This window comes from Netta rufina, assembly GCF_964035555.1.
Source record: "Netta rufina genome assembly, chromosome: 20".
In the NCBI taxonomy this organism is placed as follows: domain Eukaryota; kingdom Metazoa; phylum Chordata; class Aves; order Anseriformes; family Anatidae; genus Netta; species Netta rufina.
In genome coordinates this window covers 7,463,559-7,683,614 of record NC_140144.1, presented here as the reverse complement: position 1 = coordinate 7,683,614, position 220,056 = coordinate 7,463,559, and the positions used below count along the sequence as shown (strand labels likewise).

Genomic DNA, 220,056 nt, shown 5'->3' with positions numbered 1-220,056 from the left:
CAGCAGCAGCCGAGCCCTCCTGCGGCAGCCCTGCGGGTCTCTGGGGCTGTGCGCAGGGCAGGGAGCATCGCAGCGAGATGGGCTTTGGGTTTTTTTTTTTTTATTTTTGCCACTTGCATGGCTGCCAAACGAGCACGCTGCAACCAAGCCCACGCAGAGCTGCTGCTTCTCCAGGACGGGTCCAAAAAAGCAGCAGAGACCACAAAGCCAGACTGCAACAGGGGCTGGCGAGTGGCCTCGCAGCGCCCCAAAACCCGGTGCTGGGGCCCCAGGAGGGCCGAACCTCGCAGCCTCAGGCCTGGGCGGCCTCGGTGAGGGCCGGTCCCGGTCCCTGTCCTCATCCCGGGGCCGCCGGGACTCGGCCCCAGCACGGCCCCGCCGCCCCCGGGTCCGGACGCTGCTTGTCCTGCAGTGACACCCACTGGTAACGGGCTTTTAGCGCTGCTGCAGCCTCCCCGCCGCCCGGCCCCTCTCGCCGCAGCCTCAGGCCGCCGGTCCTCCCATTTTATGCCCCCTTTTCCCCCCTATCCTCCCCCCGGGGACGCTCACTCGCTTCCCGCAGCATCCCACCGGGGCCGGGCGCTGCCGAGCATCCCTCCCTGCGCCCTCCTTCGCCGTGCGCCCAGGCTGGGCTGGGACGGGAATTCTGAACAGAGCCCAACACAGACCCAAAGCATTTTCCTTCCTCCACCAGACCCTCTCAGGGTACTGCTTTGCCCCCCACCAGATATTTCCAGGCTCACCCTTGCCACAGCCAGGGCCGCAGCTCAGCAACCCCTTCCCTCTGACCCCTGGAGGTCCTGGCCCTATCGGGGCTCTGCCTGCACCCTGAGCCCTCAAAATCAAACCCAGGGATGTGTCAGGTGCCATCAGAGCCTCACCCCACTGCCAGCAGCACCCCACAAGCTGGGGTGTCCAGCTGACTCCAAAGGCACTAGTGCCCCTGAGTCAACCTGGTGAGATGACCATGGCATCAGGGAGCTCTGCCCTGGTGCCTTCATGTGTTTGTGAACAAAAGCAGTCTAGGACATGGGTTTAAGGGCAGCTACATTTGTTTTGTATCAAAACGAGATGTTGCTGGGGCTGGAAGAGCCAAATCCTGCAAACACACCACACCTCTGGTTCCCTACCCTGTTTCTGGTTCCCTGCCCACAGCACCAAGGCACCACCGTGGCCAGCAGACCCCATCCCTCCTGGGACATCCCCCCACAGAACGAGGTGCAGCGGGGCCATGTGTGCAGGGCAGCGTGGAGCCCACTCCGTTCACACTGCGGGCTCTGCTCCCTCCCAGGAACACGCAGCCCCTCCTCCAGGATGGAGCCGGCTCAGAAACTGGGAAGCCCTCATGGACACGGCTCTGGAGGAGCTGGGGTGGGAGGAAAGAGCTTGGGGTGGGAGCAGCAGGCATCACCTGGGGCACACGGCCAGTGGGAGACAGAGGCAGCCTGCCCCAGTGCTCCATCAGCCCAGCTCTTGTGCACAAGGCTGCTCCTAAGTTGGGGCTGCCAGGATGAAGCTGTGTGGTGTGGCACGGGGTTTTAAGCCCTTCGAGGCCCAACACTTCCTCACGTACCCCAGGGTTTGTGCAGAGTTCAGATGGACCAAGGGAGGAAACTTGTGCCCAGTGTAGACACCAGAACTGTGTGACCAAAGTCACCCAAAGTGACAACCGGAATTAATGAGTTTTGAACTGATAGAGGGGGGCTCTGCATATGGGTAAAATGGGGCACATTTCTGCCTTGAGGAGTTCAGGTCTAAAATTACTTAACAATACTATTAATAATATTAAATAATAATATTAATTAATATATTAAAATTTTATTAATAATAATATAAAATAATATTTAGAAATCGTATTGATTAATGTCATCCACACTAGCATGGGGACAAGAGGTGCGGGTGTCCCTGTAGCTGCTGGGACCCCACACGTGGCCCTGCAGTGAGTCCCTGTCCCCAGGGCCTTGGCTAGGGACAGCACAACGCAGTGTCTGCTCGGGGTAAGGATTGGGCCCCTCCCTGCACCCCAAAACCTTGCACAGCATCAGAGTGAGTCTGATCAGTAACATTTCTCGTGATTGCTTGAAGGCAGCTGCATGGTTCAAGGGGAGGAAGCGGAGCAGCAGAGCCACCAGCCCAGCCTGGTTCTTTGGCATGGCTCATCCAAATCCTGAATCCAACCCCACTCCCAACCCCATCCCAGTCCCATTCCCGGCCCCAAACCGGTGCCGGTCCTGATCCCAGAGCCGCTCTCCATCCCGTGCTGCTCAGATGGGGTGGGGGGAGCACCAGACCCCGGCAGCCAGCCCAGTCCCGCTGCGGAGCTGGGTCCCCAGCGGGTCCCTGCCCCATTTCCCCCTGGGACCAGTTCCTGCATCTGTTGCTCTGCTCCAGCCCCACCGGGAGAGACGGATGCTCCAAAACCAGCCCGAAACAGCCCCCAGATCCCCCAGCAGACAGGACAGGGAGGGACGAGCAGCCCCCCCGTGTCCCCCCAGCCCCACCATTCCCCCCCCACACCGGCTGCGCTGCGCCTCCAGGCTGGGGGCAGGCAGGGGCAGGGGCCGAGGCTGATTTTGTCCCGGGGTTTGTCCCCCCGGCGGCTCCTTTTGTTCCCTGCCCCGAGCCCGGAGAGCCCCGAGCCCTTCGGGGCCGAGGTGCTGGGGCCCTGCCTGCGCCGCTGCCCGACAGCTGGCAGCCGGGCGGCCGGGGGGGGCTCTCCCCGCTCCCACCGCCTCCAAGCTGCCGGCCGAGGGCGGCTTTGGAAAGGGGACAAGATGCAGCTGCCTGGCCCGCGAGGGGGGAAAAAAAAAAAAAAAAGGAAGAAATCGAGGATTTGAGAAAGAACCAGGCACGGCGCGGCCGCACTCCCACGGCTTGGGGACGGGATTTTTTTTTTTTTTTTTTTTTTTTCTCTCCCCAGCTCCACGGCGAGGGCTCGGCCCCCAGGAAAAGCCCCCGAGGGAGCCCCGGAGGAGCAGGATCCGGCCCCCCAAGGAGGAAGGTGGGAGCCGGGCGTGAGCCCTCCCCCGGCACCGAAACGCCCCGACGGGGCGGGAGGGGAGGGCAGGGAAGGGAAGGGAAAGGAAGGGAGGCTGCGGGGGGAACGGGCCGGCGGCGGGCAGGGCGCGCAGGTCGGCGTTATTTCAAATAAAAATCGGGATCGAGGGCAGGAAAAATCCCCCCCCGAGCTCGGTCCCTTCCCAGCAGATCGCGGAGGCGATGCCCGGGCAGTTTCCCGGTGCTTTCCCCCTGCTTTTTTGCCGAAGGAGCGCTGCAAAAAGCGCTGCGCCCCCCCACCCCCCCCCGCAGCCCATTGCCAGAGGATGCAACGAAATTCGCAGCCCCGAGGCTCGGCTCGGGCTCGGAGCAGCCGCCTCGGCGGAGGGTGCCGGTGCTCTGCCTTTTCTCCTTTTCTTTTCTTTCCCTTCCTCTTTTTTTTTTTTTTTTTTTTTTTAATTCCCAACGCCCAGCAAAACTTTCCCCACTCGGATCGGCTAATTGGGGGGGGAGGCGAGCAGAGAGCAGCAGCCCCCCCCCCGCCCCCCCGCGGCTAATCACCCCATTACGAGCCCCATCAGCGGGATGATGACAGCAGAGAGGGGCGGAAACCGCCCGGAAAGCGCGGGGCTGCGGGCGGCAATTAAGTCCCGGTAATCAAGCTGCAAGGTGTCGCCGCCGGGGAGTGACATCCCCCAAAACGCCTGGCGGCCAATGGGCGCGTTCACACGGCTGGGGTGCGGGGGGGGGGGGGGCCGAGCCGGAGTGGCACAAGTTCTTCTCCCCCCTCCTTTTTTTTTTTTTTTAATTTTATTTTGTAATTTCCCCCCCCCCTCGGGGAAGCGCGGGGCTCCCGCCGCTGTCCGAGGTGCTGAAAGCGGCGCCGGCTCCGGAGTGACTCCGGCGCCCGGCAGCTGTTCGAGGTGCTGACTCGCCGGCTCCGGTTTGACTCCGGTTTTCCCCCTCCTCCCGCCGCCACCGTCGCCTCCCCCGGCGTTGTCCGAGGTGCTGGCGGGGAAGGGGGGCGCCGCGGCGGCCCGACGGCTGCCCACCCCCTCCGCCCTCCCCTCGCCCTCCCCGCTGAGTTGATTTGGGGATCATTAAGCGCTTAGGGCGCTGCGAAGCCTCACTATCGATCGCTGCCTCCCCTCCTCCGGCTGGCAGCCCCCGGGCTGCCCCCAGCCCCGCGGCTCCGCGCAGCGCTGGGGTGGCCGGGCAGGGGCCGGGACCCCCGGCTGAGGTTGGGGTCCGTCCCCCCCTCCACCTCCACCACCCCCTCGGCGGCCAAAGTTTGACTCTGCCTCCCTCTCCCCCTCCTGTCTGTCTGTCTGAGTGCAGCTGGGCGCGATGCTGAAGACGGAGCAGCCCTGGATGTAACGCGCGGCGCCTCGGAGAGCCCGGATCCCAGGCTGAACTTTGCTCTTTTTTTTTTTTTTTTTCCTTTCACCTTTTAATTTTTTTTTTTCCTTTTTTCCTTTTTTTCCTTTTTTTTTTCCCCTTTTGTTGTTGTTGTTGCTCTCACCGTTAATTATCGTTACCAACCCTCTTCCGCCGCGCCCTCCCCGCCGATGCCCGTGTGAGCGCCAGCACCTGCGGGGGCCATGGAGGGCTCCACCGGCTTCGGGATCGACTCCATCCTCTCGCACCGAGCCGGGAGCCCGGCAGGGCCCAAGGGGGACCCTCTGGGGGGCGACGGGAGGTCCCCGCTGGAGCTGAGCCCCCGCTCGGAGGGCAGCAGCGGGTGCCCCTCGCCCCGCTCGCCCGGCCGCGAGTGCCTGGAGGCGGCGGGGCCGCATCTGCAGCCCGGCCAGGGCTCGGCTCCCTCCCAGTCCCGGACCGTCACCTCGTCCTTCCTCATCAGAGACATCCTGGCCGACTGCAAGCCCCTGGCAGCCTGCGCCCCTTACTCCAGTACCAATGGACCTCACGGCGGGCAGGAGCCGGCGGGCAGGATCCCCACCAAACCCGGCGAGGACTTTAGGGAGAAAATGGAAAAAACCACCAGCAGCTCCTCCTCGGATTCCGAGTACAAAGGTAAGAAAGAGCCGCTGGCCCTGGGGGGGGTGTTTCAGGGCAGCCTGGCCCCGAAACCTCAAAACGCGCCGGGAGCGCCCCGGGGCCGGAGGGGTGGCGGCACCGGTGGCTCCCGAAATGACCGCGGGGTCGGCACCAAGTCGGGAAAACTTTGGAGAGGAAAAGGTCGGAGGGGCTGGGTGCGGTGGCAGGGGCCGGGGCGCTTCGTGCTTTCTCCAAAAAAAACGCCCGGGGGATGCTCCGGGTGCTCGCCGCGGGTCCTCCGCGCCTGCCCGCGGGGAAAGCGGAGCCGAGAGCCGGGGGCGGATTTCTGCCTGGGCAAAACACAAGGAAAAAAAAAATAGAAACGATAATAAAATCAACACGGATTTTACCCGGTATTTCCCCTGCTCCGGTAACAAACGAAAGAGAATAGTCGGCGGGAATTGATCAGGTTCGTATCAGCGTTATTAGCCCGGTTATTATTTCGGATTATTTCGAGCCCCGGGCTGAAGCCGCGGCGGGGAACGGGGCTGAAAGGGCTGCGGCTCCCCCCGGGCCGGGGCTTCGGCCTCCCCGGCCCCTCGCAGCCTCTGCCCGGCCTCCCCTCGGGCAGCCGGGCCGGGAGGAGGCAGGGGAGCAGCACGGGAGGTTTGGGGTTTGGGGCTCTCCCCCCAGCCCGGAGCAGGTTATCCCGGCAGCTTTCGTCCATCCCGCTTTCAACATGCCCGAAAAAAAAAAATATAATGATAACTTTCACCCAGAAAAAAAAAAAACTGTTTGCAGGGGGAGGCGAAGCTGCCGAGGCTGAGGGAGAAAGGGGAGGCCGTGGGGGGCCGCTGGATTTTGGGGTGCTGGCAGGAACTGGGGAACGGGATAGGGCAAATGTCCCCGTCCCTTCCCCCCCCCAGGACCTCTCGGAGCAGCCTCTGAACGGGCTGAAGAGGGAGGAAAACTGCCCCAAAAAAAGCCTCCGCGCCCCGCGGGAGGCCCCGGCCTCTGCGGGAGGATGCGGGGAGAGAACCGCGGGGCTCGGCTCCGCCGTTTGGAAGGGCCGGGATCGAAAACAGCCGCGCTCCCCCTCTTCGGGTTTTATTTTCGGTTCCTGAACATCCTCCCCTAATTCTCTCGCCTTTGTCCCCTTCCCAAAACCGCCCGGAGCAGGGAGAAGGGAGGCAGGGACGGAGCGGGAGCGCTCAGCTCAGTTCGGGGCACCGCAGCCAGCGCCGAAATTCCTCCTAAAACGGGAGAAAACGCTGCTTAAAGAGGGGAAAAACATTGCTTAGAGGAGGGAAAAACACCGCTTAAGGGAGGCAAAAACACCGCCTGAAAGGAGGGAAAAATCACTGCGTAAATAGGGGGAAAAACACTGCCCGAAATAGGGGGAAAAATCACAGCGCAAACGGGCTTTAAAATCCCCGCGTACCGGGGGGGCAGAAGCGGGTCCCCGCGCCCAGCAGCACCTTTTTTTTGCTGCTTTGGAAAGAGCCTTTTTGGGGGCGAAATGCCCCCAATTTACACTGCCTGGGGGCTGCGCGGCAGGGCCTAACCGGCGGGATTCGGCCCGGGCCGAAATGCCGAAACCCCGCAATATCGATTTTTGATTTTTGACTTTTTTGTTTGCTTGTTTTTTTGCTTTGTTTTGTTTTCTCGTTTTACGCCAGGACTGGCCGGGGCACAGCTGCGGAGCAGGACGGGGAAGCCGCATCCGCACCGAGCGCAGCCCCGCGGCCACCGGGACCCCTCTGGGGGAGCCGAGGCTGAGCCTCCGGGGGGGGGGGAGAGAGAGGCCGGAGGAGTAAATTTTCTTCTTCCCGGGGTGCGAAACCCGGCTTTGCCTCTGCCCCGGGAGCAGAAAGCTCCCCAAAACTTTCGGGCATCTCCCGGGGCCGGCCGGACACCCCCCGTCCTCCCAGGCCGGGGTCGCTGCTGCCCCCCCCGGGCGGAGCCGTCCCGGTGCTGGCGGCCTCCCCCCGGCCCCGGCTCTGCCTCCTCGGCCGGAGCTTTCCGGTTGAAGGGTTTCTCTCCCCGGTGGCTCAATTAACCGGATTATTGTCTTCCTACAGAGAGAAATCAGCTCGCGTTCAACGCGGCCCCGGCCCCGCTAACACCCGGCCCCGGGAAATTTAGCATAAAGCCCGCAAAGCCCCAGCGCCGAAAATGGCTCGAGCCGGAGCCTTCCTGCCTCCTCCTCTCCTCCACGAGGGTGGGGAAGGCGAGCACCGCCGGGCTCCTTTTCCTTTTGATTTTTGCGCTTTTGTTTTGGTTTGTTTTGATTTGTTTGGGTTTGTTTTGGGTTGTTTTTCTTTCATTTTTTTTTCTATAAATTTCTTTTTTTCCCCCCATATTTTTCTTTTTTTTTTTTTTTTAATATATATTTTTTTTCTTTTTTTTTTTTTTCCCTATATATTCCTTTTTTTTCTTTTTTCCTCCTCTCGGCTCTTTACCCCTCCGATGTTTCGCGGTGTAAATCCCGGTGTCGCTCCGCCGGTGCGTGGGTACGGAGGGCACAGGCAGGCTCCGCACCGCCGCCCCCAGCCTCCGCCGCCGGCCTTGAAGCCCAAACCCGGCCCGGTCGGGGCCGCTTCCCCAGGATTTCGTTGAGAACCTCGGGAGAGGGAGGCTGAGTCCCGGCCCCGGCAGCAGCCCGGGAGGACGGAGACTTTTCCGCACGGGGAAAGAAGAGGCACCAAGCCCGGCGGCTTTCCTCTCCAAAAACTCGGCCTCCCCGTCTTTATTTGGGGTTGGTTTTGTTTTGGGTTTAAAAAAGGAAAAAAAAAAAAAAAAAAAAAAAGAGAGAGAGAGGGTGGGGGGAGAAAATAAAAAGAGGGAAAAACAAATCCTAAACTAAACGAAATGCCCGGGCACCAAGAAAGCTGTGGGGTGTCGGGGGTGCAAAGCCAGTCAGGAGGCTCAGGGAAAGAGCAGGGGGGACGCGCAGGGGCCGGATCCTGCCCCCCTGCAGCCGTCGGGGTGAAAAGGGCCGGGTCCGAGCGGGGGTCCCTGCGAGCCCCCCCCGAGTTAAACCACATCGGGGTGCGGAGCAACCGCGCCGTGAATCCGATTTGGTGCCCGTGCCCCTCTCCTCCGGCTTATTGCGGCGGGGGCTCGGCCCCTTTTTGAGCCTTTCCCTTTCCCTGCCTGCCCTGACCTGGCCTCTCTTCCTCCCTGTCGGCCCAGTGAAAGAAGAAGGGGACCGGGAGATCTCCAGCTCCCGGGACAGCCCCCCGGTGCGGCTGAAAAAGCCGCGCAAAGCCCGCACCGCCTTCACCGACCATCAGCTGGCCCAGCTGGAGCGCAGCTTCGAGAGGCAAAAATACCTGAGCGTGCAGGACAGGATGGAGCTGGCGGCCTCCCTCAACCTCACCGACACGCAGGTGAAAACCTGGTACCAGAACAGAAGGTAAAAATTCCCCCTGCCCTCCTGCCCGCAGCGCCCGGTCCCATCCCGTCCCCGCAGCCCCGCTCCGGGCCCCCCCGATCCCCCCCGTTTCTCCCGTTCCCAGCTTCCTGCAGCCCCCCCCGGGGCTTTTCTCCCCCATCCCAAATTCCGGGGGGGGGACACGGGGCCGGGCCAGGGGACGATCGGTGCCCCCCAGCCCCAGCGAGCGAGGGGAGCACCGGGCATCCAGCTAAACACAGCAGCATAACACATCGGGCCATTAATAATAGATACCAATTACTGCGTTGGGCATCAATAATTAACGGCCTTTACAGTAATTACACAATTATTATTATGATGAATAATTTACTGGGGGAAATAGGTTTAGCGCTTCAGCGACAAAACTGCAAAAGGGCCGGAGCCGTTTGGTGGCTTCGACTGATTTAGCCGGGGGTGCCCACAGCCGACCATTGCCCCCCTGCGGACCGGGGGCAGCGGATGGCAGCACCCCCCCGGCCCTCTCCTCTCCTCTCCTTCCCCCCCCGGTTTGAGCCCTCGCCCCCCTCCCCGATTTCCAGCCCCGTTCCCGGGCTGCAAAACCCGGCCGCTCCGCGGGGCGGTTTGGGGGTGGCAGGGGCTCTGTGTGTGTGTGTGCACACAAACAGGTACAGGGAAATATAGACAAAGAAATAGATATAAATATAGACACGGAGAAATATAGGTAGAAGTATAGATATAGAGAAATATAGACACGGAGAAATATAGATACAGAGAAATAGAGATAGACAGAAATATATAGAGAGAAATATAGAGAGAAATACAAATACAGAGAAATATAGATACAAGGAAATAGAGATACCAAGGAATATAGATACAGAAGAATATAGATACAGGGAAATACATATACAGAGTCATATGGATAGAGGGAAATACAGATACAGAGTCATATGGACAGAGGGAAATACAGATACAGGGAAATAGAGATAGATACAGAGGAATACGGACACAGACCCCCCCCACCCCATAAACCTCAAACGAAAGCCCCCCAGCGCTGCCCCCCGCGGCAGCCCCGGCCCGGGGGGGGGTCCCGGAGCAGGACCAGCACGGGTTGGGGGGGGCTGCCCGGCGGAGCTGTGTGTCCGCGAGGGAGCGTGTGGGATTTGGGATTTGCAACCTGCAGCTCCCGGCCCGGGAAGGGGCTCGGAAGGTGCCCAAGGGTCGGGCCCCAGTCAGTGGCCGCCGGGCAAACCCAAACCCGGGGCTGCGTGGGGACACCGGGGAGCCAAGTCCTGCTGCCCCGCTAATGGGGGCGACGGCCCTGTCCCATCCCATCCCATCCTACCCCATTCCATCTCATCCCAGTCCATCCCATCCCATCCCCGAGGTCCAGCAGCGCGCACCGGGACTGCGCAAGGGGGACGGGAGGAGGGGGCTCGCCAAAACCCCGTGCGCGCCCTTTGGAGCATCCCCCACCACCCTCGCCCCCCTGTCTCGGCTTGTCCCCCCCCCAGGACCAAGTGGAAAAGGCAGACGGCGGTGGGCCTGGAGCTGCTGGCCGAGGCCGGCAACTACTCAGCCCTGCAGAGGATGTTCCCCTCGCCCTACTTCTACCCGCAGAGCTTGGTCTCCAACCTGGACCCCGGCGCTGCCCTCTACCTGTACCGCGGACCCAGCGCGCCGCCCCCGGCCCTCCAGAGACCCCTGGTGCCCCGCATCCTCATCCACGGACTGCAGGGCGGCAGCGAGCCCCCCCCTCCCCTGCCCCCCCCTGCCCGGCGTCCTGCCCCGGGCCGCGCAGCCCCGGTGAGCCCCGGCCTCCCGGGAACCCCCCCCCCCCCCCCCCCCCCCCCGCCACAAACCCCGGTCTGGGGGGGGACCGGAGGGGGCCAGCCCACCCCTGGGGCCACGAGCAAGCGACAAATATAAATATATATATATATATAAAGGAGACTCCCTCCCTCCCCCTCGCCCCCCCTCCATCACTTTTTTAATACGTGAAGAATGCAAGGAGCAGGGCTGGGGGCTGCCCCCGCCCCGCTTTGCCCCGTTGGGCCCCCCAAGGGCATGGGGAGCTCTGCTGTGTGTCCCCCCCCCCGACCCGCACCGGGATCACGGGCAGGGGGTGCCCGGGGGGCGCTTCCCGGACTCGGGGGGGGCTTTGCCTTTCCCCTGAGCCCCCCCCACCCCGGCTCCGGGGAGCCCCCTCCTCGCCTCCTCCGGCCCCACAGCCGGGAATGGACCCTTGGGCTGGGCGGGGTGGGGTGTGGGGGGGGGGGGCAGCGGGTTTTGGGCCGTCCGCACCCCGCAAAAAAGCGGCGAACTGTAAATACCGTGCGCAAAATGTATATGAATTATTTATTTGTGAACCCTGAGGGCGTATTTGTGTAAGTGATGCTTGTCAGTCTGTATCCCGGGGCCGGCCCGGCCGGGGTAGGGAGGGGGGGGGGTCCGGTGGTGGGGTGTGTGGGGGGAGGGGGGGGGGCGGCTCTCGGGCTCCCCCGCTCCCCCCTTTTTTAAATGTGGAAATAAACTTCTTTACAAACTGAACGCCTCCGCCGGCCCTTTCTTCCCCTCCGAGGGCAGGGGGAGGAGGCGGAGGGGGGGGGGGTCCCTATGGGGAGACCCCGGGGTTGGGGCTCGGTTCCCCCCCCCCTACACACCCCGTACCCCCCCACACTCAGGGCCCCGGCCCCACCGCCGGCATCCGCGGGGCGGGCGGGAGTGGAGGGGGGGGGGGTGTGGGGGAGTCCAGCCGCCGGGCTGGTGAATTATTAACGCTAATCTTAAGTGTATAATTGCCTAAGTGCTTTAAATGAGCGCTTGGCAAAATGGATTGTTCCCCCCCCCCCCCCCCCCCCCGGCCTTGAAAAGTGGCGCTGGGGCTCGGCCGAAGCCCGGCAGCTGCTCCCCGGGACAGCCGGGCAGCGGCTCTCCGGCTCGGGGAGCCGACAGATGGGCTGCGGGCTGAGCCCCCCGACCCCCCCCCCGTCCCTCCTGGTCCCCCCCGGTCCCCCCCGGCCTCCCTCAAGCCTCCCCCCGGCTGCCCAAAGGCCTCCTCCCCTTCCCCCCGGCACCCCCGTGCCGCCCAAGGGCCTCCCCCCTCCCACAGCTCTCCCCTTCCTTCTTCGGGCCACCCCCCACTCTCCCCGGCCCCTTTAGACACCCCCAAAAAAATAAAAATGAAATAAAATAAAAAAGGGAGGCTGCGCACCGAAGCCCAGCCCGATGCCCCCAGCCCTGCCCCGATGGCGAGGCCTGGTTGGGGGGGGCCCTGCTCCGAGGAGAGCCCCCGGCCTTTGTGGGGCCGCCGCGGGGTCCTTTGCATGTGAATGGGGAATTGGGTAAATCCCCTCGGTCGGGGCGAGGGAGGAGGAGGAGGAGGAAGGGGGGGGGGTCGCTCCCAGCTCGGGTTAATGAAGTGGGAAAGGAGTCTTTCAGAGAGGCCTGCAAACAACCCCCCTCCCCGGGCAACAAACCCCGTCCCAAATCCTACATGGATTGACTTAAACCCAGGGGATAAGTGCTTTAATTTAATCTCATTGAATAAGAATGAGGCCAAACAAAACTCTTTAAAATCATATTAAAAATCTATCAAAGGACAACTTGCAGTGGGTGTGCTTTTCATTTCGCGAGCGCCCAGGCAAGGAGCAGACAGCAACCTTCCTCCCATTTACACAGCAGGAACGGGAATCAAAGACATTCTCTAATATTTAATTGTCCTTGTAGCCGTAGCAGATTCCTCCTCTTACATTAATGAAGTACAAGACTTCGTTACACGTCGGTAATTGCAATATTTAAATTTGCCATTCCACATCTGGCAGAAGCTGGCACTCCACTCTATGAGCGGGGCTGAGGCAGCGTGGCAATACGGGGCTGGTTTGTCCCCAAAAAACAAGGGCAGCGGGGCAGGGCCCGAGGAACCCTCCCAGGCCTGCTGCAAGGGGCTGGAGCAGAGGGGAGAAGAAAACCCACAGAACAGTTTTTGAAGCTCTTTTACCTTTCTGTCTCAACACCACACAAAGTTAGGCCAAATCGGAGAGCTCAGAGCTTCTCCTGTCCTCTCTCCCCAGCTTATGGGGAAAATAAACCCACATGAACAGGGTCGGTCTCTCTCCTGATCGGTTCTCAGTGCAGCTCAGCACCCGGGGCTCTAGGGTTAAGGTGTCGGGTGTGTGACCACGATGCTCTGAAAGGGGGTGCCCAGCTGCGACCATGGTACCAAGGTTACCTCCTTGCTTTTTCCTCCCCTAAAGCCCTGAAAGCACAAACTCAGAAGTTCCAGCTGGAGGCAGGGAGGGATGCACAGAGGCTCAGTGTGGCCTTTCAGCCCTTCCCGGCCACCCAAATGATGCAGACTCCTCATACAGGGAAGGAGACAGAGCCAGGAGAGAGCAGAGCAAAGAGCAAGAGAAAGTACGGGAAAGCCACAACTCCCAGCTTTGAGAACAAGGCGCAGAGGAGCAACAAGGAAGGCAAACCCGAGCCTGGATGGGAACTTTGTACAGGAGCTCCTTGCAGAGCTGCCTTCAAGCTGCAGGGCAACGATGCCCCCACCACTCACCCCAACCGAAATAAAAAGCCAAACCTGGCCAAAGACAACGCCAGCACAGCAAAATGAGGCTACAGCATCACCCAGCTCCCTGCCCCTCTGAGCTGCTCCCACCCAGCCAGGACCCCCACGGCGCTCACCACCTACCTTGGGGGGACAAACTCAGGAGCAGTTCAGCACCACATCCACCTGCTCCATGCCAGGGCTGTGCTGGGGAGCCCACGGCCATGCTAAATACTTGGGTGCCCTGCCTCGTTACAGGGGTGCTACTAATTGAGACCCAATTAACTCCAAACCTATTAAGTGCTTCCTGAGCCAGTGAGGAGCAAGGATGAATCCAGCTCCCAGCCCCTCTAGAGGTGTCAATAAGGGCAGAATTTGCCTCCTGCTGAGCCAGCTACAACTTAAATACCTTTTGCACTTCGAAGTTATTAAAGCAAACTCTTAGCTTCAGGTGTGTGAGCACTTCCTTTAACACTTTCATTTTCCTGTTTAACCATTTCCTCCTCTCCCTAATCACTCAATGATCTGTCTGCTGAAAGATAGCTCTGAAAGTTGTCTTTTTTTTTTTTTATTAATCACATTGTCCACCATAAGGCCTGTAACTTTCCATGCCCAATTAATACAGACAGCAACGAGATTTCCCGACGCCTCGCTGATGTGCCATTGGCCCTTTATTCCTGTTATTGAGAATTTACCACTAGTCCCTATTAATTCCTACGTGACAGTCAGCCAAGAGAAGGTCAATTTTTTTCCCCTCATGCACAAAATCATTCTTCCAAACTTACCCTCCCTGCATCGCTCTCTCTGAGTCATTTTCATCCTCAGGGGTTTCAATTTTTTTTTTTAAAGTTGACATTTTGCCTTAAACCTGATTGCTCTTCCAAACAGTAATCATCAAATCAGGTGGGCTTTGCTTTTGTTTTTAAATCTTAATCTAATAAATTTTATTAACTTCACTCTCTCTGCAAAAACATGGTTTATTTTATACTGGATCCCTTTAAACTTCTTTCTTTCTTAATCAGTTAAAAAAGTACTGCAGGAAAATCAGCATTCTGCTTGGTAATTGCTTGGGAGGAAAAAAAAAATCATTTTGGTTCTCAAGAGCTGCATTCACTCGAGAAATTAAATACTTTTGGACTGATTGCTTCCCTCCTACAGCCCTTGGCATGACTCACTACAACCCATTACTCGGTGCCCCCAGTTTTGTACTCACAAAGTGATTTTGTTTTCACCTCCACTTCTTTTTTATTTTTATTTTTTACACTCCACTTTTCCCCCTTCCACCACCTCACGATTCTACGGGATTTGAGCCCTTTCTGCTGTTGTGTTAAATAACGTGCCCGAGCTGGGCTGCAGGCGGGCTGCTCTTTGTGCCTTCCCTGGAGGAAGACCCAGAGCTTTTCGGGGGCTGGAGGAGGCACGGGGAGGTGGGTGCCCACCTGTAGGTCCTGGGGGGCCCTGTAGGTCACCCGCAGGCCTTCAGGGCACCCGCTCTCCCCCCCAGGCTCCACGTGCTGCTAACTCAGCTCTGCCACCGACCCCATTTGAGTTCAGCTTTCACTTCACGTGCTGGGCAGTGGTGAGCGAGTGCCCAGCTTGGCACACGGGGCATCACGCTGCCTCCTTTTCTCAGCGGTGGAAATTCTCTGATGAGAAGGAAAAAGGGGGAAAAGCACGAAGTGAAAGCCATTAGCTCACGACGTGCTGAAAAAAGCACAGCGCGAGGCCGAGCTAACGCAGGGAGAACCTTGAAAGCCTGGGTGACTACTGGCAAACGTTAGCAAGGCTCCGCAAAGGCTTTAATGTTCAGAGAGGTGAGACATTTCATACATATTCTGCATTTCATAATTAGGTATGACAATACGCTGCAGGCAAGGAGAAGTTTGGAGATTGCTGGATTCCACTCTGGCTGCTTCCCCCAGTGACAACGTTTGTTCCCAAACTCGGAGGAGTTTTGACATGAAGTTTTGTGCCCATGAGCTCTGTCCCAAAGGGACCATGTGTCACTACACCGAGGAGTTCTCCAGAGCCCTACCGATTTCACGGAAATCAGGGAGACTCCTTACAGCTGGCAACATTTGACTAACGATCAGTGTCCAGGGACAGATCCTGCCCCACCGCACAAAGGACAGGGTGGCAGCAGCTTGGCTGTTACCTGCAGCAGGAGCAGAAGTGCCTCCCTGAATAGCGACACGGGAAGCAGCAGCCTCCTCTGAAACCTGCACCTGGAACACCTCTGCCACTGCTCTGCTGATTAAAAATAAGTAAGCAAACACAGCGTAGAGTGTTTCTGCAGGTCTTTCAGACAGCAAAGCATCCACGTCTCACTTCAAGGTTACACAGACATAACATTTTTCTGAAAACCGTATTTAACCTCTTTTATTTTTCTTGCAAAATACACCTTAGAAACACAATGCATCGTCAGGAAGCTACATTTAATTGCAGCAGTGCGACAGGACACGCCTGGATTCCATTCCATTTGGGCGAATGGAGTGAGAGGGAGGAGGCCAGGATCCCCAAGATCCCTCCCATATTTGCCTGATAAATTGAAACGCTCGTCAGTCGGTTTGGCAGGTCACCCTGACCCCCGGCTGAGGCACTCAAGCAGGTTTTGCAGCAAATGAGTGGAAGGTCCCGGCTTATGTTGGAATCTGCTGGTTGCCAGGTTTCCTCTGTTTTTTCTTCCTCTTCTTGACCTTGGATACACCAGTGTCCATCCCACTGGAATATTCAGATCGCAAGATCTCAGCAAGGCGATGTTTGCCGTGGGTCTTCTTGAGAAGGTCAGACCTGGGCAGGGGGAAGAGAACAGGCATTAGATTTCCTCCTCTCTGAACCGCTGCTAGGTGGGTTACTTATTTTACAGCTGCGGAAAGTGACATTTGCGCATTAGCAGGAGAACAGCTTCCTTTTCTTGAGGCTTGATTTGAAATTCTGTCTCATGCAAAATTAGATATTGTTGTGACAGGTTTTCGCAAAGGTGGCAAAATATCATGCCGTTTTTAAAAGCAAGCCTTTGTTCTGTACAAATGCTCTTGCAGAGGTGGTGGGGAGAATGAGGAAAGGTTGTGCGCTGAAGGCTGATGAATTAGGTGACACAGCAGTTTGAAAATTATAATAATAATAAAAAAAAGCCTAAGAGCCCTAAGACATTGAACAATGGAAACGTTTTATAAACAGAGCTTAAATCCAGACCTTGAAAACACAAAAACCCCAAACAAGCGATCAACAAAAAAATATTTCACGAGCGTAAAACCAGCAGACTCGTTTCTTGCACTGTCCTGCAGACATCCCATGCACCTTGCAGCCCCTCTCCAGAGACCAGGACCAGCTTTTGCAAAGCTGCATTCTGCCCAGCCACGGAACTCCAACATGGATCTCCCTGCAGCCCGAAACTGCCAGCTATAAATACAAAAACCCACTCAGCAGTTTTCCACCCCAGGTTCTGCCACTGTCCTGCTCTGTGACCTTGGGCAAATCTCATCCTTGTTGCTGCTGTCACCCTCTCTTAACTGCTTGACCTGCAGTCTCCTGAGCGCAGGACCCTACAGTGTCCCCGTAGCCCTGGGAGCATCCACAGCTACTGGTGTCTGCACGCCCCACTCACCAGTTTATTGCAAAGACCAGTAACAGACATCAAGATTTTCCACAGACGTGACCAGAAATCTATCTGACCCTCTGAATACAATGAAGGAGTCCACCAGAAGCCCCATATCCATTCCAGCACGCAGTTCTGGTAATTTATGGGCCTCAGGAGTCCTAAAGGTTGCAGCCTCACAGCACAGCCTTTCACGGCTCCTTCAGGTGCCCATGACCGTGCTGGGGACCACAGAATAAAGCACTCTTGGCTGCAGCAACAGATGAAGTCATTCCTTAGGCCAAATGTGCAAAGAAGGAAGGGAAGCAAACTCTTGGCTCCCTGGCATATTTGCTTGCCCCCTTTCCCATAGTTTGCTTTCCATCCCCGTGTAGGTCTCACGGCTGCACTGGGTTTGGAAGGAAGGCTCAGAAGGATGGGAAGAATGGTGTAATGATCACCTCTGTACGATGGTTTCCCTGGCAGATTAAGCCTTCACGACAAGCGGAAGAAAACTCTGCTTCCTTTGGTGTGGTCTCCATTCCCTCACTAATTTAGGATCCAGGCTCTTTGTGGTGTAGATCTTCAGCTGTATTCTCCGCTCAGTCCCCTCCATCACTCGGCCAAGTTTCTATTTGACACTTTCCTTGTGTCTCCAAGCATTTACTACAGTAATTCGAGGGTTACCAAGCAACAGATCAGTTTATTAACAACAGGGAAAGGACCCGTAATCCACCCGTAGCTGCCAGGCTGAGCTTGGGCTCAGCAGGGAGGTTGTCCGATGCTTTATTATCAATCAGGTGAAATCATTGCCCAATTAGTAAATCAATACCCCCTGGCGTGGTGATCGGCTGTATGCGGGAAAAGAAGGATGGAGGGAAAGGAGAGGTTTCTCCCTCTAACAAGGGCCACAAAAATCAATGGAGCTGTGCTGCGAAACCTGTGCTGATCACAGCTGTCGAGGCCCTGCTTAACCACAAGGTGCAAGAGCCACAGGCAACAGCGACAGCCTGTAGTGACAGCACGCCAGGTCAGGATCCCTGCCCAGATTCTTCTCGCTGTGCTGCTGTAAAGCTGTAAATTCCCCTCTTTGCTCAACTGGGGAGAGTCTCTAGGGCCCTGCCAGAGGAACCAAGCTAACGATGACAAGGGAAGGCGCCCTGGGGTTATGAGACAAAGCCCAGGAGAGCTGAGACCTCGCTACTCACACTGTGAGCATCCTTGGGCAAAGTGTTTAACCTCTTTGTCCTCCGTGTCCATCCTCCCACCTCCTGACCCCCGATGACTGTATTTCCCTGCTGCCCAAGGCTGCTGCGATGCTAATTGAGGAGAGCTGAGTGGCAATACCGGGTACCGTGGCAAAAAGCTTCAGAGGAAGGCTGTAAACGTAAGACATCTGCAGCCTAGACAGAACCCATGTTCCCATCAGTGGATAAACACCCGGATTGTCAGCATCTCGTTCTGTGATCTCATGTCTAGGTATCGCGCTGTATTGAGCCCTAATGAGAACACATCATGTTGATACCGGGCAGAGAAATCCACAGCCCTTTAAATCCCTCCTTCCAAACACAACAGGCGGCGTTTTGGTGGGGAACTACAAAACACTGCAGCGAAGGGGAACTCGCGGGGGAAAAAAAAAGATTCATTAATGATTGACCATCCCGATGTGCTACAGCGCCAAGGCTTCAGCGGGGCCTCAAGGAGAAAGGAAATGTTCAAATGGAGGAGAAAATGGCCAGTTTTATTGGCTAGGGGAAAACAAGACAGGAATAGAGGAATCATAACTCAGAAAATGAAACAGCCCCGATGCACGTCAGGAGGAAGCTGACCCCGAACACAAGTTATTTCACTTCTCTGTGTTACTGGCCAGCACACTGGGCGTTTGGAGCTGTCACATACTGGATGCCAGGCAGAGGTACCAATGAATACTCTTTTACACTAGGTATGGGGTACCTGCACTCCCATAAAAGCCAGGCAGAATTGGTAAGCAGTCAGAGGAGCTGACTGAGATGAGTTATCGAGTGGGGGACACATCAGCCCTTCATTTGCAAGGCCAGTGCTTAGCCCTAGACCCAACCGCTGCTTCGGACTTTCTGCCCCAGGTACAGGATGACACCAGGTCACCCCAAGGTCTCTCAGATCACCTCATCACCTAGGTAAGAAAGGTGAACTGCACAGCGACAGAGGGAAGGCAGAGCACCCAGCAATTGCTCGGTACGGTCTGAGGAAGCTCCCCTCCTCCTCATGGAGGCACAGGAAGGAAGGAAAGACCCAAGCTTCCAGCTGCCTGTGCACACCTGTAATTAAGTCGCAACCTCAGAAAAGCTGGTACGGAGAGCCTCAGCACAGAGACACGGAACAAGGAAACAGAGGAACTGTCCTCAGATGACTTTGTTATATCCTCAAAGACTGGGAAAGACCAGCCCAGAGCCAAACTTTTAAAGACATAAAACCTCTGCCCTTCTCAAAAAAGAAAAGAAAATTTTGCTAAATACAGCACTGGAAGATGAAAAGGCAGGAGAGAAGCCTCTTGAACAAACAAGGGAGAGAAAAAGTGTCCAGCAAAGGAAAGGAATAACGTTCTTTTTCCCTGTTTTATCTGCTTCAGCTTCCTTCTCCCTCCCTCTGCAGAGCCACTCCCAGAGCACCGCTCCCCGTCCCTCCTCCCACGCAGCGATCAGCAGAGGTGCTGGTGCTGCCCAAACCTTCACCTCACAAGGAAACCCAAATGCTTCTGGACTGGTCTTTACTGATCCCTTAACTCCCAACTCACTGCTTTGCTCAAGAATATCATAAAAATCCAGACAATCTTGGTTTGCATCATAAAAAAGAAAAGTAAATGCAATGCAGATGATGAGAGTGAAATCCCCTCTGTTCTTTCCGCATTTGTCTTCTGCTCTGCCACGTGAAACTAACCCACCGCAGAAGCCCCCAGCTCACACACAACGTGCCTTCAACACACGCAGGCTGTGACTTCCGTGCACTTTGGGTGATCGATGGCTTTGCACCATCCGCTGCACCCCACAATCACTAACAACAAAATGGTGGAGTAGCGATAACACGGCCAAAGAAAAACAAGGCAAGTGAACTAAAATAAGACTAGAGGAAGTTCAACATAGCCGAGAACCTGTGGAAGCTCCAAGGCATGAACAGATGAGGAAGAAAAGCATCCATGAGCTGTTCTGTTTCTATACAGCATCCCAGTCGTCCCCCAAGCATTACTGATAAGATTGTACGAACAATCACTTTCACCAGCTAATTTTCAGACTGAGTTTTGTTACAGTAGGAAGCCGTGATGCTGGGCGTGAAGACTCTCTCAGGCGTGCAAGGACCAAGTGACAAAGAAAAGGCATGAGTATCTGAAGCCACTTTCCATTTTCATTCCCAAATTCCAGCATGTGTTACACTGACACACTGCTTCATTACAGAGCTGAACTGCGAGCTGACCTCTGAGCTCAAAGCTCCTGCATCCCAGAGGAGTGTACACACACGCGTGGTTTCTCAGATGTCATACGGTGGCTCAGAAGATCTCTGCTACTCTTTTTCCCTAAACGGTCAGCACGGTTTTTCCTAAAGACTTCTCCTTGGCTGTTCCTTTGTCTTGAGCTGTGTGAAATGCTGCTGCGATGCAGCGCAGCAAGCGTGATAACCTTTAACCAACGTGCAGCAGCTGCAGCAACCAAAGGTTCTCAAATTGCTCCAGCTGCGGAAGGCAGCAGAAAGTTCTGCTGCACGCTCCCAGAACTCACGGTGTGTCTTTGGAGGAGACTGAGGTAGGTTGCTCCATTTATCAGAAAGCATTTCATCATGGATCTCGCTATCAATCTGCCTGACAGCATCTCCAACAGCTTTGAAATTGTGCCAGCACCAGAGCTGGGTTACCTCTGGGCCAAGGCTGCTGCAACACCTGCTTTGTCTACTTACAGCGTCAGATGAACCATCTGCAGCCAACGCAACCCTATTTGGGCTGGTTTTTTCGTTGCTGCTTTTTTGTGGAGTGGAGGCAAGAAATTCATCAGCAATCCTATACTTCACTCGACAAGTCAACAGATGGCCTAGGTACTCTTATCAGCTGATGTAAACACTAGTTGAGAAGAACGAGGATAATTATTTCCTAGTCATATCGAGCATCAAGTGCTATTTCGTAGTCAGAGCAAAGCATTCATGCCAGGACAAGCTAAACAGTAATGCTCATCGTACACCTCCTGAAGTCAGCTGTATTTCAGCTATACAGAGAGACAAAACCCCACAGCCTCACTTCCACTGTAACACCTTGGTCTTCACCCCATGGAATAAGGATCAAAGCACCACTGGGAGCCTCCCAGGACTCTTGCTCAGGCTCTTTCCCAGCCAAAAGGCCAGAATATATTTCACTTAGGGAAAGCTGCTCATTTCTTGGTGTGTACTAAAGGACACTGAGGTTTTCCAGCTCCATGTGTAAGCTCTATTTGCTCACTGTAAGATGGAGCAAAGGCTCCGTGCTGCAGCCATGGTAGGATGGGACAGTAACAAAGGGCATTGCTATATGCAGATAACAACGACGTGGATTTTACAACTATAAAACTTTAACTTCATAAGAGGACTTTCTGTAACATCGTGATGTGTTAAGCAGGACTCATCAGTGTCCTTGAACTGCCTTCATGCCGAGTGAGGGCAAGCTCTCTTTTCGGAGCAGCCTTACTTCTTTCTCTAATTTCTGGTCCGTTTGCATTCCAGTGCAGGAATCCATGCTCTTACCTGAGCTCCAGCCTGGCTTTCCAGAGCAGGCTGCCCAAAACCAAGTGAAATTCCTATTGGGCAGAATTCCAAAACTGTATTTTGACTAATTAAGTGATATTAGGAAAGCTGTAAACAGCACGCAAAAACTGGCAGGCAAACTACTTCTAATGATTAGACAATTGCTGTGCAGGGAGACCCAGCTGCAGCCTTGGTTCACGAGCCCTGTCAGCAGAAGCATCAGTCTTTTCGAGATTGTCAACGCCAGGAAGTTCAGAAATGTCATCAGGCATGTGGGCTAGGGGGACAAAGTGAAGGGCTACTCGCTTTCACCCAAAGCAGGCTGCTGACCCAGCCACACAGAGGATGAGCCTGGTTTACAAGGTAGATTTCCCAGCGACCTGTCCGATTACTAATGCTGAAGAATGCAACAGTACAATAATCTTGCAGCCAAAGCCTTAAAGGCATAATGATATTCATATTCAGAGCAATGCCGGGTTAATAATGATGTAAATTAAGCCCCTCAAACAGAAGCACCCTGTACACCTTACCTTGATCCTGTATCAGTTAAAGTTTGACTTCACCTCTGAAGGCTGAGGGGCTTTTCACCTTAATTTTTATTCCTATTTTTTGCACATGCTGTAGCAGCAAGGACTATATTTGATACCCCTACATAAATGCCATCTTTCTGAGCCTTCCTGGCTTCAGAGACATCCTGCAGCAATGAGTTCCACAGGATCCACTGAACTTCAGGATTTCTCTCCTTTGTAACAGCATGAGTTCACAAACAAGGAAAATTAAGTTGTGACTCCCCATTACGGTGAAACCCTTCGGGGACACACACCAGCCTTCCAGAGAGATCAATAAGGAAAAACCAGACCATTAGCACCCCACAGAATCCCATAAAACCCTGCTGATCCACAGTGCGAAAGGCTGAGTAGCACGGGGAGGCTGGGTGGAACAGCAATAGGTTTTTGGCGTCTGCATTGTGAAAGAGTCAAAAGAAATGTCTGTCTGGCGTGTCAGCGACTTCCTGGGCATGCTGCTTCTCTGCAGCAACCCAAAGACAGTTAATCCCTCAGTGGAAGTGGGATCAGCTTCCTTACATCTACCCGGCTGTAAAAGCATGAGCCCAGGCACTTACTAAGCTAATGTAGTGTAATTTAATATCCAGGATCTGGTTGATGTGCCCCTCTTATATAAATACGGCATTTCAACTTTCAAGAAAGTCATGAGCAGAGGATTTTGCCATCTTCTGATCGGGTTTTGCAGTAACTGCTACAGCTGGGGGGGCAGCTGGTTTGCACAAAGAGGTTTAAAAAATCCGTGGAAGTTTTACGTGTGCATTCAGGAGAGGGCTGCGTCCACATCTCAGGGCTCGTCACCACGCACCTGGCTGCTACATCTTCCTGCCTCACCTTCCCCAGGCAGGCTCTCTGAGGAAGCACTAAGCGCAAAAGGAGACTTCAAAAGAAATGAAAAGTTTTCTTTGTCCTCTTAAGGAAACATTTAATGATCACCTTTACCCCTGCTTTCAACCTGGATGGCCTGCTCTTTATTCTCTGGGCAGGTGCTGAGAGATGAGGCTTTAGTGAGCAGCCTGATTAAAAACAAGTATCAGATGTTTGGAGACAATGTGTAATACGACAACCAACACTCATGGTATCACGTGAGAAATATAATTAAAAAGATTGCTCTGTGACTTTGCTCCTATCATTTCAAGCCTCACATTTTACAATTAAAGGCCATTTGTCTTTTAGTAGCAAGCTAAATTCTGCTCTCTGCCTCGTCATTGTGAAATCACGAGCAATTCTCTGTAAATTAACAGCACTATCTTGAATTTATGCTAGCAGATACTGAATTTGAATCTATATTCACTTTTCTCTAAGCTAGCACATGAATACTACTATATCCTCTCTCTTTTTTTTTTTTTTAAGCACACGCAGATGAAATAAATTAGAAACAAGTGTCACAGGCAGGAACAATTGTCACAGAACACAACTTTGGCTATTTCTGCTGGGTCTTAACTTTCCAGATGCTCTCGGATTTGAAACCTGGAGCTTGAGCCGTGACAAACCTGTGCAAAGTCTGCCCACTTTCCCTGAGCTGCGACTCTGTGATCCACGTGCAAATGAGCTTTGAAATCGCTCTCTGGCCATTTGTTCTAACACCTCCACATCCCCCAACCCCACGCGTCCTGTGCATAAACGCCCTACTGTATCTTGAGCTTGTCGGTACTATAATAGGATGAAGACTTGGGGAGGAGGAACGCTGTCTAAAAGAGGTGCATAACAAGGGAAAAAGTAGCTCTAACAGAGTAGCAACATCATAGGAACAGAGAGAGGCATTGTTGCAGGCCAAGTAATCCTGTGACACGCTACTGTCAGTCATAGCTTGACACCCTGCTGGGCCAGCAAGACATCAAAGCTCACCCCATACCATCTTACATGCTCTTTATCGGCTAATCAGGCTATTCTTCCTGAAATAAAGCTCCGTTAAATCCCCCGCTCACAGGGGCATTCCCATCCTGTTGCCCATCTGCTGGTGAGGGTCAGCTGAAGCAGGAGGCAGATCAGTGCTCTGTCCCTGGTGGCTTCGCAGAGCAGGACAATGCTGTCTCCAACTTCTTATTTTAAAACCCCTTCCCCTTGCCTATTTTTTTTCCCCTCCCCAAATACATACATGTGCAAGAGATGTCACCAGCCTGGAACAATTACGTGGATTAGTGCTTTAATTGCATGGTTAACATTTGCTAATGGAGTTTGCAGCAACAATTACATGCAAAGAATCACAACTGCTACCAGAACAGAAGAAAGATCTTTCCTTCTTTGAATTATTGCAGTGATTTTACAGGCAAGCCCGAAGTTTGTAGTCTGCCGTTGTGCTATAGAAGATATAATCTCAAAAGGGAGGACTATCTATCTTGTGGAAGCAACTCCGAGCACCTAGGATCAGAGGTACTGAGCATCTTCAGCTCCATTTCAAGCAGAGGAGAGCATTTGGGGCTCTACTCCTCCAGATTTGTCAGGGAATTTCAGTTTCCTGATGCAGGAAAGGAGCACCCAGAAGACCGGAACAGATGTAAGAAAGAGGGGAGAAGAACTGGTATTTGTCAAGGCCCGGAGGGAAGGAAGAAACTACATTGTGAGATAAAATAACAGCCACGGTACCTCGTTCATAATAGGTAGGAATAGGTAGGATGGTCAAATTCAAATTTGAGGAGTGAAAATATTCATTTCTCTTCTATTTTCTTGATGCTTTTATCGCCCCATGCCATAAACCAACAGCAAGCAATTATGCACACAGCCCTATCTGAGAGCCTTTTTCCCCTCAACGGGGTTGAGGGTGAAGAGTTGCTGCTGCAGTTGTTCCTGAGACAGGGATCACAGTGCTGTGTAGGTCTGTGCAATTGGGAATGGGAATAGAAAAACCTGGCAGCTTCTACTGTGGAAGTGCTTGGCCACAAGTCTGCTGTTGAAACTCTACAGCAACCAAGACCTGTGCAAGACAGAGAACCACTCCAATATAGAGGAAGTCTCATGCTTCACTCTGGAACACTGCCTGTGCCCTTTTATATCCTTCAAGGTAGCTCTGAAGTACAAATAAATAAGAATTAGGCTGTTTCTGCTTGTAGGAACTGGTGTGTTTCAAGTACACAGAAATTGGTAAAGGTGCAGTAAAACCCAGGCTAGTGTATGTAGGCGCTTCTCCACGCTTAACAGCTTACTTCAAAAACAGAGCATCTTATCAGAAGTCAAACTACAAAGTGAGCTGCTTGTTTCTTCTTTTTCTTCCTTTTTTTTTTTTTTTTTTAAACTGAATTCCCACTCAAATCTTCAACCAAGTTGGTTTAATAAATGTAATTTTTAGGCTCTCTAAAGCCGTTCAGGAAAAAAAAGGAAGAATTAAACAACAGCTCAGAGCACAATGCGAACTAAGCCTTACTCAACATGATTTAGGCTCTCAGGAACAATCACATGGAGCAACTACAAGAACACTGGGGAGCAAAGCGTACCACTGATTGACACGTGGCATCCCTTGGCTTGAGAATGTCAAGCTGGCCTACCTTTTTGGTCTCATTTTGGTTTTCTTCTTTGAGCCAGTGCTTGGAAGAGCAGTCAGGTTCTGGGGGGCGTCCCTCAGGCCAAAGCTCTTGGCCATATGACCCAGGTGGATAGATTTGATGTGGAAGATATGCTTGAGGTTTCTGGGATAGGCAGCGTAGGCACAAACGAAAGACTGCAGTGCTGGGAAAAAAAAAAAAAAAAAAAAAAAAAAAAAAAAAGTGAATTCTGTTTGCTACTGCATCTTTATATATATACACTTAAAGATTCAGCTGTTCCAGCTGAAAGGACATCGGTCTTGTCCTCTGGGACACCTTCTGGTCAGCAGCTGGTGGATAAGGTTGGCATGTTAAAAACCTGTGAAGGTTGTACACTGTACTGGTACAAGTCCGTAAGGAGAAGAAAGGTGGTGGAGAAGGGTTAGGAACTGAAACAATGCTACATGAAGTTGCTTTAGGTCTGCCTCTTGTAAGGATGCCCCTTCTGCCAGAAAGGGTGATGCTTGCAGCACATCTCACAAGAAGAGTTGCTGACATCAAATGGCAGCAGAAAGGGGGAGAGAGGGAATAGCAGGATACAGGGGTGAAGAGAAGGAAATAGAAGCATGGAAGTGGCATAGGAAGGCTCCTCTGATATTACAATCCCAGTAGTCCATGCATTTTTCACCAGTTACTAGATAGTCCCTTATAAATATCTGAGAGCCAGATGGATTTCCTGACTCATCATCACACTGAGAACAGAGCTCACCTTCTCAGAAGGGAAAAATAATAGAATAGCGTGCAAATTTCCTTTCACATCTTTATATTCCTGTAATGCCCTTCCCTCAGGGCTCATTGCTCTAAAGACAATCATCCACTAATACGAACGCTACCACTGCTCCTCCACGCACCCGTCACGTTAACTACACCCAGGTTGTCCTCCCTGCTACAGGGAATAGGGAGGGACTCTCAGCAAGGAAACCTGACAGCTCAGAAAACGCCTCCCTTCAATCCCCCGACTGCTCCTCTGCTCGCTAAACCTCCCGTGCCCCCCCAGCCCTCACTCCAACCACCACCTTCATCTCTCTCTCCCTCTCAGCTCCTGGCAGCAGCAAGCTCTAAACTCTAACCTCTCCTGCCCTTGCCTGTTGAGCCACCGGACCAGCAAGTTTGCCCACAGCTTATGTCTAATCTCTTGGCAGCAGCAGGAGATTGGAGTTTATGAACAGTAATAAAAATGTCATTTTAGCAGATCAGCTCCTGGAAGGACCCAGGGAATCCATCAAAGCTCTGTTTACTGAGTAAAGCGAACTCCTTTTCCCAATCGATGAGAAGAAAAGATTGAGTTTTTTGCACCTTCTTCCCAATTTCACAACGTTACTCTTTTAGAGGCATCTGAACATCAAGAGACCTGTGTTTTCCCAAAAAGAGAATGCTAAATTCCAAACACCTAGTCTCACCGTCTCAGCCGAAGGCCATCCCTCTGAGGGCTTATAAACCAGCTCAAATGCACTCAACAACCTCCTCCTGTTGCCTGTTTTTTTTGCATAAAGTTATTGGTCAAATTCACCTGCTATGAAAAGGTGTAACTCTTCAAAAGGAACAATATGAACCTGCTCTCGCTCCAAATCTGGTCCCATCGGAGCTAATATAGCTGTCTTTCTTGCAGCATTTGAAATGTTTGATACTAAAGATCCTGTTATTATGAAGGCTGAGCTCACCTCCCACGGTTCTTCAGATCGCAAAGGCTGCTGGAACTAACTCCCCAGATCAGAGTTAGAGAATCAAAGCGTCAGAGGGCCCCCTTCCCAAAGTCCTGACAGAAAGCTGCCAGATCCAGGCCTGAGTCAGAGCTCACAAAACAGGGAGAGCTGCAAGAGACTATTCCAAAACTGAACTAACAGCCCTGCTGTACCAGCAGGTCGAAACCTCAGCTCCTGTAACTGTCTCAACTCTGAGGAGCTCAGAGCTGCTGACGTTCATCACAGCACTCAGGAAATCTAAATTAAGACCTTTGGGGTGGCATTCTTTTTTTTTTTTTTAATCCTTACTCTCAGGTCTTTAGACCTTTCAGTGCTGTCAGCACCATGTTTTCCAGCTTTTATGTGCAATTAGAGTGGCCAGATATTAAAAGTTCTTTTTTTAAAAATAAAAATTGAAGTTGCCATCCTCTATAATTTTGTGATCAAAGACATAGAGCTTTAAGAAAACAACTCAAAAAGACTGGTAACAGTGCTGGTTGGGCCAAAATTCACATGAAGGGACATCACCTTAAAGCCACAAGGGAAGCTGCTTGAGCTGTTCCAGCTTTTGCACACCAATACGAATCTAATCCACGCTGGCCTGGGGAGATTCAGATCTGCACTGATCTAAGAGTGGATTCAGAGCAATCCACTGCCCATGTGCTGCCCCACTTTTCTAGGGGAATTGTGGAAAAACAAAGGAAAAAAAAAAAAACAAAGAGATGCATCTGATGAGGGTTAGATATGTTGATTTGGGGGGGACAAAAGGGTACTGAGGTATGAGACAGGTGCCATAACCTGTTCTCCACGCTGGCAGCCAGCTCTCAGTGCAGGTCCCCCAACACAGCCCCAGCCGCACGGCCATATAAGCTGCTGGGGGCTTTCTGCCAGCGTTCAGAGCTCGGGGGAATGGCAAGAAGAATGCACCGAAACGCCCCCCAACACAAGCATCCTGCTGCAGCAGTGGGCTCCTGTAACTCTGCTGTCCCTTTCCACACTAGGGGTGAGGCAAATTGCTCAACTACTGGCCATAAGGTAGTGAAACGCAGAGGACAAACACAGGGTTTCTGTAACCACAATGGCACGAAGAATCAGAAGACAACTGCCTGAGCTCCGCGTGTCACTGCAGCTCCAAAACAAGAGTCCTCGTATGCAACCCTTCAGCTGTGAGGCCTCCGTTTCCCAAAAGGGGCTCCCCTCTTCGTGAAATTTGTCCTTCAGGCAGCAGGGCTCAGCCACAGCCCTCCTCCTCCCACACTCTCTCACCGCTGGTCAGTCAATCAAGTTTGAAGGGCAGCACCTTCCCCGAACTATTTGATTGGAGTTTGGAAAATACAGGGTCGAGAGGCAGAAGGGATGAGTGGGCAGAGAGCCACTCGCCTTCTCAAAGCGGGCTGCAATCAAAACATTGCTTATTAACATTGACTAGGTCAGAAAATGGGGAAAAAGAGAAAAAGAGAGAGAAACAAATGCATCGCTGGCACGGTTTCCAATTGATTGTCTGCCATGAAAGCAAAAGCCAGCTGCCATGTTAATTATTCATGATGCCTGGCGCAGAGGGGAGGAAGAGGGGGTTTATGGAAGCCACTCAGCAGTGGAAAATTTGCATATGTAGATAGTGGAATAGGAGAAAGAGGTGGAGTACTCCTGTACAAGATAAATGGGATGCACAACGTGGCAAATTTCCTGACAAATGTTCTGTACTTCTTGTTTGCAGCTAAAAAAGTTATTGGTGCTGAAGTCAGCAACAAGTGTGTATGGAGCTTGCGTACAGTGAGCTGCATAAAGAGACCACTGAGGTTTTCTGAGTGTGACCCAAGCCATTCAGTTGTTCCTTCACCCTGTCACAGTCATTTCAGGTTAGAAGTTCGCATGGGGATGAGGAATCCCAGTGAAGTATCAGGAAGGTCATCCATGCAGGAGCAAGGATTTGACTGTATTAGGGATGTGTTTTAAGATCATGGACTTTCAAGAGCACCTAGTAAAAGTAATACACCAGTCAAGTAGCACAACGCACCTGAAAATGGGTGCAAGCAAGCTGCTTAAGTGGCAAGTCTCTAACACTTTCATTGTAGGAGAAAAGTATTTCAAAACTCCAATCAACACTGCAACCTTTGTGGGGTGGTGGTGGTAAGAAACAGTGCAGTGACACGTACACAATCTAAGACATGCAGGATTTGAGTCAGATCAAAGTCACAAAAGAGGTGAAAAAGAGAACAATCAGGACAAGAGACACATGACTAGTGGAAACTTGGAAAAAAGGAAAGGCTCTAGTTGTGTATGTTCTGAGCAAGAGTGGTTCAGCCTCTTGCGTGAAGAGTTTGCTTGTTGTGGACTTGTCTCACTATTTAATGAACCAATTCCAACTAATTGTCAAGGATCTTTGGGGCCTGACTTCCAGCACTAGATTTACAACAGGTATTCAGTTACAGGCACGCCCAGATCAGCCCCACTGGGCAGCAGAATCACACTTTGCAGAGGGGTGCCTACACTGCAGCATCACCTAGGTTCCTCTCAGGAGATTGCTTAGCGTTTATTTTCCTACCACATCCCTGTCAAGTTCTCCATCTTTTCCCCCAAATCTACCTTTCTGGCTTTTTCCAACTGAGAAGCCTGCCTTTCTGAGTAGTTGTGCTCTCTCCCGTTTTTCTCCCATCCCACACAACAACCTCCAGCCTAAGAGCCTGGCCTGTTAAGAGCTGCTCCCAGGATGTCCTGCCTCACAGGCTTCAAATTCATCCCCGGCATGAACTGAAAGCAGCCGGTGGGTGTTGCACCAGGACGTGGTTAGGCAGGTCACCCATAACCTTCCCAGAGCAACACGCCATCTATTTGCTCTTGTGATTGGGTCAGAGTCCTTGGATGTGAATCCTACTGAAAGCCGAGATTAAACCTCATTTGCACTTAATATGGGGATGCAAGAAATTAACATTTAATATCATCACAAAGCCTTCTGGGCCCATCTCAACCCCCCTACGGAGCCTGATGTACCCAAAATGTTTCTTCCAGGCATTTTCCCTGAAGCCCTTCCCCTGAAGAAAACAGATTATAAATGAGCCCTTCTGGAATAAGCTGAAAAGAAATGCACTGACCTTTTTTTGCCCACCGGACGGTCACCTCACTGGAGTGAACATAATTTTCAAATTTTGTCTGCAAGACCGTGGCCCGCTCCCGGACTTCCTGAGGGTCCGTACCACAGGATTTCTACAAGGGCGGTGGGAGGATTAGAGGAAAGAGAGAATTTGAGTCAGGAATAATGAAGCAGTTTACAATAGATTTAATAACAGTAAAATCACACAGTAACCACCCAGGGGCCAACAAAGGTAATCCTCTCAATATTACTAGAGAAAAAAAAAATTATAGATAAAGACGTTAAAGTCAAAGCAGCCAGTAAGCACTCCATGGTGAGGAGAGCAAATCAGTTTTAATTTTGTGTTTTCTAACATCTATCACGTAGCTTTTTCCCCTCACGTTTTTTTTTTTTTTTCTCCTCCTCAGATTCAACAGGCCAGATACCAGTGCCTATTTCCACTGCGGTTATTTGGAATTACTCTCCCCAGGCTCTACACGGACTCTGCTGGGCCCAGGTTCTTTATCAGGAGTCAGGCTGATGTTGTAGGTTCCCCTGAGCAGTTCCCCATAGTGCCTGGCCTCTTCTTGGCACTCATGGGGCAGGAGATCTGCAGGAGATCTCCACACCCCAGAGAATGGGCCAAAAATTCAGCACCTGTGAACCGAGCCAACTGAAATGAACCTCTCAGTACTGGTGTCTACACGAAGTTTGCTCCCTGTCGGTACATCACAGGTAACCATAACTGCTGGTGGTTCCTCCAGAGTAAGACAAGGCCCATGCACCAAAGGCACGACATAAGAAATTTCCTTGAGCTGAAAAAGCAGTTTTGCATGTGCAAAAGCTTTTCCATGCTCAGACTGTAGGATCCAGTGCAGGAAATGGAAGGCAAATGTTACTGGGAGCAAGCTGTTACTGGGAGGAGAAAAGAGGCTGCCTCTCTAAAGTACCAAGGCAGATAGAGGAAATGTGGACAAGAGAACAAGAGATCTGATGGCAAGTTGATAGCAAAGTGCAAAGCCAAGCATCCATGGATATGCAACTCCCCCAGGAATGGACCACAGAGCTCAAAAGCCATTCAGACATGAACCAGTGCCAGATCCAAGGCAGCAATTTGTTACTGGTCAACCCCTCGCCTTCCTGCCCAGGGCTGACTGAAAACAAACATCCACCTCCCACTACCCTGTAACTAGGCCTGTGCCACCACAACAGTCCCGTTGTTCCTCCCCAGGAGATTTGCATGCTAATGCTGCACAACCCTCCCTCCCTCAGCCTGCAAGCATCCCCTCTGCCCTGCTGCTGGCCAGGGGAGCCACATCACATCGACACTGGGAACCCCAGTGAGTGGGGAAGCCAGGTGATGCTGCTGACACCCCCCCAAAAACGTTCTGCTGATCCTGATCTGCCCCTCTGCATCCTAACAGCAAATCCACCGCCAGCACGACCCCAAATGCAGGCCCAGTCCCTGCACAGCGCCCTCTTTGCAACTCAGGAGCCCTCTGCGTAATCCTTCAGCGAAGCAAACGCACGTGGGGACTCGAGGTCCTGCTCACCCGCTGCCTGGACTGCCTGGCTGCACCTCCAGCAAAGCCAACGTTGGTGTTTTAAGGCTACCCGGGGCATCTCCCAGATTGCCGGGCTCTGCTATCCATCTCCCGGTGCGCTCCAGAGACTGACAGCACACCCGTTCCAGAGCTGTCTCTGAGTTTGACTTCATGTGCGCCTATTAATCAGCTGAGACAGGCTCCAGTCGAGGGGCCTCTGTAAAGGTTTAATAAACTACAAGTGGTGCTGCCTCCCTGAAGTGGACACTCGGCGCTGCGACTAACAAGTTTCCATTGACGTGAAACATAAAACTTTCTCCCACCCCGCCCGCTCCTCCTAGTCCCCATCACTTTTCTTTTGTTAAGCCTCCTGGCAGCACAAAGTGTCACCTTCCCAGCGTTTTTTAATATGAATGTGAAATTAGTGAGGTTTGCCCTTTCCCCTGGCGGACAGAATCCTCTGTTATTAAAAAGTAAAGCACTTTAATAATGAAAACTTTTTCTCTTTTTCCTGTGTTTTAACTGTTTAAAATTAATGAGAAGGGCATAACGGTTGTCAAAGCGATATTGAAAGCCGGGTAGCCAGGACCGAATAAGCACGAAAATCCCTCCAGAGTGTTAAATAAACAGTGCTTCAGCCCCCTCTGAATCCCTCTGTTGGTTATTGTATACATTCTGTAACAGCACTCAGAATAGATCTGAGCACCGGGGAGGCAGAAAGGTTTCAGAATTCCAATAAAGGCCTCAAATTAAAGACAGCCTGGTGCGAATTCCAGGAGAAAATTAAAGAGACCTCAAGCTTAAGTGACAGGTGACTTGCTTCTGTGTCACAACTGTCAGGGGATTTAGTGATAATATGGCAATATATTACAAAGGACTTTTCTTATTCCCCCCTTTAGGTTTCAAAATGAGGCATCTCTTCTTCCTGGTGCTGGGGGAAAAAAAAAAAAAAAGTAAGACAAAAATGAGGGATAAAAAACTAGGTGCATAATTTCCAAAGTGTGAGGTCAGTCCGAGAGAAATAAATGAAAAAAGCAAATGGCAGGGAACATAATGTACTCAGAAAACAGCTTCTCCCCTCCTCCCATCTCCACCTTGTCTTTTATCCCCTTCAGCCTCTTGAGACAGATCTCATTTTAAAATTGCCCCCTAATGGGCATGAAAAAAAAAAATAAAAATCTGTGTTTGATTCCTGCCTTCCAGGGAGGTTCATCTTTAAAAAATAATAAAATAAAATAAAAAAATAAATTTAAAACTGACTCAGAGCCAAACTGCGAAAACAAAACCAGCACACCATGCGAGTATCTGGGCAGATCAAATACAAGAGTGCTACTGGAAGTGTACTGGAAGCCATCCTGCGTGCTTTACTCACACAAGCCAGCTTTAATCCTGCTCGCATCCTGGTTCAGATGAACAGGACAATTAATTTGAGACCCTTCCACATTTTTCTAAGGCCCAGAAGATAAAAGCCTACCCCAGAGGCTTGCTTGATCTACTCTCCACACAGATGAATGTTGTATCTGTTAGGTAATAAGCATTACTACCATTATGGAGAAGTAGTGGGATAGAAGAGCTTTTTCTACCCTGTATTTGCTTAAAATAAGAGCCAATTCTGGCAGATCCCTAACCACTAGTATCATCTGTAATCAATAACAGTACCAATAACCTGGAAGAAGAGACGGGCCTGGTTGCAACATGACTTCACTGGTTCAAGACACCAGGGGACCTCCCACCAGCCTCACTAGGAGAAAACATACCTCCCTCGTTCAGAAGAAAGAAACATGGAATTATAAAGACTGCAGCTTTTAGGTTTGAGAGGCTGGGATAAGTACTGAAAGTCTCTGATTTCATTAAGAGAGTATGTTAATGGGAGAAAGGATAGAGACAGAATAAAGCTAGACTGAGGTAGAGGAGTTCTCTCCTAAAGCAGGAGAGAAAAAAAAAGCCAAAAGCACAGGCTGTAACATCTCCTGCTTCCATTATACTTCAAAACAAAATGAAGGATTTTGTTTTAATAACAACTTTTTACTAACCTCCACACACCTTCTCTAGAACTCGCCAAGTCCCCCTGCCCCCCTCCATAAAAGTTGAAAGATCAAATTTATTCTCTTTGTAGGCAGGTGAACATTCACACACCCAGACATAGCCACATATATATTTTATACACCTAAATATAAAATATACATTTTACAGGCACTTCAGCTTGCTCCCTGGCTGCACACAGAAGCCCAAAAAATGCATGTTCCAACGGGGTGCTTATAATGGACTTCAGTTGAGGCAATGAGAACCGAAGAGCATTATAATGAGGTTCCTGTGTGCACCACCATAATATATACATGACTCAACGCACCGAGAGCTGATAAGCAAAGCTAACTCGCTCTCGAACGGCAACATCACAAATGGATCAGGCTCAGCTCCTCGTAACAACAAGTCCTCAATCACTCTCTGTCCTATGCAGTGTCCGTTGCATTCCCAGCTTATTCTACTGGCTTTACAGCAAACTTAGGGAATTTAAGAGAGATTAACCTCCCTTAAAACTCATCAACACGTCCCTGCAGCATCTCAGGAAGCATTACAGACCACTTATAGAGCCTCTGATGGCAATAAAATACAAATCTAACAAATTAAATGAATTTTTGATTGCATTTAATTTATTTTTCAAGTAATTCCTGAAGATATCTATTTGATATTGACAGGCCTATGGTAATTTCATCCCCATTACAGAGATTATTTTTTTCCAGAAAGAGAAACTCTATTTCTCAGTCTCAATTCTTTAAGATTCTGAGTCACATAAAAATAGGTAATTTTGTATTTCTAAGTCCCTGCAGCAGATTCAGACTATCCTACAGACTGAGTGGATGTACCTCAGCTCCAGTGAAGTCAATAGCAAAATTCCATTCACTTTGAAGGCAGAGGGAATACAGGAGTTCAATCCCACCTTTGACTGCAAGTGAAAGGAACCAGCTCCTTCTGTACTGGTGCTCATGTACAGCAGCTGGCATGGCAGGGCATGCCTAGGCAGCACTACCCAGCAAAAAAAAATGAGAGTAACATAGCTACTTTTCAAATCGGGGTTGTTTTTTGTTTGTCTGTGGGTTTTTGTTGTTGTTTTGAGTAAAGCAAGAAAGGCAGAATACGAGTATTTAAATCAAAACATTCTACATTTAAATGTAGAGAGTATTCTACAATTTGAAAGCGTGGCAGAAATACCAACCTGATCAGTCCTGGTAACAGGTTTGCTAGCTTTATATTGCTGATCCAAAGGCAAGGATACAAAGGCACTGAGATGTTTAGGTGAGAATTTTGGAAATGGATCAATCATTTTGTACCTCCTGAAGTATTGAGCTCTGACATTCAACAACATTCAGCATGCAGTTTGTCCTGCCACTTTCAAAAACCAAACTGTCAATTTCCAGAGAAGAAGAAGAAAAATAAAAATACCAAACCACCTTCTCTATTTTGCTCACTTCCTGTGAAATTACACTTGTCCTTGAGACTGGAACAGGTAACGTTCTATCCAATGTTAGTAACAAACCTAAAGTGCACTAACTTCACAGATTTAATTGTTGAAAAACTCTCCAAAGTAAACTCAGTTACCTGCCTATAAGCACATTCAAGAGAAAAAGAAAGTATTTATTCACAAAAAAAGCTATTTAAAATAACTTCTGCATTAAAACAGCATAACCGCACTTTTCCATACTTGCTAAAAAAACTAAGAGGCTGTACCCTAAACAAGTTCCAAACATTTAAAGTATAAACATTACAGGCTGATTTCAGTGAAAAATTATGACCTTTATATACAGCTGTATCTCACATGAGCTACAGATGCAGCTTTCTGTGAAGCATGCAGGAAAACTGAACGTCTTTAAAAGCATCTTTACATAAACCACCGCAATTCTTAACAGTCATCTGAGAAGGTACTGGGCAGGTTGTAGGCTCATACATGTTAAAACAAAGAACAAGCAGACATAACAACAACCAACCAAAAAAAAAAAACATGCTGCATCATGCTTGACGCGCTCTTGACTTCCATTCAGAGCGAGGGTTCATGGAAGATGTAATTTGCCAGAATGCAGAAACACCAAAGATGTCACCTGCAAATGACTGAATTCTGTGAATTAGCAAACTGATGGCAGACCCAAAATTTGCCAAAGTCAATGAAAAGGTGACTGTCATCACAGAGAGCTTTATTTCAGGCTCCAAGTAAATACAGATAATAATTAAAAAGCCTACAGAGCACAACACCAAATACATTTTGCTCATTTCTTCAATAAGTTTTGTGTTATTTGTAATCTCCAACAGTATTTTAATACAGAAAACCCAAGGAGAACAGAAACACCGGGAAAAAAATAAAGAACTTTTGCAGCTAGAAACCTTTGCTGTCTACTAAAAATATTTGCTGAAGAGTTAGAAGGAACTGGTTTTGGGGGGCAGCAGTTTAAATATTGGGCAACTGTGATCTAAGGCGGTTCTATGATTATTTGCATTGCCTGACATGATGGACAGACCAACCATCATACCGTAAAGATGGAAGCTAAGGGAGGAATATTTATGATGCTTAACTGGTAAATGAAAATTGCAGCAATTCCAAATCAGCAGAATAACTCACCTTGCTTCTTGGTCTGGGCAACTTGAAGCGATCGTCTTTCATCAGGCTGGATAATACCTTCTCCATCTTTATCTCTGAGACACTGAAGCAACAAAGAAAAAAAAAGTCAATGATTTCTTCTACTTTTTAAAACATAGCATGTAACAAACTTCAGGCTGATAATGGATTGCAAGAAGACTGAGATTTATATGTTCAACTTAAGCATTTATCCCTGAAATACACAAGGTCTTAGCGACTCCCCCAGCAACTCCAAAAATGTCATTAATACAAAATCTCAGCCCCAGCTGAACTGGTGCTTTCACTGGAACAGAGACAACATTTTACCAACATTGTCACCATTAATAGTCACCAACACACAATCTGGTACAAACAGGGCATCAAAATCACTGAGGGTGGCAAATAAAAACAGTCCACTGAAAGGCTCCTTGGTTCTCAACCAGCATAACTAACCACCAAAAAAATCCATGCCTTTAATTATATTTCTGTTTCCCTAACTTTTCTTTCCTTGCATTGAAAAGCATCAAGACAAACAGGAAACGTTTAGTTCTCTTTTACTGGTTTTCCAGTAAAAGACTCTCAGTATAGAGTTCAAGCAGCTCGTAACAGTAATGTTTCATGTAGGTTTACTTTATAACAATAAGGTGTAACCTCCACTTTGAACCCAAAGGATGTCACCCATTTCATTGTCCATGAGATGCCATGGGCAGGGAGCAGATGCATTTTGTTGCTTGTGCAAGTGTGAGAAAGAGCCTGACTTGAGACCTGCACATACAGGCTAGAAAGATGTGCTGCTCTCACTTTGCTGTGTTCTCAGCTCTGCCAGAACAAGTTTACTTTTCTGCTTCTCCTACATCTCATCTCCCCTGATTTAGCTGCTGGATTCTCTTAAAGATCAGAGACATTGCTCAACCCTCATCCAAAGGAACAGAGTGTTTTGACGTTTACACACCATATTTTCCACCCACGTTAGTGGCCATGCTCACAAAGCTGAAGACCTAGAACTAAAGCTGTGTAGAGACACAGCTCCTTCCTCTCACACTGACTCAGAGAGAAACAACAGGATCCCAGGGAACTTTTCCTATGAAGCCAAGTCTCACACACCTCTCTCCCACAACATTTTACATCATCCCAACCTCTTGCTACATTGCCTGGGTGAGGGCTTAGAAACACAGTACCTGACGGACATGCTCTCCCACTCATTTATAGCTTCAAAAGCCACCTCTGATGCCAAATAAGTGGTTTGATTTCCTTCCCCATTCTGAGAACTCACCTTCTTTCTCCTCTAAAGTGCAAAGCCAAAGCCCTGCCCATTAGGGACCCGACACATTTTATTTATTTATTTATTTTTTAAACTCAGGCGACTCAGTCAGCTGTCCTAGCCAGGTTTCACACTGGGCATTTATTTTCATTCTGTCGACTCACATTCTTCCTGTAGATTCAACCAGATGATTTATTCTCCAGTCCAGCTTGCAGAACGCTGCTGGGTACTGCTATGGCCCAGATACCACTAGCACTTAAGAACCTGATTCATTTTAAAGCATGTGAGTGGTCCCATTTAGAGATGCTTTTACACGAGACTAGATATTCTTTGTCCTCTTTAACACTGCCTTGTGGGGCACACACACGCCAGGTGACACAGCACAGGAACAGCTGTGCAGCTTCAGGCAATTAATATTACAGCTGCATCCAAACTGGGTCCCATTTCCAAGGGAATTACTCAGAGAATAAAAGCTGAAGTTTGTGAGCCCAAATTTTCAAGTTGCTGCATTTCAGCAACGGGCAAAGGTCATCTCTAGAAAAGAGATTCTTTGCCTTTTTATACCAGAATCAATTATAAATAATGCATGGAAACCGAGGCGTTCATTTGGGTTTACAACAGTTTAAGGAAGAGGTAAATCTTGGGGGCCTACCAGCTCTCATATGGTCAGACAGGTGTACGTGGCTTCTGAAAGGAGGCACTGATGATTTTCTGTGAAGTGTAGGAGGAGATTGTAACAAGGATCTCCCCTTCCTCTTCACTCAGGGTTCACAAAACCCCTGTCCAGGAGGAACAGGTGATTCTTTACCACACTCTTCATTACAGGATACTGTGATCCTGGCCTGTTCCCTGTCCCCTCCCAGTTTAAGCAACAAATACCTTTTCTTCCTGCAATCTGCATTTTCAACCTCAGCCAGTTCGTCACAACACAAGGAAAGAAGAGATGGTTCAGAGAAGCGATCACACAGCCTGGAAGGTAAAGGCTGGCGTGGCCAAGAGATACCCTACGAGGGAGAGAAGCCCCATCTTTGTGCAGCTGGGACTCAACAGAGCAGATTCCTCCACTGAGGCTGCCGAGAAAGGCGGGGGAGCGATGGGGGAGAAAGGGAAACGGAGCAGAAAAAGACAACCGAGGGTCTTTCTGTTTGTGAAAAGTATAACAGCAAATTAAAACATAAACGGCAACCGCTTAAGCGAGCGAAGAAGCATCCCTCCCCTTCCCCCCTCCCCAAAAGGCTGCCCTGACACGGCGCTGAATGAAAACGTCAACCCCCTGACATTGATTTGTCTGATGTGTCACCCCCTCGCCGATCCTCCCCGCTCCTGGCGCGCCGCCAGCTCGCAGCCGAACAGAGCCGTGAACCTGGTTCGCAGCGGGGAGCATCAGGCGAGGGGAGCGGGCGAAGGCAGGGGGGGAGAGAAGAGCACGGCACGGAGAGGGGAGAGAAATGACTCGTGCCTTCACGGTGATGGGTTTGCCTTTATAAATTAGTTAGGCCGCCGTTAGGAGATAAAGAAATTATCTGATAGCTGTCGAGGCAGGCGCTGCTAGATTGCAGTTGAAGGAGCTGAAAGAGACATAAGCAAAAGGAGGAAAAAAAAAGTAAATCTCGCTGACTTTCTACTGCTCCTTGCCTTCTGCCTTTGAAGGAAAATCTGTTAGTTATGCTTAGAGGTGAGACAGAACATTTTGGAGTCTAACCTTTAAAAAAAGGGGGGGGGGGGAAATGCACACTGAACATCAGTGTGCGTGTACGTATGCGGTTACAGTTGGGTAGAGGAGCCACAACTTCAAGCCACACAAAGATTGAAAAGAAAGTTACAGAGAGGCACGCAGCTTTCTCGAGACCCATCGGGGATTGCTGATCTCAGCAGAGCCAAAGTGAGATCGCTTTGGCAAAGGTTAATGCTGCTTTTCCACAGTGGAAGCCAAGGAGAGGCTTCAGGTACCGGTGAAAATTAATTGCGAGCGATTTCCAATTTCAAAGGCAGTCATCCCTAATTCCGAAGTGGATTTTCATCCAGGAACAAAGCCACGTCTGCTCTCATTACTTCCAACCCTCAACATTTCTGGACTTACTCCCAAGCATGCTGGGGTGGGTGGAGGGGTTTAAGAAAAAACTCTGGGTCTGATCCTCATCCACCGCAAATCAGTGCGGCACTGGAACTACTCATTTACACCAACCAAAGACGGCAAGGACCTGTCTCATGCTTTGTCTTCTTAGAAATACATATTTTATGAAGTATTTACATTTCAATAAACCCAGCAGGAATTTCATTTAAAGAAAAAAAAAATTAAAGAACAATTCACAACACACTCATCCCCAGTAAGAAACAACAGACTTCAAATTGAAGCGAAGAATTAAAACAAAATGCAAAGTCCAGTAACTCGTGCAGTCCCAATCAAAAGCTACACAGCCTTAGGATAAAGAAACAAAAATTATCAGTGCTTAAGAGGATCGGAGAGCGTCCGACACATGCTGTCTTTCACCACCGCACTGAATTAAATTGTCAGGATTATCAGCGTAATGCTCTGTTTATGAAGGGTAACGGCAATTTGTGCTGATGGCACTTGCTGCCTTTAGCTTCAAGCTGCCTTCCCGCATCTTCTCTGTAATTCATCAGCTCTCTCTTCTGTTCCGCTGCCCCCTTCTCACACCATGTAGGAAGAGCAGAGGACACATGACTGCAACCAGGCCGAATCGCCCACCCATGCCAATTAGCCACTCATTTCCTTCCATCTGAAGCCAGGGGTCAAAGGAGGGGAATTACACTCCTTTTTTGGGAAGTCCCTTCTCTCCGGGGCAGCGCGTTTTATGAAGAATAGAAACCAACCAAACAAGAAAAGACAGTCCCCAGAGTTGTTTGGCTGTAGTGATTTGAGAAGTAGAGGAAAAATATCCACATAAACCTCCCTCCGCACACTGAGCACAGTCTTCTCCAGATGCCTGACGAACAGCGGCTGCTCAACAACAGGTCTCCTTAGCAGATATAATTACCAGCGTGGGTGACTGACACCGCTCCTTAAACTTGGTAAAAAAAACAACAAAATTGGATAAAAGCGTTAACATTTAAAATTGGGGGGAAAAAAAAAAAAAAGGAGGGAAATTTCCCTCTCCTTTCTCCAAGCCTTCCCCAAATGCTGTAAAATAGAAAAATAAAACTTTCTAGTTGGAACTAAAAATTCACAATTATGTGGGATTTCACCTTTAAATGTCAGTGCTGTTTGTTACATGAAAAAAAACCCTGTCAGCTTAGCCCTCCATGTCTTGCTGGTGTCTGCTTAATAGATAGTTACCTGGGATGATGGATGGCTCTTTGTTAGACCACTAAATGGCTCACAGCCTAGAATAAGCCTGTATTTACTGCCAACATTTGTTTGTTTCAAGGATGCAAAACCAAATACAGCTCCAAGCAGCTCCACCCGACATAAACACGAGAAATAAAAGGGAACTAATTTGTGCACGAGTTTACAGGGCTCCATCAACACCAGCACAACACTAAAAGGACTCCGCTGTTCTGAAAAGCCAAGAGACAGCAAAGCAGGGAGCAAGGGGAGTCACGTATCTCCAGCTGACTGCCGAGGAGGCTTGGGACCTGAGAGTGCTCCTGAATAGCAAATCTGAGGGTATTTTTCCCCCCCACAAAGGGACAACTGTGCGAGCAGAGCTGACTGCACTTTGGGCTGGCTCTTCACCAGCCTGGCTCCTTGCTGCCTATTCCCCTGCCCTAGCTACAGCCGGTGTAAGAGCAGCTTTCTCAGCTAGCCAGGAAACGCACCCCAGTTCTGGTCTGCTGAATCCACTGCCCTCTTTGCCTTCCAGGACCACACTGAGCCCTCACCACTCGCAAAAGCCTCTCCTATTTCTGTCACAAGCCACTTACACAACCTATCTGGGCCAATTACCTGCCAGCTATGACCCACAGCTCCCTAGCTATTTCTCCGCCGGATCTCTCCTGAAGCGAAAGCACAATCTCTGACAATATGGTGCTATGCAGGCAGATGGCCAGTTAGCATTTGACAGGCTCATTTGACTTGTGATCTCCGCATAGCCACGGCTTGAACCCAGGGCCACGGAGATAACAACCGGGTGCAAAGGATCTCCGACTACCGTCTCCTCTCTGCCCCTCGCCGCACACACTCGCCTGCACACAATCTGTCAGGCTGCTGATTTTTCGCACGCTTTCCCCCTCCTCTCCTTTTGCTAGTCTGGGGCTGGTCCGGGATCACAAGAATTAATAAATTCTTATTAAAACCTGCGCGAGCTACAGTCCCGCTGAAAGTGCCACGGAAGGTTAATTAGCAAGGATGAGCTGAAACTTTTGTTCGCGTTTCTGACTCACTTAATCTTGTGAGAAGCCAGCAAGCTGACATATTCTGCCTCCGAAGGCGCCAGGACAAGCAGGCTGTTCCCGTGACAGCCAATCCGAGCCGTCCTCCCGATCCGGTGGATGTATTCCGCAGGTGAAGCCGGAGCGTTATACTTCAAAAAGGGAACACGAGAAGGGAAAGGAGGAATTAACAGAACACGGCGTGTTAATTATAAACGAGACGCTCAGCCCGCTCGCCTGAAACAAAGGGGATCTGGGCAAAACCCACACGCTGTACTTGCCTCGGAATCAGTCTGTTTAGGAAGAGCCCATCGGACTCATCCCTGTAACCATCACTCAACCCCCTCAGCCACAGCAGTTTTTTGACATGTGAATGTGACACATTGGCCAACTTTCAGATAATAGGACAGTTTTCCCCATCTCAGTGTCTCTCTTTGCCTTTTACATTTTATTTCTATACAGGCACGTCAGGAACCTGTTTGCTTCCCTCAAAAAAAAAAAAAAAAAAAGAAAAAGAAAAAAAAAAACACACAAAAACCTCAAACCAAACAACCCTCAGCAGTGCCCATACATCCGAAGCAAGAAGCTGCCTGCTTCTGGGAGAAAAGCCGTGAAATAAAACATGACAAATTTAAACGTGGAGTTGGGCTAAATTGCTTTGTTTGAATTAAACCAAATCAGAGGTTACTGGATACATTACTGGGTAGAGGAAACCTAAAAGAGATGAGGGAGTACGTCCTTCAGGCAGCAGTTGTCTTTCCACCCATAACTGCGAGGCGCTATTGAAACGTTGCTTAAAGCTCCGTCCCACCCCAAATAGCGGTGCCCCTCGTTTACTTCTCTGGGGATCAAAAATGCCCAGCCACTTGCAAGATCTGATAAAGGGTGACCTATTTCCCTCCCTTTAGCCTTCCCCTATTCTCCCCCTACCCCTCTTTCCTGGAAAAATGAACATGCACAGAGATACTGCTTAGAAATGAGCCCTCAGCAGTTTAACTGGAAAAAAACCAACAACCAAAGCCCACTCTAGTGTTTATACCTGTGCCCTCTGGCAAAGTTTCTACTGGCTAGAGGTGTGAGTAAGATGCTGTGAGCAATCTAATTGCTCCCTGCAGGTCCTTGCTCTTGGACACAGCTCTCAGGACAGCTGAGATTTCGCCTTCTGGACACACAGAAATCTCCCAGGGCTTGAGGTAATTTGCACTGCGTTCTAACACTGGCAACTGTATCTTTGGTAAATTATATTAATATACAGAGCTGGGAATTAAAGACTTCACTTCCCCAGCCTTCTCTGACTAGCTAGCTGCTACAAAATCTTTCGTCTTTAAAAAAAACCACAAAATTAAAATAAAATTTGTTACCTGAAGGGATGAGGTAGAAATTAAAAGGCTGTTTTGTTGAGGCTTTGTGCACTGTTCTTTCTACCCAGGTGTCACTTGATAGAGGAGAATCTCTAGATCAGTTTTGCTGAATTCAACTAACCTTTCTTTTAATTATAAATCTTTTACAAAAATGAAATCTGCTTCGTGCCCCCAGCTTCCTGTTTGAAATGACAGGCTGCTATTTTTAAGGTTCAATCCATCTCCCTTAGTTTTTTTTTCCCTCCCCAAAGAGAGCATTTCTGTCAGCAGCAATGCAGTGTTCGTGGTTTTTTGTTTGTTTGTTTGGTGGTGGTGGTTGTTTTTGTTTTAAAGGGAAAAATCTGAACTATGCAGTTCTACTGAAAGCTGAATGCTTACAGCTACCCAGTCCCAGTCCCAACCCAGCAAAACCTAACCCGAAACATTCAGGTCACTGCACAGGCAGGATTGGGCTACTCAATGTTTAACATTAGGACTGCACTTAAAATCCTCGTGGAACTGCCTCCCCACCAATCTCAGAAAATCAGAAACACAGAACTGCAAAAGAAACGGCCAGTGCTTCACAGAATTTAGCTTCCTGTGGGGGGGAAGCAGGAGGTGTTTCCTCCCAGCCAGCAGAACGTTATTACACTGCTGACAATACTCAAGTTATTGAGGAGGAAAACAGACTGTCAGCCTTGACTCCTGGTCCTGTCGTCGGGATCACGCAGGTCTCTCACACCTGTAGGCACCAGCACAAAGGCAAGCAAAACGGCAGAAAGAGGATGTGGACTGGAAGGGGGTTTTCATCTGAGCAAGGCTGAGCTTAATACATACGTACGCATACACAAACACAGCAAACCTACCTGCACGATCCACGTAACTTGAGGCAGGTCCAGCCCACGTGCTGCAACATCCTTTAAAATTAATAAGGAAATTACTGTAAAAATGCTTTGAAGATATCAGCAAATTAAGAACTCTCCTAGGGTAGTGATTATGCTGGGACAACTGGCTACGCAAGTAGGATTTTTATGTGCCTGGTTTGGGGAGAGATGGACTGAGGTCAAAAGTAAGGGTAAGGGTTTTAAATGCAAGGGAGATTGTTAACAGGCTAATACAATAGAAAGTGTTCTACTGCTACGGGCCAAAGCTTGGAGGATATAAAAACATCAATTTCAGGAAAGTGGTGTTGAATTACGGCAGTCTGCTCCAGTCCCTTTGCATTATATCAGAGAGAGTCACCTTTCGTCACGGCAGTGATACCATTAAGTGATACCATAGTGATACTTTAGTTCTTCAGTTTGTACCACTGCTGAAAGCAGATCTGCTCGTAGCACCTACTGCCCAAACAATGAGAGAGGCAGAATCAAACCCCTGCAAGGCACCATTACTTCTCAGCGTAACTTTCTCTACGGCGAGCCTAAGAACAGCCAGGCTGCTCATGAGGAAAACGGCCACGAAGCAATGACCAAGGACCCTAGGCCTTGAGTAGAATACCCAAAGACACGCTCATCTCCAACCACTACTGATTAGTTGTTTCCTAGGGGATGGTCTGAAGTTGAGGAGCAGAAGACTTGCAGGTCACCTGGCCCTGTGATAAAAGGCCACCGAACAATTTAGGAGAACCTGCAGGAAGCTGAAGGACAGCTCGAGGGAAGGGGACTTCAGCTATCCCTTAGATTTTCACCAGTCTGGCTTTGATTTGGAGAAACAAAACTCAGCCCTGAAGAAAACAGTCTGAAGCTACTCTCAGGCAAGTTATTTGATGTGCCAGCTGGTGAGAAAATGCATCAACTTGCAGGACTTGAGCGAGACCCTTTAGTTATCCACAGCCAGTGCAGCTCAAAAAATATATATCCTTTCAAAGAGAAAAGAGTTTAAATAGTGTTCAAAATGGAGAGAGTGCAAGCGTGGTTCGATCTCCCTTCTTGATTTTCTGTTCATTAGTAATGTCCTCACATACTCCTTGGATTTTACATTCACCACGCACAATAACAGAGCAGGTGTGCAGATTTAACTCTGTTAGGAAATGTTTTGGAACACGTGTATCTTTTAGCTAGTTGCAAAATAGAATATATTAAGAACGTAAGCAGGAGCTTAATGTACTAAAAATGTGTCAGCCACCCACTGAAGTGTTTTCATGCAACTCCCACACACGTTAAAAGACTAGGAAGCTGATGTTTTGGCAGCAAAGACCTTCTCATAAGCACTAGCCAGGTTGCTTTGTGGCTCCAACTGCAGTAAAAGAGGAGACACTTTCCACAGCGCCCACTCTGAAATAACACACACTTTAGCTCCAGCACGCTCATTAAGAATCAACTTGTTCCCAGAGTCAGATGAACAGATGTACAAAAAGCCATTTAAAGGAGGTTGGAGAAAATAAATCTAGAGAAGTCGGGGAATGTGTACAGCAGTTACCAGGATAACAAGATTATAAACTCTACAGCACAATCAGACAGCAGTGCTGACGCCTGATTCTGCTTTTGCTGGTTCTGTTATGTGCTCCCACGCTGACAAGTCTTTGGTCTTTTCCTACACCGTGCTCTTTCTCATAGCGAGCAGTCTAGGCAGGGCTGTGGCTGATCAGAGGGCTCTGGCCTTGGGGCAGGGTCAGCTCACCCAAAATATGCAGGTAGCTAAGCTGTCCCTGCGGTCCCGAGCAGGCACCTCCAGCACAGGGAGGTGAAGGAACCATCCCTCACCCATCAGGACTATTTCCCTCCTCTTCTGAGGTAACTTGTCTTAATACCTCTGGCTGTGAAACCACCGCCACAGACAGCATTGTTCACACGTACATTTGCCAAAGGAAGCAGGGAAGTTGAAAGGTTAACCAAAAGCATAACAAAAAGCCAGGGACAACATTTCAGGAGGAGGCTCTCCCATCGCCAGCCCTGTATTCACTTCTGCTTTCACAATGCCACCAACTCCATTCAGCTGTTACTGACATATATCAGCAGCTGTTCTCTTGGGGTTTAGCTTGGCTTTCTTTCAGAAGTATCTTGGGATTTACTGGTAATTGGAGTGTTTTGCAAACTCTCAAAGATTCCTCAGTATCAGTCCACCTGCGTCTCCTGTAGCTCCTTTTCCTCAAAGACCCTGGTAGGCAGCAGCAAGGTAGAATTAGGATAAAAAGTTTGAGCTGATTTGCCTTCCTCTGCTGGCAGAGCCCAAGAGCTTCTTGCTTCTCAGATCTTTAGAAAAATACTTTTGGGTCACCGTGCCAGGAAACAGAACACAGCTCAAGCAACAATTACCCAGTTTTGCTCGCGCTACATTTATTCCCTACGCAGAAGCACTAACCTGCTGCCAACACTCCTTCAGAAAGCCCAACAGATTTCCAATTTACTACCCTCCCTCCTTTTCCTTTGCCCCAGAGAGCATTCCCCCTTCCACACGTGACCTTACACAACCATTCCTCAATAAAAGGGAAATCAAGAATATGACACCTCCGCAGCTCACTGCCAATTCTAGTCAATGGATTGGGGAAAACGAAGATTAAGTGACCATCTCACAGGAGCAAGAAGAAAGAAACCACTGCAGTGCAATTGTAAAGAAAACCCAAATGCCAACCAAACAATAATCTGAAGCCTTAACCACGTTCCTGGCCTGACCCCAAATGCAAGTCACAGAATGGCACAGTATCGCAGCCCGATCTACCTGAGGGCTTGCAGAAACACTGAAATCTTTGTTCCTAAAAACTGGTGTCACCATCCTGTCCTCGTGGCCTGGAAGGGGGTGGTGAGGCACAGAGGGGTGGGTGCGAGGAAACAGAGGGCAAAAACACCATGCCTAAAGCGAGGCACGTTGCTGCAGAACATGAGAGCCAACACAGCCACTAAACTTTTGTAAGGGCCTTGCACACAATCTAATTAGGGCAAAGGAAATTGCTAAAGTTGCTTTTGAAAGACACTCAATGGTGAGGTCTTGAAGGCCCTGAGCTTGACAATTGGCTGCCTACATGAGGCCTAGAAGTACAGATGGAAGGCAGCTTGCTCAGGTGCCAGGCTGTCAGTTGGATTAAAATGACTCATTTATTTACCAAAGAACCTCACAAAGTGCTTTAGCTAACAGGCAGAGAGGGCCTAACGGCTCTCCAAGCTGGGGAAGAAGCTCTCGCGCCTTCCCGGCCTGCCAAAAGTCATTACTGCCGAGTGTGGAAAGCCATCAGCAGGGTAGAGACCCCCGTCGGCAGGGTGACAGATTGGGCTGCGTAATCAGAGGAGGAAGGAGAGAGCACAGAAGCTGTCAGAGGCGAAAGCTCTTGGCTGGGGCCGCCAGAAAACTGGCAAGATGAGTTAGCGTGACTGAGTAAACAGCAAACAATCTCCAAATGATCTTTCCTCTCTCCCTGGAAGAGATGAACTTGTTTAAAAGGCACATCCCAAAGGAAGCCGCAAAGAACTTCAGCGAAGGAGAGAGAAATAAATCTGGATGAGACCCTCTGAGATACACAGCCCTTCTTTATTTTCTTGCCTGCCAGCTTATTTTGCCTGCAAAAATATTTTATACAATATACTAATATACATATGACATGGAGCAAATTAATAAAAGGAACAGCAGGTCCCATTGCTTACTAGAGCGGAAAGATGGGTGGAGAACATGGCATAAGGGACAAGGAAAGGACGGTAACATTATTTGTGTTGCTCTTTTGTGAGCCAGGTTTCAAAATTTTGTGGGCACTAGTCACTGTTTCGCAGCGAAGGGAACGGAACCATCTTACTGCAGAAGGTTTTTGCTGATATGATACAAAAAAAGCGTCAGAAAAAAGCAATGCCCTCGGAGGCAGGAGGTGGTCACAGTGCCTGGCTGCCCTTTGGACATCTGCGTTGGGGAGGCACCTGTAATGTGGGACTAGTGCAAAGTGTATCTCTATATTAAGGTGTCCATATGGTCCCCATTACTGTGGTAACAGGCCACCTCCTGCTTTCAATGCATTTGTCCTCCCAACATCTCTGTAAGGTAGAGCAGTGCTACTATCCCCATTTTACTGATGGGGAGCTGAAGCACAGAGAGATTTTGGACTTCGACATCCAACTTACTGTGCTTAACATGCTAACCATGCGCCAGCTGAGCCACAGGAACTGTAACTGTCAGGCTTTGCATCCCTGCCTTGCAATAAATGCAAAACAGCTCAGACTGCAATGAAGTCAGATTACAATAAACGCATCGCCTTACACCACTCTCCTCACCGCGAGCACGGCCAGTTCACGTTACCTCCCACTTATGGCAGGTCAGGAGCAAACACACAACTATCACTGCTCAGCTGATGTGACTACTTGCCTTGTCATCACAATTCCACATCCACTCGTACGGAGTCTGTGGCACGGCAGGAAATCACGCCACATCTCCAGTGTCTCAAGAGGGGAATCCCATCCACTGGGATTTCTTTATTTAACTCATCTTTCTTCCTACCCTGTTGTATTTTTCCTGCTACAGGCTGCATCTCCCCTCCAAATTGTCTCACCCAGGAACTGGTATCCCAATAAAAGACACAGGAGCAATTGCAATGATTCTATTTTATCTTTGTCTAAAACTGAGCAATTTAATGAGTTTAGAAAGATACTGAGTGAAATTTCAGTAACAAGAGATGTCCCTGAAATTTCTCAGTTATAGACAGAACGTGAATGAAGGATAACAAAGCTTAGCTGTTTAGTATTCAGCATTTATCAGACATTTTTTATCTTCAAAATACTTCATCTGCACCAGTGAATGATTAAGCTTTGCTATCCTCCTTGACTGAGACACTGAAGTATTATCTCCAAATACAGAAAAACCAAATTATAGTTACACTTACGCATTGCAAAGATACATTTTGACCTTGACCAAATCATTGTGAAGACCGTACACACAAGCAGGACCAAGACAAGAAGGTAAGAAGTGCATTTTTACAGGTGATACAATATGTAAATTGGCAATGCTACCTCAAACACTCCTATGTACATGGCAGTCCTAGTTCATACTGTGGGCATGAAATTGAGATAAAATTCAGCCCCTGGTTTCTGCAAAAAATTGCAACTAGTTTCCTTTAAGAACAATGTGCTGCAAGAACAGGAGTCATTTCAGAGCTAGAGAGGTTTTCTCAGCTCTAATTACTCCCGATCGCTGTAATTTACAAGTTTGCGGTGGGTAGAAATCGCCAAGATTCACACATTTTCAGATCAACAGCTGCCACTATTAGAGAGCAAATCGTGCAGCCTTCTGCACCACTGCAGCAGGCTAGCTGTGGCACCGACAGGTCAGAAACGAGAAGTGGAAGGTGCCACCACAACACAAGGGTGCCAGCAAACTTCAGTAGAGGACAAGAATTTCTCCGTCAGCACCCTTGAAGGAAGCTTGAAGGGCAAAGCATGGAGAGCAGCAGAGCGTGTGCATTTCTAATGACACCGTTCTCTGGTTGGGCTTCCCTTCCAATCCCGCAGGTTTTTGTTTTTAACCTTGGGGTAGTCATTAAGATGGGAAATATTACATTGCATCCAATTTACCTGGCAGTTACGGAGCATGCTACAAATTAGGATTGTTTTCTATTGACTGCGCATAGAGGGCAAGGTTCCAGCTTCAAATGAACAGATTTTTGCAGAAACATAAGGCCATGCAAAACACGTAGAGGCTTTTGTGTATGATACTCACTTTTTCTGCTTGTGGTGTCTTACAGCAAGAGATCACACAATAGTTTGCAAAGAGGGCACCAGACCCTATTTAACGTGAAACACAGAAAAAGGAAACGACTTTCCTCAAGGTCAGACAGTGAGCTGGAATTACAGCTCAGTGCCAAGTTCTCTGTTCTACCATTAGATACCAGGCGGGCCCATTATCATGGAGCTGCAGAGGGACTCTAAGTTACTTACAGTGCAAAGCAAGATGCCGGTCTTGGATTTTAGGAACTCCTGGAAGACCTCTGTTCTTTCCTAGAGCAGAAAAATTAAGTGTGTACACACATTACAATCAATCCTAAAGTGAAGTATCTAATGTAACAATTAAACAACTATGCCTCATTCAGGTGGTCCCACATGGCGATACATTTGTTGTCACACTACACCACCTCTGAGCACCAGCAACCAAAGGCCTCAGTAGCATTTGGTCTGAGCATTCGCCAGTAACACCCATCCACCTACAGACACTCACACTTCCTTGATTTTACTCCGTTTGTTCTTGTCCTTTTCAGAGCTCAGACTATCTGTGGCCTCTGACACATGATCCCGGTCTCCTTCCTGGCCCTTTTTCCTCCTCCTGCCAAAATGACCTTGTCTCCATGTTCCAAGCCTTCCTCCTCAGAGTTCTAGCTAGAGGTTAGGTGAACAGGCCACTATGTTGATGACAGAGAAGCTTGATGTACTTGACTCCCAGCTAGACGAATCGTTCTAGGAAAGAAGGGAAACTTGGGCCTTGCCGACACGCTGAACCCTCTGCTGACAAAAATTAAAGAAGAGAGCACGCTGTATCTTGTTGACAATGACAGCAGCCGTGCTCAGCAGTACCATATGGGATCCACAATTTAGCTCCATTAATGCTCTTAATTTGAAGACATCAAGCACTAATTACACACTGGGTACTAAAAAGGCAAAACCCTTCCCCTGGTGCCAGCTACTTAGTGGTGTTCTGTTGCCTTAACAGCTGGTCAGGGTAGAGTTGGGCCAGACCAGGCCTGCTCGCTCACTCAGGCAGGCAGGTTGAGGAAAGGCCAGAATGCAGGGACAGCAAAGCACATGTTTCTGGTCTCCACAGGATGGGAATGAGTGAGAAAAACAATGGCTCTTCACCTCTTGCTTCCTCAGAAGAGATCGATTCATTTACCATGTCTGCTGTGCAGCTCGAGAGTAAAGCAGCAGCTCTCTCCGTCACAGACCAAGGGCAGGTTCTGGGGCTGAATTTTCAAGGGAGCTCCCTCAGCTACTGAGGGAAACGCTGCAGTGACAGCTTACTCGACACTGTTCTCCCGGCAGCGGACTCCAAGCTCTCCATCCTATCCCACTCTGCTAAAACCTAGACTTATTTTTTGGGGTAATCACCGTTATATTGCTATTATTCCATCTCAGGGAAAAGAACAGGCTGTCAAGACACCATTCTTTAAAGCCAATAGGGTCAACTTCTTGGGTAGTAACATTTTGGGGCTGGGATGAGGTTTGCCTCTGGCATTAAAAGCCTTTCTTGACTGCATGAGAGAGAACCACGGATACATAAATGGTTTAAGCGTGCCCACTGGGAATACTGAACGGCTGCCTCAGCCTGCTGAAATAACACCTCTTGCCTCTTCAGCTGTGTTTTTCAGATATAGCTACCAAAGTACTTTCCAGAAGTAGGACAATATTCTTATTCTCATTAACAGATGGAAGAAAGAGGCCCCCAGAGGTGAAATGACTCTGTCCTCTCTTCTGCCCTCCGCCCCAAAATAACCACAAAATAAATCATAGGGAGTAAGGAACAACACTGGGTATCCTGACATTTTGATGGTGCTTACTTCCTGTTCCATGTTGCCGTGCAGTCGCAGAAACTCTAAGTGCACAGAGGAGACAGATGAATGTTTAGGTTGTTCAGACTCTAGCCCTCCTGAAAGGACATTTAGAAGGAGATTGTAGTGGAATTCCACTTGTTCACAGCTGGAGAAAAAGATGATCATCTTATGTCGCTTTTCAAACTGCAAGGAAACAAAAAAAAAAATTGCATGTGTCCATTTCCCACACACCTCTCCCAATTCCCTGATCTCATGATACTTCTGTGACTTCTGTTTCTGTAGATAAAATTATCCAGCAATGGGGTATATTAAGAGGTTTGACACCAAATGCTAAGCCCACAGAAGTAGTACAAGAACATGCTGCAGTTATCTCACTGTCAGCATGAAAGATGCAAGAACACCTCAGCTCTCCTGTGGCTCCCTCTACACTAGATGCACTTCAAAGCTTTAGATCTAATCCAGGCTATCCTTGACAGAGTAAGAGATGTAGGAGTGAAAAAGTGCAAAGGGCTACTTAGTAATATAAATGCAAGCAGAGTCTCACCTTGCATTTCTCAAGGATAAAAGCTGCTAACGTGACAAGCCTCAATTTGCCGGGGACCATCATGACATACTGCTTGAGCTGCTCTGGAACAGCAAAGTTTTCCTGGTCCATACAGCTTGATGGACTACTATCTGCTTGTAACGCTGCTTTGAGACTCTTCTGGTTTTCATCTGCTATGGAAATTCTGATGGGATCATTCAAACTGATATCAGCCAGCCGTGTCACACCTAAACCACGGAAAATGAAAAACACATGAGGCCCAATCTGGGGTGCTGCTGGAGGGGGTGGCGATATATTCACATACAGAACAGCTAATGCAATTCCTGGGAAAAACAAGGAATTCATGAGCCATGCTTCAAACACTGAGAGAACTTTTCCACATCTACAGACTTTTCAGGGCTCAGCCAGGCTTAGTTGCTGCAGACTCCACCAAAAGTGTCACAAGCCCTGCTTCAGCCAATTGTTATTTTACATGATAGAAATGTCTCATCCAGACAGACAGCATTTGGCAGTTCCATTTTTTAATGATGTGTGTGGAAAAACACAACAGATCTCCGCTCTATAAAGAGTCTAAGAGTCACTAGGCCTGGCTCAACTCCTGCCTCAGCAATTGACTTCTTGTATAATACCGAGCAAATCACACAGCAGCTGCCCTGTTCTGCCTTAATTCTGCATCTGTAAGGGAAAAAAAAAAAAAAAAAACAAACACCAAACAAAAACAGTGCTTCCCAGGTTCATGGTGACTTTGCTGTGTGTGTGACATATGTAAGGACTATGTAAGTATATACCCTGACAGAAATTCCATTAATGAAGAAGTGTCATAAACCCAACAAAAATCAATAGGCATTATTCCACTTCTGCAAAGGACTTCAGATTGGGACATAATACAATAAATCTCAACAAGCTATTTCACAGTTCCCTGTGAATTTTTCAGCTAAAAGAAATACAACACATCTATAACCTACCTTCTGTGAGTGTGGCTGAGAGCAGGACATTCTGACGTGTCTCTTTCTCAGCATTTAAAGCATTAAGTATCACAGTCACATCTTTTTCAAAGCCCAGGTCCAGGATCCTACAAAAACAACCGAGATGATGAAAGATGCTCTAAGGAATGAGAAGAAAGTCTTAAGGCTACATAAGCCAATTAAGAACAGCAGAAGTGCTAGAGCTGATCAGATCTTTGGCCCATCTAGCTTTATGTTCTACCTTCACCTTTTGACAGGCTGAGACATGTCAGAATACTCAGCGAATCTCTGCAATTGAATTGTAGAATAATCTGTCCAAAGGGGATATTTCTTCCTAATCTCAGACATCTATCTGCGGCTTAGCTGAGGCCACTAAGTATAAATGGCTGAAGAACTTTTTTTTAAATGCGTTATCTAATGTAGATGCAGACAGTATTTTTATTCTTTTCCATATCTGAACACCTGGAAGTTTACCTGTCTGCTTCATCGATGATCAGCCACTGAGTGCGACGGAAATGAATACATTCTGTGGACTTGATGTGATCAACCAGTCGACCAGGAGTTGAAATAAGGATATTTATCCCTTTACGTAATCTGATTAAAAAAAAAAAAGAAAAGAAAACACACATATTACAAGTGACTGTGGAATAGGAAACCAGAATGAAGAGCTGGAACCTACACAGGGAAAAAAAATCACGGACATAGTAAAATTAGCAGGAATAGTACTTTCTCATTGATTAAAACTGTAATTTCTTGCACAGCCAAATTTTACCCTTAATCATCACTGATATTCACAGTGGCATACTCAGCGATACAGACAATGTGGAAAGAAATATTAATAATATTAAAAAAAAAAACAACATGCAAGCTCAGTTTTCTATTCTGAGTACTTTTTACTGCATAGAGTAAACTTCTTTTTGTGTACGCTTACAAACAGACAAATGAAAATTCCATTTTGGTTTACTGGCTTACAATACAATTTTTGAAAAGGGAAAAGAAAGATTTTTAACACCAGGAAATCTCTTCTCCAAAAAGCAATTTCCCCCATAACAAATACTGTAGACAGCACGTGGAGATAAGCAAATACAGGTGTTTGTCAGAAAAGAAAAAATACCGACACGAGAAATCATCATCTCAGAAGGCTCATCAACATTTTAGAAATAGATCCAACTGAGGAAAGTGAATACTTCCTGCTGACCCAGTCACTGTATCTGTGTAAGATCCAGGGGGATCACAGCTTGATCCAAGCTCACAATCCTTTCTCCCACCAAGAAAAGTACTCCAAAGAAGAGTAGCAGAGAAAAAGGCTGTAGAGCAGAAGAACCCAAAATACAATTTAAGAAGTTGGTTTCATACCTGGCTTTTTCTGATTTTCTCTTTTCTCCCCCCATTAGCACTCCAGGCACAATCCAGGTAAACGGCTACAGAAAGGAAAAGCAAGACCAACATAGATTCTTCTTAATAAATAGACAGAGCCTAATCCAACAAATGATTTTTCTGGGCAAAAAGAGAAAAGACCAGAGCTGACTGCAGCGCGTGCCTGATTTGATCTAACAGATACAGCCTATATGCCCTTTCTCACCCACAGATAAATATCAATGGCACCTCTGGTTCTAGGCATGTAACTTGCTTCCCACGTTGTCTAGAAAATAGAAATGCAATCACTTTTGCACCGCTTTCACTCACATAATAATATTTCTTTCCCTTCTCCCCATGTAACCTAAATGTTCAAAGACAAGCTACAATGCTATTCCTTCATCTCGCCTTTAAGCAATATCCTCCTGTGGCCAAGAAAGATTAAAAAAAACAAAAAACACACCAGACCTATAAAGTTTATTTGTACACACTCAGATCTACAGGCACACAGCCACCATGTGCACATTAAATATCAGTCTCATTGATACTGGCAGGAGTTTTTGCCATTTACTTTAATGAGGCCTGACTCTTCACCGAGTCCAATATTGCCCGATATTTACAGGGGAGATAATCAAAGCACAGGACTGTCATCGCCTCACTTGACAAGAAATGCAGGACAGACGCAGAGCACAGCTTGTAAGGATTGCACAAATGCGTGACTGGTAAATAGGCTTAAGTTTGCATGGGTCACCGCTTGCCAAAAATACTCCAACAAAACAGTTTCTAACAAAAGTGCTCCTTGGACAGGTTTGAAATAAGAAAGATGTTTTAGCAAGATCCATCCAATATAATCTCAGCAGCTGGCATTAGAGTAATTGCATCAAGAAGAGCTCAACTAGCCTTTTTCTCCCTCAGTAATTACACAAGCAAGTTACACTCTCCAGTCAGATCGTGATCCAAATAGTCTCTTTTGGGTAACTGTAACAATTGATGGTTGCTACACATTTATGGGTAACAAAGAGAAAAAATAAAGGGTGTGGAGCAATCCCGATTCATTCTTTGATGACCACCTTCAATTGCTCAAGGTCTTGACAGACTACTATTGCTCAATATTAACAGATTGGAGTTCCAGGTCAAGAGTTGAGAAGACTCAAGTACTTTAAACCTCACCACGACACAATAAAATTTGACATGGTAATTCCAGCACTACAAATATTTGGAAGATGCCTTATTATTTCAAAAAACAACAGAAGATGTGGTGGGAAGATGGATCAGACAAACCATTTAGGCACCTTCTAGCTCCATGCTAAGATACCCTGCCTCAGATAAAAGTAATATATTATCATGTAGTGATCTTCAAAAGCCTTTTAATTTCTCCAGCCATTCAAACAGCTAAGTGACTCACCTAAATTCTAATCCCCATCTGAAATTCATCTGTCTAGTAACAGTTTCAGTAAAATGGCACTTGCCATTGTGAGTTTTCATTCATAACTCAGACTGAAATGATGGCAGCTATTTCTAAAAACAAAGCATGAAGATCACTAGACTTGTTTTTGAAAACTTATGTAACTAAGGTGCCAGAATTAATCAGTTTATTGATCATTTAATAGTTTAAAACATGCCACAGAGAAAATCACACTTAAATGTGTTTAAAGACAGACAGATTTATCTTGCAGGACCATAGATCTTGACAGATGCTGGATTTCCTTAAGCACCCAGTTGAACTCACAGGAACTGAAATTGCTTAGCATCTTACAGGAAGAGGCTCAAAGGAAAAAAAAAAAAAAAAAAAAGAAAGAAAATTGAACTGAATTCACTGAATTCTTACCTTGAGTAGCTTCTGAATTGTATCAAAACTCTGGATTGCAAGCTGTGGAATTCAATACAAGAAAGTGAGTTCTGAGAAAGCCTACTAACGGACAGCAATCCCCTCTTTGCCTCAAAAATCTGTAAGATGTCTGGATGTCTGTTCCACATATTGTCAGAATCCTAAATATGTCCCTAACTGTTCTTTTACAAGCTGCCTATTATTTTAGTCCCTTAAATAATCCTTCTTTTATTATATTTGGACCTGTTCAAAAACCCCTCTATTGGTTCAACTCCACAAGCCAGCTGTCAGGACAATACAGACTTCTGCAAGCCTCTTTGAATGCCCCAGGGAAAAAAATACGCTGAAACCACAAAAGATTTTGCTCCACTAGAAGAGTAAAAAGGAAAACTGCACAGTTTCTGGAAGAAAAAAACAAAAACAAAAAACCACAACGCAACCAAACAAACAAAACACTATGAAAAGGAAATGCAGCCCAGCAGTTGAAACACTACCTTCTGGCAGTCGGTGCATGCCACATTATCCCCTCACCTGACCCACGGACTGATCATGCCACTGGACCTTTCTACCTCTCCATTTCCGAGTCAGCAAACCAGAGGTGGGATATACAAAGCTTGCAAAGGTAAATGCCTGGTCAGTAGGAAACATTTAGCTGTTGGGTTTCATGTGCTGTCCAACAGACATTGCTGCTGTGGCAATGAGGAAGACTGAGAGGCAATGGTGCCACCCTGACTCATGCATGGAACACGGGTATGTGACCAGGGCTTAGTTACGGGAATAAAACTATTTTAATTGCTCTGACTACACATTACGTACTATTTGCCAAGCTCTCAAGAAAGCCTATTACCTTCAACAGAAAGAAAAGTAATACCACCTGTAATTACAAGATATCTTGATAAGCGCATTCATTGGCAGCTCTTTAAACAAGCTTATGAACAGTTTCCTACATGCTTAGTATTCACACAGCATCCTAGCAAGGCACTGAGTTTGCTGCTGTAAAAAATTTAAATAGCTTCAGAGCTTTCTCCTTTCATGGAACTGAGCTGAGATATTGTTACACTGCAGGTTGCATGGAATACTGTGCCCCAAACTAGATACCTGCAATCAGTTCTCTACACTGAAGTTATTATCATTTGACATGCACGAAAAAGGTTGATACCCTCCTCTGAAATTGCTTTTGCAATTGCAAATAACATAAATCAAATAGAGGAGTTCTGTGGAGAAACCAACTCTTGGTAGCCTCATCTTCAGCATTCACTTCTGGATTTGAAAAAAAGGGCTTTATAAGCAAAGCGTTTGTATAAACCTCCATGCTTGCAAAGCTGATTTCATTGGTTTTCCTTACTCCTGCTGTATGAACTAGGCAAGCTTCTTCCCCCCATGTACTGAACTAGAGAGTTTCTCCAGTCCTCCCAAATTAGATCTCGCTGCATGAGGAAACCTTAAGAGAAGTCTTCTGACTTATTTTGGTATGGCAGAAAACAAAAACGCCAACATGCATTCAGAGAGCAAACACTCTGTCAGGGCAAAAAGATGCTTCCTAGGACAGTCTTCAGTCCCTGGTGAATCCACATCTACTAAAAATCAGTGTTCACACAATCAGTTTCTGACAGAAACAGAAAGAAAAAGGGCCACCTACCTCTCTTGTTGGGACTAATATAAGTGCATACGGCCCATCACTCCGCTGCAAACAGAGAAGAAAAGAGGACTGCTAAGAAGAACGTAGAGCTAATACACAGGACACTTCCACTTCTAAGATCTATTAGCTGACAAAGTGAATGCTGAAGGGTTTTACTATAAGCCTGTACATCACAGTTTGGAGCACTCCCCACCCCTTTAAAAAAAAATAAAAAAATCAACAGTCTTTCAAGTATCAACACCACACCACCATCTCTTTTCTGATGTAAAGGGGAATGTATAACATTTTACATATAAGAATATTTGCATGGTTCTTAAATCATCTCAACAGCACAGGAGGATCATGTAAGTCACGTTCACAGTGACAGCAAGAGATTGCTTGACCTTTTTAAGGACAGACACCGATGACTACAAGATAACAGCTGAAATTTATTTTTTTATTAATCTTACTATCAAGAGCAAATATATTTAGTTGCACCTACCTTTATTTTGGTCTTCATTCCTTGTAAAGACTGTACAAGTGGAATCCCATAGGCAAGAGTTTTACCTTCATTAAAGAGAGAAAATTGGAAGAGTTTCCATCAAAAAAAAAAAAAAAAAAAAGAAATGGAAATTGCAGTACTCCTGCAAATTAAAGTACCATTCACCTCACTATTCTTAAACTGAAACCAGAGCCTGGAAATGTTTTAATTACGTAAGAAGTTTCCAAAAAGGAAGATTGACAGACTATTCTCTGAGGGTTTACACTAAAAAGAAGAGGTGGTAGTATCCCAACTAAGATCCATCTAAAGAAATAGCTCTGTCCACCCAAGAAAATGTAACATCAAGACAGTTTACTGTAGAGCAAGCACGTAAGTTTGTATGATGAGAGTGCGTGCTGCTTAGCTCCACTGGCCTCCTGGCCCTGCATCCCCAGCACGAGCCTTGGAACAGGCCCACGTGCAATGGCTGGCAGCTGCACATCAACATTCAGTCCCAGCACCGGCTTGTCACAGAAGTTTGCACAGCATCTGTCTGTGCCATGGCAGTCCCACGCCAGGGTTCTGAGCCTGTCACTCTTGTGAGCTGAACTGGGAACATGATGTTTTGGTTCTTTAATTTGGAATCCAGTTTAAAATGCTGTAGGAAGGGAAACTGGCAACTAGATACTGACCTGAACCAGTCTGAGATCTCACTAGAGCATCTTTGCCTTGCAGGAGCACAGGGATTGTTTCTTTCTGAACACTGTGTAACAAACAAACAAGTCAGGAAATACACATGCAACACAGCACAGAAACTTAAGGTTTAAACATACGTTGACTGTTTCAGAACAGTTTACCCCAATTTCCACATATTCACCTCTGCTGTATAGCTACATCAGTAGAGATGAGTTTTAAGGGAAGTCTGCAGATACACATCAGATATGATAGATCAAAAAAAGGTGATTTTATGATTCCAGTACCAAATTAGAAGCTAGGATTACAAAGTTCCGTCTCCAGCTATGACAATGACTCACTATGTAACTTATGAGTTACATTCTTGTCCCAGATTTTGAAAGAAATAAACCTGATGGGAAGTGGGATAGCCTAACAAGTACTGTGGTCTTCACAATCCAATTAAGTATAATAAACAATCAATGAAGTGCAAAGTTTTTATACTGATTTACTTACTTGGTCATACTACATATCTTCAGGACAGTGGTTATGGTGGATATCTAGGGAGAGAATTAACAGGAATAAACAGGTTTCATTGTCAAGCTGTCTCTTTTTTTACTTTTAGAGTACAAGATACAGCAAAAACCAGGAGACTGATATTTATTCTCTACATTACTTGTCCAGGGCAGCCAGATGGAAAAGTTTCGATGTCCTCAAAATACTTCTAAGAGCTTATCAGAATCATACCATTGCTGGTACATTGTGAAATACCAGATTTATTAAAATACTGCACCCCTAAATAGCATTTTGTGGTTTTGATATTACAGATGCACACAGTGAAAGGTGCTGAGCCTCTGTGTTTTGGGTTGGGTTAGGATACTGGCCAGCACACTGAACTAAGAGACTGATACAAAGTACTGGTGAGCCTGTTCAAGGTACCATGAATAAAGGTGCACCTCTCATCCCTCTAAGAAACACCACCCCTTAAACAGCATGTTAAGGCACAGAGCCTTCCTGCCACTCACCAGATGTGGATGGAGGTCCAACTGGCTAAAAGAATCTGTAGTGAAAATACTTTCTTGTACCTGCTGCACTGCTTTTCTGAGTTTGGGGAAACAGAACAAAACAAAGCACATGGTATGGTTACAAATTATACTTTAGTAATCTGTGTAAACAGCAAGGAAACCAAAAAACTGGCAACTACTATGCCCAAGCAAGGGCTAGAATTCAAGACACTGAATTTCAAGGCATTGATTTTTTTTTTCCCCCCCTCTCCTTTGTGTAAAATACCTGTGAATTTTTGGGATATCAGGGTTGTTTCTAAACAAGCTTGATGTCTTAACGAAAGGTTTGCCTTTCTGGCTTTCATTTTGGTTGTCAGTCAACTGCTTCTTAGGAAGAGATTTCTGTGACAAGCTTCCCTTTTCCCTGACGTTGGTTTCTGTAGCACATTTCTTGAAGGCATTTATCGGTGGCTTACGTTTCGAAGGTGGGTTTCCATGCGGTGACTGGAGCTTTCTTTTCAGAGCATTAGACTGCTTTGATGTCAACAAACAAACCAGATAGCAAGAATACATTAATGAATGGGAATTAAATAAACGACACCATATTTTGCTCATGGTGAACAGAAACATCAGCCCCAAAACAGAACCATTAGTTTTAGAATCTCCTTGACTAAAGAAGTGAAGTTTGATTTTTGCAGCTAAGCAGTTCCTAGTTTAACAGATTCAACATCATGCCTGAGACCCCTGAATGCTACTAAAATTCAAATAAAAATCTAAAGGCATACATGGTGCTTATCACAAAACGATTTTGTCTAGCTTCTCTAGTAACTGAGCAAAAATGCTTAAAAATATAATAATAATGTATCTCTCAAAAGTTTTGCAAGCCTTCTCCTTATATTAAAGCCATCTCTATAGCCTTTTCTTTCTCTGGGCAGCAGGATGGCCTGTCCTTCACTCCAGCCTGTGCTTCTGCCAGCTTCAGGATTTCTAAGCTTTCCACTACTTCTTTTACCAAAACTGGTTTCTTTTACTGATCTTCCAACCACCTGAAGATTTTTTTTTTTTTGCCTTCCCAATATCTCTCTGTGAACACTGAAGAAGAAAATTAATTTAGCTTCCTTTGTCTCCAAAGCTCCTTTCTATCCCCCAGCCGTTTCTCAATGAACTTGTTTTCCTTGACACATTTGCAAAACTCCTGAAACACGTGAAATCCCTGCACAATCTCGCTTCACTTTTTTCCCTCTCTTCCCCACTCTTAGCTGGGCACTGTAATTTTCTTTGTCCCCCCATGAACCAGATCATTCTCAAGCTCTATTACTTTTTTCACCTGCTTCTTCACATTGTCGGCATTCAAGAACTTCTCAGATGTGATTCTCGGTTGCTGTAAAACCGATTAAGCTCTGCTGAGTTCCAAGAACTCCATCAGCTTACCCAGCCGAGGCCCTGCACCGTAGCTGACATCTTTCACGCGTGGCTGGGCAAACTTTGCCAGGTTTGGCAGCAATCTCCCTTCGGCTGTTTTCATTACCCCTCTGTGCTTTCTCCCCAGCTCCATTTACCCTACTTGAAACAACACAGCTTTCTCCAGGCCCTCCCAAAGCACACTTTGGGGAAGTTGGTGGGGGCATTCTCAATAAAATAACATCCTGGCTTACCAAACCCCCCCCCAATTCACCCCAAACCTCCCTCCTGCCTTGCAGCTGGCGGCGGCGCTGCCCTTCCCCGCCCCACCGCTGCCGGCCGCCCGGCGCTTTAAGTCCCACTTCCCAACTGGAAAACGCCGCTCTGAACCCGTTCTCGCTCTTTTTTTCCCCAAAACTTGTGGGGAGAAGAGCACCTAAAGCGCATCGCAGCGCTGCGGGGTTTTCTGTAACTCACAAAACCACCTCCGCCACCCCTTCACCATCATCATCATCATCATCATCTTCCTCACAGCACCTCACACGTGTCCGACCGCCTCCGGGGCCAGCAGACGACCCGGGCACAAGCGCCCCTTTTCCACCACCCCAAAACCCATCCCCGACCCCAAAACCCATCCCCGTGCCGGGAAGGACCAGCCGGGACACCCCACACGCAGCGAGCTTCTCCCCGGAGCCCCACTCACCCTGCCAGAGCTCAGGTTGAGGAGCAGCGCCCCTCCCGCCGCCATGCCCCGCCGCCTCCACACGGCTCCGGGAACCACCGAGGGAACCCAAACTACGGCCGGAGCCCGGCTGAAAGGCGAGGAGGGGAGGAAAAGAGGGGAAAACCGAGCTCCCGGTGCCCCCTCAGGCAGCGGCGGGGCAGCCTCAGCCGGCGGCCGCCGAGGGCTTCGGCGGCGGCGCAAGCGCGCAGCGGGCGGAGCGGCCGTGAGGCGGCGGTAAAATGGCGGCAGCGGCGGCCGGGGCGAGCGGGGGCAGCCCGGCAGCAGCAGCAGCAGCAGCAGAGGAGGAGCCGCCGCTGGGCCTCGAGTCGCTGGTGGAGGAGGCGGCGGCGGCGGCGAGCGCCGGGTTTCGGCTGACGGCCGTGAGGAGGGAGCCGGCGGTGAGGCTGCAGCACGGCGTCAGCGGCTTGGAGCCGCTGGCCTGGTCGGAGGATCACCGGGTGTCGGTGAGCACGGCCCGCAGCATCGCCGTGCTGGAGCAGCTGAGCGACGTGCAGGGCGGCGGGCAGGAGATGGTGATCCACCGAACCGCCGTGCCCGCGCCCGCCGCCGCCTGTTACCTCAAGGTGAGCTGAGTGAGGGGAGGTAACGGCCCCGGGGGGGGCAGGGAAGGTGTTTTGTGTGGGAAGGAAGCTCAAGGGATTCGAAAAGTTTGCCGTTTTTGCAAGAATCGCTTCAGTTCTGCTCCTCCGCTAACGATTTCAGGAGGATCGTTCTTGGGTTACTGCCGGAGATGAAGGGTTTCGGCTTTGGGTTTCTGTGGGATGTCTCGATTTCACAGGCCTCAGCACAGGCAGGAATCAGGTCTGGCTGCATGTCTTGTTAAATTATAACTCTGTTGCCACAGATCTATTTTTTTCCCCCCAAAGTTGAGTGACTGGAGTTGGAATGCTGAGTGCTTTGCAAGTTGTTAAATGCGTACCTTTACGCACACACTTGAGAACAGAAGTGTTACAGAATGATAAAATAGACTAAGTTGGAAGGGACCTACAAGGATCATCAAGTCCAACAACTCCTGGCACCACACAGGTCAACCCAAAAACTCAGACCATATGACTCAGAGCACAGTCCAAACGCTTCTTAAACTCTGACAGGCTTGGTGTCATGACTGCGGCCCTGGGGAGCCTGTTCCAGGGCACAAGTATGAAAACATTGTTTGGTTCAGCAAAGATCAGTAGCAGGAAGTCAAAACTATATAAATTCAGGCCAACAGTGAGGCTTAAATCTTCAAGATTGAGGTTAATTAACAATTAATTTGAACACTGTAACATAGGTTGTGATAGGGTGCTTGATTTCAAGGGAGAATTAAATCCCAGAAACTCTATTTAAAATATCATTCTGAAATGTATTTAAACTTTTTTTTTTCGGTTATCTTTCAGGTTGGTCCAAAGAAAGAGGTAGTGGAATGTAGGGAAAAGTTCTCCAGTTCGATGGATCCCACGGTCAGTCAAACGTTTATGCTAGATCGAGTGTTCAATCCTGAGGGGAAGTCGTTGCCGCCAATGCGAGGCTTCAAGTACTCCAGCTGGTCGCCGCTGGGCTGTGACGCCAACGGACGATGCCTGCTGGCAGCTTTAACCATGGACAATCGATTGACCATCCACGCAAACCTCAACAGACTGCAGTGGGTGCAGCTGGTGGACCTGACGGAAATCTATGGCGAGCGTTTGTACGAAGCCAATTACAAACTTTCCAAGGCTGACACTCCCAGGGGAGAGCTAGAAGACTTCGCTGAATTTCAGCGGCGGCACAGCATGCAGACCCCAGTACGCATGGAGTGGTCGGGTATCTGTACCACGCAGCAGGTCAAACACAACAACGAGTGCCGGGATGTTGGTAGCGTGCTCTTAGCAGTGCTCTTTGAAAACAGTAACATTGCGGTTTGGCAGTTTCAGCTTCCATTTCTGGGTAAGGAATCAATTACTTCTTGCAATACCATAGAGTCTGGAATAAGTTCTCCGAGTGTCCTGTCTTGGTGGGAATATGAACATAACAACCGAAAGATGAGTGGACTTATCGTAGGGAGTGCTTTTGGGCCAGTTAAAATTCTTCCTGTCAATCTAAAAGCAGTCAAAGGCTACTTTACGCTAAGACAACCCGTAGTCTTATGGCAAGAAATGGACCAGTTACCAGTGCACAGTATCAAATGTATTCCACTTTACCATCCCTACCAGAAATGTAGCTGTAGCTTAGTGGTGGCCGCAAGAGGATCTTATGTGTTTTGGTGTCTTCTGTTGATATCCAAGGCAGGTCTGAACGTCCATAATTCCCACGTGACAGGGCTTCATTCGTTGCCAATTGTGTCTATGACTGCGGACAAACAGAACGGCACAGTGTATACGTGCTCCAGTGACGGAAAGGTAAGGCAGCTGATTCCTATATTCACAGATGTTGCTTTAAAGTTCGAGCACCAGCTGATTAAGCTCTCAGAAGTGTTTGGCTCTGTGAGGACTCACGGAATAGCTGTTAGCCCCTGTGGTGCGTACTTAGCAGTTATTACGACAGAGGGCATGACTAACGGTCTGCACCCCGTTAACAAAAACTACCAAGTTCAGTTTGTTACTCTTAAGACTTTTGAGGAGGCAGCAGCGCAGCTCCTGGAATCTTCTGTTCAGAACCTTTTCCGGCAAGTGGACTTGACCGATCTCGTACGCTGGAAAATTTTGAAGGAGAAGCATATTCCTCAATTTTTACAGGAAGCGCTGGATAAAAAGATTGAGAGCTGCGGTTCTACTTACTTCTGGCGGTTTAAGCTGTTTCTCCTGAGGATTTTGTACCAGTCAATGCAGAAAGCTCCCTCAGAGGTCATGTGGAGACCTTCACACGAGGACACAAAAATACTGGTATCTGATTCCCCCGGAATGGGCAGCACTGAAGACGATCAAGAGGAAGGAACTTCTAAACGAGCCAGCAAGCAGAGCCTATGTGACACAGGCAAAGGTATGGACATAGATGACACTGCCGATGATTCTCTTCCTCAGTCAAGTGAGATAGGAGGCCACGAGCCAATGGAAGAAAAGCTGCTTGAAGTACAGGCACAGATTGAGGCAGTAGAAATGCACTTGACACGAGAGCACATGAAACGGGTGTTGGGAGAAGTTTATCTACACACATGGATTACAGAAAACACCAGTATTCCCACCAGAGGAGTCTGTGACTTCTTAATGTCCGATGACGGATATGAGGACAGAACAGCACGAGTAAGTGCACCTCTATGCTCTGGGGATTCGGTGTTACTTCTTTCGCCCCCCTCCACAGCCTAAAAGGAAAACGCAGCTCTAGGGGTGGGAAAGAGAACTGTAATCGTGTAATCCTTGCTAGACAGCTTCTGTAGAGCACCCATGGTAAGTTGCCCTGCCTTGGAATTGTGGAATAGGAGGGAATGTAAAAACAGACATTGAAATCTGGATCAGGTACAAAAGGAATAAACATGTCTGAGTTTTTGTGAAACAAGGAAGAGGATCACAGTTTATTCCCTTTTAAGTGGGGTTAGAACATGCACCGAGAGAGAAGAATGTTTTTGTGGCTAGATCTACTTAATTTAGCATCTCTACAAAACTGAACTTAGGTGATTCTTCCTCTAGCGAATTACACCTGAAGTTCTAACTTCCCAGAGTTGCAGTATCACTTCTTAAAGTATTTATTATGCAAAGTACTGTGACTGTTCAGGTGGTACATCTGGTCCTGTCGGTGCTCCACAAACCTTCCATGAAAATAAGTTAAAGAGATTCTGAAAGTAACTGTTTTGTGAGTTAAATATACCATGTTTATGGCCTGGACCTTCAGACACGCTTGCATTTATTGCAACGTGTAGGGTAAATATTGCAGGAAATACGTGATCAGTGAGCCCTGCGCTGGGCAATGAAGTTCTCTGAGTATAGGTAGCAGACAAAGAAAGCATCAGTGGGAACACTGCCATCAGCCTCCAGGCCTTAAGACTTGATGACAAGAGTGTCTCAGATGTGCCTGTACCTCGTTGAGCAGAGAACAGTTCTTTTCAGTACCTACATCCTTAAATCACTTGAACTCTAAATATCAACCTTTACATTGCATTCAGAAAGACAGAGGAAGCAAGCACAGTTTCTGTTGCTGATGTAACGTGGTGTTCTCTGCTGGACTTGCAAGGCAGCAGGCCACACAGCGTGGCCTTCATAATTCAGTAGGAAAGTATTCTGGGAGAACTCCTGTGTTCTTCTGGTGCCCAATTACTATGAATTGGAGGCCCAAGACATTGCTTTTCTTACCTTGTAAACAAGATTCTTCATTTTATAGTGATTAAAAGCTGCCTGCCAAACTATTTTATCCAGTTTGCTGTCACATTTTAAAGGTTCTTGGGATGTGGTTTGTATCTACTGAAATGTCAAGGATAAGTTCTATCATGTAAATGTTCTGCTATAAACATTATGTATCCTCTAAGATGACTGCTGTAGACATACATCTCACTAATTTTTGAACAGGATTTTTTTTTTTAGCACATCTGTGATACATACAAGAACTGAAAACACTGCTGTAACCATCACTGGCATCCCCTAAGTGGTATGATATCAAATATTCTGCTTTTGCAATTAGCTTAACCTAAGACTGATTGCTCTTAAGTTCTGTATCCCTGTGGTATGGGACAGATAAATCCAGGTGATCATATTTCAAGAATAAATTAATACATCCCTGTGACAGCCTTACGTTTATATTTCTTTATATGATTTCGGTGAAGCGGATAGGTCTTTGCATCCTGTAACGCATTCTGAAATCGCAGTATCCTGAGAGACTTTTTCCTACCTTTCAGTAGGCAGCTGTCTCGCTATAAACGATGCTGACTGCTGTGTATTCCCAGGTGCTGATTGGGCATATCTTAAAGAAAATGAACAAACAGACTTTTCCAGAGCACTGCAGCTTGTGTAAAGAGATCCTGCCATTCACTGATCGCAAACAGGCAGTCTGCTCCAATGGACATATTTGGCTCAGGTAATCTGCTCTTCAGAGTTTTTTGCCCCCTCCGCATAAATTTAACATGTTTAAATAGCTAACTTAAAAATATTTCCTAGTGCTGGAGTAGAAAGTCATGAAGCACGTTACCGTGCTGCAGTTCACTGCATTTTTTGCTGGCTGTTCCCTGAGAAAGAAGGCACTGTAGATGGGACTTGGTTCTCTTACTTACGCTGTTTTCAAAATAAAATGCTTTTGGTCATCTATTTTTTTTCACCAAGTCAGGGGAGGGTGGGAGCAGTGAAAAAGTAGAGAGTGGAAAAAAAAATAAAAATCAAGCACCAGTCATCCTTTTGAACAGCACATGAAAGAGTTTGTTCTAGCTACTTCAGCATTTGAAAACAAAGGAATTTAAGAGGAAATGATTGGAAACAACTACACTGAGAAGTCTGAAACATCTAGAAAAAGAAATTTTTCAACATCAGTGTATTGGGATATGATGTTTGTCCCTAGAGACTTAGCCAGTCTGTAGTCTGTCACTTCAGAAAAACTTTTACCACCTAATCCTGTGTGCTATTTTGGTTAAGTAGTCATTACTTTCGCGTAATGATGCTTTGGTTCCTCCCCTGCACAGGATCTCTCAAGCTCTTGACCTCTTCTACTATGTGCTAAAGTTCTTTGGCCAACGATGAAACCTTTTCCATAGTATTTTGGGTTTTGGCCTTTTCATTTATGTGTACACTTGGGAAGTTTCACTTAGCTGCATGAATAAACCATTAATTTTTGTTTGATGTGGCTCACAGCTGCCCCTACTCGGAAGGTAAGGTCTGTTGGGAGCAGAACCCAGCCTCCAGTCAGGACACAGGAGCAGGTCACAAAACAGTAAAACCCCAAGCCTCGTGATAAAACGACTTGTCCTTTCACAGGTGCTTTCTAACCTACCAGTCCTGTCAGAGCTTGGTGTACAGGAGGTGTTTGCTTCATGACAGCATTGCACGGCATCCAACCCCAGAAGGTAAACTGCTCCTGTAAGGGCAGGATTATGTATTCTTATCAGCATAATGACTTGAATTTGTTTCATTGATTTTCACCTTGTAGGCAGCTATGTGAAGGTACCAGTGTCATGCATTTCATGGTCTCTTGCTGCTGTCCATGCATTAATGGCATATGTTAATTACAAAATAGCGACTACAGAAATTATCTTGTAAATACTGTGTTTTATGACAGCTGGTAAACACGCAACCTGTGCTGGAGAGCTACAGCTGTTAGTTTATATTCGGGTTAAAGCAATGAGTTAGCTTCCAGGTCTGCAAATGCTGAACATTTTTGATGTCCAATTTCAGAGCTGTATTGCTCCAGCACAGGTTAAGAAAAAATTGGCACCTTGCTGGCTTAGGCTCCAAACCTGTTGTAAGAACATCATACGGGCAGGCTGCGGGGGCCAGTCAGCCTTTGGGCTCTGTGTTTTCACAGTTAGAGGAAGGACAAGCTGTGCTAGAAAATGGTTTTCTTCTTAACTGCTGCATTTGAAGAAATAAATCATGGAGTAGTCTAACAGTTTGTCTTAAAGTGTAGGTGATAGCAGAATACTAAGAGCCACCAAGAGACGAACAATTAATAGCCGTGTTCTCTGGGAAGACATTATCTCATCTGCTGTTGCCAGAACATATGTCAGCAAAAACTGATGCAGTTCTGAGGGGGAGGGAATCCTATTGATACTTTTTCACTGCCCCTGAGGTATTCCATTCATCGCTAAGGATCAACTGCAGAACGTAAGGTTCTGTACAGAGAGGCTGATTAACTCTCAGTTAATCCTGCATGGTGAATATACACAGACCTTGAGGTTTACTATTTAGTTTGTCCATTTCAGCACCATTTCTGTGTTCATCTCTGCCTCCAGCTCTAAACAACTTTTCTTATTTGCAGATCCTGAGTGGATCAAGAGGTTACTGCAAGGACCTTGCACGTTCTGTGATTCTCCTGTCTTCTAGAGAAGAGCTATGTAAAGACTGAAAATACTTTCACTACTACATAAGCTCCCTTCAGTCTAGAAGGATAGTGGGCACAGAAATAAACACTTTACAGAAAGGGAAGACAATGTCTGTGACCCTGTAAATAGAACATTGGAGGTTCTAGAAACTCCTTAGGTCCAGAGGCCATTCCATGCTCCAGAACCAGGAGTACACCTGGAAGATTGAGTTCATAAAGCAATTTGGAAACACACCCCGTTGAAGTATCAGCAGCTGGACACACTTCCTTTTACTGAACAGAAGCTGAAGTCTTAAGGTTGCAGCGTGAACTGTCCTTTCTGCCTGGACACTGTGTGATTTCCCAAAAGCTAGGACGGGAACAGCGGATCTGCCTCTTGAATAGTCTTGGTGGGTAGAGAAGGCTTCAGCTTGTAGTGCTTGTTTGCTTTTTAACAAGTACTGGCACTTGCTGCAGAACATTAAACTATCAAAATAATTTGTGGCTCTAATTCCTTGCAGAGTGAAGCAAATGCCAGTTACAGCCATATGAAAGAAATTGGCCATTACATTAGTTTCACTTACATGGTCTGTTCTGAAAGTAGGAGGACTGGCTTTTTCCTGGGCGAATGAGAGGCGGTCTGCGCGCGCAGGATCAGTGGAGGGGGATATTGGGAACGCTGGGTAAAATCGGCAGTCGGCTGTCGGCCGTTGAAGAGAGCAGGTCGCTTGTACTGTGAACACCTGTCAAAATGCCTTGTCACGGAGAATCATGGAGCGTTTACTGGAGCAGCGATACGCGATCAAATTTTGTGTAAAGCTTGGTAAAACGGGCAAAGAGACTCATGACATGACTAAGGAGGCCTACGGTGATGCTGCCATGGGTAGATTGGGTGTTTTTGAGTGGCACAAGCTGTTCCGAGAAGGTAGGGAAAGAGTGGAAGACGACAACCGCTCCGGATGCCCAGCAAGACCAACGAAAATGTGTTGCGAGTGAAAAATTTACTGAACCGTGATCGCAGGATGAGTATCAGAATGATTGCTGATGACTTGAGCATTCCTCACACCCAAGTTTTTGAGATGGTGAAAGAAAACTTAGCCATAAGGAAAGTGTGCGTGAAGTTTGTGCTGCGAGTGTTGTCAGAGGAGCAAAAGGCCAACCGGAAAGCGATCTGCCAGGATCTTCTTCATCGTGTGAATGAGGAGCCCGACTTTTTGGATAATGTAGTGACTGGTGACAAGACATAGGTGTTTGAATACGACCCGGAGAGTAAGCGGCAGAGCACAGAATGGCACACCCCTGCTTCCCCACGCCCCAAGAAAGCACGAATGAGCAAATCCAAGCAAAAGTCCATGCTCATTTGCTTTTTTGATTGACATGGAGTCATCCACAAAGAGTTTGTACCACCCGGACAAACAGTTAATGCAGTTTTTTTACGTGTAAGTCCTCACAAGACTGTAGAAACGCATTGCTCGTGTCCACCCAGCCATCATCAACAATTGGCGGCTGCACCATTACAACGTGCCGAGCCACACAGCGTTCCATGTAGTGGAGAATCTTGCCCAGCACAAGGTGGCAACGCTGCCTCAGCCCCCCTACAGCCCCGACTTGGCCCCGCCAGACTTTTTTCTATTCCCGAGAATAAAATCGACGCTCAAGGGGAAGCATCACGCATCAGTAGAGGCGCTTCAAGAGGCCGTGACGAGGGAGCTAAACAGCATTCAGGTCCAGGCGTTCCTGGAGGCGTACGAAAACTGGAAAACTCATTGGCAGCGGTGTGTAGATGCGGAAGGGTGCTACTTTGAAAAATTCTAATCATTTGTTCTATTCTCATGAATAAACTTTTTTTTTTTTTTTTTTTAAATGAGTCCTACTACTTTCAGAACAGACCATGTAAAGTCTAGAAGACTTAACTGCCTTTCAACTATTGTAACAGTATTGCAGTCAGAAGGGTCAAATTGGCTGCCTGTGTCAAATACGGATCAGTAATAATTTTTAATGTAATAATTATTAAACTATTAGCAATTCGATTAAACACTAATATATATATATAACTTCCAATGCTCACGTCTGTTGCCCCACTTTCTTTTTCCAAACTAAGCTCTAACCACTTCCTAGCTTTTGCCAGTACGCCTTCTGTTTCACTTAACCCTCTACCACCAAGAATCTTTTCCAGTGCAACTCGGTACCACAACCATTACCCATCTACTGTACTTGCAATCGAACTGAGTCTCCCTGATATGTTGCTTTACAGAAATGGGACACACAATTAATCACTCCCAGCGGGCAGTTTCTCGTTTCATAATAATGCAGTAAAAGCAAACCAAAACAAAAACCCCAACATGGCTAACATGTTAGAGGCAAAGTTTCCACAGCTGGTCTTGGAGCCTGGTAAAGCTTCTCTTGTATAACCCTGACTTTTTCTCAAGAGATTCATAAATATGCCAATGATGTAGCATGGCTGAGCCCAGAAATTTATTCTGCTTTCTAACCGTCCTGTCAGAAAAAGATTCTTTCTGTCTTTGGCATCTAGTTCATATGGGGAGCAGGAGAATCCTTTTCAACTTCCTATGCAGCGTTAGAGGAATAATACCTCTAAAATATGTATGGTTATATGGTACAGTTGTCTTGTTAACTTAAAAAACATGTCAAATAATATAAAATTCATGTATTTACATTCCTCAGAATATGAATTTGGACACTCCAATGTGCTGCCCTGTTTGTGATTCATGACACTTCTGACTGTGTGTGACGTCCTCTGTAGCTATTTGAGGAAAAATCAAGGAATTGTCCCGACAGTATCAGTCTCCAGCAACGCATGTGTGGATTGGTGCCTATGTTTCCTTGATTTGATGACTATGCATATTTTCTCAGTGTTCCTTAACCTTTAGCAGGAGCAATTTTTTTTTCAGCTAACATTAAAACACATCAGCTGTCCTTACTACCCAGTGTTTCATGCATTAAGCATGATAGTGCTTTACTCAGAATAATATTAATATGGTAGACTAGAGCAGCATAAGCACATTCATCTGTAAAATAATCAGTCTTGTTTGTAAATAACCTTGGAAGTGATACCATAACTGTATTAAAGAAATGTTTAGTTTTTTATTGCCATGCACTGAAAATTGTGTGTCCGGGTGGAAAGAAAATGTGGATTGTGATAGTATCTAGTAAAACAAAGTCAGAGTAACCTTGGTACCTAATTTGTGCGCAGTCTGAGGCAGGCACTGTACCTGAGACAGCATTTCTGTTCTCCTTCCCAGTGTTAATGAGGCTTGGGGGAAACAAAACATCTATTTTTCAGCACGAGCTGAACAGAAGGGTTAATTTGTGGTGGTAGGGGAACCATTCTGAGTAGAAGCTCCAAGACCTCATCTAGACAGTCCTGACCAGTTCTCTCAGTGAGTAAATGTTCCAATTTAGAGATTCACCTGATTCTGGAGGCAAGAGAACTTTCCAGAGCCATGTATAAAAGTTTTTTTTTTTTTTTTTTTTTTTTTTTAAAAAAAGTCAAATATAATTTTTTTTGATACTGGTTTAGAGACCATAACAACATCTTGGTCTGCTGAAACATCTAGCTGACCAAAAGGCTCAATACACTTATCACTAGATGACATCCTGGTGCTCACTTCTAGCAGTTCTCTTGAGTTTCCCTAGAGATCTAATGCTTTAGCCATGTAGAAGCTAGTACACCTAGCACTAATATTTCAGCATTAATGTTTATTTCCCTTGTCTTTCAAGGCAGTAGATACTCAGTATACCATTGCCCGTTCATTTAACCTGATTTATGACTGCTGGGAGAATGGAATTTTAAAGCCAGTGATGTCGGCTTTGTCTGCATGCCAATGGAGATCCTTTAGCACAAAGCTTTCACTTCTCACCCTGACCCATTCACAACAGGTAAAGAGGTATTGTGATTTATTTTTTTTAGAACAATCATTGGTCCCTAAGAGTATTTTTAACTAGTGTAGACTTGAATAGAGCAGCACACCTCAGAACAGGAACTTCTGATGTTGGGCTTACCCGAATTTTCTGCCCAGCTACCAGCTGAGACTTCCTTGGAGAAACCTGTAATTTGTCTTGGGTTCCTGCCTTCAGTTCTAGGGTTTAGTGGGGTTTAGACCCATTCCTCTTAGAGTTCTGTAGCAGCCTGCAGAGCTACAGCAGCACCCTGCTGCGTTACCCCTCCTGCTTTCCCTCACGAAAACCTTTGCTTTCATGCTGTGTATGGGGAAAGCAAACAGATGAGGGTGGTACGAGCACCTGCTGCCAGGTCCTTGCACTATTTTGCCCTGAACAGAGCTGCCTTCCCAACTAGTACACAGTGGAGCTGTCCCATGTCATGGCCCAGTCTGGTCTGAGACACAAAGTGAAGTATTTGAAGAATAAGCCCCACAAAACCAATTTACTCACTAGGTCTTTGCCCTAAGCTTTGCAAGATAAACGAGTGAATAGTTAAAAGCTCTCAATTGCCTGACCATTTGGTAGCAAACACAAGAGTTTCTTGTGCTGACAATAAGCCTGTCACTCTTCCCCTAGCATGAAGAAATCCAAACTGTTCAACAGATTAGCAGGACAGCTCTGGGCTGGTTTTGGACAGCTGTTTTGTGCCTTGGTGCTACAAATGTCGTTGTCTGAACTAAGGTGAAAGTTTCAGGTCATTATGACAGTGTCCTGAGTGTCCATACTGTATATTTTTAGAGAGGAAATACTGTGGTTGCTAGTAGATACATACAGGCAAATAAATATTTCCCTGATTTTCTTAAGTTTACTAGGTTTGATTATGCAGCATATCACCATTTATTCTAGCCTCATTGAGGGATTCTCAACATGAAAGAGCTGAACGCAAACATTTATAGTCCTAGTTAAGGGTTAATAAACCCTACTTGTGCTGTTATACCCTAAACTAACATTAACAGGAGACCTGTTTTGACAAGTTTTTCTCAAATACAAAACCCTTCCCTTATTGCTTACCCAGGCTGTGAAACAGCGGGCAGCTGTGCAGGCACAATTACTGGAGCCTCAGTTGCCACCTCTGGGTATGGCATCAGAGGAGAGAACAAGGAGGAGAACCCATCCCACTCCTCAGAGCCCTCACCACAGAGCAGGCTGGGGGTAATCACTTAAGCTGTTGCTCAGTTTGACATCTTTGGGTGCAAAACACCGAAGGTCAGTATAGTAGCAATATAGGAAACTTCAAAATCTGGTGCCACAGAGCACTAGCTTGTATTATTTTTGCAGCCATCCTCAGAGCATTGGTCGTCATGGCAAAAGTCAGATTTACAGTGAGTACCAAAATTAACCAGAAGAAAAAGCTTAGAGGATCTCAGCTAATAAAGGTGAAATGCTCAAAGTAGTTATCAGTGCTATCTGTTCTCATCCCCCTTTTTGCGTTCCCTTTTGGAGCTTTCTCTATCAGGCCTGTAAACGCACGAACTACGCTTGCATTTTAGACACACACTGATGAGGGCAGGGGTTTATCCTTTAACCAGAGCTGGTACCATCTTCTGTGTGGAGATGCCTGCTAGTTTACTGCTCCACTGGTAAAGCTGCTTCCCCCCTCCATATGGGTAAACAAGGACAACTGGAGCTTCAAGTGCACCTAGATTCCTGCCCTACCTACTGAAGTTGGAGGAATCATGACAAGACAGATTTTTGCCTTCTCTTGGAAGTCTCAGTCCAGGATGGTTTTTCAGTTTGTAGAGGCTAGTGTGTACGTACAGCAATGTCTACAGAGCTTTTGTTTCCACTTCTCACGGAGGGCCTTGTGCACATACTGTCACTTAAATTAGTCTGTGCGATACTCCGCTCTAACTCACACAAGGTATGCATTAATACTTCACACTGGAGGTGTTCCCAGACCCTTGGTGTCAGCTGGAACATTTTATTCCACCGCGAAATTTTATTAGTGCTGATTCAGTTTTTAGCTCTCTTTATTTGCAAGACCTAGAACTCCTGCTGGTCTGTCATCTGCGTGCATGATCTGGGTAGTGACCTCAGGAGTGTCACAGCTGCCTCTGAAAGCAGTCCTGGCTGGTCGTGCATTGTCGCAACGCAGCAGGTACCCAGGGCACTTATTAGCATTAACTACACTACAGTTCAGAGCAGAAAGTGGAGTGATTCTCTGTGCTGTCTTAGGCTGCAGCTGAATCAATCCAAATGTGAATATCTGAGTTGGAGCATCTTCATCACAGGAGGACTCACGCACTGCTGAGAGCCTACAGCAGGAGTTACAGGGCCATGCCAGCTCCGCAGCATTCTTATTTAATGCTAAAATTAGGAAGCCAGTCCTGAAAAGGGAAGAGTCAAGAGCCATCCAAATGGAACTGTTCAGAGAAAAGTTTGATTTAATTGCTCTGCTAATCTAATTGATCTCTTTGTGCTACTTCAATTCCATTCCGGGGTGCGAGTGTTGTAGCTGGCAGACCGTGTGGTCACCAGGCTGAATGAGAAACAAAGCTGAGTTTTAATCTTTACTTCCTGGATTCTTCCTTTGAGACTTAGTTCATGGAGGGTCTGACAAAGCTGCTGTGAATATTGATGCTGTGTATATGGCACATTTTGTACACGTGAAGCAAACCTGGATGAATGTTTTGTATACTGCGACAGTAGCATTGTAATCCTGCTCCTTTTTTATTCTAAATAAATAAAGTTCAGTTTTGTAACATCTGTATTTTAAGGGACTGAATTCCTGGGAGGGACATGCAGAGTCAAGAGCTGAGACCGGCAAGAAAGAACAGGACTCAGTCCTTCATGCTTAAAATTAGTAATAAAAATCTCACTTCCAGAAGGACTACACGGAGCAGCAAAGTAGACCCTACGCCTTGTGAAAGTCAGACTTCTCAGCTACAGTATCTGAAAGACTTCAAGCAGGAGCTGTGGGAAAGGCCCCCACAGGGCTGGGGCCGGGTGCTGTTTGTTTCAAGGGAGTTGCACGCTGCAGGCGGACAGCTCCTTGGAGACTGTGGTAACCCTGGGCCTCATTTGTAGACTAGAAGCATAAATGATTTTTAGCCTAAGCTGACCAAAGGCAGATTAAAGATTAGCTCTTGATTTTAATCTTTCCAGATATGAGAAGAGTTTAGACAGTTTTAGCTGTTCTGCAGGTTTAATAAAGTGCTTTTCTAGATAAGTGAGATGAATGTGCCTCATTTCATTAATTCTGAGGAGTTATTTGCAATGGAAACTGCTTGGTTAAAGCAAGTAATGAGTACTGGGCGCTGTCTGTAAGTATCCAAGTAGCTGGGGCAGGGGAATAAGCACTAGTTACCTGTGTGGCTACACATGGAAGAAGGGCGAAGCAGGAGGTCTGTAACCACGCTTTCGAGCCCGTTTTCATAGACCTGGGCAGTGACTTCCCAGTTGCAGCACTGGCAGGTTTGACTCCTAGGTGCCAAACTGGCTTGCTCCATCCTTATCTCATAGGGCAAGCAGCACAGCCAGCTGTCACCAATGCTGCAGGAGACCTTCCCGCTGCAGCACAGCTCTAGTGGAGCTGACAATCACCTTTCCTTTTCTTCCATAGGATCAAACAGTTCTTGTTGCAGAAAGAAGGAAGTAACCCAGGAGAGCCTGCTCATGGAGAGGCATAGATGCTTTTCTGTACGAATTAAGAACGAGGCAAAGTCACCTTTAAGGTTCTGATTTGGATGTGGGCAGTTAGAGGGTCATAACCACAGTTTGCACCTCTGAGAAGCAGACCCTGAGGCACAGGAACCTGCCAAGCTCATCTTTGACCTAAAACAAACCTTCAGGAACTGTGAGAACACCTCCCTGTCCCTTCCCTCCCTGCAGTCACAGCTCCTACAACCCTTCATGAAGAGAGGACTGTAAAACCAGTTCCATTTAAGGCTTCTGTGCTGGCATCACCACCCAAGATGCATCTAAGCCTTAAGAGGAAAGGTGAGAAACCAGAAGGAGGCAGGGGAAAGGTCTCAAGAGCTCCAGGGCTGCCCTGCAGAGACGGTGCTGGAGGACTGGGATTCCTGCCTGGGGGCGTTCCAGCATCCTTCCACCACAGCACACGAAGGATCCATTGTCTGGAGCAGGTGGACATGAAAGTTTGTGGAAGAGCTGAAGGCGTTCATCTTGGTGCTGAACTGCGTAATTAACAGCGTAACATATTGCGTGTAGCACAACCTCCAAACAGCCCTCTCGGCAAAGTGTCTTCGAAAAACAGTGATAAAAGATGTCCATTTCAGCACTGGGCAGGCTGTACAATCAGTAACGTCTGCTCCCTGCTGCGTTCTCACCACCTCCTCTTTACCTTGTTTTTCTCATTGCTTAACATTTGTTTTGCCAGAATAAGATGCTAATAAAATCAAGCATAGTTACCAAATTGGTTTTTAAGTGTTGCATTCCAATTATAAAAGCCTAATTCCTCCTCCCATCCGCTGAACCTTTTTGGTATTAACAGGCTTTACTATGCAAAGTGATGCAGGGGCTGTTTCGTTTACAGTAATTAAATGAATGTCAATTGTTTTAGTTGTTTCCGAGGGAGAGTTCTACATGAGTATTAGCATGTTCTGCTAACCCTTACGTTCTGCACTTCAGGCCTGCTGCAAACCCTTGGGGGTTGACCATTGACCTGAGACTCCGTACCCAGACATGCCAAGCGCATCTCAATGAGACGAGCTCTTTTTCTCAGTTTCTATGGAACCAGCAGAGCGGAACTAATATAGCGTCCGCATATAGATGAAAGAATGAAGAGGAAAAAGGGCTTTACAGCTAAATTAATTAAGCAGATGTACCTGTCTAATTAAAGATGCACTGTCCCTTTTGTACCCTAGCTGCAGTACAAACAGTATTTAAATACACTCTCTATCCATTTCATCTATCAAAATATTTAGTTGGAACATTCAGATGAAGGTGATATTAGCAAGATGAGCTTCCCATGTATTATTAATAGAAGGGCTCCCAATTATGCGTGAATGCTACAGCAAATCTTTATAGCAATAGCATAAAAAACAGCTGCCCGAGTAGGTTACCAAACAGCGCATTTGTAACAGGTAAAACCCTTACAAATGCCCCGGCCCAGCTTTACACCAGGGTGTGCGCTTGGGTCCTGTGCAGAGGGAGCAGCCACAGCCTCAGCCTGGCGTTTCCGAGTACAAGAGGCCCAGAGGATTCAACTTGTGCTGGCAGTGCCAGGGGAGCTGCTTTTCCTAGGTTTTAAAGATATTTGTTCTGAGATTTTTAAGGCTATCCTCAAGTCTGGAAAGTCCAATTCCCATTCATCAAACCTCCCAAAGGTTTTGAAAACCTTGACCTTAAACTCTCATTATCCAACCCCAAAATAAAACTACATCCCCTGAGCCACCTGGATAACTAGGGCCTTCCCTCCAGAATTTACTCTACAGGTGCGAGGAAGGATTTGGGCATGTACATCCTTACAGTACTCCGTGTAGACCTAGACACACACGATAAAAGATAGGAACAGAAAAGTTGTACAAAACCAAAAGGCTCCTGGAGGCCTGTACTGCCCAAAAGGAGGAGGTACGTGATTTCTATGTGTTTCCCACATCTTCCCAGATAAGAAGGCTTCAAGAAGAAAGTTGTGGCACCTCCCCATCTACAGGTCAAAAGGAATTCATTCACACTCACATACAGAAAGAAGAAATAAAGGGAGACATGACAGAGGCATCAAACTCAGCACTGCTACAAGTCACAACAAACAACGCCCCTCCCTGAGGAAGCATTAAAGACACACATTTCCATAGCTAGTCTAAGCAAGCTAACGGTGCAGTACTTTTCATCAAGGATTTTCCATTTAAGAAAGACTTACCTGCATATTTAGGGCAACCAGTTCCAGCCAGAGCAAAAGAACGTGAGCACCAACTTCCCCAGCCACAGCTCAGCTATGCCAGCCACAGCTGCAGTCAGCAGGAAATAAGAGCGGGGGTGTGTGGCTGCTGCAGAAAAGCCTCCAGCACAGGCTAAGAGCCTCCCTCCATGAGGAAAACAGAATTCAGTTAACTATCGGCTCCTGCAGCTCGTTATGGCCTTAATTGGGCTCTGAAAGTGATGAACCTGCAACTAGTTTCCTATAGCTCTAGATATTATTTTCAGGTGCTCTGCGTCTTTCTGCCTGGTGGGGGAACTGCAGAACAGGGTGGTGGGGAAGGATGGTGCACCCACAGCGTGACCGTCCTGCTGTTCTGTCAGAACTTTTCAAGCAAGTTGAGTTAAGAAGGCATCCTGGCCTCAAAACACTGCAGCTGTATTTGGGAAAAGTGCACTGCAGAGCTGCAAGCTTCATTTTTCTATTTGCTGTTGTGTTTGGTTGCAGCAGACTGTCAGAGACAGACAGGCGGGCCCACGTAGTTCTGGTGGAGACCACGGAGTGCAGTAAGACAGAAACACATCTAATAGCTTTAATGATCCAAGTTGGCTGCATGGTATTACACAGTTAAGACAAAACTACTGTTCGCTCCATCACAGATTCAGAAAAGGATGTTTTAATTAACGCAGGAATTTTTCCAGCTGCAGTGCTTCATGCCTTAGAGCACAAAACAGAACTCCGTACTTCATCTAACCTTGGGAAGCTTCAAATTTAACACAGCTTGACTGAGTTCCTGCTCCCCTGTGAACCTGCCACATCAGTGACTGGACTGCAAACATTACAGGGAAAGATTTAAAACCAGCTATCGAAGAAACAATTACAAGCATTTAAACTTCTTGCATGGAAGGGGCTTAATGATACAGCTTTCTATAAACTCGAAGATAACATGAGGATCTTGGTCAGCATTGACATAAAAGGCATCTTCATAAAACTCCTCCAGCTCCTTGACATTCCTGTAGTAGGTCTCCACACGCTTCTCTATGTTTTCTTCCTTGTCCTTAGGGTGCTGCCTGAGACGGGCTTGGATCGCCGGTGTGGGTGCTGGCCTGAATGTCGTGTGGTATCTGGAGATGAGACACAAATGTCACCGCTTCAGCTCAGTCTGAGGGCACAGCAGCCAATGCCTGAGATATTCCACGTGTTTTGCCTATCCCAGTTCCTTGGAAGTGCCTCCTCCTGCTCTAGGTTGGGGTTTCAAAACAATGACTGGAAATTGCAGGGTGAGTTACCTGGCGTTCCTGCTCCCTGGAATGCTGGATGCTCAGGAGCCAAGAGTTTCTCTCGAGGTAACACAGACTGTGGGTGGTGTTTAAATATTTCACATCAGGTGCAGAGAAATCCCTATCATGCCCCATGAAGCATTTGTGGATCTGTTCCAGATCCAATCCCAATGTATCATGTTTTACTTGTAATCTTTAATTCTTACCTAAAAATAGCATCTAAAATCCCCTGACTTAAGTCTTAAAAATCTGTTAAAAATCTTAGCTGTGCACCATTATGCTGACACTGGACATTAATTAGAAAAAAAAAATCTGCTGAACTTTGAGTGCTTTCTCTGCACTGAAGCAGAGTCCAAACGTAGCCCTGCATCCAGGCACTGCTGAGGGACCTGCACTTAAAATGTGTGTAAGGGTCTCAGACACTGGGGACTTTCTTGGTAAGATTCAAAAGTGCAAGAACAGGGCTGGTGTTGCCCAAACTACACTTTACAAGTATTTCCTCTTAGCAGGGATGTGGCTGAGCGTTTCCAGCAAATGGCAGAAGGGCAGCTGAAGCACAGCCCTCACGTGACACAGCCTCCAAATCACCACTGGCATGAGTGTGAAAGACAGGTCTGCTGTAGTGTGAAAGAGAGACCTGTTTTCTCTTGATAAGCCACTGGCCAGTAGGGTTAATGCTGTCAGCACAGGTCACTGGAGGAAGTTAAGAAGACACACGTACCCTACCTCGGTCTCTGTTTCTGGGAGGATACCAGGTAGAATGTAACTCTTAGCACTTTTTTATAGTAGCTGCAGATAAAAAGAGGCTAACTCAATCCAAGATAGGTTTTAGTTACTCCCGATTCCCAAGATGCCAGAATTCAGCTTCCCTGAATCCCCAGTTGTGGGTTCATTCATTTAGTCAGCAATCTTTAGCAAGTCAGAGGATTTTCATCACCAGAGTCCCGCAGCATTGCTGCAGTCCAGCTCAGTCTGCCCAAACAGCACACACCAAAAAGTATTTTGACAATGCTTCTGTACTGCCAGAGGCTTTCAGCAATTTCTAAAAGCTCTTTTGCAAACACATATTTAAATTTCCTGCTGTAGTAATTCTACTTCTGACTGAATGTCTTCTGTGCCCTTTGTGTCTGATGACACAAGACCAGTTTATCCCTCACCCTGTAAAGCCAATACATGCAAAAACAAGGAGAGAAGCAGATTCTCCATGTCTCTGCAGAGAGCTGCATTACAGCCCCAGCTGGTACAATGATGTGGACACAGAGTTCATTCCACATCAGGATTATTTAGAGCACAGCTGAAGGCCACCCTCTTCACTGCACTGTAGCCAGTGGTGCAGGTTTAATATAATGCCGAGGATTAGATACAGCATCTAAAACAATTCAATTCACAATGAATTTGGAAGGAATAAAACCCAGACTTTGGAAGAAGAAAGCGTGTTAACTGGAGCAGATACTGAACAGGCTAATCCTAATGATAAGAAATGCAAAGATGTGTGAATGATTTGCTTCGTAGTGTTCATTTCTTCTGAACAACTGCATCACTTATTACTAAAACAAAGGGAACACTTACAGCAAATCACTGCTGCTGTCACCAGTTAATGTCACACCTAGAGTGAGATGTCTGAATAATCATGTATCACTTTGGCACAAATCCAGTATTTATGGACTTAATCTTGGAGAGCTCCGTATTTGTCTTTGATTCAACAGGATACATTTAAACATTAAGAAAATAAAATTGTGCTTTACGGTGTAAGTGTGGGGTAATTTCCATTCAAGATGTTAATCATAAAAAGAGGGGACAGGTGAAAGTTGGAATTCCTGCTCCAAGTCCAGCAGGTATTTCGGATGGTATTTCACTGTTACTGGTTCCCCCCAAAACAAGGGTGGGGACAACAGTAAACCTGAAGGTCACTGGTGAAATAAGGCAATGGGACTGCCAGTAAGACAAACTGCCACATCTGAGAACCAAATTTTACACTAACTCTGTGACTCAAACAAGTTTGCTCTACTGAGAAAGAGATGTGTTAATATCTCACAGTACACAGAACCAACACAGGAGGTGGGGGAAGTAAAATGCAGCAAGATTTCCATCTTCTCCAGCTGGGGAACCTTCAAAATTCCCATGGGAATGTCTGAAAACTATCTGCATTTAGGCTAGGTTTCAGACATCTTCCCTCAGCATTATTTTTACCAGCCAATTTAGTTACCATTACAATGTTAAGAGCTGAGCTACTTGCTACTGCAGATTTCAGTCTCTGGGATTTTCAAATGCCCTATTCTGAGAGCAGGAGCTTGCTGCAGTCGGTAGGTGGGTTGGTACTTGAGTAGCTATGAAAATTTTAACTTTTCTCTTAAGGAATCCCTTAACATGAGTACGATATTCCTGACTTTTCTTAGATTTCTATGAAGTCTACCTGGTGCTTTCATCTTGCTGGCAGTCTTAAAAAATGTTATACATGAGACATCAGTGCTAACCTTTCCCCAGTGACTGGATCGACCCTCCGTTGAGACAGTCGTTCCATGATGGATTCATAGGGAAGATTGAAGAAAAATACCCTGTGGAGAACACAATGAGTAAGAGCATTAACATCCTGAGAACAGCACTTGTGACCTTTGGAGTACGAGCTCCTCCTTATCCTAAAGGAACACAGAAACATGGAAGTGTCCGTCAGGCCTTAGTGAATCAGAAGGTAACACATGCACGGGAGCTCTGTTCTCTGGCTCTTCTCCCACCTTGTTTAGTCTTCAAACCAGGAGAGCAGTTATTGTGTTTTAAAGGCAGGAGCTCCTTGATATGCGACATGAGCGGTTCTGTGAGTGGCAGGGCTTAACAAACTGGCTGGACACCAGTGACTGAATTGCAGTCGGAGCCAATATCAGAGTCTGTCCTGGACCACTCACAATCCAGCAGCTACCTCTGATCTTTTTCTGAATCCAGCTACTCAATGCAACTGAAAATACAATCGCAATCACATTCTGCATCAGGTAAATAAAATATTGCTACTGTTCCTGTATAGGACAGAAAAAGCGCCGGTGTGCCAGTGTTATGGGTCCTTCCCTAATAACACCACAACACAACTCGGTGCCAATGAATGTTTTCCCTCTTGCTCGTTTAGCCCACTTTCACTTCTTTCACCCTTTACTCCCCACACAGCCCCACAGTGTGAGCCCTCCTGTCTCACACTCCTATCGTTCATCCTTTAAAGCAGAATGAGTAATAAGATTTAATACGTGTCACATTATGGTGCTGACAATCCCGTGTCCTTTCTGTTAGCGTTGATCTACAGCAAACAGCGCCGGGGTATGGAAGGCCCAGGGTGGTATAACCCACTTGACAATCAGCCTTGCTGTTGAGACTGCTAGAACAACAGTTCTGTTAATTTTATATTCTAGTTCAACAATTTGTCAGCAGAAAATTCTCAGCAAACTGCTGAGGATGAGAGGACGTGAGCCCCTGGGCTAGAGAGAGTCCCACAGCCACTGGAAGACAGCACTGCAATAGAGCAGCTCAGGACAAAGATCACATTTAATGATTCATTTGCAGCAAAATTCAAAACAAGGCTTCCTTTGAAAACTCATGAAAACAAACTCTCACCAACTGCACAAATCCTGAAGGCTGTAAGTATATCTTCCTTTATAATACACCTTCTCCTGCTGCTGCCTTCAAGGCCAGACTTCCTACTTTTGTTTTTGTCTGCCTCTCACAAAAGATACTGTATGCTTTAGACATTCACCAAAGGAACATTTTACACTGACTGGGTGGGATCAGACCAGATGAAAGGCTGAGCTTTACCTTGGCATGCACATAGCAGATTACTAGAATCCTTTGTAGGATTTAAAGTTATGAAAATCATCTCTCTTTTCAAATGTTTACAGATAATGACTTCTATTCACACTGTGGTAACAAATAACAGCCAGGAATAAAACATTCAAGATCTCGGAGATTCCAAAGACAGGAAAAGAACAACAGTTTCAACACTCTTTTATCCCTTACACTCTTAACATTTTGTTTTTCTTTGTTTCTGTTGCCCAACAATGGCACAAAAACGTGATTGTCAGAACAGGTAACATCTGATGATGTAGCTCAAGATGAATATTCTAGTAGAGAGGAACAACATTTATACAGTCATGATAATTGATACGGCTCCCTATTATATTCTGAAATAAACAAAACCACTAAAGGATTATAACCTGGCATATCAAGAGAGGTTGTCGTAATTCATAGTTACTAACTCAGAAAGTATTACGGTGTTTGAAACAGAAGAGCCTAAAAAACTCCACTTAAAAAGCTGCCAACAAAATGAACTCTGAAAGCCTTGTCTGAGCTTCCCTTCTCTTTTATATGAGACGCTTCTTATTATCCAGTCTGGTGTCACCATTAAAGAAAAGTGTAGGGGGAAGATGTGGGAGAGTATAGACATCCCTGCTAATATGGATTTTTTTTCCCCTGGATGGGTTGTAAGAAGGCACACACGATATACAGCACAAACTCCTCGCCTTACTGTCCTTCCAGCTGGAGGTGGGACGCCTCACCCCGCCGCACCGCACATCCCCGGAGATGAGAGAAAGCATCGCGCCCTGGGGCTGTCAGTGTAAAATTGTTCAGAAGCAGGAAAAAGATGAAGGGGGAAAACACAGACAGAACCATCAGGTAGATTTAAAGTACTTCCAATTAGAAAGCTTTATGATCATTTTGAAGGAGCCACGTAACACACACAGTCTATTATGTAGCCCCAGGAGGCTTACTCACACGAGTAAACCCATTTACATGCATGCACTCCGTGAGGTGCCAGCCTTCTGCTATTTCTGGTAGCTTCAAGGCATTTCTGAGCAACATTTCCTGTGCCCACCTGTCAGCTGCCGTGATTCTGATCACATAAACCAGCCCCTCAAACTGTCCAGGTAACACCTTTGCTGGATTTCTCTTGGAAATCCTCTAAGAAAGAGAACTGCATCCACAACCTTGATCCAGTATTTAGCGCAGTAACTGGAACAACTCCCTGCAAGTACTGGATTCAAACAGAGGTTGGCCCCTTTCACAGACAGAATGTAATTTTTTTTTTTCCCACATAAATGCATCATCTGTGAAGCTCGCTTTAGGAATCAGCCAGGCTTTGTATGTTGTAATGTGTCACAACTTCTATCAAGGAGAAATATGAAACAGATGTCATCAGAATTGGTAGACAGGGAGGCAAGGAAACACAGCTTCATATCAAAGGATACCACATTATGCTGCTAGATTAGCATCTAGCAGCTTCTCTTTCAGAGTTGGCAAGCCGATCGTTCGGCTCTGCAACAGGTGAGTGGTGTCAGTCAGCAGCACCGAGAGGTGCTCACTGGAGAGGCTGGGCAGAGATGTACCAAGAATCCTCACCCCCAAATCACGGGCTCGGCTCCTATCTCGTGCCAACCAAAAATCACTGGAATCCAGTTCCAATTTAGTGTTTTCCGTGGGGTGCAACTTGGTAGAGCCTCTCAGCCCAGGTCTCTGGGGACAAACGTCCCCCAGGCCACCACTGAGCAGCAACATCGCTGCTAGATGCAGGAGTGAAGCCAAGCGACTCACAAGCAAAGCCCTGTCCTCTCTCCTTTGTTCACCCTCCCAGGACAGGGATGGGAAGGTCCAGCCCGCCAGCTAGCTTTCACAGGTAATAAAACTGTGAACACAAATATTGAAGGGAAAAAAATCATATGTCAGAATCCTGCCTCTTTCCCACTGTACTTGGTATCACTTATCTAATCTATTACAGCTTTCAGATACATTACAGAGATTCAATTTAAACAAGTTAATAATGTTGATGACACCTTCACTGTGTACCTAGTCGAAGGCCCTGTTATGAGAACTAGCCTGCCTTTGGAGGACGATGAAATACGTAGGGTATCTAAAAGCTGGAATATAACACTGCTTTCCTACCAGCCTCCTAATGTTCCAAAAGAGCATTCCCGTTGCTTCTGGCTTTGGACTAGTCAGTGTTGTCTAACATCTTAGAGGTCACCAGGGCACTGTGGTGGCTTCCCTTTGCAAATGGAGAGAGGAGAAGGTAAAAGTAAGTTTTATTTCAAGCATGATCACGAGACATTTTTGGAAAAATGTGTCACAGCCCTACAGCAAGCGAAGGAAGCTTACTGACCTCCACAGCAGCACTCCTCTAATCCTGAGCACCGCATTTGTTCCAGATGGCAAACAACCTAGTTAATCCAAGTTATTAACAACTGTCAGTGCTGAGAGTTGTCCTCCGGAGAATTTTTTGGAGGTGGTTTTCCTGTTTTGCGGATATAATGTCACTGACTCAAAGCACCTATAATGGAAAAAATGTGTTGCCATGAAGAAAAAGAAGTGTTGTGTCACTGAGCTAGGGATTAAGGCACGCTTCCCTCCCCAGACAGGTACCGAGTCACCTTCCAGGATGGCTCCGCTGCCCTGCCAGCTGCCTTCACATCTCAAGAGATCCAAACTCTGCCTGCAGGCCGTGGCCTTTCACAGGTTTTGGTCCTGTAATTTAAACATCGCCACTTTATGAGCCTGACCTAGATGAACGATCCAGGTGTTGACTGTTCTAGACCTGAGCTATTTACTTAGGTCGGATTCTCATCCTTGGCATTTCCTATTACCTGGAACTATTTGGGATTGACATTAGTGGAAGGGAGCCCAAAGCCAAGCTGTTTTTGTAAAATTGTTGTCTGTGAAATTTGACCAAAAACGTTAAATCTAATTGAATTCATACCTTGTTTTCATTTCAGGATGAAAAGAGAGCGTGGCATAATATCTGAGGCAGGATCTTGACTCCCCAGCTGGCTTTTAAAACACAGAGATTCCTGGCTTGCTTGTGGCTCCACTAGGGCCAGATCAAGCCCTGCAGTAAAGTTTGGATGCTTGAATTAAAAAAGTAATAATCCAACAAAAATGCAAACAACAACAAAAAACAGCACTGGGCCACTTTTAATGTAGCATTTAAACTTTTGAGTTGAAACTGCAACTTTAAAAATAGTAAGCTATTAATCTTTCCCTTATTTTCTTGACTCCTATATATCTTCCCCCTCGTAGGCAGGTACCAGCTGCCATATTCCCATTCTTCACGCTCCACGCTCTGCAAAAAAAGAGGCCCCTGCTGGCCAATTCTTGTTTAAAATTGTGCATAATTGATAGTGGCAAATCTACCCCAGCTGTGTCTAAAGCCTCTCCAGGGGCAAGAAAAACACTCTCTGTGACTGTCATTAACTACTAAATTAGCAAGTGCTCCTGGCAGTTTACAACATACCACATCAGCCTGCTTTAAGAAAAAAAAAAAAATGGATCAGATGCCTGTGTGATCTCAAAGTTACGGCAAACTTTGCTGGCAGAACTTTGACAGAACCGCCCATAAACGTGAGCTAAAGAGAACGGGAAGAGAGAGGGAGAGGGAGAGTAAAAGAGGGAGAGGAAGGAGAGGGAAGAAGCCAAAGTTTACTCCTTTTTCTAGGCAGACAAGTAGAAAATGTCAAGTTCAAGGCTAGAAAATGGAGTCTTTGAAAGGGCACAACACATCTTAGACAGCAGGGTGGTATCAATACAGGGTTATCTGATACTGTGGTTCCCTCTGGAGAGTAACTCTCCTGGAGGACTTAGCTCTGGCAATGCAGTGGTTACAATTTTTGTAATTGGAAAAGAAAGGTTGTTGAAGTGCATGGATGCAGTAGCTCTCTGAAGGGCTACCACAGGTAAAATCCTTGTGTGACCACTGGCACGAATGCAAGCTCCTCCTTTTGGCTCATAAAACAGAGCCAAAGCAGGCAGAGAAGGAAATAAGACAGTTCTCACAAAAGGATAAAAAGCCTTGGGGGGCATTATGGACTGAACTGGCAGGGAGACAAGCAGCATCTCTCACAACTTTCCTGAATTCGTCTAAACTATAAGACCCTCTGTTAAAATTGACCACATTTTTTTGGTCTTAAAGGTTTCCAAAAATGCATAACACTACAAACCTCTCTATCACAGAAGAACAGCAAGCCAAGTACAGGTAAGATGGCAGGCCTGGCAAGGATCTTTTTCCTGAGAGCCACCGAGTTATCACAGCGATATGGCAAAGCAACAAGGTACCGGTTCAAGCTGACAGGTAGAAGGGAGTTCAGCATTGAATCCAAGTGACTGTTCCCAGCTAAAACCCAGGTCATCTTGTCTGTATCGATGATTTAAGCAGCCACCTGATTCAGATCAAGAAGTTCCGCTAACAAATGTTCCCTTTCTTGTAGTATAGACACATCTTGGACCTGAAACCTTGGCTAAGTCTCTTCTCAAGAATGAGTGGCCCAGCCACAGGATTCAGCGCACCTTATATCTCCATAGTTACATTCTGCACCCCCAAATTCCCTCTTAAAAATTAAACTGGTTACACAGATCCCATCTACCTTTCCCCCCGTCTCGTTCAGCTGTCTTTCAGTGTAGCTATAAACCCAGTATTTTGCCCATGAGTACCCAGAGTACAAATGATCTTCTAAGGCTGCACAACCGACTGAACACGGATCTTAGTTTACTTCCTACCCTAAATGCTGCTTCTGCATCTCTCTGCGATGGATGAAATGATCCTTATCTCTTATTTATGGAAGGAGCTGTTGGGAGGTTTATTCACCAATGTCTTTCAAGTTCTGGGATATCTTCTGAGGAAAGATGCTTGCTTCTATTTTGGGAAGTAATTTCACCCTCTAGGTTTTGACCGTAAGGGAAAATACGTTGCATAAAGACTAAAACAGGTTAATCGGCACGAGCGCTTTGCTCACTGAGTTCCTATAAGGATTCATTTGATGACAAGCAATTTGTGGGCATGGGATCTTACTTTTCAAAGGGCTGCGTTTCTGTCAGGTGACGACAAAAGGCAGTTAAGTGGGGCGCTATTCCCAGGACGTGGCTTTTGGCCAGGGGAGGATGAACAGCATCCTTTTTAGCTGCAGCCGTTCCAGTGCAGAATCCTGACTCTCTTAGACGTTTCCCACCCACAGGTTAGATGTGGTTAGATGTGATCAGACGTGGTTAGATGTGCTTGGGCTCTGCAGCCAGGGGACAGGGTCCATCCCATAGCCCACCCCAGTAGCATCGCAGCGGGTGCCGCGGTGGCTCACACGCAGGGACCAGGCGCAGGCTGGCGGGGTAGCGCTGCCTGCCTGCTTTACAGAACAAGGGGCTGGGTCTGGAGCTGGGGCAAAGCAAAGTAGCTCCACTGGCATCACACGGGCTCACAGCAGTGAAGAACCCCAGGCCTTTTGGCAGCGAGAGCCCTTCCATGCGACAGCGGTTGGGAGAGCTACCGGCTGTGTAAACGTTACATAAGCGTGGTGAGAAGCACACGTATGCAGAGCAAATGTTCCCATACTAGGGGCTTCGGTGCATTTTTAAATCTTCTTTTGAATCGCTTCTTTAAGGCAATATTAACTCTTTCCCTGCGTAATAAGTGGCTTGGATGCAGTACTACCTCCATGCAAAACTGCTTTACATTTCTCCCCTCATTTCTATTCTTTGCCTCCTTGTTACTCTCAGCTGTTATTCTAGCATCTTTGCATTCCCCCTGGAGTTCATTCCAGCGGTGCTTTATGAATCACAGAATAAGATGGCAGCCAGCACTGCTTTAGAGTAATGTGGCTGACACGATTTCCACAATCCGGAAGGTTAATCAAACTCGGTCTCAGATAATCGAAAGCCTCTGCAGCCCCAGAGGCCCGAGGTCAGGAACCTGAATCTGCTCCCCCAAATGCAGACGTGTTTCCTCAGATGCTCGCAACCCTCCCCTGCATTAATGAGATTCTGCAGAGCAAATTTTGAGTGGAGCAAGAACTCCAGGGTTAAGCACTAGCAAACTCATATCAGAACGGATGCCTTTGCTATCTGTCTGCAGCTTTTCTCTAGTACCTCCTGTTTCCAACAAGGAAACCTATGCTTTTCTTTCTTTTAAATAAATGGAATCAAATTTATAGTAAATGATGCTTAAACTTAAGTGTTCTTGTAAAATGCTACATTAAAGTCCCCCCACTCCCTGCATTTAAACACTAACTTTTGTTGTTGGTAGGATATTTGGTATATAAGATAAATTAAAGACCTGACACCAGAAAGTGTATGATTTGGGGGCAAGGGGAGGGAATAAAAGAATGGATTATAACGTGTCATTTTATATATGTGTCAAAGGAAACCAATTTCATAATAGGGAATAAAAATTCCCTGTTTAAATACTGTCAAATAAATCCTCAAATGTAATAGGGTTCACTTCTGGGGAAAAGAAAACTAAATCTGATTAAATATTAATGTGGCGTAGTATTAATTAAGAGAGAAAAAAGTCCATCAAGAGAACCCCAATATGTTTACTGTGTCCCCAGGAAGCTGGAAAATTTCACAATCAAGTGTGTAAATGTTCTAAAAAAGGGTCCTGAATATTTTATGAATATTTGTCATAAAACAGAAATAATAACCACTGTGCAGAGCTATTAGAATTAATATTTATGCTGCCCGCCATGAAATATTCATGGGGACAGAGAAAGGGGGGCCCGTAAGACAAGAATTAATTTACATTGGGCTTGGTTTACCCGCTGGCTTGATGTTTAAAGACGGGTTGACAAGCCTCCATATGAATCCGTCAGTCACTTGCAGCAGTAGGTGGGGTGAAGGCAGGGGGAGGCGGGGGGAAGCGGGTCCAAGCTGCTGACAGCTCACAGATTGAGTTTCTGACAGCCCTTAAAAAACCTAAACGGCCCCCCACCTTTTTTTCCTTCTTCCATTGCCCAAGGCGCTCTGTACTGCCACCGTTCATCCGATCTCCCCTTCCATCTGCTGAAATTAAGGAATTAATGAGCGCTATACACTTTACAGCGGGCCCCAGGAATGTTTACTGGTGATTAAATTATAATGCAGCCAAGCTGTATAATTCATGAACCAATTAAAGGAAGTGTTAGTTGATTTGATGGGATGAGGACGTACAAAAAGCATTTAACTAATAGGGAACCGTGGGCTGCCGGTCGCTTTGGCTTTCTCGGATTACGCGGCTAATTGCTCTGCTTTATAGGGCTGTCACAGATAGCCATACATATTTCATTGTTCTCAAATACTTCAATTGTTTGCTTTCGTGTTGCTGCTGTAATATGTAGAAGCCCAGCCAAACTTCAGTGTAGTTAAAGCACTACTCTGCAAAAGCAGGTTGCTTCGAGAGGAGGGAGGAATGCGAAGGGCAGAAGGAGAAGGCTGGCTGACAAAGGAGTAACTTAAAGCCTCAGAGTTAAATGTCACTCAGCAATTACATGATTAAAAGGTGCAACATATGATAGTCTTTTGTTTTACAACTTTTTGGACACTAATATTCTATGCTGACTTCAGCACAGAGAAAATATTGGTAAACTAAGCTGCAGGATTTTTTTTTAATACCGAGGAGCAGCAGAAATAGGTGGGGAGAGAGAAATATATTTAAAAAAATCCAGCAGGAAGGAGCTAGATTGCTGTGGTTATCGAGAATAATGCATCATGTTTTAACTTACATGGTTCGATATTCTAAAATACATGAGAGATGAAGGGGGCTGATTTCCCATCTGGGAAAACACTCGGTGTCTAATTCGGAGAGCTGCTGAGTTGTACCAGCTATTCATACCAACAACTTCAGTTTATTACACAAAGAATGGAGGGATTTACCATTTCTGCTGTTTTACAAAGCAGTCTCCCCCAGCTGACAGGCCACAGGATTTGATGAAACGGATTCTCTGGATTTGAAGAGGCCTATCAGTCAAGGTACTCCTGTCCTCACTCAGAAACAGACACATTCTTCTAGCAGTGAAATTCCCAACCCATACACAGAAGCACATCTAGTGCTGACGAAATTAGGTGCAGATGAATGTCACAAATAGATGCACTAAATTGTGGTGAGACCTCGAAATCTACTGAATAAAGAACAAGCTGGGTTGGTGTACTATTTCTGTAGGTCGATGATGAAGACAGTGAACTTCTGTGGGTCCCCAGCCAGGCATATTGCCACCCACCTGAGGAACACTGTGGTAATTCTTGATCTCCTCTCTAATTTAGAGCTTTACATTTCAAAGTGTTGTACAAATACCAACTAAACGACTTTCAAAATATCCCATTATGTAAAGCTTATAATCTGGTTCATCCCCTCCCTCACATCCGTTCCCTCCAGGAGAGGGCTGTGGCAAGCAGCCCCTGCGGAGCGCCCTCCCTGCTGCCTCCTCTGTTGGTCCCTGAGCCCAGGTACCTGCTCACCTCCTCCTCATGTGCTCCACCCTACAGCACACGACATGAAATCCCCTCTCCAAATCTGCCCGTCCCAGAGAATCCAAGAGGACGTGCCAGAAGCAAAACTCTGTGCAAAAACACACCAGTTTTAAGAGAGGTTTTGTTAGCTAGAGACAGCCAACAGCTGGTTCTCAGGGTAACTCTTTAAAATGTGCCAGCTTCTCTTTGACGTTCCAGTTATGAACCATCTCCCAGCCAAATGCCACAATATTAAACTAATAAAATCCATCTCTGTCCTCTTCTGCTGGAAACGTTCTGTTTTGTGTAAAGAATTACAGCAAACCAGAAAAGCAGAGAACCTCTGCAGTCCAATGCAGGTGTTCACCAGGGAGGCAAGAGACTTACACTCAGTGAATACATTTTTCTACAAAGCAGGATAACCCTTAAAAGTCCCTGAAAGAAGGGTTTTTTTTGGTCTCACTTCCTAGGACAGCACTCACAATAGCAGGGTAGGGGTTGTCAAGGTGGAAAAACGGGTGGGGGAAAAAATTTTGCACTACTAAAGAAAAAATATTTTTCATATAGTTTGACCCTCATGTTAGAAAGGCATTACACCAAAAAAAAAAAAAAAAAAAAAAGATAATTTTAGATTACCTCCTTTACTCAGAAGTGTTATATACTGATAGTTTGTTCCTAGCTTTTGGATTAACAAATGAAAAACTTTGCCTCATGATATTGGTTTAATAGGCGCTCTCTGAAATAAGGGATAATGATACCAGTTACACAGCAGGAAAACCTACCATTAACTAACCCATTGTGTGGTTGAGTAATGTGGAAACTGGATTGCCTGTTCTAGAAAACAGAAAGGTTGAATTGCTTTGCAGATAAAGTTGATCCTAAATTCACCTAAGCGGGCAGTGCCTAGGATCTGAGATCTGATCAGCCAGGTCCGTATCTGGACAGTTATACACACAGCTGAAAGCCAGTATGTGATATTGGTAGACTTTGAATTAAACACCTCTGAAATTTTATTATATCTATTGAATGTATTTGTGACAGCACCTGGGATAATAACTTGTTCATGTGCCTGTGCAGACAAATAGGATCTCGCACCCTGGGCCCAGAACCAGTGAACTGCATCAGTGTGGGCCTTACGTGGGGGGAAAGCAGAGGTGAGACAGAAGCCCAGAAATCACTTTCTACCAATGACTGCTACCAGGAACCGTCAAAACCTGGCAATGTCAAGAAATCAGAGGCACTGCAGAAAAGTATTTTCTTTGTTGCTTTTGAAGTGCCCTGGATACAATCAATCATACAGCAAAAACTTCTATATTTTGGTTCAATGTGGAAAGGGCTATTTGCATTTCAATATGCTCAACTTATCCTGCCAATAAAAAACACGGAATCATGAAGAAGAGATCAGGCCACTGGAGTGAAAAACAAGAGATGACATCCTGCAGACCTTTCAGATAAAACAGCTCCTTGCTTGTAACATTTCTGTTGATGTCCCAATATTTCTGAATGATTGGGTTTTCAAATGAGATCAGTCGGCATGCAAATGAGCAAACAGGATCAAGACATCTCCCATATCTGATTGGATAGAGAAATTATCAAAAGCCCCTTTTTTCATATCAAATTTCCATCACAAAAGGTCAAACTTTCAACTCCCATTACTTTTGCTAACTGCATTTCACTGTGCCTGCCAGCTCATTGCTACTGCTGTTTTCAGAGGAAAAAAAAAGAGAAGTAACAAATGATAACATCTTCTCCCACATCTGTCATCCAGGATGGACAAATATTTTCTAATCTTACTCTATTTTTCTCTACAGCACTCAAAAATCCTTGCAGCCAAAACATCACTTCTAACCTGATTAGCTATTCCTAGGTTGTTTTTATTTTTCTTACTGGTTCTCATATTTTTGAGCCTACAGACTGACAAGAGCACCAGCTGTGTTGCCAGAATGTTTGTTCTAAAATGTGGTCATTTAAAACACTTCTTGATGTGTGATTTTTTAAAATATATTTCCTTTTGTTGTCTGGCTGGACCAGTGCCTAAATACTCAAGTAATGAATGTTCCAGAAAAACAAAAGACAGAGACTCGGAGCATCATTTCCTCTGAAATCCTCAGGCAATTACATTTTCCCTTGCAGCCCATCCCTGACAACAAACGCTGTCCGTCCTTCTGCAGAATCTGTGGGTTGTGTGCTTGGATCAAAACCTACTACTTACTACTCCTCCTCATGTTATTGTACAATGAACTGATTTATGGGAATCTGGTTTTGCCCAACGTTTTTTTTTTTTTTTTATCATGAGAAGTAGTCATACGGCAGAAGATCTACTCAAATGCACTCAGATTACCTTGTCTTTTCCACTAATTCCACTACTTCCCTTCCTGACTGGGAACATCAGGCACTCAGTCATACAAGTAACAGAGTGCCTGAGGACACAGCAAGTATTCTCTTCTAGTGCTGTTGTGTTGCCTGGAGAAGTTACTGCCTCTGGTCCACACCCAGCTTTCTCCGGGTTGTCCCCTGGTAGAAGCTGCCACCAGATCTGCCAGAAGAACAGTGTGTCCCTCCATGTCCCTCCGACAGATGTTTTTGTCCCAACAGCAGAGCTGACAAGTGAGTTTGTGCGAGTCTGAGGTTCCAAGGCTTTGCTCTGCCTGCTCAAAGCACTCAGCTCCTGCAAATTCAGAGAACTTACATGGCACGTTCAAAGACAGCAGGAGCTCGGAGCTCCTATGTCTCATCTACCTAGGTTTAAAGCTGAATTTCGGAGCAGCTGAGATGGTCAGTTGGGCAAGCACAAAAAGATGAAGACATTAGTAGAAAGCACAGGACTCAATGTATTTTGCTGCTACTCAAAAATTCTCTCTCAACATTATCATCATTGTAGCATATATAACCCATCAGATTAGTACCTAGAGAGTTCTGCTCCTCTGATTTGCTCTGTTCCTCTTATTACTCAACAACTAAATGTTTCACAAAGCCATTTCCTACAGAAATATTTATGTTCCCAAATGTTTATTGGCCTCTCTGTCATGATCAAGCTTTTATGAGCACTCTATACAGAACTCTGAATTAAATACATAATTCCTTATCTATTGTATCTAGGCTCAGTGCCGTGTTTGTCTATTTTATACAGCGAGGCATTGCAGTGAACTACACAACACCTCACAGAAAAAACTAATTTATACAGTAAAGATATTTCTATCCACCACTGACTGTATGGGTTAGTGATTACAGACAGCTAATGAGAACCAGAAGGATGTAGGGTTTCAATTCCCACACAGACACTTATTTATCGTGCTAGGTTTCCTGAGCAACCTTTTTAGGTAATTTTGACACGTGTGCTGGAAGATGCTTCTTGTAAATGCTACACAGACACTTCTCCCTGACTTACTTCACATCACACAAGTGTCCGCAGCTACACAGTCACTCTCCCTCAATCAGCGTTAACAGCTGGACTCTTTATCCTTGCTGGCAGCTGCTGGTCTTACGCAGTAAACAGATCAGACTGCTAGCCAGCTCCATGAGCTATTCTCCCAAATTACTTCTTTCATTTTTGATTTTCCATTCTTCTTCTCCTCTCCTTATGACCAAAAGTGCCTGTGGTGATTTGCAAATGTTTGCACGTATCTAGTAAACTCCATCAGATCAAGGCAATGTTCTCAGCTTCTTTTGTACCCAGCAAATGCCAGCCCCAGAATGCAGCGAGACTTTGTGAATGTAAGATCAGCAAAATATTGGTAATTGTATTTTATCCACCAACCTTTACTCTTCACAAATCTATTACTATCGAAACACTAATCATCATGCCATCTAAATGGATACAAGGTCATCCTCTGCAAGGTTAAAATTTGTAGTGTTCTCTTTTTTCACCCGGAACACGTCTGGTCAAAGGTAGTTGGGGATGAACTGGGTATCTTAGTCAGTAGGTGAGGTCTGGAGTTCACATGATTTAATAATGGGCTCTTCAACATAGCAGAAAAAGTCTAATAAGATCCGCTGACAGGAAGCTGTATTTGACATTCCAGTAATGCTCAGAACTACGTCGTGGTTTTCTAACAAAGAGCACCCATGTCGCAAGCTTCTCAGCCTTCTGCTGGACTGATTAGTGCAGGCAACTTTTAAACAGAGCAGCGTTTTTTCATCTCCACAATGTTCAAACAAGACTGACTGTATCTGTTGTGAATTACAATGTGTTTGGATTTAACCAGGCAGAAGCTGACATCTAATCAAACAGGAGAAGATAGATTTTTATTCTTTTTAATGGTTTTAAATAATAATTTTTAAAAAAATATTCTTAAAACGTCCAAAAACTTTGCATAACTGTTTGTACCCGGTAATAAAGTGAAGGTAAGGGTACTCACTTTCACTTGCAGAGCATACATAGCAGGAAAGCCTGAAATACTAAGGGGTTATGGTTATTTTCTTCCTAATACAGCAGAGAATCCCTCCTAAAACCATAATGAATAAAACGCTTCTATAAAAATCAAACCATCCAGTTCTTCCAAGGGCAAAACTCAAAGGTTGTATAACTATTAGGGATTTCATACAACCACACAAATTCACTGGCACAGCCCTGCTGAGTGCACTAGGTAAGAATTAGATGTATTTAAAACCATCAGACATTCCCAGGGCATTTTTGTAAGGGTGGGGGGGCTGGACCCAGAACAGGCTTACGTGTAGGCTTCCAGTAAAGAGCGTCGCTGCCATTACCATAAATCACCCCTAGAATCAGTGATACAGAATCTTTCATTAAAAAAAAATAAAATACTGCAGCTTCTTTCAGAAGGACCGCCACTTGCCATTTCTTTTAGGTAATCAGATAGCTGTTAATTAATAAACCTGTCAGGTGAATCGTCCTGCTCCGGTCATCATTATCCATTCTGTAACAGAATCCTGCTATCATCACCACTATCCACCCCATAGCTTCCAGCTCAATTAACTTAATGCTATGCAAATGAGCGGCTCTCCTCATCATTAGCTTATAGCCCACAAATGTTAATAACATAATTGGGCCTTCAACAGGGTAATTAGACACGATTTCTTCCATTAGTCTTACAAGGCTAATTATTGTTGATAGGAAAGAGGGGATGAGTCCCAGTGCTGCATGCAAAGAGGGGCATCTGGTTAAAGCAAATATAGACAAAACATCAACAAGGTAAAACAACAGTTGAGATCTATAGCAGGGTCAGGTAGGGGTGGGGGAGAGGAAGACAGCACGCTTAGAAACTTAGGAACCACTGGAGAAATTCTCTGCAAGTCAGGAAATAAAAACTAATATCCAGCCTGAATATCGAGCTCTCCTATGCTTAGCAGGAAAACAAGATGATCAGAAGAAGCTCCTGTCAGGTTTTTGTAGACAGGACAACTTGGTAGCTGTACTGATTGAACTGCCTATGCTTGTAAGGCAAATGGAAAGAAGGACATCGGTGAGATGTCCAAGCTTCTCTTCTGCCATCACTAGTTTGCTGTATTTTACGGGATGATTTTTTCTGAGTAATAGCTACTTACTGGAAGAATCCCAGAACTGGAATACATGGAATTCCTTAGTAACCACCGAACAAAATGCATTTCAGCAATTGTTTGCTGAAAGTTAATAAAACCTTGGGTTCAGTATTAATGGACTGGCAATAACTTTTTTAACAACAACAAGCAGCAAGTTTTCAGGCTGCAATTACACTTCAAATGGTGGTATGAAAGCCAATGAAAGTTCTTATTCTAGTAATATCTACGTGCTCTCATACATGGCAGTTAGAAATGTACAACTGGAGACAGCATTCCATGAGGAATCTGCATTTTTCAAAGGAGAAAGTAATTTTTTAAACAAATGCAGCAAGTTTGCCATACCCATGACTTAGCTTTGATAGCTCAGTGTTTTACTGGAAACACAGCTAAGAAAATTATATGTCAATCTGAAAAGTCTGAAGGCTCAAGGGGTGGAGAAGACACGATTTCTCTATTTTGTTTCTGTTCTCTTCAACTTTGGTGCCAATGCAAGGCCAGTACAAATCCTCTGATTTCACTGAATACATGAGGGAGAACTCTTCCTATATACTTGGTCTGAAAATCAGTTTAAACCATGTTCACAAATGTAGCAGCATTTCCTGGAGGTTAAAAGAAATGCTTATTTCTTAACCTGCTATACCACAGTCTTTGGATAGCATAGTTTTACCAAAAAATCAGACTTCTCTGGATCAATGCAGTGCATATCAGTGGGATATTAATCAGCATTTGTATCAGAACAATCTTAGATGACAAATACATATATATTTAAATTTTGATCATATGCAAAGCATGATACGGGTCTTTCTAAGCTCAGAAATACAGTACCTGTTAGAAAAGGACAAGATGAAAATCTCCGTGGGACAGAGAAAAGCCTTACCCAAAATGTATTTCAAGCCTCACAAAGGACACAGTTTTATAATGCATAGCTTTATGAACATAATGCATTTAGGGACAGAAATTATAATCCTTATGCGGCACAAAAACACTGGGTCACCACTTACACCTGAGCCAAAGGACACCAACATAAGTGACAGTGATTAATACATTTATGTGACTGCAGGTGATCCAGACCAAGGGAATTAGATCCAGTGCACCTATCAGACATAGGGGATCATTCCAACATCTTTCCTGCAGAATAAACTATGACAGTATTCAGCTCCACTCTCTTAAATTGCCCTGCACTTGCTAAATTTACTTACTAGAAAATTCTGAGCAAATATCTTGTTCCAAGGCAAACAGCAGTAAATCCACTGATGTTTTAATGAAGATTACACTTTCTAATCCTCATGGTAATGACAAACTAGTCTCCATTCAATATGCAATATTACTTGACAGTTTTAATCACCCAAGCCGTATTATATTTGCTACAGACTGATGCACTTGTCTTCCCAGATCTTCAGCATGGAGAATCTAAGCAAAAGCAGCATAATGCCTGTTCTGCCTGTGGGTTTCAGCACGGGCCAACTTTGCCAGCCACACTAGCTCTGAGTAACGGCTTACTTTGGGATTAGTCTCAGATCCAAAGAGACTTCTAAATCAGAGCGCGGCTGGCACAATCTTGTCCTAAGTTTTTAATTAAAAAATCCTGAATTTTAGGAATCATAGAGTTCAAAGGTAAGGCACATTTCTAACGTATTTAAATGTGACTGCTGAAAAATCAGACAGCAAATGCAGTTATGGATTTTCATAAACTAACCTTTAACATGTACAGATATAACAGTGACCTTTCTAAATTTACTGAGAATATTCAGCCAGCTTTTGCTATCACACCACTGAAGTAAATGGCAAGTGATCAACCACCTGAGATGCTTGACAGCACTGGCCAACCCTCCTTTTCCTATTGTGCTTTCTCAGATACTGTCTCTATCCACTGTTCTCAAACATTCAAAACACCCATTAGTTTTATCAATCTGCATTCTTTTACCCAGTGTGTATTAAAATGTTGCCACACCACTATAATTGAAGTTTTCCTCCCCCAGGTTTATTTTTCAAGTTCTGATTCCAGTTGGTTCTTGAAATAAGTGTTTCCCTTACAAAAATCTCCTTAATCTCAAAAAATAAGACTCGTGTATATATGGTTCTCTTTGTGTGTGAACTACTGATGAAATTAAGGTAAAATTTTGAAAAATGGCTGCTTTAGTCCATGAAGAAATATTTAGAACTGACAACAGGTCTGTGAGTTTGGTAAGCTCTCAGGGATGCTGTTAGGATTTTTATTCACAGGTTTGGGTCACCAAAGCAAAGAGAATTCAGAGGGGAAAAGCATAGGTTAGATGATCTGACTGCTATTTAAATGGTAACACTTTGATTTCCCATGACTATTTCATTCTTTGAACAAAAGTTGTCTCAGGTGAATGCCCTAAACTGTCTTTGTTGATTTTAGAGATCAGATCCATGAAAGTTGTCATTGTGAATTAGGGTTTTAAAAGTCTGGTTCTTCTTTCAGGCAGTTCTCAGATCAACATACTCTCCCCTCACAAGATGGAAACGCGCAAGTTCCTAATGTACCGACCACAGGACACCCCTGCTCTCAGGTTCCTGAAAAATATTGGAAGAGATTTTTCAGTGCAAACACGGCAGAACTTGGCTACCAAGTTCAGTAATCTTCAGTTTCTTGTAGGAAATCTCTGTCTCTTTCTCTTTCTAATTAGGTGTTAAGTTCAGAAAGGCAACCTTTATGCACGTGGCTTCTTTACAGAAAAATGGTTTCAACATAAGGGAAAACAGGACAGAAGTCTTCAGGTTTCCTAATGTCTCTTCTTTTTTAAGGGTAGCAACTGCAGAAAAATATCCCTTCTTTCAGCAGCAAAAGGAATGAAAGGATTCTGCGTGTGGTTTTGTGTCCTTAAAAAAATAATAATAATAAAATCTTGGCTTAGAAGTAGAAGCTTTTCTTCTTTCTCTTCCTGGAGACTTAGGAAGCTTGCTGAGATCAGAGATCTCCTTAATTGCTATATCCAGGATTTCACCAAACAAACTCCAGCCATCAAAAGGAGCTTGTATGAGGTGACTTCTAAAAATAATACCTGCCTCCCATAACTGAAGCCAAATATACCTCCTATTCTTGCTGGAGCAGAGTAAGAAACGAAGTAATGTTTGCGGTAGCAAATGCAGCATCCCACAGAAAGTCCATAGAAGGATTTTGCTATTCAGATGAGTGTTATTTTAGGAGCAAAGAGAGCACAATCTACTACGGAAGAAAAGGAAAACGGAGAATAAGGATTCTCCATTGACGACCAAACCTTAGGAATCTGTTTAAGGAGCTGCTTCTGTCAGTTTTGTGCTGGGCTAAAGGCTGTGTGTGTGCTGCTTTTTGCACTACATGTGAAGAATTAGTTGACACTATAAAGTAACCTGTGGGCATGACTGCTTGATAGAGCCTTGGTGCCAGAGCAAATGTATGCCTTTTTATGCACAGCTGTTACGCAAAAGGTTAATGGGATAGTATGCTTCCCTAAAATATTTTGCCTATTATGCAATGTTCAGTGACACCTCTTGCAGTAGAGGTGGATCAGGAAAACAAAGGTAACTGCCTTCATTAAGACCTGCCAATGAACAAGGTAAGTCTGTAAAGACTTGCACCAAGAGACCACACAATGGCTGAATTATTGTAGCTCAGAAAAGGCTACGGGGTAGCAACCGTGGATTAAAAGGATCCCACTCACTCAGTGGGAGCAATCAAGCAGACGAGTCAATCACCAGTCCAGGTGAGAGGAAGACCTGTTCATTTTGTCTGATAAGCACAATCTATACTGGATTTTGGTGGGGAAAAACCCTTGTATTTGTCTCTAGGCCAGGGTGTTCTGCACCCCAGAGCATAGCTACGCAGTTAATGTATAGTCAGCATAGCTAAGAGGGTGAGCACATCATTTTACAAATGATGTTTCTATTTCATAAGCATACCATTGATCTGTGGAAGATCCTCTGTCCTGCCCCCTTTAGCTCCCAGTGACTCTCCCATTAGATTTTACCAGACCAGTCTGCTTGGCATTGAAGATTTGAAGGAGGAGGATGTGCGTACCTATGGTGGGAGCATTGATGTGCAAAGTGATAATAAAAAGGAAAACAATTAGCATTAGTGAAGACGACAGTAAAAAAATGTCTCTAGTAAGAAGGAAGTGTTTCTAATCAGAAGAGACAAAAATAAAGAACGATTGAAATGGAAATTGATCTATTATTTTTTACTACTTTCTTTAAAAAATAAGCCATAGGTCATTTGGATTTACCTGTTTCTTCCTGTCCCTTGTGTAGGCAAAATGTATTGTACTGATTTAGTACCTTGATTACCAAGTCATTTTTCTGCATTTTTCCCTTTATAAAATTTCTTCTTTGTTACTCATCATTTTTTTAATGCCATCAATTAAAAATACCTCTATTATAAATACACAATAGCTATCATTTAAATTAGGCCAAAGTTTTAAAAATGCCCTGTAAGATTTTTCGTGTCAGAATAATTCAATCACTATTATGTTTCCTTGATGCAACTATTTTGGGACTTAGCTTGTTCCTTGATAGGATTTTAATTAAGTCATTTACATTTAATTTCCAAATATGTAGCTGTTACAGAAGCCAGGAAGGAAAGGGGGGAAAAAAAAGAAACCTGAAGACAGCCTATCTTTAACAAAAATATTTCTGATATAAAAAATGAATCTGAGGAATACATATTCAGTGATAAGTATTCCAGTCCATGTCTGGTAAACTCTCAGATAATGGCAGCATGGTAGGGTCACTGGGGTTCTATTAGCTCAATTAATGAGGAGTAAGATAAGGCTAACACCTAGCTCTTCAAACGGCTAAAAAATAGAGCTGGTAGTAATGGAGTTATTAACCTTCACCAGCCATTGAATTTTGCTGCTGATTCAAACTCCATTTCCTAGTTCAGGCCTCCATTAATAGGCTGTTTATTATCCCTAATCCACACTGGGATCAGCTGCAGAAATATGAAAGCCCCATGTAAAGACCAAATAGTTAAAAAAATATAAATCTTTTTTTTTCCATTATGATTTTTTTCTTTTGTTCTCAGCATATTCACAGATTCTGTCTCAGAAATTATGAACTTCATTATTCTAAACTGTTTGAATACCAGTTCTTAGTAGTGTGATGAAAAAGAAGTGTTAAAAATATGTAAAAAGATCGCTTAACTGGGGATACAGCCACATCCTTTTGAAGACCAAATAAAACAGAGCTGGAAACTTGTATTGGAGAAGCTACTGCTGTTTATTTTCTCTACTGGGAAAGAAAAAGCTTTAGCATTGGCAAAATGGGTATTTGAAATATATTATACACTTCTTTTGTTGTACCAGTAGGTCAACCCTTAAGCTCATCCATCCCCTCCTGAATTTTGTCCATTTAGTGTGTTGTTGGCCATATTTCTTTTGTGTTTGCTGAGATGGGGACTGACAGCGTTATTTGCCTAACACAGGGAGACTGTTTGAAGTTTGTAGGTACTATTGTAATACAATTAATCAATACCGAGATATAACAATCGACCCTGGATTCAGAACAGATGGAAAAAACAATGCAAGTGATGTAGCAGAGGCACTGGGAATCCCAGAACACCCTTAGCAGTAGACCCCACTGGAACAGATGGAAGGAGTGGTTTTATCAGCTTGTAGAGAACTAACACAAACTGCGCTATAATTTTAACTACAAAGATCTTGAGTTAGAGGGTCCTTAGGCTCTTTCTCACTGAGTTTTCCAATATCATTTCAATGAAAGGGTCTCTGTGTAGTCACCGTTGTCTACACACGCAAGACATTCCTCCAAAATTTATCACAGAACCATTTTATAACAGCAGATGTTAATGGAGATCCAAATAAAGATATAAATAAAATAAAACATTTGTGCTACTATACATACATCCAGCATGCAGTGCTACCCTGAAAACTGAGTGAAGTTCTGGTTGTCACATCGTAGAAAAGAAACAGCTAGAATAACTAGAAAAGCTACAGAACAGCAAGACAGCATAATCAGATGAGTGAAATGACTTCCAAGAAAGGAAAGGATAAACACATCAAGATTCTTTGCATAGGAAAGAGACGGCTGAATCAGAATATACAACAGGATATAAAATCAGGAGTGTTACGAGAGGATGAACAGGGAAGGCTTATAAATGTTTCTCATAACAGAAGAAAGGAACCCCCCCAAAACCACAGTTTTCATACGACACCCAATTAAAAAGTAAAACTCCTTGCTATATGATTTGATTGAGGCCAAAAGTATAACACGTGGAAAAGGGACTATAAAGTCAAGGAAAATGGGCTATTAGACATAGTTGTCCAGATGACCCTCTGGCTCAGGGAATCTGTAAACTGCTGATTGCCTTAAACTGGCCTGGAACCAGCAGACAGCTGGTCATGAACCAGCTGAAGCTAATGACGAGAGATATACAACAGATGACACTGTTGCTGCTAAATCTGATTTTAACTATGTTTGGGAGAGAATAAGAGACAAGAAAGATTTTGCAAAATACTAAGAGTTTTCTGCATATTAGACCTACCCAGCGCTATGCTATATATTTCTTGTTATATATATATAATGCTTAAACATTAACAATGAAAAAAAAGCTAAAATATCTATTTACACTCATTTGGATGAGGAACTGAATTCAGTCCTTTGCAAGTTCTGAGCTTCAGATGCCAACCTGTAATTGTATTTGGATTCCCACTTACCGTAGGCACTAAGTGGTTAATGACGTTCTTTCAGTAGATAGCTGAGAGACCACTAATAGATTCAGCTTCTTATTTGCCCTAAAGGCTGCCACAGTTCAATACGATTAGGATCCTGTCCACTTAAGCGATAACTGCTTCATGGGGAGGAACATAGAAAGCAATACATGGCTCTCCTCTCAGTATAGGAAGAGTAGTTCTTTGGGAGACAGGTTTTGTCTGATACAAGGCAGGTTTACCTGCACCAGTCTGTAAGCAAATCTTTGGTCTTCTGCAAATTCTAATTTAACGAAAACCTTATACCTTACTTTTTCACTGGAAAATGAATTATTTTCCTTTTTGTTCCTGGGCAGTTCTTTGGATGCAGTGGCTGATGCTGTATGAGTTTTTTTTATTATTACATTTTAACAAACTTTATAGCCCATTTTGTTTGTTTTCAAATAACTTTATTTTCCTTCTTTTCTGTCATCAATTACTAGGTTTGTTTTTCTTTTCATAAGATGGAGGAGTCAGGAGACTGATCCTGCTCAATGCTGTATAATTTAGTATTATGTGTACTAGCTTTATGAGGTGGGAGTCAGATAAAACATAGTATTTGAACACTAACCATTTATTAGCTCTAAGGAATAGATTTATGACTTGACAACCAGACAATAACTCTGTGTTCTGATCAGCCAAAGAGGTCTACTTTGAGTTCAAAACACAGAGTAACATACTCTTTCACAAATAATTTTGTTTACTGATGTGACTAGATTTTAATAATAAACTTGATATATATGTAAATTTATTTTAATCTAATTTCATCAACAGAGTCCTCCTAAAAATGAGACTTTGTAGATTGTTCTATGTCTGATTTATAGATTTCTGCATCCTATTCCCAGATTGATTTCAAGGCTATAATTCTATCAGGGTTTTCTCCTGATGTCAGAAACACTACCTCTGCAGATAGTGTTTTATAACTAGCATCACAACTGCAACTGAATTACTGCCCTGCTATCCTATGCTGCAATATGTCCTTTTGTTTATAATCACCCTCTCTCCCTTATACACCTACTACTTCAGCTGCATGGAAAATAACAGCTCCAAAATCAATCAGGTAGTATGATGTCTGTTTTTGTCCCCTACTTCAACCCCTATGTAAAACAGAGGGGACCAAATTCTTAACTCAGATATGAATGTGCATAGCTCTTTAAAGAAAATGGAAGCTGAGCAAATGGATGAGTGCAAAATTTCTACACGGAGGATCTTATAACAAGTTGTTCTTCCTCACTTGATGAGGTCTCGATCCTGCAAAGGAGCACACATGAGTATTCACAGTGATCTCATGTACTCAGATACTTGTTTAGGGACTCAGCACCTTCTTTTTAAGTGCATATGAAGAATAATCCATGGGAAATGTTATTTAACTGAATCTAGCATAACTATCAAAATTCCTTCTCTTTTTTTCATGAGATAGACTCTTATTTAGGATGTACTTTAAATTACTGTCAATAAAAGGCTACTGCCATTTTCACATAATTTAATTTTCAAGGCTTGATATAGGAACTGCTAGCTCCTTCCGTTTTCACTCTCTTCCTTTCTCTTTACAACTCAAACTTACACTTTCACATCTTTCCACTGTAAATTGTACCCTGTATAGGCAGCGTGAGGGTGTGGAGGGCAGGCTGAAGGCAGCTGTAGAGAAGACACAGGAAGAGTACCTTTGCCAACTTAAACCCTTTTAAGGACAAGCATTTGGAAAGCATAAAAACCATAAAGTTCAAATGCACAGTTTTGGAGTGGATGTTATGTCAGCCAGTGGTATGGACTAAACCAAGAACTGTAGGGGAATGAAAAAGCCTCTCGATTTTGATGAGTAGGCCAACACTTCAAATGCTCGCAACTTTTGGACTAGCTGTGAAGAGTAACCCCATTTTATTTGCCTGGATGTCATAACAGCTCTCTTTTGATGCTCATTTCTCTTATATTACATTTCTGAACACTTCATTATAGCTCAAATAAAATATAATTCTCATGTTGTTTTTAATTATTTCACAAAACCCAAAAGTCTCATAATGAGCTCCTTGCAGTGCTAATATATTTCCATGATATTATGCCAATGCTAAAGTAAGAAGATGTAGATCCCCTTCCTGCTGCAAATAAAATACACCTTCCTGATATAATCCATACTTTAATCCGTTTCTTATGGATTGCCTTTAGAGGTAACTGAGACAAACAACCAGAAGAACAAATTCTCTCTTTCACAATTTGGTAACCTGGTGGATTTGTAAGGCCAGTGCTCTATTTCCCACTCTCCAGGGATAAGAGCCCTTTTCTAGATGTGTAAGGAATAAACAAATAAGATGCAGCAGCCTATATAATGTCAGCAAAGATCTGTGTCTTTCCACAGACTTGTCATATATGTAACATGCTAAATATGTACCTTACCTGTTTGGAATAATACGTGCTTTTTGCAGCTCTTCTCCCTGTTCTATGTCTCTTGGGAAGCCACGAAGCACCCAACCATTGGTCATGCAGTCTAGGGCATTTAGGCGATCTGCCAGGATCTTCATAACAATGTTGTCTGGGACTGCAAAGGATTAGAAAGATGATGTTTATTTTGTATGCTAAGATTGAAATTAAGGAGGTTACACGCTACCTTTTTCTGGTGAGACTGCTACATGAACTAAAAGACAAAAAAAATACAAACATGTTTACACGTGACAGATTTTGGAAAGAGGAACTACTGCTGACTCTGCCTGTTTACTGTGTTATCACTGAAACCCCAAAATCATAAGGAACTGTAGGACTACAGCAAACTATTTGGTAAAAGCAGATGCTCCCATAGCTTTGCAATGTACTTTTTCTCTTAGCCATCCTCAGCTGATGTCACATCGAAGCGTGTGACATAATCTTATAAAAATGCAAAAATAATGACCTGAGTTGTGTAAAAGAAATCCTAAAACAGGGAAAAAAAATGTCTGTAGCACTCTGTATTTAACTTAGGAGATCATAATGGTTCTGCCATAGCAGGCTAGAAGTGATATTTCTCTATTTTGCCCAAAGGCTTGAAGATTTTATAACTGAAAACAAATTTCTAAAATGTATTTCAACTACTGTAATTACTACACCGATGACTCCATAATTGTAGAGATAAAAGTTCTCTTTCCTCTATTATTATTTATCTTTAGGACAAGAGAGTAACAACAGCAAGATTCTGATCAAGCTTGCAATTACTCTACAGCTTTTAAAATTGTATTTATTCAGACACAGTAGTGAGGAGGTATCCTGCATATTTTCCACTATAGTCTTCATAACTAAAAATATTTTTACCAAGATATTTAAATTTACATCTTTTTTTTTTTTTTAATAGGAGAATTCATCTCGTTCAACAAGAGTGCCTATAAATTTTCCAAAGATCTTGCAATGTATTGGGTTTCATGTCAAATAACTGAAGAAAGGTCAGCAAAATCACCTCAAGCTACTTCCCAAAGAAGCAGCCAAAACAATTTGCAAGAAGCAATGAGAGCCCCTTCTCTTTATTTGTACAGTATGTCTAATACACTGTTGCCTCTCCTGGAAACAAGCAGTAAAAAATGCTACATAAATCCACATCACGGGATGTTGATGTTTTGATACTCACCCTGCCATTGCATCTGCATACAAAAATACAACAAGTTCTTGTAGGAGAGTGTATGCGTCAGACTCCTAACAATGCAATTCGCTTTAGGACTAGCTGACAGGAACACGCCTGTATTTTAGTAGAGTATATTATTGTCAGTGCACATTTATACCCTGGATACAAGCAGGTTTTAAACCACAATAATAGAATCCATTTGCTTCCTGAAATTTAACATTTCCTCAAGACTTATGCCTCTATCGTGAAATTCATTACCTCACCTTCAAGTAATCAAATTACTGAGTTTACAGAATTGCACTCAGAACTCAGTGTACCAGCAAAAACAGAGGAAAACCACAGGGAATTAATTAGAAGACAGATTAGTGTATTAATTGAGGGTACCTGCTTCACATTATTAAAAAATAATAATCAAACCCAAGTTAAGGAAAGCACTGTTCTCCATCTGCTAAAAGAAAAAAAAAAAATGGAATTGAATAAAATCATTACCAGTCACTTGACAGAGAGTAAAATGGCAATGCAAAACTAGGCATTCCATTAAAAATAGGATTCATAAAATTAGCAGCAGGCAGAAACATTATTAGACAGATGTTGCCTATCTGGCTATATGAGACCTGAGCTGCAGGCAGGCATGCTGGGGATAAGAGGAGAATTAACTGAGCTCTTTACAGGTCAGTTCTTCTCCCCAACCTCCACGTTACAAGAACTAATACTAAACCAAGACATACCAGTAGGAAAAAAATAAAAAATCCCTCTTGCTCTTTCCCCAAAATGTATTCCATACAAAGACTGGTTGGAATTTTCCTGGTACTCATGAATTTCTGGCTGTAACACTAAACTTGCTATCTTGATGTGTGTTGTTTTATCATGATTCCTGTTGGAATCATTAGCATGGATTGACAAAGATGCCAAATGATGGGATTTTTTAAACATTTTCAGAATGCTTACAGACATCTCTGCAAGGGAGATGAATGAGACCTACAAACCCATGCATAAAATTGCACTGAAGCAGGATTTTGCCAGAGCTGATGTTCCCTGTCAGATGAACAGGGAATCGGGGCAAGTACTTAAGCCCCAGGAATGGCAGAGAAAAATAAGTGGATACAGCACGCTCTCCATCTTTGGAGGTTCTCCAGTTCCAGGAGTCAAATTGCTTCCAATCTGCATATGGCAAGGAGAAATATCTACAAGAAATGAAAAGGTAATTGTGATGGAAAGCAGGAAACATCTCTTCATCTGATCACTTCCCATCAGTCTTCTGTGAAGACTGAGGATCAAAATCCTCCAGTTTGGTGACTGTTTCTAAAAAAAAAAAAAAAAAAAAAAAAAAAAAAACAGAAGCAACTGCGTTGTTTTTTGTGTTTTTTTTTTTTTTTTTTTTTTTTTTTTTCCTCCAGAAGAGGAAAAAAAATCTAGCAAGATGATGTAACAATTAATCAACAATTTAGCTAACACCACATCAGGTTGTTGGTTCTTTTGAGCAGTACTGGGGATACGTGGTAACCCTGATACCTTGCTAATTTCAGTGATGACTGACTAGAAGGTATCAGCAGTGCACTTCAGATTGTTTGTACACTCATGTACATATATACATCACTGAATAATATAGATGCTTACATATTTTCTGTGCCTCCCTCTAAAGCTTGATGGTGAGAAATAAAACATAAACAAGTCAGACAGCAAGCTCTGCTCTCCTCTTGATTAGCAAACATACCTATCACTTCAACACAATAGGGGAACATAGCTTGTTGGCTGTTCAATGGCATTACAAAGTACATCAGCTGCCCTTGAACAGGAACAGTCACACTTAAAACAGCTGCATTAAAACTGTAAAACATCTTCCACAGACCAGAAAAAAAAAATATGAGGGAAAAGGAAAGAAAGAAATCAGTATTATTTGTATTTGCTGTGGTATAGACAGAGTAGGTAATGAAGAACTGTGCAGTATGGTATTCCTTTTCACTCATGTGGAACTGTCTCTGGAATGCAAGGGAAATTAATAACCTATAATTGGAGTGGCACACAATCTGTAAGTAACTAGCCATAGGTCTCTTGGCCTTTAGCACATGAACCAAAGGGCTATATAGCAAAGCAAAATTTACAGCTTTTCTGATGAGGCAGTCAATCTACACGTTTTAAGTAGATTATGAAGCACAAGAGCTTTGAATAATCAATTCCTTTTCAACATAAGCTTCTGTGAGTTTCCAACTCTGAAAGTTGGGGAAATGAAGCTCTAGAGAGGTTTTACTTTATCATTAGAGAGGTCCAAAGATAAGTTTCTTGTAAAAATTACAATTTGCTACAAAGAGATAGCCAGACTAGGAAATGTGGCAGCACATCTCTATTAAGGAGCAAAATCCAGGTACAGGAGTAAAATCCACCCTCAGAAGTAATTCTGCAGAGCAGCTGAGCTACAACGATACCCAACGCTGAGAGCAATGTACGTAGCTGTGGACCAAGTTCCTGGTGAGCCTCAGAAACAGCATACATGGCAGAACAGGGCCACAACCAACTTCATATAGAAAGGCAATTCATTCATGCATATGTTCTTGCCTAATGTCAGTACCATATGACATATTTCCTTTATTTTCCAGCCTGTCTCAGACACATTAATAGGCTAGACTACACAGTTGAATTAGCAGCTGTGGACCTACATAGCGATCTAATCAATTCAAGGGTAAGATCAGGCAGGACACAGGGAACAGAAGCTTAAAGTACTGCTGCTTGTGCTGGAACTGCTGCGTAGACACCTAGAAATTTTCTGTCTCCATGACTGTCAATCAGCACCTTCCAGCAGACCATTTAAAAATAAATTTACTTCCTAGAGCTTCAAAGCTTTTCACAAGTAAAAGGTACTTCTCATTGAAAAGTACTTCCTCATGAACTCATGGGAGTGTGGCCTATTAGCTCTTGCCCAACCCATAGATCTGCATGACTAATAGAAAACCCTATCAGGCAATCAGTTGACAAAATCATACCATCTGCTCAAGACAAAAGTAACAGAACATTAAAGGCACAGTCTGAAAGGCAAAAACAGTACTTGAGAGATTACACAGCACTGTTCTCCAATAGCTTCAATGCTGTCAGTGCTCCAAGCTATACAATTATCATATTTAAATTGATTCCTCCTCCATACACTTCCCTTTAAAACGGACTTTTGATGGGTATTGACTCACTTCTCCGATGTTATAAACCCTTGATTCAAAGTACAGCATAAATGCATTTGCAGGTATAAATTGTCAGCTTCATGCTATAAAAAGTTTAAGGTCCTTTAGACAATATTGTCCGTTCGCTCTTTATACTTCTCTTGCAGATTTTTTTTTAGCTAGGTCTGAAGACTTTCAGTGCTAATTCAGATGCCTGAGGCTTGATCCCAGTACTTGACAGTTAACATCTTGCCCTGAGTATAAGCTACTGCCAAAGGCTACTTTCCTGGGTTGTCCTGTCAATCCTAAAATTAGCAAAGCATGCGATTTGGTTATTTTATTGCTCTATGAACTCAGCTTTATTCACATTGGCTCATTTTATTTGGGTCTTTCAGAGAAACATTCTGTTTTCTTGCCTACGTTACAGTCCTCAGATTGCCTGGATTTATTTCTAACGCTCTCGAAAATGATTTCGCAGCGATTCACCACCGTGTAAATCTGACCAATAGTTTAACTAAATCCTGCCAGTGCACCAGACGCCTGAAAACGGGCTTATTATTATTTTTTATTTGTTTATTTCAGAGCAAATCCCGACTCCTGCACAGAACAAGAACCACAAAACCCCTCCAGAGTGAGGTGGGGTTGGCGGCGAGAGGCCGCGCTTCGCCCCGGGGCAGCGCCTGGGCCTGGCCGGGGGAGAAGCGCCTGGGCCCGGCCCGGCGACGAGGGCCCGGCCCGGGGCGAAGCGCCCGGGCTCGGCCGGGGGGGAATCGCCTGAGCTCGGCCGGCTGGGCCCGGCCTCTCGCTGGTTGTGTGCCGCCACCTGCCGGGCACGATGGCACCGGCATGGCCAGGCCGGGCAAGCAGCTTCCAAGCGGCCCCGGTCTGGGCTATTCGCGAAAATCGCGGGCGCCGAGCTCCCGGCCGCCGCCGCCGCCTCTCTTCTTCTCTCGGGGCCGGCACATAAAGAGGCGCTGGAACAAATAAAAACCGGCGTGGCATGTGCAAAGCACTGCAACGCGTGTTTAATAATCTCGTCAGATGGAAAACGTGCACGGAAATAGTTGCTGCTTGCTCATTTTATACCTACAGCACTGCTGACTTTCCCTAAGAACTGGAATGATTATTTTAATGCAGCAAAATAACGATGATAAAATGTCTGATGTACACATTTTAGATATTTCTGTCTCTTCTAATATACTAAAGACTTTACCCTCCTCCCTCCCCCCAATGTTTGTTGTCATTTAAAATAAAAACTATCTGTACTAAGGAGAAATGCCAACAACGTTTCTAAAGCAGATATATGTGATCCCAAAGCATCAATCAAACAATCCGTGATAAATTAAGACTTTCAGATATGGATGTTGAAGTGATAGGAGCACATCATTCTTTCTCACAGTTATCAAAGCAGAGATTCAGGAATCTACGTCTGTTCCCCTTCAGTGACGAGGTAAGAATCCAGCCCCCTGCACTGCTTTACCTGTTAGTGGCATCTTCAGTTCAGCAATGGAAATTCAGTCCAAACTCGGTACTTGGTATTAAAAGAAAAAAAAAAAAAAAAAAAAAAAAAAAAAAAGAAAGAAAAGGCATTTTTCCCTCTAAAAATAGTCCTTGCAAGGTTTTCAGCGTCTGTGTATTTGCCTAATAACCCCGGCTATCCAGGAGGCACAGGATGATCTAGTGGGCTGACACTAGGGTCAGGATCCACACACCTGGGTTCCCATCCACGCTCGTTCACTGATTGCAGGAAGGCTTGACCTGAATTAGGTTTTCTGCCTCAGTTTACCCACCTGCAAAACAAAAGCTACTCTGAATTACCTCACAGGTATGTTTCTAACTTGAAAGTTTCTAGAAGTAGCAGCATAGCATATATTTTCACTACTAGCTTTTAGTCCTTCCGCTTCTGCAGAGAGAATAGAGCTAAACACCAGACAGTAAGCACAGCTCTAACCCAGGTAATGCATCATTTCCAGGATAATCAAAGATACCTATTTCTTCCTTATTTTTAAACTAGTTCAGCTCAACTGAAGAGCACAGGGCTTGTGACAGGACAGAATTTGGCCTATAAAAAGCCTTTTTACATTGATAATATTCAAAAAAAGAAGAAATTTAGTCTGACAACGTTGGTGAAAAAAAAACTTGGCTTTCTATACCAGATACTGACTCACCATGTGATGAGAAGAGAGGACGTTACAGGGTTTGTTGTCCTTTATCAGTGATGCCTGGTGCCAGCAGGCACTCCAGATCTGTCACAGTCCTGCATCTCCCCTTGCTGCTCCCCCCAGTGCCTACCATCCACATTAAAGGGACATTCAGCCCTCTAACCCAAACAAATTAGCAGGGCACAGTAAACCTAGCGTCACCCTGGCTCACTTTACGGTTACGTAGAGAACGGTGAATGAATGCAATGTTTCCAAAATATAAAGTGATATACAAGAGCCGTTAAATGTTCTGCTTGTCATAAAAAAGCATTTCATACAGGAGCCTGATTCTGTATGGATGGCTCCCAGTGAATTAGAGTCAAAGCCAGAATTTGATATTAAACTCTGAAGACCATAAAAAGGGATGCTTCCAATGCATTTTCCCTTCCAGTTATCTCATAAAAACTCATGTGATTTCCTCATCCCAAACTGCAAACAAAAACAACAAAAAACCACAAACAGAATCAAAGCCTTTTGCCCAGGAGCTAGTGCTGCAAGAAAAGTAGCAGGGAAGGAAATAAAACATTTCCAAGTTTTTTTTTTTTCCAAATGACTGTCTGCAATAGAGATCAAAATAAATAAAAGGGCCACAGCTTCACTCAAATCCATGAGGGCTTTTTGGCTCTTTGGTGGTGCACCATGCTCCCCCATGACAAAAACCGGGGACCATGGGCATGGTACTTTGTAACCTACAAAATGTTTTACTCCCTCTTGCAAACCCAGACTCCAGCATCACTACCCCTGTGAATTAAATGCCTAATACCAGCCTATTGATACTCCAGTGACAGTAAGAATAGTGAACAATGCTGCGAAACCAGAAGACTGGCAAAATTTACCTAGGCACAACCATAGCATCCACTGAGTGATCCTCAAAATTGCTCAAAAACAAAAAAACACCTCACTAGCCTCGTAAAATCACACACACTGTATAGATATTTTCTGATCTGGATTCAAGGTGTTGTGTGTGTGTGTGTGTGTGTGTGTTTTAATCGTAAATGGGATGGTCTTTAAAGGTACCTTTGCAGACCGAGTCTCCCCAGTTTCACTGCAGCCCTGAATACCTGGCAACCAGAAGTGACAATTTGATTGTTTGCATGTTGTGCAGAGTAAAGAAAAGATATTCCAGAATTTCAAATAAAGGAAATGGGGGGCTCTAATTTATCATATTGTAGTGATTCAACACATTAGAAAAAGAAGTAAAATTTGGGAAAGATGACAACTTACTGTCTACCTTCCTTCATGTAAAACTTTCTATTCTACAACCTTGCATATTTTATTAAAATGTGGACACCTAAAACAGAAAAAAACATATATATTTAAATTTTATTTTGTTCTCTTGACCACCAATTTTCTCCTAGTAGGAAAAAAGTCTGCTACCTATTTTCCATAAAAAAAACCTTTGTAGCAGTCCCAGAGGAAAAGTCAAAAGTTTGACTTGAAAAACGGAGCTACTTCAAAAGCATTGTCAAACAGAGGTGAAGGTTTCTTAAAAATGCATAAATTAAAGTATGGTATATTCATAAATATGTCTGTAACTTTACATAGTATATTTGTGATTGAGGTGCATATATAGATGAAAATTTGCTATCATTATAAAACTAACTTAAAGTAGAAAATCAATTTGTTTATTAGCTACTGTTTGGACTCTGTGTGCATACGTACGTGTGTGTGTGCATGTGTGTGAAAAATGAAAGAAAAATGGAGAGTTTTTTTCAATAATAAAAAGGGAGTTGCACTGCAGGGCCCCTAAAGCTTGTGAAAAATTAAACTCGACGGATTCAAACTGTCCTATTTCCACTTCAAAAGAGAAGAGGCACTGAGCTCTTCCCAACTTATCTTCAAACGCCCAGCACCCTAGAAAGTTTCTTTAAAAAAAATAAAGTCTCTAGTTCCCCCAAGCACTGTACCCGTTACTGTAGCTGCTGTCTCTCCCTCTTCTAATTATACCCATGTGAGTCTATTAATCAACTTGTAAATTATTTAGAGAGCCATGCGCTGTCTTCAGCTAGTACAAACACACTGCATGCAAAGACTTGCTGAAAACCAATGGAGCTCCCAAAGGGTCTCTCTCCAATGTTCAGACAGCTTGCAGCTCGCCAGTACAGCGCTGTTAAAAACAAGAAATAACACTAAGCTTACCTCCTCAGATATAAAGATTTACTCAGCCTTTCAACTCTGAAACTCTTTGCAAGTTTTTAAACAAAGAGGAAGCTGCTCTATTGTCAAATCTTTACTTCACACTTAGTGATGAGAATATTAATTTGATGTCAAAAAAAACCACAAACCAACCCACAAGTGCTTTCAGTGAGACTGTGATCACAATCACCAGGGGACCCCAACTTTCAGAGGCTACACCAAAAAGCACCCCTTTAAAACCATTCCCATTTAAAATAGGTGGGAAAATCCACATTTGTACAGTAATAGTTTTTATTAGAAAATAGTAGAAATTATGGAATTCCAGATTTTACCCCCCACATGAAGACTGCCATTGGGGACAGCTTCAGATATTACTACTTAAAAAATAGAAAAAGGAAGGGGAAAAACAACACAGATTGTGTGTGTTCAGCTCTAACAGGCTGCAAACAGTGCAACGTTATCTGTCTTCCATGAATCAGCTCTCTTTACTACCTGAATGTTCATTTTGGTGGGAAAAAAAAACATTACCCAAACTAATAGCAGTTTTCCCAGCTGAAAAGCAGAATCTTACTGTTTCAGGATTGTTGTTTTTTTTTTTTTTTTTTTTTTTTTCTTCCTGTACTTCATGCTGTTGTCCTGTCATTTCATTTTTTCTTGGCTTCATTTACTGCAGCCTTGCAAACATATATTAATTAGCAGTGATCACTCCATGCTATTTCACCACAAAGACATGTAAAATTGAACAGATAGAATGGTATGCAAATTTCTTTTCAACTGACCGACACCAAAATGCTTTTGCTTCTATTTTCATTAATAAAATGCAAGCATCTCAAGGGGTAAGCACCAGGGACATTTTAAAAACAAACAAGCAAACAAACAAAAAAGATACGCTTTCTGCATTTTTTTTTTGGTCTTCTCAGGTATCAAATTCTGGCAGACATCTTTAACAAGGTGAACGTAGACACTGCAGATGGAACATTAAATTAATACGTGCCCATGTTCTAGATGAGATCAGTCCAGAATGCAGGCTAGCCTTCCTCAGAATTACAGCAATCTAGATACACAAATTCTGCATAGAGGTCCTCATCAAGCCAGTGGGGCCTGTGTCTGGGCTATGTACGCATGCAGCATTTGTCCTGAATTACTCGAAGGGGAGGACCAGTCTGCAAAACAGTCTTTTCACTGCATTTCAGTAGGAATCAGACTGAGTGAATTAATTTATGTGAGTTGTCTTGCTGCCTGCAGAAGGGTCATTGCCTGGGAAAGGTCGCTGAGGTCGCCTCTTACTCCAAATGTTAGTCTTCCTGGGCTGCCCAAGCAAACGGTGTGTGCTAAATTCAGCTTTATTGACCGAGATTTAAACTAACTGCAGTTAGGGACCAGAAAACTGGTATCAGATTCCAGGGCTGTTAATTTTCTGCCCAGAGTATATTTAGCAGTAATTGCCCACTATGCAGTGAAAACCACAATATATTAAAGGAAAGTCAGTAAATTTCAGATCAGTTGTCCAAGGAAGAAATCTGTGTTTATGACAGACAGAAAGCAGTCGGCTTGCTGAACTTTTAACTGGGAACACATTTTAAAATATCTAGTGTGCACCAACTGTAGGCTAGGATGTTCTGGGAATTAAAAATTTAATGGGCTCAAAAACGTCTGTGCTACCTTCATTAAGCAAAATAAATCACCATACTAAAAATGGGAAATTTTGTAAAGCAAGAGCTAAGGTCTTCATGAGAAAACGAACACTAGAAAATACAGAAAACGGGAATGCACTGAGTTGCCTTCTGGGGTGAATAATAGAATTGTCTGGGCTGTTCTTGAAATACATGTACTATACATGAAGCAGCAGTACAGGAAGAAAACAATACACAGAATGTTTGTGAATCCCAAAAACAAGAAAAGATCTGAGTTAGTCAACCAGAACTAGAACAGAATAGTCTGTGCACAGCCTCAGTAACTCAGTAATGAGTTAGATCTGAATAAGCTAGTTTTTGAGCCTTTTTATGACACCATGACGTGCCCTGTTGGCATATCTTGAATGACTAATTGTACGCAATCAGTTGTGTCCACAGGAAAGGAAACCACACTGAAATCAGTCCCCAGAGCAAGCATTTTAAGAATATATGAGGCATGCCTCTAGATTTTATGGCACTAGTTTGATTTTGACTAGCAATGATTTAAGCGCCACATTTCTTGTGGTCTATCTTTGTTTCAAGGGTATTCCGCGATGCTACCGCTTCCATGATTCCTTGCCCAAAGGAAGTATTAAGGTTACTTGGCACATAACTAGAAAAGCAACTAAAATTTTGAAGTTCTAATTGCTTTCACAGTTATAACACTGCAAAAGTCTGTATTTGTCCTGAATTACTGTTATTGGCTAAACTGATTAATAAAATGTGATTTTTTTGAATGTAGTCAGTAATACCGCAAGAATCTTGCCTCTGTATTAACCTGGCTGTGACTCTACAGTAAGGATTCTTTGCCCATCTTTCCTTCTCAGTACACTGTTCTTTCATTTTCTCCAAGGCTCTTGTGAGGGTATTAGTGAATTCTTGTTAGTGTTTACTATTGTAAATTCATTCTTTGTTATTCCTGGGAGAAGAGGATTAGCAAAATGACAGAACTTATTATTTCTGGCATTGTTACAGAATATTTATTTTTATTTATCCATTAATTTTGTAGTATGTCTCACCACATAAAATATATGTGCATAGAACAAAAACAATGAGACTTTTTTTTAGCACAATGCACAGAAATATAGTTATGACTCCCATTAACATGCAGAAGCACTATACAGATTTATCCTTGCGTGTTATATTAAAAAATTCATCTAAATCTGAGATAATTTCTAATTTGGAGGAAGAAAGGAATTACAACTTCAATTTCATTTTCCTGAAACAAAAGCAGCTCCTTTGGACTGAGGATGTGCATATTTTTAGGACTAGCTAAACATTACCATCTGTACAATTATTTTACTCTACTGGGAATGCTTTTGATATCTCCTTCAAGGAACTTCAGTGGTTAAGATGAACTTCATAAAATACATACAGAGCATTTTAGCAAAGAAAGCTCTTAAAAGACTCATCTTTGAATATGCAGATCATCCAAACTCCCATTTCGACCATAACTGAAATCTAGAGAGGGAGATATTTACAGTGGCAGTCCTCTACTCCATAGGGATGAGAATAAAGTGAAATTACACTGTACACATAAGATTCTGAAATTAATGGATACCATCAAAAAGGCACGGGTCCAGAGCTTAAGATGCTCTCCATATGCGAGTTTGACTGCATACAAAAGTAGCCACATTCAGATCAGTTGGACTACACACATACAGAAGATATTTCCATGCCTGGGATACATCGCAATTAACAAAGGCTAAGATTGCTTGCTTTTGAGCTCAATGGGCATTCTGGTTAGTTGAGCTGGTTAGTAGATTTCTAAATCTGAAATTCTCACCTAGAAAGGGCAGCCATGAGCCATTAATTCATGAGCAAAAGAAACTGGCAGTTGCTCACAGCCCATTACCCATTGATGTCTCTGCCTATGTTACAGAGGACCCAGGTCCTCTGTTTTAGGCTGCAGAGATTCATGATTTCCATTCCCACAGTCCCCACATCAGTTCCTAGTCTCGCAATATGGTGGCTGCCACAAAATATTAACGCATTGAACTAGCTGTATTACTGTATTAAGAATAAGTGCAATCATTCTCTAGAGATGAAGTTTAGAGATAAAATGTATTACCTTGTGGTTTGATGGAGGGATAGAATACCCAAAGCTGCAGGCTGCCAAAGGTCTTTTTGAAATGCTTAGAAAAGTACTGAATCTCTTGGTATGGTATCAAGGGAACCTCAGTTAATTTTATAGGCTCATGTTTCAGATCTGTGTAATTCAGTTGCAGAATTAAGCTATCATGAAAAAAAAAAAAAAAAAAAAAAAAGACTTTCGAGCTTTTCACCTCACCAAATGGCTTTTCTTGCCAAAATGAAGAAATGAAGATTTCTCTTTGTCCAGCATATTTGCTCAAAATTCCATTAATACTGAAGCTTAACTGAGATTTCTCAATTTTCAGCAAGATCATCTCCCTGTATTAGTTTCGTCAGTGGCCTGTTGCCAGAAATAGGACTAAAAGTTCCCATTCCAGGCCATTGTAATATGGCAAAATAAACATGCTTGAACCCTACTGAAATATGACCTATCCTTTAGAACTATAGCTCTTTTTTGATTTTGAATATCCACCATAGAGAACTACCTTTGTGCAAAACAAGTAACAAACACATAAGTTTAAGTTGTTGTCCTAAGGTGCTTACAGTATTTATGATTTATCTGAAGTCACTTGCAGAGCCATCCAAAACCAAAATATACTTAGATATTCTTTGTGGTACTCCCCTCCTACAACCAAAAAGGCTGATAAAAATGAATTACACAAAACTTTATTTTTGAGTTAAAAATACTTGTGTGAAACTGGATGAATCTGCAGTAGCATTCTGCAAGTCAAAATCTCTATATAAAAGTATGTAGTCTTTATTACAGAGCTCTTGGAATTGAAATAAAAATGAAACATAATACTGTGCTTCAAAAAGCAGTTTAAACATTTTTAAATCATACGTCTATATCAGAATTCTGGTTTTGATTTAGAGATAAAAACCATGGAATTGAAATTTTGGGATGTGTACAAAAACACTGAATTTAACTGGAACGGTGAACTATTTGAAGATATTGAAGAGATTAAAAATCTAACTTATGTTACATAGTGCAAATAAGTCACATCTAATTGAAGGAATTAAACAACTTCCAGATAAATCTGATGCAATTCAGATTACAATCTGTGCAAGAAAAATTCACTCACGATGTATCTTTTCCCACAAATTTGTAACCACAGTTTAATGAGACAACAACGTGCCCTACCTGGGTATCCATTGTCAATATAAGGCTTAACGAGTTCTCCAAGTTTTGTCTTGTCTGCAACAGCTTCCTTTAGCAGTAGCCCACAGCAAACTAAGAAGAAGGAAGAACAAAAAGACACGAGGTTAAATTTTAAAAAGGAAGCAACAAAGAAAAAGAAAAAAATACAGAAGCTGCATACTGGAATAAGGTCACTGAATAAAATAAAAGTTGTAGGTTTTTGGGGGTTGTTGTTAGGATTTTTTTTCTTTTTTTTGGCCAAGCAGAGCAAAAAGCAAAGACTGAGCAGGGGAGAATACTGAATAAAAAAGAATACATTTGGCAAAGATCATATTAAAAACAGAGATAGAAAGAAAGATACTAATGAAATATGTTACTGAAATAGTAACTCAAGGGATTGCTGGTGTTTTTTCACTTTTTATAAAGTTATAATTACTGAATAAAGTTACACCTGCTGAACAGCATCTGAACTGCACTGCTGGAGGTGCAGAATAATACGCAGTTCAAGGAAGTGACTCACCGGATCATTTAATGATCATGCAAGAATTATATTTAAAAAACTGTGCTAATGCAATATTATCATTGACATCAAATACACAGAACACCAGGAGATGCAGATCTAAAGTTCTAGTCAGGACTGGAGAACAGGAAATACTGCTCCTTTGGGATTGTATAACACTTTTTGACCAAAGTTATTGAGTCTTGCTGCCCCCTGTGAGTTCACGTTACCTCATTTTACAGGGAGGAAACTAAGGCATGCTGAAGTTGCATGACATCACAGCATGTCCTAACTCCAGCTCATTTTTAGTTAATATTAGATAATAGTCACCATATATTATTACCTGACCTTTCAAATAACAATCCTAAATCAATTCTGCCCTTTCTGAAATCAATACCACCACCGTCAATGGCACCGCAGACTTAATGGCAAAAAGCAAGCCTTTTTATCTGTTTTATCACCATTAAGGACACTGTTTGGCAAACATGAATAAGAATACAGGGACGTTTTTGTACAAAGTTCATTAAATTTATGTTTAAGTGACAAGAAATGAACACAAATTTTAACAGTTACCAGTTGTCCTGGAGAAGCAAATTGATATGCACAGCATAACGTGTAAAAAAGTAACAGAAATTCAGTGCACAGACTACAGTTTAAGACAACAGATACATATATGCTTAAATTCAATCCAATTTATGAGAATATTTAAACACAGGATTAAATTTTTAAGCCTGTGCTTTAGTCCCAGTGGCCTAATTGGGAATTAAGTGTGTGCTAAGTACTCTTCTGAAAACTCATGGTCTTCTGACTTTGTTTTAAATAAGTAATTTTTATATTTGGTTTACAGTGTACTTACAATAAAATTCAACAGATGGGTGAAGCAGTAGTAATGGTATTTAGTAAAAAGAACTGCAACTCTCTTATATAGCAGCTATTTAAAAAATGCAAATTTTGACCTAGTTGAAAACACTGAATCAAACTTGCAGTTTTAGAAATAAAGTTCAGAAAATAGTATTCAGAAACAAAAGAACAGTAATTTTTCAATGCACTGAGACAGGTTTTATTTTAATTACGCCAACTACATAATTATTAAAAATACAGCTTCAAATAAATCTAATATTCTATTTTTAATATGTAATGATAAGATACAACAGTAAAATACCTGATAGTGATAATAAAATAACTGACACGCATTTTATCAGTTTTATTTGTACTTCTCAATATTTTAGTATAGATTTTAAAATCAAGTAAATTTACCTTTTTCAAGTTCACTGGATAGCCATGTAGTCATATTTATGTGTGTTTTTTGTTTTTTTTTTTTGAAACTTTAAAATAGTCATAGTGATTTAAAATACCAAAATACTAAACCTAGACTAAACCTGCCAACCAATAGGCTGACAGTTTCATAGCTCTTTCCATGTGTTTAGTGGAAACACACATATCTACAATCTAGCCACCAGCTGGAATGACAATATGGAAAGCCCATGGCATTTTCTGAAGGTTCAGGTTTGAACCTGAAGAAATTTCTTTCTTTTTTTGAGGATATCTACAAAACTGGTAGTTGAGACCATTACAGCTCTGATCTTGAAGTTATTATTTACACTGAAAGCCAAATCCAAGGTCACTGAAATCTTTTGTTTGACTTCACCAGGTGCTCAAGGAAGACACCAGCAAACTGGCACATCTCTATGGACAACTGAGTTCCACTAATTAAAGAATGCCTCCAACATGAAAACCTACTACCTACCTAATTCTGTTTTGTTGCTTGCTTTTTTTTTTTTTTTTTTTTTTTTCTCCCCTTCCTCATTTGGCATACGCTGAAATAATACTAATGAGACAAACAAACTTGCATTCACTTAACAAAGAGGATATGACTAAACAGCGAATTTTAGACACGTCAGACATTTGTTTAAAATGATTTATGGCTACTCCAATATTAGATGATGTTATAGAACATGGACACATATTGCATTAATCCTGTCATCTAGCTATGTATTTGTATCACAGTACATTTTAATACTAGCAAGTTAACCATGAACAAGCCTCAAATGCAATTTTCTGAAAGAAAGAGAACGTACTTCTCGATAATTGCTTCCTTTTCTAATATATTACTTCATATGCACAGAACCTGCATCTTCATCAAAGTTCAGAGCAAATTCTATTTTAAAACAAGTGCCCCAATTTTGGTCACACAGCTGCAACTACAGTGATATTACTCATGATCCACTGATCCACTGAAGAATTCATGACACTACAAGAACCTAACACACAAAAAATACTGAGGTAAAGGGTATAAAAAATGATGACTAAAAAAATGTTAGAGCTGGTTTGTCACAGAATGTATGCTCTATTGGTTTATATTTCTTCATTGAAGTATTTTTCAGTTCCCTCAAAAATTTGACATCCATAACAATGGGCAGAGAAATTTTATGAGCGAGTAGGAAAGACAGACAGCAAAAGATAAATGATCAAAAAGAGAGAAAGGGGGAATTGAGCAAAGTACATATTTACTGAGAACTTACTGTTGACAACACCGTATTTCTGAGCTATTAGTGCTGCCTGCAGGCTCTTCCCACTGCCTGGGGGTCCACAAAAGAGAATACGTGGTGTAAAGGGAGCGGCTGATCGGTGCCGTGTTTGGACATAGGTAAGAGCTAGAACATGACAGAAAGGCAAGAAATACAATTTATATCCCATTTCTTTTTAAAAAATAATATAAACATTGAACAACTTTTCTCTCATTTTATAAGGTCATAATTATTATCATCATTTATTTTACAAATAAAACATCTAGAGAATCCAACCAAAACCAGGACTCTGATAAAACTGTCATGTCAGCAACTTACACTGAGGCACTTTAGAAATCTTACTATCATTATGCTCCCATACGTTCTTTCATCAGTAGATGTCAAATCATTTTAAAGAGCGAATTCAATTAATAATTGCTCTTTTACCATGTTGTTTTTAGCAGAAGTCATTTTTGCTTGTTAGGTACAATTTGACCATGCAAATTATAGAGGAATATAATTACATTTAATATTTTCTGCAGTTTCTGAACAAATATTTAGCTGTAAAAACTCAGGATGTTAACTTAATATGACATTTATCCAGCACTGTTTGTGATTAAGACTCCTGATTACATTATTATAGACCAGTAGCATATCATGTCACAACACGATATGGCATTGACAACACATTATTGAACATGATTTTATTTGTTTGTCCATCACTCTTGCATAACATGTAAAGGCTATTTGAGCTCTGATTCGAGTATGTTCGCTGGACATTATTCTTTCTTCTGCGTATAAAATATTACATTAATCAATCTAGAGACTGCAAGAGCCTTGGAAAGACCACAGGATATGTAAAATACAATCATTATTCCTGCATTATAGAGACCTGAACTTTGTTGCAGTCTGAAAATAGAATGTGATAGACACCAAGAAGCTACAGGACACTGTGGACAAATTAGAATTGTATTTGGACACAGCAAGTCTTACTCCCTGTGTCCTTTTTCTGGCTAAAAATACCAGTAAAAAGAGCAGCTCAAGCTTTCCATGGACCATAGTTTCAAATGTAAAGGCTAAGCTCCCTGCCACTGTGTCTTGACTGCCATTCCTACCCATGTTTAAAAGCAGCATGGGCACACCTACACATACTTTAATTTCCTCTGTAATTGCAGCGGATACAGCTAAGTGTTAGCCCAGACATCTTCAATTCAAATAAAAGAGTCTATAGACTAAAGAGTACGTGTAATAAAATGGTATTTTAGTCTAACAAATAGGATGGTCTTAGACATTAATGTTTGCATTAATCATATTCCTATATTAACAAAAAAAAAAAAAAAAAAAAAAAAGGATTGATGAAGAACATCATAAGGATAAGTATTTTAACTACCGTGCTTAATGTATTGCTGCATACCACCTATTTTTTCTAAGGACCCTCTGCTACACTTCCGTATCATCATAATATCATCATAAAATCTTTCTTTAATAAAGCAGCAGCTCCAGGAAACTCCAGCTTCACTATTTCTAGATAGAGAATCTAGGGTATTGAGAAACTGACTCAAACTGCAAGCATATAGGATCATACACATCTCTTTCTCCTGCACCACAAGCTGTACCTGGGTAATGAATCTGATGTCACATATCCTAGCATACGTTAGGAGTAAATCCATTAAAATTTAGTTTACAAAATTTTATAGCTGCATGAAATAATCCATTAAAATCCCAATACTGCTGAGAACTGATTTTTAAATCTTTGTCTGTAGTAAAAAAATATTTTAAAACCCTGGAAAGTCATAACAGAAAATAGTGCATTTGCTGCATAACGTATGAATAAAAACAAGTATCAGCTAACCAAGGAGTGCTCTAGATATTCTGAACATTTTCCATAACCCTGTGTATTGAAAAGCAGAAACATTACAGGCAAAGCACCCTGCTTACAAATGATGCTTAATTTGCAGTAAATAACCAAGTTAATTAGGAGTAATGATCCCCTAGACAGTCTCCACATCTAATTATTCTTAAAAAAAAAAATCTGGCTGCTTGATGCACTACGGAAAAAAAGATCTAGAGAGGATTTTTTCATTCCAATTTTCAATTTATCTCACTACATTATTAATTAATAATAATTAATATTCAGGCACTCACATTTTTATTTACAATTCAAGGCATGAATTCTTTATGAATGATGATATGAACTTTTAAATTTAATTAAGTAATTTAGAGGTAATTAATGTGTAAATTCATAATATAAACTTCCTACTTGTTTATTTTAAAAGTGCAGCACTTGTCAGTAAAAAAAAGACCTTTTTGAGATGCAAAATTACTGGGATATAACAGATCATCTACAGACTGACAGCTACAAAGTACATTATCAATTGGTCTTTCTGGCAGTTTCCTTATTTTCTTCTTGAAGAATCAACATTAGAAGTCAGACTGCATTAAAGTCAAGCACAGGCAAACAAGAATTGTTGAACAGAAAAGCTATGAGTGCAAGCAGCTTTTAAATAATGAAATGTTACCAGCTTTGAACTACTCCTATTTCTTATCAGACTTGTGGGAGGTACTAGTCCTTTGGGGGATTAGCAGTTGAGCCACAATGCAACCTTCAAGAAATGACTCTCGCAAAAGTAACCGTGACATTTTCTCTACCGAGTCAGCTGTTCCTTGGAAGGACAGTGGAACTAAGACTTTCCAGTTATCTGCTCTTACTCTAGTCCTGTAAAAATAATTATAAGAAACAGCCCAAACTATGTATTAAAGAGAACAAAACTTAGCTGGGAGCCATCTGTGTTGGCTAAACGTAATCCTAATCCTATGAACTGCCTCTAACAGCTAGGAGCTACCTTTCAGATATGAGTTTATCAACTACCATTTACCATAAATATACAAATTTACCTTGTGATATGACATCCATGCAAGGCTGATCTGCATTGACTGATTTCAAAACTTTTTGATAGATCTGGAACACCCCAGGGAAGTTTCTGTGATATTCCAGCAGTTTCTTTGACATCTCCTGCTCAGAAAGATCTTCTGGTTTCACCAAACGTTGTTGTATCACTGGATCACTTGGCCAGTCAAAGGTCGTATGGTACACCTCTAGAAGAGAGAGGGTGATTAGGATCTATGAGGATGATTTAATAGGTCTTGCTCAGCTCCAGCAGGTTTCCTATACAAAATCAAGGTCTGTGTTTAAGCTTCAGATTGTGGCACAAGTGATAATCTGTGCACTACCCTTGTTGAGGCTATAGCCTGCTGTTTACAGACTCAATAGCGAGCTTTAACTTTTTGCATATTTTATTGGTACAGAAAATAATGCAATGTCAACACATTTTTTTTTCCAGAACTGTTTATACTTAGAATTATAAATTCCTACTTGTTTTTAAAATAATGGTATTATAATGCTGGTATTATAATGCTTCTGGGACCAAGCAACACTCCAGTTTCTAGTGGAGAACAGGAAGAAACAAATACTGCACCTTCTGTGAAGGGATCGAGCCTCTTCCCACTGTTCCGCTCAATCAGCACAGTGTCTGCAGCATAGAGCACAACTAGACCCCCCCCCCAAAAAAAAAAAAGAAAAGAAAGAAAACAAAAAAGCATAGCTCGTTAGTTGTTATATTTCTTGTAGCTATTTTAATGTATCCTAGTTTTAAAGATGAATGGATGCATTTCAAACACATTTGTCTCCATTTGTCTCATTATTCTCCTTTACCAATATTCTACTTGCAAATACTTAATTCCACTTTTAATCAGAGTTTTTCCTCTGTCTCCTAAACAGAACAGTGGGAAAAAATACACATTAATAATACCCCAGTACCCATGACTGCTGGATGTCCCAGCCATCCATATCAATTAACAAGGCTCTCCCTCACTTACATCGTATCTGGAACCAAGGACAGAAGCACTGGTAGATCACTTGGTACTCATTCTCTTCTATACCACAAGTAATTACTTTTCACCCAGCTACTTTGGTAATGAAACTGGTGAAACTTATTTTTGGATAACCTCCCAGAAAAGTGTTCAAACTTGATTAGAAAGCATCAAAAGATGGAGAATCTGTCAGTTCCCTGGGTTGCTTTTGGCTAATCATCCTCACAGTTAAATGCTGTAATTTAATTACTGTTTTCAGTGCATTTTATTACAGATTTCAAACCAGTTCTTCTTATGACTTTCTGCACTGTATCAAATATCACTTTCAGACACTTTTCTCCCTATTAAGGTACTCATACACAGTAAATCTCATCTCCTCTCAATCTTCTTTTTGATTAACTAGACAGACTGAGCTTTAAGATTCTCATTCAGGTCTTGGTTGCACAGATATAATTGTGAGCAAAACTTGACTTCAAATGTTATTAGCTATATTAAAAATACATGCAAGTACTAGACATTAAACATTTTTGCCTAGCTCTATTGCAGTGATTCTGAATTCTTCATTAACAGTCAAATCTCATCCAAATCAAATCCAAAGTGACAATTCATCAAGTTCGCTAACATTCTGGCAAGTTCACTACCCACTGGCAAGCTCTACATTTCTCACTTCACCCTGTAGTCCACATAATTATCATCATTTCTTACATTCTGAGTAGGTTCTCTATATTAATTTGGGACAACTGCCTGTTCTAGGTGGCAAGGGCAGCTGTCAAGGTCTTATCTACCAGTGCTTTGCCAGTAAAGAAATGCTCCTCACAAATCAAGTTATAATCCATCCACACTAAAAGGTCAAGTTTAAAATCATGACTGCTCCACTTTGCAGTTTGCTAAGTTTGTACTCCCTAATTCAACAAAAGAATGATTTTTATTTAGGGGATGTGGAAATGGTTTTGGTCTGAGAATCACTAAGGAGATTTAGAGATTGATTTAGAGATCTAGAGATTGAAGTCAGAAAAAATGTGGACCCACATCTCGTACAGAAGCAAAGCTACATTCAGCTGCTTGAAGATACTTGCTGGAGTTGTCCTGAATTTACAGAACCCTATTGTGTAGGAATACAGAGGTTTATGCATAAAAGACAGGATTTAAAATCTTTCAGGTTACCTCAAGGTTTTCAGTGAATCTGAACCATATAGAAATATCATTCTGCTGTCTCATGACTCTGTCTTCAATATAGGTATTGAATTTATTGAGAATGTTTGGGGAAAAACACTTCCAGGCTTTCACCTTCTGGTCACAATCACACATAAACCTTGCACTGCTTACCAACATGCCTAGGAATGATGCCAGATGATTGCAGCATCCACGCCTGTTCCTGATTTTCAGGGAAGCCTTCCAAAATCCAACCCTGTTGAACAAAAACATGAAAATATTATCGGTGCTGATAGAGAAAATACAAAACGTAGCACTAAATATTGGTGCTATTTGCACAAAAAACGCCTCGTTCTGATCTCACAATGTGACGATGTTTGTTATGGGTGCTTGCGATAGAAGAAAGAAAACATGGAGCACTGATGTTTTTATGAAGTGGCATGCAGTAACACCACTGCCACAGTGCAATGGGCATTTATGTATTGTAACAATGATTTATTTTTGCGTGTTTCAGTCTTAAAAAAGAAACTTCTCTTTTGAATAAAAACAATTCAAAACAATTTCTACAGTTTTGAAATATTCAAAAGGATACCAGCCCACACTGTGTATAAAAAAGAGGCTAAACAAATTTAAAGACAGATTTAATGCCAAGAACACTGAGGAAAATATGCACGCTTTCATTATTTTCTTAAATTATACAGGAAAACTCACAGTAATGGAACCAGCGTTCCCAAAGCTAATGAAGCAACAGAGCAAAAGAAAGGAAAAAGAAAAAAGAGCCTTTTGCTCCCTTAAGTCCTTGTTATAGCCAGCTAAGTGTTGGATTGAGCATCTTTAAAAAAACATTTACAGATCTGTGAAATACTGTAGAAGAGCTGCAGCCTCACTCAGTTTCTGCATGATGCAGTGTTTGAGATCTAATCCACTTCCCAGTCTCAAGTCTGAATCTTCTAAACTTTCTCTAATTTTTCTATTATTCGCTTAACTACACGTGTCCTTGTCACTACCTCATCTTTCCCTAATAATTTTGTGATACTACAATAAATCTGAAAACTATCTTTGTCCTGAAATAAATAAGATACTTTAATATTGCATTAGCTAGCAATCATTATCATCTCCCACATATTTCTGAAGTTCTGTCAGTATGGGGTCCAAAGATTTTCGAAGTATTTCCGCATATCTCCATGTCTTCTGTGGGAGGAAATTGGGACATTCCAATTATATAAGAAAATAGAGTAGACTACTTAAAATTCTTTAATTAGCCTGGTTTCGGGAACATGTCATCCTGCTGATATCTGTAGAATACAAGAGACTTAAGAAACTGCAAGCCATTTTTGCCACTCCCAGTGTTTGCTCTATCGAATTAGAATGAACTGCTGTCTAAGGTCACGCAGGTGCTAAGAAATCAATTTATCCCTTGGGACTTGCAGGAGGCAAGGCTGCACAATATTTTTAGCAGTATGCTAGGAACTTCAGCGCTAGTTCTGAATATATTGTGTTTGTACAACATATATATAGGCCCACATCCTTTTCTAGGGAGAAATGGCATCAGAGGTTGGAAGCCAATAAATCTATGCCTATTTACACAGACTACAAATCTGACTCATTTTCTTCACTCCAAGTGCAATACTTTTGGAAACTAAACAAAAGAAAAAAATCACAAAACCACCACACCACAAAGCCATTCCTTCTGATGTCACTACAGCTTATTGCTCAAAATCAAATACTGAGCAACAGGCAGTAAATACAGATTCTTTTTAACAACGTCAGCTTCAAGATGCTCATACACAAATTTCAAAGGTCCTTAATGCAGGCAATAAGGAATTTTATAAAGAAAAGTTTTTGCAGTATAATAAAGCATAGCTCAATAAATAGCTTCCTGCCTGCATTTCAATGCATTAAGCAAATGCATAATAAACACACGCTACAAAAATAGTTAGCATTTTGGATCTTATTTCCAAAGGTCTCTGAGTTCCAGGGTATCAGTCAGTCCCTAATTAGAATACATTATCCATCTACTTGACACTTCAGTGAAATGTCTATTCCACCACAGAGCTGCAGCTTTGTTCAGAACAGGTTTATTGATATTCTGCTGCATTCCCTCTCCATACCCCCAGTGGCTTGGTTCTGTTTTATCACACATCAAAAAGGCCGTATGCTCAGGGCACCCCATGCACAGCTCAGAGCTGGAGGTCTGAACAGCTGCAAGTAGTATGGTATCACAGGAGGGACAAGCTCCAAGCAGATGTCACAGATAAAAAAAAAAAAAAAAAAAAAAAAAAAGAGTAAAAAGGAGTGTGGCTTGGGAACTAGCAAGAGGAAGCAACACACAGCAGAGCAAGACCTGACTTAAAATATGCCTATCATGCTTTATGCAAACACTGGTCTTTTTTTGCCCTCCTGACTATCATTAAAGTGTAATTAGTAACTTCACATAGTAAATTTGTTTCTTTAAGAAGTCATTTATTTTTTGTTCTTGATAGCGGTAACCTTACATCCAAGCACGGATTGCACCTTACCACATCAAGGGTGGAACAAAAGCTAAAAGTGAGGATTTCCACGGTGCCGTACTCTGTGGTCACTGTTCCCTCTCTTTCAGCTGGAGACCACAAGCCTTTTCGACGTGCAGGCTGCTGTAAATACTGCATTGTGCTGGTGCCTTAATGCCAGGTGAAGTGCTCCTGGGAGACCCATGCCACACAGATATCAGCAACTAGGAACTGCATTCAAAGCCATCACTTCCCTCTCCAGATTTGAGGAATCTGGAGAAAGGAACACCTCGAGGTCATTCTGAAACGTAAATCTCATTCCTTCGCTGGCACACTGCTCTCTGCTGTAAGTACATACCAAGCCCATGCACTTTCACACTTTCCACCCCAAAAATGATGACTTAGATATTCAGTTCTCTTGTTATCTGACCAGCACAGCCTCAATTTTTTTTATTTATTTATTTTTACAAAATACAAAACTGACACTGCCTTAGAATTGCAAAAACAGCAAAGGGCTAGCACCAAGAAGTAATGCTGAAAAACATGGCACGTCCAAAAGAAATCTCAGCCACAAGCATGGAGCTCAAAGATCACAAATAGCTCTGCATTTAGCAAAACAGGTCATCACAATAGTGTTTCCACACCATTCAGTATCTTTGAAAAAATACTACATGTCTTTCTCTGCTAAAATCAGTAATAGCTAATAGCTTTGTGAGCATGGATCCAAAACTGACATTTTCAGATAACAGCAGACTGAGTGCGGGACAAATATTGCCAACCCAGCTTCTGCAGTCTGACAACATTAGCAGTACAGATGATGGAGAAGCTCCAACTCTACCAAATTTTCCACTAGAAAGAAACCTCTTATTCCCACATACAAAGTATTTGTAGCTTCAGTAAGCTACAAAGCTAAAAAATAAAAAATAAAAATGATGGTGAATAGGCCTATTTTCTCCCCAGATGAATCTATGTAACATCACTGTCTTTGTATGGAGTTTCACAGAGACAAGATGATAATCTTTATCTGTCATGGTAAAATCAAAAGAACCGATAGCCATTGCTCTCTTTTCCTTCCCTTTCTTCCCTTTCAATGACAGCCACCACTCTTCTGAAGTGTTTAATACTAACCAGAAATAATTCTGCCTCTATTCATGTGAATCATTGGCCTAAACTTAGTTTCTAAATGGTTGTAAGGCAGGATTAAGGTTGCTCAGCTCACTCGCTCAGAAATTCATCATGTAGCAATCTCTTCGCTAGCCTTGCCCAGTCCTGTGCATTCCTTCCTCAACACCAGCAGCACTGGGAGTTAGGCAACAGCCAGAGGTGCTATAACCAACACGTACTAACCCTGAAAGATGAAAAGTCTTCCTATCAACTTCACAAGTCCCAGGATCTAACATAATGCTCGCAATAAGTTTTCTGTGTGTGCTGGAAGACCTACCCGTCTGATCCCTCACAGTCCTAACTACATTTGTATTAGAAGAACACACAACAGAGTCTCAGCAGAGCCGTTGATCAATAAAAATGTTCTCCTTGGAGAATGCCCGTGACATCTATAAACCTGTGAGTGTCAAAACAATGGCACAAAAAATTCTGTATTTCTACTGTCAGTGGGATGAAAGCTGTGCAATTAATGCCAACCCAATGACACCACAAGGAGAAATAAAACAAACAGCTGGTGGTACTGTGGTCCAACATGCAGCTCCTAGTCTATTAACATTTTCAGCAAAAAAATGCTGACTCATGCTTTGAGAGAGCTGGCATAAATCTGCTCAATGAAGAACAAAATCCACAGCATTAACTTCATTTCCAATCACACAGGGAAAACGCGGCAATTGTTAAACTATTATTATTAGCACAACCAGAGTAGCTGTTAATGTTAAGCCAAGGCACTGTGTTTGGGGACTGAAACCAGCCTAAAGCCTGGCAGACAGTGATCAGAAAAGGCGGTTTCTCTCTTGGGTTTATCATCTTTCTAACTTACCTTTAAGGTGTAAAGATATTTTAAACATACACACTACAGAGGAAGTTTCACTAGAGAAAGATGTTGTCACAAAGAGACAAAGCAGTAAATCTTAGTATCACCTGACTTGCTCTATATCCATGCTATCTCACTGTGTTGCTTCCATACAAAATGTTGACATTCACAGTCTTTTGCTGCCCATCTGCTCGTATATCCCGAGCTGACAATATTGGTTTCTCAACGATGTTCCTCACCTACGCTGCAATTCAAAAGGCTGCAAAAATGAACAAGATGGTGCAGCATATATGCGTGCTTTTAAACAGGTCCTTCTGCCAAGTAAAATAGTCTAGTCTAAATTTAGTACAGATAATCAAATACATTAAATACTACCAGATGTTTGGTATGGAGGGCTAAGTAACAATTATGAGTCAAAATGAAATAAATTAGCTCAGCTAAAAAGACCTTCACAAGAAACTGGGCAGACCCAAATAATTCTAGCAGAGTGACTTGCAATGCAAAAGTTAAATTCTGGTTTGCAAATTCAAAATGGATAGATCAGACGTGGAGTGAGGTGTACAGTATTTTCTACAGAAAAACTGATAATCCTTTTCTAAAGGCATAGGTTTTCTGCCAATCTCTACTCCTTTCATTACATTTCATAACATAAATACCAATGGGTAGTATCTTAACTTCAATTCCCACGCAAACAGTGGAATATCTGATGGGATGGGTCAAAGTTTAGCTACTGCTAGTTTTAACCTATTGCTTAAGAAGAGCAGCATACCAGCTATTTGCTGTTTGCAACAGAAATATGACACAGACATGTCCTCTGGCAAACCTACCAGGCAGGAACCATTTAAGAGATTACACCTCCAGCTATTCATTACCATCCTGATCAAGTTATCTTTTCCACAGTTCATACACTGTCATTGACCATCGGATCTAGTTTACACAAGGCAGGTTCACTGAAAGACACTTCCATCAGTGGCTTAAGCTAAAATAGCTGGCTTTGCACTGAAGCACGAGACAACCTCTTTGGCAACTGTTTATGTTACCTGAGCTGTAAAATCAGAAAACCTTCAATCAGGGTCATAAAACAACGTTTTGAATTCTTCTTGCTAGTTTTGTTGTTGTTTTACCACACCTATAGACATCTCTGTGCTACAAAATTGCTGTTCTAAGAGCTACAAGGCAATGACCTAGCCCCCTAGATCATTTTGTTTGACATGGATGGAAGGATCCAGACTGCAGACCACTTCAGACTACAGCAAAAATCAGAGACAGAGAGAAGCAAAGGAGATAAAGCTTTTAGCATGTCCAATTTCTTCCAGTGGCTGATGCTGACACAGCTTTAAGAAGCGATTTTCACACTTCAATGAAACATTAATTACTGGCCCCACTTTATTCAATCAATAAAGCAGATGATGATATCAAGTCGCAGCATATTTTAATAAAACTGTGAGCCTTGCAACATCTCTCTGAGGTCAGAAAGTATCAGTTCTCCTCTGACTAGCAGGTGAATAGACAGAGTACCTGTTCTGAGAACTTGTACTATTTATTTGGAAAAGTTGTTCAGTCCTTCATGGATGCAACACCTGCTTTGCACTATGGACTTCTTCCTTTCAAGATTACATCAAATAATGTATGTTCTGTATTTTGGCACAGATTCTTTAGGAAGAGGTTTTTATCATTACAAACTTGTCTTTTACAAATAATTCTTTATAATGGTCTGATTGAGGACTCGATAAGTGATAGGACCTGAGATTTTAAAGGAAACGTGTAAAAGAGATTGTTTTCCTTGAGTCCAGACATTAATTTCAACCAATATTAATCTACTTGAGATCTCTTTTGGTTCTATGTTAAAAGTCTTTATTTATATTAAAACTAATCACACTGGGGAGTGGAAAGGGGAGAAGGAAAGCCATACACTTGTGGATACAGCCAAACCTATCCAGTTGCCTATTTGTGTAAGCTAACAGTGAAGATATTAATTATTACCTAGAATATATTCAAATGCAGTGTTTACTCAGGAAGAAAAAGAAGACAATAAGAAAGCAAGAAAATTGAAATGAGTAACATTAGACTCTTTCCCCCCTTTCCTCAATAAGAGTTAAAATCTTAACATATTGATTTTTATATATTTTCTGTTTATCTGTTTTGTCCACTTCAACTCTGCCAGTTGCCCCAGGCAATCAACAAAGCTATGCTTGTTCAGCCTTTGATCATCTCAGTGCTAGAAGATTAGCATATGCATACTCTCATTCTCCCCTTCATCCTGTTAATAAAGCTCCAAACTCCCTCTGCTGATGTTCAAGAAAGCAATCCGCTCCAGAGCCCCCAATGATTTGCCCCCATTCCCTCCTCTGCTCAGGACTCAGAATGCTAACTACTATGCACGAGTTGTGTAAGTGCTTATCCACCAGTCCTCTGAGGAGCAATTCTTACTTGTTTGATGCAGTCCACGTTTGACAGACGTTCCTGGATCAGATTGGCCCAAAGCGCGTTGGGAATTTGCTAAAGAAAGAACAAAAAAAAAAGGCTGCATATTCACAATTGAGTTCAAAAGGAATTTTATCATGCAGGCACATTCCGGTTAAAGGTGAACTGAGATGTCTTCCTGAAATAAATAAATAAATCAAACTGTATCAGTCCCAAGTCATTAACATAATATATCAGAGTGTTAATAAGGGCACAAGAATCAGTGTTAAAGGTAAGCTGAACACATTTCTACTTGCCAAAGCCTACATCCATGTTTTTTCCACACCAGCATGGAAGCAGCGCCAAGTTTTGCAGGCTAACTACCACACCGGACATCAGACTGACAAAGGCTTCCATAAGAACATCGCATCCACAAGCAGTGCCTTTACCACAAGTACCTGACCCACTACTTCATACCACTACTGCTGCATGCACTGACATACTACCAGCTGTCACATGTGAGAAGCACAATCTCCAACGCAGCGCAGATTAACACAGCATAATTTTCAGGAAGAGGAAGTTATTTTCATAGTTTCTGGTAACTCTCACTCTCTCATCATCTATAAAGTTTATTTAAAATACATTTTAATGTTAAAGCTCATTGTAATGTTAATTTAAATGCCGGAGACTGTGAAATGGAATTGACATTGTATGTATCGAGATGTTCAGAAGTGCTGGTTCTTTCTGTGACTTTTACTTCGTCCATATCTACAAATGTTATTTGCTATTGGACAGAAGAACAGATCCTTTACAGATCTATAATTTTTCCACCTCTAATATTTAGTCCGTTATTACCTCAGATTTCCTGATAAAAAATTAAAAATAACCTTTTTTCCTTCTTGTAGGAAATTTTCTTCACTGTCTTGTTAACTTGGGCCTTCATTCAATGCTGAACTCCATTGAACAAACTGCTAATGTAACATGATAAAGTTTAAACCTTTGGTGACGCCAGTCAGAGAAGATGTTCAGTCAGAACACCTTGTCTTCGTCTCATTTATTTTGCCATTACTCATAAAAAAAATCAGCAGTCAGATTCTCTACCTCCTGATGTATACAATTATCTCACCTAACGATGTCAACTTGACTCTTCCAAGCAGTTTCATATATTGTGGGCTTCCAAAAGAAGAGTATTTCTGTAGGGCTACATTATACTAAAGGATGTAGATAGATGTAGCAGAAATGCGGCCGTCTATGCTGAAAGATTTCATAACTCTCCTTCACTAGATCACGAAACAATTTCACCAGGAGCAGTGGGAACGCTACCACACAAGTCACTACTTTAAAGTAAAGTGGAAAAAGCTCTCCAGAATACACAAAAGAAAACAGTCCACAGCTGGCTGTGGAATGGTCAAGGTGGCCCAGTCCTATGGTGGGGTTTCTTGTTTTGTTTATCTCAACTGTCCCCTGTTCTCAGTGCCTGTCCTAATATCAGCCATTCATAAGGCAACATTCAAGCAGGTAAAAGGGAAAAAGGGAAAGAAATTGCTGTGTTTCTTGAAAGTCAGCAGGTCCCATAGGGTGGTGCGTCAAAGCCTCCTGCAGCCTCTCACTGCTGGAGCCTGGGTCTGTGGCTTTGAGTCTGTCACCTTCCAAAGGTGCATCACGCTGCTATCAGAAACAGCTAGCGTCTTCCTTCCTTCTTTGATGTGTCATGTCAAGACAGGCTAGCAACTGCCGGGGGTCCACTCTGCTAAGCCCTGCCAAACCAATTTAAACCAAAAGTGTACTACCTTCTTTCAGTGCAGTGGTATGCTTAGCCCTCTTTTGAGCAGGTTTTATTGCACGAGAACAATCAAGGACATGCATGTGGGTATTTCTGTGCTTTAGTTACTTCTGCTCTCTGGGGTTCAATTCCAGCCTCATTTCCTGGTCAGTTTTCCTCCTGCTGAGCAATGGCCTACAAAATCACTTTCAGTAGGTTGCTTGCAGACTGCCTATTTATTCAGCTAGAAACCATTCAATCTGTTTTATCATATACTATGTTTACATTTTTTTCTCATAAACACATTAATATATCATGATAGGTGGGATTTCTCCTCCCAGAAATCTGTAAGAGTGGACAATGATACATGTGCATTTGGTATAGTATTCTAGAATTGTATCTTATCTAAGGCACACTGAGACTGTCCCAGTATCCAGTTTGGTTAATGAAAGACCTTCTGCTTGAAATATCAAACTTTCCAAAAGCTATGGGATTTTGCTTATGTCCATACCACTTTTTAAAACATGCTAGTTTGATCAACTGTTTCCATACTGCCAAAAAGCTGTACTTGTTCCTGATTAATTTTAAATGTTCCATGTTGTTTCAGGGACATCACATTCCATCTTACATTACTGTAAGTAGACAAGATGTGTTATAGAAATCTTTTCATAAAACTGCTACACTTTTTGTTTAGTGTGAGAAGGGAAAGCACTTTCCCTAAACGTTTCCGTAGGAAATTTTGGATATGTTTATTCTGAAAATCACAAATGTTTACACTTAGCTTGTTTAGATGAATACACACAAGAGGTTGATCTTTAAAAAGAAAAGTATGCACAAGACTGGAACAGTTCCTATTTGTTTGTTCATAGTGACTTCTTGAATAGAACACTGAACATAGATAGGTAAGGATGCCTTGGCTTTTCCTCTCTTCTATTTCTTCTTAAAAATCATGAGGGTATGATGCAACTGTAGTGCACTTTTAAATCATGAAGTAGTACACAAACACCTTAACTGCAATTTAATATAGCAGTAAAAGCAAACTCATCCTGCAAAGCCCAAGTTACTTCAACTTCTTATTTTATCCATCTAACATGCGAAGTGAAACATGCAGCAGCTTATCATTAGACTTCTCTACAGGAAAAACCTGAAGGTGCTTTCTATTAACATTATAATAACTAGAGATGAGGGAATAATTTGCAATGATTTATCAAAAAATGTAGCCTCTTTTTCTGTTCATGGAATATTTATTAGTAGCTCATGGTTTCTCAAATTTATTGAATATTCAAAAATATTTTACTTAGTTTTGGAATATTTTTACATGTAGAATGTTCACAATTTGCTTTGACCAGTCAATATTTAAAATTCTCTACTTCAGCTGTGCTCATTAGTAAGTGGCCAGGTGAGTTAGTGGATGATTGGAAGTCCAAATTTAAAAATTGAGCTTCAGAGAATAATAATGTATTTTAAATACTTTTTCCATCAATTCTTGTGCCAGTAAAACTCAAATGTTCTACTCTTCACTAGAAGTAAAAAGAGCTGAAAGCATGGCTAAAGAGAAGTAAGTAAAATACGAGAACAAATATTTGCAGATCTTTTTGTAGCATTTGCCCAAATCTAGTAACAGTGGCCTACTGACCTAAAAATGAATGACCTTTGGCATCAGGGTTAATTTAGCCACAGTAACCTTATACCCATGAAACATTCCTCTAACAACATTAAATTGTGTTATGTGATCTTCACACCAGACTTCCAAAACCACAGTCTTAATTCATGCTTTTCCTCTTTCCATTTATTAAATTGCTTTGGCCAGGACTGCAACTTTTTAATGCCTTGCTTGTATTAAAGGCTGTATAAACAGCTATTGTTCTGTACCTGAATAGACATTCAAAACCTATTAGTGCTGATGGATGTTATATACACTAGAGGAGTCAAGTTTACCACTTTTTTCAGCAGAAGCTGGGGTCAGTTACAGCAAAAGCAGATTTAGCCAGCAGACATGAATCAGCAAGAGAAAATACAGCTCTTGAGATGATACTTTGCCTACATCTTAAGTCACTGTAAAGCTTCTATTGATTTAGAGGAAGCAAGGATTTCCCTCCTAGTTTTAGGAGCTACATATGAAGAATCAAACTCATGTAAAAGAACAAAAGAAATGATTTAGTGAAGACATTCTTCTGGCATTTAACATCTCAAAAACAAAGGCGCAGTACTGCACAGTACTAAAACACCAACAAATTCTGCTCTTCAGGCACTCCTTATTACCTGATTAGCCTTGACATTCTTGACTTTCATCTTCCACACCATCCATCTTTTTAAATCAAATAAGCCCAAAAGGACACCCATGAAAGTACATCTGTATAGTCTGAAATATGTTAATAATTAGAGTAATTAAACCAAAGGGAATTTTTGTTTTAAATTCTCCCCCTTCTAGGTTGAAATTTATGAATATAGTAAAATGATCTTTAATAATTAGAACTAAGATTTCAAAGTACATATTCTCAGTAAGAATCATTTTCTACCATCCCAGCCAAAAGCAAACCTTTTTGCCAGTAAGTTCAGTAAGTTCAATGAACTCTCAGATCTTTAAATATATCACTTGAGCTATCTCCAAACTTCACTCATTAAGTCAGTGTAATAAACACTATTCTGTTTTCAGCCTAGTTTTCGAAAGAAACAAAATATGAAATTACACTATCTACCATCTCAGCAAATTCCAAATCTGGCCAATTTAAATCAAGTTTAGCAGAGTGTAGAATTCTTACAGACATGAAATTCTTTCAATTTTTATGAAAGTAGGTCACGAAGTAGAATAAATCAACTCTAACTAGTAGACTTGCTAGGGATGGTCACAGAAAACCAAACTCCTTCCATTCTGTTACCCATGGAACACCCTGACATCTGGAGAAATGAATCAGCTAAATGGGCAGGAATCAGAAGCAAAGATGCTTCTGATTCTACCCAGGTGCTGAGTGATCTCAGTCTGCTGCTACTGCCTCAGCTTGAAAGCTTATACAGTTTTCAATAACTGACTGGATTGTCGATTAGTTTTGAGTTAATGCACAAAGTTATTTGTGTCATGATACAGAGAAATCAAATATGCACAACTAAGTAGCCCTGACAAATCCAAAAATGTTCTTTGTGTACATATTTTCCATAGCATTTTGTACTGAAAAAAGACTCAGAGATTAATGCTTATTTTATTGAGATTACCAAATATGTGGAAACCAGCAGATGCTTTGTTTAATGATATAATGAAACATTCTTTAAATGGCATTGTGCATTCCCGGACTTTCCTCAATTTCACCACTCGTCTGCAAGCTTACTGTACATTTTATTTCTTTCCGGGCCCTAATTCTATGCCTGGACACATTTTTATCTTTGTTCATATCCTCTTATCTATCAGAGGTTACCCTTCTCTGAAGGACCCTGCACCTACATAGACATAAACCAATGTACAAACCACCATAGATACAGGAATATTTACTCTGATCTGCTCAACTCATAGCAGTGGAAATCATGGGAATGCCATATAATTCTTCTTCAGTGGCATGAGAACTACCATTATTATACCCTCTTACACACCTGTTTCCTTTCTTTATATTCCTTTGCTTCCTTTGTCAGCGCTAATGTTTCCTCGAGTAACAAAGTCTCCTGAGAGATACGTATGGCATCCAAATGTTTACAGAGCCGCATTGCCTGAGGGAAGAAAAAAAATAATACAGGATGAAATATTTGAAAAGAAAATAAAGCAGTTTTTTTCAGGATACTACAGAAAGACAGAGTGTTTAAACAGACAGACTATATGTGTAACTTTAAACAGTTTCATACAAAGATGTTCAAGAGTCTACAGCTTTGAGTGAGGCTTTTTTTCATCTACTGTAGTATAACATGGATTTTAAAGAAGAAAGGAGTCTTCCTAGCATGTGCACGCCACCACCATCTGTGAAATTTCTGTTGTTAGCTTTCTCTGTGGTTCAAATACAACTTCAAGATTTTCAATTAAGTTGTGCCAGTGGACAGGAGAGACAACTGGCCATGCAAACAAAGCAATCAGCAATATAGGAACTCCACAAACACGTACTTATGGTACTCCTCCCAGGTTAATTAATCCTTCTAAAAAGCTGGATAAACAAAGCACGTGGAGTTCCATTGCATTACAGCAGCATCACTACCACTACCTGGGCAAGTTCTTGCATAGCTCACTTGAAACATTTCCATTTAACTTGTACTGCAAAATACAGGCATATCCCTACGAATGCTGTCCTTCAACTTGCCTTCTATCACTTCACCAATTCTGAAAACCATTTTCTCAGAATAAAACTTTCCCAAGTGCTGAGCTCAGTAGAAAGTAAAAAGGTAAGTGGACAGTATTGTAACACTGGAAGAGCATACTTACAATTGTAGTTTTCCCAGAAGCAGGTGGACCGAGTATACAAATTCTTGGAGCTATGAAATGAGAAGTGAATGCTAAGATGTAGAACAGCAAAAATCCAATCACCTTCCCACTATCCCATTGCACAATATAAATGAAATCACAATGAAACAAGAATTTCAGTTGGAAATTTGCCTGAATGGAAACTTCATGATTGGGCTCCACCGAGGAGAAAAAAAAGGCAAACACTAAGTCAGTGCCAGCTGGGTCATACTGTAATCTCCATGGTTAATGAGATTGATACCCTGACTAAACATATCATTTAAGCATATATCTATATTTGTCTACCAATTCAAACAGATAGTTTACTGGGTGAACCATAAGATATAGATATGAATAAGAAATATTCATAAGATATTAATATTTTCTTATCTCAGTTTGGCTTTTACTCCTAAAAGATTAATTCAGACCAGATATATATTGTGAAAAAAAAATAGCTTGCACATGCAGGACTATTTGAAAGTGACAATTATCATAATCATAGAGTGGTTGAGGTTGGATGGGACTATCACCTAATTTCTTCTCTCATTCTCCTTACTCAGTACTGTAGTAAACATACTTTTTGGCAAAGCTTTTGGCTCCCATCACAAAAAAAAAGGAACCACAAAACTTCATGTTTTAATTTCAACTAAATAGGTTGTGTCAGGGTTCAGAGAAGATTTAAACACTGCAAAATTAGGCACTCTTTCTCTACCCTTTGACAGCTACCTTCATGTTCTCAAGTCATCATTAAAAGTCATTTTCATCCTCCCTTTATGCTGTGTCCTAATGCATGTCTCTCTCTCTTCCCTTCCCCAAGGCAGCAAGGTGGGGAAAAATGCATCCCAGTTCTGAGAAATTCTTAATCTTACCATTGTAAGATGGCAATGAATAAGATGGAATTTGTAAGATGGGAATGAATAAGAGGCAAGATAAAACAAGGGAAAATGGAGTAACTCCTACAAAAATATTTGGGACTTTTTGCATGAACACACCTTGAGTTGCAATTCCTTGAACCCTCATTTTATATTAATACCTTTGATGTTTTACCATTATACTTGGGGAAAAAAACAAACACACAAAATAGAACAGACTATATACAGAGGGGACTGATGATTATTTACTGGGAGTAACATAGGTCAAAACAAAGGAGGGATCTACTAGCTTCTCTTCAGCTCTTGATAACCAAGAGAGATACAGTGTCTGACGACAGCAGACAGGGAAGGATGTGAAATGTATTTTTATAAGGCTTTCCTTGCACTTAACAGTTATTGGGCAGGTGCAATTTTTAAACATACATGAAACCCAAATTACAGATTCATCTTTACAAAGTTATCTGACTTGGAAGGTTTAAGAAAAACTCCCCCTTATTGGTTCTTGCAAGTGCAACAGAACTAGTACACAATGTAGAAAAATACTTTAAAAGGATACATCAGCTGTTTTTATCACCTAATTTCTTTCAAATGTAATGTGATTAAATCCTAGGTTTTTTTTTTCTAATCTAACACCTTGAAACTCCAGCCCGATACTTAGGAATTATTTATAAACAGCGTCATAAAAGAGTGCTCGGGTGCCAACACTAATCAACTTCTTCAAACCACTTCAAAGAAAATCAAAAAACCTTTCCATCCACAGATCCTTTTGAGGTTTAACTAGGAGCATGATTTAAAATTCACAAGAAAACCCTTAGGTATTGAAGCTTTAATACACAGCTTTCTTGGACAAACGTTTGATAAAAAACGAAACATACCATTATATACACCATATCATGCTTTAATATTGCCCAGGGCTACTGTAAATGCTCACTTTGTACTAAATCTGGTTTTCTCTCTGCTTAGTGGCTTGCAGCAGATGGGGCAGTGTAATTCACTGATTTTCTCATTTGCACACTTGTAAGACTCTTCTAAAGCATTCTCCCTAAACATATGACACAAGGGCACAACCAGGACACCACTGTATGTAATGTTTAACCCCCTCCAATCAGCAAACGGTCAGTCTTTAATACCGAAGGTCTGGACCAGCAGCTAAATGAAGTGAGGAAAATCTGCAAAATTACTTCTTCATTAACAAATCATATTCCATTCCACGCTTAGACTTGACGAGATGTTACAGAATTTTCTTTTCCAAGCATTCTTAAGTTTTAACATTCAAGGATGCTTTCAGTAATAATAATAATAAAATTAATCCTGGGAAAATGTAAAATAACAGCTGGACTCACTGAGTTCCATTTTAGTCCAAAAGGGTCTATGATTAATATTAATGTAAAAAAATGTTTAAGTTGTGAGTAAAATCCTTTGTCAAAGAGGAAAACTTCATAGCACATCATGAACATTCTTGCAGAACTTTGTTACATTTCTTCAGAGGTATAAGAGTAAAGCAAGAACTCACAGAAATGTCACTTGGATCTGGAAAGCGCTCTTTGCTAACACAAACCAAGATAAAATGTAGAAAACTAGCATCTTTGTATATTAAAGAATTATCAATCTTCATAGGCTTTTTAAGGTTTTCAGAAGGATCACATGAAAGAACAATAGCACAGAGCACTGAGTACAAACACTCAGGCACACTTTTGACCTAGGAGCTTTTCAAGACAGTTGTAAGCTATAATCATCATAAGAGTTGTTTATATTTTTAAGAGTACATTAGATCCTATTATTAATTAAAAAGGTTTTCTAACTTCACACCTGGGATAGATGCAATACTTCTTTTCCACACATCTCTGTTTGAAATTTTCTCTAGGGCTAAAGCTGTCTAGCAAGGCAAGATCATGAAAATTCATTGCTTTACTGATGGCTCTAATAAGGGTTTTTTTCTTCTAAATAGTCAGCACCTTCTGCCATGATCAAAAAGTAAAATCAACTCAGTTACAGATTTCTGTTACATTATTTTCCATATAATTTATTTCTAAAACAACATTTAGGCTCTAATTTTAATTGGAGTGCCTTCCCTTTCTTAATAGATTTTTTTTCCAGACCAAAAGCAGACAACATTTTTCTCTTGACAAACAGCTGCTGTAGTTCTATCTTTAGCCTCCAAGTACTGAAGTCACGAAATCAAAACCTGCCTAATTCTGTGCAAATGATACTGTGGGGCTTAAGGACAAATGTTAGATTAATGTGAAGAAATTTTATCTGCATTCTACCAAACTGAAATTCTTCTGCAAATTTTCCACGGGTCTATAAAATAGATTGATTCCACACGCTGCCCACATCAGAAAGGGATGGACATAATTTGCAGAATTTGATTTTTTTTTTTTTTGGATACTTAGCAGTACTTCAATCTACATCCATCTGATCAGTACCGCTATGTATAAAGAGCTCACAGCACCTCCAGTGATAATGATTTCATTGATGCTGCAGCAGAACTTTCATAATGGTTTACTATGGTTTTAAAGAAACATCAAAGCAACATGACACCAGCTGTTCCTGACAGCTCATGCAGAACAAAAATTATAGTTCAGTTGTGCATATCCAAATATAATCTGCCTAAGGGTGAACAGTTTGTAAATCAAATAATTTGATTGAGCCTACATGCTTTTATTGTGCAGAATAGAGACTTCCTATTCAATTTACCAGGTTTTGTTATACATGTGTGCAGGCACACTCACTGTTCCTTCATCTAGGATGCCACTGAGCAGTGGAACTCATTAACAACAGCTAGTAACTAACTAATCAAAAAACAGAGAATCTGCCAGCCCAGGTAGGATGGGAAACCAAATTTACACCTGACAAAAGGAGTAATTAGTGAGCTTAAAGACAACAGGAAATATCAGATGGGGCACAGAATGCATTAATAATTGATACACTAGAACTCTTTGTTATTCCCTTAGAGGGTTGCATTGTTATAACTGTTAAAGTGCATTTTTTATTAGATTACCAACTAAAAAAAAAAAAAAAAGGAAATTAAAAAGCATCTTATTTATAACTATCCCAAAATGCTCACTTTTTTTTTTTTCTCAAGACGTGGTCTGAAAAGTTGTATCCATCATTTGCCAACTGAAGTGCAGTTTCTAAGCAGCTGTTTACAAATACGAGTTGAAGTGTCTGTGGTCTCTCTGTTTTCACTTACCATCATCATTATTTTGCTTTAAATGGTCTATCATAAACTGAATGGGATCATCTGGCTTATGAATCAACAGTTCTTCAACCATGTTCTGAAAATAAATGGGTAATGTTAGAGGAAAATTTAACATAGCTATGTGTCACGATAGTCATGATATATTGCAATTTAAGACAATGTAATTATGAGGATCTTAAAGAGTTTATAAATGCTAATTCATTTTCTTAAGTCCCTTTCAATAAACAGAATAGAGAACATGAAACCTTTAGTAGAGGCTGAAAAAAAATAAGTAAAAGAGTTTAAAAATGCCAAGAAAAAACAAACAAACAAACAAACAAACCTATTTTCTTTAGCTTAATTATGATACATACAGACACCAGAAAGGTTTGGCTTGGGCAGTCTGGTGTAGGTAAGGGTTGAGGCAGCACTGACAAAAACCATACAAGCAGTTTCAAAACCAGCCAGCTTAAACCAGCATCTCTTCGGGACAAGTTAAACCTCTTTCTCAAGCACATTCCCACAAGTTTCCAACCAGCCTAGAGGACCGCAGGATAGATGAGACTTGCAGAAAACACACAAAGCCCACAACCAATCGAAACCACAAAAGCAGCACACCTCACTTCTTTAACCCTGTTGGTCTTCCTCCTGCATGAAAACTAGTGTGGGGGGAGAAGGGTTTAAAGCCTTTCTCTGAACGACTGCTTTGGATTCAATTTTCTTATTAAATGTTTGAGGTTATATGGGGCCTTGCTTAGCTCCCACTGATACCAGCAGAGATCCTGCTGCTGATTTCAGCAATGACTGCAGCTTTACAGGCAGGGAAAGGAATAACACTAAGAAACACTAACTCCATTGATTTTCTTATAAAACATTTCAGCACAGCCAAGGATTCTGTAATTAAAACTAAACATCAAACAGCAGCTAACGTTCTCACTTAGATTATCTACAGAACTGCTTACACTGGAATAGGATTTTTTTCCTAAAAATCAGTCATAACACTTTTATATTTGAAAGTAAATTCTACAAAGTCTGTGTACTCCATGAAATGTTACACTCTAGCCAACCGATCGCCTTTTATTGGTCTAATTTCCTTTTCTGCTTCATTCACTTCATGAGAATAATTAAACCACTCTATTTTGTTTATGAACTGTTTCACATGCAAATTCTGATGCTTCCAAGCCTGAGTAGCAAATAGCCTAAAGTATAAAATTTATATTTTTATTGAAAGTTCATTTTAAAATGATTACTTTCCAGCATTGTTGATTTAAACTAAGAAATCTGAACTTGGCACTACAATTATCAGTGGCTTTAAAAATAACAAAGCTAGAAAATTTGGTCTTATCACAATGCCAAATTGTTCAGGCTGACCATGATTGATACTCTCACTATTCCGCACCCACGTCCCACCACCACATACACACCTGCTTAATTTCATTCACTTCTGCTAAGCCTGGTTTAATTTTACACGAGCAATTCCATTAATCTCTGGGGGAGGTTCACATCTTGGGTCTCGTGTTTTTGGTTTTGCATTTTGAGTTTTGTCAATGTTTAAGTGTAGGACAATAATTTCAAGCTCTGTTTGTACTGTTCTATTGCCACAACACAGCTGAAGTATAAAGGGAAAAGAACACTCCTCGTAAATCCCATAAGCATTTTACACAGCATGAGGTCCTGCAGCTGCTTCCAGTGCCTCACAATGTGAAAAATACATGAAAAATAAAATAAAATAAAATAAAATAAAATAAAATAAAATAAAATAAAATAAAATAAAATAAAATAAAATAAAATAAAATAAAATAAAATAAAATAAAATAAAATAAAATAAAATAAAGCCACAGTGCTCATAGCAAATGGCCTTGGAATTACGTGGGGAAAAAAATAGAGGAAGAGAAAGGAGGAGGAGAAGGAAGGGAAAATAAGCTTTTGTTTTCCAGGGAGATTTGAAGAAGGCCTCACAAAGCCCGAGCTGGAAGGGCGAGGGGTCAGCACCAGTCCCCACAGGGGCTGACCCCCCTCGGCTTCATCCCAGAGCAGCCCCAGCCCGTGCCCTCGACCAAAGTGCGCTCTCCAGACCCGCGGCACACAGCTCGGATTCCTCTGGGGCTGGGACTCCCCTTGCAGATCCCGGAGGCTGCTTTTGGCCCTACAGACAGGCCCCGGCTCCCCCTCAATCCTCTCCCCGGTGCCTTTTGCGGCCGGAGTGGGGCAGGAGGCCACCGGGACACCCTGCCCCCGGCCTCCTCACACGAGCCCGGTGCCCCTCACCCGGGGGCCCGGCGCCGTTCACCTGCAGGAGCCGCCACAGCCCCCGCTGCTCGGCGTAGGCTCCCGCCGACGGCAACCACGGCGGGCCGGGGGCGTCCATGGCCTCCCTTAACAACCGGCGCCGCGTTGCTAAGGAGTGACGTCATCACCAAGCGACGCGCGCGGGGGGGAGCGATGACGTCATCGAGAGGCGACGGCGGTTGCTAGGGAGACGGCGGCGTCGGTTGCCAAGGAGACGGCGGCGCCGCCGAGCTCGGGGGGAGCGGATCCAGGCCCGGCCCCGGCCCGGTCCCGGTCCCGGCCCCGGCCCCGCGGGGCTGCCTCGGCCGGTAGGGAGCCGGGGAGAGGGGAGAGGCCCCCCCCGGTCCGCTGAGGGGTCCCTGGGGGGCTCGGGGGGCTCCCCCGAGGGCTCGGGGCCGGCGGAGGCCGGAGGGTGCCGGGGCCCGGGGGGGTTCCCTGAGGGAAGCCAAGCGGTGAGGGCCCGGCCGGTAGCTTCGGATGGGATAAGGGAGGTGTTTCCCACCCCCACGGGCCTCTCAGCGCGCTGTGGTTATGTTTAGAGCAGAGCCGCCAGGGTTTTGTGGCGTCTGACTGCCAGGGGCCCTCTGGGCTCTCTGCCTCTTTTTGCAGCATCGTTACTGCCTCACTGACTGGCTGGCAGGGCTTTGGCACGACATATTTTATCTTTTCCTGCGTTTTTTTTATTTTAATAAACTTTTCTACTTAGCTCCACAATTCCAACTGAAGTGAAAGATAGAATTACACATGTAAAATCGCATAATTGCTACAAAGTAGCTCCCTTTCTCTCCTTCTCTACCAGAATCCAGGTGGGGGAAACATGAACGAGGTAAAGGAGGCTCTAAGAACCGTAGAACAGCACTACAAGCTCTTCCTGCAGCAGCAGTTCACGTTTATCGCAGCGCTGCAACACACCCGAGAGAATGCACACGACGTGATCAGACCCGTGGCGAGCATCGGCCAGGTACAGAGCACTCGGCACAAAGTTCTCTGCTGGTGGGCACAGAGAACAAGGCAATGCTGCCAGACGCTTGGGTCTAGTTCGGCGATGAATAAATGTTTTTACTAAGGGAAGATGCAACACAACTTGCTTCTGACATCTGTGTGTAGCTCTGCAAACCCGTGGCAAAAGATTAAGTAGGGGAGAGAAATGACTGCATGAGACTTTCCTGGTTACAGAGAAGGAATTACATCGTTCAGTATCACTTTAGGGTTGAGTTTAATACTGTCATTTCAGTTCCATGGCGTAGCCAGAAATGCAGGGTACAAGACACAATCAAACCAAGCCTCCTTCCCCAGCCACATACGGACTCTGTAATCCTTAACTCGCAGTAAGCAGCATGCTCGCCTCTTCCCCCCGGTATTGGTGCTGCTGTATCTTTCTATAGTGCTTATTAAAAATAATGGCTGTGTTACCGACATAGGATGATGGATCGAGGGCTGAAACTCCCAGGTGGGCTAGGTGTTTTCTGGGCTGGTAAGTGAATTGTCTTGGAATTTTTATAACACAGGATGTTTTAAGTAGTGCAAAGAACTAATACCACTGGAAGACAAAGGGGGAAGAAATATCAGGATAAAATGAGAATTGTGGATGTAAGAAAGCAGAACCCAGGCTCAGAACCCAGATGCGTGCCCAAGTCAGAGTGAAAGCCGAGCACTGATTAGGATGAAGAAACAGAAGTGAGCTGCTTGTCTTTTCTGAGGGCTGACTCAATTCTAACATACGGGCTTCATTCATAACATTGAAGAGGATCTGGACAGACATAAAACGGATCCATTTTCTTCCAAAAATAGGCACTGAGGTTTCATATTGCATTATTATGTCTCAAACGTGCTGATACTTCAGAAGGATGGAGCAGGCTTGGACTCTCTTTCTTGGCAGGGATGGAAGGCCTGCTTTTTGTGGGGGCGAGACCTCATGGGTAACTACTTCTGCAATTAACTGATCCACAGCATCCTCTGTGACGTGGTAACGTGAGCTTAGTGGTGGCAAACCATACTGCACGGAGAGCCCTAAGGGTATAACCTTGCTGCCTTAGGGGGAGGGTGGAAAAAGGAAAAGAGCAAGGTACTGGGGAGAAGGAGGAAGAACTGGTGCAGCACACACTGCTGATCCCTTGTGCAGGAACCGAACCACTCCCAGAGAAATTTCACCGGGGATGCAACCAGACAGGAAATAGCAACAGCTCCTTAAAGACTTCTGCAGGGGATAGGGTACGAAGGCAAATCCCCGGTGGTTTTGTGAGAAAAATTCCTCAGTCACTTGCTTCATCCACAGACTCAGATGACCCAGCAGGTCCCTGTGCTGCAGAGCGTGGCTGTGCTCAGGGCATTTGTCCAGTGTAGGAGCTCTCCCTGAATCCCCTGGGCTGCAGCTCAGGAGCCAGCAAGCAGCTAATGCAGACCTGTGCGATCCTTGCCAGCCATTGCTCATGTTGTCCTGGTCCCCATCCTGGGTATGCAGGTGCATTAACTCCCTTCTGTTGGTACTGACAGAAAGGAGTCCTGTAATCCTATCACTGAACAACCAGGCTAAAATGCTATTCTCTTTAGGACTATTTCTGCACACAGCAACAATAAAAAAAATCCTGCCACTCACACGGACACAACGCACCGTGAGCAGAGCAGGAGGAGAAATCTGTAGTGGAAATGGACCCGTAGGGGCCTTTTTTATTTTTCTTACAAACCTGCTGAGAATTTGCCCAAGTGCATTGCATGGCTTTTCTGTATGCACAGGCTGTTCCAGTGCTGGAACTGTTCCTCTGTTCTTATCCTGAAATCTTACAGAAAGCACTAAAGGTGTTCGAGTCCAGGCAGGACTGCCAACCAGCCGCGCCGTGCTTTGTATTCCGACCACTCATGCCTGAAGTGGCTGCAATGCCTTTGGAGAAGGGACTTAATCTCTTGGCATAACGTCTTGTCATACAATGCCATTCACTCTGGGTAACAAAAACAACAAAAACATTCCAGGGAAATAGAGAATATCATTGCTATAACTGGTTGGTAAGGACAATTTAAGTTAAATGGTTTTAATTTTGCATTCACATCTAGTGGTACCAAATAAAGAGCCACGGAGAACGCGCACGTATGCGAGCACATCCACGCTATTACTCCAAACCACTTGCAGCTTGGCCACTGCCCCCACCTCCCACCCCACTCAATGCAAGCAGCTGTGGCAGAGGAGACAAAACTCTGCTGACATCCAATCTCTCTCTGCAACGCTCGGAGAAGAGCTGTGCTTTTGGCTGCAGCAGTCCCACACTTCTTCAAAGAGGGACTCCCTCAGAGTCACAAGAGAAAGCAGCTTCTCGTCGCTAACCTGAGCAACTTTGCAGTACATCAAAATGTAATTTAATGTGCATGACCCTGTCTTTCCCTATGTCCTCCACAGGTACAGTCCTACATGGACCATTACTGTAACAATTCCACAGACAGGCGTATCCTCAACATGTTCCTGAGCATCTGTAACGACCTCAGCAAGCTCTGCCACAAGCTGGAGGCCGTGCATCCTGGTAACAGCACCACCAACGGCATTTTGGAAAGATGCAAGCTGCTCCTTAGCCACAGCAACGATCTGAGCACCATCCGAGCTAAGTAGGTCTTGCCATCAGCTTGGTCTCCTTGAGGCGATTGAGGGAACAAGAACATTCCTACTTGGCTTCTCTGTTGGTTTCTCTTGTAACACCTCTCTGGCTTTAGCGAGGATAAAAGGCGCTACCCAGTTTACAGATCCAGCTGTTGTGAAAACATTGCCAACCTCCACTCACACAAAGGAATTTATCTGTGTATTTGTTCATTTTACTGGGGCCTGGAAGGTCATACACAGGCAGGTCAGTACCCTGAGGTCACGTGCATTGATGAGGCAGTTTGATCCTTCCGGATCCCTTCCAACGGGGGATATCCTACAATCTCTTCCTCCCTCCTGTTCCTGCTCTGTGTAGGGTTAATTTCTGTGGGGCAAGTGTTTGTACATGCTCTTGAACACCAGGGTTGCGCTGCTTGGGCTGCTCTGCTGACTGTGTCCTTCTGTGCCGCAGATATCCCCACGATGTTGTGAACCACCTGAGCTGTGATGAGGCCAAGAACCATTACGGAGGTGTGGTGAGCCTCATCCCCATCGTTCTAGACTGCATGAAGGAGTGGCTGTACCACACTGAGAAGCTGCCGCGGCACATGCTGCATAATGTGAGTGGTAGAAGTGCTCTCTCTGAGAAGAGGGCACCCGAGGATGAACCAGCTAGGGCAGCCATTTCCCAAAACCCACCTTCAGTCCACCCTGAAGCTCAGACCTCAATTAGTAACAAAGATTGTGTACAAGTGCAGGGGAGTAAGCATGTCAGAAAGAAGCACCTGAATGACACAGAAAATCACAATGGGAAACTGAAAAGTCCCTGGAAACCACCTGGTAGACATGCCTTTTAAGGGATGGAAGTTCATGCTTCTCCTGCTTTCTGCCTTTAATCAGGTGGCTGATTAAAATCAGTGAAATGAATACTAGAGATCCAAGTTCTGAAGAGTTAGTCCTGTCAGATAGCCTTTGACACTCCGCTCTCCCTTGCTGTTATTTCCTCTCTCCTCCTAAAAGTCATATCCCAGCAGCAGGAGCTGTACCACACATGGTTGCTTTCACGGGCATTGTGGTGAGAGCAGGGAATAATCAGGAGTAATCAGGTTCTAATCACAGATACAAATCTCAGGCAAGCTACCCAAAACAGGATTTTACAGACTTTCTCAGACTTCTTTCTGAGAAATAGCCACTCAGTCCCCAAAGCTGGAGGTGTGAACAACCACGTTTGAAGGACATGATGCAGAGCAGCAAAAGCCTCTCAGTAAGGACTCAGAAGTGTGTCTGACATTCACACCAGGCTTATCACTAAAGTTCCCTCACCCCAGCTGATCCCATTGAAATTGCCTGGTCTATGCACCAAAGAATCAGTGTTTGCAGGACCCTCATGATGTCTCCCTTGCACATCACAGGCTACAGAAACGGTCATTCATCGTGCCTTAGCTACACTGACCAGGCTCTGCTGGATTCGTGCAGGTTCTCTCACCATCACCAACCAGTACACACCACAGAGAACAGTTTCCTTTATGCCTGTTTTGACTCCTTAGCTGTTTGCAGATAGAGATATAAAGGAGGACAACCTTCATTTTGCACCTAGTTTGGTGTATTGACAATATCCCAACTTGAATAAACACCCCCTTCCTCCCCAGACCTCTGCAAAGCTAACAGGAAGTCATTTTCATTAAATGCGATTCAGGGAACCTAGGGGGAGCAGAGAGATTGAGCTGTGGCCATTTTCAGATGGTTCCTTTTTAAACTGCAAACTAAAATGTCTTTCCCCTCTTTCCAGAAAAGAATCTAGCTTTTTTTTTCAAGGGTGTGATGATGCCTAATTAATTAAAATTGAAAGGCATTTGAAATAGTCTCGTGCTGCTTTTATAACAGCACTTTGCAATTCCAGCACGATGACTTTATACCAGTGCTGAGCACAGCTTGCTTTCCAGCCTGCTTAGCGAGGGCCAGCAGAGTCGCAGGCCCTCCCCCATTCCCCACTGCCAATATGCATCTTTTGTGGTGCTTTTCTTCAAGCACAGTTAACTACAAACTTAGGATCTCAATAACGCAATGTCTTCCCTGTATCTGACTGCTCTTTTCCCCTCCCACAGGCAAATTAGCACCTGTTCTTTGCTTCCTGCTGGAAGACACTTCTGAATAAACAAGTTCCCTTTGCATATCTCTCTCAGTTTGCTAAAATTGTGGAAAGCTTTTTCCTTAAGATGACCAGATTTTGGCAACACAGGCAAAGAAAAGAAGGGGATTAAAAAGAAAGAAGGGAATTCATATAGAGGAGGGAGCACAGGAAGGAATGATAGCTCAGATGAAATAGGAAGTACTTTCAGGAACATTTTTTCTCCTCACACAACCTCCTGTTCCTTTGCACTTTCTTTCCTTCCCCTAACTCTATATGCCACTATATAATACATCAATCCACTCTGGAGAAGGGGCCTGTATTTGGGAGACATCACATCCCAGCTGAATCAAAATGTGGTGAACTTAAAAATGATAATGAAGCCTGCTGAGGTCACACAGATTCTCAGGCACTAAGGGGGTCACAGACAGCACAATGTGCCTGTTGCCATCTTGGGCTTTATTTGGGAGCTCTGCTGCAGAGGTAGCATTATAAAGAAAAATCCAAGTTGCTCACAGCTGCCCTTTAGTGCTTCGTGTTGCAAAGACAAGCATCTGCTAACACTGTTTTGGAAAGTTTTCCAAACCAAGTAGGTGCCACGTTGACTGAAGGATGACAAGTGTTGGGACATGAAGGAAATTTCCTCAGATATTGTTCCTGGCCTTCCTAACCCTAGCTATCATAGCATTTAAAATTGACTACGCAGGCTCTGATCAGACCAAAATCATGCTCCGCTTTGTAGTTCCTTTTCAGCTTCCACAGTTCAAGACAGCACAAAGTGCCTGTCCGAACAGTCCTGTCAAACCTCAGCTACCTTCCAGACCTGCTGTTCAATGTTCATTCACACCTGACAGAGGTTGTGACACACACAAGAAACCCACAATCCACAAATTTTAATAATTATTTCTAACCCAGCCCCGTCCTTTCAATTGGTTTTATGCAGACAAAATTTTAAGACAGCAGCAGAAAAATGACTGTGTGAAACTCAGGGTCTGAGGTTTGGCAATGACTCGACCAGAATCTGTTGGAAGACTGCGAAGTTAAACCTCACAAAAACATCCAGACAAATTACTTAATTTCCATACAAGTTCTCCTCTTCCAGAGGGGATGGACACTTCAAAAGACAAAAAGATACAGCGAGAATTGTTTTTCTCTATTACAAATCAAGCTGTTTGAAGAATTTACATAAACAGGATGTAAACGCCAAGCAGAAGTGTAGAAGTTTTACTTTAGCCTCTGAGAGCACAACACCGCAGGAGACACTGGGAACCCAGGCAGGGCACCGGAGTGACTTACCCCGGGGTCTGTCAGCCGGTGCAGGAAATAAATGCTGCTTTGCTTTCAAACACGGCAGCGGGGACACGGGCTGGTAGGAAACGATCCCAAAAAATCCCGGTGTTTGTAGGCTCTGCGATCCCTTTGAGTTGCGGGAGGGTCAAACCCGGCTTTTACCAAGGCGCAACCGATTAAACCCCTAGATTAAACCCCAGATTAAACATCCAGGCCCTGCTCGGCCCCCGGGAGGTCACCACAGCCTCGGGAGCCCCGCGGGGGTACGGGGGGAGCTCCCCGGGGAGAGCCGGGCCCCGGCGGCCCCCTGAGGGGAGCGGGGCCGCTGCCCAGGGCAGCCGCGGGCCTCGGGGGGCCTCTAGCGGCCGCCTCAGGGAAGGCGGCCCCGGCCCCCGCAAAGCCCTGCTGAGGCACCCCAGCCTTGGGGCCTCCGTGAAAGCCTCCTAAAGGCCCTTTGTATCCTAAAAGCCGTTTGTAAGGCGCTCAGCCAGCCCCACAGCCTCAAAAGGGCTTCGCCACGTTAGCTGCACGCCACCAGAATGGTTGCTTGCCCAGGCGCCAGCCCCTCCTGGCTGCTTCCACAGGCTCTTGGCTGGGCCCCGTCCTGCTTCATCACCTCGCTGGCCTACGAACACCTCGTAGCCCACAGCAGCTTTGTTTCTGTCAGAGTTCTGAATTTAGCTGGGGGTGGGCACAGCAACCACCAAAACCCAGCTCTCGGTCACAGACAGCCAGCCCAGAGCCCTGACATAACCATGAGTTCACCCAGTGAGGCATAATTAGACGAGGTCCTCAGCTTCAGGTAAAAAGTTTCACCAAGTAAAGATCGCAGATGCCAAAATCATGAAAACCACTGGACAAAATTATTTGGAGTTAAGCTTTGTATGGAAAGTAAAGCCGAGCTCCACCTGCCAAGCTGGCACTTGCGGGAATGAAGTAACTCATCTCCTGTTGCTTCTCTGAACTACTCTGTAACCACTTTTCAAATTCAGGCCACTGCAGCTGTAGCTAGATAGTTCCAATAAATCAAGATGAACCAGCAAAGATGCTTAAAAATTGGGAAATAAAGTTATTTCCTTCACTAGTGTCCACTGCGTGCTTATTATTTACAGCTGGGTTTATGAGCTGCCAAGCACAGCACTCCACATCCGTGAGTACCCAAGATACTTTATTTCTTTTTGTACCCTGGTGGACATACTTCTGTGGGTAATATTATCTAATTATTTTTACACTGGTAAGTAGTTTTTCCCCTTTAAGCTTGTTAAGGGATATGCAAACTGTATTTAAAATGAGGCAAGATCAACTTTCTGCTTTGTTTTCCTTTCATTTACACCATACTGTAAAACATACCCCATTGCAGAAGGATGAAGGCCAGCTTTCCCTATCGCCTACCCCCAAGATAAGGCTCAGGGTAACTTTTATATAAAATTTTCTATTAAGCGCTGTTGTTCAGCCAATGTGTTTTCACAGACAGACTGTACATCACTTGTGCCATGCCCTTGTGTGGGTTGTTCAAATTTAAGAATTATACTTAATTCCGTAATTGCAATGCTGAGGTTCAATGTATGAATTTCTAAATTGCTTTGAGCAACTATTTTTATTTCTTTGAGGGAAAAAAATACAGTAAGAAACGCTAGTTAGGGAGGCTAGGAGGAGAGACAGGCGAAACAAAAACAACCTTAACCTAATATGTCAAGCATACAGTGAAATCACCTCCCAAATCCCCCTTGGTTTGAAGAACTGCCCTGCGTACAGTGACTCTTGAGCAGGTTACAGAAGAGGGAAGCACGTATGCAGGGACAGAGCAAGCCACCCAGCTCTGCAACCAGCAGTCTGACATTTTCATCTGTTAATTTCCCTTAACTGTAACCTCTAGACCACGTAAACAATCCCCTACAAAGCTAATATGCAGATGTGCCGTGCCGAAGCATCTGTGGTTATTTTGTGGATTATACCGTCAAGTCGTTGTTGAGGTTGTTTTTCCACAGAAGATAAAAAGCCATTAGCGCCACACAGAAAAGGGAGCTTCTAGCAAAGAACCCCATGCCAGAAGGGGCAGACCCCCTTATCTGCTCGGTACTACTCAGCATGCAGATCGTGGAAGATGCTTCAATGCAGAGTTTGTTTCTCCACGTTTTGTCTCAGCACACCTTGGCCCCAAAGAGAGTGGCTCGCAGGGAATTTAACACAGTAGTGCAAAACAATACATTTTATTTGTTCACAGTTAAACACAAGCAACTGCCTTGACATTTTAGAACATTCTAATACGGACAGCAAAACCTCCTTTTGGTTTAAGTTCTCTTGAGCTTAGGATTGTACCATTTCCTCGTATTTCATATTTATGGCATTTAATGTAGATTGTTTAACATGCTTACAAAGAGCGAGGCAGGGAACAGATTAAATTGACGAAGACAGCAATTTTAGATTTAACTAAAAGCAGTCAGTTAAAAAAAAAAATCTGTTTCCACTTCACTGATGGGACCCCTTCAAACAAACTGCAAGTTAACTACATACAGCAGATACATGATTTTTTGACTTACAAAAAAATTGCAAAATTTGTTCCTCCGTAATCTTTGTGGTCCATAAACAAACCTAAAGTGGTTTCCGTTACTATCCTGGTGCTAAAATCCTTTTTTAAAAGAAGAAAAAAGCCACCTCATCAATGAGCTTGCATTACCGCCAGGGCATTTTTGTAACCCACAACAAAAACCGCCTCTCCTCAGAACAAGTGAGGTCATCCCAGAAGCAAGACACTCTTCTGGGGCTCGGCAAAGCAGGATGGTCGAAAACTCCTGCAACACAACTCCACCCAGCAGCTGAGGCAGCCCTTCAAGGGCCATGTGCAAACCGTTCAACTCCCGGTGCTGAGATCCGGTGGGGGTGAGAGGCAGGAAACCTCCAAATCTTACCAAAACATACGCTACCACGTTTGCTACCACTAAGTCTTAGAAAACCTACAGACATGTCGACAAAACCAGTCTGTCACTTACAACCAACTCTCTATTTTCTATTCCATGCAGATTCAAGCTTTGACAAAACCACTGAAGTTCACTTTTACTTTCAGAGTTAGGACTGACCAACCGAAAGGACACTGAGAATAATTTAGACAGGCAGAAATGTATTTAGACCCTAGGTGTTAAGTAAAAATTGGAAATGGGAGGCAAAGTAGTGTCCAGCACACGTTCACATGCCACCAGCCCCTGTGACAGACTCCTTTTGCTGTTCAGCTTACGAAGGGAAGTGAACTACAAGTGCAAGTGTACTTGGCTTTGATTTGTATTTGAGACAATTCTTCAACAGCAGCTGCCACCCACAGAATGTTAAAGAAAAGAGACGTGATGCAGGATACCTGTGAAGCCTGATATGTCGAAGTACGCCTGGACCCAGACATACCCAAGGTTTAAAATAAGCACACTGCCTTCCTAACTGCAGGCTCTGTTCTGTCACAAAGGAGATTGAGTCTGACCACTGACAAGCCCTGATCCTGCCATCCTCCTTCACAGAAGGCTCATCATTGACTTAAACATGATTAACACGGAAAGGCTTCACGACAGAATTCAGGTTCTCGTTTCGAGCAGGCTGCTTCTTCAGTCTTGTCCTTTAAGGAGATGGGGGTGAAGGGGACATACCTAGAGCCAAACTGACATTGCTGAGCTGAAAAGTGTGCTGCAGGCAGAGCAGAACAGCACTCAAAGGAAACCGTATTCTGTAAGTCAAGCCTGAAAACATACTCCCAGGAAGTGAGAGGCCGAGTTCTCAGCCTTGGAACACTGCGGTCTTGCTCAGACCAGGAACAAAGACCAGAATTCTGAAGGACATCAGGCAGGACAAGTATTTCCCTGATTAAAGAAACAAATGCTCTTTGCACATCTTTGTGAGCTGCAAATTGTCATTCTACATCCATGTTCTGCATGCTCTCCCTACTTGAATAAAGCTTCCTCTTCCTTCTCCCACCCCAATAGCTTTCCCAAATGAACCAGTTTGAGGTCAGTACCAGTCTGTCAGGCAAACACTTAAGATACCACCACGATCAGAAGCTAGTGTTTTAACAAGTCTTCAGCATATATGGTCTCTGCATTACAAGCTCCAGTTCCTTACCAAGTGTCTGTTCAAAAGAAACCTTCCAAGAAATGTTAAGGACAATATAAACAATGATTATGAATTACGGCGAATGAATCGTTTTGCAGAGGTACACCGTTCCTTAAACATTTAGGTATTCAGAGTCCAACTGCGTGAAGACTGGGCTCTGAGGGATGTGGGACAGTGGACAGGCAAAACAGAGACCCTTGGGTGAACGCACTAGAAATTCTAGTGCTGCTCCTTTCCAGGATGAAAACAACCGAAGTCACCCAGACAGGCAGCACAATGAACTGCTCTAAATTGGAAGCTTGCAAGGAAATACAAAGCATTCGTAGTAGACTCACAAATGTTAATTTGGCCTCATATTGCACTCAAGTTCATAAATGCAGCCACTCACTGGGGACAGGGAGAAAGGGGGAAAAAAAATACTTGCAAATGCTAAGTTGTCCCTTCAAATTAGTACACGCTGCTAAAGACTGATTTTGAGAAAGAAGCAAGAGTTAGGCTGGGCATTTCAATTCCAGACCCCAAAATCCACTTTGCATTCATTCAGCAGCCTTCTTCCGTTACTGGACATCGATCCTATTCCGCTGCATGAGCTAGCTGCTCAGACCAAAGAAACAAAAAAGCTTTTAGTTAAACTTGCATTCACGCCTCCTGTTCTATGCCAAGAATATGAAAATAACACTGATTGACTATCTTCTTTTTTAACTGTGGTCATGATGAGTTTCATTGTAGTCCATGATATGAAGCTGTCCAACACTGCTTTCGGGGATCTTAGGTGAGAGGCTGTTATTGGGGCTCGGAGGGGCCTTCGTCTCCATGTTGGGATCTTTACACAGTTCAGTCTTTAGAGTATCAGAAAGGCTGTTGATGGTTCCACCCTGCTCATCGCACTGGCTCTCACTCTTGTTGCGAAATAATTCTCGGGACTTCATTCCAAGGAAGCTCTGGGAGCTGGGGAGTGAACCTACAGTCAGTGGGACAGTAGTTGAGGGCTCCAGCAACATGGACGTCTCCCAGCGATTGATGAATCTCTGGTTCTGGTTTTTCTCTGGGGTGGAGAGCTCGCTGTTGCTGCCACCCTTACTGCTACTACTACCTCGAGTGCTGGGAGGTTTGGTTTCTCCATTTCTACCAATTGTTTCTTCGCTGTATCCTGCCACAGCATCTGCACAACCTTCGTTACCACAATCCAACCTGGTTTGGAACAAGAGAGGATACAGCGTCAAGGAAATGGTAGAAGCTTTATAATGGAAATGGAAATGCTAGGGAGCACAGGCCTTACTTTCCATTTCTGCAACTGCATATATACTTCAGGAGGCCTACACCAGCTTTTCTTCCGCAGTTTTGTAGTGAAACAGAAGCCACAGAGAGCAACCATGCAGGTGTCACACTGAGCCTTGCAACATCCCATGTTTAAAGCCCAAAGCTGCCAATAATCCCGAAGCGGAACAGAGCTGTCTCCTGACCCATTACAGGAAAGGAAGGTATCTATACATTGTCCTGGAAGATATCTATACATTGGCCTTTGGTTGTAGATCCTTCTTTTAGCCATCGCAAAATAAGCTGTTACCTACAAATCTAATTGCAGTACAAGAAATTATCCTCGTGCAGTAGAAGAATGTGGTGCAGAAATAAAAGGGATGATCTGAGTGAAAGTACAACACTACTCGGGCATTTTAGGAAGACGTATGTAAAGTAACTACTTAAAGGCATAACAATTTATAGGCTAAAGAGACCAATCTATGAGACAAACTGGATATTTGCCTCCAAGTGTGAATAATATTCAGCTATCTGAGAAGTACTTCCTAAACACTGCCAATTTGGACAGTGATTCTCAGTAACCCTGGAAGAGTCCTGAACCAGATTCAGTCTGTAACTGGGAGATAACAGAAATGCTTTGAGCTGATGCATCCAAGTGCTAGGAATTCCCCAGTGATAAATTCTTAAAAACTGGTCGCAAGCCCAGCATATATCGCTGCCCTTACCTTTCTTCTGCTGCTTCAGCTGCTTCTGTTTTTTCATCTTCAAGTTTTTTCAATAAGCTGCTCTTCTCCAGCCGGCCAAACAGATCCAAGATCTCCAGCTCAAATGCCTGGGTGATTCTTTTCTGGGCCTTGTATCTACTTTCTACTGCTTGCAGCTGACCTCTGAATGAGAAGATAAACAGAAGCCCATCAGTTCCAGTTTCTTCAGACTCTGCCTCAAATGTAACACTGTACCTTACAGCCAGTAAATCCCTACCTTGCTTTGATTTTGACATCTTCCAGGTATTTCTTTTGCTCCACGAAGAGATGGTCCTTTTTAGAAAGCTGAGATTCCAGTTCAGCTATCCGTTTCTGGGAAGCCTCGAGCCTTTGGCTTTGCTGTTGAACACACAATTTTGCTTTCTCCAGATCTTTCCGATAAGCAGCGTGCAACATTTCAACCTCCTCAAAGGAAAGAACACAGTGTTAAAGTATAATTTGATTGTGTGTTGTTTTTATTAATATTTAGACATGGTTCTGATGCTATAAATAGGCACAGTTTAAGCAGGATGGAATAAAAGCTTTTCTAAAAACAGATATGGAAAGCTGAATACTCTGAGGATGCACACTACGTTACTGTGAAAACAATTTTACATCATTGGAATTTATTAGCACATTAATGTTCCTTATTAAAAAAAAAATCAGCCAAGTAAACTTGCCAGTTCTGCACCAGATTAGACAACCTTCATTTTAAGACAGTTTCTGCAACATGACCTTCATTAAATACCAGTAAAAGATTTTTCGTTTGGCTTACTATTCACCTTCTTCAATTACTTGCTCTCACGCAGAAACAGTTCAATTGTTGTGTAAGTTACTTGCTTCTAATTAAAAAAAGGTCTCTTTGAAGTCAGGAAGTAAAACCATATGAACCACAGAAGTTTTAGTAAAGTTGGTACCAACTCTTAGTAAGAAAACAATTGAGTGAGAAGAATACTGCGTGTTTTAAAACAGCATCTCACAGAAACTGGTAAAACCCCGCTTAAGAACCTTCTACAAATTTCAGCAATACTATTCTACGTTACACAATTTCACATATAGAAGAGCCCAACACCACTTTACCTCCAACAGTCTGCTGTCAATTACAGCAAGAACACAGCAGCCTACTTGGTTTACAGCAGTGGCATGAAGAAATTAAGAAGAATTTATATCAAGTGGCTAAAACTGACTTCAGGTGTACCCTAACGTACCCTTCCAAGCTTTCAAAAACAGCGCACTGGAGAGATTCCATAACCACACAGTGCACAGAAAATATCTGAACAAAAGGCTAACAAAATATGTTATGAAGCATTTCCTTTATTCTGACCACAAGGCTGAGAAGAGCTTGATGATGACTTCAAGCCAAGTATTCCCAAAAGGCCCTGTCTGCAATTGTACCTTTGTAGTGTCTGTGTGCTTGTGCTGCAACTGCTCCAGGTACAACTCATTGACCTCTCCAAGAACCAGAAGCTGTCTGTTCAAGAACTCCATCTGCTGTTGCACTGATTCACTGTTGGAAAGCTTTAAAGAGAAATTAAAGAGATTCAAGCACTGAAATGTGTAGTTCAGCAGGAAAGTCACAGTTGACTGGCACTGTGTTCACAGGGTATTTTTATAAAAAAAGGGAGACAAATACAAGAATGTGATGCACCACAGATCTTAAGTGTTGAAGAAATGAATTTTCATAAAGCTGGTGACAGTCTATACAGAATTTCACCATACAGACATTGCTTCTCTCAAGACAACCAAGTTTTCACTTACATGAGAAGTCCATTTAACTTCCAACATAAACGCGATTTCTGTGATGCCAAGATTTAGCAGAGCTTTAACACAAGTTCATATTGCTCAATCTGGGAATTCCTACTGTGCAAAGATCAGCCAAAACGAGAAGTTTCAGAAGCCTTTGATCTGAGTTTAGAATTTCTTCACCACAACACATTTCTGTGTGTTGTTTTTGCGCAATGAATATCAGATTCTATGGAACTAAGCGCAGGCTTTCAGAACAAGAAAAAGCACCTGATAACAATCAACAGAGAAAATAAACAGAAAGACTCAAAGGGACTCTGGGAACAGTGACTTCTCTTACCTTTTGAGAAACCTGGCTAAGCAGCAGCTCTGTGTGACACACCTTGTTGTTAGCTTTCTTTAATTCTAACCTCAGATCTGCAATCATGTTCCGGCAGTCTTCCAGCTTGGTCTGTTCAAACAAAAAACTCACTCAGGGTTCTGAAACTTTAGTAAGGAGTAGCAATTGCATATGGCTGGAGGGCCATAACCACCAGGACCGTAAATCAAGTTATACTGAGCACTTGTGAAAGTCCCAAAGCCAGCTAAGAAACCACATTTTCCTATTTCCAAATCAAAATGGAACAAAACAGACCTATAAAAGGACAATGACTGTCCAGATAGGCATTTCCAATTATGCACTGTCTTACTCTGAATTAGGACAGTATCTCTAATGGAGATATGTAGCTTTCTCTTCAGATATTCCATGCCACGTCAGCAGGAAGATTATTTTTAACCTCTCAGTAAGGAGACAACACAATTTTGTTCAGTGTTCTGTCTGCTTCATACCTGCAATTCCTGGCTCTGGTTGTAGAATTCCTCCCGGTCATGTTGCAGCTGCCTGATTTGGCTGTGAAGCTGAGCCACTATATTTTCATGTTCCTCCTGAAACTGGTGGTACCTGGCCTGTTCTTTCTGCAGACTCAGTTTCAAGGCCTGGATTTCTTTTTCCTGGAGTTTCAGCTGGTCTTTCTGTTAAGAAATGCATATGAAGCATCAGGCAAGATATCTGCTTTATCGGTTAGAACATCTACCCTATGCCACTAGCTAAGTAAAGCACTAAAATCAGTTAAACAGCATGCAGGCTCAACACTTCTCCGTAAATAGAACATCCTATATCCATGTAGAGCACATTCTTAATGGTTTTGTGGGGTTTCTTTGGCTGAAAGAAAGTTTAAATGGTGCCAGAGTGGACAGGCTGGTAACTCCAAGTCACATCCAAAAGCACAGTGAGAAATAGCACGTTCTTCCCCAGCACCTCATGCTTTTGTCAGGGACATTGGCTTCACACCTGAAATCATGGTTCATTTTATACAACAAACCTGGAAAGCTACCTTTGATTGTTCTACTGATTTCTTAAAAGGTGAAATTGTAAATGGAAGTAGCTATAACATGGAGGTACAGAATGAAACATGCCTAAATCTGTACCGAGACATTCTTCAATGCACTTAGACCTTCGAGTTTTATCACAGTAAGTAACTCAAAAAGAACATTGGAATTTACCAAGTTTTTGCTTTTCCACTGCTCAGTTGAGGAGCAGTGAGTAACTTCACTAACTGTGAAACCTTTACCCAAGGGTAACTGGCAGCAGGAGTTAAGCATGGAGGCATCCATGGATTCAGTTCCCTACAGTTAAATGGATACTACTGGTTTTAACGATCATTGTACACGCAACTCATCCATAGGTCATTCCACAAACACTGACTTGAAAAAGGTAAGAAACGAGGTTTCTTTTTCAATCGAGTGGTACAGAAAGATGCTGGCCAAGACAGGCTGACTCTTGTTAGCACACCAGCGTGTTTAAATGACTTCTAGATTTGTATCCCTGCTCACCATGGCAGCATTATGTTCCTCCAGTGCTGTTGCTTTAATCACTTTTCGCAAGAGCCGCCGGTTCCGAAGGGCATGTTGCTGTCTTTTGAAGCGCTCATACAGTAACTGGTTGTGCAGCAAAAGCAATTGGTTACGCAGGGTGTGAATCTCATCTGAAGGAGGAGAACCTGGATTGGAGTTAGAAGACTGAGAGGTTACTGAAATGTACTGTCCATGCTCCACACCTGGGAACTATTTTCTGAAGTACACGGATTAGATTTCTTTGAAATTACAGAGTGAAAATTTGTCTGTTCCATTTGAATTAAAACACAAACTTGATTTTTTAAACATTTTTTTCCCAAGGAAACCAGAAAAATAATGTTTAACCACAAGTCTGCTTCAAACAAGTGGTAGATGACTACAGTTTTAACAGGCAAGTTTCTAATCCTGTGTTTATTCCCCCATATTACACAAACCTCACAGGAAAAAATGCTTTCAGAAGACATTGAAAACAAAGCTGTTTTTGTCTCCTGAACATATACATGCTCCAGATAGACTGCTCCTTCTATTACAGAAAAAAAACAACAAACAAGCTTGGCATCACTCAGAAGGCTAGCAGATCTTAAATGGTCAGAAGGGGAAACCTGTAAAATTGTGGGGAAGGCAGTATTCACTTTTCAAAGAGGAGAAAAAAACCCACCCCAAAAATCTTGTCACACTGGAACACGGACGCTCATCTGCTAGAGCAGATAAGCCATGATTTAATGGAAAGAAGGCACCGTCCTTCTGCAGTATTAGCGAAGAAAAAAAAAAGCACATGACAGTAGCAGGTCATTGTTTAAGCAAGTCTAATAATAGAAGAACAGATTGCCAAAACACAAGAAACATCCTCACCTCCAAAATGAGTCCAGTCAGCAGATTTACTTGGCAGAGACAATCTGAAAAATTAAAATGCATTAACCACTAAGTTTAAATACACAAACACTGTGCAAGTCACTTTAAAATGGAAACCCCACCTGAAAGGAGCTTACAGCCTAATAAAAGTACAATTATGGTCAATTGGTATGAAGAGAACAGGGAGGAATTGTGCAAGAAGCAGGTTGCAAGGGCAGATGGTAAAGGAGGACAGAATTTCTTGGAAATCAGCAAGAAAAGTTATCTCAGGTACAGAAAATAGCATAAGGACAAAGTGGAGTACAGGGGAATGAGAGAAAAAGGAGGAATGCAGCAGATGCACCTAGCCTTTAAATCTGGTTCTCCAGTTCTTCGCATTATCTGTATTAGAAAGTGTCAATCTCCCCTGGGACTCTACAGTTGCTTCTGGTCATCTAGTGGGGCACTTTAACCTGATAAAGTCAGCAAATTTCTCCAGCAGTGGTGTGGTAACACACCCAGCAGCCCTACTTCTTCACCCCAAGCTCTGTTACTAAAGGCAGAAAGGGTTCAAAGGGCACGGACCCATTTTTATAGTAAACAAGTTACCAACAGAAATATAGAAATTCTCCACCCAAACCTAACAGTAATGTTTCAAGGAATACATTTTTCATTTAGGTTTCCTAACCCACCTGTTTTCCAGACACAGCTATTAAAATAAAGCCAGCACAGGAGCCTTAACAAGAAAGTTTGCAAAGTAAGACTTGCAGTCACCTACTTGTTCAGCTCCTTAGTGTGTGCGTCCGCCCCTTGCTGTATCAGCCTGTCCAGTACTTCCACAGGAGAAGTAGAGGCCATGCAGTCTTCATCCTGGGTTCCCTTGACTTTCTTTAGCAGCTCCTCAGTCTTCTTGCCAACAAAGAGGTAGGCAGTCTTTGGTAATGCAACCTCAAAAAGGTGCTCGTACAGGGGAGGCTGCCCACCCCCAAACACCACTCTTCTTTGTGCTGGTACTTTGCAAGGGCTGGGAGTGAGAATACTCGTCTCCCCAGAGGTTCCTTCCCTGTTACCAGCAGGGCTTTCACCAGAGCCTCCGCAGGGCTTGTCTATGGGAGTAAATGTTTGTTTGGGTGTTTCCCGTGCACTCTCAGGCCCAGGCTTGTCCAGAGAAGATGTTAAAGGCTCAGAGGTCTGACCGTGTCCCTGAACACCAGAGACTGCTGATTGGGTCTTCTTCTGAGAGCCTGACAGACTTTCGTTTGTGCGGTAAAACGGAGAGTCAAATCCTCCTCTAGGCACCATGTGTTCAGCATCAGTTGTGATCTCGGAGATCTCTTTAGATATTGCATCTGAGAGGGATGGAAGGGGACACCCAGTTAGTTTAGTCAGCTTAACACACAGTTTCTGGACAGTGTATTTTTTTGCTGTACCCTAACCAGTTCTCATAGCGCCCTTAGGCATCCATTTACCTTACACATGGTTGAATGTCTCAATGTAGCTAGGAAAAAGCCGTGCAAGGTGTCCTGAAGTAAAATTAGAACCAGACCATGCTTCAGAACTGAGGAGTACAAGCTAACTCACGGTTCTATGACAGAAGAGTGATTCACTTGCTTTAAGTAGCTCTAGTTCTTAAATCGGTCAACTTGAAACATTTCCCCAAAAAAAACTAAAATCCCAGTGTTAACAATGTAAGTGCGTCTTAAAAAAATAAAAATATTACCTTGAAGGTAAGATAGAATTACAGCAGCTAAAGTATCTGCTTCTAGAGTTTGCTTTTTACTATTCTTTTATGTCAGGACCATACTCACTTAAGTAGTCTTCTGAAGAAGATTAAGTTTACTGTTTTACTTTACTGTTTTGACTGTTTATGTAAAACTCTTGCATTTGAAAAGATGGTATTATTTAAAGACAATGCAGACCTATTCTAAATATGGAAAAAAATAAATAATTGTGCCCAATTTCTGTAAGACAAATCAATGACGTCCTGAAAAAAAAATTAAGAGTTTAAGAACAAATGCACAAGTATCTCACTGAAGCTCTCAAAACAGGATTTTTAATTTTTAAATAAGAGTTTTGTAGGGATTCTTTACATAGGACTGAAGTTGCCTTATAGTGAGAACAAATGTTATTACACTACCTAATCACCACAGATTTACTCATTCTCCTATAGATTTGTTTGTTCCTAAAATAAATATCAGCATTACTAAGTTCTGTCATTTCAGTCAGCTGCTCTCTAATAAAAAAATATTTACTTCAGCAAACAAGTCTGAGTTCTAGGTACTAGTCTTCACCATTGGGCAACTTTTCAAAGGAATAAAGCAGGTTGCAACAAGAATTCCCATATCGTAGACCCAGAAATGACACGTTTAAAATTAATTAATGGCAAAGCTCACAGCGAAGGTATTTAAGCATATGAAAGTTACCCTAGAGAATACTGAGAACAGCAGCGATACAAGGCAAAACAATCAAGCACAAGCCAAGAATCTTACATTTCAACATTAAAAACATTTCCTTAGCTAAGATGTTTATAAAGATAACAGAAATTACCTTCCTCTCTGTCCTTTTCAGCACTATCTTCAAAAGACAAACCACCTAAAAACTCTGGAAGATCACTTAAGGTTACTGAACTTTTACTACCAGGTGTGTCTGAAAAAAAGAAAAAAAGTTATTTGTATAGATGCTGTTTTGTCCAGCCTTATCACAGCACAAAACAAGCCTTATATTGCTGTAAGGGATAAGATTAAATGTGTCCCTCTTTCCTCTTTTGAGAAAGCATCTGTTCCTGTGGAAACCAGTTCCGAGATTAGTCACATGTTTGTCCCAATCCAGAAGTGTAGTTTTGTAAACTTAACATTTGCTACTGCACAACAAGTGTAGGTGGCCTCCTCTACAAGTAAGGATGTGTTGTCTGCAATTGAACCCATTAAATAAATAAAAAAGCAGCCAATATGTAGTGCGACAACTGTACTTCTACATTAGCTTTAAACTCCCTCTTGGCTTCTGATTTGACTACTCGAGGACATACCCCCCAAACACTCCAAAAAGGAGGTGAAGTAAGCTGATATAATACAAACTTGACCGTATGTGACTGCTGATCAAAACTGTGAGCCAGCTGCCAGGGATAAACACACAAAGGCATGCAGGATAGAAACCTCATGCTCACAGCTCAGGAACAGATTAGGAACCCACTGAAAAAGCTAGCCTGCTCTTGTGATTCAGGAAGTTCAGATTCCAGTGTTGCTATAACACTTCAGCAGGGAAAACCAGCTTAAGTTTCACTATCATCTCCACCTTGAGGATACCAAAGATGCACACTATAGAGGTTTCAAACAGTGCCCAAATCCCCTTCTAGAGCTGTCACAGGTGTAGATGACAGAGAATGGAAAAGATTCTAGATTTACCTATTAGAAGTTGAGTTCCTCAACCATCCACTGTTGTTTTCAATATTCCACAGGACTTTAAGAAACAGTTCAAGTACAGCAATACAATTGTGGATAGCAAACAAAGTTTTTCCAAAAGTCTTTAAAGGAAGCGTATCTATCCTCATATCTGGATCAAATTGTAAGGCTGCACATGTGACATAATTTGTTCAGTAAAAACTTAAAGTAAAACTTGTTGCTTCTAAAAAAATTCACCCTCAAAGCATCAGCTTTAAAAAAAATCCTTTTCCAAACTTCAGTGTTGATCTGCATATTTAAATTTAAATATGCATGAGGGGGCAAATAGGCCAGTTAATAAAAAACAAAAAACAAATATGCAGGCTACTTCTGAAGGTGAATAGTTAAAATGAAATCAAAAGCATCATGGAAAGGTTTGAATCACAGTTTAAGGCAGGATTCTGGAACTATGAAGAATTCAGGGAAAAAAACAAACAGAAAAACCTTTGGAAAAGCATTTGGCAGTTGGAACACATAAATAAAAACAGGATTTGTTTAAAGTAAGTTATTGAAAATAGGGAGAGGAAAGTGGAGTTTACCCAATGATTTATCACTGTTTGTGACATTTTGTTGTCGGTACAATAAAGGCCTCCCAGAATCTGATTTGTCCTCCTGGAAAAAAAAAAAAGACAACATACATATTCTTTGCATCAGACGTCTATTGGAAACAAACCTCTTGGATAGTTTCATAGAAAGAAAATTTCTGCAGATATCTGCACGTTTACACCATCACACAAAAACTGTGTAACTAGAAATGGTAAAAGTAGTCAAAAGCAGTCTAACCTTAGAAGAAAATGAGGTTTTACAATAGAATGCAACACTAAGTCTGTTACTTTGATTTTCCTCAGTTACAGTCATTGCATGCACAGCAAGTCAACGACAAGTCAGATTTATTTGGCAGAAGAATTTTGTTGTACCTTTTTAGGAGGTGTGGCAGCAGCTGAAGGAAGTGAAACATGCACAAAGTCATCTGAAGTGCTGGGTGGAGGAGATGTGGCTGGCGTTCCCAAAGGTGTTCCTTTACCCCCTGCTGAAAAGGGGGAGCAAAAGTTTCCTCAGCAAGGATCCCCATTCCTCCTTTCAGTTGAGCATTATATGTGAAGAACTGTATGTTTAAACAGTATCTCAGCCATTTACTTCTTACATCTCTTTCCACTATCTACCAAGATAAAGACACACAGTTTCCAATGGGGCTGTTTCAGACTTTGGCACTGAATTAATTGCAATTTGTCTCACTGTTTGCATTAGTACTACTCTGGATGACCAGGTACTCCATTCACAGAAGTAATGACTTAAACCTATCAAACAGCAGAGTGCTGCAACCCCGTTTAAGAAGCTGACAGCAAAAATTTCAGCCAGAATTTCTATTTTAATAAATCTTTAAGGCCTAATCCAAAAAATGCAGCACGTACCAGATGTGCCAAAAGCTTTGCTGTAAGGTTGCGATGAAGACTGGGATGATTCTGATGGGACAATTCCAGGGGAGGTTGGTGGAGTGGTCATACCACAAACTGCAGAAGGACTCCAGATGGTAACCTATGCAAAACCAATACACGACGAACACAAATCAGCAAAGCTCAGAAAAAGATTGTGTGCACTGTCAAACATCCACATCCACGCTCTGATATAGGAAAGCAGATGGGAATAAATCTGAATTCTTCAGAATTTAGTGTGTATTTCAGTGCTTCTCTGAAATGTGATTTTGGGGTTTTGTCAATGGAAGCTACAAGCAAAGTGCAAGGCATTAAATGCATGCTGCATACAACCTTCTGCTTTACCTGCTGTGGCTCAGTTGACAGCTGTATTGACTGTGGGCTCAGAATCTGAGGTAGCTGCCCTGGCATTTGTGATAGTGTTAGCCGAGGAGTGGAATATGGGGTAGAAGTCCCTGAAAGTTTAAGAAACATAAATTAGAAGTATACTACATATCAAATGTAAATCAATGATTCTTTTGGCTAGTAGTAAAGGCTTTTAAGCAAGACATTTCAAGTCCGTTCAACATACACAACGTACACAGCCATAGCGAGCAAACAAGAAACTTTTATTCCAACACCAGAAGATATCTATTGCACATATTACATACTACAGCTTTTGGTTTTGTTTGGTTTGGTTGTTTTGAGGGGCAGGCAGAGGCACTGAAAAGGCAACTTTGTCAACATTCTGAATGTCTGCATGATCAGAGCATGCACGCCTATGTAAATATACATATGTGTTTTAAATGAAAGTTTGTTTTCCAGTGCCCAAGAACTGGACTTCAAGTGAGATAATAAGATGCCTCTTTGCTCTAAGGCCCATTTTCTTCCAGGAAATGGGTATTCATTAGCCATCAGGCAGATCTTACCATAGCTGCTCTGTGTGTCAATGTAATGGCTGGCACTGGGGTCAGTTTGATGATGTTTTAAGTTTGTACAGGGTTTCCGAGATGCAGAGTAATAGCCATCTTCATACGAGGCTTCTGCAGGGTCCAGGGAGATTTTGGCACATTCTATCACAACATCATGAGTTTCTAGTCTTTTCCACCTGCAGACAGTTTTTGGATCCAAAAGAGTAAGTTAGTCAATTATTGTTACAAACAAGGGTTCCTGGAGATATCAGGAATTGGCTTATAGGATGGCTCATTTGTTCCAGACAGCCCTGCATACTCCCAGCCAGAACTGGAACAAGGCAGCATACAGAAATTGCAACCAGATGACTTATAAAATGGGGTCTCAAATAGGAGACAAACAGCTTTGACACAGAGATCCATAAAGGTCTGCCATGGAGCACTCTGGAAAGGAGGAATAGCATATGAAGACTTGGTTGATCCTGAGCTTCAGCAACTGTAGAAATCAGCTCAGCTAGACTCAGATGTTGGTCAAAATTTAGAAATGCCAGCAATGAGGGAATTATATTATTTAAGCAATCACCATCCGCAATGCCAGTTTCAGGTTTGTGTTTTTCCTCCTAAGCTTTGGGAACGTCCTTTATTATTACTACTTCCTTCATTCTGATTTTTTTTCCTCACTAAAGTTAGCAGCCATATTAGATCTGTCCAATATTTCAGGGGATGGAAGTTCACTGTAAAGAAGAGAAAACACAGAAGGCTGTCTATTAAAGGCTGAGTCACTTCTGAATGTAAGATATGTGAATGATACCAGATCAGAAGGCTTCAACAGTTAGTTTTGTGCCAATTGAACTCCTTAGTGGCGCCACCCTCCCTCCGTACCCATTCTCCCTGTCTGAGAGAAGCCTGCAAAACTGAGCATTGTGATATTCAATAGGTTCCCATTTAGTAGTGTTTTCCTAGTGGCTCTGAAAAGCAGGGCAAGAGCACTACTGTGCAGCAACAAGAGTCAATTTCTCCTCTTCAGTGGCTGGGCCTGTGGAGACAAGAGAAAAGCAGCAAGTGGTGCTGCTGCAGGCAAATGAGCCTATTTCTAAAGAAAACTAATACAACTGATGTTAAAACATACCTGTTAAAAGAATTGATCTGTTAACTGAACCAATATCTAGGTACCAAAACAAGACACACTGAAGTCGTTTTCAACACAAATCCCACCAAGTACTTCAACAAACCAAAGACGTGACCCAAACCTTAAGCCAATGAAGCAGGTCAACACCAGTAGTTTCTCTTTACTTACTATAAGCAAAGTTTTTTAGAATTTTATGAGAACGTTTCATTGTTACGTCATAAAATTAAGAAAGTAAACTTAAGTAAAAGACAGATTCTATCTCAGATACCAAATGAATTTAGAACCCCAACATCATTGTTCATGGCCCTTCACAAAAGATGATTCTTATTCATCCATCTGTAAGCTCGGATGAAGAAATTCTATGCGTTTACCTGGTGTACCTATGAAAATGGATGGTGAAACACCACTGGCACACGCTGTTGTTGATAGAAAAGTTTTTACTGTAAGCCTTCTGAAACAACTCAGCTAAAATCCGATCACTTATAGACTTCCTTAATAGCAGAGAGAATGTGTATATACCTTCGTGGGTCCAGTTCATGGTCCTTAGATCCAGTCACTAATTCCGGATGAATTCGCACATGTTCCATCATTGGCTGGATGAGCAAGAGAAAAAAAATACTACATTTTTCTGATTGCACTAAAATACACAAAATTGATGAGCAACCTGCTGATCTCAATAGGTCAGAATTTTCATTTAACAGATGTTTAAAGCTAGCACATAACATCACAGACTCAAGAGACGATCTTGTTCCCAAATGAGATTTCAGTCCTTTATTAGCCTGTCTGTACAGTTGAGCACGTCTCAGTTAAACCAAAGTCTGTGTTATAACTTAACACATAACTGCCTTTACACAGCCATGAATTTTTTGTCTCAGACAATACAGTGATGAGCAGCATTTTACCTTCACTACTTCTTCAAAGGTCTCCAAGTTTTCCTTCATACTGTAGTGAGAACGCAGAAAGGAGACAAAATTGCAAGGATACATTCCATAAAGACGATGAAAAAGAGCATAAACACTGGCATGAAGATGGACAAGATAAATCTCTGCCACGTGACCTGGAAAAAATAGTTAGAATCTTTTTCACTACACTGAAGAGCAAGATTTCTAAGAATGCAAGCAAACTGTTTTTACATTTGAAATGCTAAATGGAACAAGTCTTCTGAAACACAAACAGTCCCTAGCAAAGCCATGAAGTCTTCTGAGAGAACAGACAACCCATTCTCACCAGCTCACAGCAAAACCAAAAATTAGATATGGACCATTAAGAATGACAGGATACTCATTGGAATTAGTCTTTACAGCACAGTATTTTCTACTCAAATAAAAAACCTGAAGCCACTCTAAACACTCTAAATACGGAGTTTGCACGATGGCCTGAACGATTAAAGAAAATTAAGGCATGCTTCACTGCAAAAGTAAAAACTAGAAGTTTGTCTTTCACAGAAAACACGTTCACAACAGACTTGACTCTTACTAGCCATATTTCTTTTCTGTAAATTCCAACCTTGCCAGTGACAAATTGCTTTGTAAATAGTATCTTTATGTGCTTAACACAACATTTGTTCATATATCCGTAAGACATACATAAGTAGCTACAGTGTTGGATCTCAGATAGCTTACAAAAAATTCAGCAAAACCAGTGTTGTGACTGAGAAGACTAGGTTTGCCAACACTTTCATGATGATTATAACTGTCATTGATAATTATATATTGAAAGGAATTCTTACATGTTGCTTCTTCCCCCTCCCCACTCACACCTGGGAAACTCAAATTCCCAAATATCTGCTTCAAATGTTAGCGGTTTTTCCTTTTTCTACCCACTAACATCAATCTCTGCTTTTTCACTGCCATCAAGGTAGCATTTCTGTCCAGTAAAACTTCAGATAACAGCAGCACCACACTAGAGAATCTAAGAGATTTCTAACTTTTGAGCAAAGCAGCACTGCCCAATATTATCAAAGAACAGAATAGTCCGTAATCTTAATACACAATCTTCTGCATTTAAATAATCTCAGACCTTTAAGAGTCTCACAAAAGAATGTGCTCATCAGCTGCATAAGAGTCTCAAGAATACTGCTACACCATAACTGCATGTAACAAAGTTGAAATCTCACCTGGATTCTGCAAGCACCAGGCTGAGAGACGCCCAAAGATACCAAAGAAATCATGAAGGTACTGTTTGCCAGACTGAGGAATCATTGGCAACATGGTTATTAGCACTAGGACACCTGTGGTGAGTACTACTACATCTGTGTCAGTCTGCAAGAAGGGAAAAAACTTGCATTAGTCAGTTAAGAGAGTTTAACTTAATTTTTCCAAGGATGAAGTAAGCACTGGAATCATCATCATGGAAAAAGTTCTCTACTTTGAATTGGTCTGAAACCTACCATATCTTAATGGACCAAAGTTACTGTCTCTTTCATCCAGAATAAATCTAAGAAAAAGATTTGAGATTCTTGCTCCTGTCCTGTCATTTGCCTCCTGCTTTTCTGTAAAAAAGACTTGACTTAAAAAGGGAACATCACCACAGTTCCATCAATTAAGTAGGAAAAAAAATATTACTGGTATGTGAAGCATCTTACGTACTGCATTTCCTACTCCACAGAGCCAAGCACATGGTGTTCAGAGCATACGAAACTGCAAATCTGATCAGGATATTCAAGGATGTTGGTCAATTACCAACACAAAGGTCAGAAGTTTTTCTATGAAACCTGTATTCATGCAAACTTACCTTTGTGCATCTTGCGAACAAATTACCTGTCATATCAAGTTTTCAGGATGATTAACATGACAAGTTATATAAATTTGGTGTTTTAAATCTTCACTAAATTAAAAGCTAGCTTTTCTCAGCTTCAGAGGCTTCAAATGTGAACCAAAAAAAAACCCTTAGTACTGTTAAAACACTGAGACTTGAGGGAGCCATTGCTGTATGGCATGCAAGTGTAAACAATGCCTGGTTGATGACTCCAGCTGCTAAATATTTCATAAAGCAGTAACTCAAACAACCAGAACCCCCTGGCTTACACTGAGAGAAAGGGGTATGGTAGCAAAAATCTTTAGCTAGATGAAACAGTAATAAAGAAACAGATTTTAGGACATGACACAGGCTATGTTTAAACTCTTTCCCAGTACAGTCCCTGCTTGCCTCCCCAATTCAGTGTATGTTTTCCTCAGTAGTTCCTCTGCTTTGCCAGGAGAGGGGCATGAATGGCACAGGTAAGCCTGCGGCCAGATGCTGCTAAGCTGTTCTTGGTATATCCCAAGAGCCTTCCAGGCTGATGGGACATAGTAAATGTTACGGATTTTTCTTCTTCTGCCTCCTCTATACTCTTTACACTCCAGCACGTCTGCAGCTAAGATGGGAAATTCTACTAATTCAAAGGGAATTTCACCATGGAATAGTCTGCTGTATGGCTCAGCTGCACTGCAGATGGAGCAGAGTATATCACCATCAGCTTCACCAATGGCTCTTCGTCTTTGACTTCTTTTTAAAAGTTGTAGTGAACTTTAAATAACCCTAACTCAAAATTATATAGTGCCAGATGCTGTCAGAGACAGGATTGTCAGTAATAAGAGGAGCAGCACAGAGTATTCAGTTACAATTTTTCCGGTGTGCCTCTGTATTTTCTCTCTACTCACAGCTTAACTAAATGACATCAAAACAGAAAATAAATGCCTTGCATTACAAGTATGTATGCTTACTTCAAGTGTACAAGTGTTTTAATAGACAACAGTAACACAGTTCTTACCTTGAGACATTTAAGTAAAGAAAGTAGGAGAGGTGCTTGAGAAAGCTTATGTTTCCAAGATGGTTGTCGTCTTATCACATGTCCCAGTAGAGAGAGAATGGGTAAACGGGTAGCAGCTTTGCCCATATATTCATTAATTTTGTCCAGAAGGTGCTGATAGAGGATTTTAGAGTGGTAGAAAAAGGGAAGTTTTGTTTGATGAAAAAGAATATACATCAGTTAAATATATATATTAAAAAAAATAAATCTATATTCACCAGTTTGCTATTGTCAGTTGTAGAAACTAAGGGCATTTTACAAATATACAGGAACCAAATACTAAAAATCTGGTCAACCAAAATAAAAATTTCTAGTGCCATTCTCTCAATCTATTTAAAGATGGTTACCTGCTCCAAAAAATACTCCGATTGTTTCAAGCTAATAAATCTAACATTCAACAAGCAGTAGCATTGATGCAAAGAACAAACATTATTCCTCAAAATAGTCAAATTTTAGAGGTTCTTTGGTAAATCATGCCAGTTTAAGCAACCCATGAAATGGAACATTATAAAGATTGAAAAAATACACCCTACTTTTGCTAAAGAGATACTACATGTCTACAACAAGGTAATTACATATCAGAATGTCAAAACAGAATACAAGCAGATACTATTTAAATGCTTCTTTAATTACCAAACTAAAATTTGCCATAATTAACAGCAGTAGTTTTTTGTTTATTTTTTTACCTTGTCATGAGGCTCTTGTAGTGTGGACAGTATATGCAGTGCCTGCTGAGAATTGGTTTCCAAGTAATAGTCTACCAGGTTGTTCACAAGCATAGGTCCACGGTCTATCAGTTTGTTTGCAACAAGACAAAAAAACATACATTCTCAATATATGAGAAATGAAGCATTTATTACTGGAATGTTGCCCAACTTTGTGACAACTATTGCACAATTTATAACAAACTAGTACCTACTGTCTCAGACCTTTCAGAAAAGAGACCTCTCAGCTATGTTCACTAGTTCATGACCATTCAAGCAATTACATTGTGTTCAGTAGGAAAGTAACCAGTGTATTTTGATTTGTTTTGTTGTTTAAATGAAGAACAATTACTGAGGCACTGCCTAACCTTAAAAACCTAGATGAAGCTAACTGCAAGAGTGTTTTACCCAGCAGGGGCAAAGAGTTCAGGAGCAATTTTATATTCTCTCCCTTCAGCATAAAGAACAACCTCAGGGATAAGGAGATTAACAATGCTCTCGTTCTCTGAAAAGGCACCATCAACATAAGAGATGCCTTAGTAGCAGAGAGCATTTTTTAAATAAAGTCTGCGTCTGAAGTTTTGTTTAGGGTCAGGTTTTTACTTGTTTGTTCTGAACAAGCAAAATCCCACTAGTTCCCATAATGGGCATGACACCCAATTCTTTTTACACTTGACAAAGAAAGCGTCATCAGCCCACAACTTGAGGTTATGCCCCAGAAAAATCCAATCATTTTATAACAGCATTTTAACAATTATTTAACAAACCTTCCAAGAGACATGCCATTAAGCAAAACAGACTGAAGAGAACCTTCAACCCTTAAAGCAATTTAAGTCCCAAATACTAAGAGTTTCCTTCAAGTCACATTTGCAAAAGAGTGTATTTGACAGAGAACACCATCACATTATTCTACCTTTGTTGGTGTAAAAGCAAATCCCTACCTCCAATAACTTTTAAGGATACATACCACAAATGAGATTATCTTTGAACGCAGCTGTTATGTCTTCCAGGACACCCAGACTTGGAGAATCCAGCATTGAGAGGAGCTCACCAACATTTCCTTGTTGTGCCATGATGCATGTACTAACGTGAACGTGGAGGTTAAAATTTCAGGAAGTTCCTCATTGGTGCCTCTACCAGACTAGGAGCAAAAAGAAAACAGATAAATGAGCTTTCCTTTTTCCCTTTCTATCTTAGATTTCTTGTTTCCCTATTTCTTTTCTGCAGTATTGCCCATTTAACAGTTTTACACTGAAAAGATTGCTAGAACTTACACACCTGCAATAAAAGCTGTAAGAGAAAATGTTTGTTTGTTTTTAAGACATTAATCTATCATATGGAATACCTTGGATAGTGTACACAGACTGGGGACTGTCAAACCGTTAGTTCTGTTTCAGGAGGTTTATTTTTTTTTTTTATTTGCTCTCCAGGTAAGTCAACTAAAACTGAAGTTTTGAATAAAATGCAAATAGCTCCCTGGAATCACTCCATTATCATTTTCTTACAGCAATTCCTCCTCAACCAACCTTTCAAGCACTCCGCACAGTAGTCTACACTCTGGAAGAAATATGCAGCTCGAGATCCTTTTCCACTCCTGTGGCTAGATGAGAAATTCACTGCCCTCGGCTTTCCATTATTGCATACTAATAGATCTGTGCTTTAACACTTGCAATATGGCCAGGTTGCAGCTGTTCAGAAACTCAGTTAGGGTTACTACAGCTGCCGTTGCTTGGCCATCCGTGCGTACTAAATTACAAGCTTCGCAGCACAACATACCTCATTTTCACATGTAGAATCCGTGCATTATATATTAAAAACCCCAGAGTGCACAAGCTGTATAGATTACTACAAACAATACTGCGCAGATTAAATGGCTCTGGTCACCTTCAAAGTACTAAGGAAGAGTAAATCTAAACTGGGGCTTTTTAGGTGGCTTCCTTCCATGTAGCAGTGAGGGAAGGACATAGTTATCACACCTACCACAAAATGGACTAAGTTATCATCCACCCGTAAGAATCCTATGCTGAACCTTTCCAAGTGGCAGAAAGAATCTGGCTTCACATCACACCAATTTTGTCAGCAAGGGTTTCTTCTCTCCCTTCCTTCCAGCTAGCATATATTTTTCATTTCCTATATGGACTGACACATGACCAAGTTTACATGCAAGGTTTTTTTTACTGCAACTGTATATACTGCACCTGTTCTGTGGATGCGTTGAGCTTCTGTCTGCAGTGCTGTCAACCACACACCTTTCATGATCACTAATAAAGAAAAAAAGCAGGAACAGATTAACAAAAGGTACAAATTATTTCTTCCTTACCAAACTGCGTATATTCAGGACAATGCTAAATTCTTTACCAGGAACAGCAGAGCTAGGTATAAGTCAGCCCTCTCTTTGAAAAACCCCAAGAAGTGTTGCACAGTTGTCCTTCCTGCAATTGCCCATAGGTTAGGCTGTGCAATGGCCTCAAAGTAGATGGCCTTCACAACAGGATTATAGCTTTGCACTGTGAACCTTAAGAAGCTACTGAAGAGTTTTATTTATGGTAAGTAAAATCTTACACACACACACGTCTTCTCTTATCACACCAATTTCTGACTCCAGAATAATTACCCTAACTGCCTAAGTCTCCAGTCAAAACACTGTTACACATTAGCTAAGGACCATATATCAGTGTTCTATTTTAGGAGATAATGCTCTAATTACTTATATATGCATTATTTTCTTGAAAGCGCGTGGTTGACAGAGTTACTGGATGGCAGGAGTTAACCCGTCTACCGGCAAACTTCGTCATTTGCAACATATCACTTCCTAGTTGCAAAGCTGCCCAAGGTCACTTTTATTAGGGACACAAGCCATCAGCTTACTTAATTTGGCACTGATTGCAAATTCAAAGGTGATAACATAGCACCACACACACCACAGGCATTTCTATAGCAACAAACTTTCTTAAAAGCTTTCAGTAATCGCAGTGCCAGAACACAAAAACACCCTCGATTTTCGACGATCAGAGCTGAGCAGTCCAAGTAAGATTTCTGTTCCTCTCCCAGCAGCCAGCAGTCTGCTAATGCAAGAGCTGAATGCCATCTCTTTTTGCATCCCGTGCTGGCAAGACCTTAAAAACTGCAGATTTAAAAACTGGCTGGTACTATAAGCAAGACTTTCAACTAAAGATAATAAAATGGAAACTTGGGGGTGGGGAGAAGAGTCACTTTTTACTGAAATGCATAACAGATTCCGGTCTGCTTTCCAAAAAGATTCGGGGTGGGATTTGCTGGTTTTGTGGGTTATTTTTTTGACTCTATATTGTGCAGACTTCCAAGCTTCAACTTCTTCCTCAAGGAGCTTGCTGTTGAGAGGGGAAACAACGTTCAAAGAGCAAAACCATCCATTCCAAAAAGTTTTAAGTCACTCATCCGTGCACCCTAAGGGGTCAACCTCCTACTTTGTTACTCATTTTCAGGAGTCAAGGCTTTGTTAGTTTGCACGAACCACACTAATAGTAAATTTGTTAAATTCCAGATGTATTCAGATACCCTGAACACACACACAGCCCCAGAACACCAGTGCAGAGCCCTACGGGGATATGGTTCCCTCCCAGGAATCTGTTCATTTCTGAGAACACTGCCTTTGAGTCTGCCAGGGCTTGCTAACAAAGGTGCCTCAGTTTCCATCGGGTTACAGCCTCAGCTATGGGTTAAGCAAGAGATTCACCGAGCAACCTGAATTATTGTCTAAAGCCTTGTTAACAAAAGAGATACACGACCACACCCCCAGATCAGCTGCAAGCAAAACCTGTTTTAAGAATTAAAGCAGCACAAACATCAGTCTCTGGTTTTTGTTGTTTTACCCCATCAAGACCTTGTCAACACTGTTGCCTTTGTTCCCCCACCCCACTGCCAAAGCAACTGCACGCACAGAATCACAGACTCCTCACCACAACCAACGCTTTTATTCCTTATTTTTATTTTTTATTTTTATTCCTATGCTTTCAGTCAGATGTGGAAAATTCAGGTTTCAGTGCTCAGCAGGTCAAAGGATTCCAGACTTCTCACTATTGGCCTGATGGCCCACACGAACACCACGATCAGATAAAAGTGAGGCTGACAACACAACCTTAGTTCGTGGTAACTCCACGTGGAGGTAACTAAGAGCTTCCCAAGCTCCCTAATTCAACCTGGCGGCTCCAGTGACCTCGTGCCAATAAATGCAGCGTAATCTAAATGAACTCGTCTATCAGTCAATTGTGTGCTCAATGTGCTTCATGTGGAGTGAAGCAATCTCCACTCCAGAAGGCAGCATTCAAAATATTAAAAGTATTCTGACCTAGGTCAGAACATGGGACAGTATTACAGAGTCATTTCATTTAACGCAATGTTTATCTGCTGAAATCACATAAAAACAGTGCAATGTTGTCACCCCTCTACACACAAGCAGTCACATTTTTAAAAGACAAATCAGTTTTCTTGATCCAAGATCTCCTTTGAGATTGTCCTTTGTGAGGAACGGATTTGAAGTCCTGGCTCCTCTAACCTAATACTGGGACCACAGTGCCCAACACAAATGAACAAACCAGGGAATTCCAGCAATGGTGTTGAACTGTCACATGTTTTCTTTTCTTTTTCTTTTTTTTTTTTTTTTTTTTTTTTTAGGCAAAGACAGCTGAATAAGTAGTTTACATGCAACAGGCATTGTACTTAAACATGAAAGCACCACGCTCCGGAAGATGGAAGCGCAATTCCCAGGAGCCGTGGTACCTGTGATTTATGAATAATCCCATCAGTAATTTGGGATGGGATTTTCAAATCCCGTAGATAAGGAACCCAGGACAGGCCAAGTCAGGGAACTTCCACTGTCTTGTAAAGCAGTGAGATCACCACCGAAAGCCATGGTATTTTGCATCTGGGATTGCTGTAACATCCGTGGTGAACTGGATCACCCTGAAACCTTTATAGCATCACATCACGGCCACGTCTTTCTTCTCAAACACACGGTATACAAAATGAACCTCTAATTCTTCCATCCCAGGCTCTTGCAATCATTCCCCTATTAGAAGAATTTCCACATCCATGCAGCCATGCTTTAAACTGCCAGGATTAAAACAAAGTTAAGTAACTTTTCCATGCAGTTTGAGGCGCTGACTCTTCGCTAACATTTTTATTAGTTTTATATGAAATATCCGAGGGACTAAGTAGTAAAGACTGAAAAAAACACAAACATTTAATTACCTTTTAAAATGCAACATTTTGGTCTCACTGGAAGACACAAACATCAACAGCAAGCTTCTCATTCCTATACTCAAGGCCTTTTATAAAGACAAATTCAAAGTACGAACTTTAAGTACCATCACTTAAAGACTTCAGAACCAGCTTAAAGGAATTGAAGGAGAAACCAAGAAGCAAATAACCAATTCGTTGTTTTTTTAAAAACAGATTTTCAGAAGCTAATTTAACCACAACACAATATAGTTAAGCTGCAAACTCAAGAAAAAGGGGAAGACTGCATAAATATTCATTGGAACTGGCTAAACTGAGCATGAGATAACGGAGTATTTCAAAAGATTATGACTTCTCTAAGTATTTCTGTCAAGAGATGTTCTTCAGTTCAGTGTATTTTTATCTCAAGCCAAATGAAAAAGCAGCTGGTAGTGCCAGTTATGCTTCGGTGAGGGGTGGGGAGGAGGGGGCACACTCAGCACACACACATATTCCTCCACAACGTCCTCAGCACTCAGTATAATAACACCAAAAACACTTGGTGGGGGGAGAGCAGCGTGCATGGGGTCAGCACCAGCAGTTATTTCATCCCTCTTTGTTAACCACATGTTAAATTTGGGATGTGCAAGGAAATGGTTATTTACCCCCACCAACGAGGGAAGAGGGGGATTTTAACAACATAAGTCCACTGCTGTCAGCACTGAAGTGAAGCCAGACCTCAAGACTTAATTTTTTCCATCTGATTTCCCCTGCAGGCAATTCAAGGCCCACAGGTATTGCTTTGGCAGAGGCCGTGAATGAGGAGAGAAGTGTTTTACAGTGACCCTTATTTTTTTTTTTAAAGCAAAATTCAATGAGAAAGCAGCCCCTCACGTTCAAAACTTTGAAATGCTCTGCAGTCATAAAAGGATAAGCCTCCCTCCCTCCCATCTGACACACCAGAATTCGAGCCTGTTTTAGGTTTCCTAGAAATATCTGATTTTGTAATTTCTTCACAACTAAACGCTACTGCCACAGAAGTGACAGTGCCTGTGGAAAACAAGCAGTGAGTGAGAACCGGCAGCAGGGACAAAAAGCCATGGTGGCAATAGGGCAGTAAGCAGCTGATCACACCCCTGCTCACCCCCTAAAAATAACAGCCCTGATCAATTCAAGCCTCGGATCTGATGGATCATTACAGCTGGCAATACAATACATTTAATTTATTTATAATAATCCGAGTGTCTGCCTTCTTCTAGTAGTCTGCATTTTGCTGGTTATTTTAAGATCTGATACAAGATCCCACTCCTAAACTCAGTAATTATTTTATAAGATAATTCATTAGCACATTCACCCTCGTGTATTTTGTTACAGGTGCTTAACTGAAGCAGGAAGATCACACACAAAAAAACACCCTCAAATAAAAAGAGAGAATCACATTCAGCATTTTTAAAGATTCTTTTGAAACTCTGCTGTGCCAATACATTACGCTAATTGCTACCCATCAAACTTCTGTCAGAGGGAAGATTATTTAAAAGCAATGCATGCTGAAAAAAAGCCCAAACACAGCAGAGCTTAACGCTTAACCCTTTGGCAGAAGCCATGCTAACAAGTCGGTTACTAACCTGAAAGGGAATTGTTTCAGTTCCTTATATCCAACCATATATATTAATGGCAAATAAATAAGAGAAAGCACTGTTTTCCAATGCCAATTTAATTAACTGCACACGAGGAAAATAGATTGAATGAAGGAATCTTTTTAAAGCCATGAACAGGTGAATGGAGAGCTCTAGATTTCACAGCAACACAATGGCTGAAGCTCCTAAATCTCTGCAGCACTGTTTTTTTGTTTGTTTGTTTTTGCCACCAAAAGAATCCTTTAAACAAATTCCAAGCATTATGGTGCAACTCAATAAACCTTGAAACCCTGCAAACTAACAAGTGTACTCAGTCAAGACATTTTAACTACCCCCAGAATTAAAGCAGGCATTACACACAACACAGAACCAAATGATGTCACTTTCTTAAATTAAAACCAAAAAAGAGTAATACCCAGGGAAGTGATGGCAGCTCACTGATTTAAGAAGTTTGCTCAGTATCTTAATATGATACCCAAAAACATGTCTATGCTACCAAGGCAGGCATTATTACTTGTCTTCAGGACTATTCAACTATGTAAAAACACAGCAGCTACATGCTATACCAAGACCCTAAGTTGCAATATTCTCGCAAAAAAAACATACACCTGGCTACAACGTGCCATAGAAATCTGGTATCGCTTCCACCACTGAAGAGTGCATTGACTATTTGACTCGTTTATCATGGAAGATATCTTTTCCAAAGAGCTATGTATGTGTGTGACTGCATCTCGCAGGCTATTAAAGTCAATCTCTATAAGAATGCAATAATCACATCAGCAGCTTGCTTCCGATGTGACAAGGTATCAGACAGCTGTAAGAGTATCAGGGATTGGTACAAGTCAGGGTCCCAGCAACCCAGCTCTAAGTGGGGCCAGCATTAAATGAGAAAGTTACTGAAGGTAACTCATTTGTTTCAAACACCAGCACATCTGCAATCGGGCAGTACATCCCACCTGAGAACCTTTTAATAAGGCTGCTTTTTATTAGTCACCATAAGAGTAAACTCTCAGGTAACAGAGTCAAGGAGCTGAGATTGAAAAACAGCCAAAGATAAAATCATTTTAATTAAAGCCTATCTCATGACACATTAGATATTCTGACTGTATTTTCATCTGACTAAGTCAGTATCACCCCACATAAATACAATTTAACCTTCTGGTGATGAGGCTGGTAACTAAAAAACAGAAGAGGTGGGGTGTTTTTCTTGTTGTTTGTCTGCTTTTTGTTTTGTTTGTTTAAACAGACTAAGGGATTTTAAATCCTTGGTTATAAGCTTAAACATAACTTAGCTCATTCTGATAAGCAAGCAGATCTGGTGCCTTACTGCTGCTTAGCAAAGTAAAATCAACCCTGGACAGACGTATTCCCGATGCCTGCACTGATTATTAGGACTCTGGGTTTTCAAATATTCGGTTGCCAGTTCCCTGCTGTTCATACACGTAAACTGAGGAGGGTCTGACGGGTCCCCTACCTGATGGGATCGCTTAAGTAGTGCTTCAGGTATGATGGATTCCTAACAACTTGCCAGGAAGGCAGCACTGGGACACTACACGAGCAGAGCAGACAAAGAACGAAAACCTGCGTTACCGTCCCCTGGAAGGGTCTGTGCAAAAAGCAGCTCTGGAATACAGTTCTGCAGACAAAGGCTGATCCCCGTGTCTGTGGGTTTTGAATCACATACTCCTTTAAGGCATGTGTTTTTCGCTGACTGCCTTGTAAAAGCCTCATTAGAAGAAAAGGGAGGAGGGGGGGGAGAGAGAGAGAGAAGCAGGGACTAACAGGCAGCACCCCGACCGCCCGCCTGCCTGCCACAGAGCGCAAACTTCCCCGCTGCCCCCTTCCAACTTCTCGCTGACAAAAGGTCTCCGTGCACACGTAAACAACCCCCCGGCTTCCCGCTGAGCCCACAACAAGCCAGAAAAAAAACAACGAGGAGCCCCGGCGGGCAGCGGGAGGCCCGGGGGGCTGCCAGCACGGGCAGGGGCACCCCGGGGCCGCCTCAACACCCGCAGCCCCCTCAGTAGGGCTGGGGGGGGGGGAAGGGGGGCGAGCCCGGAGCCCGCTCCTCAGCGCCCAGAGCCCACGGCTGAGGGGGTGAGGGCGGGGAGGGACAGCGGGACGTGACGGGGACAGACGGACAGGGGGACAGCGGGCACGGGGGGGGGGGACAGGGAGGACACCGCGCCCCCTGCCCAGCCTCCCTCCCCTCGTCTCCCACCCCCCCCCCCAAGCCCCGTTAAGTCTCCCCCCGCTCCCCCGCCCTCCGTGCCCGTGCCCCCCGCCGCCGCCCCGCCGCGGGGGCAGGAGGCGGCCGGGCGCTCACCTCAGCCCCTGCCGCCCGCCGCCGCTCCCCCCCTCAGGCCTCCTCCGGCCCGCAGGGCGCCGCCATCTTGGCCCTGCCTCCCCCTCCCCCCCTCCCAACCAGTCAGCGAGCGGCTGGCGGCTCGGATCCCTCCGCGGAGCGAAGTAGTCCCGCGCCGCCCCCGCTGCTCCTCTCCAGGATCCCCCGCCGGCCCCTCGCCGCCCCGCTCGGGGTGTTCGCCCTCAAAGGGGTTTCCCCCCTCGGGGTGCGGCGAGGAGGGGAAGGGAGAGAGAGCTGAAAAGGTCCCCGCGGCGGAAGGATCCGGGAGCGATGCGGCTCGGCGGAGGGGGGTCGCGTGATTCTGGGGGCGGGGCCGCGGAGGGGCGGTCACGTGGGGCGAGGGGGCGGGGCCGGGCGGCGGCCGGTAAACAAGGCCGGAGGGGCGGGGAGGGGAGGGGGGCGCCGCCATTGGAGCCGGGTCCTGTCAGCGCCCCGCGCCCCTCAGCGCCCCAAAACCGCCCCCTTTTGCCCCATTTCCCCGTTGTCCCCCAGGCAGCCGGCCCCGGGGCCGAGTCCTCACGCAAAGCACGGACAAGGATTTTGGTTTTATCCTGAAATCCAGCTCCATGGCGCACTGAGTCCCTCATTCTTCTCCCTTCAGATCTTTGTCCATCCCTGTAGAGATAAACAGGGTTCAGGAGAAATTAAATTACCTCAGGGAAGGCTCTGCAGCCTTCATTCCTCAAAGCCACTCAACTTTCGGCTCTGTCTCAGCCCTCGGACCGGTGGGGTCTCAGCACTCCTCATCCCCCACATAGGGGAGGTTGGTGGGGACGCCCTGGCAGCCCCCTGAAGCGTTGGGGCCAATTCCTTAATCCCTCAGAACCATCCTCTGCTGCCAGTGGGAATTACAGGCACTGGATTTGCAGAGCAAAAAAATAGCTCTAAGAAGACACAGATTAGAACCCTATCACAGAAGTTACCGGTTGAATTTTAACTTTAGATGTGCTCTTCCCCCGCTGTCATCCCTGCAGGAGCGAGATAGTTCCTTTGTGTTGCACCTGTAAGGGGTCATCCCGCCTCTGGAGGAGATAGCATGTTTTTAATCTTGTCCTGCCTTGTGCATTGCAGTTGGTATTTATTGCAGTCTGGACTGAGAGATGGTATTTTTTTTTTCCTGCTGTGCAGACAACATGTTTATTTAATCTGCCACAGAAAAGAGTGGAAATTAGGATGAGTTTCAGAAAGGAACCGAAAGCAATTAGTTGTGTTATTTTAGTGTGACTTAATTACTATAGCATTAAAATTGACATAGAAAACATGGATGCTGCAGGAGGGGATGGCTGCTAGATGTTAAAGGGAAGACAACAGCATTAGAATGGGCTTGATGTGTTGTAATTAACCTGTTTATTCTTACTGAGTTATGCATTTAATAATCTATTTACTTAGGATGCACTAGAGCATAGGACATGTAATAAGAACTCACAGCAATACACAAAATTAAATTGTCCTCAGTGGCAAGCTGAACTGGCTGTATATCCACCATGGCCCATGTGGGTCAGGAACAGCACAAGGTTCCAGAGTCCAAAGAACCTCTTTGTCTGCCAACGCTGAAACAAGAAGAACAATAAAAATTATATCAATACAAATATAAAATATGACTGACCACATGGGGCCTGCTGAAAGGTCCTTCTAGCTTAAATGCATCCCCAACACACTTTGATTTTTCCCTCCAGTTTGTATAAATCTCCTTTTGCCATTGATTTAATTGAAGAACAGAGGTGTTAAGTTTAACAGGAGCCACAAACAGAAATTTAGGCAAGAGTAAGATCACAACACACCAAGGTGGCAGCTTTCCCGACTGTGTTCCCATCCTGCAACTATTTGGTGCATAGGAACTCCTGAAATAAAACAAAGGAGAGAGGATGAATGATTGCTGAACCAGTTATAACAGTGTGCCCATCTCTCTTCAGGTATTCTAGTGTAGTGATAATAGTACTAGTCATGGAGTATCTGTGCCCATTACCTCAGGGATTAATTTGTATGAAACAGATACGGTACAGTTTGTTTGTTTTCAGTTGTTCTATGGATAGATTACTGAAACTAGGAGATGTGGCCATCCTCCTTCTCCAAATGATTGTGCCCAGTGCTCTTTGGAGCACCTCTGAAGTCAGCTAACTGGTGAAGTTTTACTGAACAAGCTATTGGATATTTTTTGTGTATGTAGAACTAGCCTTTTGTAGGATTTTTTGGTGGCTGACTTAGTTTTACGATCTCTTGTTTAAGAGACACTTTCTGCAGCCAATTGCACTTTATGTCAACGGGAAGTCTGTGCTCAAGGTGCTGGCAGAAGCCAGCTCCAATGTTTCATAAAAAAACATAGTCCTTTCAGCAGCTTGTCATTTTCCTGTTTTGTTTAATTCCTGCAACTGTCTTCACATGAAACCCTGAAGCTGCAATGTACATCTTGGTTTTCTGTTACAATGCTTGTCTTTTGTAGCGGGAAATGTAATCCTTCAAATGCCTGTGTTTAAGAGGATGCAAATCAGCTTGCTAGCACAATGCTTCGGGAACGTTTCTTTCATGCAAAACAGCTAGATAAATAAGGAGGGGAAGAGGGAAAGGAAAAAGGGATTGTTTGCTTCCATAAACAGCAAGAATTAATTATGCTCAGTAAATGACAGATGGGCAAAGATTAAAATCTGAATCTTTCTCAATTTGGGTGAAATCTACACTCTTATCTTCGAGTTGCATCAAAACCCATTGCACAGCCTGTCCGGTGCCGTGGGGCAATGCGGTGTCCGCGCAAGGCAGGACGACAAGAACTGTGACTTGTGGCTGTCCCAGCAGAGAGCGCTAAGGCCCCCGCTGCCTGCTCACAGCCAGACACCAAATACCTCTGCAATGAATCCCAACTGGCTCTGGACCGCATCTGCTCCACCAGGGGATCACCACCCTGCAGCCGATCCTGTTGCATGGCAGAAAAAAAAAGTTATTGTTTCCTGGTGCTCTCACCACGCTGTGCTACAGCAGGAAAAGCGACCACACGGAATCCTAGTGTAGTGCAACCAACTGTAGAAAACAGCGACATGCATCTGAAGGCTTACAATGAGCAGAAAACCCCCATGACATAAAGGCAATTGTCTGACAGCAAAGTCCAAGCACTTGGCAGCTGGGTGTGTGCTTGTATATATAAACCTCTCAGAAGGCATCTTTGCTGTTCAACCCATGCACAGACTGGGCTGTCCGTGCAGGAGGGGATAAGCAAGGGCACACACAGCATGTCAGCATGCACTTGCACAGTTGGGAAATTGGTGAAAAATCAGAAAGCAGGTGAAATCGAGGAATTACCTTTTTTCCCCCCAAGCCTTTGGGAAGACCAAACAGGAGTTGTGTCCAAGGATTCTCCAAAGAAAATCACTGCTCCTCACCTCCTGTTCTAACCTTTACTGAAGAATCACCAGGTGACATGAGAAAAGTCACTGCCTCTGCTCTGCTCTCCTTTTTTCACCCTACCTTTGTAGAGAGGTTTGGCAATCAGTTATTTCATACTTGCAAACCCATTTTCAATCCCTTTCTGAAAGCAAGCGATAGAAGAACAAATTCTTATTGCTCTTGAATCAAAGAGCTTTTTGCAAAGATCCTTGTTAACGAGCTTTCTTAAGTCTATAATTATATCCTATATACAGCTGTATATATAGAGAGCAGTGCTTAAAAAATGTATGAATTGCACACACGTATAGGAAAATGAAGGGTGATTAACACACATCTTTTTCAGTTCTTACTGTGAAAGCTCTTATTCCTTTTTCCTCGGAAATTGAAGAGATAAAAGATCCTTTCTAGTATATAATAATTTTGTGCATATGTGCTATATGGTTTTGTTTATGAGACTGAAGTGAGTGTGTGTATGCGAGACAGATGGTGTGTCTGTTTGTGAAAGATATGATGTGTGGATAAATGTGTAAAAATATAGATTTCTTTAAAGCTTTTTTTTTTTTAAAAAAAAAAAAAAAAAAGAACAAATGCCTGCTTGATACATAATTTCCCTGTGTCATGCTCATTGTCAATATGACAGAAGAGTGTTCCTGCAGAAAGCAAAGCTGCCCCAGAAAGTTAAGGGTGCTGCCCCTAGGGTTTAGAGCTGGGCATCGTGAATTCTCTTCAAGTTTTCAAAGTCCTGGAAAGTTTTGATAAGCAAATACTTTCTGGGCTCTGCTTCTCTATTGGCTGTTTCTTCACCGCCAGATTTTGACACAAATAATCTGATTGAAAAATCAGGGAGGGGAACAGGGGCAAAAAAACAGAGAGAAAAAAGGAGAAGTATCTATTTCAGCAGACAGCAACTAAGTGAAAAAGTGGAAGAAGGACTCCAGCGAGAAGACATTTCACTGGGGGCTTGCCTGGGGAGATTGAGGCGAATCCAGTAAAGCAAAGTTCCCTAAACAGGTGATTTATTTATTCTTTTAAACACTTCAAATTTCAGTGTTTAACTCCTTTCTCTGATGTGTTTTATACTCTTTTTCTTACTCTTTTATTCTGTTTGCAAATATGTAACGTGTTTCCCTGTGCAAGTCACTTGTACTGAGCATTTATGGTAATGGTTTATGTATATCAAACAGGTCAAACTTTTAAAAATTATATGCCATCTACTTGCTTTATCTTCCCACATGGGAAAATGATAATAGAATAAAATAGATGTGTCAATGGTCTCAGACACCTGCATCCCAGCAAGCTACATACAGCAGGCAGTTTCCAGATGTAAACTTTTGTACCTGAGCATTGAGGATGTGCTGTATTTTTCCTTTTAATTGCTATTCTACGGAGCAAGACCTATAAATTCAGAAAACAGCACATCTCTGCTGCCATCAATTAATTTATGCCAATTTTCCTAGATGAGAATTCAGTCTCTCCTGGTTAGGATTTTTGCTTCAAACCTATCTTTTATTTATGTTCTCTCTCCATCCTTTCTAAGTATATGCTGATTAGTGTAACAATTTTTTTAGCATATGCAATTAGATATTTATAGGCATACCTCCTATACTACCAGGCTGGTTCAATACATTAAGCAGGAAAACAAATGGTTTACAAGTTCACAAAGTAAGCGCATGTATATATTAAAGGGAAATAGGATTTGTTAGATTGTGCTCTACCAGTCTTTTTATCCAGGGAAGCTTAAGGCAGTTTGCTAAAGCTAGCGGCATTCCCAACGTCACCGGGAGCTAAAGGAAGTTTCTAAAGAACAAATGCTGCAATTTTGTATTCTAAACATTTTTTTCTAGGCAATAAAGGTGCACAAGCATTTCCATTGCACTTCTTCAACAAAAATTTCACCGTAACTTCCAAGCTTTGGCATGATGTCCATTTGCCCAGTCTTACCACAAGAATGAATAACATTCTGCGCATTTTTCCACTAAAAAGCCACATTCAAATTACTTGCCCCAAGTAAATTAAATTTTACAAGCATGGACTAGTGGAGGCATGATTAATTTTGTTGTAAAGAACTGGAATTCTTTATGAATATGATTTAAATTTAAAGAGTAAGGAGTCCACTAAATCTCTTATTTGGGCTCTTAAAAATTTCAAACATGGGTTATGTTTTGTTTTGTGCTTTTTACAAAAATATAGTCTTCTGACAGACCCGCTATTCTTTATTTTTGGTAGCTTCATTTTTGCCAGAAAGAGCAGAAAAAACAATACTAAAAATTAAAAATAAATTAAGCAGGAGGGAAATAAGCCTCTTTTAGTCTAAAACTCTGTACGCTTATCAGCTTACCTGAAGCCACGTATCAACTTTAATTTAAAAATTAAGTATTTCCTCCAAGTGCAGTGGGGAAAAGGGTTTCATCTCTACAATTAACCTTGTCAATTTGAAAACAGGAATACTCGAATTTAGAAGGGCTTAAAGAAAAATGAGTCAGTTTTAGAATGGAACTGGTGTTGCAAACTGCGTTCCTGATTCGGCATGGCACAATCCTGTTCCCAAATACAATATTTTGGATTATGAATTGTCTCACTGAAGGAACCGCTGACAGAATGGCCCCGTAATGTAATGTAGAGAAAATACTGATTTCTTCTAAATTGTATCAAAGGGCCTGATCCTGTGTTTTTGGGTACTGCGAGCTGCCATGCTCTGATACTGGATTCCGGGCTTCAGGAGGAACATAGGACATTAGGATCCTGAAGACAGAAAACACCCCATTAAAAACAAATAATAGACACTTTTGATTTGGATGCTCACCAGAGAGCATCACTGGGGATGAAGGAACTTTGAATTTGAACACAAAGGGGGAATACACAGGTGCTGGGTACATTTTCAAATCTGGCTTGTGCATCTGTAGCTGGTAAAAACAAGCTCTTCGCAGATGCTTCAAGTTAGGTACCCAAAATAATGAAGCTTTTTTTTTTTTTTTTTTTTCTTCCTCTGGGTTGTTTTGGCTATCTCTTCCTCAGAGCAGATTACTACAACATTATTATACAGCTACAGGAATGGCAAACGAATAAGAGTGTCAATTCCAGCTGGCTATTGATGCTATATTCTGTACTGAATCCACAAAATGCTGTGCTTGTGTGTTTTGGGACGACATTCTTGCCCAGGCAATGAACTCCATTGTGTGGCTGCCAGACCAAGTGCTGCAAGGGCTGGCAAGCACAGACTCCATTAAAAAAAAAAAAAAAAAGTGCAACTTTTAGCAAAAGGTTGAAGCTAAATTCTGTTGGAAGCTTCAGTGATTGTTTAAGCCATAGCAGGGGCTGCTGTCCATAGCACTACTGTCCCTATGAAATACAGTTAGCTGCTGGTAGCAGTTGATCACTTGCGACTGATAATGCTGAGTTTCAAGGACACAGTATTTTTTTCTCTCCCAATCTGTGCTTCTAGCTTTCCTCTAACTCGGTTGTGTGAATCAAAGAGTCCAATGCAGTTGTTAATTAACTATGCTTTGGGCACCCAGTTCCTGTTTTCTCTGTGAAATGGGGTGGGGGAAAGTAACTTCCTTTTGCAACGTTCAGTAGTGCATTAAAGATCATGTTGCTCTGTAGAGGCCCTTATCAGCAGTCAAGATACTGGCCCAAATTTGTCTTTTACATATGCTGGAGAAAACACATCCAGAAAAATCCCATTGATTCTTATGCAGCTACGTCCAACCAGCATGAGAAGAGAAACCGTGTTTAGCATCTTCATGTACTTAGTCCATGGGCACTACAGTAAAACACTGCAAGATTACTCATGCCACCCACCTCCAGTCCTCAAATTTATCTGGTGAATGCCTCAGGGTCCTCCGGCTGGCGGGCAGGGACAGCAGCTCTTCCAGGAGGCAGTGCAGTGTGCGTGCTTTCCTTGTGCATTCAGTTACCTGCTGCCAGAGCCTCTTCCTCTGCTGTGTAGGAAGCCCAGGGAAGTTAACTGGTTAATTCAGGCAGACAAATCAGATGTCTAAAGCTTGGTGGTATGAATACTCTCCATTGTGGGCACAGTCCTGCCCACCAGGTGGGAAAATCCCTCTGACATGAGTGGAAATCCCATGTAGAAAGGGCTTGTGGCAGGACTTTAATCTGGGGCACGTCTACGCTGCCAAGTGCGGCTCCACACACAGCTGTCCCACCTGGTACCGAGCCCCTCCTGCCGTGCCCTCTGAGCTGAGCACTTCTGCTAGGATGGGAGGCTACCGGCTGGGCAGGGCACATTGCTGCAAGGGCTACGGCCATCACCGAACATTTCTGTGTTTGTACTGAGCCGAGCGCTTCTGTGTGCGCAGGATGGGCAGAGATGCACTTTATGATACTTAGAAGGAACCCTGTGAGAGTTACAGCCCAATAAATACAGCGTTGGACTTCAGCGTCCCTTCTCTCTAGTGCATGCTCATGGTTCCTTCTCAGTACTTTGCCCTCTTGCTAAAATTAAATTAACACATCCACTCTTGGCTTCTGTTTTCTCAGATTCATCTCAAGCCACATGTACATTTCTTGGAAATAGATAAAAACAGGTGAGTCATTGCAGGAGAGAAAATGGCTGAAGTCACATACGAAAGTGGGAATCCTGGACCAGATTTATAAGGCCAGCTACAGCCGTAATGGGATTTCTGAAGGTGCTGGGGCTGGTGAGCACCTGGCTCCCACCAACAGCAATGGGCTTGGCAACCTACCTGTCCACAGCAGGCTTTGCTGTGTGAATTCCCCTCCTGTACATGTACCTGTAGCCGCAGGCACCATCATAAATCTGGCCCTCAAAGCCTGAAGTGAAGCACCACTGAGCTATGTAATTATATTTAGCATACAGGGGTAAGGGCAGGTACTTCTGAACCCGAAGGAGCAGCCAGAGCAGACCTTTTCCATCGCTGGCTGTTTGGGATTTCAGGAGCCCACGCTGCTCTGTCCTGACTCACGTAGACACCTCACATCATTCCTACTCAACAGGACCAAACGTTGTTCTTTTTTAGTAAATAAGTGCACCACATTTCAACTGCTCCCAGGAAAAAATAAAAAATAAAAAAAAAAAAAACAAGCAAAAAATAACAATGCGCTTGCCCACTAGTAGAGAGCAAAGACTTGCTGCTAACTTTTCATATGAAATATAGCAAGATTTGCTTTTAGTGCTACTATCTCGAACAATTACAAGGGAAAATGCAAATGCATATGCAAATAGTGCACCAGCTGATATTGCCACGCACAGCATCGAGCCTGTTGTCGTACTGTCTGCACGAGAACAGTTACTAGCCACGGGGAGCGGGCACAGGGCGGGCTGGGTTCTGGGCAGTGAAGATAACAGATACATTGCAAGAGAATTTGGGATGATTAAATTTCAGCATTTTATGCTTGTCATTCCAACGGTCTATGATATTTGAGTCAGATCCAAAAGGTAACCTCTCGCACCCAGCACTTCTGCTCTGCCTCTGCTTGACCGGTGTTTGCCAGCCACAACACAAAACATTCAAGCTATGGCCAACGAGAAGGAAACCCACCGCACGTTAAGGCTGTGGGGATTTTCTATTGCATTTTTCCCATTCTCGATGGTTTTACTGTGATTATTATTTGGACGGCAATTTCACAGAGGAGCCAATGCCACGGGTGGGACTGCACTGCTCTGGGTGCAAAACCCCTTTCTGAAACGGGAGCTCTCCAACCAGCAGTCCCTACTGTTCCCCATGAGAGAACAATCTCATAGAAGCAGAGCAGAGAACTGCATGAGAGAGATTCTGGATTCTCATCTATCCCTGCCACAGAAACATTTTTGGTCTGTAACACCACACTCTTTAAGCATGCCACCATTTCTTCACCTCTGTCTTCACAGACAGCAGTAATCCTTTGCCTCAACCTAGGGGTGGATTGTGAGGAATATTTTTTTTTTTTTTTTTTTAAACGGAGCATAATATGATCTGCAATCCCACCTTCAATCTGCAGTCCCATCTCTACCTGAGCAGCAGAAAATATCTGGCAGTAAGTTACCCTGCTCAGCCCCTCCACAGCTAGGTGTTTTCCCCAAAGTTGAGACCCAGCAAGCGCCTAAGCCCAAGCAACCACTCCCCTCTCTTCAGCTGGGTGGGGGGACCTTGGAGATGACCTATCTGGCTCCCCAGCAGAAGGGTTTTTAATTCTCATCACTGCTGCATACACAACTGACGTGCTGTGGGAGCAAGCAAGAAACTACCCCACAAACCAGAGATTTACCTGCTGTCATTTCGTGTTTCTGCCCAGGCAGTGAATGGAAAATGCCACGTTCCTTTTTGGTGAAGAGCAAAAAGGCTCATACCTACCACCAACACCGCTTTGTGGAAGATGATCTGCCTGTATTCACGTGGGATCCAATCTCCTCTGCCTTCACTGGTGAGTCAATACAGCCACTGGGCTTGTAAGAATACACCAGGGCTAATAAATTATGGATTAAGCAAGCCAAGGGAGTAGGATGAATGAGCTACAGAATAACTAAGGGTTTCCATACAGGGATGGCAGTCTAAATGCTAGGTTATCCCGCACCGTGTGCCCTCTTTCTTTAGGACAAATCCATACTGTTGCACTGAAAATAAATTTAGATCCTCCCTTTGTTTCTTGCCGGGCTGCTGCTTTTGTGATTTCAGAGACAGTGCAATGAGAATCCTCCACACTGGTCTGCTTTGGGCAGACACAAGCGTTGGAAACCCTAAAAGATCACAAGGTTTCTGATGGCCAGTTCTCCACCTGTGTGGAAGTTACACTGAGAATCCTGCCTTTTTCTCTGTTCTTGCTCCAGTTGTTGATTCCCACCTCCCTTGGGGGGAGATTTGAGATACCAGATTGCTGTGAGGAGTTGGTCACATTTGGAAGGATGTCCAACCTCGGGCAATTAGCAGTTGGGAAAAGAGCTTCTGCTTGGCTGTCATTCTACAAACTGGCAGCTCTGCCACCTCGATCTCTAACCCACTGTGTTCAATGTCCACATCTTCTATCTACATTTTCGCTACCTCAGTGTGTTACCACCTCCTCCTTGTGACCTGCAAGGAAGGTTACAGCTAGAGCGAGAAGATACTGGTGATAACCTAACACTGTGAAAGGAGTCCTACACCTTGCACTTGAAAGGCTGGCTGCTATGTACCAGATCAATACAAACTAACAGTGTTTCTGCCTATGCCTGCTGTCCTCCCCCTGTCTGTTCATGTTCCCCCAGAGACATCCATGCAATAGCATGGCTAGGACAATTATTTTCTTCCTTCAGGCACCATTCAAATTTTCTTTATTCAAATCTAGGATCAACTTACCCTTTGTTCTGGCCCTGGCTGTGGAACTAGAGTCCAGCCCTATGACAAGTTTGATTGCAGAAAAGAGGTGACAGTCCAATCTCAATTCCTGCCATTAGTGTTTATCTGCAGCACAAGAGGGCTTAGACAAACAGAGGGATGCTGCTCTTCAGCAGCCCAGTCCCACCTTCAGCAGAAAGGCAGCATATATATCGGACCTCTCTTTTAAATTCTTACTATAAGGTCTATTTCTAACAAGTGCTGGTTGGTCTCTTAAGGGCTGGGACAGGCATGGAGAAACGTGAGTGTGGGCAGGAGACTGGGCTCTGTGGGCACCTCCCTGCTCTGCTTCCCTGCTCAGCTGTCCATAAATTCAGGTTAACAATACTCAGCTCTGTTGGGGGGGGTTGGGGAGGTTAATAAGTTAGTGATTGTTAGTTACCCTCATAAATGAGGATGGTTTTAAATAAGGAAATTATTCTTACAGTGTGGCCTTCTAGGGTTAATTTGCTCTAGTTATATAGGGCATCAAGTGCTCTATTATTTCTTCCTGTCTTCCTCTGCCTTGCCTCTCTTATGCTGCTTGGAATTTCCCTTTGTCAGCAGTGGGCAGACCTTGATTGCCACACTGATTGCACTGCTCTGCACTGATTCGGGGAACTGAGCGTGGACTCACGTATCTGAGCTTGAGTTCACAGATAAGTACACAGACCACCTTACCAGGTGGTTTTCTTACAGGGTTTATGGGGTGGAATAAACTAACCGTGACACTACTGTAATTGCAGCCATAGGAGACAAGGCATCAGAAGATGGCAAGAAACAGGACCTAGAATGCGTGGTTCCAAAACAAGAAAAGGACCCTTCTGAACCGAAAGAAGAAAGTGTCCCCATCCAGCACCCAAGCAGGATGCTGCCAGGACCTTCAGCTCAAGGTCTGCTCCCCAGGGCCAGAATTGCCAAAAAGGTCAGGGCTAGGCTGGTTGGCTTATGAGGCCCCTGTGACTGGGTCCAGATTTTCAGTAAATGGCAGCTCTTATTTTGACCCCATTGGTTAAATTTGTCCCAGGCAGAGCTCATCAAGAGTTTTCTGTATTTCCCCTTACACTTCTGGCTTAGATCAGCATCTCCCTGAAGTACAAGGCTATCATTCCCAGCGAGCGAGCCTCTACATCTCAAGGACTGGTGCAGCTGTGTGATATGGTCAAGGCTGGTGTCCATATGACACTTGTTCAGATGCCATGTGAAGTAGGGATAGTAAGGGCGTTAATACTGCCTTAGCATCTCCTTCCCCCTAAAACTTCCTCAGACTGAAATCAAAGTTTAAATATGAAATTTGTACAGGGATCAGGGTTTGAGTGAAAGAACAAGAAGTTTGCAACTCCCAAGGTCATTAAACAGGCAAGGTATCTGGGGAGTTGTTTTTTTTTTTTATTATTATTATTTTACTGGTATCCAACTGCAGGCATTGACATGACACTCCCTTCTCCCTCTGCTTTACCAACTCAGAGATGACCATCCCAGGTCTGCAGATCAAAGACTGCACTACCCCGACCAGCACCCCTACCTTCTACAAAACTGGCTTTTCTTGGGACACTTTCCACTTGCCATACGGCTACCGACAGATGTCTTCCACCATGCAGTCAGCCCTCCTGGAGCACCCCGTCAGCCTGTACAGCAGCCACCTCCTGACAAGCCCCGAGCCCCCTCTGGATTACAGCATGCATTACTCCTCCGATATGGAGACCTACCACTGTGTGAAGTGCAACAAGGTGCGTCACGGAGGAGAGAACCTCGGGGACGAGGAGGGTTGGGAGCAGCTTTCATCAAATACATCAGTGTTTCAGTGGCTCACCTCAAGGTGCAATGCATGTGGCTTGAAATAGGTGCCCATTCGTTCTCCTGGCTGAGGACGAGGGTGCTAGGAATCACGCAGTTTACATGGCCTACGAAAGGAAAGAATCAAAGAGAAGGAATTGAAATCAAAGATATAGACAAAGCTGCCTCCTGGAAAAATCACTGACATTTTATTTTTCAGGTATTCTCCACTCCCCATGGCCTGGAGGTCCACGTACGAAGATCTCATAGTGGGACCCGGCCTTTCGCTTGTGAAGTATGTGGCAAAACCTTTGGGCATGCTGTAAGCCTGGAGCAGCACACCCATATTCATTCCCAGGTGGGCAGCATGGTTCCAGAGAATCAGCTCTCCAGAGCTGATGAGTGCTGGGACCTTAGCTGTTGCTTCATTATCTGGGAAGTGACTTTCCTAGGTTACAAGCAGGATGGCTTTCCTTCAGCACCCAGTGGCAATGCTAGGAGCTCTGAAAGCCACAGATCATAGCTCTCTTATCTCTCAAGTCTCAGACTGTCCTTAAAATGTCTCAGATTGGGAGGGGAGGATGGTTGCTACTGCTTCTCAGGTGCCTCACCTTCTCTAAAGGGTGCAGGAGTCTGGATCACAAGATGCAAGCCATTTCCATAAGTAACAATCCTTTCATCCTCTTCATATTAGCACATCAGCCCGTGAGCTGGGGAGATTTGCTTATCAAATCTACTATAGTCAATGATTTAACAGTCCTCAAGCTCTGTCACATGTTCTGCAGCTACCAACTGACACCCCATGATTTTCTTCCTTACCAGGAAAGAAGTTTTGAATGCAAGATGTGTGGGAAGACATTCAAGCGTTCCTCTACCCTCTCCACGCACCTGCTGATCCATTCAGACACACGGCCCTACCCCTGCCAGTACTGTGGCAAGCGCTTCCACCAGAAGTCCGACATGAAGAAACACACTTACATTCACACGGGTGAGAAACAAAATGTTCTCAATAAGCAAATAAAAACTGGAGTCCACCAGGTCCATGTACACACAGATCCCAGACATGGAGAAGCTGTGCTGGCGATGTGTCCAGAGGCACTAGGAAGTCAATCTTCGCTGTCAGCTGAAGCTCATAGCATCCCTAAGATGCGTGTCTTCTGGGTGACAAGGAGGTGGCTATTGTCTAGCCTCTGGTTCTTCTCACCCTCTGCTGCTGGAGGAGAGTGCAGACACATCAGCAGGACAGCCGGGCTGACAACACTGGTGCCTAAGCACAGCCAGTCAGGCCTGAGTCTGCTGAAAGCTAATTTATTTCCACCATCTGCTAATATCTTTCTTACCATCTTCTCTGCCCTGCAGGGGAGAAGCCCCACAAATGCCAGGTATGTGGCAAAGCCTTCAGCCAGAGCTCCAACCTCATCACCCACAGCCGCAAGCACACTGGCTTCAAGCCCTTCAGCTGTGAGCTCTGTGCCAAGGGCTTCCAACGCAAGGTGGACCTACGGAGGCACCGGGAGACCCAGCACAGTCTCAAGTGAGGGACGACTCCAGGTCTCTGCTGGAGATCCTGCTGCCAGTGCCTGTTCCATGGAAGAAGACCCTCCCCAGCACCTCCATCCAGCATGGGGCTGCCCACCTCATTAAGCTTGTACAGATTCCTGCATCACTCTGGAGACTAATGAAGTCAAGGTTTTGGTGTCCTGGCACCCCAGGGCCTTGTACATCCTGATATGCGACAAAGGAACTCGTGGGAGCTCTCACTTTTTAGTTACAGCAGGTACTAGGCCAGAGCTGACATCACCTGCCCAAGTGTAAATCCAGAGGAATTCTTTAAAGGTGGCTGTTACTCTGGATTTACACTGTGAGCAGAAGTCAGTTGGGACCAGCAGCAAGGTGGGAATTCCTGGATTAGGGGCAGCAACAATCTGTGCCAGGCTGGTGCCGTAACCGTGTTCTGCTCTGATGGTTAGCAAGATAAGGCTGGGGCATGCAAATAGACTGCATTCGCTGAGCCGTGCTCAACCTGGACAGGGCTTCTGCAGAGACTTGCCCAGGTCATAAATTCTGGCAACAAACACCTAAAATCACTTTCTTTCAGCAGAGCATTTACTGTGATCAAGTGACAAATGAACTGTGTTGTATTTTTAACTTGGAGTGGGAGGAAAATAATGAAAAAAAAACTGTTCCTATCCCTAGCTAATAACAGGGGACTCTGATTGTATTCTACATCCACACCTTACAGCAAAGATCCAGGGGTTAGAGGCAACCAGGAAAGCTCCAGGAAGAGCCAGGCCCCAGCACTAGGCATGAACTAATAAGCCCTGCGTCTCGCTACCACACAAGAGAGACTGGCTGCTCTCAGAATCCAGGCTGGTGTGTCCCACAGCGTTTCACTGTATGCAGGACTTACTGAATTAGATTTTTCCTGGGCAATCCTGTGTCACTGCATGGTTGGAAATGACCCATGGGTACTGGTGTCAAGGAGCAGAGAGGTATGCTTTCTGCCCCTCTTAAAGGAGGAAGTAGCCTAGCCTGTATGCATTGGCATAATCTGAATACCTTACAAGTGTTACACAAACAGCAGTGGCGCTTCCTTCTTCATCCAGGTCTAGAGGTTGAAGTAAAGCACTGGAACAGGTAAAGAGCTAGCTCCCCTCTAACCTCTGCTACGTTCTCAGTATGTAATTTAGGGCAAGTCACTGCACTGCTCTGACTTACTTCTCCACCCCTCTTGGTGATGGAGTCATTCACTCAGGTTTGTAAAGTCCCTTGAGTTCTTGAGAGGAAGGACAAAGTATTATTACAGCATTAAGAAGTGCTTTCAGTTACGTGGGGCATTGTAGCAGCACACAGACCACCCCATAACGACATCCCTGAACACATGGCATTGTGCAATGACACCTGGGGGAAATGGCCTGGAGAAATACCTATTTCACTGCAAATGCTTATTTAAGAAGGCTGCCATCATGAGCAAAAAACAGTCCAAGTGGAAAATTCATTTATTGGTAAGAGAAAAAAGGCCTCATCCTGCCCTCAGTTACACAGCTATAAATCCAAAGCCATTCTCCTAAGATCCACAATGTACTCACCCCTGTTTTTCGCTGTGCCTAAGCTGTTCGTCATTAATATGCATGCTGGAAACTCAAAACAGAGTCTGTGCTCCTGGCTTGTCCTTGCACACTGTAAATATATATTTATACTTAATGTATATTTTTATTGCAATACACCAGACAGTTACAACATGTACAGGCCTGCTGGGATTTATCTGATAAATCTGTTCCTTCTCAGTAACTGCGTTAACACGGGGTATTCTGTGTTAAAAACATTCATTTCAATAAAGTTTTGTACTCAGGGAAGTTTTGTACTGGGGATGCCAGCAGTGGGGTAGAGTGGAATAGAAGGGGGACAGCACAGCACTGCCCTCGTGGTCAGTTCCTGCCCCAGGGCTCTGACACAAGAGGAAATCAGGATGGAAACCCACATGCAGAACAGCTCAAAGCCCAGGAGCAAAGGACATCGCCTCAGAGGTGGATACGTGCAGAACCCCACACAGGCAAAGAGGCAGCTCTGCAGTGACAGGGAGCTGCCACAGCCACACTAGGTGACAGGGGACAGCATTACCAGAGCCCCTCTGTTGAAGCTGAGCTGTCCTGTACGGGGTTGTGCCAGAACCTGGCCAAGGCACGGACCCCAAGGGAGGAACCAGTCTCAGATCCTGACTCTGACACCAGACACACAAACACTCACACATGTACATATGCACAAGCCTGGGACAAGGTAAAGGCATTTCAGCTTATTAAAACTGCTGCCAAAAATACAAGCCACGTTTATTATTTCCCTTATCCTCCTTGAATCTGCAAATAGGAATATTTAAAGAGCATGTCAGCATCTGAGCTGCTGGGTAGCTAATACCCTCCAGCCCCAAAACACGTAGGCACGCGGTCACATACTTCCCTGTCTGTGTCCTGGGGACAGCAGGTGTTCCTGATTCACTGGAAGCTCCTCAGGTTTGGAGGAAAGCACTGGCACAAACCGATCGGCACCATGGCAAGCTTGCCTGTTACACCACTCATAAAAACAAATCAGACAGCTGCTTCCTCCGAGCCTGCTGAGCAGGGGTTACTCTATCCATTGGATTTCCATCCCTATCTTTGATTTCCATGAGACGGAGGAGTCACAGCCTTGACCTGGTGGCTGGGGTATTATATCCTAAGGTTGTGCTTCCACAGCTGGCTTCTCCCTCCTGACAAAGAGCAGCTCACCCCGGCCCTGTCGCTCATTTCCCCGGGCTCTGGGGCAGGCAGGGAAGGCAGCTGCTTTCCCTGTTCTCCTGGGTACTGAGCCCAAAGATTACCGAGGGGCGCTCAGAGCAGAAGAGGCAGTGCCAGCCTTCCCCTTACACATCCCCAGGAGACATAAAGGTTGCTTTAGGTGGACAGGCAGCAAGTAAAGAAGCACACGGGTGACCACAGGCAGGGTGCTGCTGCACAGCCACACTCAGGGAAACGCGGCCGAGGCTGGCAGAGGCGGCCAGGCTGGCCCACTCCCTCCGGCTCTGCGAGTGTATCTCCAGAAACACGGGCTGTGGAAAGAGGCCAGCTGGCAAAGGCACTCGCGAGACAAAAAAACAAGAGCCAGAAGGTGACTTGAGAAGGGAGAAAGAGAAGAGGGAATTAATTTGGAGTTTTGCAATGCAAGTTTCTTCCCAGAGAGTAACAAGGTGCCACATTGAGGCCACCAGCTAACACCACCTGCCTCCCTTCTCCCCAAGAGCCATATGTTGAAAGGAACAACGGGTGCCAATGGCCCAGAGGAGAACCCTCAGAGCCCCTCAGCCCCTGGTTTGCCTGCAGTCCCCAACCAGGGAGAGCCACTGGATGAGGACGAGGCCAGAGGGACCCCAGCCTGAGTTTTCCCTGCACGCTGCTCTTTGCAGAGAGCCTGTCCCAACCTGCCCAGCGGTGGGAGATCAGGAAAATGCGGGTGAGAGACCCCAAGGAACAGCCCTGGTGAAGCCAGCACTACAAGCAGAGCAGTGTACCCCAACAGCCTGATCACACCAGGGTTCCCAACCTGCTGCCCAGTGTTTGGGACCCCATTCCTGGGTGGGGAGGAAGGCCCCAGGCCTGCTCTGGACCCAGCAGCTGCGCTCTGCATGGTTCCCCAGGCTTTCATCTGAGCTGTTAGAAGCTCTGGAAGTGCATGTGAAGGAGAAAGGAAGCAGATCTGGCCTTACTCAAGCCATACCACAGCAGAGTGGGGTCAGCCCAGAGCTCAACACCACAGCCAGCCCCAGGGCAGGGCTGCTGCTGGCATAGGGTGCAGCAAAAGGCCTCGCTTTGCCTCAGACCTCATTTGACCCTTGGAGGTACTGAATCCACACAACAGGCACACTCTGAGGATTCTCAGCACTGGTCAGGATCAGGCCATTGTTGTCACTGACTCCAAACACAGCTGGCTTTGTTCTCCAAACATGCAAATCCTCCCCGGTTCGGAAAATAACCCCTTTCCCACCATCTTGCCTTGCATCGAAAAAACATTCGGGCCAGTCAATGAAGGAAACAGATAACAAAAAGCAAAATCTCAACTAATCTTTGGGACTGGATAAAGAGCTGATTGTTTTTGCCTCTCTCTGAGCCTGCCCTAGACCCTGCACTTCCCTCGTCCTCTTCACACCTTCACTCCTTTATTGCCAGGGAAAGAAAATCCTGGTCTCTGGGCTGTTTTGTTTAGCAAATGAAGGACATGCAAAGCAATCTCCCCGGGCAGCTGTCAGAAAGAGAGGTGTGCCTCTGTCTTCCAGACAGCCTTCAGGCTGTGAGCAGCAGCCTAGAAGCACTGTGATCAAGGGTGGATTGAGATCTGGACACAAGATGCATCTTTTCCTGATGAAGACAGCCACAGGACACCTGCAGGAAGTGAAGGTGCGCTCCTAGCTAGCACTACATCATACCAGAGTTTATCTGCACGCTGTATAAACCTACACAGAGTGCAGTCCTAGAGAGGGTAAAACTCTGAAGTTTTCACGTATTGGCAATGCTTAGAAGGTCTAAAAGGAACTGAGGGGAAGAACAGAAGAATTTAGCTCCAATTGGGTATAGGTTGCAATGAATAAGAAATTATTTGCTGAGCCTGCTTGTGTCTTGTCCTAGACTTCATGAGGAAGTGTTTTCAGTGGAAAAAGAAACAAGCAGAGCCCTTACTCCTCACAGCAGGCCATTCCCCATTGCTGCAGGGAATGGTGCAGGTGAAAGGGGGACATGGCGGGTGCTCCCAGCTGCCGGCAGGTTTGTGCTAACCCATAAACACGGCACACAAGTGGAAACCTGAAAGCATCAGCCAGTGTCCCAGGAGGAGCTGCGTAAGCACGTCTCTTCACACAGGACAAACATTCCAGCCTGCAGTTTGAGGGCCTGGCCTGGGAAGGGATAGAGAACTTGACCTGTGAAGCTGCTACAGGAAAACAGACAAATACTCAAACTTTCTTTTTAGATCATTTCTGCTTGTAAAGCAGAAATGTTTTCCCACTTTCCCCCTAGAGTAGCACGTCCATACAGGGGAAACAACTGAAAACAGCCACAGCAGAAATGCAAGGATAGGTAAATCAGCCAGTTGCCTCTGTGGTAGAAAACACAGATCTGTGCAGCAGCTCCTGAACTGGCACGTTTCACATAACAGTCACCACGGACACGCTGAGCTTTTGGTTACAACCCTGAACTGAGACTCGAGATCTGCCCCACATTTCCTGCATGACCTCGGGCAAGACATTAGCTCTGGATTTGTGAAGTTGCTCAGCACTCTATGAAGCTCGCAGAAGACTTCACCCCATCTGTAAAAGCAGGATAATTCCTCCTCTCCCTTTTATTTCACTTGTTTATTTCAACGGTAAGATAGTGAGGGACAGGGCTGCCCCTCCTTATCTTTTACATACAGTGCCTTGTACAATGGAGCCTCGATCTCAGCTGCAACCTACTAAGTGCTACTGTGATACCAATAACAAATGATAGAAACTTAATTCGGCAAAGCAACCCAATTCTGTAACTAGCTTAGAAAGAAAACACCCAAGCATGCACAGCAAGAACCCCAAAATTAAAACCACTAAAACTCCAAATGAGCAGAGAAACAGGGCGAGCAAAAACACAGAAAGGATAAATCAGATGCAAGTAGCATTTCCACCAGTGAATAATATCCCAAGGGGAGAGACAAAGCTGGATTTTGATGCTACAAACATCCTACATGACGCCCACATTTTAACACCACCACCTAAGTACAAGCCTTTTTCAATCTGGCCTTCGGCTGATTGCGACCTGATGGCCCGAGGGTGATCTTTGGTCACCTCACCAGACAGCACAGCAGGCAGAGAGCAAAGAGTCCCCAGAAATGGGGAAATCTGAGGCCGGGGAGGAGTTGAGCATGCACCGGGCTCAGCTTTGGTCTGATAAGTTTATCAAGCACTGCCGGCTGCTAACTGTCAGCCGGCGAAGTGGGCCTGTTAGGGAGGAGGAACAGCTCCCAGGGCAAGATAGGACAGCCCAGGCCTTATCAGAGAGCCTGAGCCAAAGAGGGAACTGGAGAGCGAGCACTTTCCAACCACTTCATCTGAACAGCAGACAGATTGGCAGGAAAGGCCTGTCAGCCCCTCGCTCCTGCTGCCCCGACAAGCCCCAGCCCATGCGAATAACCGGTAAGTGCAGCATGGAAATTGCCGACGTGAACACAGAGGCCCGAGGGAATGGGCAGGGGAAGGTTTTCCTAGAAACATTGCCCAAAGGGGAAAGTCAGATTTGCAGCCAACAATTCAGATGCTTGCTGAACAAACTGCTCCTCCGGACAGCATCTCCCCAGCAGGCTGCCTTCCTGAGCTTCGGCAGGATGACTCCAGCACTTCAGACCAACACCACGCCAAGTTTTGGTGTACAGACAATCATTTTGTTTACCCTTTATTGTTCCATGAAAAATAGTTTGAAAAGCATTAAGTGAATAGAAGAAAAATCTGGCCATCCCTTTCCATGTGTTAGAAGTATGGGCCAGCAAGTTCCCCCTTCACTCTTACTCCACGGAAGCAACAACCAAATCTACGCAGCCAAAGATCACAGCAGGGGCTCCCCCACCTTTGGAGGAGCTCCCTGGGACAAGCCCAGCCTGTGCAAGCCCCCTGTGTGCACCCCTCAGCCACGACAGGGAGGGTGAAAGAAGATTCCTGCACAGCACAGCCTCTGCTTAGTTTCCTGCTACAGACATGCCGTGGAGGATGAAAATGGTGTAAGACCATCAGCTTCGACACACTGCACTCCTCCAGTCTGCCCAACCATACTGCAGTGAGGTCGCTGCTCCCGTAGCACAGACCCCACAACAGCAGTCATCCCCTATCAGGCTCAAGTGCAAGCTCTGGTCCTGCAGGATGGGGTCACACTTGGCTGCCTGCAACAAGTGCAGTCCCAAGCCCTCCAGGATAGGCAAGGAAGGAAACATTCTGCAGCAGCAGCATAGGCCAGGACATCCCCTCTGCAAGGTAGTTTACTCAAAGGCTCCCTTTCTGGTAAGTAAGATCTACTGGGGGGTGATTTGTCTCAGTCCTATTTTAGATGCATGTTCTAGGAGGAGAAATCATGTCTTTAATGCACGTACTTCTCCCACTGATCAGAAAGGGAACCTAGCCTATGTAGACATCTAAAGTTACATGAGATGAGTCACACCCCTGTGGTTTCTGCACCACTCTCGGGCCACATTTCTCACAGCTTTCTGCTCCAGCCCATAACCTGCTGTTCTCCAAGCCATCAGCTACCTCTAAACCATTTCACTCCGCTGCACATCACGGGCTTCCAAGTAAGCTCTAAGCACAACATCCACACTCAGCAGCGGCCAACACACTTCTCAGGTTCAAGGCTTTCTCATCAAGAACCATGAGTTAAAAAAAAGACACAAAACCACCTACCATTGATTCTGCTTTCTCTTTGAATAATTTTAAAGCAATTGGACTTTATCTTACATCCCAGGCTCTTCTATATTAGGAACTTTGGTGGGATTTTCAGCAGTGGCTAAGTCCGCTGGTTTTTCTCTTTATAAAATAGAAGTTATCGCTCGCTTCAGTTGGGGAAGGGGAAGTCAGATGATGGAGCATTCCTGTTCTTAAGAAGACCCCATCCTGAGATTGTGGACATGGTGAACCCGTGTGTCACTCAGACATCCCTGCCCAGTGCCTTATTTAGATCCAGCCTGTACTTGACTGTAAATCAGTCTGGCTCAATGGACACCCAGGGGCCAGAACACCTGGAAAAGAGGTCAGAAACTGGAAGTGCTTTTTTTTTTTTTTTTTTTTTTTGCTATTGTAGCATCAATACACAATACAAGCAAGGTCCTTGTATCGTGATCATCCTTAAAAATATTTGCCCAAATTTGAGTAGTATATATGATGCAGAACTGATGAAGTGGAACTTAGGTCAGCTGGACTTCCAGTCTTGCTTCATAGAAGTTATACGTCAATTATGCTACATAATGTCATAACAGTGCTGTTATGAGACTCAAATACTTATGGTACTTCACACTTAAATGGCACGTTCTTCCTAAAGATTTCAAAATGGAAACCATTTGGAAAGAATTCAAAGATGGAAATATCTTATCCTCATTTTACAGACAAGGAAACCAAGAGCTAGGGAGAGATAAAGCGACTAACCCAAAGCCATACAGAGTGAGCAAAAGAGCTAAGAAATAAACCAAGACATTTCAGCTCCAGCTCTTATTTTATTGTCTGTGGGCAAAATTCAGACCTGTTGTGATGTAAACAGCTGCATAATTCACATCACCAGTTATACTGGTGGAATTTTGGTACAGTTTGGTACATTCTCTATGAATAATGAGGTATGTGAACATCCTGGAGCCCTGGCACATCTTTGCTCACACTACACCACCCAAGTCTGGAAACAGCCACTAAATATCATGACCTATTTTAAGCCCCATCCCTGTGTTTCTTTGTTTTTAACACATTACAGAAGTGTTTCCACTGAAGAGGGCACAACATACAACTGTTGGCAGGGTTTAGCCCCTTAGTCTGCAAGCTTTCCTCACAACATCATTAGAAGTTTCTTCACGGGAGATGCAGCACAGACACTGTGGTTGTCAGAATCAATTTATTTTGTGTCCTAAAAATAAGTTATTGGTACCACCTCCCTGTCCCCACTTCCTCAGACCTGAAGTCCCCGGCAATCTTAGCTCGGAAGGGAATGTGACTCAGGCCTTCAACTGAAGGGTTGTCATCTGCAAGCCATTAAGACTGGATGTGGCCGTGGTTTTATCATTGGCCACCAGCTGCCTCTACAACTCTTGCCTCCTCCCCAATGATTCAGCAAATCTTCTCTGAGGAGAAAAACAAGCACACAAGTGAACAAATCACAATGTCAGATTACAAAGATGAGCGGGGAAAAGCTGCGGCTCAAAGGAGGGAGATAAAAGCCGGTGAAGCTGCATGACACAAGGACTGAAGGGCCTCGCAAAGACTTTTTCTGGAGAGTGGCAATAAAAGTTTGAGAAATACGATTGTAATTTGGAGTCTTTACACCTTAAAACATTGCTGACTAAAGAGTACATAATGTGGAAGGAAATGAAGCATAGTCTCCCCTCTGTTATCTGGGCATTGCACAGGGCTGATATGGATTTTTACTGGTACAACTGAGCTGAGAAGTTCGTTCTGGTTTATACTGGAACAAAGTTCCACCAAGCTAACTATTTTCAGAAGGAGTTTCTGCTCACCATAACCAACATTTTCAATGGCTCAGAAGCCCATTAGCAGGAACTTTAAACATTACTGTTCCTGGAAGAAAAGAAGCTCTGAGTTATGTCATATGGTACCTAAGGCTCAAGAGAAGGCAATTAGAAATAACCTTTAAACTTCTGACAGTTTTGGCCAACATATTTTATAGCTACAGCTCTTCTCCACAAATTTTATTTTCTGATAGAAGCATATTTCTGAGGTGGAACACAGTATCAACTTAACAGCTCATAGTACAGAGTACGTACAATTGAAAGTAAAGAAGAAATTTCAGCTGGACGGTAGATAGATGTGATATCTCCTGAAATGGCATTCTGCCCAGACACTCCAGTCAAAGTCCATCATTCCAAAAATGCCATGAAATCCTAATGGAAACAGAAGTGTTTGCAATTTACAGCGCACTCATGTCACATTTTGGGAATGTTTCAACCCACTTGGACCTCCAGTACCCATACAAGAGATGCATCCTTTCACAAGAGTAAATCCAACAATAAGTACAGAAGGAAAGAGGAGCTCAAGAACCACACATAGGTGTACTGTGGATGGATAAACTTGGGTTTCAATTGCTTTCATACTCTTCCTGAACTAGCACCTTAGAACAGCACAGAGATCAACATTTCAATACTGAAATATAACTAAGGAGGACTGCCTTATACATGAATACATAAGCCCACAGTAAGGTGCTTATATATTCACCTCACTGTTAAGTTACAGCTCACAGAGCCTTCTGAAACCACACATGACCCTACAACCTTCAAAAATACATCATTTGTAGCAGATACATACTACTTCAGGGGGTTGTACCATGGCTCACCAGGGCAACAGCTGGCAAGGTAAGGACCAAAACAAAGCCTGAGGGAAAGTAAAAGTGAAGAACTGGAGTGCCTCAGACCCAGTCACCTACCCAGGGCTGCCAACCCTTCCCACAGGACTTGAAGAGGTAGGTGGAAGAGCACAGAGTAGGAGTGAAAGCAGAACAAAGCACTCCTTGCCCCTTTTCCAAGGGCTGCTAGAGGGAGCAGGGTGTTAGTGTAGGTACTTACAGCGCCCAGCTGCTCTTGCCTGTGAAAGATGAAGGAAGCACTCACAGCATGAAACAGAAAAATTAGTGAAAATTAGAAGGCTGAATGGGTAGCAGACCTCAGGCCAGGAAGCTTCTGCAGATACCAAGATACATGAGGAAAAAATAATTGCTATAGCAATCCCAAAGTATTTAATTCCTGGTGGACAGCACTTCCTTTCTCAATTTATCCAGTGTTTCAGGCTCTATAAACATTGACTGCCTCCAAACCTCACACAAAGAATTAACACCACCAAAGCCACACACACACAAATGACACTATGGGGGTCCCCTTTTAAAGCATTTCCCTTTGCAGTGCTGCCACCTGCTCTCACAGGTTTAGGGGTTTTCCTCTCAAGCCTAACAATAATCAGGTGTATTCCTTAAAGCTTGACTGTCAGAGTCAAGGGAATTAGATGTTTATTAAGCCTGATGACTGCAGAGAACTGAAAATGTGGTGCCACTGCACCCTGCAGGCTGAAAACAGAGCATCATTATTTATTTAATTATTTTTTTTTCTTTTTTTTTCTTTTTGATCACAGTTTCTAAGCCAGGCCATCACTTTTGGGAGGGAGCCTGGCTAAGGACGCCGGGGCATTTGGGTCTAGCAGCTCTGCTTCTGCCCCATACCAGAGCAACAAACAATTCTACCACCTACACTGCTGGAATGAGCAGGAAAACCAGCAGCAGCTGGAGCACAAACACACACACACACACCAAAAATGCCCCAGCTGGAGCTGCCCCACACACTGTGGCTGCTGTTTGTGGGGTACCTGGGGATGGGGAGCATGGTGAGACAGGGGGAGGTTTGGCTCTGTGGGGCCAGGAGCACAGCCCCGGCCCTGGGGAGGGGTTGGTGGCTGTACTGCCCCTGACGTGCTGCTGGTGTTGGATGATGCCCTTGGTGCGATGGTGCCTGGCACCAAAGTCCAGGGGAGACGTGCTGCGTGGGCCCAGTGCTAAAGGAGACCTTCACCTGCTGAAGCTGCTGCCTTGTTCTGCTTTAGCCCTCTTGATCTGGAACAACAGAAACGGGCATGCTTGGGGAGGGGATTGCAAGACAGGGATCTGGTGAGCTAGGGAAGATACGACATCCCCATGGACACTACATGCGGTGTAGGATGCATGAGGGTGGCTTTCTGCTTGCTTCCAGGGGGCTGGAGCTGAGTGCAGAGTATGGAGGGTCAATGCCGTGCGTCCTGTGACTACGCTCACTGCACCTGTGCCCTCCTGGCCCCAGGTTACTTTTGCCAGGAGAACAATCTGCAAGGTCTCCCACAAGAAACATCTTTCGTTTTCTCACTGCAGTCCTTCATTAACACTTAGCAAAGCAAACTTATCTTAATACCTGTGTTTCCATTTTACTTTGTCAACGTACTCTACTGATATCCACTAACTCCAGTAGAGCAGAGGCAGAGCATGAAGCCTGTTGTGCAGCAAATACACTTTCATACAAATTTGTAATTCACTGCCTGAAGGGTTTCTCTCACATAGGATGGGAGATCTTCTAAAAACAGGCAACTAGAGGTAGTTTGGCCGCTTGTTTTTAAAACTTTACAGTCCTTTACAGTTACCAGTGTGCTCCTGGGGAGCTGGGGATAAAATAAGACCCACTCCTTACACGACTACATCCATTCTCATCAAAAATCTGGAAAACAACTTCATTTTCATGTGTTTCCAAGAAAGCCGCATGTCTGTGCATGCCACAGGCAGAAAGCAAAGAGTCCTTTGACTTGTTTCTTAAGGATGGGTACAACAACCCCCAGGTGTTGTTGGGATCACAACTACTTGCCGGCTTCTCTGAAGGTTTTCTGATTGTGACGTGAAATTTCTTGTTTAACCTTGTTCAAAAATGAGATAGGGGCCTGTCCAATTACACCAGGATTCTGAAGCCAGGTTTTCGGGTTCAATTCCCATTGGACACCAGCTGTCCTGTGTGACCGTAACCAAATACGCATTTGCTTTTTCTGTTCTCTAATCTATCAGACAAGAGGAGTGCTGGCATATTCTGATAGGGATACCAGAATATTTGGTGTCCTGAACAGCTGCAGTTCATAAATGGTGGATATGATAAATATTTGTCAAGGCATGACAATGTCATGTCAGGAAAGTGAGCGAGGGGCACATACCTGAAGTGATGATGTATTATTTTAGCTGAAGTCCGCCCAGTCTGGTCCCGGAATGCAGTAAAAGCCAATGTCAACATCCACCCAGACAAGCTGAAACTGCTGTTGCCGTACCTGGCCTATTACATGGTAAGTCTGGGCATCTGCCCGTGGTCCTGGCTGAGGCTGCTAGGAGGTGGTGCAGGGGTGGATCACCTGGATGCTCCTGGCTCTCTGCAGGTTCTGAGGTCCCACCACTAAGTACCCGAGCTTCATGTAAAGAGAAAAAGGGAAGGCAAACTTTGCTGTTGAACAGAAGCTACAGCCATGGATGGTTCAGTAACTGTTAGCTCCATTGGTGCCAGTCTGCTTTGCAGCTCGGTCAAACACGCAGTAGAGACCAGAATCAAAATCAGCTGGAAACACACCTGAAAATAGGCAAAATTGCATTCTCAAATCTTTCCATCCTTGAGAAGTACACCCTGTCTGCGTTGATGGACATGTGGAAAACAGACAAGGTGCCCTTTTCCTTATCCCACATGAATTAAAATTCTGTGCAATGACTTCAGCATCAAGCCTAGCCCGTGATCCTGGAAATAAAGCCAGCAGGACAAATACACTTCCTGGCAGTGAATAGTTCCCTTCTGTTGGATGTAGCATATGTTGTCCTTACTAGCTAACACGCTTCTCCATTCCGTTTTGACTTCGCCAGAATTAACAAAGACTGCAAGAAGAAGGCAATGTGGCAGAGCTTCAGGTTCGTAGAGGTTGCCCACTCTGGCCATTAGTCTGCTATCGCTGGCTGGATTGTTACCGTGCAGTCACAGAAATTAAAGATCTGATGGCATTGTCTGGGTCTTGGTCATTCCCCAGAGTGTTACAAGTGGAAGGTTTATCAGTAGTGGTTGGTAATATGCTCTAGTGCACGGTTTATTATAATTTCAATCTCCTGCACTTGTGTGAGGATTCTCAAGGCTTCAGCATTACGTTCCCTGTTTTTTGTTAGATTGAGATATTTCCTTACATTTGGCCTTCATCCCACAAAGGCAACATCTGCAGGGCTCTCACACAGTGACGCCAGTCTACCTCAGCCATGGTTTGGCTTCAGCCTACTGAAGGACAAGTTTGCTGGGGCTCCTGCAACGCAACTTAGAGTAAAAACCGGGTCAAGGCATTGACACACAGCCGCACTCCTAGCTATATATACATACGTAAACCTCTGGTGGGGACTCGCTCCTCGGGTGCAGGCACCATGGCTCGCTGGGGGATCCTGTGTCTTGCCTTGTGCTGCTACCTTGGGGTAGCATGGGCTGCAACGGTAAGTACAGAGGCATTTCTGATAACTTGGAAAACTTTTTGCCTGTTCCCACCTGAATGGCAGCAGCAGCAACCTGTGGGCCTTCCATGAGGAACCAAAGGGATGGTTGGTGAAGGGAGGCTGCGAGTCAGCCCATGTATGGGGACCCTCCAGCCAGGGTACGCTGTGGTTGCTGGCATCACGAGGAGCCTGAGCCACGAAGGACTGCAATGGATTCACTTTTCCCTCTTCTCAACGGTGCCACATTTAGCTGGGCGTGGTGCACACTGAGGGAGGTTTCGTGGAAGGCGAGAATAAACGGCTGGGACTCTTCGGGGACTACATCGACATCTTCAGAGGGATCCCCTTTGCTGCCCCACCAAAGACTCTGGAAGATCCCCAACCTCATCCTGGATGGGATGGTAAGATCCAGCCTTTGGATGCCTTTGGGTTTGTTTTGTTTCCAACTTTTGTCTCCTTAGTCCATTAGAGTTAGGTAGAAGGTACTGCACTAACAGTGCCCTATGCAATGCCAAGACAAAGCTGAGTCTCGGGGCAGGTATGAGAGTCTGCATCTAAGTGCTCCTAAGTGACCACCTGAAGTAACAAATCTGAAGCACAGCATCTGAATCTCTCCTTCTCATGCCCTGGCTGTCCAGAGCTAGTTCACACAGGAAAGGGCACCCCGTTGTCACTCCCTTGGGCCAGTCACGGTGGCTGGGGAGGTTTTGCTGCCTCTGTGCTGGACTTACGGAGGTGAGGAAGGATGGATGGATGGACAGCTTGCAGCCAAAAGACAGAGCTGACAGCTCTATCTAGGACCTGGTGTATTCTCTTTCTCTTCTTAGGAACGCTGAAGGCAAAAGACTTCAAAAACCGCTGCATGCAGATGACACTGACGCAAAATGATGTCCGAGGGAAAGAAGACTGCCTCTACCTGAATATCTGGATCCCTCAAGGGAAGAAACAAGGTATGCGCTTGGCAGAGACCTGGGGAGGAGATTCTCAGTTGCTTTCTGCGGACAAACGGTTTTGGAGCATCTCTCAGCAGCTATGTTCCTATGGTGGGCAGCTGCAGAAGCAGTGGGAAGGGTAGGAGCAGTGTCAGGCAGTGTTCCTCAGCTGCAGCGGGTTGGGAGCTTCAGTCACTTCTACAGAGCAGAGATGTTTTTGGCCATAGCATATTGCAAAGTATCACGCCCTTGAAGGGAAGACATCCCTTTCTGGACAAATGTGTGTCCTACGACCCTAGGAATGATACAAAAGTCCTTTTCTGGTCAAGGAAGGAAAGGAATTTGTTTGGGATGATCTTTCGGAAAGAGAGGGCTTTGTTTGGGATGATCTTTCTCCCAGTTTGTATCTCTGTCCCAGCTTTGTCAGCCCATAGGAAAGGTCCACACATATTTACTGTCTTGGGAACACTTTGCCTGTGGTTAGGGTGAGGTGACAAGGAAGGCAGGGGAATTTGCACCAGCCCCAGGAGGTCTGTAATGCCCAAGTGGGCATTAGGGTTGGCTCTGGCTATGTCGTGGTTCACACTGCTTGTCCTCCTCTTCCAGTCTCGACCAACTTGCCAGTGATGGTGTGGATCTACGGCGGTGCCTTCCTTGTCGGAGGGGGGCAGGGAGCCAATTTCCTTGACAATTACCTCTACAACGGCGAGGAGATCGCCGTGCGGGGCAACGTGATCGTGGTGACCCTGAACTACCGCGTGGGGCCCCTGGGCTTCCTGAGCACTGGAGACTCAAACATGCCAGGTACCCGAACTGCTCTCTTTTAGGGGATCTTGCCACAGGACCCCACCTTATTGGCTTTGGCTGTGCCCCGACCCAACGGTGGGTGCCCTCTGTTGCTCAGGGAACTATGGGCTGAAGGACCAGCACATGGCTATTGCCTGGGTGAAGAGGAATATCAAGGCCTTCGGGGGTGACCCAGACAACATCACCATCTTCGGAGAGTCAGCCGGTGCCACCAGTGTCTCCCTGCAGGTCTGTTGTCCTTGTCAGCCTCCACTGCAGCCACTTTTCTTTCCTGTGAATGGGACAGCCAGTCCCTTTGGCACTCTGCAGCTTTCCTTCACCTGATCAGCATCCTCTGCTGCTCGGGGACAGCAAGGCTCAGCCTCTTTGTTGTGTAGCTACTCCTTTTTCACCCTAATCAGCTGCCCCACTGCAGGCACATGTCCTCACTTTGGGGATCTCTGTTGAAACATCCCCCTGCTCCTCTTCCTCCCTTTTCCCCATATCACCTTTTAACTACTGAGCCTGTTCAGTGTCACAAGAGCTGGCAGCTTCCCTGGCCTCGTGCACAAGCTGTGTGGGGGATCAGCCAGCTCTGGCAGGCAATCGTCTCTTCAGGAATTCATTACTGAAATCGACTGATTCTATTTCGTGCTGCAGATACTGTCCCCGAAGAATGCGGGCCTGTTCAAGAGAGCCATCAGCCAGAGCGGCGTCAGCCTGTGCAGCTGGGCCATCCAGAAGGACCCACTCTACTGGGCTAAAAAGGTAACGTGCGGGTTGGGACCCAGCTGGCACACGGGACAGTTGGGGACCCCACACACCTACCTGGGCTGGCTGGATCACAGCCACCCTGGGCAGCAATCCTGAAGCTGAAGTCTTGCTCGGGTGAACAAACAAAAATGGCATTTCATAAAGAGCATAACAAGCAAGGGACCCAGGGGAGCCATGCAGCCAAACATGAATTCTTTGAGATAACACCAACCTCTTCTCTACGGAGCTGGGGATGAAGCCTGACTTCTGAGGGTAATGCCATGAGCTTCTTCTCTCTCTCCTTCTGCAGGTTGGACAAGAAGTGGGCTGCCCCATAAGTAACACCACAGCCTTGGCCAACTGCCTGCGTGTCAGCGACCCCAAAGCCGTGACGCTGGCCTACCACCTGCAGCTCGTCAACCTGAACAGTAAGTCCTGCAGCCCGTGCTGGGTCCTCCGCTTCTGGTCTGCACTTTCTGTTTTGTGAAAGCAGAAATTCCAGAACACAGCTTAACCCCCCCCCAAAAAAAAAAATAATTGACCGCGCACCCTCCTACCTTCCCTGGAGCCACTGGGTGCCATGTAGGATCTGCTGGGCTCACGGCAGGTGGAGAACGTCTGTACTTCTGCTGCCTGTGGTGGTTTCCTTCCCAAGAAATTCCCTCCGCTTGCTGGGGGCTATTACTTGTGGTCCTAGAAAGCAGCCCCAGCACTCAGCCCTGCTCAGAGCAGACAGTGGCCGAGCTGCTGCTGTGCTGCTGCATGGGTGTGAGCCAGACCAGCCAGATGGGCTGGGAATTAGAAGTTCTGCTCTTCCCAAACTTTGGCTGGGCTTTTGGGGAGCAGACTGGGGGAAGATGGAAAGGAATTGTTGATGTTGCCTGCCAACACCTGGCAGGCAAATCTCTTGCTTTTCACCTCCACCTCCAGGAAGAGGTTTACTGAACAAGATCCTGCGGTCATCCTGCCCCTTGGTGACATCCTACCCATGCTGAAGTCACCCCCCAAGCTCTCATTCCTCCCAGCCCGTTCTTTCTACAATTCCTCAAGCACTGGCATATGCCAGGCCATGCATCTGCTTTGCTGTGCTCCTAACACATTCTGGTTTTGTCTCCTGCTGCAGGTCCCCTGGTTCATACACTTGCCATCACGCCTGTCGTCGATGGAGACTTCCTCCCAGACATACCAGAGAAACTCTTTGCCAATGCTGCTGACATCGACTACATCGCTGGGGTCAACAACATGGACGGACACTTCTTTGCTGGCATCGATATACCTGCTATCAACCGCCCGCTGGTGAAAATCACTGCGTAAGAAAAGGACTTTCTTAAAACCCTTACCGAAAGGAACTTTATTTAATTATCCCCCCCCCCCCCACCGAGGACTTAGACCTCACTGGAGAAGGCACTACTTTCAAAACAGGCTGTCACTCCAAGCTGGGGTGTCTAACAGATAACGTTGCCAAGTCCAGAGTCTCCAAGAGAAAGGACTGTTAGTGGGGAAGCCTCCTCAGATATCTCTAAGGTGCTCCTGAACTCAGTGGTAGTGAGCGATAGGCTTGGCAGCCCTGCTGTTCTTCTGTGCAGAGCAGGTACAAAAAAAAATGCTGGGTGCCTACCCTCTAAGACTCCTTTTTCAGGACTAAAGGAGCTTGTGTCCCATTTGGACTCAAGCTGCTCTGCGGAGAAAGTTATGGAGCACGTGCCCTACCTGTAAGAGCTGGGCTGAAATCCCTGGCTTTTATTCCTCCAAACAGCTGCTGACCGCAGGGTTGGATGTGAACATCAAAGGGAGCTGGGATCAGTTCCCATGCCCTGCCTCAAGCTGCTGGTCCATAATTGGTGGAAATCTTGTCTTTCTAGGAGCGACGTCTATGAATTGGTCAAAGGACTCACTGCGGACAGGGGCGAAAGAGGAGCCAACCTCACGTACAATATCTACACCGAGCTGTGGGGCGACAAGCCAGATCAGGAAGTGATGAAGAGGACAGTGGTGGACCTGGCTACTGACTACATTTTCCTGATTCCCACACAGTGGGCACTGAATCTGCACCTGCAGAATGCCCGGTGAGCAGCCCAGGGATGGCAGCAGCCCAAAGACTGAGGTGGGGGGCCTGAAATGCTGCACTCCCAGCACAAGGGGCTGAGGAGCTGTTGAAGAGGGCTGAAATTGAAGGAGCCACCTACATGTGGCTTGTACAAACATTACTTCACTAATGCTATAAAGGAGTCATGATGAGAAACAGTTTTAAATTGCCTTTAAAACAAGTTTTTGCGTCTCAAAAACACCCAGCTTCATCCTGGCACTGTTCAAATCCATGAGACACACCAGCTGGATGATATGAGGGTTAGAGTGACAATCAGAAGTGGAACTTAAAAATTAGCAGATAGAAGAATGTTTTCTCCTGAAAGCAAGTCTTAGACAATTCCAAGCACACGAGCATCTTAGAAGGCTGAATGTCTGGCTGATGTTTGGAGCATAGTTGTGAATCTGCACCCCCTTTTCAGCTCTTATCAAGTCTATTTTATTTCCCCAGGAGTGGCAAGACATACAGCTATGTGTTCTCCCAGCCATCTCGGATGCCCGTCTACCCAAGCTGGGTAGGAGCAGACCACGCTGATGACCTGCAGTACGTGTTCGGGAAACCCTTTGCCACCCCTCTAGGCTACCTGCCCAAGCACAGGACTGTCTCAGCTGCCATGATTGCTTATTGGACCAACTTTGCCAGGACAGGGTAAGTGGTTCTGGTTCCACACGTGGGGCTTGCTACAGCACTCCAACCTGCTGCTGTTGCCTATGAACTTTTCAGAAGCAGTTCTCAAAAGCAGGGTGCCCGCTGTCTATGTTTCCATTACAAGCCTGGTTCTATGTCTCCCAGTGGTGGAGTTTGCTCTGGGCCCTCCTCATCCAGAGAACACCCGGGGACAGCAGAAGCATTTTCAGAACCTGTGCTCTCTGCTTAAACTTAATGTTGAAGCTTGTTTCTGAACTCTGGAGTTCAGGCAGTAGTTAAACTGCTGCGTGCAGCCAGGACAGATGCTGGGGGGACCAAAGCAGGAGAATACACATCAGCAAGTTGCTCCTAGGTTGTAGAATTACTATCACTTGTCTCAATGTCAAACTCTTTCCTTGCACTCTCTTAAAGCCTCATGTGAGTACGGGCAGGATCCCCAGACAACACAAACCTTGCTACATCCACAAGCTGCCCTCATAAAACAGAACTTCTATCTCTTTTTTCCCAGTGATCCCAACACAGGGTATTCAGAGGTGCCCATTACCTGGCTGCCCTATACCATGGAGGGCGGTTACTACCTGGATATCAACAACAACTTAAACTACGATTCCGTGAAGCAGAACCTGAGAGCCCCATTCGTGAACTACTGGAACGCCGTCTATCTGAAACTGCCACAGGTTGCCACCACCCCATAGACTGTGGAGCTGCTGAGAAACTAAGGAGAACCACCTCGTAAAGACAGACTTAGTTCATTAAAGGCTTGCTTGTAACTGAGTGATTTCATTTTTTCCATGTCTTTGTCATGACATGATTTTGTCTCTAGCATTACAGTCAGGCAGGGAGCAACATCCAGCCCCTGGGCAAAGCATTTTCCCCTGACACAGCAATATCTCGGTTAAGCTGCTGATGCATCAGTGCCATAGCTTGGTCTGCTCTGCCAGCTTTTTGGCTCAGGAATTGTTTTTCCTGGTGGCCTGCATGATCCGTAGCAGGACGGACCCAATCCTGATCTGTGCCTTCGGATGCTGCCACCTTACAATCA

At 44.0% G+C, this 220,056-nt stretch overlaps 8 protein-coding genes across 12 annotated transcripts; 5 read left to right on the top strand and 3 right to left on the bottom strand.

The window, feature by feature from the left end:
- Positions 1-4,598: 4,598 nt before the first annotated feature.
- Positions 4,599-10,199, top strand: BARHL1 (BarH like homeobox 1; the record flags this gene model as incomplete). The annotated part of the gene is given in 4 exon segments (XM_084298952.1): positions 4,599-5,031; positions 8,191-8,413; positions 9,904-10,153; positions 10,155-10,199. Coding segments are annotated over 4 exon segments (951 nt in total).
- Positions 10,200-15,313: 5,114 nt separating this feature from the next.
- On the bottom strand, positions 15,314-62,392 carry DDX31 (DEAD-box helicase 31). Its single transcript, XM_084299247.1, has 20 exons — positions 62,196-62,392; positions 60,378-60,625; positions 60,113-60,188; positions 59,604-59,647; positions 59,108-59,178; positions 58,437-58,501; positions 57,956-58,000; positions 56,317-56,358; positions 54,489-54,553; positions 53,607-53,726; positions 53,133-53,239; positions 52,168-52,394; positions 51,630-51,806; positions 50,020-50,079; positions 44,041-44,091; positions 41,847-41,986; positions 36,245-36,326; positions 30,114-30,225; positions 25,304-25,484; positions 15,314-15,734 (listed from the first exon to the last, which is right to left on the bottom strand). Exons 1-20 carry the CDS (start codon positions 62,238-62,240, stop codon positions 15,584-15,586), a joined length of 2,109 nt encoding a protein of 702 aa, XP_084155373.1. The 5' UTR covers positions 62,241-62,392; the 3' UTR covers positions 15,314-15,583.
- Positions 62,393-62,455: 63 nt separating this feature from the next.
- Positions 62,456-69,148, top strand: GTF3C4 (general transcription factor IIIC subunit 4; the record flags this gene model as incomplete). Its single annotated transcript, XM_084299249.1, has 5 exons — positions 62,456-62,800; positions 63,614-65,434; positions 67,066-67,196; positions 68,084-68,172; positions 69,084-69,148. 5 exons carry the CDS (start codon positions 62,456-62,458, stop codon positions 69,146-69,148), a joined length of 2,451 nt encoding a protein of 816 aa, XP_084155375.1.
- A 10,635-nt stretch (positions 69,149-79,783) lies between these two features.
- On the bottom strand, positions 79,784-148,062 carry AK8 (adenylate kinase 8; the record flags this gene model as incomplete). Its single annotated transcript, XM_084298765.1, has 13 exons — positions 79,784-80,030; positions 82,661-82,741; positions 106,991-107,132; positions 120,571-120,660; positions 123,589-123,720; positions 126,469-126,669; positions 127,050-127,121; positions 128,770-128,851; positions 135,493-135,561; positions 140,810-140,923; positions 141,624-141,694; positions 145,707-145,791; positions 147,985-148,062. 13 exons carry the CDS (start codon positions 148,060-148,062, stop codon positions 79,784-79,786), a joined length of 1,464 nt encoding a protein of 487 aa, XP_084154891.1.
- Positions 148,063-148,800: 738 nt separating this feature from the next.
- Positions 148,801-152,402, top strand: SPACA9 (sperm acrosome associated 9; the record flags this gene model as incomplete). The annotated part of the gene is made up of 3 exons (XM_084298979.1): positions 148,801-148,944; positions 151,372-151,574; positions 152,018-152,402. The coding sequence occupies 3 exons, from the start codon at positions 148,801-148,803 to the stop codon at positions 152,400-152,402; spliced, it is 732 nt and encodes a 243-aa protein (XP_084155105.1).
- A 4,755-nt stretch (positions 152,403-157,157) lies between these two features.
- On the bottom strand, positions 157,158-179,177 carry TSC1 (TSC complex subunit 1). 5 transcript variants are annotated; one of them, XM_084299228.1, is made up of 22 exons: positions 179,101-179,177; positions 177,870-178,043; positions 176,885-176,988; positions 176,160-176,312; positions 174,525-174,669; positions 173,311-173,465; positions 172,928-173,001; positions 171,298-171,476; positions 170,735-170,844; positions 170,369-170,492; positions 169,874-169,986; positions 169,496-169,568; positions 168,067-168,165; positions 166,298-166,868; positions 165,541-165,584; positions 164,668-164,834; positions 163,624-163,806; positions 163,136-163,246; positions 162,448-162,570; positions 161,291-161,478; positions 161,035-161,196; positions 157,158-160,243 (listed from the first exon to the last, which is right to left on the bottom strand). In XM_084299228.1, the coding sequence occupies exons 2-22, from the start codon at positions 177,973-177,975 to the stop codon at positions 159,751-159,753; spliced, it is 3,477 nt and encodes a 1,158-aa protein (XP_084155354.1). In that variant the 5' UTR covers positions 177,976-178,043; positions 179,101-179,177; the 3' UTR covers positions 157,158-159,750. The 5 variants fall into 5 exon arrangements, with proteins under 5 accessions (XP_084155354.1, XP_084155356.1, XP_084155358.1 ...); XM_084299230.1 differs by having other exon boundaries at positions 161,291-161,475; XM_084299232.1 differs by having other exon boundaries at positions 168,067-168,120.
- Positions 179,178-195,723: 16,546 nt separating this feature from the next.
- Positions 195,724-200,099, top strand: GFI1B (growth factor independent 1B transcriptional repressor; the record flags this gene model as incomplete). The annotated part of the gene is made up of 6 exons (XM_084299328.1): positions 195,724-195,859; positions 197,532-197,678; positions 198,253-198,515; positions 198,782-198,919; positions 199,384-199,549; positions 199,921-200,099. Exons 1-6 carry the CDS (start codon positions 195,745-195,747, stop codon positions 200,097-200,099), a joined length of 1,008 nt encoding a protein of 335 aa, XP_084155454.1. The 5' UTR covers positions 195,724-195,744.
- A 6,069-nt stretch (positions 200,100-206,168) lies between these two features.
- Positions 206,169-219,734, top strand: CEL (carboxyl ester lipase). Its single transcript, XM_084298949.1, has 12 exons — positions 206,169-206,245; positions 212,541-212,641; positions 214,060-214,210; positions 214,637-214,759; positions 215,348-215,545; positions 215,646-215,776; positions 216,188-216,295; positions 216,591-216,708; positions 217,404-217,590; positions 218,143-218,346; positions 218,817-219,014; positions 219,523-219,734. Exons 1-12 carry the CDS (start codon positions 206,233-206,235, stop codon positions 219,707-219,709), a joined length of 1,719 nt encoding a protein of 572 aa, XP_084155075.1. The 5' UTR covers positions 206,169-206,232; the 3' UTR covers positions 219,710-219,734.
- The last annotated feature ends 322 nt before the right edge of the window (positions 219,735-220,056 follow it).

What these genes read in the sequence shown, in the direction of transcription:
- DDX31 (XM_084299247.1), bottom strand. Translation starts at nt 62,240, where the DNA reads ATGGCGGCGGGAGGGGCGCTGCTCCTCAACCTGAGCTCTGGCAGG. An exon ending in CTCAGCCACACTCACAGAAG is followed by an intron (nt 52,395 to 53,132) that starts GTAGGTTATAGA and finishes TCCGTGGTTTAG; the next exon opens with GTGTGACACGGCTGGCTGAT. An exon ending in ACCAAAATGAGACCAAAAAG is followed by an intron (nt 15,735 to 25,303) that starts GTAGGCCAGCTT and finishes CCCCCTGCCCAG; the next exon opens with GTCTGACCTTCTCAAGAAGA.
- TSC1 (XM_084299228.1), bottom strand. Translation starts at nt 177,975, where the DNA reads ATGGCACAACAAGGAAATGTTGGTGAGCTCCTCTCAATGCTGGATTCT. An exon ending in CAAAGCTTTTGGCACATCTG is followed by an intron (nt 169,987 to 170,368) that starts GTACGTGCTGCA and finishes CCCCCTTTTCAG; the next exon opens with CAGGGGGTAAAGGAACACCT. An exon ending in AAACAGTGATAAATCATTGG is followed by an intron (nt 168,166 to 169,495) that starts GTAAACTCCACT and finishes TCTTTTTTTCAG; the next exon opens with ACACACCTGGTAGTAAAAGT.
- CEL (XM_084298949.1), top strand. An exon ending in TGGAGACTCAAACATGCCAG is followed by an intron (nt 215,546 to 215,645) that starts GTACCCGAACTG and finishes TCTGTTGCTCAG; the next exon opens with GGAACTATGGGCTGAAGGAC. An exon ending in ACCAACTTTGCCAGGACAGG is followed by an intron (nt 219,015 to 219,522) that starts GTAAGTGGTTCT and finishes CTTTTTTCCCAG; the next exon opens with TGATCCCAACACAGGGTATT.